This window comes from Lutjanus erythropterus, chromosome 11 (assembly GCF_056507025.1).
Source record: "Lutjanus erythropterus isolate fLutEry1 chromosome 11, fLutEry1.hap2, whole genome shotgun sequence".
Lineage (NCBI taxonomy): Eukaryota > Metazoa > Chordata > Actinopteri > Lutjaniformes > Lutjanidae > Lutjanus > Lutjanus erythropterus.
This window is the reverse complement of record NC_139327.1, coordinates 18,229,663-18,518,020: the sequence shown is the minus strand read 5'-3', so window position 1 is coordinate 18,518,020 and position 288,358 is coordinate 18,229,663. Positions and strand designations below refer to the sequence as shown.

Below are 288,358 nucleotides of genomic sequence, written 5' to 3'. Positions count from 1 at the left end.
AGGGCACATCAAGTGCTGCAGTACAAATGAGCAAATGAAAAATAAAAAACTCTCATAATCACAGAAGTGATAAGTGGGTATACTTAATTATCTGTGACATTTACAGGTGATTTTGTAAACCCATTTCTGCTGGCAAGTAGTCAAGACTGGTGTAGTACAACAAACACAGGAGCTACAGTACACATTAATACCATACTGCTGAGTGAAGCACTGATTACAGTTGAGCTCACTGATGTGAGGTTTCATTAAAGGTCTGAAGCAATTTGTCAGTTGATTGATCGATTGATTAGCTGAGTTTTAAAGGATAGATTCACAAGTTTTTAAATCTGTCTTAAATCAATATTCACATGCTCATTTGAACATTGAAACAGTCTTTCTGTAATCACTCTCCAATTATTCCATACTGGCTATGCAGAGTTCCCGTCCCAATAAGCTTTTAGTGTAACCAGTGGAGGACAAGATAAGTTTATGTGAAGTTATATGAGGATTCAACAGTCTTAGACAAATCAAGTATCTTCCTCTTCTTTTTATTATTTTTGTTCTAAATTCTCTCTGTCACTATCCTTTCACTGCGGCTCAGCAGTCTACGGAAATACAAGGAGGCTTTAAGATTGGAGTCCAATTGATTTGATAAACTCAGATAGCTGGCACCTTGTATTACCCTGTGTTACTCTTTGGAACAAGTATATTTTGTTATACCAGTGACTGTAGATTTTGTCCTCCATCACTTCTGCTGAAAACATGTTAGGAAAGGAAAGGCCATATGAACAGGAAGACAGATTACAACAAGAAAGACCATTTCAATGCATATATGGGCCTGCAAGTTTTGTTATGAGACAGACTTTAAAAAAAATGCAGACCTTTAATAACAGATTAATCATTTTAAGTAACTTCAATAAAATTGGCAAATATTTGTATTTGTATTTTCTTTTTCATATAAAAAGTAAAATGACAAAATAAATAGTTGAAAGACAACAACTTAGACTCAGAACTCTGAGAGTTTAAAATCTCATTGCAATGTATATTATATATATATGCAATATATATATATTTTTTAATACAAACAACGTGATGACACAGATCCTTTAGATGTGTTATGTTAAAGGGAAAAGTTGGCACTTTTTATGGATCTCTGGTCAGTGTTGATGGTAAATGTAATCAACTGAACGCAGTCATGTAGTAAATGTAGTTAGCTGAAGCAATAAATTCCCCAGTGCATGCTATACTGACCAAGAAAGGTGAGCTGTCCTGCTAACCCAAAGCTGTGCCAGCACTGCCTACATGTACCAGGGTGCATTGCACATGAGCTTTTAACCCCTAAGTCCGTGTTGCCGTATATCACTACCCTAGCCAATACCTATTACTTTGTTGGCTAAAACATAGCGTTAGGTGACAAAAATACTCATCTAGCACACTCCCTGGCTACCCAGAGGCAGAGACTAGAAATCTACTTTGACGGCACTGGATGCAGGAGGAACAATAGATTTTGCAGTAGAAGAACTCAACTTTCTCTGTCAGTATAGTACGCACTGAGGAATTTATTTCTTTAATTGACTACATTTACCATCAACAGTCACTGGACATCCACATGAAAACTTATCAGTACTGTCTTCATGGACAAACTATGTCATGGCAACACTTTCTAAACTACCCCGAACCAAATTTGGCACTTGTACTGCCATTTTTTGTTATCTATTATTGGCTGACACACTCACTGACACCAGTGTGTCTGCATTATGCTACAATTTATTGATCTAGCTCTACTTGTGATGTGCATTTATCTTTGGAAGGAAAATAATCATTACTTGGAAATTCCTAGACAAATATTTAAAAGTCCAGGTTGTAAGATTTGCTGAAATGTATTGGTAGAATAAGGCACAAATGGAATATAATACTAATAAGTATGTTTTTATTAGTGTATAATCACCTAAGAATAAGAATTGTTGTGTTTGTGTTACCTCAGAATGGGTTGTTTAAATTTACAGAGGGTGCAGGTCGTTTTTCATGGATGCCACCATGTAGCACTGCCATGTTTGTAGCCCAGAGCAGACAAACCAAACACTGGGTCTAGACACAGCTTTTCATGGTTTGCATGAGTTTTGTGGCCACCTTAGGTTCTCCTACACACTTGGAAGGAGAGAATGAAAGAGGTGTTTGCAATCTGCAACTTCATCGCCAGATGCCACTAAATCCCACACACTGGTCCTTTAACTGCAGATAGTGAACTCTGTGACATTCAACAGTTAAAAAAATCTACTTGACACTGCTCTCTGGTGGACAAACTATTTCATGGTGGGACTGTTTCTATTACCTCAAACCTAGTTTGGCATTTGTGCTGCTATTTCCTGTTCATTATTGGCTGACGTACACACTGACATGATATATAGATGCAATAAGCGGATACTGGCCAATTTATTGGTCTAACTCCACTTGTGATGGGCATTTATCCATATTGAAATAGAAATGATCATTAGCTGCAAATTTGCTAACAAATATTTAAGCAAAAACACACTCAGAAAGACATATTTAGTGTTCCTTTGAGTGGTGCACTGGCAACACCGCCTCTTTAAGGAACATTAAATTACAAGTTCAAGGCTCATGATTGCCACCGTAATAAAATTCATTGTGGTCTCCACTGCACATAAACAAAGCAATAACAATTAAATCTCATTTTATCTTTTTAAAATTGTGTCTTGAGATACTCACAGCACACTGCTCAGACTAAAGTGCAATTTCTGAAACAGTTTGAATAGTTTACAATTGCTTATTATATTGTTTATTTGTTTGAAAATACAAAATTTTTACTTAACCTCCTGACAGATAAAGATCATAATGGATTGCTTGCTATGACCTTAATTTTTTCTCCCTGTATTCATAATTGAAAACAGACAAAGGTACTCCTTTAAAAGATCAATCTTCTTAGAAGGCAAAAAAACCTTAGTGACAGTCCTCAAGTCTTTAAATGTATAATGAATAGAGTTGTCGGAAGGCATCAAGAGCTAGTAGGAGTTATTAAATGTTATATGATGACATTATGATGATGAAATGCTTAAACTACCTCTGCCAGAATCTCTACTGGATATCTCATTTACCTACTGTGACATTAAGCTTCTACTAAGTTAATGTTGTAGTTAACCAGTTCAGTATGAGTCAAAAGATGATGATCGGATGCCAGAAGAAACTTATGTGAGTGTAGATTGACAGGTATGTGTGTAATTGAGTATAAGTGGAGTAATTAAGGTGGCCCATCCTTGCATTTAGTTACAGAGCTCGACATTTGTGAGAGCGTGACTGTGAGTGTATTTATAACAGCCATGGCCATCTGTAGGATGTGGCCATCTGAGGATGTTAAGTGTCTGTGTGTTTTTTATATTTGCACTGTACATTTCGATCAAAGCCTCTACTCTTCACCCCAGGGGATAAATGTGTGTTCATCATTTAGAATTGCTTTATTGCTGCACCATTGCTCCGGCATAGTGGGGATGCTGGAAAGCGGGGTGGGGGTGTGGGGGGTGGATTTGTACAATTATAGAACTGATGATGCAAAGAAGGTGAAGCGCACATTCCCCCTTACACAGTCCTGGAGTGGTACGGTCCACAGTCTTAAAGGCAAAGTGTACAAACTGAGAGGAGTCCATACATTTTTACACTGTTTTAGTTCAGCTAAACAAAATAGTTAAAATGATGAAAACACATAGAAGAAATCACATAATATATTAGTGAAAATTGTTTCTGAAAAAAACAAACAAAACAAATGTGTTGAATCAGTGTATATGTTCTTAATGTTAAACTAACTGAGAGGCAGTGATAAAAGTGATGAGCAGATTATTCTTCCACTTACATGTAACATGTTATAACCATTACATTACATACACAGTAGTACTTAATGAATAAATAAATTAGAGCCCGACCGATATATGGGCCGACTGATATTATTGACCCAATATTGGCCTATCACAGCTACAATGATCTTTATTAGTATCAGCACATATGTTGTCCAATATGCGCCAATATGTAAACTGTTTTTTTATAGAACATAATGCAGACTGCCATTATTTTTTTAGCTTTGTAGGTGTCATGCTTTTTCTTAATTCAAGCTACATTTGTCAAGTTACATTTACATCTATCAATATCAGAATTTTTTTATTTCCTAATATTGGTATTAGCAACGGCTCAAAAAATCCAGTATTGGTCAGGCTCTAAAGTAGATGCAAATTAAAATAGGGGCAGCTAATATTCATATAATCTACAAGATAATTTGTGATGATTACTTATTTGAATATGACTATCCTTCATGGTCCTTTGCTCCATAATACACCACGTAAAATGAATGGACGCACACTTAAACACAAATTCACACACACATACACAGATTTTGATGCACAGGTGTGTAAATCCGATGCAGAGTTCCCCTCACAGTCCTCGGCACTACAAGGGTGACCATATGACAACAACAAGCCCTCCTATTGCCATGGCAACAACTGCACCATTGCTAAGGCAACAGCTGCAGAGAGCTACAACAAGCAGAAAAACCTTCATGCATTTTCAGTCTCATTATTTCATCCGGTTAATGCAAAAACCTCCACGTTCTTTTTCTTTTTTTGTGTGTGTGCATGTGAGATTTCTTTAAGTCGCTCTCGCGGTGCTTCGTGTTTTTCTTTTTCTGTGATGCATATGTAATTCACACTCTCCTCCTCAACACATTTTCTTTCGGTCTAATTCCTTCTGTCTTCACACACACACAGACACACACACACACACGTACACACACGCACTCACCCACTCTCCCTCTCCTTTTCTCTCTCCTTCACTGTCCCCTCCCTCAGTTCTTCCTCTCCATCCTCTGCCGTTTCGCCGTCTTATTCTCTGTTTCTCTTTTTCCCTTTCTTTCCACAGTGTGAACCTCCCTCCCTCCCCCCTTATTTTTTTTTAATCCCCACCACCACCTCTGCTTCCCATCTCCATCCTCTTCCCCTCCTTCCTCCATCTCTTTTCATATTCACCCCATCTCTTTCTCTTTCTTTTACACTGATCCGATATACTCTCACCTTCCGTTTTCTCCGCTCTCTCTCCCTCTCTCATACTAAATTCCGAGACCACCCTCTCTTCTCTCCTCTCCTCTCTCTTTTCTTTGCTCACTCTCTCTATTTCCCTGTGGCCCTCCCCCTCCCTTTTCATGTTTCCCCCTCCCTCCATCCTCTCTTTCCCTCGCTGGTTCAGTTAGTCAAAGAACAGATTCACGGAAGGAGAGGAAAAGGGGGGAAAGGCAGGACGAGAGTGAGAGCGCAGGAGTGGGGCAGGCTGGGGAGAGGGGTGTGGGGTCTCAGCCCTCTGTCGTGGGGGGTTGGGGGGGTTGAGATACACCCCAATATTTTGTTCTAAGTACCATGGACTGCCTCTGCATTGTGACTACAAAGGTAAGCCTATCTGTTGTTCCTTACTTTAGCTGTGTGTGTGTGTGTGAGAGAGAGAGAGAGAAAGAGTGCCACAACTGTATCTGGACAGAGAAGAAGAAGGAAGCTCTCATCTTTCTGTCATGTATGATTATAAACATGATTTTTTTTTTCAAACATATTCCTATCTTTGTGGAGATTTCAGAAAAACCTCAGGTTGAGCTCTGCTACCTGGAATACTCTTTGATATTTCCCTCTCTGGATGACCCTCTCTCCCACTCTCTCTCTCTGCATCTTCTACTCTGTGTCATGCTTTGTGAGCGTACAAACAGGGGGGCCAGCTGACCTGCGTGGATGTAGTAAAAAGCGGGGAGAGAGCCGGTGCTTGTGCGGGTTGCTTGTGCGGGGCTTTGTGTCATGATGCCGGAGAGCTGCGGAAGATGTCAGGGAGAGACCATGGGAGGGCATCCTGCATGCTAATCTCCTCACATTTTCAGCTGCTTTATCTTAACCTCCACCGTCCCTCCGTACAGGAGCTACCCCACCGTGCATCTGCACACATCTGCCTCGCTCTCACACACACAGGATATGAGCGATGTGTTATATCATACACATGTGCTCAGCGTCAGCGCTCCATGGAGGAAGCCCTATAGTCGTGAATGTGGCTGATAAAATGAGAAATGAAAGAGGTTTTAATGTAACTCCAGATGCGCACTGAGGTCAGAGCCTGTTTGTTCAGATGGTGACAATCTGTCCCTCAAAAAATCCTGGTGGACAGACTCACAGGTGAGCAATATGCTGTAGCAGCTGCACCTGAATGCAGTTTCTGACAGGAAGTGATGACAAAAAGTGGGAAACAGATACTCACACACACACACACACAGCAACTCTTACAGCTGTGTGAAGGTGGGGGATCGTTTGAAAATTTGGACTCGATGTGTGTGGAGCACAAGTGAGTGCAGCTGGCCCTTTCAGACGTATTACATAAATTTAACTGTGGCACATTACATTCATTTGCTTATCAACCTCTCAGTTTCCTTGGCAACGGAGATTATTGGTCAGTTAAACATAGATAGGTGGTAGGTGCAGTCAGATGAGCAGTGAGGCAGAATTTTACACTCTGGTGGTTTACATTAAAGAGCATTAAACACATTTTAAGGCGGCAATTAATAGTTATCTTCATCACTGAATAATCTGTCAATTATTTTCTTCATGAAACAATTGGTTATATATACAATGGTGAAAAATGCTTAGAAAGCTCTCCAAAAGCCTGGGATGACGTCCTCAAAAGCCTTGTTTTGTCCACAACCCACTGATATTCAGTTTACTGTCATAGAAACCACCAGAAAATATTCACATTTACAAAGCTGGAATCAGAATATTTTGACTTTTTCTTAGTAAAAAAATGACTCAAAGCAATTAACCAATTATCAAAACAGTTAGAGATTACTGACCAATTATTGGATTAATCATTGCAGCTCTACACATTTTTGATTGTATAATACGGATAAAAAGTGCATAAATTAGGGCTGTACAACATGGTATCAACATGATGTACTGCAATTGAGATACTGTTAATGGGAATTATCTTTTTGCATCAATTTCAGTTTTCATTGAAAACACAACTAAAAGACTATGAAAAAGATTGGTAGGCCAGAGCATCTCTGCAGCACTAAATACTTAAGTATTATGCCTTTACCTTTATCAAAAATGGCAGCTTATGTGATTTGGATATTACTATATCGATAATATCTGAATTGAGCCCTACTTAAAATAAACGTGTGATTTAACATCTTCCTCCAAAGAGCAAACTTCCAAGCTGATAAGTGTTGGTTCTACAAAGCCTATTGTTGATTCCTACCATGATGCAGAGTGACACATTCTCAAAACATGAAAATGCCAATGTATTTTTCTGTTTAAACCTTTAACATCAGTCCCTCATGCATCTTATTTGTCTTGAGTGTGACTCAGAGTTAACTAGGGGAAAAAAAAACACTGAAAGTGAAAGACCACAGTTGGTAACAGTGGATATTTCACCAAACTTGTTCCAGAATCCTGCATCGCTACCAAAGTGAGAAAAGACTTACTGTAAAGCTGGCAAAGAAAACATTAATATTGCCAAGAGATTGTGAGACAGATGGTCAGTTTATAAAAGGGAATGTTAGTGCATAAAGGAATATACTGACTGATTGGCAAAGCAGGTCTTTGATCAACCAGTGAGATGTTTGGTTGCATTTTCATTCCAGTGCCTACATGTAAGTCACCAGATAAAATTAGCTAAACGTTTGGAATCCAACATTATTAGGTTAAAGGGATAGTGAGGTACTTATCAACAGTCAGTGTATTTGCTACAGTAGATGCTAATTGGCACACCTACAAAATGGAGAAGCAATGAACAGTGCCAGCATGGAAGCTAAGCAATGTACTGCTGCAGACAGTGTCAGCAACAAAATGTATTTAGACAGCTTTTTCCTTTTTACAAGCCAAATACTGCTGTCTCCAAACCAACTGGATTCCATAGTAAAATCAGTCAATTTACCTCGCAGAACACAGAAATCTCCCGCTGCTTCGATTTGTTAGCTTGTTTGTGTTACTGTATGACTTCAGTGTTTTAAAAGGATAGTTCAGATTCACAGAAGTCACACAAAGACACAAACTGAAAGAACGTGGCAGCACTAGACCAGAAACTACTGTGTTCTGTGAGGTAAAATGTCTGATTTCGTCTATGGAGTTCAGTTGGTTTGCAGAGAGCAATATTTGGTGTGTATAGTGGTGGTTTGTCATGAGAAAAGCTTGTCTGATGGCAAGGTAAAGCAGTGAAAAAATTCCTGGTGTAGCTTACACTTAACTCCAAACTGGGGGCTTATCAACCACCATCTATTGTAGGTGATACACTTACTATGAATAAGTACCTCATGCAACATTTAGAACTGCTTTATTGCATTAATCTGAACTATCCCTTTAATAAAACCTGGACATTCTTTCCACTGTGCAAATTTTACTAGGCTTTCCAAAAACTTGTTATATTCCTTTAAATGTGTGATTAAACTTTAATGGAGGCTGGCTGCACTGCAGGTGAGGAGTGTGGCTTGCCATCATGTAGCAGATGATGGGTGAGCAGCTCCCTGGGTGAGCTGTTCCCTGACACCCACATACTCCAGAACAGGTTATGTGAACAATGTTGCTTCCTTGTGCAGGTCTGTGCACAAAGTTTCGCTGTGTGGGTGAAGCCACAGTAAGCCAGTGTGAGTGACAAATATCTGATAAAGCTGAGTATACGGCACATGAAGTTTAAACTTAAACACCGCCGTGCTCAATACTGCTTTCCTTTGAGGAATAGCAGCTTGAGCAAAGCTGAAACAATAAAGTACACACTTCTCGCAGCCATCTTTAAAGCTTAAACGGCATCCCCAGTGAGCCACTGTGCTGAGTATTTTGGTGAGAAGTTTGCCGAAATCCTCACTTTCCAGTGAGAAGTAATAAATGGATCTCTTTTGATAGCAATAGAGGCAGCATCAGAGCAATTCTGTGAGGAAAAATAAAGAGCAGCAAGTCCTTTTGTACAAAAGAAGAAGTTGATAATTATTTTAAGTGTTTTTTTGGTCCTTGAAGTAACTACAGTAAAATTAGGCATGTATTCTATTCCCTTTTCTTCAAAATCCCAGCATTATCTTTACACACGTGTCTACCCCTGACAGATTCCAACCTCTGGCTTGGATAATGTTTGAAATCAGGTCTCCAAAAGCCTCAAAAATGCTTTAGCGACACGTCATGTGGAACATAATGTTGCATGTGTGCTGTAAGGGCATCAATCACTTGAAAATAAGCCTTTAGGACAAACTAACTCTCCAAACACACTTCAACACATTATGAGGTGATGCTAAGTCATCAAGGCTGGTACACACAATAGAAGCCGCTCTGATGCTACCTTGAACAGCTTGTAATTTCAACACAGGAACACTCCAACTTTCACTTCCTACCAAGTATTAGGCTCATATTTTTTTCTCTTTTTCTCCTGAGTGTTTCAACAGCTTATGTAATTTTCTGCTCCTTCCTACACAAAAATCTCAGAAATAAATAAATAATAAATTGCAACATATGATAGCAATGCATCACACAGAAGTGTCATTACATAACATTTAGAATATTAGGGCATATCAGCTTGAGGAGACGTCACAAGATTTATATTTGGTTGCGAGCCTGACAATACCTTTGACTCTCCCTCCCTGTATGGCACTGAGTCAGAGAAGGATGGTTTGATGTTTGAGAGGCGAGAACAAAGATGGTGCACACAGTAAAAAAAGGGATTTCAGCTCTAAAAGCAACTTATTGCTATCGTGATGTTTGATAGAAAACGACTGCGAGGAAAAAATCATGTGTGGAAAGGAGGACATAAAGCACACAACTCTCGCCGCCTCCCTCATGCTTTGCTTGTCTTACACTCTTTTGATTATCACTCCTCTCTCCCTGTTGTCACCCTCGTTCCACTTCTCTGCTCTCACATTTCCAATTCCACATTTTTTGTCCTCTCTGCCTCCTTCACCTCTGTAATCCCTCTCTTCCAGCCTCCTCTTCCCGTTATCTCCCTTTACCTCCTTTCCCCCTTCTGCTTACTCTTCCCTTTCCTGCTCTCTGCTTGCTAGCTTTACCTCCTGCCCTCCTCTTCAGCACTTTCGAGGCTTCCCTAGTTAGTGCTCGTTCAAATAAATTATACATTTGACAAGATGTAGTCAAAGTCAGCAGCTCCGTGAGCACATTATTGGCTTCATGTATGGCTTCGTGCTGTAACATGAACAGCTTCTTCCCTGGAATGGGCTTGAGCACTCACATTTGTGATTATTTTGTGCTGCCAGCTGTTCTTATGGTTCAATATATATGAATATTTATGCGTGTGTGCATACAAGGATGAGAAGCTTATGGCTGCTGCATCCTTCTCTCGTCCTAAGAGTCTCCAAAATGGAGTTAAGCTAAACCCTCTCCGCTCACAAATCAAACAGAGCCTCCTCAGTATTCATTCAGCTCGTCCGCAAATTCCACTCGTCTTTTAACAAGTGTCCATTCACCATACCGTGTGATGTGTGTCTGAACGAGTGTGTGACATACAGTACAGTGTGCTGCTGTGGGTTAGGATTAGTGATCCAGTGGAGAGCTAATATGATCTCCGCTCAAGGGCATGAGCCTCCATGAGGCCTTTGTATGCAGCCACAGAGACACTGATCCTGCCAAGTTGCTCCCAGGGCACAGTGAGCGAAGGAGCAGGGCTTGCCCCGGTGCAAGCCTGATGCCACGACTGCACAGCACAGAGGTTCTCTATTGTCCAAGAAAACACACAGCAGAGCTGTAACTCTATACAGATGGATGGTTTTTTTTTCCTCCTTCTTGATCATGCCGTCATCATTTCAGCTAAAATGACGGCTTGCTTTATACGCTCATGAAGAAATATTGTACATTTTGGTGGTCAGCTTTGGTTTTGTTTCGTCTTTAAGCACATATTGCACCATGCACTCACCCACACATTCAACCGCTTTCCCGAAAGAAAGCCACACACACCTACATGATCAGACACACAAACTGCAGAGCTTCCTGCTTCCAGCACAAGTGGCTCCTGCACTGTGAATTGACTGCAGCCTTTGCTCGAGTGCGAGTTTCATGTCTTAGAAAACTTGTCAGGCTTAATTAAACAGCAGGTAGAGGGTTGCTGTATGGTGCTAAATTTTACTGCAGGTGCTAAATTCAAGCAGCTGAAACTGTGAATGGTGTTATACAAATATAAATAAATAAAATAAAGCATCAAATAATTTTGAAGTGGCCATATTATGCTGTGTTTTTTCCCTTGCCTTTAATGGATATATAGCTTTTTGTGCATGTAACAGGTCCATGCCAATGGGAGTTAGTCACTCCCACAGAAAACACTACTGCTGAACTGCCTGAAATGCCTCATTTGTAATTCAGCCTTAGTTTCATTACATGGTGACATCACAATGTAGCACAATTAGGGATGCAACTAATGATTTGTTTTCACTATTGCATTGTCAATCTGTTGATTCGTTTCTCGATTAATTGATTAGTTTTTGGTCTATAAAACACCAATCAATGTTTCCCAAAGCCCAAGATGATGTCCTCAAATGTCTTGTTTTATCCACAACCTAAAGATGTTCAGTTTACTGTCATAGAGGAATAAAGAAAATATTCACATTTGAAAAACAAAAATCAGACAATTTAGACTTTTTTTTCTCAAAAAATTATTGAGACAGATTAAGTGATTATCAAAATAGTTATCAAAATACTGATGAATTATTGAATAACTGATACACTGATTAATAATCTTGCATTGCAAGACTTTTGCATTATGTGCAGCTAGTTTGAAACTAAATTTGGAATGGGCTCGGAGCCTGGAATGACCAGGAGTTGTTTCAGTGTTTCATAAAAAGGGCGAAGAGAAGAGGTGCTGCAGCTATGGCCAGTATGAGACAAGTAATGTGCTTTTTTAAGATAGAAGCATGAAAACCTGTTCCAGCAGAACCCTAAAATAAAAGCATGAGCTTGAAAATGAGCATAATATGATCACTTTAACTTTTATCAGTTGTCTTGACAGAACATTGAATCTCTGCATATATAATAAAACATACAAGCTTTCTTTTCAACATATTATCAGTCACCTTGTTTCATCCAAGCTTATCAGTCCCTGGTTATGATAAAACATCACATCATCAATGCAATACTAACCTCTAGTCTCTCATCTACTTTATAATGCCCACCACCCCCACCAGGAGCCTCAGCCAGCAAGGAGGCTGTTAAGAGCTTCTCTTTGTCAAATGCACACAACACAATCTGTGCTCCACTCTTCTCTCACAGTCTTTTGCTTCCCTCGGCTCTACAGTTTCTTCCATAGAGAGGATGAGCAATGCCTCATCACTTCTTTTGAATCTTACCTTGAATGTTTAGACATTATTGGTGGATATTTCAGTACTCCACAGTGTAAAGAGGCCACAGGCTTAGTCAGTATCTTTATTGCTTTTCTTGTTTTTTGTTTTTTTTTCCTGTATATCATTCTATCTATGAAATGAAAAGGCTATTTTCTTCTTCTTTGAGCCTGATTGCCCCTTTTGGACAAGCAGGCTTTTATTGTGCAGCTTTCATTTAAAACCATTATCTTTGGTGACACTGATTGATCACCATTTTGTTGATTAAGGTAATCAAATCTTTCATTTTGGTCTTTAGGCAGCATTTTGCAAGAACAGACATTTATCACGGCAGCCATATTGATATGAAATAGTAGGGTAAACACAGATGTTACCAAAGATACTAATTAAGGTCCTGTTCCAGCAGCAGCACCCTGACTCTGACCTGGATGGAACAGAACCTTAATTTGCACCATTAGTAACACCTGTGTTTATCCCATTATTTTATGGCAAAATGGCTGCTGTGAAAAAGGTACTTCCTGTGAATTGGCCCCTGCAGTTTCTTAGTGCGATTGACTTACATGCTGCTGTAAATATGGACAGCTGTACATGTGCATAAGTCATATACTGTCAACAATGACTAAAAGCCACTCCAATCTTGTCTCTTGCATCTTGGTTGGTCATTATCTCTTTTTTGTCTACGTAGCTTCCTCCGTTAACGTCCTCTCTGGTCTCTTTACCTCTACCACGATGTCCATAGAGACTGCTAAGCCCAGTTCTGAATCTGTTGCCAGCTCGTCCTGCTCCGGCTCTCATTCGGGCATTGCTCTGCACCAGCATTGCATGCTGGGTCCCCACTGCCCTGGACAAAAACGTTCTACTCTCAGCAGTCAGAAGCTCATTTGCTAACTGTACAAACACCAACATTCCCCTGGTGCTCCAAGGTCCCACTCCGGTCCAGGCAGAGTCAGCTAGCTAAATGGCTAATTGAGCTAATGAGCTTGTTAACAGTTACTTTAGCAACAAGTAAAACCATTTGTCTATGAGGAAATCACAAATCACCACAAGTTGAGGCAGAGCAGCCAGAGTACATCAGATATATATATCGTACATAAATATTATCCTGTTTCACCAAAATCACTGGCATAGTGATGGTGTTTAACAGTGCCATAAAACGTTATACACAGAAGATCACACCTGGGAAGTTACATAGTGCAAGAACAGGCATTCAGGACTAGGGCTGGGTATCGACTGGGATTTTTCCCCAATAGCTATGCTTAAACTTTTAAAATAGTCCTGATGCTTAAATGCTGCCTGAACTTTTTAAGAAGAAGCACAAAATGATGGTTCAACGACAGTAAACGTTTTTCATTGCTAAAGCAAATCTGAACTTGAAGTTGAACAATATATTAACTGTTAACAGTTTAAAGTATACTTAAATACATAACACAAATACAGATCAAATTCTGTACTCAAGTACTCTTAGTATTTTAGAAATATTAGCATCAAACTTTAGTGGTTCTTTTTCAGGAATATTGTCATATTATCTAACCTGATGAAAAGCTGCTGTCATCATCATCATCATCATCATCATCATCATCATCATCATCATCATCAGACACATTACACCATCTCCACGGCCATGGATGCCCACAATGCCTGCTGAGGTGCTAGGCATGGTGTTGCACATGCAGTTGAGAACGGTGCATCTCACTGCTTCCAAGTGCATACTGTGCATCGCCAGATGCTTCCCCCCTTAAATGTAATCGTTTTTAAACATTTATTGGACGTCCCGCCTGCTGTTGGAGTCATTTCGAGTGAAATATAACCACATATCAGACCGTTTAGGGTTGGCATTATAACTGTGTTTACGGTAGCTACTAGTTCAAGGAAAGCTACCTGCTCCCATTCAGAGAGTGCTACCATAATGCTAAGTAATGGTTTGGTAATATGTCTGTAATGTCTGCACCAGAGAGCACCTGTTTCAATCAACAGCTCAGGTATGTGGCATCCAAATGACATACCATAATCTGTGTTGTGATTCAGTCTGGTAGGTACCATCGTATGGAAACCAGTGCTGTACTGGCACCCAGTCCTACAGTACTCAACCCTTTGCAGGGCACAGTGCATGAACGAAAGAAGCACCACTTTCCCTTCCAAGTCATGTAGCATCAAAATGATTTTGATGCTGTTATTTTAAGGTAAAACTGTTACATAATGTTGCTTAAATTGCATTAAAAACAGCCCACTTCCTGTCCACCGGCCTGCTTACAGGCCCTGCTGCTTAATTTCAGTGTTTTGGCTGTCAGCATCGCTGTCCGTCCTGAAATTGTCCATATGACAGGTGACAGATTAGATCCATCATGGGTTGTTTGGGCTGGAGACTTTGTCGTCTCACATTGAGCGAGAAGGCTAATGGCGAAACATGAGCCTGCTACGGTGGACCAGGAGGAGGACAGCTGTGCTACACTGCTCTGACACTGTTAGTATGCACTGAATGGACAAGAAACACAACAAATTGTGATGGCAGTACATAAGACCAGGAAATAACTAAATCAATGGTGATGATGATGATATATATTTAAAGATGTGGGTAGATTCAACAGAAGAATTCCTGTGTGTCTCATTATGTAGGTCAAGGAGGGTCAACTTCTAACCAGGGCCTCTCTAAGAAAACCACACTATAGGCATTTTAGTTAACTAACGAGTGTATGTTATATAATTAGTGTATTTGTGAATGTGTAGTGCTTGTTTATGTGTGGGGTCAGCCTGGGATGTGAGGGATTGCTGAAAAGAGAAAGGTAGAAGAAAAATAACAGAAAGAAGAATGACAAGGACGGTAGTGCTGATATCATCGATATGAATAGAACTTGCATTAGCCTTGCAAATGGGATCAGTTTTTCTTACAGTGCTGTGATCATATTTTTCAATATAGCACACAATGACACCTTGTGGCACTTTGGTAAACTACAGCACAGGAGTCCATGACAACATGGCTCTGGGATATCGTCAAATTTCAGCTGCTCGTGTCCACACGAGCAGAACTGGACGCTCAGAAGTAATGTTGGGCAACCTGAGCCTTTGAGTACATACATGATCTGCGTTCACTGAGGTCGAGGCCTTGTGTTTTTCCCCAGAATTTCTAGGAAACTGTTGGACCCTGTACCAGTTATTCATGAGCAGTCCCTTGTCACAGACCTTTGTAACGCTCTCATCTGAAATTCAGGTCATGGATTCATAGGGTTTTAACCTCCCGTTTGGCAAAGAAGAAGCAGTCACATTTGACTTTCTAACTCTAACGATGCACCTTGCTGCAGACACATGTGTGCCTTTACCGCCAGAAAAAACATGAATGAAAAACATGACATGACCTAATGATGCCATGAGAGTTCAAACACATACACACATGCTCACAATCGTCACAGTCATGTACGAGAAGCGCACATATTTTGTGTGATTTGTTTGTCTCTGGCTCTGTATCTTCATGTTCCTCTTATAGGTGATGTCAGTTGCCTAGCAACCAAGCAATCAGGGCCCGATTGTTGCCATGACAACATGGCAGGGGTATCATCATGGAGAGAATAGAGATGAAAGGAGGAAGGGAGGGAGAGTGAGAGAGGAGAGGAGAAGAGATAGAGAGCCCTGCTGCCATTGAAGGGTGCTGATAATGTGAAGCCCACAGTGTGCAGGTAGGAGGATGACCTCTGTGTAGGCGGAGGCAGAGAATGCTCATGAATGCGGAGAATAGAAAATTAATGTTGGGCCTTATGCGGCTGGATCGGTGGGTTACGCAGCATTTGACACTGTTTCTAACGGCGCAGGCTTCATTCCAGATGGAAATGTCACGACGTGCTCCAGTTGTCTTTAGTCACAGACAGTGAGGCTGATGCAGAAGCCGCAGCTCAGTGTGTCGCCGAGGTCCGGAGGGCTTTGGGCCTAACCTCCGCAGGTGTCATAACCCATCCATCACCCAACAGCAGTCCACTGTAAAACAGCCCAATGGGGTCATGGTGCATTTACTCTGTTTATTCCCGCACTCAACTCTTGCTTCCCTCTTAATACAGCCGTGTAGCAGAAAGGAGCGGGGCCTGAGAAGGCAAGAACAGGGGCAAATACACCCATTATCATGCCAATTAAGCTACTGTATGGTTCAGAGTGGATGTAGAATTATACTTAGTGTCAAAATACTGACAACATTCTTTAAATAAGTGGTGTGATTGAATGTTATTGTTGTAAAGATTAATCAAGTGTCTCTAAGTGAACAGCACGGCCCAAATGTGACAACAAATGTACTTTAAGAAATTCGGATGTCTGGACTAGGGATGTTAATGATCAAATATTATTCACTTAATCACAGTTAAGAATATAACTGGTTAAAAATGTATTCATTGATTATCAATCAGTAGTCCACAAATGCATTAATATGCAATAAATGCATTATTTGACTTTTTTTTTTTGTCTGGCGGAGCCATTTATTGAAGAAGTAAAGTTAAAATGAGAAAACAAGAAGAAACAACAAAAGAAGAAAACAATGAAAATGAGAAAAAATAATGTGCATTTTGTAGCTTATAAATTATTAATGATTACTTGATTTATTGATTGTTAGTACTTTCAAGTTCAGCGGTGAAGGAAAATGCACCAAATTTACAACCCTAATGTGGACTATTATACAAGATTGAGGCTTTACTAAAATTTGGAAAACAAAATGCACAAAACAATGAAATTTAAGAAACTACTGATTACTTTCATTATCTATCAATCTGTCGATCACTTTGTTCAATTAATTGCTCAGTATTTTGGTCCATTAAATATCAGAAAATGGTGAAAAATACTGACAACACTATCCTTAAATACCTTGTTTTGCTCACAACCCAAATATATTCAGCTTAAGAGTCATAAAGGACCAAATAAATATTCTCACTTGAGAAGCTGAAGTCAGAGAATTTGAATATTGTTTCTTTAAAAAATGACTAAAAACAATTAATCAATTATCAGAAAAGTTGGCTGTTAACTTTGATACTTGCCTTTCAGTTCCACTGATGTTTGTGTTTCTTCTAGACTGCTATACAAATTTTAGCATCTTACTTTTGTGAAAACGACATATTCTTGGTTTATGTAGCATGATGTGTTTGACCCAAAAATCCCTATTTGTACATTCCATAAAACACCTGACAACTAAATACTGCTGTCACATTCATTTTATACATTTTTCACTTGACATTAGTTTTTGAAATTTGGCAAACTGACTTTCACGGTCCAGTCAGGAACTACTTTGTTTCACTGCAGGAGCACACGCCACAGAGGAGTGATGCAACTCAGGTCCTTTCGTTGAATTACAGAAGAGTAGATACCTAGTCTCAAATCATTTCTCAAATGGAAGACAGGGACAGGGACTCTGTGTTCTGAGGATATAGAAATACAATTCATTACTATAGGTGTGTAAGAATTATTTAATTCATACAGGATTTTGATCTTATTTAATTTCTGTCTAAAAAAAAAATCATTCTTCTGATTCATAGTTGAATCAATTAAGTTCCTGAACATGTATAAAAAAAATGTAGACAGACTTTTCAAAGTGGTTCCTAATAGATCCTGTGATACATGTACGTACAGCCAGAAAAAATGCATTTCCATGAATAGTGTGTTGGGCATCCTCTTGCAGACGACTGGCATTTTTGCAGAAATAAATATTCTCCATTTCAACACGTGGATACCTTTTGTAACACCTGTTGCTTTAATCTTCTCATTGATATGACTGTGTTAGACTGATGTGAACTGATGAAGTGCAGTAGGCTATATTAAGATACTATTTGCTCCTGAGGCAGCCTAAGATGTCTGAAGATCCATTACAATAGAAAGACACTCAGCTGACAATGCTGGCAACAATCAGTCACATTTTGAAGGTGCATTATATGTTTAAAAAAGGGTAATGGCATGAAATATGAACTTTAAAAAGACAGAGTGCAACATGACTAATTTATGACCTTAGAGAATGTTTGATCGATAAATATACAGAGGTAGCACACTGCTCCAATTCATCACTGCTAATATGAGATCGTTTATGGGGCATAAACAGAGGGTGATGCTGAAACAAATCACTTTTACTTGAAATAAGATCTATGCAATTAGTCTGAGAGCCAGCAGTGATGTCTGACCAAACAATCCACATACAAGTGAACAACTCTGAGCTAAAATCACTCACTAATTTATTCAAATTTTGACGGATAAAGTTTCTGCAGAGGTCACAGTGATGAGTGGCTAACTTCCATTTGAGACATGCTTGGAAGGAGAGAATGAGACAGTGCTTTTGCAATCTGCAATCTGCAATCTGCACTGCTAGATGCCACTGAACTGGTCCTTTAAAAAGACCTTAAAACTCAGTTATGAACTATCAAGGCATAGTGACTCAGGATTTACATGTAAGGCTCAAAATGGGAAAAAGTTAAAACAGCTGAAAATTGGTTGCTCTTTCCCAATGGGGAGGATCTCCGTACATTCTGCATGACAGATTTCATTTCAGTCAATAAACTGTTGGAGCCTTTTCAATTAACAAACACTGACAGTGTGCAAAGTGTTTGTATTTTGTTTCAAGTTTTCCCTTTTCTGTGGCTCGATGACACAATCCTCTGATAGCTGGTGATCTGCAGGGATATATCTGGTAGGAAATCATGGCCAAACTTACTAAAAACATTTGCCTGTCTTATCAAAGTTTAATCAATAGAATGTCACACAATGGTGAAAGAATTGCCTCCACAAATTCCTGTTTTGTTGGACTAAAGTATTTAATTTAGGCTGTAACACTAAGAATAGAAGCAAAACCTCCCATTTTTGAAGCTGTAAACAGCAGATGTTTGGCATTTTTGGCTTAATAGATGACAAGTAGAACTGCATTTGTCGATTAATCCTTTGGTCAATTAATCCATTAGTCAGATGAAAGAAAATTATTTCAGTCAAACATGTCAAACATCTGCTGGTTCCAGCTTTTTCAGTGTGAGAGTTTGCTGTTTTCCTTTGTCATTTATGGTAGTAAATGAAGAGTCTTTGGGGTTGAAGTGTAGGTTGGACAGACGGCAATTTGAAGACATCACTTTGGGCTCTGAGAAACTGTGATGAGCATTTTTCACAATCTTTTGATATTTTATAGACTAAATGATTAATCAATTAATCATTAAAATAATCTGCAGATTAATCGATAATTTAAACAAATCTTAGTTGTAAGGATGAAATGGTAATCATTTTCATGATAAACAGTGATAAAATCCCTGACAAGTAGAATTATTGTTTCAGATTTTAATTATTGTAACAATCATGTTTGATTACAGCTCTTTGAAAACCTCAAGCACCAACCAAAGTTAGCAGCAGTGGCGTAAACCAAAAGTCTCATCACGTTACGATATTTTATCAGTTCTTAGGACAACGATATGATATTTGTCGTATCGCAAAGTCTGCCATGACATGATTTCAATTTAATTCAATTCAGGGGTCTGTAATTAATAACAGACAATATTATATGTCCATTTAACATATTCAATTCTATTTATGTCAACTCACAAAATACAACTAAATTATTATTTGAAATTTCAATGACTCGACTCTTCCAGACATTTGTGATACAGACACGCCATGGTAATTTAAAAGCATAGCGATATTTTCGCTTTGCATCAATCGATAAAATTGGATCCTTGAATATTAAATCAATATATCGATCCAGAATGATGCCTCTCTTGTACTTTAGTTGCAGCCCTAATAACAAGAAATTAATTCATTATCAAAATTGTAAAACTGTCAACTAATAGACTCACTAACGGTTTCAGTTTCCAGAATCTACACATCGACACGTCCATTATGGAGCATCCTTGACAAGATATTCTTCATGTAAGAGGGTACGCAGGCCAGTGTCAAGACAGACGTGGTGTCGATGATGTAAATTTGCACCAAAGAAATTAACATATATGCTACAGTTAAAACACTTGCCAGAAAGGGATAAATATGTACATGTAATTACATAATGGTTGCATAACAGACATATCTGTGTCAAAGTGCTCCTCATTTTGAAATCTTCCTCAAATTATTTACCATTCAGTTGATCTGTGTGTTTCATGACGTGTGTGTGTGTGATGGTGTGTCAAAGATAGAGAGACGGCACAGAGCAGCGTGGACGCAGACATACTTTACCGTTTACTTCATAAAAGAAGAAAAAAAATGAAATAACAGATAAGGTTTACTCTGTGTCTCTACGTCTCCTTCTCTCCCCTCCCTCACTCAGCAGCAGTGACAAACATATTTTATGAGTCACGGCTGGAGCGGGCTGCAAGTCCTCTCTATTCAGACCCTTGCCTTTAACATCAAGATATATCCAACACCAACAACTCTGGCTTCCAGGAAAACTCTCTCTCCTCGTCTGCTCCGACGCCCCCCCTTCCCCTTCCCTCTCTCCCCCTCCCTCTTTTTTTTATTTCCCCTTACCCTTCCCTCTCTCTCTCTGTCTTTCTCCCCATCCCTCTCCTCCTCTACTGCGGGTGTCTGGGAGGCTGTTTTTCCTCTGTCTCTCGCTCATGAAGGGCCGCACTAAGCTCCCTTCTCTCTGCCCGTGTGTGGTAGGTAAATCCACCTCTCGTGTTCGTGTCGTTCTTCTCTTTCTCCATCTCTCTGTTGCTGCCTCTTGTTTTGCATGTTAGCTCAAAGTCTGCTAGTCAGTCGTTCTGGCAGGCTGCATCCACATCTGTGCATATTGCATCGAACATGCTCGCAATCTTCCTCCACTGTCATAGATGAATCAGAAATATGTGTATGGGGAATTTTTTTTGCTCTCCTTGTGCGTACATATGCTCCGGATAGGTTTATTCATGCATTTGGGTATTACGTATGAGCGTGGCCTGGCACATGTGGGTGTGTATGTGCCGGTGAGCATGTTTAGACATGCAGAGGGAGTTAAACTCTAGCAGACTTGTTGATTAAAGCAGTATAGATTCACATATGCAGTGGTTTTAGTCTATGTTTGGATGGGCTTCGTCTGTATATTTGAATATAAATCATATTTTTGTGCCTCTATCCTTGTGAGGACACTAGTCTAGGACACAAGATTAGGAAAATCCTCCAGATCACAGCAAAATGACAGTCGTCACTTTGAAAGAGGTCATTTCATTTTCATTTCATTAAAGGCTCAGGATCAACATCAGGGTTAGAGACGGAGATTAGGGTTAGAGGTGAGAGAATGGGGTTTACGTCACACATCCAGTTCCATTATGTTGAGTACAGTACATATACATATATATCATATATGCAGCAGTGTTTGTGTTTGTGAGAATGAAAACACCGAGCAGGCGAGAGAAGTCCAGAGCTCCTCCAGCCTTAATTAGCTGAGTAGACACGATGAGCTTGTTCTGGGCTGGTTGAGTGTTATGGCACCAAGATGCCACTTAATGCAGTTCCACAGCCAGAAACTACTGTGTGTGTGTGTGTGTGTCTGGTGATGTGTGTGTGTGGTCTTAACAGAGCTATGCACTGGTTATTATTCTTGTTTGAGTTGTCACTGCAAATGTGATTTAAGCTGTCACTATAAGGAGTTAATTGTGCTACAGATTTATAGTGTAAGTGGCTCAGATGGAAGAGAATCTTTTTTTTTTAATTGACTACATGATAGGAATATACAGTGCAGTCAATAATTTATAGGACACTGACACATTTTGTTGTTTTGCCTCTGTGCAACAGCATGTTGGATTTTAAACTGAAACGGCGACAGAAGTTAAAGTCCTGTCTCGTCTTTAATTGAAGATATTTTTTGTCTATTTCAGATGAACCATGTAGCAAACGTCCCTAAATTTAAGATTAAATATAAAAAAAGATCTATGGTTGATACTAGCTGTGATATTTGCATTTAGGATCTGTTGCTGTCTCTCAACAGTTCTTATCACTATTTTGGGGTTACAGTTTTTGGTTTTTGGTTTTTGGTTTGGTACAGTATGGGGCATTGCCAATTTCAACATGTTTTTCATTTACTTGGCAAAAAAGTTAACTATTTGCTCTCACAGAATTTTACGAAAGAATATATAAATTTTTTTTGGGTCTAATCTTAAATAAAAGAATAGGTTTTCTATTTTAAAAATGCAGCATTGTTATTTATATGTAAAAGCGATCATGTTAACCAAACACACTCTGTACACTGTTTCACAGCACACTGCTGAGCAACCTCCGCTTTTAATTAATTTTTTTTTTTTAAAGTTTTTCTTAACAAAACTGTCGCTCGACCACAAACGCATTTTCATTGTCAAATCATAACTAGAAGAACAAACAAAAATGCACCATAGTTATATTTTTGTATAAACGTAGCCACATTAAAGACGTGTCAGTGCCTGTAAAGTAGGCCAACATGAGTCTGAAAAAACAGAATGAATTGACACTGTTACCAAAACATTTCACAAAAGTAATGTTATGTTGAGGTCTAACACACTCATCAAGTGCATTTCTGTCCTCATAAGGATTTTAAATCCTGCACTGTTTACTTCCACGTCTTTTCTTGCACATTACATCATATACTGACGCATTACTGCCACCTGTAGATCGGTGGATAGCATCAGTGTGAAACCACTGGTGACCCACATGGCCATGCATGTGCATGAGATATACAAAACAGAGACACACTCAAAAAAAATAGCTCCATAGCGCTACTAGAGGTCTACAGGGGGATCATTTAAGAAGCAATAACGCACTATTAACTTCAGGCCTTTTTCACAGCAGCCATATTGACATGAAACAGCAGGGTAAACACAGGTGTTACCAATGATACTAATTTAAGTCCTGTTCCATTTAGTGTAGCAGAGCCTTTCCTGTGAGCACAATAGCAGCACCCTGAATCTGCCTGACCTGAATGGAGCGGAACGTTAATTAGTATCATTGGTAACACCTGTGTTTACTCTATTATTTCATGTCAAAATGCATGCTGTGAAAAATGTCTATTGTGAACAACCCGCTGGATAGGAGAAGACAGTGTAGTGGATATAGCAGCTGAAGTTTGAAGAAACCCTTTTCACAGCTGTCCAACAGATCAAGAAGACACTCCAGAATGTAGGTATATATGTGTCAGAGACAACCATGAGGACAAGACTACACCAGCCCAACCTCAACAGGTTTACCACAAGATGCAAACCTCAGACAGGCCAAGTTACAGCTCCTTTAAGTACTCCAGGAAACCTGCAGCTGTGGATCAAAGTGTGATGGACAGATGAGACACACATTGACCTGTGCTACAAGGATGGGAAGATGAAAAAATAGAAACAGCTAATAATCCCAGGCATAGCACCTCATTTGTCAAACATAGCAGGGATGATGTCATGATGGGATGAATGTGGGAGTATGTGAAAACTGCTCAGATCCAAATGGATGCATCACAACTCCTTGAACAAAGCAGGACAATGATCCTTAATATACAGCCACAGAAACAAAGGAGGCCGAACTGCATAATGCTCACAACTGGCAGAACCAGTCACCTGACCTCAGGTTCAACTGAGAATATGTTTAATTTGCCAAGGACCAGACTGAAGGCAAAAAAGTAGAGTACGAGCAAGAACTGAAGATGGCTGCAGTCCAGGAGCGTCAGAGCAGCACCAGGGAAGATAGCAAGAGTCCGTTAGTGTCACAAACTTCAACCAGCCATCGCCTGTAAAGAAAGTTCAACTAAATATGATGAGTTCAGTGAAATTTGTCCAATTACATTTAGTCTTCTAAATTTTCCTACACGGTTGACCTGGGGCCTCATTACAGAAAAATCCCCTAACTGCTTGTCCTATCTTGACTTAATTTCAAAAGAAGGAAAAATTCAAAAGCAATTCTTGAACGCATGGCTGTTTCCTATCCTAGCTCAGAACTTGTATCTAATCTCACTTTAAGAAATCCCAACTAGAACAGTAAACTCAATTCTTCAATCGGAACCTGTCCTGTCATGCCTCTATCTGTCTTTCGAAAGCACACGAAACTGTAACTGGTTAGCTAGCATGCTATAATGGATAAGAAAAGATAAGTGATTTATTTCAACTTAAATTTTAGCAACGAGTCGGAAGCATTAATCATGTCAGTGGAGGAGAGGCAACATTTCTTACCAATTATCAGCCCAGGATGAACATTTAAACATGTGTAGCATGTCAGTGAAATTCAAAATTAGCCTGACTGTAATAACTAATATGTGGTCTGGAAAATTTAAAGTGCCTTTCAATCATGATATTTTGACATTCATCTTCATTATCATTGCCATACAGACCTAACAACAGTTATGCTTTTTGGCAGTTATGTTAAATTTAGGGCAGGGTCTTTGCCATCCGCACTTCCTAACTTAGGCAAACCAGATAACAACCAGACAACAGCTATCCTAACATTTTTTTTTCCTAAATGCATGTCATTCAAACCCTCTGATTTTATAGCTGAGAGTTTAACAAATCTATTGTGCTCACACGCACAAATGCTTCAGTGTTTTATTAATACAGCTACTACAGTTATATGATCCTCCAGTATTCTCACTGGACTGGTCAGAATCAGAAATATCAGCTTCACATCATGAACACTGGCTGCACACAGTAGAAACAAAATGCTTAATCTGTTTGGAGTTTTTTTTGCCAGTCATGTGACACTATCCTATAAAATACATGTAATTTGTGCTGAATTTATGCACCCATTGTCTTCTGTTTGACCTTTCTCTTATCAGGAGCTGACTGTAAGTGGTGTTTCAACACCTTGCTATTTTATTGCCATGAACAGCTGTATAATGAGTTTGATGGGCCATGCGATTGGCCGATTGGTCTCCCCTATCACCAATTAGCTAAAAGGGATGGTGATGGGAGGGCAAACCTTTGTGAAGTCTATTCTCTACTGCTGTACCTGATTAGCCAATAGGATGGATTGTCTGTATTGTCACGAATCAGGCTTCTGCAGAGGTAATTTTGCACTTTTGCAGAGAGCTTGACAAAAGGCTTGAATACAATCATAATAACTCCGACATGACACACAGCATTCATCAGATGTGATGGAGTTCTCATGTAGGCTCATGGACAGTAATGTAGTGTCAAGGTGTGTTAATTTGTTGAAAACACATTTAGAAAGCAGATAATTCTGGTTTGTTTCCAGTTTAAAAAGCGGTAATGCTTTTTATTGTGTGGGTCTCATGCTTTTTCCTGCAACTGAGGTAACAGCCTATATTCAACCAAACACTGTTTATTGGTTGGAACACTGAGTAATTATGGTAAACTGTTAATTAATTACTACTATACTACTATTCTTCTAGCCAGACAGTTTAGTGGTGTCACCTGAAGAACACCGTCAGCCTGATCTAATGGCACTTTCTGTCAATTAAAACTATACTTTACTGTCATTCATATTGTAAGAGAAATGAGTGTTTTCCTGATGAAAGGGCCTGCATGTCCCAGTAAGCTTGTGAAGTTTTCAAAGTCAACAAGCCCAACAATAAATAGACGCGTATCATCTCTGTGTATTGGTTACTGTTAACAGCTTTGCTAGCTATGTTTAGCAGTCACAAAACAGCAAAAGATAATATTTTGCTGGACGTCTAAAAACAGGAGCATTTACTCGGTTGAGTCAACTATGAATGCTGCCAGTCAGCTCTACCTGTTGGCACCTGGTGGCTCTGTTTTTATCATCTTGGCTGGAAGCAGTGCCGTGGCTGACCAAACTGGTAGCCCGCTGTGCTCACTACATGCCGAGCCAAACCCATCAGCGGTGGTCTGAGCCTCTTTGTTGCATTTCATTAGAGGTGGATCCAAAGAAATATACTTTTACCAAGTGTGAGGCAATTTCTAAATTTGAAAAAGCACACGCAGCGAGGCGCGGACCAGTGTGAGCTTCAATGCAAGTCCATCATGATTAAAACACAACTCCTCTCCAGTACACACAGTGCTTTATCCACCAAATGTTTCTGAGCATTTTGCCTTCATCAGTGAAGTAGTTTAATGCAACATTACTGCAGAGAAACAACATGGACAAAAGTCAGTGAAGTCACTTATGTCAAACTGACTTAGATCACTGATCTATAGGGTTGAATGTTGTAAATGGGTGGTAACTCTCACCAGTGCCATGAACTGGTACTTGATCAAACCGGTTCATAAGTATTGCCCCAATACAGTGATTCCCAAACCTCCACTGGCACGCCCCCTTCAAAGCCAAAAAAAAAAGCTGCATCCCGCAACCCCACAATTATTAGCAATCATCAACAATAACAGGGGAAGCAACTGATAAAAAGGATTCAAGTTGAAATAAAGGTCAAACTTTTCTTTTTCCATTACATAAATCATTTTTGTTACATGCTATTCCTCCCCTGGTCATCCACCCCCCACAGTGGCTCTACGTCCCTGCAGGGGGGCCCCAGTTTGAATATACATGTTTGTAAGCCGCTGCCCTGATGGAAGAAACATCATGGTTGCATATTAAAGACTAAAGTTGGGAGGGCCAGCATCCATAGGCAAATGTTATGTAATTATTAGCAATGTAGTGCCCATGAGGTGAACTGAGTCCAGGCTGCGGTCATGCTAAAAAACTTACACAATCCCACAATGCAAATTTCATGTCTAATTATAGACCTGCAGCAAAACTGTAGTCTGACTACTATCTACTGCTATCAGAATATTTCAGTGGATGGTTGAGATGAGCCCCACTGCTACAGATGCATCAGAAAACACGGCAGGGCTTGTCAACAGTACATGGAAACAGTGTTCCTTTAAAAGCAGGGCTGGGAATTATTTAAAAAATTATAGTTGCATTACCATCACCAGTACCCTTAAACTGACACTGATATCAATAGATGCTTAATTTGATACTTTTTATTTTTACATAATGCAGTAACCATCTGTGTGGACTGAAGCATTCCTGAAATAATCCTACTGCTTTCATACATTTATTTTTATCAGACGCCACAGGAAAGCAGTATCACCATACTTTCAAACATTTTGGGGGCATTTTGGCACACTGAACGTGAAAGTTGGAACAGCAAGGGAAGAAACATGTTTGGTTATGATTTATTGCAATTTACAGTGATCCTTGTGAGGGTCTTTGACATGAAAAAAAATTGGGAACCCCTGCCTGCAAACTATCAAGTACAGATACCCAGATCTATTTAAAAAGAAATTTGGCTGGTGCTAGCATCTTAGCTCACAAAAAGGCATCCGTAGTGTTTATCTTAAGTGATTGATAAGGTGCACGGTACTAGTTATTAGATTAGACAAAGTAAAGCAGCACATCATGTCTCACAACTAGACACAACACATCAGACAGGATCCACTAAATACAACAGTAGAGCAGTGAAACACCAACATACTATATTTTAAATTGCACCATCTCTTAAAAAACATAAAGTTTGTTTTAACAGAGGTTTGTTTTATGTTAACATAGCTGTGTTTATGAAATATAGTGGTATTTGGACCTTATAATATTTTTGTTTATTTCATTGTACAGTATATAAGTCTACTATATTTCAACTAGAGGAGCCATTGTTTAGCTGTTAGTCATGAAATAAACCGAACACTTGAGCTGCAGTGTCTATTCGGTTAATCATTTCAGTCATTTTTCGAGCAAAAATGTCAAATATTTGCTGGTTCCAGATTCTTAACTGAGGATTTGCTGATTTTCTTTGTCATTTGTGATAGAAAACGAAGAGTCTTTGGATTCTAGACTGTTGGTTGGACAAAAAAAGCACTTTGAAAGTGTTACTTTTGGGAAATTGTGATGAGCTTTTTCCACAATTTTTTGATAATTTTATGGACAAGACAATGAATCAAATAATCTTGAAAATAATCAGCAGATTAATCGTTAAAATAACAATTACACCCCTATAATTTACAGTATTTCGGATTGCCCCTGTCTATCAAAAATCTGTCCCAGCCTTATCATACTGCCCTATTTTGCTATTTGTTTTATGTTAATGTACTGTAGCTGTGTTTATCAAAGATATTGATATTAAAAGCTATATTTAATTTTGTTTTACAACATTTACTGTCTACTAAATTCCTACCATTCAACTAGAAAACCCATCGAGTATCTGAATTTACAGAACACAATTCAAGTGCTGTTCATTACATTTTGATTTGGTGCTAAGCTAGTTAGACATGAAATGGTAGCATGTTCCCAGGTTGGACGGAGAGGCACATGGTGGCTGCTTTAGACGAGGAAAGCTTTTCAGCTCGTGGGTGGTTCTGGTTTACAATAGACAGATTTTGGCACAGGTTGGATATGGAGTCGACAGTCCGTAGCATCCACATTTTTTTCACATCATAGATGTATAAGATGTCTCAGATGGAGGACAGCTGGCAGAGGACGGTCTCAGTACTGTGGACATCACACTGCTGTTGTCTTTAGTGTGGGAGGAGGCACAGCAGAAGCAGACTGTGACAGAGGAAGTGAGGTGATGGCTGGATAGAATTAGAGCAGTAGTTGCTGTGAGACATTCTTCGCCTGTCACAGGAAGAAGATCATCTGTTCGAGGCTTTCATGATTATGGTGTAGATGTTCTCATCCCATTTGAGGGTGGTGCAGATAATTATCCCCAAGAGCTCAATTTAACCATTTAATAAGTGTCTCTAAGCATGTCTACAGCTACCAAAAGAAGAAAAACAAGTGCATTCCCAGGCTAATCGATTTTTTGGGGGCGGCTTTTGAAGTGTGTTGAAGGTGTAACATGCACACCGTTCTTCATGCATAATGCATCACTCCACTGTCGGTGATGACTTCATTCTGGCATGTTAAACTTACACAGCTGGATGGTTTTGCAAGAGACAGAAGCAGGAATATCAGATGTGAAACATTACAGTTTGCCTGTAGAGCAACGTTTGAGCGCTACTGTCTCACCTGCAGCTGAGGTGAGGCGAGACTCCGCCACGGCATTCAGGGAGGCCAAGTTTTGGGTATAAAATTGTTTTGGAAGATTGAATCCATGAGCAGTTTACAGGGTTCATATGCATTTTCCATTTCAAAAATCAATTTTTCGATTGATATCGTGTTCAATATCACTGCCAATACTACTTTTCCATTTTAGCTTATTTTAGCTTTTTACTTAACATATGTTATACTTGACATTTGAGCACATAGCTAGACATTGATTATGAAAATACATGGTTTCCAGAAGATTAAAGCTAGGTACTGTAGCTCCTATAAATCAACACAAAAGATAGATATCTATCTAGATATCTGTGAAGACAGAGAAGAAGAAGAAGAAAAATTTCTGACAACAACAAACATTGCGACATTGGAAAAGGCTGTAACAATGCACCTCTTTAGAAGGAGGCAAAAGCAGAGGCAGAGTTGTAGACACTGGTGGTGTGTGCGACCATTAAATATATCACCTGATGACACACTTAATTCCAATACTTTAGGCTTTTAAAACTTCTTGTCCTGTTGTTGTGCATTGCTTGGACTTTTGGCTTCACTGCTTCAATGACTACTGGAGGTACTGCTCCAATACAGGCAGAAATATGGATAAAATGAAAGCAGGGCACAGAGAGAAGGCTCTGCTCATACACTTGCATCCAACATTTTGCAGAAATTGAGCCTTTATGCAGAAAACATAAGATATTTTACTAATACTTACTAATACTAATACTGCATAACTCATACAAGTTCAGAGAAGTTTAATATTTGGTTATGTGTGATGCTGATGTCAGGATTTGCACGGGATGTACAGTTATCAGGCACACTGGGCAAAGCTGTTTTGTAGGCTGTGATGTACAGAGGCAGCTCTATATAGAGTGTGCATTCAGTCACATGGCAAACTTCTTACCTTGCTTTTGATGACATCAAGCTCACTCTGACCTGCACTCTCTCATACAGCGGTAAACATTATGGCTGTGGTAGCTGCCTTCTTCAAACACCATGACCAACGCTTGACTCTTACATGTATATTCATATTTAGAAATTCTGAATTTTATATTTTAGAAAACAGAACATGGCCAATCATCTGGAAAAACAAGTAATTTTCCATTCTCTTTTCTTTCTTCCATACCATCCATCCAGACATGGAAATGACTAACATTAAATTCCATATTTTTCCATACAGCGTAGGATCCCAGAAGTTGAAGTGATGGGGAAATGAGGAAGGGATTCAGAGTCAATCATAATGTCAAACTTCTCTTCTCTTTCTCTTTGTTTGTCTGACAGCAGAATAATGTGTAGTACGAACGGGTGAAATCAGATATTCAAGACGAGAGAAATCAGATACTGCAGGGTTCTGTGTAGGTGTGAATACTATAATTCTCACCTAGGGTGTTTTCCTAGTCAGTAGAGCTGAGGCAGTCTCAGAGCCTCAGGAGATTCCCAGTTGTGTTTGCACTTTAGTTGGACTATTTCAGTGTCAGAGCTGCTGAGTGCTGGAGGTTATAGAAGGCTGAAGACTGGAGGCTTGTTGTGTAAGAGCAATCTACAGGTGATCCACACACCGTTTAGATGAATTTAGATATCACGCTCTCTTTATGTGACATTGAATACCATCACTGTAAGATTTCATTCTCTACAGGTTTGCCAACCAAAGCAGTGTAGGCTCACCTGAATGAGACAAAGGACATGAAAGCTAGAAATAAGGAAGGCCATTTTGAGGGAAGCTTGACTGTGCTGTACTCAAAACAGATTATATAGTGGAAACATATAATTTCTAAATGACATATTGTGCATCAATTGTTTAGAGAGTAAGAGTCCAGAAACCAAGTCGTACTGTCCTCAAATGACGTGGTTTAAAACTATTCAGCTTGTTGTCAGGATGGGCATGATTCTCTAGTTCATTCTTAAGCGACAACGATGGCTTCATAATCAAGTTGTAGCAAACCATTAAGGAATAACTGTGTTACATTTGTGTTTTCATTCAAAATTGGTGCCTAATTTTCCTGTCGATTAAACAGAAAATTTAATTTAGACTACCTGACTAGTCTAAAAGTAAGATAACATTCAGAAAACAGCCAAGACTGAGCAGAATTTATTAAATGACAAGGTTAGACATTGTCCAAAAGTATTAAGCTGTTAAACATAAATGCCGCAAAAATGTGCAGCACTTTGCAGCATGCATTATGAGCATTACACATTATCCTACAAAATATGTCAGTTCTACTAAATGCGTTATCTTTTCAGTGTGTGGCTAACATTAGCAGTGCTAGCACCAGCAGCCTGCTCTACTTGCCGGTTAGCATCCACATGTCTGCGCTGAATGTGGTTCTACATTGCTGAGTGGTTATATGCCAGTTTATTCTGGCACAGCCAACATACAATCTTGTTTTCATTTTCTAGATGAAAATACTGATTTTACGAGGTGGCATCTTTTCCCCTTTGTTGCTTACAACATTGCGGCTTTCCTGGCATTAGCACAAGGAAAGGGACTGCCACCTAGTGTAACATCTTAGACACAGCAGTTAACTGCTATTGTACATTAATAAAATATGAATTAATAGTTTAATCGACTAGTATTTCTGGTACTGACTAGTGAGGGCAGCAACATTTAATCATTCAGTCAACTAACTGCATATATCCCCACTTGATACATTATGTCTAATCAGTATTCAAATACTTCAGTGTTTTTGATTTGTTTGTTTTTCTGACAAGACAAAGGAGAGGTTGGGCAAAAGGGGCATAAAACTGATAGAGTGAGAAATGGCGGTTAATTAGTCTCAAAATTAGTCTACAAACCTTCACACAAAACAGACGCATGCATGTGAAATCAGGGGTGGGGAAAATACTCAATTCTTAGATGCATCGCAATGTGAACATGGAAGATTCTGAATTGATTCATAAATGTCAAAAATTGATTTCCTAAATGTTAATTATCATGATGCTGACTAAGTGAAAAGGGCAGAACAGCACCTAGACAGTCTACAGAGCAAATGTGAGAGTCATGAGCAGTTAACAGGGAGATGTACTTCATCTTCTCAAAAGGTAGTGGGTGCAATCATGTTTTAATTTAGTGTCTAAATAATTGCATTTGCAAGATGAATGTGAAAGTTTTTTACCATCATCCAGAGACGTCATGACGTTCACGGAGCGGAGCAGTGATCAGCTGTAACAAACAATATTGTGGCATTTAACAACTTCGACCAACTCTGTGATGAAGAAAATAACTCTCTGTTCAGTCTGTTTCACCTCAAGAACTCTGTACCTGCTCTGCACACTGGACAGCGAGGTCTTTCCTCAGAGCTGACGGTGCAGCAGAGCTGCTCTCCACTGCTGGAGACATGTGAATAATGTGAATAACACCTCACACAGCAAAACACTCCCCCTCAGTTTTTTAATGTCATCAGGTAGGGGACTGTAGGATTCTTTCAAATTGATTCATTCATTAATTAATACAGTTAACTTAAAAAAAATATATATATAGATAACATAAAATAAAAAGGCTGCAGACCATTTAATTGCCATTTATGTGTTATATTGTATTTCAGGGAAAATGGCGACAGAAAATTCTGCCCCCTTCTATATTATTTTAGTCAAAAATAGATTCTGAATCAAATCAGACCCCCCTAAATGTAACATGTGTCTCATGTTTATTTCTAAACTAGGCTACTTCTTGAGTTTCGGTGAGCAGATAAATACAATCCAAGCAACACCCCATCACTTAAAAGTTTAAAATCGAGAATCATTTATGATTAAATCCTAGCCCTCTGAATCATAATTGAATTAAATCATTAGGTATCCAGAGATTTCCACCCCTACATGACAGGAGTGCTTGGACAAACATCATAGTGAGGGAGCATTTCTGCTCCACGTGCACAAATGCACGAGCGCAACTCTCATATGCACTATGGCTGACGTTTCCACTTGTCTCCTCATCTTGCATTAGTCTCAAAATTCCAATAATAGTTAAATATATAAGTAAATAAGTTTGAGGAAAGTATGATAGTTTGATGTTGTCTCCCCCTGTATTGCATTTCCTTTTGATCCATACCAGTCCTGACACTGTTTTGGGGTGATATTGGATCAATATAATGGGAATATTCTGAAAAAAGTTTAAACTATATTGTAATTGTGAAGATTTTAATGTATTTGTAAACACTAGCTAATATGAATTTGTTAACGTTAAACCTGTAATTCACTACTTTTCAGTGGAGCAGCAGCTACTGAACCAATGAATTGAGTTAATCTAAAATCAGTGACATAAAAGGCATCAATGAATTGCTCTAACTGTGAATTGTATACATTCACATTCCAATGTTAGGCCTTTGATCATGTCCTTCTTTTTCTCATATGTAAAAGTAAACCATTAACGAATAATGTGTGTTTTTCCTCAACCGCAAGATGGAAAAATGTTAATTATGGCACATCTGGCTGCAGTGTATCAGGCTTAGCACAATTTCGGGGCACTCACAGGCTCTCTCAGAGAGCTGCTATAATAATACCAGCAGTAGCAGCGTACTCTTCGAGTCACACAGCGCTCTTTATATTCTCTGTGAATTTGAGAAAACACTGGCATGTGTCTCAATGGTGTAGACTGTCGGCACCTGCTTTTATGTACACAATCAGCCGTGACAGAAGCAGTCATCTTACAGATACGGTGACCAGAATGCTGCTGGCAACTGGACTATTTGTTAGGGATCTGCCACCCCCTGCAGATGTTGTCATGGAAACACTCTGGCTCTTTTGGGGCTCTCTCTCTCTCTCTCTCTCTCTCTCTCTCTCTCTCTCTCTCTCTCTCTCTCTCTCTCTCTCTCTCTCTCTCACACACACACACACACACACACACACACAATGCAGCATTAGGATGTTAATGCTATACTCAACACTGGAACACCACAGTTCAGGTTTCCATGTGACTCCCACGCTTACATAACACTGTAGTGGAAGAGGGAAGACACATACAGTATAGGATCACCATAGAAATTATACTGTGATGATTATAGATGGTGTTACTGTCGTATCCATCTTTATGTATGGCTTGCCTGAAAATGCTGCGTGAATCAAAATAAATCTGCTTTAGTGTATAAAGATGTGTACATTGAATCTAGAAAAACATCTCTTGTGCACAATACAATCTATACAGCGTTTACTGGCATGTCTATGAAAGGCAGGTTTTTAACACGGTCATTCCTGGACTAACATGGCTTCCTTCTTGCCATTTTTATACATGTCAGAGCTCAACAGACTGAGAAATGAAAAATGTTTCTGTGCATTTTCTCTGTCAACCGTTACTTTAAGTCAAAGCAGAACCATAGCTTAGAAATCCCTTCCAATAACTACAGCTCATAAATCAGATGCATACAGTAATTACTGTAGCAAAAAAGATGAAAACATTATTACTTTTCATGGAACACCTAATCTCTGACTTTACATAGCAACTGAATATTAACTTACAAAAAAATATTCACAAATCTTTCCTTTCTTTATTCCTTTATTTTATAAAGGGCAGTTGTTTATAAAAGACTTGCAAATAGAGCCAAACCAATATATCTGTCAGCTGAACAGCTATATTATGCTGCTACATGAAAACTTTTTTACACATATATTACAACAAAATGCTGTTTTTTTTAGTTTCACAGCTGGATGCTGTGTTAAACATACATTAAAACAGAATGCAATGATCTGCAAATTCCTTTTCAACTAAATGCAGTACAAGACAGGCTATTTAATGTTCAAAATGACTGTTGTTTTTCATACATACAAACTCATTCTGAATTTGATGCCTGCAACACGTTCAACAACGAGAACACTCTGGAAAACAATGGTAAATACAGTTCATTGCTGTATCTATAAATGCAAGTTAAGACTCTACCATGCAAAGCGAAAGCCCAAGCTCATCTAAGATGGACTGGCAGAAGGTGGAAAAGTCTGCTGTCATCTGACGAGTCCATATTTCAGATTGTTTTTGGAAATCATTCATATCATGTCTTCCAGGCTAAAGAGGAAAAGGACGGTCCAGATTGTTACCAGCTTCAAAAGCCAGCATCTGTGATGGTATGGGGGTGGGTGGGGTATATGGCACAAAAATAATATCACAATATTTCAATGTATTCTGTGATGATATTCTTGCCAATATGACAATATACAGAAAAATATTTTTTGTTTAGAACTCACAGGAGCCGCTGAGCTCTCCTCGCAGGACTTTGGCCTCTTTTTCTAGTCAGCCGGGTGCTTCTGCTTGAGTTGGCGAAATTAGTTTGTTGTATTGCCACCTTTTCCTGTTACAGTCTTCTTTTTTTCCTTACATATTAACATGGTTTATCGTACATCTGATCTTTTGTAACAGAACCACTTCCACACTACTGAGGTCACTTCCCTTTTTGGACCATTAGCAGTATTACTTTGCTTTCAGCCATGCTTGCTGTGTGTAACGGTGTGTGACATTATTCTGTCAACAAGTTTTAATATTGCCATTATCACAATATGAATTTTTCTTATTTTGAAAAAAATATGACGATAAACTGTGAATTATTAATGCTCAAAGTTACATACAGGTTTTGGAGCAACATATTCTGCCATCTGGGCAACATCTTTTTCAGGCACGCCCCTGTTTATTTCAGTATAACAATGCAAAGACACATTCTACAGGCTTTGTAGTAAAAGAGTGTGGGTATTAGACTGTCCTCCCTGCAATCCATTGCGTGGTGCATTATGAAGTGCAAAATACAACAATAGAGGCCCTGGACTGTTGAGCACCTGAACGCTTACTGTGTAACACAGTGATTAACACATTCCAACTTTTTTGGAACATGTTGCAGGCATGCCCTGATGTCATTGTGGACAATAAAGTTTATCGCTACACTTTAAAATATCCTGCCTCCATTATGTGTTTGTCACAAGTGTTTGATGACAACATTTGAGAGCTCATTGTAAAATATACATATAATATGTGTATTATATTCTGTAAACACACACACATAGAAACCCAGCACTGGTTGGGCAGGAGGGGAACAGAGAAAGAAACTGTGGATGTAATTTAGAGAGGAGTAGAGAGAGGGCAATGTGTGTGGAACCACCCTTGTGTGATTTTTGAAGAGGTGGCCTGTTGCAAGTCTGTTACTCATTGTTGCAATCTTTTCCAGTGTACAGTCAATGCCAAAGTCCCTTATTAAAATACACTCACTGCTGCATTCAAGGACATAGTTTTCTTTTTTAGAAAGCAATATCCATGGAAACAGTTGTGGGTTTGAAAGGTCCAGCTCGGTGCTCTTATGTGATCAGAGACAAAAGGGAAAGTGTAAAGTTAGACCGACGGTAGAGAGAAACAACGTCATACATCTGGAGCACTAAAAGAAAATGTGCCCACACACACACACACAATATCTAAAATATTAGATGATCAAGTTTGAGGGCTCTCTAGCTGTATAGATTATCGCACTAGAAATCACATTACTGCACATGGTGCCTTCTTAAACGTTTTTGTATTGATTGTATTGGTCTCTTGATTTATAGACTGCTTTCTCTGGTCTTTGAGGAAACTATAAAGGCTGTTTTTCCTCCGGAAGTGACACAAGTCGACTTCACACTGTGTTGAAATTCATGACCCCCCTCTGTAGGCCTGTGATAATCCTGCCGATGTCTTTAGCACATTGCAGATTTCCCAGGATATCCCCTACTCTATGGGAGGGTGATAAGGTTTTCAAAGAGTGTGTGTGTGGGGGGGGGGGGGGCATCAGCTGCACACTGGCGTATTTGGAACGGTCTGTGTGTTCGATTTAACGCTGACGTCACCCGGGAGCGTTGAGCCCTGCGCCGCAGTCGGTCCTGAGATGAATGCACAATATTTAAATCTAGCCTACCTGGTTCTCTCGCTCCACCCTGTGGGCTCACCATGTCAGCACAATCACACACACACACACAGGAGTGGAGTGGAACTAAATGAGACATTCATCCTGTAAAAGTTACAAAACATAATGATTGCTGGTATGAAAAAAGGAGGAGGTTACCTGTTGTCAATGTTGCTGGTTTTCTTAACTACATTCCTTTCAAACTATTACTATTTTATAACTCTATTTATTTATTTTAAAAATAATATATATATACGAGGTTTTGTATTAACTTCAGTTGTAATTCTATTATATCAATGATTTGTTGTTGTGTTTTTTTTCCTGAGATCAGTAAGACCACACATATTATAGGAAAATCATTAGGTCTAATGTTTATTTATGTTACTTACAACCTCAGTTATCTTGACACTTAATAGTTGTGAACAACAAACCAAGGGCCATATCAGCCCTATGAGTGAAAAAGCAACTTTCCACTCAGTAGTCGTCAGTTCTGAATCACTGTTGCCACTGCTTCAATCAATTAAACAGAATAAAAGAAAAAGCTTAACACCGAAGTTATAACTGTGTATTTTCAGAAAAAAAAACTCAAATTTGGTTCAATTAACTTTTAAATGTTTTGTCTTTATTTAAAATCTTACGCAATACATGATAGGTGGTGCTGCATTTACCTGACTTGCCTGAATAGAGCTGTCAGTGTATGTGGAGATTAGTCAAGAAATTAAAAAGAATGATAAAATCAAGGAAGGCTAAACTTTTCAGTATGATGCTATTTCACTCGGGCTGCAACTAATGATTATTTTCATTTTTGAAAAATCTATAAAATCTAAAAAAAAATCTGTGAAAAATGCAAGTCACATTTTACCAGAGCTCAGTGTGATGTCCTGAAATTGCTTCTTATGTCCAACCAACAGGTCAAAATCCAAAGACTCTTTACTTTCATAAACAATGAAAAGCAGCAAATCCACATATTCAAGAAGTTGGAACCAGCAAGTGTTTGACAATTTTGCTTGCAGTATTAAAATATATTTGACAACTATTTTTTTTTTTTTTTGCAGCTTTGTTTCACTTTACTTCATTCGACTGTTTGTGAATGTGTGTGTGTGTGTGTGTTTGTTTACATGCAGATCAAACATCAGCATGCAAATTTGTTTGTGACAGAGACAAACACTGGCAATAACACTGTGAAGGTGTGCTGATGAATGACATTCAATTTTTCAGCTCAATCAGTAAGCAGATGTGTGAAGACATGATTTTGCAGCCATCAAGTGCTGTCTGCTGATATGAAACATTTCAGCACCTTGGACAGCTCTTCAAGCACTTTTTCTAAATATCCAACAGGGGGTGCAGTAATCACACTGTAACATGTGATGGAGAGCAGCGGGCTGTTTGATGTGAGGCCATTTAATATTTCCCAGCTTCCATTCCATATTTTTATTTAGATAAGAGAGAATGTGTGTGTGTTTTTTTTAAAGATTACTACCAATATTATTTTCATGCTGCTGTTGGACAAAATAGATACACCAGATTTTTCTATTCAGTCTCTTCACTGCTTTCTCCCTCATGATTCCAGTGAGGCCTGAGCAACATATCATTATATCTGTATCATGATATGAGACTAGATATTTTAAATTTTGGATATTGTTATATTGTGATATGACATGAGTGTTGTTTTTTCCTGGTTTTAAAGGCTGCATTACAGTAAATTTGTCAATTTTCTGAACTTACCAGACTGTTCTAACTGTTCTATTATTTACCTTTACTTACTCATTACATCCACATAACTGATAATTATTTATCAAACATCTCATTGTGTTAATATTTCATGAAAGCACCATCTGGGACAAGTAAAATGCCAGGTTAGAAAATCTAGCAACACACATGCCCAACCAGACAAATGGTAGAAAAGAATTAAACTATTTAACTATTTTGTAGTGTAAAAATAAATGCAGAAAATGTTGTTTTCAGCTTCTCAAATATGGAGATTTCCCACTTCTCTGTTCATTATCATACTAAACTGAATATCTTTGGCTTTTAGCCTGACAAAATGAGACATTTAAAGACATCACCTTGGACTTCAAGAAACCGGGATATTGCCGCCCCAGATTAAACATGAATCAATTTAAGAGAATTTGAGATTATTTGAGAGTTGCTAGTAAAATGAATAAAACCATTAGTAGATTTCTGACCCATTGAAAGTGGAAAAAAAAACATTAACACTGAACCCTAACCAATAATCATCCCTACAATATTATTACAATGTTTAATTTTTTACACACACACACACACACACACACACACACACACACACACACACACACACACATATGTATGTATATACAGTATTTGGTCAACATTTGTGATACTGATTTTCTCCATATTGCTTCATCATAATGCCATATTTTATAATGTTAGGGTGGCAACTAACTTTTTATTGTTGATTATAAATTTGATCAATCAATAAGTTGTTTGGTCTTAAAACATCTGAAAACAGTGAAAAATGTTGATCAGTGTTTCCAAAAGATCGTGTCCTCAAATGTCTTGTTCTGCCCTCAACCCAAAGATATTTAGTTTACTGTCATAAAGGAGTAAAGAAACAAAGAAAATCTTCGCATTTAAGAAGCTGTAGTCAGAGATTTATGACCCTTTTCTTTAAAAAAAAAAAAAAAAAAACTCAAACCGATTAATGGATTATCAACATAGATGGCTGATTTATGGCTGATGGATTGATTTAACAACTGATTAAAAATCAATTACTTGTTTAATTGTTGCAGTTCTATATAAGACTGTCATATGTTTGCACAATTGGAGACTTTCTGATATTATTTTAGAGATTTTTTTTTTATTGTGATATACAGCCTCTATCAGAATAACCTAAAAATATCGAGATATTATTTATGAGCCATATCACTAATTCCAGCTGCGCGTTGGGTACAAACTTTACGGTCAATCAGAGAGAAAGAGAGAGAGAGAGAGAGAGAGAGAGAGAGAGAGAGAGAGAGAGAGAGAGACTAGTACAAATCATGAATGATGCTGCCAGTGTTAAACCTTTGGACAACATGGCACTGTACATCGACAGACCGACGCTTTAAACATGATAAACATGCACGATCTGAAGCTGCATAAAAACACGTCTGTTGGACCCGAGTAAGGCAACTACGGTGACATCTGAAGCGGGCATCCCGCCTGTTAACACCGACCATCACCCCCCTTCCCCTCTCAGCTTCAGCGGCTCTCTCCTCCGTGTCCGTATCGAGGTTCTGTGAGTGAGTGGCGGCGGACCGACGAGCTGTGGTCTGTGCTGTCTGTCTGTCTGTCTGGTGTGAGCCAGGCTCTGGACTGATGTCTCTGCCTGTCAGGAATTTAAAGTGTCTCTCGCCGGTCATGTGCCAGTGTAAGGTCATCTGCAGCAACCGGACTCTGTCTCTCATGTTCGGGTGCAAGGTAAGCCTGGGGTGCCAGCAGCAACCGATGGTGACTATTGTTGAAATGCACAATGTGTAAATGTGGACTGTTTAGTTTGTACTCAGAAATAATGAGATGTGTTAAAAATCTCGCGTTTGTTCTTGTACATCTGATTTGAAGCGCGCTTTTCTCCTCACACAGCCACTATAGTAATTAGTCCAGTGATCACACTCACCTACGGCTTCCTCTCTGTACATATGCTTCCAGGTAGCAGCTCATTCACAGCGTATTATCTTTACATCACCGCGGTTTTTCATGCTCGTAGATGGCCGATTTCCATTTACACACGGACCAGGCGACAGCATCCAGCCTTGGCAGGCATGGTTGTGTTTGGTGGTAGCTCTTCTTCTTTACCCTAAAGATGCTGATATTTAATGAATGAAACATCACCATCAGGTGCCTCCTCCTGATCTGTAGGGCAGGTCACCGTTAGGGTTTGCCATATGGTGTTAACCCATGCTGACTGGTTCACATTCAGCAAAGCAAACTGCATGGCATGCTTTTGTTGTGACCTTGGGAAATGTACTTTATTTGCTCAGGGCCACTAAAATATCATTCCTCATCAGAGAAACTGTACACGGCCAGAGAGAAATCAGGTAACATGAACGGTGCCCCTGCTGTTATGACCTGCTGATGGATCATAACCTCACTGCTTATTATCAGCTAGAGAAAACAGGATATAATGTTCAGCTGTGTGTTTGCAGTTTGGTTTTGTGAGTCTTTTTATGTCCATGTTCGTTCATTCATTCACTGATTGTCCATAAGATCTCTGATGCCCCTCCCTCCCTCCTTCCCTCCCTGCTTCAGGTGTTTCCAGTATGGCAGCCAGCAGCTCAGTGTTTCCCTCCACATGGCACTCTGATCTGTTAGCTTTTCCAAGCCAAATCCGACTACACTGGTCCACTCTGGCCAGGTTTTTGTCCCTACACTTGCCAAAGCGATGTGTACATGTGTACACAGCTCCAGATAATTTGTTTGTTGATTCAGCTCTGACATTTTGGTTCATGTTCTGCCTTGCCACTATAATCTGTTTCAGTCCCTGCATTTTGATTAGTTACATATAATCAGAGCCCGCCTGATGTAACGGCTGACCGATATTATTGGCGCGATATTGCCTGTCACAGCTATATCGGTCTATATCAGTATCAGCATTATGGTGTCTGCTGAACAGAGCTTGATGCAGTTTGTTCATACATCAAAATGTTCACGTGCATGATAACCACATTTTGGTTCATGTACATATTCTCGGCCCTGTCTCACAGAATTTATGTTTCTATACAACTATTGTACAATAGCGAATATCTTTTTGACAGAAAAATAGGGCTACATGTTTATATTAACTTAATGATGAAATATTCTTATACACATCAAGATGAAGAATACTGAAAGTATCGGCACAAATGTCACTGACAACGTATTTAATTTATTTTCCGCCAAAATAAGCAATCTTGCAATACACTATCCACTCATTGTGACTATAGCACTGTTAAAAAGACAGCAGTGCAATTTTTTAATTAATATTATTTAACCAAAATTATATTCTCCTAACCCTAACCAAAGTGTTTTTGTTGTAGCTGAGTCTGAATGCAACTGTGGTGTTGAAATCCTGCACTTTTTACACCCACCTTTCATCCTAACCACCTCCTTGTGAATCCAGCACATTACATAAATGTATTGTTTCAGAGAAATGTGGTGTGTGAACATAATCCAGGCAGGAATTAGTTCTGCCACCACAACATGATTATGAAAACAATTTAGTAATATACAAACATAATTTCTAGGAGACATGATTGATATGTAATATACGTAATAATCTGTCTAATAATATTGGCCGATATGTCAGTATCAGATTTTTTCCCTCCCTGATATTCAGTATTGGTTGGGCCCTAATCATTAGAAAAGAAACAGGTGGATATTTCTGTCATGTTTCATTAATTATGATTATTTTTACATTTTGTCTGGCAGAGGAGAACAGTTTCTATGTTTGTAAGACACCGCTGGTGGAATTAATGTGGGTGTTTGCTTTCTGGGTTTCTAGAGGAGAGGTCCTGCTGTGCTCAATGTTGAGTATTACTAGCGCAGATAATCCCGTGTGTCCCCGCGCCACACTCCCTTGTGGCTCCAATCTTCCTCTTTTTCTCCATCTGAAACACCACGCCTTCCTGGTGGAAAACAAATTCTCCTCCGGCATACTCAAGTTTGCATCTTACAATCATGACCATCCAGTGAAATGTAACCCCACAGCAAACATCTATTCTGTAATAAGAGCAGATCTCAAAATGGGATTAACTACTCAATTAAAATGGATTGTGCTTGATTTGGTAATGCTGATTTTAACATATCTGGCTTATAACGAGGGGTTTTAGATCATCTCAAGCATTTATTACAAGCAGATATTTGATTTTTTTTTTAAGGGGATAGTTCAGATCATATGAAGTGGGGTTGTATGAGGTATTTATCCACAGTCAGTGTATCACCTACAGTAGATGGTGGTCAGCATGCAAGTTTGGAGAAGCAGAGCACTATGATGATAGCAAAGCAATGTACTGTTGCAGACAGGGTCAACAACAAAAGGTTTTTTAGCCACTTAAAAAAGGTCTGCTTAAAAAATTATGTTATCATTTTAAGCCTATGTTAAACACAGCCCTTTCCGCCGGGAAACTATCGTTATACAAATCTCGCTCTCTCCAAACCAACCAAACTCCATGGATAAATCAGTATTTTTTTTTTTCCTCACAAAGCACAGGAGTTCTTTACCTACCACTGCCTCGATCTGTCAGTTACTACTGTGTTATTGTGCGACTTTGGTGACTCTAACTATCCTTTTAAAACAAGAGTCATACAATAACACAAACTAACTAACAGATTGAGGCAGAAATAGACCAGCAACTCCTGTTTTCTGCAAAGTAAAATTATAAATATCATTGATGGAGTTGGTTGGCTGGTTTGGAGGGAGCAATATCTGGCTTACGCAACGGCAGTTTCCTGTCAGGCTGTCTGACGGCAAAGTAAAGAATATTCTCAATGTAGTGTACACTGATTGAATCTTTTAGGTAAACCTTTTTTAAGTGGCTAAAATACGTTTTGTTGCTGACCCCTTCTACAGCAGTACATTGCTTAGCTTTGATGCTGGTGCTTCTCTCTGCTTCTCCAAACTGAAGGTGTGTCGACAGCCAGCTATTGTAGTTAAAACACTGACTATTGAGAAATACCTCATACAACCCCACATTAAACAGTCAGAACTATCCCTTTACCAATTGGCATATTTGCATTATTCTATAAAGCCAAAATGGATCATTTTCTTTTGAAAAATGCCAGACATCCCAAAATTGTTCTTTCATTAGCATGTTAATAGTAGGAATTTATCGAGTGTCGTAGTATATCCATTCAACATGCCAAAGTACATATTTCCAGCAGGTTCAGGAGCCCTCAAACAGCTTGTATCCAGTCTGTTGCAGCCTTGTGCTGGGTTGGTATCAGTGGGATTTTATTATGACAGATCTTATGGGATGTGTAGTATATTACAAGAATATGCCTTTACTGTTCCACTGTATAATTTTATATCCCCATTCGTCTATATATTTTCAGCTTTACTTCTTGTGTTTATCCCATACATTCTCCAAGACTGCCATATGGTTGCTAAACATCTATGTATCTGTAGCCACCACATGCCTGGTCATTTCCCAAGGTGATCTTCCAAGGTTATTTGTTTGCATAACCTTTGTTCTTAAACAAAGCCCAGCACAGAGTCTCTCAGTCATCTTTAATTCAGGAACTTAATTAAAAGGGTTTTTATGTGGTTGGAAGCGTTCAGCAGTGCTTTAATGTGCTCTTTTATGCTTAATGCTCATTGATGGCCCCACAACATTTAATCAAGACAGACTGCCTCGCTGAAGTTTGTCTTCAAGCTACGATTGAGGGTGGTGCTTATACTGAAGGCTGTACAATGTAAACCAGCCAAAAGGGTAGAGATTAAATGGAAACGGTGTATTAATGTAATGAATGATTTACGACTCGGGGATCGGTGTGCCTTCATCTCAATATCAAGATCGATGATCACCTCACCCTGAGAATCAATGCTCAGACGTCCTTACTGGAAAATGGACACGAAAACGACCTGCTGTCACTCCTTACCAGCCAACCAATCAAATGATCAAGAAGAGTAATGATGTAGAGAATATCAGCAGGTGAGATCAAAGCAGAGGTGGTTTGCTTTGCTGCAGCCTGTGTCCCTGTGTATGAGGCGCTGGTTTTACATTTCACATCCTGACTGTAACTGTTTTTATAGCCTTGCAAACACACATTTCCTCCTATGGATTTGACCTATTTTATCCTGCTGTTTGTGTCATCTTGTTTTATAAAGAGCGGTGAGCCTCAGCTCTGACAGTAAGCTCGGAGACATGCAGCAACAACAATGTGCAGTAGCAGATATTTACTAATGCTCTGTTCAGGTCGAAAATTGAACCATTCAGGGTCGCCTCTACCTTACTAACTTGTTCTTCCTGGCTTATCTGCTATCAAACGCTGCAGCTGGTGTTGTGTGTGAGCAATGGATGTGCAGCTTGTGGGAGTAGGCAGCACACTAGTGCTATGCAGAAGTGTCCCTCACTGTAGCTATCTATAAAAGCCATGCAACAAATAATAGCAAGTAGCAATCAAATAGATGGTGCTCATAAGAATAAACAGTGTCTTACTACTGGGATGACAGGATTTCTGCAAGAGACCTGATGGCTTATTTGAGAGAAGAACTCAAATATTCAAACTTGCCAACATGATCCTTTACAAATGTCAAAACCAGCGGTATTAAATCTGCATAGTATTGCAAGTTGGGTTGCCTAGTTACGTGGTGTGCCACTAAAAACCTAGAGGTGAGCACATCAGAGCTGCACAAATGGTAGTGGGCTACTTGAGTAACCAACAGAGACCCTTTTTAATGGTAGTTAACATTACAGATATTTTTAATTGATCTTGATCGTCAGACACTGAACAGACAAGAACATTATATATTAACAAACCCACCTCACTAAGCATCTGGCACAGACATGCATCATCAGCATTTGAAATCAAATTTAGCATCAGCGTTTGGTGCGCAGACAGAATCTGTGAGTAATTCACCTTCCATGACATCAACATTCATAGAAAACTAAACACAAATAAACTCTAAAGGTGTCTACAGACTCAGAACTCGAGGCACTTTCAGATGACTGAATGTAAAGTGAGCAGAAAGACACGAGTGGGTGTGATGAATAAATACAAATTTGTGGACGGAGGTGAAATGTTTCCGTTTATTCATTGTATGATTCTGCTTCCTAAATGTCACAAAATCACACAGACACACACAGGGTTGGTATATACATTGCTACTATAGTTAACTAGCTACAGCTAAGGAAAAAGGCATTAAAAAATTGTCTGCTATTTTTCACACCTTAAAGACACAATATGCAACAGTTGCCTTTAAAAACATGTATAAGTAGACTCACATAAATGAAATCCCTTCCCATCACATCATGACCCACTAGAAGTGTGTGGTGGTGGTTGCATCTGCTAAGACCCTGCCCTCTGCCTGGAAATCTTTATTTTTTCACTACTTTGCTGCGCACGGGACAGTTTACCAACCCAAACACACTGGTATTTAACATACTAGATCGTTCACAAACAGCTCGGACAAATCCTACCAAGTCTACCTTTAAAGTCAAGATGAATTTAAAAATACCTTTTTAACATTTTTAGATCACATACACAATCATATTGTGCACCTGTTTAACAATATATGCCAAACAAAAGTACAAAAAATCGAAATCCAATCGTGTTTTCTTCCTGTAGAACAAAATATGATGCATGCTTACATAAGTAAGCTAGAACCAACCGATTTCAACCAATAACAAGTTTCATTTTAGCAGCGCAGAGCTAAGGCTAAGGTTCATTAGTTAGTTCATTAGCAACAGTATGGCATATCTGTGTGTCTTCGGGCATTCACCATCTCAGACCTTGCTCCATTTCCCAAAAATACCATGGTTACTGGCTCAAATTTTCACTTTGGGGAAGGTAGTATCTATGACAGCAGATTACGCTCAAGGTATTTGACAGAGGATTGCTTCAAGAACATTAGCTGGGGGCCGGGCCTCACTGACTACCATTACTGTGCAAAAGCACAACTCTATAACTTGTTCAGAAACAAGTCAGTGACTCTGTTCACTGATTTGGGTGAAAGTAGCACTAATGCAAATAAGCAAATAACACAGTTTTCTGTTTCATGTGGACAAGACAAGACAGAATTTTCCTCCAAAAATCTATAAGAACCACAAAAGCCATGGCCAGTACAAATAATCCATATTTTTTCAATTTTTCATGAGGAGTGGACTATATTATCTGTATTTAGACAAGTGTCTCACTAATGTTTGTGATAAACCTCTAATTCCTCTTTTTATTGCCTGGATAGCCAATAAGAAACAAAAGCATTTTTTCAAGGTGCTGTTTGATAACAGCAGTACAGAGAATATGTAGTGTTCTGCACCAAATAGCTGTTTCAGGTTTGTTCTTACAATGATTGATGATCATCGGACAGGAGAAAATACCCACTGCTGCGATTACTGCATGTTTGTTTCTAGTGAAACCATTAACCAGTCTTACAGTGCTGAGTGTTAACACGGCCTCTACTTTCCGTGTTTGTGTATGTGTGGACAAAACAGAGAAGCTGGGGGAGGGTTAACACAACAATGCCCCACTACAAGTGCAACATACATAAAAATGTATGTACTCAGCATAAAAATGGTGTGTGCATGCTTGTGTGGGCAGAGGGGGAGGGGATGAAATGATCAAGACTACTGAGCTTTATGTGAGCGTGAGACCGGTGAAGAGAGTTGAGGAGAACTGGTTCCACCTGACAAATAAACAGCAAAATAATACAGCATTTAGCTAATTAAGTGTAGCTGCATGTTAGATCAGACAATTTTTCTGCTTTAAATGTTTATGGTAGTGCTGTTACTGTGGACATGAAAAGAAAGAATACATTCTTTCACAACATACAAACAAAATTCTTTTTTGTCATTTGTTGGTTTGGATTGGCTTTACAGGTAAAGTATTTTGCGAGGTTAGGGTAAGGTATTCATTGTTGTTTCATTTAGTTTCATGTAAAAAACAAGCCTGGTTAAAGGACCAGGTTGTATGATTTAGTAGCATCTAGCAATGAGGTTTCAGATTAACCTGCCAATATAGCCTACATGGATGCTGTGCAGGGCAGGTCTATAATACATTATTGAGATCTGACCCAATAAATTTAATCACAACATGGGAGAAAAGGAACAGAAATTAGAAACTATATGGAAACTATAATTAATAACAGGTTATTAGATGTTTCCACTGGGAGTGTGAGTCTGGGAATTCTAGAGAAATGTTTAAATAATGCATTACATTACATTTTAGTCAAGTAAGTCCACTGAATTTAGTCAATTAAAATCTTATGATATTAAAAACTAAACAAATGAGATGACTAAAATATGACTAACACTAAATGGCATTTTAGTCAATAGACTATGACTAAAATGAAATCAAAATTTGTCAAAATGAACGCTGATAACATAAAAAATAGTTGCTTTCTTATGTTGCAAATAAGCACAACGTTCTTATAAAAAGAGGCTCCAGACCAGACGAGATGGAAGCCCCCTCCTCACTACCCTCAGCAGAAGCACTGCAGCCAAGCAGCCACTATGGCACCATTTACTGTATCTATGATCCTAATCTGATTATTAAATTTGAGGATGATACATCTGTGTGGGTCTTATCAATGATGAATCATCCCACAGAAATGAGATTCAGAATCTCATTAATTTGCGTTAGATGAACATAAATTAACAAGTGAATATTTAAGTCCAAAATGTAAGGAGTACTAAATATGTTGAGTAACAGTGCTGAGCACGAATCCAGGGAGTTTATTTATTTTTCATGACTTTTCCTGTTTCACTGTAGTAATATCAGCGTTCTGGTGGTGAAGAAAGCCCAGCAGCACTTTAGGGATTTTATTTTTATTTTTAGAGAATGTCTTAAGCTGGTTGGGACAGTAATGAGCTTCAAAACATGCACCGCTGAAAGTATTTTTACATGTTTGATCAAAGTTTTAGTTGGACAATCTAAATAGTGCTTCCAGGGAGAATGTGCACCTAGATTATGTCCCTGTGGGAGATGCATGTACTGATGCAGTCGAGGTGATGCTCAATATGAAACACCTTCACTCTGCAGCCCAGGAGTCACTCTGCATTCAGTAACCACCTACACAAAGCTATTGTAGACTTATTTAACACAAATGGGCTTGTGCTACTGTTTTGTAGCTTGATTCGTAATAATTAATATAAATCATAAATTAGGAAATACAATTCCACTCTTCTTTCTTAGTCTTAGTATCATGTGGCACAAATTAGACTCAGAAATTCATCTTTCTGTGGTTGATGTGTTGCTCAGGTACAGTAGAAGCTTTGCATTTGATGTTAAATTTCAGCATTACAAAGAGATTACAGTGACAACACCCAACAGCAGACTTAAATTTGGGTGAAGAGGGTGAATCTAGAGCGTCTCCATAGGGGCATAAGAAGCTCCTCTTTGTTGCAGCCCCACTTTTTGATTTAGGCTGCATGAATTCTTACATTGAAATCCATCCTAGTGCAGCTTTAAGCATTCTGCCCCATGGTGTATGTAAAGTCTGTTGTTGTTGCAGCATACGTAGCTACAGGATACTAACACTTGTCAAAGTGTTGTGCTGAAACACCTTGGAGAGTAGTCTGAAGTTAGCATTGGCAGGAGATAAGTGAATTTTCTGTCTTCGGAGGCTTACACGCACATGAGAAAAAAAAAACAGTTGTATTGGTAGGTGTTGGCTGGCAACAGCAGTTGTGATAATGCAAATGAGATGAAAGCTGTGTTTGGGGTTTGGCACTTGAGAAGACACTTGAGAGTGAAAATCAACTGAGAAGGCAACAATGACTGTATTTTGATGGGTTGTAGTGGAAAAGATGAAGTTCAGATGACCATCAGAGACCAACATGTTTCTCTCATCAGTGCTCCATCAAGTTGACAATGAGGGATGATGTGGAGCGAATGAGTCATTTTATTTACCCACCATCAGTCTGATTTTAAATATAATAACAAGTCTATAAGTATTCAACTCAAGAGTGGATGTTTTAAAGCCAGCAGTAGTTGTTTTTAGGGGGGATAAGGGGTGCTGCCGCTCAGAGCGTTTCCAGTTGATCATTTCGAAACTTTTCAGAAAGGTGCTGGTATTGTCACAGGTGCTTTTTCCAGGTATCGACGAAAAATTTGCATTTCCTGCTTTTGCTGCTTCATAAGAAAAGCATTGAGATAACGAAACCTTCACTGTGAAAAACACATAGGAAATGGTATGTGGTTAACCAGAGTTTTACAGCGGCTTCAAGCGAGCAGCCCAGATGCAGTTCCACGCAGCACTTGGCTGATGAGCCGAGTCAAACCGAGGCAGCACATCTTCTGGTTGGTGCTGAAAGTGAAAAAATGTCACACAAATAGATATGAAGAGCTAATAGACCAAAGGGGCGATGCTGGACTGTGCAACAATGGCATGGTCATAGAAATTTCAACATATCATCATAGAAAAAACCCCCACATGCAATGTATTTTTGTTTTTTCAACAACACAGATGCTTTGTCCCAGCGCTCCACAGCATCCTGCCAGCGCTAGGAGGACACTCGCCCTAAATCTACCGTTAGGGGGCAGTCCTTTTGATTCGCATAAGTATACTAATGAAAATATGGAACCAAAAGAGTTGTTTATGAGTTGGTTCAGTTGCTGCGTGTGAACAAAATGAACGAGGTCCATCTCCCTGTTTAAAATGTAATAATCGTCTACTGGATGCCAGTGGTAACATTAAAAATGGTTATTTTTAACGAAAATAGGTCTGAATGAGTCTTCTGTAATTATCTACTGACTGTAGCAAGGTGATGTCTGATGAGCATGTTATTAAGGAGTGAGTATGAAGTGCAAATGGCATGAGGTAAATTTAAAATGTACAGAATTGGCTGCAGACAGAGACAAGAAAGAGCAGAGAGTAAAAATACTAGAGGTACAACACAGGTCAGTCAATGTATCTCTAATAGTATTTGTGAAAACTGTATTTATTTATTTTTAGACAATGAACTACTGAATTAATTTTTGGCCATTCTGGACGATTATTCAAATAAGCTGTTTGGTTACAGACAATGTATCATTATTAGCTTCCTGAACAGGCAAAATGTGGCTGTGATCATTTAAACATCTCTTTATGGTACTGATTTATATTCAGTTTAATTCAAGCACATTTTCCTGTCTAGATTTACCTCACTGAGATGTATTGTACTGCGCACAACTAAATGCCAGCATATAGTTAATTCTGACAGTGCTGTGAAGCGTCACACAGACTTAGCACCAGGCATAAAATCCCTCTGAGTTCATGAGAGCAGCAACTGTTCAAATTAATCCAAAGACAGAAAGAAATGGATTAATCATCATTAAAGAAAATGCAAATAGATGAACTTGCAAAAGCTTAAATTCTGAGAAGATGCAGTGGGGATTTGCAACCTTTAAATTTTACCTGAAGAGCTTCTCGTGGATCCTGTAACACCTTACAAATCAAATGCATTTGCAGAGTACGTTTCTTGGAAATTATATGCCTGAGAGGTGAGGTTAGCTTTCATTCCATTACCTAATGCACAGTAATTTAAAAGCTCGGTCCTTGAATTACAAACTGAGATGATGATGGCAGATAGCATTTGACATTTGCTCTACATTAAGTTAACTCATTTAACCATTAAAGGAACAGCTTATTCAGCCACTCAGTGTGCAGTTCTTATTATAGTACAGGAGGGCAAACAGCTACAGCTGCAAACTGCAGAGATTCTCCTAACATTGACCTTTACAGACTGGGTAATTCCTTAAAGATGTAGTGGATTCCTTCCATGGTGACATATTGATACAATAAAGCCTGACAAACTGAGAGGTATTTTGTTGCAGTAGTATATTAGTGGGTTGTTTGTATGGTTAGAAGCAGGCTGTAATTGTTGAAACCCCCCTTATGCATGAAAAAGGGTCCCTGAAAAGCAATCATGATGTCCAACTATGTTTACTAAAACAGATAATATCATTATGTTTATTTTGCATGTACTAATCCAGCCCAGTGTTGTGCAGACATGGGAGTGTCATGTATTAGCTTACAAGAATAACTAAAGAAAACAGTTATTAAACCTTTATCAAACTATGTTCATTTCAAGCTATAATGTGTAACCTTTCCACATTAACGTGTCTAAAAACGCTAGACTTTTGTTACATATTTTTTGAGCTGTGTGCTTACATTAAGCCAAATGTTTCCAACAATGGTCAAAACCAGAGATCCTGTAATTTATTCGAGGCAATGGTGCCTTTTCTTCTGGCTGCTACACGACAGAGGGAAGGAAGCTGCCGAACATGAAATGAATAAAACTTTAATATTATTTCATGAACATCAGGTAGATTTTCATTAGTTATAGTGGATGTTTAAAAAAAAAGACAACAACTCCCATGATCCCACACTCTGTAATGGTTTTATCAAACCAAGTCTGTTGTTTCTGTTTTAATGTGAGAGATTCCTAGGGAGAAATTACATATTGTGTGTTTAATACCCTTCAAGCGTCTATTTAAACATAGTGCCAGCTTATCTCCATAGACCAACTTGGCACAGATCATTTAATTGTATGTGAGAAATGAATACTTTCACAGCCTTTAATTGCAACATAATATTTCCCAGGTTTCATAGGACCAAACTGAGATTTTGACATATTGCGATTATTTTGACAGATATTGCAACTGCAATATGATCCACAGTTTTCATTTTCACAGAAAAAAAGCTATTAAAATCATGATGAAGTGACATCTGTTCTGGTCTGTACCAAACAAACATGTTTTTTTGTACTACTGAAGAACAAGATTTGCAGGCCAGGACATCTCTGTAGGACTACCATACTTCATTATAAAACTGTTTTGTCACACGTTTTTCATTTATCAAAAAAAAAAGTGCAGCTTCTGCGATTTGGATATTGCACTTTGTCATACTGTGATTTCGATAACATCTCAATTAATTGTGCAGCCCTAGTTCAGACAGTACCACACTAACTGACAACGCAATATCACCACCAAAATCAAGTGCATAGCTCTTACAGAAACAGTGTTAATGACAGATTTCAGACCCTTCTATTGCCAGTCATACAAGATTTTAACATTAGTGTAAGACTAAAAAGTCTGTTTGGTAATCTCCTCACACAGGTAACTCAAATTTATGCACTTTAGGCCTATAGCTATGATTAGACAATATTCATGATGCATGAGTTAGTGTGGAAATTTGTAGTTTATGTGAAATGCTGTAGGTACAGAAAGACCTGTGTAAAAAATGTATGGACTAGAAAAATACTCATCAGAATGAAAAAAGTTGTCATCTCGGGCAGATGTTCACTGTCTCTGCTCTCAGGACTCAGAGCTGCCTGTTTTCATTTTAGCCTTCTAATCAGGGACTGATTGATATCTGGAACACCAGGTGAACACAATGATGAGTAATTAACCAGCTGGAAAACTGTAATGAACTTTGATAATACCCATGAGTTACATTTCCCTTTAGAGACATTTTCACAGCAGCCATTTTGACATGAAATAGTGGCAAAAACACAGGTGTTACCAAAGATACTCATTAAGGTTCTGTTCCATTCAGGTCACACAGAGTCAGGGTGCCACTTATATCACTGGTAACACCGGCTGCAGTGAAAAAGGTCTATTGACTGACCAGAATTACATCTTAACGTGAATCCCTAGTATTTGCATGTCATAACGGAGCTCCTCAAGCCAACTGTGTTCCAAAAGCAGCCCTTTTGTTGCTTTTTAGCACTATTAATTCACCTTCAGCTTGTTGTTTGTATGTTGGGGAGTGTTTTGTGCTATATTGTGCTACACTGCACAACAATCATTCAATTCACTGATCAGAGGAAAGGCACCAGAGCCCCTCTCCAGAAGGACACTTTGTAACATATCTGGAGCATCACATCCCCCACCAGTGGGACAGAAGGCAACATGGCAGCATGGATGTACATGGTGCAGGAAAAGGAGAGGCAGTGAAGTGCTGAAGGCTCTGTTAAATCGGGATTCATATAACTGACAAATTCATCCAAGTTTTGAGTAAATGTTTCCAGTTTTTTTATATAAAGCTTTGTAGAGTTTACTAATATAAGGAGGACTGAGATTAGTTAGTTAACCAGCAGCTGGTCAGTTTTGTACTACCCTGTATATAGGTAGCTGATACAGTTATGTAATGTTTAATCTATGTTTACATTAACACAATGGCTGCCTCCACAGTGCTTAATAAAGAAAAATCAATAGTTTCCTGCTTATCAACCTGTAATTATAGAATGGTGCTATCAACAACTATTCATTTGCTCTCAGGTCCACCCCCATGCAGCTGTTTTCTGCTTCCCTTTATTGACAGCCCCACTTTTTTTCATTTTTACCCATCCCCCTCACTTTCTCCTTTATCTTCATCTCTGTTTCACTCCCTCTCTTTCTTGCTGTCTCAGTGTAATGTGATCCAGGACCGATGCTGGCAGCCCCAACTGTGGCACTGCAATCTCTGCTCTGCTCTGGTTGCTAGGCAGCCTGTCTGAGACAGGGCTCGGTGATGCACCTCCCTCTCCGTCTGCCTCCCCAAACAAAAAAAAAAAGAGAGAGAGAGAGAGAAAGGGGAGAGTGGCAGAGCTGGCCATCAGGCCATCAGCCAAAATTCAGATGATCCTTCCAAAATATCTTCGTTTTCAGAATGAGCTGCTTCACATCTGCAGTGCAGTAGTGCATATTGTGAGCCTTGGGGGCTTCAGGGGAGCAAGGATTTGTAGCAAAAACACGAGCCCTAGCCCACAGAACAGTGTGGCAGATCTCCACCGTGATGCTGCCCACCTTCTGATGTGTTTGTGATGGAAAATGCTGTGTGCAGACTTTGTGTCATCACGCCTAGAATGAAACCTACCATGTGTGGCGAACACAGTGGGCTGCTGGCAGGCTGCCCAGGTGTGGGATATCGGTAGGGGAGTAAGGTTACTAGGAAGAGGCTGCATGATCTGCTACTGTTAGAGCCACTGAGTCATGGCTCTGGTTGCTCCATGTGGTTGTGGAGGACGATCGCTTTGCTCAATGCAATGGAAATCTTTGGAGGCCTCCTATGATGTCTTCACTTTGCAAATGTAGGCGTCACACATGTTAATGTGCTACATGAGATTTGCATATAGATTGTCCGCATTCTGTTATAGATGCCTCTGTGATGGAAATACTGCTCTGTGTCCACCATTATGCTTGAAGAAGATGAGACATCAATGAAAGGTTACAATAATGAGGCCGACAGTGAATTCTCTTTGGGAACATGATCAGCCTTTAAGGGAAAAGTTTGGAATATTTGAAGTGGAGGTGTATGAGGTACTTATTAATAGTCAGTGTATTATCTACACTAGGTGCTGGTTGGCAATGTACTGCTGTGGACAGGGTCAGCCACAAAATGTATTTTCTACCAAAAAATATATATATATTTTCATGGCTTTACTTTACCATCAGATAGCCCTTTTTGACAAGAAACCACCAAAGCCAAATGTCACTCTCTCCAAACCAACCAAACTCCGCAGGCAGTACATCAGTACATCCTTAGTACAGTTAGCTCTAAGAACATGTGAGTTGCTGGTCTACTGCTGCCTTGATTGGTTAGTTTGTTTGTAGTACTGTGTGACTTTAGTGAATCCAAATGATCTTTTTAAGACACCAAATTCCTGCAATAACAAAAACTAACAGGTCAAGACAGTGATAATCCAGCAACTCCTGTGTTCTGTGGTCTTCTGGTAAAATGACTGATTTTGCCTGTGGAGTTTGGTAGGTTGGAGAGAACACTATATGACTTCTGTTTCCTATCAGAAAAGGTTGTCTGACAACAAAGAAAGCAAATAAAATACTCTAAATATTGCATACACCTAAACTAAAATACCTTTTGTTGCTGACCCCATTCACAACACTTCATTGCTTAGCTTCCATGTTGGTGTTCCTGTGTGCTTCTCCAAACAGGGGGTGTGCTGCCTGCCATCTACTGTAGATAATACACTGACTATAGATAAGTTCCTCATACAACACTAAATCAAATAATCCAAAATATCTCTTTAAAATACACTCAGCCAATAGCTGCAACATACACACGAGACCTGGACTAACAACATCTGCTTCTGTGTGTGTGTGTGTGTGTGTGTCTGCAGAAGTACAGGTACCAGGATGAGGAGACGCCCCCCTTGGAGCACAGTCCAGCACATCTGGCTCCAGGGAAAAGTGCTGAGATGCTTCATATGAGTGACAAGAACCTCGCTGCCATGGAGGCCATACATGGCTACACACCACACACACATATCTCTCCTGTCAAGGTAGGACACACACCCAGACACGCTCATTTATGTTATTGGTTGATCAAAACTATTGCAACAGCACACATTCAGCTGTCGGTACTAAAATAAGCCTGTAAAAATAAACACACACTTCCTTCAAATGTGAACATGTTGTCACATATCACCATTCCTTAGCCATGAGGTCACAATTATATCTTTACCACAATAATGTATATTCATATTTTTGACCTCATATATGAATAAATTGTGAGCCGCTCTGCAGCCTAATTAAATTTATCTCATCATTTCACATTTTGCTTAAATTAAATTAAATACAGAAGTGGATAATTGTATTGATTGGATAAGTAAGCCTGATAACTTTTCAAATTAAAGCGAAATGGGACAAAAAAAATTAGATCCCCAATTACTTACAATGCATTACCAGTTTGCCGTTAATACAAATACTGGTCTAAAATCCCAAGCTCAGTCACCAGACAGATATATAGTCATGGTAATGTGGTTTCCCTCATTCTAATTGGCTTCATTCAGAGACATAACCTCCTCTAAGCTTGTTAAAATTATATTAAGAGTTTCATGTAGCTCACACACAAGTGGTTCATTACAACACATTGTATTTTATAACTCTGCACTCAAAATGATGAGTTGTCCGTTTCAAAATTCTAATTCTTCTACATAAATACTTTGATGGGAATATCATGTATTTATGAGGAAATCTGGCCCATGGCAACTTTAAGTGTCAGACTGGCTTAGTACCTGCATGAACATGTATATTGGGTAATTCAATACCAGAGCTTAACAGCATGAAAATCAAAGTGCAAGTGGACACATGATATACTGGGTAATGTGATCACCTGAACCATTTCAGGATGTGGTCACAGATCAGTTTATCCTTACAGATTAGCCTACACGATTCCAAGTTACATACTGAAATAAAATCTCTCTTATTAGTTTTGTAGGGGAAATATTATAGCAACAAACAGCCTGATAGGATTTAGAAAGAATTGCCTATGATTCATCTTGTAATCAAAATTTTGACACTGGAAAGGTATCTTTAAGGTTTTACTTTAAGTGGAAAAAGTCATCCAGACATGTGTGGGCTAGGGATGGGTGTCAAGAACCAACACTAAACCAGCATCAGTTCCTGACTGGTCAGTCAGTACCAAAATATTAGCTCCTATATTATATTAGCCAGAGAAACAATATTGCTATCTTTCTATTTACAATACATAAACAACTGGTTAAAACATTCAAAACGGTGGGCTAACTTTACTAAATTTGATGAAAATGCAGCTAAATGCAATAACTCAGGAAACAATTTAACTTATTTCAGCTAAACAAGCTAAATAAATAAATAAAAGTAACAATAAAATAAATGTTTGTTTTTGTTTACTTTGTGTATTGGGCTTTTCAACAGACCATAGTTAAACATAGGAGCATACTGTAGATATGTACATACGATTCAAATCATTGGTCACAGTTAAAGTTGTTACAAAATGACATGAATTTTTTCAAAAATCAGAAAGAAAAGAAAATCAATAACATAATTGGAAATACGCGTACTCAAGTAGAAATACAGATAACCAACTTCTTTACTCAAGGAAAAGTAAAAAGTAGCCCTTTGAAGGACATTTTTACCAGCCGTTTCTGTACAAAGCTAAAATGTTGTCAGACAAATTGATGTCAGAAAAATAAATACTCAACTTAAGTACAGATACCTGAAAACTCTTCTCTACAGCAATTAAGTATTTGTACTTCACTACTTCCCACCTCTGCACATGTAAGGTACATCACTGCTTAATCTTTCCATATCTTTTTATGGCACACTTTTATTTTTTGCACCAAATAATGGCAAGTATTATCAGTGAGAGTGTCAATTAGTTTTGGTATGATAAGCAGTATCAATACTGATATCAGTATCAATAAAATCCTAATGATACTCTTCCCTAGTGTGGACACTAATGTTAGATGCAATCACAGCGGCTCCCAGCGAAGACACTGAACTGCTTCTTGACAGTATTTAGACACATGTCTTGCGAATGCGAAATCTAATGCAGAGAAACAAATCTCGATGAGCTCCAGGACAAAGACAGAGACACTGACACAGACAACACAGTCAAAAGATACAGCTGACATCAGTGGGAATATGAGCGGAGTCGCGTTGCCTGGAGTGCATTAACGAATACATACTGTAGCTACAAATGCAAGCAGGTGTAAGATATAATGCACACTCGATAACGATCCATCTCATATGCCCACACATGTTATTTAACAGCCTCACTGGCTATTAAGACTTAAGGGTTCCTGTATTTGTTTGCTTTGAGGGGGGAAGTGTTTTTCTATTTCCCACATGGGAGTACAGTGAATTCCCAGAGGAGCAAATATGTCCATTAAAATGCTCTATTTTAATCAGAGAGCAGAGAGGAGAGGCTGAGTTACTGAGCTTTACGGCACTGCTATTTAAAACATACAGAGCCTGTTCAGCATGAGCTGTAGTGGAGATTTGTGTGCTGAGAAGGTGCTCGGTTTAAGAACACTGTCAGTTTGAAAAGTAGTAATGAAATCCATCAGTACAGCAAAGAACGCGAGGAAACACACGGTATACATCAGTCAGCCAAAGTTATTTTATATATTACAATCTGATTCAGTGTCTGTGTCTGTTTGTTCACTTCTCTCTGGTCATTTTGCATCCAAAAAAGGACCTGAACAAACTGCACTTTGAACAGAACAGAATGACCCTAAACAACACAGCATGAATAAGCACTGGTCAATTTGCTTGTGGTAGTTCTGTCTGGCAGTGTCTGCATGTCTTTGACTCTTAAAATGTTCGATTATTGGTCATACAGTGAATGGGTAAAAAGACAACAAACGGCCCAATTTCTACCAGGATACTGTTCGTCATGGAGCACCATCAGGTTCTATTCATTATGGCTGTGTATTGACCAGAGTCTGGTTGTACAATTCGTATCACGATACAGTGTTTGCGATTCAATATACTGTATTACTTTATATTGCAATACTGTAGGCAAGGTGATATATTGTTACTTTTTAAATCCAATTTTAAGAAAACTAATAGCATCGTATGCAAAAAATACTTTTTTATGCAATCAGAACAATGAAGATAGAGAACAACACTGCTATATAGCAGTCATGTTAAATGCAACACAAAACGTACCATGATATCACGATACAGTGGTTTTGAGAATCGATACAGTATCACAAAACATAATATTGTGATATTCAAGTGTATCAATGTTTCCTTAGATTCCTGCTCTTCATGCTGTTGATGAGCTTGAGCATAAATCAGCAGACTTTAGAGGACTGCACATATGAACATCTCGTAACACAGCAGGTCTTAAATAATTTAATAATGGCAGCATTTCTCACTTTGGTGTGAGCCAAGGTTCGTCACCTGTGGTAGCAAACGTGCTACTAGTTCACCAGTCACCAAAACAGAGACAGAGAAAACACTTTTCAGCCACTGAAATGACACATACAATGTGACACTTCTGTGATTGATTCGAATGGTGTTTATACCAGAAATGAACCAGAGTTGACGGGTACTTCAAGGCGGACCAGTGAGTGGGTTCGATTCTGGTGTTCACACCAACCCAAACAAACCGCACTGAGGGATAAATGATCCAGGGTTTGGTTCAACTGGACAAAACAAGACTGGTGTGAACCCGCCCTCAGCTGCTTTGTTAAATCAAAGTGTGAATCCAGCAGCCAGTGTAGGTGGTGGAGGTCAACAACAGAAAGTTGGCAAATATCATTCTCTGTTAAAAACCAATTTGTGGTATTTTAGGGGTGATGAAATTACACAGACATCATGATAAAATACCACTTAAACAGTGCAAAACATGAAATTGTTTGCTTTTACAAAGGGGAGACGTGCTATCCTTTTCTGACCTTTCGTGCTAGTGTGATTAGTTCCCTTTGTGTCAGTGGAGTTTGTCACCCAGCACATGCCAAGGGATCAGTAATTATTCACAGCTGATGGGTGGGTGCACGCTGCACGAAGGGTGATGGGGAAGGAGACACGCACCTTTCCTTTAAAATCCACCATTATGGGGTAATTTAAGTCTATTTAAGAGAAATTCTAAAATGTGATGTGTGCCCTCCAGTGTTTCAGATCCATTACATGAATCATTCAGACATTTCCCAGGAGACTTGTGGTATCAGAAAGTCTAACATACAGGAAATATCATTTTGTGCCAAGTGATAATTACATTTACATAGGAAGGTTAGTATCTTTAATAAGAAAATTTCCAGATTTCCAGAGAAATTATCAAAAAATATATCATGTCACCCTTTTCTCAGGGAAAGTGATCATGTCTCTACAGTTGTCAGTCTTCTGTAGTTTATTTTGACTTACTGTAAATCATACATGCACTGTCCTGCGGCTGTAAATACGTACAGGTGTTGTGTTGTGATTTGTGACGAAGCTATGTATTTGTGGAAGGAATACTGAATATTAACATTGCCAGGTCTGGTCTTTTCATGGAATTTAGCTTTGAGGAAATATCTTAAATTGGTTATTTAATTTAAACAGGATGTGATAGTGACCTGCAGCCTTGCTAATGAAAGTGTGGGCAGTCTGAACTTCTGCATCAAAATTTGTCAGTAGGAGGCAAACACTTGAGTCAAGGATCTTCATTAGGCATCAGAAATAGAAGATTTCTCAGTGTGCACAAGATGGAAGTTCCCCCGCATGTCGTGTTAATGTCAGAGCTAAATAATTTCACTGGCTGTACTGTACTACACATCTGTCCTGAGGAGTCTTGACCATCACTATCTTTTCAAGTGCTTTTCATTGAAATCAGGGGACAAAGCATTAGGGCTGGGCGATATGGACCAAAAGTCATATCCCGATATATTTAGGCTGAATATCGATATACGATATATATCCCGATATTTTTTCTGCAAAGTGAGAGCAAATGTTCAGTCAAGGTCAAAGCTAAATATGACATGTCACAAGTAGTTTTATTGAAACTGGCTATTTCAGTGAACAGTGGCAAAATCAAATGAATAAATAATAAACAGGTTTCTTCACCTGGTTCATGAAAAAAAATGCTCAGTTGTTCAAATAATAAAATTTAAACATAAATACTGTACCTTTTTTGAAATTAAAGCTCCGTGCACATTTAAATAAAAATATATCTTAAATAAAAATAGCCTATAAAATAAAATAGGCCAATCTTTTTCTGAAATAAATCTATTCATGAGAAAAGTACAATAAACATTTTTTTTAGTTTGACAACAATAAATGGCTTATTGAAATTGAATCCGACTTGTTCCACAGTTGCAACAGGGACCATATCTTTTGCAATGTGATAGGACACCGCTTTCGTTATAGTACACCACTTGTCACTTTTCTTTTCATAAGGCACACTGCGGGAAATGAGGCTCGCAGTGGGCTTTGTTTCGGGGCTGGAGCTTTTTCGGGTTGTGGATGGCTTGCAGCTGGGGCTTCTGCAGCGCGCAGCTTCACACACTCTTCGTACTGCAGTTTTGCCACTGTTTTAGGTGGTGAAAAAGATTTGTAGTGCTTCCACCCCTGGCTGTAACTTGTTTAGCGCATTCCCTACATATAACGTGATTTTGTTGCTCATCTGATACTTTAAAACCAAACCATCTCCAAATTACTGAGCCACTGCTTATTCGTGTACTAACCAATTCCTCCGTCGCGCGCTCTGCAGCCGTTGTTGCTTCCTCCGTGCTTGTTGAAGAGTGCCGGAGTGTCTCTCCCTGCCCCTCTCCCCTCTGTGCACGAAAGAGGAGGGGCGCGCGGAGCAGTGCAGAGAGCTCCGGGTTATCAGCGCAGCAGAGCAAGGATCACAGCGCAAATTTGAACTATATCGATATATACGATATAGTCTAATTCCATATCACATTTAAAAATATATCGATATAATTTTTATATCGATATATCGCCCAGCCCTACAAAGCATCCAGCATTTTGATGGATGGTGTTTTTGTTCAAGCAATCTATGATAAAGTAAGGAGCAGAATCATCATTACAAGGCAGCCGTGCTGAAGAGGTCGCAACATGACATTATGACTTCTTATAATCAGTCAGTGGTGTTTTTACAATATATTTTTTTACCCTCAATTGGCTCTGTATTATTCATGTGTTTTTCCAGCATGCTTCTCATGGGCCTAGGATTTTTTTCAAGTCTTGATATTGTTTTACCCACAAATCAGCAACACAGTGATGCACAGATGGGCTCTGAGTTCATCTGAATCCACATGCAAGCATAAATCATCCACCTGCTACCCACCCAGAGGTATTATTTTCTCCAATTTAGAGACCCACACCTGCACCTCTACCTGTCCCTGTAGGCTATATTGCCTTTAAAATTATGTTCAAATGAAACAAAATTAAATATTCAAAGAAATTGTGCTGCTGTGTTGGTGCGCTGCTGTGCCTTGTGTGTAAATGCCCTCACAGTGTCTCTCTTACTGGGGAGACGCAATGTTAATTTAATTTAATGACCCTGCCCACTCAATCCATGGATTAATGACAGTGCCCATATATGTAACTGTGGAAAGACTTTATATAAAAGTATTACACATCATCATACTAACTGAAACCATACAGATGAAGAACTGGTGTGTTTTACATGGTGTGTGAGCTAAGAATGTTTCTCTGCCCTGCACTTGATGTAGGTTTCCTGACATCATACACCTGTAAATAAATCAGCCCTTCGCTTGACTATTTAGCAAATTAATCAAATTAATTACAGAATATGCTCCAATAATATCCACATTATATTTTAGGGGGTATTTCCTGTGTGTACCAACAAAGTGGTATTGGCTATAACACTTTGACAACATAATTTCACACTTTCACAACATATTTCTATATTCATTTCTAATTTCTACATTATTTCATTTCTTTTGCATGTCAAATTATCTGTTTAGCAAGCACATATAACTATGCTGAGTGCTACAATCTAAAGCTACTTTCATTCACAAAATGATGAATGTGACAGAGAAACACCAAATGCAAACTACACTTGAACATCTTTGAAAGTGACAGATCTAAGCTCTGTAAGAATACAGTATGGTCGCTTCTTCGCAACTTTGGTTTCTTTATACCACAAAATCACTTCAAGTTCTGTCTGGAGGAGTGTGTCATTCAAAACTAGGCTGCAAAAACATTTTCCTCATATCGTCCCTCCAGATACAGCCACCCTAGGTAATACATTTGGGTAAAGATACACCATTTTCATAAGACTAAATCATAAAATCCCAAACCTCTTAACAGAGACTTTGGAGATTTTCTCCATTTACAAAAATGAAATTCTGGTGCTCAGTGTGAATGAGATACAAAACTGTCTTATAAACATTTACTGGCAACACGTGAAGTGATGGGACAAGGTAACAGAAATCAAAATTATAGCAACAATAACAATGTTATTAAGACACCTACACAGCAACAAAACTCCATCTTCAGGATATTTTTTTCTATCACATGAAAGGGAGCATGTTGATGCTGTTCACAGTGTTTTGGAAACCAGGATTGGCCCTATTTCTATTTCTGGAATACTGCCATTATTTATGAAGTCTTGTGCTTCTCTTCAGGGAGGATGCACGATGAAGTACAAAGGTCTGGGCTCACTTAGTTCAAAGTGAATTGTTTGCATCATTTTATGGCAGTGGCCTGCATCCTTGAATAGTCATAAAAAATAGATATTTCTATAAAAGTAACTCAATCTCAGGCTGACTTATGACTGTGGACAAACACTGCTGGAGACATTTTGTTTTTTACCCACTCAGCCTCAGTGATCACACTGTGTATTCTGCTGGATGTCAGCAGGGACATGGAAGTATTAACATTTTATGTCTGATGAGTTATAATTACGTAAGCGTATAGTTTATTAAATCTGAGGTAATGATAATCAACATAATGATAATGATGATGAAGATAATGAGGGTTGTTTTTGTTCATTGTTGGAAAGTTGTTGACAATGATGATGATGTTGATGATGATGACGGTGGTGGCTGGTTTATCTGCACTTTGTGTCACCTCTTGCAATAGTACAGCTTCCTCACAGTGTTATGACGACCTCATGGTGACTCAGCTGTGACATTATGTTGGTTTTGTGACCCTGTTCATTACTGTGTGACACGGTGAGTAACCTCAGTGGATACCCTGGCCTGCATCAATTCCATTTTCCCGTTTTACTTTTACATCTCTTAACAGTTGTATGCTTCTACCTTCCCTTTTCCACACTACACTGCCCCCCTCCTGCACCCCTCTTTCCCTGCTTGTGTCTGGTTGCTGGCAGAAGAAAAGTTGCAAAATGCCAATATATAGTGCACCAGCACAGAAGCAAAGCAATGGACAAAGCAAGCTAAGCAAACTGTGGACAGGGTCAGCAACAAAAGGTATTTTAGCCACTTTAGCCACAAAAAAGGTCCACCTAAAAGAAAATCAATATCAGTTAAAGTGTACACCATATTTAGAGGATTTTCACTGCTTTACTTTGCTGTTACAAGCTAAATATCACTCTCTCTTGCTAAGCCAGACTCCTCGTGCAAAAACAATCATTTTACCTCGTAGAACATGGCAGTTGTTGGTCTAGCACTGTCCTGATCTGTTAGTTTGTTTCTGTTATTGTTTGACTTGGGTAAATTCGAATTAACCTTTAAAAACACTTAAGTCATACAACAATACAAACAAACTAACAGATAGAGGCAGCAGTAGACTCCATTTTTTGCAAGGTAAAATTACTGGTTTCGCCTATGGAGTCTGGCTGGTTTGGTGAGAGTGATATTTGGCTCATATAACTGCAGTTTCCTGTCAGAAAAAGGCTTGATAGAAAAGTGAAGCACTGAAAACATCCTGAATAGCAGTTAAGCAGCAATTCATTGCTTAGCTTCCGTGCTGGTGCCCAACTCACCCAGTAGATGTTTACCAACAGGTCTCCAGTTTTGGAGAGGCAATGTATGTCATACATACGCCATTTAAAATAATCTGAACTATCTCTTGAAGGACATGTAAGCACAAGGTTACCTGATTGAACTTATTCACCTGCAAGGAAAGCCTTAATTGGAGTAGTACAGTTGAATAAGCACTAGCAAAATGCTCTACTCTGTGCTGCTATAACAACTAATGCTGATGTGCCAATGAGCAAAAGTCCAAAATGTCTCCAGTGGAACCATTAATAGAGGAGGCCATGTCTATGTAAGGAAAAACAGGTGCACAGATAGTATCCATAAATATCAGGATCAGCATGAATCCACCACTCAGGTAGACCTACTTGGATCAGCAAATACAGCTGTCCCAACATTCATACTTTAATGATGTGCTTTGCTGCAATATAGAACTTTTCCAGCGGGAGGGAAAGTGTCTCCTGATATGTGAAAATGCTGCACTGCTGCTATTTGTAAAATTCATAGGAACAACGTGTTTTGTTTAGAGAAGCTACTTCAGCTGTGGAGGGTACAATCCATTGTGCTATAACAGACATAACGATCCCACTGCTCTTTATTGGTTAACCGATTCAGAATAAGCTGTCAATGAAAGTGAGGGCAAAAGGAGTGCTGCATCATAAAATAATATATGTGTATTTTCTGTTCTATTGTCACCAAGTTTTTAAATTTATGGTTTACTACGTAACAGTCAGTCCATAATAAGATCCAATTAATAAAAATACAGGCAAGTGCCTCATTTTGAGAATTGATCTGGAATCATTTTAGTAGACTGAATATCTGTTTATGTTTTATTTTTTTGTGAGGTAAAATTCCTCCTTAAATATGTAGGATCCCTAATTATTAATCATTTTTCATAATTTTAGCACTGCAGGCAGGCTTTGGTCTACAGTCCCCCATTTAATTTCAGTTTTGGCCCTCAAAGTGGAAAAGTTTGGGCACGACTGATATAGTACAAGCTTATTGTAGATTTTATGAATAATATACTTGAGTATCAATATTCATATTTGACGATGTTGACCCTTGTATCAATTTTGGTAATCTGGTTGTGGCAGACCTCTGCTGTGAACCCAGGTGTAAATGAAAAAAACAAAACAAAACACAAAGCGGTACCCACTGTTCTTCCCCTGTACCCATCCGCATGCCCTGCACAATTACCCTCTCCCTTCTGTTGTTTTGCAGCCTGTGTTGATGTCTACGGGACACACTCCAATGTACACCTCCGCTGTTTCCACACTGGTAAGAGCACCGCGATCCGCGCCGCTCCGTCACCCTGAAAGTTACCAGTGTCATCATCAGTCATCATCATCAGTCTGATTTTGTGTCCTCATCTCCTGCCTTTTTATCTGGATTCAGTGTCATTCAAAGTTTGGCTGTCTGATCGCAAACAGACGGCTGCCTGTTCAACGCCATTTTATCTGTACTGCCAAAGTACGAGGTCATCTGTTTTCTGATGATATCAGTGTGTTCATACTCATTGTCATTCAAATCCTTTGTCTGACAGATTTGTTCTGCTTTGACTATTTTTGGGCCTGGAATCACATGCCTGGAACTGCAACTTTTAAATGTTGTGCTTCAGTCACACTATAATGTTAAATTCTTGTGTCATATTCATATTTTTATTCCTACGTTCCTGAAGCTCTGAGAGAACGTATGAAAAAATATGAACTGTGGATCCTGTGTGTAAATGGTTTTGCCGGAATATTTCTCAAGAATCTATCCACAAAAATCTATCCTGAAATATGTAAATAAGTGGAAAAGTACTCATGATGCTGTGAGACATCTAATCCTAAAGTGTGTCACCATTAAAGCTCAAGTGGTATGTTGATGGTGTCATATAGCATGAGGGGTTGAAGGACAGATAGATGTAATCTTTTTGCAAGACAGTCTGAAACCTGTAGGTGTCAGTGTTTGACTGTGCACAGTGACTTCCATAACCTTGAAAAGATGGCTGTGCAGCTTTCTCAATAAAACACTTTTATGATCAGACAGGTTGCATTAGCCTCATGCGCCATGAACTGCTCAAAAGATTTTGTCAGTCTTGCAAGACAAAAAAAAAATGAGAAAATGGCAAAATCATTCTAAGGTGCCATTAGTTACTCCCTTCTAACTTAAGAAGAACAACAAGCAAATTATCATTTAGAAACTTCTATAAATTGAATGAATAATCTGAATGCAAAAGCTTGTTGGAAGTGTACTTGAATATAAATATTGTTAAAAGGAAAAGACAGGATCATTGGAAAGAGTGGACTATAAAATCTGGCTTCAGTCTCTGTCTCTGTTGAACAAGTAGTTACTCTTGTAACTATACATTATATCTTGTCTTTGTCTGCTTACCCTGACCTTGAACACACCCCGTCTACTAGTGCTGGCTTATAATTAAACTGTTTAACATGTGGGACATTCTGCATCCTTCAGCATAAAGACATCAGTGAGAGAAATGTTTGTGCAATTTCCCTCTCTCACACACACACACACACAAAACTACTTCATTCTGCATATGCATGCATTCAATTTTCTACTGGTTGGGTAAAGTATGCATCATCTCCAAGATGCACTTCAGTAACGCAGATGTGTGTGGATGTCTTTGCAGCCGGTGTAGTGCCTGTGTGGTCGTCATTGATGTGTAGGTGGTGTCGTCAGTCTGTCTCTTTATTGCTTTAATGGTGTGGGGTTTGCCAGTACCACTCCAGGCCTCATTGATTTATGGGTTGTCTCTGGAAGCACTGCAATGGTTTGGCAAAGAAAGGAGGAGGTCTTTGGGTTATGTACATGATTTAGCAAAGAGGTGCTTTAGCTTCGAATGACATCTTTTTTTTTAACTTGCAGCATAATGTGATTAGACATGATTTTTTTTCACACTGTACAGAACTTTTGATATTGATCTGTGATCATAATGAATCTCCCTACTCTATATGAGTCTATAAGTTTTCCCCTTATTATGGGGCTCCATAAATTGCTGTGACATCATGCGCTGGATGCTGTGATTACATTGATAGTTCTTGTTCTAACAGCAAACACAAAATCCAAACAAATGCTTTCATATAACACATTGTACACAATGTATAACCTCAAAATTAACTTTTTTCCTCAGTGTCCTACAATGGTCCCTATTTCTCAACTGTCTCAAAGTTAACACCAATTGTCCAAAATGGAAGTTCTTTTTTTTCATTCTACACAATACATAATCTATACATTGTGTGTGTGTGCGTATAGACACAACATATCTCATAGGAAAGTTCATTTTATTTGAAACACCATGAGTAAGATTGTATGTAAGCAGATGTGTGACATGTGTGCGCCAGGAAGTGCCACCTGACATTTTTCAAATTTGAACACTCAACAATTAAATGATGCATTAATGTAATGATTTTATTTGTAATATTACATTTCTAGAGTCCCAGAATTGTCCCAGATACCCTGTCCTTGTGTCCCAGGTGGTATTTTTTATTCCAGGGATGACAGGACATCCTTAATTTCAAACAATGTATATAGCATATATAAATATATTCATACAAGCACGCAAATCCATCATTTGCTCTCTTATGGTTGTTTTAAAAAAGTAAGCCTAAATTAATAAGCATAAAATCTTAAACCTTCAGTGTTGTAGAAAGGGTATTTCCCTCATTTTGCACTGAATCCCATAGGCATCTAGTTATTAAGTTCAGCTTGGCTGAATTCGACATTGAAGCCTCACATACAGACATAAAAGAAGGTATCCCTGAGTGTGTGTGACTCCGAGGAAAAGGTAAAAATACCACAATTACCCAAAAAACCATCTCCATGTCTTTAAAACTCCATTCATTCTCTGTATTTTGGATGAGGTTCACTCACACGTTAACTACCCAGAGGCAGCACTTTGACTTTATTCACTGACAGAGATCTGTCTCAAAAATATTCTTAAGGAGACTGATTTTTTATAATGCATAAGGTACATTTATCTTAACAGACTGGAGTTCTTGAGCTGAAAACCTTATACAACACATTTGCCATTATCCTTCACCTGATGGGCTGGGAGTGAGAACCAGCAGGCACAAAGTGCCTCCTGAAGACCCCCACCGCCCAGTTTATGTTACACTCTGTCTCTTCTAATGAAAAAGGATGCCTATCACTTTCTCTCCCGCTCTAACCACAGAACTGTTCCTATACATAACACTTTTTACACAAATCCTCCTCACACAAACCCCTCCACGATGTGTTTGACAAAAAAGAATGTTTTTAATGTAAGGATTCAATTACTGTTTTCTGTAGTGTTTCCCCAAGAGCACTCCATTATACCCTCCCCTTTCTGCTCCGCAGTCTTGTCTGGTCGGTATCTGGTTTCTATCTTCATTTTCTCCGTCCTCCTTACTTTTCTTTAATAAATGTTTAAATATGTCCCTGCAGCTTCGGTGTAATTACAGTGCAGCAGCAGCTCAGGTCCTTTGGGAAGGAGAGGCGAGAGAGAGAGAAAGAGGAAGAAAAAAAATGCATGCAAAAAGAGGAGGAGAGAGCTGTTCATGCTGAATGGCAGAGTAAGACAGATAGAGAGGGCCTTGCAACTGGAAGGGTGAGAAAATTAGATAGGTAGAAGACGGAGGAATTTTATTTAACAAAATGAGAACGTCAGCTGACAGCTTGTCCTTCAGCATGCCCTTACATAAGTCTGTTCAGTGTGAATGCCTTTGTGTGCGTGTGTTTGTGTGTGTGTGTGTGTGTGTGTGAATATATATATTACACGCCTGTCGATCCATCTGTCTTTCAGAGAGGGAAGGAGGGAGAGAGAGAGAGAGAGAGAGAGAGAGAGAGAGAGAGAGAAAGAGCTATGAAAAAAGATGTGGATTTAAAAGGGAACAGACTCTTTTTCTGATAAGTAGTTCTGCACTTGCATTAGGCAACATCCACCATTTAATAACTTATTTGAGGACAAAAAATATATGTAAACCCTATTCTTTATTCTCGGCCTTTCAAGTATTTTGCTGTCCATGGTGCTGAATTCATTAGTAGGACAAGAGGTATAGGTTTGAATATGACTGAAATAAGAGCCCTAATGAATAGAGCTGGGCATCAAGAACCAATTCCAAATAAGAATCAATTCCAAAATTACAGTTACAAATGAATCATTAAGAAATTTTACACAAAGTTCACATGCACTAGCTTCAAATTAAAATGTGTACACCTTTAGTCATTGTCTGCAGCTACAGACAATGACTTTAAAGTTTAATGCTGCATGTGTTCCTGTTTCCTAATGCATTTGTCATATTAAATTGTGGGTTTAGAATTATTTTCAGTTAACCTAGGTAGCCATTGCTAAGTTGCTTGACTAACAGATCAATAGCACAAATTGCATCTTGTGACAATCACCTTAATTTAGCAAATGCTATGCTACAAAAGACTTTACAAAGACAGGATACTTTCTATCATTACAGTAAAATAGCCTAAGTAAACCCCAACATATTCAAGAAACCCCCGTTATGGGTATCTAGCTAACATTAGTTTGGCTCAGTGTTTCTGCTGGTAACATTCATCAGCGAAAATTAGCGTTTCATACAACTCTGCTGTGAAGAATACAGAAGGACAATGTCTACCAAACTGGGATATGACAATTCACAATGTCCACAGTGAAACATCACCAATGGACGATGAGATCGTTGTTGTTGGGGAAGGCAGACATTGCCACCTCCCGCTGTTGCTCTGACAGCCACCTCAAACTGCCTGACTCAGACACACACAGACAGAATCACACATTGCAGTGATTAGCATGGGTTGTGCAGCGGTGTGGTGGGTGTGCAGGGGTGATTATTTGTGCTTAGAATATAACTGCTGTGAAACAATTAGGAAATAACGTTTTATTTCTCCGATTACCGGCTCTCTAGCTACCAACGGTCCTTCTGCTCATTCAGTCACTACCTTGCACTGCCACAGCTGCATCATCTCTCTTTGTAAGACAGACAAGAGTTGACCACAGAAGACAAACAGAGCGTTGTCGGTTCACCTAATTGGTCAGTTTTAATAAGAAAATAATAATGGAGACATAACATTAGTGCAATGTCCAACAGCAACAACTTCTTTTTATTTTCTCATCCACTTGTCAGTCAAAAACTTCTCCACAACTCCTGCTTTATGGCAACTCTGAGGGGACACCTCAAATACGTGATTAAATCACAGTATTACGATGGCAGAGGGCTCAGTGATCATTGACTGTCAGTCATTGGCAATGGAACCAAATACTACAGGAAGACAATCAAAGAGTCAGAATCGTATATGTCGTCATATGTTTAAATCAAAGAAAAATGCAGTAATTTGCATTTTTAGTGTGTGTTTAGTGTTTTTTTTTAAGACAAATTACTTTAAAATATTTGGAACAACAACACTGAAAAAACAGAAGAAAAGTAGAATGGGATAAACACAGGTGACAAACAAAGACTGTTGTCAAACCACATTTTCCCAGCCTCAGTGCCACTACTGTGTTGTTTATGTATGACTATTCTGACTGACTGTAGAACTGGGGCTTACAGGCCTCCAGCTCCCCCTCTCAGTTTCAAGTGTTCCCTAGGACAAGTCAGTCCAGTTTGAGCTGCTTGTCCTTCTAAGTTCAGCCAAAGAATAATTCCTCCCCCTCTCACATCACCGGTGTCGACATTATACGGAGAGACAGCTAAGTAATTGCCATCAAACTTTCCTGCTCGCTCCTCTTTCCCTGAGCAGTGGGGATGGGAGGGGTACAGTACAGTAGCAGCAGAAAATATGAACTGCATTCTCACCGAGCACAGACCAGTAGCAGGGAGGCACCGCTTATCGCAGCCCGCTGCCACAGATGACGAAGAGTGGATGGATCTGTTTTGTAAAATGCTCATTTTTACTCTGGATAGGTGATTTCTGAAGACTGGATGACTACATCTCAGATAATAACAAGCCTTATCAGCGATGAGTAATGTTCATAACTCGAGCCTTCGTTTGGAGGATTTTTATTGGGCTTCCTCAAATGAATTCTCCAGCACCGACTCAGCAAGACGAAGACACTAATTGGGCCAAGCGCTTTCTGTGATTTTGGATTTGTGATTATACAAAGGTGTATCCTGCGTCTAAAGCATGCTATCTTTAGTGTTAAGCTTTATTTAGTTTGAGTGGGAGGCAACAATGAAAGGGCATGTCTTCAGTTAAAATAGATCTCTTTTAATTGAGGCAATCCAGACAGCACTCTGTGATTTCTGATCAACTGTTATGGCAGGGCCTAAACCTAATGGCTTGCTTTGCTATAATGCTTCTGTGGTACTGTTGAAAGCAGACACTTCTAACTCCTGTAGAAACGCACTAGGTGAGTGTGTATGTTGTTTTGGGAGGTGAAGAGGGTCTGCTCGCAGTTTCAACCGTGACTTTTATTTCGGAACTGAAGCAGATATGTTCATGTCCGTGTGGTATGCCAAAAAGATGGGCTGCCGGTTCCTCAACAATGTACGGAAAGCCAAGAAACATCGACATCACAAGATGGTAGGCATGTTTTAAACATGTTTATTCTTATTTACTATGAATGTACCTAATATACTTGAGAAATCTTTATGAAAATACCACTGTGCTCAGAGGCTCAGAAGTGGAGTATGTTTGATTGTTGTTACTTGGGCCAAACAACTGTATTCATTATCGATTAATCTGCTGATTATTTTCTAGATTATTTTATTAATCATTTGGGTTATAAAATGTGAGAAAATTGTGAGAAATGTCCATCCCAGTCCTTAAAGTGATGTTTTTGAATGTCTTGTTTGTCAGTCCAAAATACAATGATATTCAGTTAAATATATAAAACAGAGGAAAGCGGGAGAACTCAATATTTTAGAGGCTAAAAACAGCATTCTGCCATTTTTGCATGAAAAATGAGGTTAATGATTAAGACATTATTAAAATAGCTGGAAATTATCTTTCTATCAATCGTATAATCAATTAGATAACTAATTGTTGCAGGTCTAATGCTATTATTGTGGCACCAAGTCTCTGTTTATCTGCACAAGTAGAAAACTCAGCCCAAAGCTGGCTGCACTTGAAGCCCATGATATATATTGTAATCACAGTGAGCCCAGGTAATCAGATCTGGTAATAATAATCAAATCCTCAGGCTGCATGTGTGCGTGTCTGTGCAAGAATAGATGTTTATGAATCCTCCTCTAATGGTGTGAAGGTGCAGTTTCTTTCATTTAATATCCTGCTAACCAGGAGCAGTAGGTGACCACACCCCTAGAACCCACACATTTTGGGTGGGAGGAAAAATATATCATTAGATGCATCTGGATTCTCTGTTGAAAGACTATGAATCAATGGACCATTATGATCACTTGTAAGATTATTTTTAGACCGATCTACAGGTTCCTTACAGCTGAACCAAATGGATGATGAAATGTAATGGATGTAAGCATGTGTATCATGTTTACGTTCTAAATTAGGCTATTTCTTGAGTTTTGGTGGGGATGGCTAAGAGTGAGCAAGGACGGATACAAAGACGGATAAAATCCAACTGGCATCCCCTCTCTTAAAAGCTAGCCTTTGGGACCATTTAGTTGAAGGGAAACCTAAACTAATTCTAGATCATTATAAATACACTATGTCTTAAAAGTAGAAAGTAGTCGCATAGAGAGAAACAAGAAATTATGTATAGGAATCAGCAAATTTGATGCATCAATAATCATTTTATGATTGCATCATCGTAGCTCATCGTAATTGTGTGCTGCCAAGATATAACCACCCATACCACATACTACATATGCTACCACCTTTTCCTGTGCATACAGGGTTTAATAAGAAGCCAATAAGTGAGCAATGTGCAAATTTGTGACAACCAAATTAACCTCTGTCACATCCTTCACTAAAACCCACACACAGGCACAGAGGCAGCTAAATCACCCACCACTGAACCTGACACACAAAAAGCACAGCGACACAATGAAAAAACACTTCACACAAGTCTTATCCTCTCATTTCCATTTCTTCAACAGCCCTGCAGAGCCCTAAGGTAAGGGTCAGTCTGGAGCATATGGTACTGTTATCTGTCTGCACCTCTTTCTCTTAGCAGTTTTAGACACACTAAAACTGTGCATTGCCCACAGACTAATGCTTTCTGGCTTAATTGTGGCCATCAAATAACACTTCTCTTTTCTCAAACACACATATACCGATTCATAGTTTGACATTGCGTATTTCAGTGGAGGTCATTATCTTGCTTATTGACCGGATGGCTTTTACGTGTTAAAGGCTTTATAGCTGCTGCAAGGTGTGCAGGACACGCAGCATTAAAGCTTCTCTAATGCAACCTTTGGTTTGTATCCAGTGCCTGCTCACACATGACAACATCCCCTCTGTGATGATATTGAGGTGTTCTTTACACCCTTAATCTCTACAGGAAAGGCAAAGACAGCAATTGGTGTTTTAAATATTCACAGGCTTAACTAAGCAGGTCAATGTCGTTATTATTGACATTATTTTACCTCCTCCTTCGACTGAAAACGTCCATCAAAATGAAAGTGACAGGCATGCACAGAAAGGGTCATGAGCCTCAGGCAAACGTGCATGTGTGCAGGTACACGTGCAAAAAACGGTAGAGATTGATCAGATTACCTTACAGTCTTGTGATTCACATATTCAGGAGGGAGCATGTACAGCTACAGCCTTAACAGAGGCTGAACTGTTTCTAGTGCTAAATTGCCAATACTAACTGTTTATTTGACTCTTTATGGAGAACAGAAATTGATTTAAACACACTGTTTCACTTGTTTGCTGCTCTGCTTCTTGCACACAGAATAAAATCTGTGAATCAGTTTAAATAGAAAATCAAAATAAATCTGCGCCTGCTGCTTTGAATATGCATATTCTGGCACTTTACTTGCCGCATATAAATCCATCAAGAGGTCCGGGTGTGGATGGATGGTGGTGCTGCTGCCTGTAGAGACATGGCAGAGGACGCCTGAGCTGAATAGGTGGTGCTAAAGCATAGGTGGGCAAGAGCAGCCAAACACTGTAAATCCTAACAGCCCCGACATCCAACGACTTGACAGAGCAGAGAGAGGCAGAGAGGGCTCTGTCAGAATCCCTGCAGGGAAACTGCCTGCGCTGGGCTTAGATTTCTGCCGGCTATACTCATTATTTCTGTCTCCAGATAAGGATGAATTTGACGTAATGTTCAGCAGCACGGCCCGTTGGACACAGCTACATGGTGAAACTCTGCACAGGCAGGCACTGTTATAATCGAACAGTGTGCAGTTAAAGCTGAGCTCTGGCATTCTGTGGGGGGCTTGGGGAGAGTTTCAAAGTCTTCTTTACCTCAGGTGGATGGGTATCTTCTCTTGAAAATGGCAGCTATAATTAGCATCATTCAAGTTTATTAATAATGAGAAAAGGGGGCTTGGAGCTGAGGATGGTAGTGGCGTGTAAAGAACAGGCTTCAGCATGTTACAGACAGGAAATAGAGAAATGTTTATGTTTTTTAGCTTATTACCGTTTTACCGTAAACATCTGTCAATATAATGCAATACAATGTAACAGCACCACTAGCTACAGTCTCCAAAATAATCATACAGTTGAAATAAACATATCTATAAAATATTATAAACTTCATGAAGGGAGAATTTGTTGCAGGATTGTTGTATGAGACTGTATTAGTTTTAACTAGGTGTACCTAATAAACTGACAACAAAGTGTAGAGTAAACATCCCACCAAATTCACTTTTTCTGACATTTTTAGTATGTGTTAACATGTTTGTAATATTTTGTTTCAAAATATGTCAAAAGTATGAATGAATGGGTACCTCATGCCCCCTTAAAGCCCATGGACGTTCCAATATGTTGATGAATATGAATTTATTTTAAAAATCTTAACAATGCAAACTTGTTCTATTCAAATCTACAGTCTCTCAGCTGTCAATAGCTATTTGCATTTTTCCTCTCACCTACGATCTGTAAATGGCATTTGAAATAGGCATGACCAGTGTGTTTGCTGCATTGCCAGTGCAGAAAAAGCTTACAACTTACAACATGTCTTCTGTAAAATGTTGCCAAAAGACAATTCATAACAAAACTAAACTTAATGGATTACTTTTCAGTACTTCAGCTTTCAATATGTGTTGTCATTTTGCCTGTATCTCTATCCTATGGTGTACTGTTGGCATTTGAAATTGGCCATAATTGGTCAAGCCAGCTGGTCGAAAGTGTTATTTGTAAGCCAATCTGACTGGCTTACAATAATAAGTCTCTTTTATTTAACAAGCTACTTCACGGGAAGAAACATCACGCAGCAAAAATGATAATGTAGTTTTTTTTTTGACTGCAAGTGAACATATATGGTACATGGGCATATTAGAGAAATACTAAATACTCTATAGAATCAATGCAAAAACAGTGAGCGTTCCTTCTCTGAGTTCCCATGACAACATAAATCTCTGAGAGGGAGTAACAGACTGTGAGAAAAAATAACTTGTCATTGCATCACTTAAAGATCACTGGGTAAAAAATGTGAAATTGTTCCTCTTAAAGGCTGAGAAAATGTGTGGAGTTTGGTTGTGTGGTTATTTGTGCGTGTCAGAGCTGTCAGGTCCGTGAAGGTCAGCGGGCTGATTTTATGCTGCCGTTTGCTGCTCTGTAAGCACTTTAGACGCACAGAGTCTTTCCCATGCTAATCAGCATGGTACAGAACAATGACAGAAATAAATACAGATGGGGATTTAGACTGTACTCTCCAAAGAGTACTGTACATAAAGTGTATTAACATCTTCCAACATCAGATACCTTGATGATGAGAGGAAATATTGGGAAGGAGCATAAAAGAATACAAATATATTTTAAAGAAATGGTATTAAAAGGAGAGGAATAAGAAGTGTGTAGAGGTTAACTGTAACTCTTCAGATGAGCTGACAGAAAAAAGCAGCAGGTAAATCCAAACCATATCAATGCCAAACATCCTGTCCTCTCATTGACTTGCTGTTTTTTCTAGTCTCCTCTGTATCACTTTGTTCCTGATGAATAATTTCCTGATACATCGTCTTACACTTTGTTCAAACCATAATGGATGCAGTAGGGCTGGGCTATACAGCAGAAACTTTGTCATGATAAAATGTTTCATTTCAGTCAAAATTGATAATTAGAGCTAGGCAATATATCAGAATTATATGGATATCATGATCTGAGCCTAGATATCATCTTAGATTTTGGATATTGTTATATCATAGTATGGTATAAGTGTTGCCTTTTCCTGGGTTTAAAGGATGCATCACAGTAAAGTGATATCATTTTTCTGACCGTCCGGACTGTTCCAGCTGTTCTAACCCAGCACTACTATTGGGTAGTTTAATCTACAGTAAGGCTGAACAACTGATTTGACCAAAATCTACAATTTTCATATCATAGGAGGCAATGTTTTTTAAAGCCAAAACCATTTTACCATTTTAAATGAAATATTTTGTTGCAGAGATGTCCTGCCCTAAACATCATATTATACAAACTCAAAAAAATATCTTTACTTCATACAGATCCCCACAAAAATCACATTTAATTTTAATATGCCTTTTGATGAATATGATAATAATGATGTTTAATATTGCAAAATTATACTGCGATTAAAGTACCAGTCAAAATAATTGCTATCAGATATTTTTTCAGAATCATTCAGCTCTAATCTACAACAATGCATAATAACATCATCCTGCTTGCACAATTTGAAAATATCTGTATGTTATTTCAGAGAAAATGTGCATATTGAGATACAGACCTACATTGTATTGAGCAGCATAGCCTAAAAATAGAGAGAAATTATTTCTCCTGAACATTTTACTCAAGAATTTTCTTATTGCTGATGATGAAGGGTGTATTGCTGATACATATCACTATATGTTTCTTGACAGAATTTTTTCTAAGAATAAATGACCACGGAGCGAGCTGAGAATATACTCCGTGATGATAATTGTACTAACTGTGCTGTCTGTCACTGCCCTGTTACCAAGTTACTGTTTCTTCATCATCCTCCCGAGTGTGCTGGGAGATTGCCACCATGTGCTGTCACAGTGCGGCTGCACATGAATCACTGAGAGGTTTGTTTTGAAATGACTGGTGGGCAGGAGGCAGATGCCCATGTCCACAGGAGTCAGGAGGCAGCCATTCACGGCACCAGTAATACATTGTATTTCAACCAGCAAGATAAACCAAAGACCAAGAGCATGGGGGCTGGCATGAATCTGCGTCCCATCATGGGTGGATGATATCAAATGGCTCTCGAGCAGTGCTCTCTATCCTTTAGCAGAGTGGCAACCATAGCAGAATGAGAACAGTGTTATCACAGCTAAGAGCTAAAATGGCCATCAGTCTTGGCTGTGACTGTAGGTTTCAGGGATATACTGAGAGCTCATCCAGACCAGGAGCTGCCTCATCTTTGCGTTTCTGCCATTATTTCTTAATAATGTTTCTTCTCCCTCTGCCTCCAGGGAAATACTCCTCCAGTGGTGGTGAACACTGACACACTCGATGGCTCCCCATACGTAAGGATTATGTTTAATCTTCCTTTTATTGTATTATTATGTTAGGCTCAGCCACATGACTAACTGCCCTCATATTCAGCCTGTATTATCAGTAAAACCATTCATTTTCCAGGCATCCAGGTAGGCCTTTGCTCATTGTTGTAATCTGAATGATAACAATAATTAATTTGACTCCTTTTTAATTAAAATTAGGTTTTTCTCTTTGATATATATTTGACAGAACAGAAATATTACTTAATTCGATTAAAATTTCTTTAATGATGCAGTTTTTAAAATGAAAGCAGTGAAATACCTTGAACATATCGTCATGAATTGTAAGGGATTAGAGAATGAGGGTTCTCAGAGAAAAGCCTCCCCTCACAGACCAGTATTTTTGCACCACTACAGCACTAAGAAAAGTTGTTTTCTAGGTCAGCACCAAAACAGTGAAGTCTGAAGTTCTTTAAATTCCCTCTTCCTCTGGGACTTGCTTAATTGCAGAGGTAAAGCTGATGTGCTGCTAAGTTGTTCAGCCAGAAGGCGCATTAGACAAAATGATTCAAAAATAGTGTTACTATTATAAACCAGGTATCACATTGGTCTACACACGTACATTATGTTGGAAAGGAGCAAAATTATTTTCATCAAATGTAGTGGACAAAATTCCTGTTTAAGGGATGCGATAATTAGATTTGTGTTCAGGAGCTGATGGGAAATCCCCCATCCAGGACAGTTGAGTCAGGTGATGAATAAAAGCATACAATGATTTGCATTTCGAGCAATATTGTTGCAACATTGTGAAAACAATCAAAATAGAGTCCTTCTCATCTGATTTATTTTTTTCTTAGGCTTGGCAATAATACTAAAAGTTCAACCATATTCTCAATATTTTGACTTTATTCTCAACATTTCAATGGTGTTCTCGAAATTTCAACTTTATTCTCGACATTTTGACTTCATTCTTGACATTTCAATCTTATTCGTGAAATGCAAATTTAAAAAAAAATCAGGGTTTTTTTCCCCTTATGCCTGGCCCTAATCCTCTTCCCTAGACTTCAGGATTTACTCATTTGTGCAAACACTTAATAATTGTTTTAATAACTGAAAAACACAAAACATAAATTAATAAAATCTACTTTTCTCGAAACGATACTCTAACATCTCTTTCTGACAGGTGAATGGGACAGAAGGGGAAATTGAGTATGAGGAGATCACACTGGAGAGAGTAAGTCTGAAAAAATGCTCTTTTGAACTGGACTTTAGACATGTTCATTTCCTCTTCTGCAATTCTACCATATTCATTATTGCTGGTGTGGCTTTCGTCAAAGACAACAGTTACAACTAGTGTCTCCACTCTCTGAGGCTACAGTCAAATGCTCCTGATGCCAATCATAATGCACTTTTGTTTGGATTTGCTACTGCAGGGTAACTCAGGCCTTGGCTTCAGCATAGCAGGAGGAACAGACAACCCGCATGTGGGCGACGACCCCAGCATCTTCATCACCAAAATCATACCCGGAGGAGCCGCGGCTCAGGATGGACGGCTGAGGTGAAACCACACGCTAAGCAATAAACACAAAGCCGGCCTGCAAAGCATGCATTCATTTTCCTACATTCAAGAAATCAAAGCCCACTTGTAGACCAGGTCAGGCAGGATCTGAAATGCTGCTCTACAGTCTCCACTTACCCGGCCTATTCTTGCACTTCGTGAACATTTTCTTTTGGATTCATTAATACAGACAACCAGTCACTTTTCTACCAGCAAACACACTTAAAGAAGAGCAACATCCAAAGAAGAACCTCACCTCTTCATTTTAAGAGTTGTAGCACAGAACTAGAGCCTTTCGACTGTCCAGTCAGTTCAACATCTAAGTTACATCAGAGAGGAACTGAATGTTTAATTCAAGATCTGAATGCCCCTCTCCCCAACATCCTCAACTATGTTTGGTTTCTAAGTCCTTCAACAATTTAATTCCTTTTACTGTTCATATTTGTCTGTCTGTATCTGCCTGTTTTTTGTTAAAACAGTTCCCTATTTTCTATTTACTCCATGATCTCACTCTAAGTATTTAAAAGAGCAAAATCTGTAGAAGTAAACAGCAGCAGCATATTTCAGATGAAAATATTTGCATTCTTCATCAATAAACTGTGGTAAATGGGACTTTAAAGCTCAGTAGGATCTAATTCTAAAGGATCCAACGATATGAATATATAATAATAAGACATTTGTTTTCCCACTTTCATAAGAGGCTGTAGCGCAGAGTTTGCCTTTCTGAATAAAAAAAATGCACTTTATGATCCGTTTTCCTGATTACTTTGCAATAAATAAGCCATGCACAGAGGCTTCCTCCTCATCCTCCTCTTTACAGTTGACCTATAAACGTCCATCTGGAATGACTTCAGAGTTTAAAGCAAGCCTGCAGAGAATGCTTATATTTGCCTGAATGCAGACTTTTTTCTTGGCCTTTACTGTCTGCTATGAGCAAAGTATCTCAGATACCTCGAGGAAAATCCTTGAACCTTACTACTGTAGTATCTAAAAAATGGATTTTCTTGAAAACCTCACAAAACCAGCAATTTGTGGCTGTAAAATCCCCCTTGCTTTCAGGTGGTTTGCAATCTCTATTTGATGATTTGAACACGAAAACATTCTGCACGGGTAATTCTTCCACAATGAATGACTCAACGGTCCTTGTGATTTATTTTGAAGAATCCTTGAAGATCAGAATAAAGAGCTCTTTGAGATTTAGAAAAGTGTAGTTTAACGGTGCTGATTTGGAAAATGTCATACAGTAGGCTTACATGTACATAAATTGTTCTTTATAGCTTAAGGCTCTGAGTAAATGTCTATGCTACAAAGATGATGAAACAGGTTTCAAGTTATATTTAAGACATTTAAGACCATTATGAAGGGAATTTAAGACCCATTTCATCTCTACACTCGACATGACCACACAGAACTGTGTGTATGCACAAATAATAGTGGTAATGGTTCCATGATGGTTTCATTTTGTAGTTGTTATAGCATGATCAATACATTTTTTCTCCCACAAACACATTTAAAAATGAGGTTTAAGTTAACTTTATAACCAATGTTAACTTCATTTAAGACATTATGACATTAGGTACATAAAGGTTAAAATTCAGATTACTGAATTTCAGGCTTTTGTAAGACCAGTGGGAACCCTGATAAAAGGATGCTAGAAAGAGTTGCACTAGAATTGCATTAAAACATGTGTTATGGTATGTTAAAAATGTGCTTTTCTCTACATGCAAAAACTATACAATAATGCCTCACAAACAAATGCAGCTCAGCTCAGACTGTAAAATCCTTTGTATGAAGATGTCAGCAGCCATTGGTTCCCTTTGGAATTGCCTGTAGTGATGAATCTCAGCTCAATCAGGAGAGACTTAATTGAGAGAGGCTTAAGAGTAATTAATATTTTGACATAGCGTGCACAATAGGAAAAGTTAAGATGTGTGAGAAGTTTTTGGCAATTACAGCCCATTGAGATATCATCATTTTACAGGGGTAGCCATGCCATGAGCTGTACAGGGATATCCCACCCCGGGGGAGTCTATTTAAGGGCTGAAGAGCAATGGATGAAAATCTGTATGGATGTGAAGTGGAACAGAACAGGTGGAGGAGGGCTGCATCAATCTGACACTAAAATGACAGCTGACAGCAGCAGAGAAAGGAACGGTTTTGAAGTTTGACAGCAATGAGATGATTGGCTCACAGAGGTCGTAGCAAAATCTGACTGGTTTACCTGAAAGAGTGAACAGCTGATTGAGCTGAAAGCGGGAAAAAGAAGAGAGTGGGAGAGCAAATGCATGTCAACAGAGTAAGCACAAAGATAGTCCTCCTGATTCAACTTTTGCTAAGCTTCATTTGCTAAAGTTCTTGCAGCCCTCAAGAATTATTTCAGTCTTACAAAATTTTACACACTATAATTTTCTTGGCCATAAAAATCAATTTTAAACACATGAACAGAATAGTGATAAGTGGAGGTTTTAGGCCCTTGGAGGAAGAATGTATACAGCTGAAAATAGCTATTTCATCAAAATCTTCTTACTTGAAAATCAGATTCTCTTCTGCACACAGGCTGTCACTTGCACTTTATGTATCAACTACTCATCATTTTCAAGATCAGTAAGACATAATATGTAGATTTCCTCGATACTAAAATGATACTTGAGACTGAAATTATGCTAGTCTTTGCTTAATGACACTTACTCATGTTGTTCACTCCTGACTAGATCCTTGCTTGTGTTGTATCAGCTCTCACCTGGAATAAAAGCATCTGCTAAATGATTGCAGTTCAATACTCAATATCAGATCAGAAAAAGAACGTCCACAAGGGACATTAACTTTCAATATAAAGTATGTTGCAAAACTATAAGACCCACAGAGTGCACAAAATACATTTACAATGAAATTTGAACTATCTGATTTTAATGTCATACACATGAGGGCAAATTGCTAATCAATGGTTATATTGATTGAGCAAATGTTAATATATGATTTATTATAGACCTGTTCTGCACAATACCCATGTATTATTCTATGAATTGTTTCAAAATGTTCACTATGACCACTGTTATGTTTTCTAGATTTACAGTGGGAGTCAGTGTGCCTTTTTTACTGGCCATCCTGTCTGACCTTCCACAGCCACCGTAGTTGAGAAGTGACCTGAAGCTAGTGCTGTTAGCCCTGCAATCTTTAGCTGTTAAACTTTTAAGAAGCACCACGACGAGACACCCAAATAACTGGCACTTAATGCTGTGTCACATGCAACACTGTACGCCAGTAGAAAGCATGAGTCGGACAAATTCAACTTAAATAAAAAGTGTTTGCTGCTTTGCAGAGTGTAGAGCGAGGGGACAGACCCTCTGCTTGCGTACAGACATCAGCTGAGCTCCAGGCAGCTCTGGAGAAGAGAACTAAGGGTAGAGTGGAGCTTCTCTACGGATAAACACAGAAAGTCACATCGGATTCTGTTTTGATCTGATGGACTTTACTTTGTGAACGCACAGACGTACAGAGAGGAGAGAGGGAAAAGACTAGAGGGAATTAAGAGAAACAACCAGTGTCTATTGAGTCCGCTGCTCAGTTAGAGGACTGAACTCAGGCAGACACCATCGGTGCAGCGTGAGACAGAAATTCACTTCACTTTCAGTGCAAGTACATTGACCCATAAAAAGTACAAAACTTTGAGGAATTCTTATACTGGGCCATTTTTAATGAGAAAGTATCGAAAAAATACCGACATCCTAGTATACCGTGCAACACTAGATTACTTTTGAATTTTCTCAGTTACTTAATACAAATTACATGGCTATTTATGTAGTTGTTAACAAAATCTATTGGATTACAAAAAATGTAATCTAATCAGAATATTTGTGGATTATGTTTGGATTGTTTCAAAATCACAAACATTGAAAATGTTGCATCTTATAGTAAACAAAATGGAAGTAGACCAAATTTGAGTTCCACAAATATTCTTTTTCTCTTAAATAAAATTCATTTTTGCAGATGGTTCTTTTTTTCTCCCCTCAAACTAATCGAAAAAAGTTTCATGACAAGAATTGATATTTTAAAGACATAATCAAAATGTAATTGCATGATGCTTGACAATGTAACCATAATCTTGTTAGTGTTGTGACTGAAGGAACCCTAGTGGCAGAAATGACCTGCTGTGTGTTAAACACAAAAAGAGCTATACTGCAGCTAACCTTTGTGCTAGAAGAAGGGTTTCTGTCTTCTTTAATATTGTATATGAGAGTTTGGGATGAAAGGTCAGATTTCCATGGTGAAACTGGATCTCCAATACAGCTATAGTTGAATACCGACTGCTCCTCCTGACCTCCTCTAGTGATTACACCTGTTTTCTTCACCAAAACAAAATGTCATTATGTATATTCTCTCTGTGTCTCTTTGTCTTTGTTTCACAGTGTGAACGACTGCATCTTATTTGTGAATGATGTTGATGTGAGGGAGGTGACACACAGCCAAGCTGTGGAGGCTCTTAAGGAGGCAGGTGCTATCGTCCGCCTCTATGTTCTCCGCAGAAAACCAGCGGCGGAGAAAGTCACTGAAATCAAACTCATCAAAGGGCCTAAAGGTATATGGAAGTGTGGACTGGTGTACAGCATCAACGCTTTTGTGTGGGCTTAAGGATCCTTTATACCAAGCTAAGCTGTGCCCTCTGGATTTAGCAAATCTGCTCTGTGTTAACCCATACCTCCTTTGCTCACTCTCTGCCGCTCTCATCGCTCCCTTTTCTCAGGATTAGGTTTCAGCATTGCCGGAGGGGTGGGAAACCAGCATATACCAGGAGATAACAGCATCTATGTCACCAAGATCATTGAAGGCGGAGCGGCTCATAAAGATGGGAGACTGCAGATTGGGGACAAGATCTTAGCGGTTGGTCACTCATGTGTAATAACTACTAGCATGCAGAGATACATGCCCACACAAATACACATCACTGATAGCCTCAGACTCTCACCTTTTCAGCACAGAGAAACACATTTGTGTATTTAAGCAGCACTGACATATCAAGTGCCAAAATAAATTAAATCTGTAAATTTTAAGGCTGAAATTACTTTCATTAATATGTTAATAGATGTGTAGGATGGGATAAATGTTGTACTGTAGTATTTGCCACAATGTTGTATGTCTCAAGAAGCATTACTGCCATCTGCTGGAGAACAGAGAGACTGTAACAAAGCAGCTGATGTCAAGCTCAACACCAGCAACCTCAAAATGGTGCTTGCTTTCTACTAAATGGTGTCTGAGCAAATGCCTTACCTCTGAATGGGATGTGACAGCATGCTTCTGCTCATTATGAATTTGTTCAAAAATAAATCTACCATTAATGGTTATATTAAGTCACATAAAATGATGTTCTTTTTTGTCACCTTAACACAAAGAGCTATTTAAGGGTGGGGATTCGCATATTACATTTATTAGCTCCCAATCCAGAAGAGACCCTTACTTTTATATTTAATTTAGTTCATCTTTACTGGAAAACACAACCTCATTATTTAGTTTTGCCTGCAAATACTGAATGATGGTTTATATTGTGATACTGCAGTTTAAACATCTAATTCCATTTATAGCACTTACTGTCATCATTTCTAGAGTAAGGTAAGAATTCCTAATGTATTTAGCAGGTCTTTTACCCTGTGTATGATTTAAATTGAGAACATTTTATTATTTGTCTAGGCCTTAAAGTCATCCATTATTTATTGTAGAGCCTAATTGTTACTAGATTCAAATATCAATATATCAGCTGATACTGACTGTATTGACAAACTATAGCTGGCTAGCTACCATGCTAAGATAGCAAACACATGTGATAAGTATGCCTAACGTGACGGGTGTCAGGGACAGGGTTAGATTGGATTAGATATTATTAGATATTACTAGAGTTATATCGAAAAGGGAAAATGATTATGTCCTTGCTTTTTAACTTTTGACCAATTTATTTCACAAACTAGTTTGCGACTTAACGTGAAGACATCACTTGACACTAGAGCTATGTACTGGCAAGAATCTGGCACCCTGATATGTTTCACAATACAGGGGTTATCATTCAACATACTGAAATATATTGGGATACTATAAGCAAGATGATATATTGCTATTTTATTTGTATCTAATTTTAGGAAAATGTCAAAGTATAAAGAACACACCACCACATGCATAAAATCTAAGTTGAAAAACTTTACTTTTACCAATGTAAATGTATATATGCCAGATTTATTGTTCCCAGCAGCTTCCTTTCACACCCAGGCTTGTAGTTTGCAATCGGTGATCCTGATTATGTTTACCTGCTTGTCGTGAACAATCAGGTGAACAACGTGTGTCTGGAGGATGTGATGCATGAGGATGCAGTGGGGGCTCTGAAGAACACAGCCGAGGTGGTGTACCTCAGGGTGGCCAAGCCCAACAACCTGTTCCTGACCAACTCCTACAACCCCCCAGACCTCACCAGCAGTAAGTGATGATGGGTGTATTGGGTTGAACAAAGAGTGGCAAGCTAAAATCTGACCAGAAACACAAAATGTTCTGCCTTAAAATAGATGTATTTTCAGTATTGTACACTCACAAAAGAGATTTCCTTAGACTCGACGAGAAGTCAAAAATAGAGTAGAGTGAATAGCTTTTTTAAATCACTAGAAGTGACTGTGGGGGTGAGGTGTAAAGGTTCAAGGTGTGCTTTTTACCTCCTGGTCTGAATCTGCCTCTTGATGAAAGTCTGGCCTTGTAACCAAAAAAAAAAAAACAGAGCACAGTAAAACTCTTTTTGAAATAGGCTTCTGTGAGACGATGACAAAGAATTTTTCATACTAAACATAAAGAAAATATCATATTTCACAGTGCTGGTAGAAAAACCAACAGTCAGAGTTTTTTTTTTTGTTTTTTTTTGCTGCGTTAAGATATTACATATCTGTGAGTACAATACCTGCCTTCTGGTATATTATACTTCTTTTGGTTTTGTGTGTATTTTCCAGCATATTCCCATATGGACACTGAACTCAGCCACCCCAACTATCTTGGGTCAGATTACCCACAAGCCCTTACTCCCACCTCACCTAGTCGGTTTTCTCCCGTTCTGCATGGCATGATGGGAGATGATGACATACCCAGGTGAGCGATGATCCTTCAGCTAACATTTGTCATGTACTCTATACTGATTAATTATTAGTAGTACTCATATTAGGACTTTTTGAATTATGAGTTTGTGTTGTGAGTACTATTATTGATAAGTTGATTGATACGTCTACTTTCCTCCCTCCTCCATCTCTTTTACAGGGAGCCTCGCAGAGTTTTGATCCATCGAGGCTCCACAGGTCTGGGGTTCAACATTGTTGGAGGAGAGGATGGTGAGGGGATCTTTATCTCTTTCATCCTGGCAGGAGGGCCAGCTGACCTCAGCGGAGAGCTGCACAAGGGCGATCAGATCCTCAGCGTAAAGACACTTTTATCTTCATAACGTTGTGACACACATTAATGCTTTCTACTGTGGCACTAAGCGATTTCTCAGTTGGAGTTGTTAATGGTCATGCTGTGTGTGTGTGTGTGTGCGTGTGTGTATCAGGTGAATGGCGTGGACCTGCGTATGGCCACGCATGAACAGGCAGCTGCAGCACTGAAAAACGCTGGCCAAACGGTGACCATCATCGCTCAGTACAGACCCGATGGTAAAGCCACAACTGTCACACATAACAGACCCTCAAACACCATTTTTCATTTTTGGTATTATACAAATGTTTAAGTAAATTAGTCTAGTAAGACATCTTAATCATATTTTTAACTTAAGATAATCAGGCCTAATAAAAATTTCAATCAGCATTTCAAATCATTTATTTGTTCCAAGATTTTTAATGAAGTGTCATTTGAAGATGAAGAGTGGTTTTACTTTGTTACCACTGCCAAGATAATTCCCATTTGTCTGTGTGTTCATTTGTTATCAGAATATTTCAAAAACAGATTTCAGTAAAACTGGATGGGAATTTGGGCATAGACACACATAATTAGTTAGTCGTTTCTTAATTTCTATTGGGAATTAATTCAACCATCAATTACATTCACTCGTTTACTCAGCCACTGACTTAGTTTTTAGTGCTGCAACAATTCCTGATCTCATGTAACTTTAAACTAACTAACTCAAATTAGTTCAATGCAGTGTATATATTATTTTGCATCTGGGAAATGGAGAACACTGGTATTAGATCAGTACCATAAAACTGAGGTATCCCTGCTGGTTTTGGGAGAGAACAAGTTGGATTGGTGCACTCCTATCACTTAGAAACAAACCTTTGATGCGATTAAGGTTGTCAAGATTCTCCAAAACTACAATTTGACATGACTTTCGTTTTAAAGGTCACAATTAGATTTGATTGTTTTATTTTAAATGTTTATATGCCATTATGCCATTATTAGACTATCAAGTTTTGATTGGTAAAGATAAAGAGATCATGGGTTTCAGGCCCTGACATTATATTACAACGATCAATTTCTGATTTAATATTGAAATTATGACACCCCTAGTTTGAGTGTAGGCCAAACGGTCTTTCTGTGTTTGTATTTCTGGGTTTCAGAGTACAGCCGTTTCGAGGCCAAGATCCATGACTTGAGGGAACAGCTGATGAACAGCAGCATGGGCTCTGGGACCACGACGCTAAGGAGCAACCCAAAAAGAGGCTTCTACATCAGGTCTCACGCATAAAGTAGAAACAGTACCAGTGGTACAGTAGTATTACACAGAAATAATGTGCATCCAAGGGAAGGGTTTTGGGTTAATGCCTCCTTTGATCTCCATATAGGTTTGCAGCTGCTGGTCAACAGTAATCGTGATTACATGTCTGAATTTGCTGTTTGGCTATTTCAAAGAATCTTAAATATGTAAGCTTGGTTTAATTTAATGTGGCTTCTGATCAGTGAATTATGATGTTTTGATTTCGTTGAGAATCAGCTTGTTAGATAATGCTAAAAATCTTATTTGGAAATTCAGCCACAAGAAATGTCATTGTTGTGCTTTGCTAGCCAGCAATCTGACTTTAACTTTGTAACAATCTTAGTCATAATTTGAACAAAGCCAGTCATAGATTTAAGCACTATTTTGGTGCCAACTGTTGTGAAGTTGGTGCAAAGCTTTCATAGAGCTGAAATGTTGAGTTTTGAAAGTGAGACTGTGATTCACTGTCACCAGAGGATATTTTATTATTAGACAAACAGAATAACCTTGCACAACGAGATTGTTAAAGCAATGGTATACACTCCTGTAGAAGCCTCATGGCAAGCTAATATCAACTTTGTTGTTAAGAAATTATGTTTATCCCTGAATTACTGGAGCAGTACTGCACTGCAAACAATACTAAGTTGCACAAGTCACAGGTTGTGTGAATAGAAGCCAGAACAGAGAGATAGAATAACAATACAAGGCATTATGTATCTGGGGATTTTTCTGACATGTTTACAGAGAAAATTAATGGAAGATAACCCACAAGCTAATGAAAAAGTGGGTGGTTACTCTGGAGGTCTGTACAGCTACACGAAGCCTACAGGCAGGTCTTCCTTAATCTCAGGTTAAGGCCAGTACTGCTCAAATCACAATACAGGCCTGGATCAACACAATGTCGCCACTAAATGTATATATTACTGTAAAGGAATATAAATAACATAATTGTGCATAATATACTGCCAAACTGCTAGATTACACAGTCCAACAAAGACCATGTGCCACAGTACTCACTGTGGCTTTACGTGTATCTACAAAATTCAAGACAAGCCCATACACATTCACAGAAAATATTAGTAAAATGCCATTGCATGACCGTCCCCATCAAGGATCAAAATTTACCAGCTACCACAGTCACCACCTCACTCTACAGACTTGCTGTATGTACACAACCCTGTGTTTAACAAACAAGATAAAACATCACCACGTATCAAATTATACATCACTTACACCAAAGGCAAATGTTGATCCAGAGAACATCCTAAATGTGCAACGTTGTGTAAACACAGGGACATGAACTCTCTGACTGACTAAACAAACCAACCAAGCAAGCAGTGACAGAACAGAAGACGATTTTACTGTTAACTAAGTTTATGAAAAGAGTAGTCATACAGATATCATAAGAAATTCAATATCATAAGAAATTATGTTGGTAATAATCATCACAACCGGCGCCACATGTTCAAACCCCCGTCACAGCCAACATCCAATCATTAAACCATATCACACTGCAGAGTGGAAAGAATATGGGTCTTACCTTGAAAGAAACTTCTTACTTGTTGATTTCCTGTTGGTCCAGGTATAATTAGTTCATTAGAAAGCAGTGCCAGGAACATGAATAGAGTATGTTGTATTGTTGTACTGAACAGCAGCAAAAGCTCCCACAGTCACAGCGTTGCCAACAGTTTCCCTCCAAAACTCCCTTCATCTCCATAAGGCTGTGTGCACGTTCGTCAGTCTGTTTTTTGAATTGCTGAAGAAACAGTATGTTTTCGTTTTTAACAGTGTAATATTAGCGGTTGGTTTATTTATTCAAACCGCCCCGTTATTACCGTTACAAGCACCTGTAACTCGAAGATAGCTCGGTATCAGCCGTTACATTAGTGCCAGGTAGCATTTTCGATGACCCGCCCTACTGTGACTCTGATTGGGTGAATCGTTGCCGTCGTTGATTTGGTTAGTGAGGTTATTGGTCAGAGGCAGTGGAGGGCGAGACTGACTTTGTCATCCTGGGAAAAAAATATTGTCTCGGAAAAAGCGTAGCCTACGGTGCTGCTGGCGTTTGGGATCCAGCTCCAGCGTTTTTTCGGACAAAATAGGCCGATATACGTAGGATCTAACGTTACCTATCGTGGTCTTGAATGGAGGAATGATAGAAACACCCATCACAGGTGTCCCCCTCTGAACAAAAAGCTGTTTATCAGTCGAAAATTAGAAATAGTCACAACAAGAGGGCAGGTTAGTGTGTCGGGAACAGTTTAGCAGAATCCACGCCAGTGTCAGGAGTGTGTAAAGTAACAAAAATACTACTTATGCCGTTGGCGAGTAGTGACATTTAATGGCACTTTAAGTGTATCGATCCAAGATGGCGCAGAACGTCTACCTCGCTCAGAAACTGGCGTCCAGCACGGAAGCTCAGTGCTGCCGATGATGGCCGGAAAAAATATTACGATGATACAAATGTAGCAGGATGCGTTGGCTTCTCTCAGTTGATGAAAGAAATACTGATATCTTACTGAAGTAAAATAAGTAATGCTATAGCGTTAAAAAGCTCAATTTCCAGTGTAACCCTGCATTAAAAATGTTACTTAAGTAAAAGTATAAAAAGTATTACCATCAAGATGTACTTAAAGAACCAAAAGTAAAAGCAATCATTATACAGAACAATAATGTATATTACAATATTGGTAATTATTGTTGCATTGATATGTTCATCACTTTAATGTTTCAGCTGTAAATCTTGAGCTTATTTTAATTACTTTATAAAGGTCTACTGCTAGAACACTTTGTATTAATAATATGAATCTGCAAATTAACTAGCAACTAGTGTTGTCAAATAAATGTAGTAGCGTAACAAGTACAATATTTCCTCAGAAATGTAGTGGAGTAGAAGTATAAAGCAGCTTAAAATGCAAAACTCGGGAATAGTACAAGTACCTTAAAACTGCACTTAGGCACAGTACTTGAGCAAATGTACTTTCTGTTACATTTTACCACTGGCTTCTACACTGTAGACTGACTTCTCTCTACATAAGTAACTAACAAATAAAGATGCACTGCAAAAATAGTCAATAAATAGACTACGGTATGTTTTCACACTATGTGAAACATTTTTATAATAATGAAGCCATTTGAGCAAAGTGTAAGAAGACTGTAAGATTAGTTAAATTTCATTCAAAAGAATTTCTTATGAAGTGACTGATTTGATTTCTGTCATCACACAGGGCTCTTTTTGACTATGACAAGACTGCAGACTGTGGCTTCCTCAGTCAGGCATTGGGCTTCAAGTTTGGGGATGTGCTGCATGTGTTGGACTGTGGAGACGAGGAGTGGTGGCAGGCCCGTAAGGTCAGCCCCCAGAATGAGGCTGAGGAGGTTGGCTTCATTCCCAGCAAGCACAGGTCAGACACACTGTGAGTGAGCATGGGAGGCATTATTGTTCTTTCATTGTGTTTCAACAGGTACTAAAAACCTTGATAAAACTTTTCTGCCATGTGAATAAAACTACATACAGAATTTATTAGAGGAGCTTTTTAAACATTTTAGCTTGATTGTTGTGGTTCCAAAATATAATGTTTTTTGTTTTTCCTCCTCATTTTGCAGAGTGGAAAGAAAAGAGTGGTCTCGTGTTAACACCAAAGAGAGGGTATGTCAATTCACCAGAGCTTTTTTAATGAGGCTGCTTCTCTCAAATTGTGTCCCAATGTGTAAATCTCTGCTGTGGTTTCTGTTGCAGGACCATGGTCGGGACAGCCTGAGCACTCAAGGTAATTACAGTGAAGCATAACTGTACTATTGACACTGCACGCCACCGTTTACACATGTTACTAACTTAAGCTGATTACAGTTAACACTGGACAGGACACAGCAACACAGGAACATGATTTGTTGAGCAATATCTAGTGTTTCATTTGAATACACTTAATGTAAATAAATGTCAAATAGACACAGGATTCTGTTTTGTGTGTCCCTGACAAGATTAATACCGCAATTGACGGTGCAACTGTGTTAATCCAAAACACACCTCACCTCCAACTGAGTCACGTATTTACTATTCTTGTCAAAAATGACATCTAATGTATTAGCTGCAACATTTGAAAAGGCATCCCATTCAGATGATGCAAATGCAGACATGCACACATGCGGAACCATAAACCTAAATGTAATTTCTAATTGTTAAAAGAACTTTGGCTAAATGCTTCTATGTTCTGTCACACAGGGAGAGATAAAACCTCACACAGTTATGAGACAGTCACCCAAGTGGAAGGTAAGGTCATAAAGGAAGTACATTATTGAAAGGGATAATTTGTATTATTTGAAATGGGGTTGTATGAGGAACTTATCGATAGTCAGTGTTTTACCTACAGCAGACGGTGGTGGACACACCCCCAGTTTAGGGAAGCAGATAGGAGAAGCTAAGCAATGTTGACAGACAAAAAAGGTCCACCTAAAAAAATCAATATCAGTTTAAGTGTATACTATATTTAGAATATCTTCAGTGCTTTATTGTGTTGTCAGACAACACCGCTGTTAAATAAGTCAAATATCACTGTCTCCAAACCAACCGAACTCCGTAGATGGAATCAGCAATTTTACCTCACGGAACATGGGAGTTGCTGGTCTTCTACCTAGTTAGTTAGTTTGTTTATTTTGTTGTGTGACTTCAGTGAATCAGAACAAACTTTTAAACACTTAAGTCTCACAAAAACACAAGCAAACAGATTGAGGCAGCAGGAAACCAGCAGTTCCCGTGTTCTGTGAGGTAAAATTATTGATTTTCCTCACAGGGTTTGGTTGCTTTGGAGAAAGCGTTATTTGGCTTATATAATGGCTGTTATTCATGGGAAAAGGCTGTTTGATGGCAAGGTAAAGCAGTGAAAATATTTGAAATATAGTGTACACTTAATATAGTGTGCACTTAAACAGCGTCCACAGCAGAACATTGCTTAGCTTCTGTGCTGGTTCTCTTCTTGGCTCCTCCACCTGCTGTAGTTAAAACAGTGATTATCAATTAGTATTTCATAAATCCTAACTTCATATACTCTGAACTATCTTTTTTAAGGCTGTTACAATAAGTGTCTTTTTGTTTTTACTTCCCCATTTCTGAATGTTCTCTCTCTTTTCTTGTTTTTCTTCATGATAAGTTCATTATGCGAGGCCCATCATCATTCTGGGTCCTGTGAAAGACAGGATAAATGATGACCTGCTGTCTGAGTTCCCTGATAAGTTTGGATCTTGTGTCCCACGTAAGTTATTATGCTGTCAGTCACAGAGACTGATCCCTTCTCTGTTCTCTTTTATTTGATGTCACTGCTGCCACCTGCAGTCATTTTAGGGTGATGCCTGCATAATACATCCCTCCCAGAGAAGTCAGTGATTAGAGTGAAAGAGATTAAAGAGATTCAAAGTGTTGTATGTGTCTGCGTTGCTTTTATTGTTTTGTTCTGCACCTGACAGACACCACGCGGCCCAAGAGGGAGTATGAGGTGGATGGGCGGGACTATCACTTTGTGTCGTCACGAGAACAGATGGAGAAGGACATTCAGAGCCATCGGTTCATCGAGGCAGGCCAGTACAACAGTCACCTGTATGGCACCAGTGTCCAGAGTGTCCGCGAGGTGGCTGAGCAGGTGCGTAGCAATGTCATATACCAGGAAATAAGAATTAATAGTAATGATAAAACTCTTTTAGTAATGATAAAACTCTTTTAAATGTGTTAAATGTGCTTTTCAATACAGTGGAAGCCTCTCATAGTGATCACATCTGGTGAACTTGATCACGACAAGCAGATGATTATGATAATCACATTTCTTCCTTTTTCTTTATTTTTACCAGGGCTGAACAATTAATTGCAAAATTATCAAAATTGCAGTGTGGCCAAGTGCAGTATCCAAATCGCAGAACCAGAACCAAATCACAATTTTTTGAAAAAGGAAAAATGTGAGAAAACAGCATTATAATGAAGTACTGTAGTGGTGCAGAGCTGCCTTAGCCTAATTTTGTTCTCCAAATAAAAGAAAACATGTTTGTTTGGTCCAGACCCCCAAAATGTCACGTCATCATGATTTTAATCCTTTTTTCCAGTCAAAATGAAAACAGTAATGCAAAAATTCCCACTAATCATATCACAATTTCAGTCAAATAATTGCAATCTGTCTTTTTTTTTTAACATATTGTGCATCCCTAATTTTTACTCTGTACTGAGTAAGGCACTATATTACAGTATAGTACTGTTAATAAATATTGCTTGCTGTAGTTTCACTGCTGCAACTGCTGCAGTTTTTTTTTTTTTTTTTTATGCAAGATTGTCATCAACTTTGAGGGGTTTTTCATTGAGAAAAAAATACTTTTCCTGTCATAATTTTAGTATTCATGCATCAGCAGCCTCAGGTTGCCACTTGGAATCAGACAGGTTACTATGAGGCAAAGTATCATGGGAGTAAAGTAAAAAAAAACAAACACTAAAATGACCTTGTTTTCCACATGCTGAATGTATGAAAGAACCAAAATTAGCACTGTAAGTGGACTACTTGATTACTAGGCAAATTGTTTAAACAGCATCTGTGTAGGAATGATTTTTCTCAAGCCTTCTGATGCAGAATGGGGCATTAATGGAATATAATATTCCTGAGTATATTTTCATTTGTGTGTAATCACCTGAAAACAATAATAAATTGTTATATTTAATTACCTTAGAGTGAGTTGTTTGTATCTAAAGTGGGCGCAGGTCCTGTATGTGGTACGTCAGTGCCACCGCCATAATGGTTCAGTCAAGACTGGCAAATTCATTTGTATTTAATTGATAGGTCTGCTGAACTTGAGACAGGAAAGGTGGAAAGAGAGTGTGGGGATGACATGCTCTACCACCCCAGCTGATGATTCTCTATATTAAAAGTACTGTGACATTTATATTTCAGTGAGTCATGTTATATTCAAGGGTCTGTCATCTATTTGGAGTAGAAGAAAAGAAATTGGTTGTGAAATGTCGATATGATAGGGCTTTCCAGAAAAAAACACAGATCCATGTGTGTGTTCACAGGCCAGTCTTGACCTGACCAAAGTGACATTGACATACGATCCAAACGCCAGTGTGCTGTCTATTTATATACAGTAGGTCTATGGAGGCCGCCATGTTGTACTGCCATGTTTCTATAGTAACCCTGAATGGACAAACCAAACACTGATTCTAGATTTGGCCTTTGACTTGTTCTGGGGCTTGGAACGGGAGAGTGAGATGAGGTGTTAATCTGGCAATCTGCAAGCTTAGCACTAGATGCCACTAAATCCTTCACACTGGTCCACTTCTCCTTTAATTTACCAAAGGTTGTTACTAAAACAACATGCTGTATTTAGTAATCCTCATCATTTCTTTCCTTGCATGTGTGTACAAGCAGCAGGGGAAACACTGCATCCTGGATGTATCGGCCAACGCTGTGCGCAGACTACAAGCAGCTCAGCTCCATCCCATCGCCATCTTTGTCCGGCCCAAGTCGCTGGAGAATGTCCTGTATGTTCTACCAAAGTTCTTCATACATTTTAAAAATGTTTGGTCAACAGATTGAGTATACTGCACAGCATGAAAGTATGTGTTGTAATGAAGAATTTGTGCACGGTGTTAACAGAGAGATCAACACTCGCCTGACGGAGGAGCAGGCCAGGAAAGGGATGGACCGAGCTCTCAAACTAGAACAAGACTTCCTAGAGTGTTTCTCAGGTATGAGATCATGACATGAGCACACAGAAGTGGTGTGTGCACAAGGTTACACGCAGAGCATGGGATTTCTAATTAGCAAATTGGTACTCTGTACTGTCTACACACCCTGCATACTTACTTTTGGATTTGGGTTTGGATTATTGCAGCAGCAGATGGCAAGCATGAGCTAATACAAATGTGTTTGCACTCCACTGTACGCTTACTCATAATCTGTTTGATGTGGAGTGGCGATCATAAAAATCCTACATTTTATGATTGCAAAGATTTTAGAAACAACAGATTGTCCATATTTTCAGTTCAGTGCTGGTGCTCATGTTCACACTTCACAGTGCATTTAACTTTATTACTTTTTTTCCTCTTTTTTTATTGGTTAATGCCAACAAATGCCAGTGAAAAAAAGAGACCTCCCCCACAAAGACAAAATTCACTTTCTCATATTCCTGGCAGAGTTTAATGAGTTGAATGAGAATTTGAGTGCCTTCTGGGGGGACTTGAGGCATTTTAACATTAGACACATTTGGGGCAAATCACAGCAGTCAACAGAATATGAATGTTTCTTCACAAATCCAACAGCTGTCATATGTGACATTTTACCCACCACTGAAGGAATATGTGTGAGACTGAATAAATATGTGGGAGACTTTGTACACATACACATGCATAATTAAATTAACATTGTGATTTCACACAAAATTGACAATGTAGATCATAAAATTGTTTTCATCATTAATTATTCCTCACATTGGGCCTCATGCAGCAGCATTGTCTTTAATTTCTCTTATATTTCCTCTTTAAAAAAAAATAAGAGAATTCAACTCCAGATACACCAGCCATTCTTAACCACATCTGCTCTGACCCTGGTGTGCTGAATGATGAATTCCACTTCATCATAAATTACTATTAGCGTAGGTTACACCTCCTAAACACTGTGTCAAGGCAGGTGTTGCGCTCTGTGCAAATACTCTCATTCGAGACGTGACACCAAAAAAAGGTTGTAGGAAGAGGAAGAACCTCAGCATAATTTTGTGATTTTTACAGAGTGTCAGTACTGGTGTTATACGAAAATCAAAATACGTGGAAAATGGCAAAACATTTGTGATGATGTAAATGTTCTTCTAGCAGAGAAACATGCTGAAGCGAGTGAATGAAGGAGTTAAAAATACACAATAAATTTAGTTTTAATTTGCTTGATCAAATGGTTGGTGGTAAAGGAAAGGAAATTAAAATCTTTTTCATATTTTTTTACCAACTGAACTTAAAGGAAAATATTTATATTTCTTTTAATACTTTCTTTCAGTGTGGTTATTTTTAAATTATGTTGTAATTACATTTTTAACTTGTCTCATAAACTTTTATCAAATTATTTCAGTGTCAGGGATCCATAGATGTCTTCAAATTACTTGTTTTGTCTGACCAACAGTCTAAAGTAATTGAATTTAAAATTATATAAAATAGATGAAAGCAACAGATTAGTGAAGCAGGAAATAGATGTGGGAAGATTTGTAAAATATGACTCCTTTCAAATTTCCTTTATGTGTTCTGTAATCTCCCCAAGCGTAAACCTAGGCAAAACACTTAATATTCATATACATATATATATATATATATATATATATATGTATATATATATATATATATATATATATATATACATATATATATATATATATATATATATATATATATATATATATAAACAGAAATTCTTTAACTGACCCTTCGCTAAGCACCGCCCTCCTTAGTTACTGTTGCTAAGCCTACCAAGCTTTCTATTCTCAATGTATTCTTGCAGTTTACGGTGACAACAGTGGAAGATGTAACATCGAAATTAGGAGTAATTGTTGAAATACGAGGTCTTTGATTCCTTAGAGAAATAAGTGTGTAGCTGACTAATGTAAGCTGCTGCTAACTTGATTTGAGTCGGCTGAGAAGTCCACATCTGATAGTTTAATGTTTACATCTGACAAGTTTTAAAACAAGAACTCTGAAAATGTTTGTGTAAATTTACCTGACAGCTGCATGCATGATGCAACATTAATGATAAAAGAGCAAGGCTAAAGCTAGCTTATATCTCTTTCTCTATCTCTTTGATTCTGCATCAGCCCACGTCCTCCTCAAACTCTCACAGAACAAATGCAGATGCAGTGGTATCTAACAAGTTTGTCTGGAGGTAAAGTTACTGCAGCTAGTAAGATAGCATTAGTTAGCCAGACATGCTAACATTCGCAGCTTATGTTAGAGCAGATGAAGACTGAGTTAAGTCCATTCCCTATACGACTGCTCATAAATAATATAATATAATCTTAATTAAGTATTCTAAATGTTTAAATGTCTTTTTTATCTTATGTTTCCTTGCATTGGACAAACAGTAATGGACTGTGAAAATAAGTGGGTACTGACAGAATAAGAACACATTTGTCCATGTATCGCTCCCTGCATGAGGCCCATTTTCTGATTGCAAACACATCTAATAAACATCCTCTTCTCCTCTCTCTCTCTCTCTCTCTCTCTCTCTTTTTCTTCCCCCCTAATGATTCCATTTCTTCTGCTTCTCTTTTCTCTTTGCTCGCCACCGTCTGTGCCATTTTTCCCCACCATTCCTCGTTGTTTTCTCTTCATCCCTCACACCCTGTGTCTTGCTGCAGCTGTCGTGGAAGGGGACAGCTTTGAAGAGGTCTATCACAAAGTAAAGACAGTGATCGAGGAGCAATCAGGGCCTTACATCTGGATCCCCACTCGGGAGAGGCTGTGATGCTGCACCCACCCCCGACCACCCCCTTTTCCTCACGACCACCAATACCGACACCGCCCTCCTTCACCCTCACAGCCAAGCCAGCCTCGTCTGCCTGCCTGTCTGTCCTCCAGCAAAGTCAGTGCTTAGGCAATCACTGAGAATGACACAGAGAGACAAATGCATACTAAGACAAACACAGAGACAGAGACAAACACAGGAAGTGACACAGCGAGGCAAAGAACGATACCAAAAAAAGAGACTCTGAGACAGATGTGAACACACTGATGTGTAATTAGGCTGAAAAGAGACTGAGAGAAAAGACTTAATCAGTATTCCACTTTAATGAGGCAGAGTATTGAGGCCCTGTTCACACTTTGCATTAAAATGCATCTTGGCCACACATGGCCAGCTCGAAATACAGCTGTCCCAAAACTTGGGACGCAAATGTCCTCAACACAGTTGATTTAGCCTAATGTGTGTTTTTTCAGTTTCCCAGCACATAAAAGCAAATGGGAATCCAATCATACGTGATTACTTGAGAGATTTCAGATGCATTCTGATGCCCGGTGTGAACTACAGTCATGTCATCTGGATCTCAACACAGTCTGGATATATCTGGAGACATTAGGTCTGAACAGGGCTTGAATGAGAGCAGCAGGGACGGACCCCAAGGTAGTATTAAGGCCACCTCCTCTCAAGTCTCACGCCCCTGTTGACACCTCCACGCGCCTATGTCTGAGATGGAGGTGCCCCAAAAAGACCCTCTTTTTATATCACCTCCTCCCCCCTCCTGTCAGCTCTGCCTTGTTTCAGGAGAGGACAGAAAACGGGGGAAGACTGAGAATGGGGCGCCCACATCCTGCCGAGTCTTTTCTCAGCTAAGAGTCCTTTTTCTTGAGAAGCTCCTCTTGGTTCTGAGCGTGAACTCAGAATTACACCTCAGTGACCAAGACTGACGTTCGCTCACTCACCCCATGTTGAATATCGCGAGGCATTATTTATTAAAGGCAGTTCAAATAATTATAATGATAAAAACTCATATGCTGAATTTGTGCATGCATCCTCAAAGACAATGGAGACAAAAACAAAATGGAAAAATCTGACTAAAAAAAAAGAAAAGAAGAAAGGCGAGTGAGTAGGGTGTGTTCTCCTTCTCCACCTCCTTATTGTGGAGGAGTTTTTTAGCAGCATGTCTCATAGAGGAAGAAGAGAAGACAGATATGGTCATGAGATTCGGTCATACGGAGAGAGAGGCCGGTCCGGAGTGCAGTAGCTGCTCTGACACACACAGTTTAGCCTCTGCTCTCTTATGCACACACTCACACACCCAAACACACACACACACACACACACACACACACACACACACACACACAAACAAACAAACACTCTTAGAAGTAAGGGGTCGAAAAGGGTTCTTCCCGAAGGGCCACAGTTCTACACAGAATCGTTTCTTCTGAAGAGCCCTGTTTTGACGAAAGGGTTTGTAAACAGTTTTTTGTAAGACTCTTCTTGAAAAGAACTCTTTTCATCCAAAGAAACCTTTCAAGGACTGCTGAAATCCTTGAAGATCAAGGGTTCTTTGTACCATAATATAAACAGGTTCTCCGTAGAGCTCCTTGGGTGGGAACTTGTTAGTACCATTAGTAGGTGGAAAGACTCTGGATAGAGCCCTAGAGAGGGTTCTGGGTGGCACCAATGCACTTATAGAGGTGTTCTCCTTCTGAAGGGTTCTTCCTTCAGTTAAGAACCTTTTTCATCCAGAGAACCCCTTTTGAAAGAAAAAGTTCTTCATGGATTGTTGAACTCTTTTGACAAGGGTTCTTTGTTCCATAATAAAGAAGAAGGTTCTTAGTAGAACACCCTAAATGGGTTCTTGTTGAAACCCATGGAACATAAAAGCGTCGTTGGCAGAACCCCCTGGGTCGGTTCTTGTTAGCACCATTAGGATTCTGGATAGAGTCCCCAGAGAGGGTTCTGGGTGGAACCATTGTACTATAGAACGGTTCTGCTTTTGAACCTCTCACAGGGGGTTCTGGGTGAAAACTTTCACAGCTGGTTTTAGGTATAACCCTTCATGTTGGGTTCTAGGTAGAGCGGTCTTAAAGGGTTCATTTATAAAAGGTTCTACTATGAACCAAAAAAGGTTCTCCTATCACTGTAAAAAGAAGCTGAAAAACTTATTTTGCCAACGTAAAACTTTTGTTGAGATAATTTACTTTTCTTCTTTAGATAAACTTGAATCTTTGAGGTTTAGAAACTATGTTTCACAACTTGTTCCCAAAAAGTTGTGAGCCTGAGTTGTCATTATATGGGTGTTTGAAATGTAAATGATTGCAATTGAAAACAAGAAAATATTTAACCATTATTCACTTCACTATTATTTCACCTCAGTGAGTTTACTCAATAATTTTTTTAATTATTTTTTTTGGGCATATCTAAACTTAAAGATTCAAATGTATCTAAAGAAGAAAAGTAAGTTATTTCAACAAGACATTACTAGTTGGTAAAAATGTTTTCAACTTTTAGAGTTGGTGTCAAAACTCAAAATTGTCAGTTACCTTAAAATTTTGAGTTTTCTCAGCTTTATCATTTCTACAGTACATGGGGACAAGTTGAAGAACCCTTTATGGTTGTAGGTAGCACCTGTATTTCTAAGAGTGGCACTCTCACACACACCCTGACACCCACACTCACACTAACGTAGAGTTGTAACCTCAGCTGTAACCTAGCACACTCCTCTTCGGGGGGGGACTGGCTGTTCCGACGTGCTCGTCAGAATCCAGGATGAATGTTATCTCTCTAGGCACAAACAGCAGAGCTGTTAGCTTCATCGCACCACAGCCAACTCACCGACCACTCTTCCAAAAGAACCCCTCAGCCGCAGACGTACACACTGTTTCCAGTGGCCGCAGTAAAAAGCCATGGTGTGTGTGTGTGTGTGTGTGTGTGTGTGTGTGTGTCTGCGTGTGTTTGCGTGTGTGTATGTGCGTGTGGGTCTCCGTGTGTGCGCATACTATATGTGCACATCCATGTGTGGAAACTCCTCTGTGTGGGAGGATTAGGTCTTCTTTTATTCTCTCTTCCACTTTTTCTCTGCTTCTTTCTCCCTCTTGTGTCCACACAAATTTAAAGCTAAGTCATGTTTAACAAATAAATGGCCTATATATATAAATATAAATATGAATATAAATATATATATATATATCTTTTTTATGACAATTTCTAACGGGACTAAGTCTGTAAAAATCAACATCTCCAGACAATATTCCATTGATTTTTCTTTGGGTAATATTGCAGTTTGGTTGTTGAATTTACTCACGCTCCCATTTTATTGTTGCAGCAAAAAGCGGCACAGAAACAAACTGAACCGTTCAAGTTGATGTAAAGCAGCAGACCTCACACTAGAGCTTTGAACTGACATATTTGACGTGTTCTTGTGTACGTTGAAAACTGAATCGAAACACATGTACAATGCAGCCGTGTGTGTCTGCGTGACTGTGTGTGTGCGCGTGCCTACTGTACGTGCGTTTGCTGCTTGTGTGTGCGTGGAAGGAAACGTGTGTTGTGTATGAAATATAAATGATACTATATGAAAATATCTATCCTTTATAACATCCAATGGTGGTTATAATGTATAATACATAAAATGGGTGGTGTGTGTATGTGTGTGAGAGAGAGTGAGACACGCACATGAAGATGTAGTGCAATACTGCTCTGATGTTATGCAATGAAAGATGGTTCTACGTGTGTCTAAAGATTTAAACAGTATTTATAAAGTTTGCACTGACGGCATCATATGCTCCTGGTATCAGCGAGATGAGGATGGCGAGCAAAAACAAAAGGACTCCGAGGTTTTCTGAGCATGTGTTTGTATTTACTTATAATTTGTTTTGAATTATAAGAGTGAAGGTGGAAGTATTGATGGAAGTGACCATTCATATTTATTGTTTGTTTATTTCGGCTCACTCGCTTCTCTTCCGGCTCAAGGTGGAACCACTGAAGCTTGTGAGTGACAAGTATCAATTTTTCGTTTCTGATTTATTATTTATTTATGAACTGTCACCGGTTCCATCTACCAGTCTGTATATTTTTGTATTTTTTTTTTTTTTTTCCACATTTGGAGAGCCCTTGGGTCTCGGCCAGGAATGCTGTAAATATAATAGAGATGTTGGAGTGCTGTGTGGCTTTTAGATTGAGCCGTGCACACACTGCTGAAGTGATGCAAGTAGAGAATCCATCAGAGCCACAGCCCAGTTAAACTGCTCAAAAACACAGAAACAACATCTGCACACTCCGGGTGGGCAACACACACACACACACACACACACACACACATACACACACACAAACACAGATATCAGCACATCCATTTACATTTACACATTGAGAGAATCACAGAAACAACACATCCATGAATGGAATAATATGTTTTCAATTTCTTTATTTGAGGGTTCAATGTATTTCTTAATATCTCTCTCTCAGCCATCCGTATCATAGTGTGATATTCCTTATAAAATATATGAATTTTTACAGAAAAGACTGATTACAAAGTTACAACAAAGTCAACTGATGCAGAAAAATATATTTAACAATGACAATATCAAGCAAAATAAAATGTTCCAGTTCAGTGAAGCGCTTGTTGTAAATTAGCTATAAAATAATAAAATGAATTTAAAAATGCTTTCTGAAAATGGACTCAGCGGCCTTGTTTTTTTTCTTTGTTTGTCTGTGTTGATGACTTGTGACAGTTCCGCAGGTGAAGGCCGCAGGAAAGACAACACCAGCGTGACCAGCGGAGGGCGCTCATGCTTCATTTTCAGCTGCTTATACAAGCTCTGAGCTCAGAGCTGCATTTGCACATACTTGCTGTGGCTCTCATTTCGCTTCCCCGCCTCCCCCTCTCTCATCAGGGGAACCATTTTCTCTTTAGAAAAGCACACAGTGAGGACCCTTTCATTTGATTGCATGTAATGCTATCGTGTGTGTGTGTGTGTGTGTGTGTGTGTGTGTGTGTGTGTGTGTGTAGGCACAGACATTCACATGGTGCATATGGCTGCTATGATCTTATATGCCTGTGGTTGCCCCTGGCTTGTGGCATATTTGTTTCATCTGTTCAGTTTAATGCCCACACACTTCAGTCTGATTTAACCATGCTGTCTGAAGCAGTGTGGTTATGCTTTTCTTATATTAATTTTGTGTGCTAACAAAGCATAGAAAACAGCCCTAAATTATTACAAATGCCAGATTTAATTCTCAACCCAAAGTCTTTTTGTGTCTCAGTTATGCTCTAATTAAGTATAACTAACTAACAAAAAATCTAAGTAACAGAATTACATACTGTTCTTTTAACCATAGAGAAAAATCCAACAAGCTGTTAAAGCAGCATTATGTAAGATTTGGTATTCTTTGCAATTTGGCACCCACAGATTGAAATTCACTATTCACTCTGGCCACACTGGTTGTGTATAACTGTGTGTGATGGCTACCTCACTGGACTCCAGCTCACACACCTGTGGTGGCCACACAGATAGCGTTGCTGCCGTGGTGCTGCTACTGCCAACCCTGTATTTTGCAGAAGAGTGTTGAACAGGAGAAAAGACCTGTAACCAGGAAGTGGTGTGATTTCTACCCTAGTTCAGAGAGAGAGAGAGAAAAGAGGAAAAAAAGCACACTGGAAAAATACTGTCCATCACATGAGTTTTTCATGTCCAATGCATTATACAGATATAGACACTGAAAGATGTTGTGTTGCCGGTATGATCTGGATATGTCAACAAATTATTTTCATTGTCTGTTTTTACTCAGAGCCACGCCCCTCACACAGAAAAAATAGGTGAGGGGTCAGGAACCTTTCTATCAAAGGAGCTATTTTTGGCCATAAAAGAAAATAAAAATCTGTCTTGTGTTGCCCCTACTAAATTCTATATTTTCCTGAGACTTAATTTTTTGGATTTGACATCCATAGCTCCCCTAGGGAGACATACGACTAGAGACCAGCAAAAATTAGAGGAAAAGGTAGCTGTAGACATGACACATTTTAGTTGATGAGATATATAGTTTTTCTAATTTGGTATATAAGCTACACATTTTACAATTTGAGAGTGTAAGAATCATTTTAGGCCTACAATGATAAATGGAAAAATGGCAAAACAAGAAGTCTCATTCATTTCCATATTATATTTACTCCTGAGCCTCAGGTTGCTGACTGCTTCATTAGATGAGGTGTGGCTGCAGCCATGTGTGAGCTGCATTGCTCATACAGGCTGTGTGGCTGCTGTAATCTGTTAATATGAGCATAGAAATGAAAAGCAAGAGATTCTGAAACTCACATCATAGCCTGGGCATCAATACGGACAGTGTAAATATGGATTGCTGTACATGCGCATTTGTTATGATTGCATTACATTTGATCAAAAACCGGTGAGTCGACAGCTTTGCTAACACAGCCAAATATTAAGACAGTGAGCTGACTTATATTACTTACTAGTCCAACTGCAAGATGGCCCGCTTGAAATCTGTCAGCCTTTTATTTCACAAAAGCTCAATCCAACATTAATTTGTGTCAAGTGGCCTTTTGGTTGGTCGCTTTCTTTTTCTCCTAGGTCCTATGCTTCTGTCATGATGTCCGCTGAGGCTGAGCCTGGGTTTGTTGCCCCTTTGTGTTTATGCTGCGAAATAGTCATACCTTTGTTTTGTTTTTGTGTCCATTTCTTCGAGTGAGAGACTCAGAGGAGAGAGAGTGCTGGTAGTGAAAAGAGCTGGTGAATCAGAGAAATATTTTCTGATTGTTTCACATATTCAAAGCTCAAATAAAATCCCACACACAACCCTGCAGTTAATTGCTGATTCAGTCTGAATGCAGCCGTCCTGCCCCAAGTATTAAAATGTCCTCCTCCTGGTGGTCTGAAGCTCCTGTGCCACTGGTGTAAACACCAACACTCTCCCACTCTGAGCTCCAAATCCGGGCAGTACAGCTAACTAGCTAATAGCAGCTACATTTAGCAGCAGATAACTTTACTATCCATCAGGAAGCTCCATAAATCATGGATAGTTGAGGCGGAGCTGCAGGAAAACATCAGGAGGAGAAAAAGAAAACAATTTCTCCATAAAATCTGATCTTTTTCTGCAACATCAGTGACATACTTGGCTGTGTGTTACTTGGTGCCATAAAGCAAGACATGCTTTTCATACCCCAGGCTCCATAGTTACGCAGTGAGAGAACAGGCATGCATAATGCAGAGAGGGAATGACAGAGGCACCATTAACTCTATTACAATCAGTGTAGCATGATTTTTAAACTGTTATTTTAAGGTAGAATAGTTAGATAATGTTGCTTTAAAATCTGTTAAACCTCACCACCCTGCCAGTGGGTCAGTCTTCTTTGCTTTGCAGCCAGAGAACTTTATTTTAAATGTTCGTATAAATCCCAAATGTTCCCGAGATACCAAATATGCCAGGATTAATTCTCTGTGCGTATAAAATGATGCACAAACTATCTGGTGCAGACATAAGAAACATGGAGCCTTGGGTTGGAATTTTTCACTCTGTGTACACATCATGTAGCTTCGATGAAGAGCCCGCACAAGCTCAGACAGTGTGGAATGAGATTATTTTCCCACCCTTAAACCTACTTAAGGCGAAAATGTGTATATTAAAAGGTTTAAAAGATTGAGGTAAAGCATACATCTATGTATTCTTTTTCTCAACCACTTGTTCAGGGTTGAGGGAGGCTGAGCTGAAGCATCAATCACCTGGTTGACCACCACCTGGCCTCTGCTGTGCTAAATCAACTGAAAGTGATAGAACAGATTTGACAGGAAGAGGAGGGAACATCCATCAAAGGTCATAAACAGGATTTAAACCTGCAAACTGGTTTGTATCTAAGGCCTTACAGCCATCCACGTGTGTCTGTTACCCTCCTATCAGTCATTAACAGGTGTCTGCTCCGTACAGGCCGTGCAATGCATCTAACCACAAGCTGGTGGAAGAATGCACAGTTGGATCCTCGAGCAAGACAGATGCCTGACAGATGGATTATTGAGAAATTTGCCAAAGTGATGTGGCTACTTCAAAATTAGAATCTGAAATTTCCCCTTAATGAAGTAACTGGCTCGCTGGATAAACTCTCCCTTTAATCATTAAAGTGATTCATGTTTTGGAAATCTTGAAAATGAATGTCGCAGATGTACCCACAATCCATCGCAAGCACAGGGTTTTACTGCCAGGGCGGACAGTCGTTTTAGACTGAGCAGGAATGAGAAATGAATGCTTCCAAATGGAATAATTAAATCAAGCCGGTGATTAGAATCAAATTTCACTCCAAACACGATGAAACGAGGAAACTGGCGGAGTGAAAATTAGCAGGATAATTGTCAAACTGTTCGATCTCACAACTCTTAGTGGGATCAAGGTGATAATTATTACACATTGCAAGTCACTCCTATTACTGTATTACCAGCAATTAGGCCTATTCTAAGCCTGTTTCACAATAGGCCGATAATGGAGTGGTACCTCTTTATGCCTGCTGCTGGGGTCCGGAGCTGCAGTGACAGGGCTGGACTTGGATGAAAGAGCACCTGACATGTGTGTTGGAAAGAAGACTCAACTGAGAGTTATCTCAAAGCATTCAAAGCAACCTCAAAATAGCTCATAGGCTTTACCTCTGCACTGGAAACCAGTAAAGCATTTCAGTACAACACAAGCCTTCACACAACTCAAAGCCAATATTATCTGCGGACCTGAAGGCGCGCCAGCTGAGGTGTTTCAAGCATCAGTCATCCCTGAACCTTTACTTTCAGTCCTGACTGACTGGCTCAGGAAAACATGCACATATGAGTGGAAGTGCACATGAAAGCTTTCAGATAATAAGGTGTGCATAGGCTTTAATTAATTTAAGGAGAAATGTGTAATATATTTATTGTACTAAATCATAAAATTGCCATGAGTCTTCTCATTAGAGATTAACAAAACATGCAATGTTGACAACAATAATGCTACCATATGTTCTCCTTTGAAATGTCCTGCTTTCTAAACATTGTTTCATGTTTATTCACCTTATATAGAGCTCAAAGGAATACTGAATGTTCACTACATGAGTAAGTGTCTGTTTATGAGAAGTGATAAATTATTAATAATCTTTTAGAAGCAGTAGATGTTTATAATTTTTAAATTGAGCAAAATCTTAACAGAGTCTGCCAGGCAGTCACTGAACTTTGACTCTGTGTAATTTTGAAGCTGCGGGCTTGCTGTTTGGCTTCAGCTTACTGAATGTTGAGATGAAATGAAAAATGTCTTTTTCACTGTTTTAGATATCATCTCTACTTATTACAAAAAATCCATTGATTTGTATTTTTATATCAAAATCCATTGATGTTTTCTTCCTGTAAAACACAATATGACACCCACTTAAGTAGTTTATGCAGTTTCAACCAATAATATCATGAAATCCAGCTGCCAATCAGTCTTCAACAATTAGCAGTGCAAAACTAAGATTCACTGCTTAGCTAGCCAGCAGCAGTATGGTGTGTTGGTGTGTCTTTTCATGTTTGACACATCAAACTTTGTTCTGTTTTCCCTAAATAGTTGTTGTTACGGGACTCTGGCTAGAATTTATTCACTTTGGAGAAAGGGGTATGTGTGACAGCATTTTACAGTGGACTGCTTCAGGAGCTAATGTTAGCTACATGAAGCATACAATTGGCTGGCCCTCACAGAGTAATATTATTAATGTTACAAAAGTTTAACTTAATAACTTGTGTAAAGCGTAACAGCACACCTTAATGACTCTATTCACTGATTTGGGTGAAACTGCTAACTGTTATTAGCTGTGGGAAAGTTAGCCGACTAAGCTCCAGGCCCCTGATTTGGACCTCAGTACCAAATTTTGAATGCATTTACAAAATGTCTCTGTACCTTTCCATTGCATGAGTTATCAGATGGGTGTGTCCATATTCTCCTACACAGATTTAATTATATGGTCAAGGTAATCCTCTCAGATCCAGGATGATTATCCAGGAGACACGTTTCTATCTAGAAATGTAGTCATAGACATTGACATCAGTCTACCAAACACTTTGGCTGCACACAGGAGGCTGTCAGCATCATTTGTTATCTCCATTACAACATGGCAGCTACAGCCTGGAGTAGAGGATCAAACACAGATCCTTTCCATGTTCACATTTTATTATTCATTTCTGCCTGCTGTGTCTTCTACTTACTGATTCTTCGTCCCCTCTTTTTTTTTTTTTTCACTCCTCCACCGATGAGGTCCCAGCTGGCACCCATCAAAACAGCTTGTGTAGGACAACTTGAGTTCGACTCTTTTGTTTACATCTTCTCAGTAAATCCGGATGATGTCACTTTGGCTGCTTCACTGCACTTTATCCGCAAATCAGACTGACTGCTTAAAGATCAGATGATTCATCCTCAGATTTGTGTGAAGCAGGGTGGGGTGCAGGGTTTTGCCATAAAGATGCCGCTTTATTCGGTTTGCAAAGAGCTGACTTCTTTAACTTTAAACACCAAGATAACTGTGACTCCTGTAGTTTTCTGCCAGAGCTCTCAGACTGATGTTAGATTAAACCTAATGGATTCCTCTGCCTTTTTCTGACACTTAAAGACTTATTAAGGTGGCAAAAAACACCTCACTGTAGCCAAACCTGCCACAGAAGATATTTCTTTGCTGAAATTATGTGAGAAGGAAATTAAATGAAAAGGATTGTAAGAAGTGTTTTGGCATATTTACTTCTGTTGAAAAGAGGAAAAAACTCTATGCCCATTCTGCTAATTAAAAGATGGCATGTTGGCTTCAAAGGAATATAACCTTCTGCGGTTAATATCTAACAACCTTGAAATTAATGAAAAATGACAAATGACAAAGATGTTGGTTTGCACAGTGAGGTTTTTCCAACCGAGAGAATGACAGCGATTTTAAAATACAGCCTTCTGGTGTCATTTTATAAGCTGCATCTGCAGTGGCAGAGCTTAACCCATGAGGGCTTATAATGTCACCTGAGCCAAGCGCACATTTTCATTTTGTAGTAGCAATGATGACATTTGATCCCAAAATTAGGATGATGGCGTATAAAAATATGCTTCCTTGGGAATTTTTAAAAAGCTTTGGCTAATACACCCATGTGCCTACTGAAATAAAACACAAAATACCAAACACACAGTTAAAGAAGAGTACACTGTAGTGTACCAGGTGCTGCTGGAAAAGAAGAGATAATGCAAACAAACAGGCTCTAGAGAACATTGCAGGCAGTGTTTCTGTTCTGTCTCTATGTAGAAGTGACAGAAGAGAAACAGAAATGAAAATGCCTATCTAGTGATTCTATAATGAGTCAGGAAGGAGCTGTTGCATTGTTACACAAGAAGCTTGGCAAAGAATACTAACGTGTATTTTTAAACAGTTGTTCTTGGTGTGCAAACCAAGTTGTATACTCTCAAGTTGTATAGCTGTTCAGCTCATTGCATGTTTTGTGCCATTTTGCTCTTATGACGATCCAAAAGCTCTTCACAATATATGCTTGAGGAAACAAGGAGAGCCTACAGCCATGGAAAGTTGAAGGAAGCTCCTCAACCCTGTCCTCAAAATCCAGCACCTCTGTCTTTCATGTCTCATTAAATCAGTTGTGTTGGGTCTTTTTTAAATTCTAATGTGAACATACTAATATGTACAAGATGACAATATGAACATGATGTTTGGCAGGTATAATGTTTATTCATCATCTATTTTAGTCATTAGTGTTAGCATGCTAACATGTGCTAATTAGCTCTGGACACAAAGGACAGTTGATGATGAAAGAAATGTCTTTAGTTTTACAAGAACTTGCTCATAAACCAATGTATTGGACAACTGAAATTTTTACCTGATAAAAGGACTATAGAAAAAAAAGGTAAAAGATCACCAAAGAGATCATGCATCAGTCATCAACAATGCATGGATATCTTTGCCAATGCCGTGGTGATCCATCTAACAGTTGTTGTGGCCTGTCATGTAAGAACACAAACCTCATAGTGGCTGGAGGAAAAGTCAGGGAATCAGGATTAATTATCTGGAAGCCCCAAATATCTGTTTGAGGTAAAGTCACTAGGATTCATCCTCTGGGCATCTTTGTTTTTGTTTTTTTTTTAATTTCATGGCAATTCATTTAACAGCTGTCAAGACATTTCACTAAAAAAACGAATATTTAATCCCATGATGGTGCTAAATAATAAGTCAGAGGACCCAAAAGTCAGACGGGTTCATTCTCAGGTGACCACAAATGTCTGCATAAATTTTCATGGCTATACATTTAAATTTCACTTTGGACCAAAGTGGTGAACTGACCGACACACTAACAGATCAATATTGCCGTTACTATAACAACACAGTCTGATTGGTCTGTGATCAACTATGGTCATATTTGACATTAAAGCAGCTACAGCATTTTGGTTAAGGTAGGCATTGTGGTTACAGTCTTGTGTGATGTTTGGCCAAGTATTTACTCCAAAGCAGGTCCTTATGCTTATTTCCTTCCTTCTACATCTTCTTCCTCTTGCAGGAGAGACCCTCCCAAACCAGCCAAACAAACCTCATGGAGCTGTGCATTCTGACAGGCTTCCAACAATGTGTGACAAACAGTAAAACTGGGATGACATTCAGGTGTCTGATAACACAGCCTCTACAAAAAAATAGAAGCATAGTGTGCACAAACAGCTGACAAATTGCCTTGTTTTCTCCCGTTGGTAGGTCACTCTGAACCCAAAGCTCTTCTGTCTTACACTCAAGGGGTTCTTCAAATTATAGACTTAGAATGAAGAAGAAAAATGGAACCTCCCAAGGACATTTCTCAGTCTCGTTTGTTTCGCGATTGTTTCCTGTTGAAGCTCCCACTGCAGCCTGCCAGTGCTGGAAGTGAAAGCCTGATTAAAGCTTGTGAAGAAGAATTTCATGCACTGCATACAGTAAATGTGACAGCTTTGGTGAGCTGAGTACCCCTAAGCATCGCCCTTATGCATGCTGTTTTGAGTTTCTATCCACTTATATAACACACTAACATATGAACAAAGGAGCAGAGGGGAAAAGAAAAGACGGTCGCTGCAGAAGTAAGCAACAGCCGTTGTTAGAGTCAGGATGAATTGTGGAACTTTCCTACTGACTTCACTTATTCTCTTGTGCCATAGATCTCATCACGGTCTGATGTTTGTGCATTTTCAGATTACTTCTTCAGTAATTTTGGGACATACAGCATTGCACCGCCTGTGGTGATGCCAACAGGATAGATAAATTGAATGTAACTCAGAGTTTCACCCAATTACTCTGCTTTATAGACAGTAGGAAAAAAAAACTTGACACAAGTTGAACCCAGAGAACAAGAAACACTGGCCTCGCCTTGCCAAAATTAAACATTGGTCTGGCCTTGTTAGTGAGCTTGAATTGCTAATGTCTTATTTACATTTTGTCATTTAGTCTTAAAATTAGCATTTTCTCTTATTTATGCCGCTGTCTCTCCCAGATCTTCTTCAAAAAGTGATTCCATTCAGCTCCCCTTGAGGAAAACCCCCATTAATTAAATAAGAAAATAGGCTGTGCTGCAACACTGATGTAATGAATCGGTAATGTTCTGGTTCTCATTAAAATTTGCTGTGTTCAGATGGTTAGTTGCAGAAAAATATGCATGTTTAAGAGAGAGCTGTCATAAAACATATGACTTTAAAAATGGTCGGTGAGGTGGCACAAATGCATGAGAGCTAATTTCTAAGGCTAGCCATGCTAATCATGCAAAAGTAATATTTTCTCATCAGACTGCGAGAAACAGACAGTCTTATCTGGCATAGGCAATATGGCAGCAGGGACGCATCATAGTCAGGTTAAGTATTAAGTTGGTTTATCAGCATTTTGCAGACTTCAGCTTCTTTGACCTCAAGTGGTGACAACATCGCCTAGATGTGTCCCAATCCCCAGTGATAGAAGTTAGCAGCCCTGCTGAGGTGCCCTTGAAGTCAAATACCCTTCAGTGCAGCTTCTCTGTGGCTCTTAATTGGCAAAAATGGGGAGTCATTACATATAATATCAAACATATTTCAGTAAAGATGTGCTTGATTTTGGTCAGCACAAGAAACAGGTACACAATCTGACTGCTTTTTTTTACCAGCTGGGCTTAGGTTGGGCTAAGTTCGGGCCAAGGAAACTAAAAAAGATAGAAGAATCATTACACTAGTAACGAACATTCTGTGCTCTGCTTGGTGCCAGTTCTACTGAACCTTATAGAAGATGCAACACGTCATACTCCCGGGTGAAAAAGATCAGCAACCCAACACCAAGTGATTCAAGGCTACCATAGTGACTGTAGCTCTCTAAGAACATTTGATTTCAGCATGTCAGTGGATTCATTTTAGCACCCTATGTCTGCCAGAGAGGAAAAGTTAAACTGACAAACTCAGTATTTCCAGAAAACCTGTGTTCCTTCTCCTTACTTTGTTTTTCTATGAGTTATGATCTGATTGAATGGCCACAGGTAAAACACTTTAATATGAACAACTATTTGACAGCATCACCAGGTAAGATCATCATCTAACCTAACAAAGATCATAACCATTATAGCCACGTTATCTTAAATTTCTGCTGTTTGTGTGGTCCGATTAGCAACTGTAATCGAGGCATAAGGTAACTGAGTATCAGGATCCCACAGTTTCCCCATTCATCCTGCTGACGTTTCACGTCTGTATTCGCTTTTGTCTTCATAAAGACTCGTTTTTTGGTTTGGCAGCTTATAAAAATTTAGTTCTGGGTTCTTTAACTTAGTCGATGGAAAGACATGAATTGTTTTCCTTTCCGGTGTGGGTGGGCATTAAATGTGCTCTGTCTGTACGATAAATGGTTCAGGAGTTATGAAGAGGGCGTGGCAAAGTATAGAGGACGAGGCAAACTCAACAACGAAAAAGTAATTCTGCTGAGTCTAGTCATGCCTCCTACTAATACTTAAAACAAACAGTCATTAATGGGGTGTGGTATATGAGCAAGGTTTATTTGCAAAATGGAAATTGAACTCTGTTGAGACCAATGTTGCCTCCCATGGGAATTTCGTTATGTTTGGGGGTGGGACTAACAGGTAGGGAGCAGGGGTTGCAACAGCTGATGAAAATGGAAATCTACTGAGTGAAATGTTGCCTCTCACAGGAGTCTATGGCAAACGATTCACAAGTTTGGTCATGGTGCGGTAATCCACTTGGAAATTCTGTTTTTTTTTTTTATATATAGGCCACTCCCATTGCCACGCTCTGTTTTTGCCAGTTGGCATGAACAGTTACTGAGCTGTCTTTTGGCTAATAACCAACCTTTTCACAAAATCATGTGTGAGCCTGTGGTTGCATTTGGAAGTCATGCACCTTTTTGTGGCGGGCCACTCCCTTTGCGACACCCTCTTTTAGGAAACTGGAGTAAACACAGACATTCACCTTCACAATTGACCTCCATGCCAAATTTCAGCCTCCAAGAGTGAAAAGTGTGGTGGGTAGTTTTTTATGGACTGACTCACTGATGGAGTGATCTGTAGAGCTGCTGGTTGCGGTTACAAAATGAAAGAAATAGTCTAACATACTGACTGACTTTCCCAAATGTGCGCCTTTGTTTATTGGCTGTTGGTGTCCAAATAGCAGGGTTGACATTGCATCAGCCATAAGCTTCAATAGAGCTGGAACCAAAAGTCTGGAGGATATAATGTTAATGGTGTAATGACCCTTCCTTCTCTTTCAGCTTCCTCGGCTCGGGCCAACATCGGGACACTGAAGCAGCTCTCAGGGGCAGAGCTGATCGTACCACCTGCAGGTTCCATTTAGAGGACAGTTTACTGAAACAGCATGCCAGTACTTGTAGATAGGACGGACTTAATTGTTGTTTTGGAGTCAAGAAAAAAAACTCTAAATAACACCGGAAGTCGCGCGAATCTGTTGTCACAATAAAAGCATGCATCTTGCCTTTGCTCCGTGTCTACCTGAAACGTCTTTCATGTATAAAACAAATGGGAGCTCCATCTGGATCAGACACCACCTGAATTTGAAACAGGGAGAAGAACAAAGAGGGCTGGTTAAGTAAAGTGGAATAGTGCCAAAGGCTTAGTGCCAATGTGGGAAAGTACCTAGATGTTATTATAAATGTTAATGTAATTAGAAAACAGGTCACAAGATGAGTGACCTTCCCACATTGCTAACATGACTGCATGTATGAAGAATTTCAGATGTGTCCCAGTGGAAAACCCCTTTGAACTTATATGAACAATAGGTTTATCTGGATGACTAGCCTCATCAACATGAACAGGCGCATGTGCTGGAAAAGATATTGTCAAGACTGCACACATTGTTCCAGGCAGTGATGGCATATAGGAAGTGTATGTATGGTGTCTATGCAAGCTGTTCATTTATGATATACAGTATCGATGGCCATTTTGATTTTTTTTGCTGGTCAATTTATATAGTAGATACTCATACCATATAAAATATGTTTTATCAGGTTACTTCCCTTACCTATATTTATCTTTTTTTTTAACTTCTGTTTGGTGCTGTGACACTTTAATCAAATAGTTACAAATGCTACAGGATCACTTTGTGAGAACAAAACACAATAAAACAATTTGTTTAATTCTTAATTGGAATATGTGAATTAGTGGGAGGTCATACACTCACATCCTCTGGGACTGAACAAAAATAATAACGACACTGAAGTGGAGATTAAGTTGACAGTGGATATCAGCCAGAATTCATACACTTTTTTTGTGGCAGAGGGTACAATTCTGAGAATTCTATTATGACCAAATCAGAAATATTTCACAGAAGTGCTACTTCTAATAACAAAAAATGTATTACAACCATGAACATTAAACCAATGGAGAGAGATGGTGAAATGGTTGTATAGCGTGGAATCAATAACTGCTAACCTCAGTTTATAAACAGATATCTAAATCCAAATACGAAATGTATTTTGTAAATCAATCAATAAATAAGCAAATTAGTAAATAAATGAAAATACTATGTTATTTTCCTTTTTATCTATAATTTGTGTGTCGAAATTAGGACTGAAGACTCTAATGCCTTATTTACCAAATTAATTTGACTTTCTTGCTAACAGGTGGAGTCTGGAGTACTTTTTTTCTTTTTTTTTTTTACATATCTTGCTAATTTGGATCATGATTTATTCCTGCTCTCTGTTATGTAGTATTTTTTTTTATTTTATATCTTTTGTCTATTTGCTGTTTTTGATATATTTTATATATATTTTTTTAAATTATTGCCTCTATAACTGCCTGAGTTGTGTATTGATAAAAGTAATACATACAGTATATTGTGCAAAAAAAATAATATTCTCTACTTTCCAAACGTTTGCGGTTGTGGGTTTAATTTTGAAGGCGCTCTCCGGATGCTCGGTGTTTTATTTCCCGCTCTTGACTCTGCTGTTATGGAAACGGGAGTGGGCGGAGCTTGCTGGTGCCATTCGACTCCGGGCTTGATGCGGTGATGAAGACTTCGGTGACCAGCTTACTGTAGTCAGCCCTACGAGATACTTTAGCGCACAACTTTTAATACCCGCTGTGCGACCAGTCCGTCTGCGGACTTGCCCGGAGAACAAACCAGACATTTTCCCGGAGTTTCTGCCAAATTCTGCCTGTTTTAATCCAGGCCAGGCTAGACGTGTCGCGTTAACATCCCCACCACCACCTTTTGTGGATTTTTTTTTTCCCCCCACCTCGCAGCCAAAACAGTCTGGTGGTGCTGAAGGAGAGAAAAGGAACGAAACACACTTGCTGGACTGTTTCTCCCGAACATGACAGGAAAATGTGGAAGCAGGTATGAACCGGCTGATAATGAGGATCATCTCTGCCACTACTAACACACATGCAGCAGTGAGGTGCCCTGGTTGCGGTTTGAGCCTGCTCGGTCATCGAGCTGAGGGGTAGAAGAAATTGGGAGAAGAAGGAGAAGAAGAGGTGTGGAGCACAAAGAGCGTTTTAAAGCCGAGGAGACAACAAGTTTGAAGCATGCAGCTGCTGTGCTGACAGAGGACTGAGGTGGGAGAGAGGAGCTGCAACACTGGTTTGTTTTTCTGCCTGGTCAGACTTTTCACCACTACACAAAGTTGGACAATCGAGAGAAGTTGCAACTCTCCAAATTTAAAGAGCAGCTATAGGTGCTTTACGTCCACACTCACACAGCCAAAGTGTGTCTCTCCTACTGCAGTGTTTTGACCACAGGCTCTCTGAACTGAAGTCCACTTTAAATGCGGACTGGTTTGCGGTCATTGAGTGCACAGCCGAGCCGCCAGTGCCACTTGATTTCTGATTCAAGGCAAAGCAGAAGTCGGTTCGTTTTCTTCCATTTAGCACCAGCACTATGGAGCTGACATACTGGAGCATTGTCCTGCTGGGCTCCATCTTCCTGGACTTGGCTCTACTGGCTTCTGCAGAGGAGGGTGAGTCTGGAGTTTTCCTTCAAAATGCTGCTGAGACTTGCTGTCTGTAGTTGCATGGCTGAGTGAGATGTCCAATTAGTATTGCATGCTGTTCTTTTTAACTAAAAGAAGTGTAGTCAAACCACAAGATGATTTAAAAGCATTTAATGCAAGGATTAGGTAAGAAATAAACCCAAATCTCAGGCGAATAGTCGGAAATATGGCAGGATATAGGGCTGCAACTACTGTATGCTACAGTCATATCATTAATCCCACCATGGAAGTGTTTAGGGCTCTAGAGCTAATCGATTTGTCAACTATTAAATTAAACAGTAACCATTTTGATAATCGATTGTTTTGAGTCGGCTTTCAAGAAAAAAATATTGGCCTACAAATTCTCTGATTCCCCAGCTTCTTAAATATGAATATTTTCTGGTTTCTTTAGTCCTGTATGACAGAAAACTGAACATCTTGTGGACAAAAACAAGACATTTGAGGACATCATCTTTAGTTTGGGAAACCCAAACAAATTTTCACTGTATTCTGACATTGTATGGACTTGACTAATTGATTAATCAAGAAAATAATAAACAAAAAAACAACAAAGCAGTTAGCTGCAGTCCAGGAAGCGTTTATAAATTGTGATCTTCCTCTTCTTTTTCTTCTCACAATGGGCTATTTATATTATTTTAAAAGGGTTTCACCACAGTGTTTACAAAGAAATTACAAAAATATTGTTTTTTATCCCCCTGATATCTTTAGGAAGACCATTTCTATGACCAGCCACTATTAGTTTTCACTTTTTAGAGCTGCAACCATTAGTCAGTTAATCAGTCAAAAGGAGATTAGTTTCCAAGTGTTTTGATAATTGATCAATCATTTGGATTATTTTTCAAACAAAAATATCAAACATTTGTTTTTTCCAGCTCCTTAAATGTAAGAATTTGATGCTTTTCTTTCTAATTTATGAAAGTAAATGAAGACTCTTTGGTTTTGCAACTGTTGGTTGGACAAAAGACGTCTAAGGTGATGTCCTTAAATGTCTTGTTTTGAGCACAGCCCAAATATGCTCAGTTGTTCATTATAGAGGACTAAATAAACCAGAAAATATTTACATTTGAGATGCTAAAATCAGAGAATTTTGACTTTTTTTTTTCAGAAAAAAGAACTCAAAATGATTAATTGATTATGAAAATGGTTAAATAGTTGAACACTAACTGATTTATCAGCTAATCTTTGCAGTTATAGCAGGATGTGACTGCCACATCATTAATTAATAAAACTGTATGTTACAGACATATCATTAATCCTACCATAGAGGTGTTCATGAAATCTTTACATTCTTCTTGCAGTGGCCTATTTAGCTTATTTTGAAAAGGTTTCTTCCACACTGTTGCTAAAGAAATAACAACAATACTGGTTTTGCCCTCCTTATATCTCCAGGAAGGCAATATCTGGGACCTAGTCACTATTACTTTTCACTTTCAAGTCATCAAAAGGTTCCCAGGTGGCACCCTTGGGACCCTTAACGAGTTCACCCTAAAATCAATACAACAGTTGGTACACCGAGGCTAATATTGGGCTGATGTGGCTTCTGTGGGTTGATGTGGAGATCTAAGGGAGGCATTTTAGCTTTTACATTTAGCTTTAAGGGAAAACCTCTAACACCTTGTATCAAAAACATAATCTCGATCATAATTTATATTCCTTTCCAGCAGCAGACTTGACATTAACAGGCAAATTATCTTGGATCGGTTTTGTGAACCCTGGAGGGACAAACAAGACAGCCTTGAAATTAGCTGTCCCAATGTTAAAGGAAATGAGGGTTTCAAATTGTCTGTTTTTCACAGAAGAGTATAGCCTGGCATCATCAGCATAACAACAGGGCTGGTTTCTGGGTAATTTGCTTAATGCAGAGGTGGAACACTGAGCCCCATTGACAGATCAGAATCAACTCCTGCCACGTCTGTTTTTTTGTGACAATAATGGGCAAGTTTCAGTGCTGTGGAGTGAACTAAATACTGATATGAGTTTATTAAGTATGCTACTGAGACACCTTTCTATAAAATCTCTGATAGAAAATGGTCTTTTGAAATAATAGGCCCCTGCTTTACAGAGGATCAAAGGATCACAAGTGGGTTTCTTAAAGAGCTGTTGAATTGCTGGGTTTTTAAAAGTACCTTACTGCAATAAAAAGTACCTTACTACTGTGCATGCTGCATGCTGTTGTGTTCCTGTGAAGGACTACTCTTTATTCTCCATCAGGCTTTTTCTGGTTGATTGTCTGTGTTGCTTTATATGCAGCTGCTTATGGTGGTGTGGTTTCATTGTGCCATGTTTTCTAGATGTCATTTCCCCTCACTAATAGGCAGAGGTGGCAAAAGAACACATTTTTTACCCAAATAGAAATACAGATACTTGTGGAGAAAAGCAGAGTTCAACTTATTCAGTCAAGTAAAATGAAAAGGTAGAGGCTCTAAAATGTACTCAAAGTATAAAAGAAAAAAATAACCCTCTGAAGGACATTTCTACAGACTGTATCTGTGCAAGGCTAACATCACCTTTTCTCAGTGGTCAAGTTTTCCTCTCTGTCTGGTTTTTCTCATTACATCTTTTACTTTGTTTTTGTCTTGTTACGCAATGACACAAAAGAAAAATAATAAATAATGACCCCCAAATTCATTAAAACAAAAGGAACAACTCTGTTTTGAAAATGTAAGGAGTACAAAATTACAAGTACAGATATTGGTGCTGAAATGTAGGGAGTAAAAGTAAATACCTTCCGAAATAGAGATAAGATCCAGTCCAATGTTGATATCAGGGCCGGGCATTAATATACGGTGTATATCAGCACTTTACACAAACGACACAAGCTTTCCAGATGTTGTAAACTGACTGGATGTGCATCATTAACCGACAGGGAACATATTGCCACTAAGTTAAAGTTCAGTATCAGCCTCATGGAAAATTACTACTAGTACTACTACCAACTACTAGTACAACTACTACTACTGCTGCTATTACTACTGCTGCTTGTATTAGTATCCTTATTCAGGTACTGGAATCGAATCAGAACTGAAAAAAGTGGATTGGTACATCTTGAGTCAGAAATATAAATAACTCAAGTTAAGTACACCTGAAAACAGATACCTGAAAACTCTACTACTCTACAGTAACAAAGTATTTGTACTTTGTTACTTTTCACACATGCTTTTTGGCCTCACAAGAATGGACATATATACTATATACGTTGTTAAACAAAACATCGACAAAGTAGTCATTTCTCTGCCTAATTCCCAGTGTTTTGTTACTAAGAAAATAAATCTGCCATGAAAACAATGAGCACTTTAACAATGAAACTTTTTCCCAAGTATGTTCATTCCAATCAGAAGTTGCTGTAAACAGGAACACCATGAACATGCATGACCAAACATATTCTGTGGCAGGAACATGAATCTGTCAACTGGCTCTGGTTTGAGGCTGGGCGCCATATCCGCTGCTGTTAAATGCCCTTTCTTGGAGGGGTGGACTTGCAGTGTGGCTCCCACTGTAGACTGTACAAACACATGGATGTTGTGTACAGCATGTGACACCATCACCCATGGTTTTCTGATGGGTGTTTTGAAGCCTGAGTATACCGCTTGTATGTACACACCCATCAAAAGAAGATGTTAAAATACCGCAGCTACTGAGAGCCTGAATGCTTGCGGGAAAAACCATGTTGACTTTAAGAGAGAAATTTGGGATTTTCCCGGGCACTTAACATTTGGTCAGAGCTCTCTGGCAGCTAGGGTTTAGACCTTTAGAGGAACTGTAGCGTCTTCTCCAGCTGCTGTGGATGCAGGTTCCACAGCTGGGACCAGACCGCTCACTTAACTTTCAGTTCACCAGTCCTTTTCTCTGGAACATAACATAGGCTTAAAGGAATAGTTCGGACCATTTTATTTGGAGTAGTATGAAGTACTTAATCAATAGTTAGTTTATTAGTGACAGTAGGTGCCAGTCAGCATGCCTACAGTTTAGAGAAGTAGAGAAGAGTACCAGCATGGAAGCTAAGCTATGTACTGCTGTGTGCCACTTGTAAAAAGGTCCACATCAAAAAATCAGTATCAGTTTAAGTATACGGTAAATTTAAAATGTTTTCGCTGCTTTACAGTGTAGTCAGACAGACTTTTCAGACAGGAAACTGCTGTAATAATTAGACAAATATTGCTCTCTCCAAACCAGCCAAACACCATAGGGGAAATCATCAACCAAACACGGGAGTTGATGGTCTACCGGTGCTTCAATTGGTTAAAACACTGAAGTTACACAATAACTCAAACTAACAGATCAAGGCAGTGGTAGATCAGCAACTCCTGTGTTCTAAGCAGGAAAATTACTTTTGATTTTATGGAGTTTGGTTGGAGCAATATTTGACTCATACAACCACTGTTTCCAATCAGAAAAGACTATCTGACGTTAAAATGAAGCAGTGAAAATATTCTAAATAAAGCTCACGCTAATATTGATTTTTTTTTTTGGTGGAACTTTTCTAAATGCCTAGAATACCTTTTGTTGTTGACACTGTCCACAAGGGTACATTTCTTCACTTCCATGCTGGTTGATAATACACTAACTATCGATTGAAGTACCTCCTCAAATCCTCCGATCTACCCTTTTTACCTCAGTTCTGTGTATGGGAAGCGATCCCCAGCAGGCTTTTGGTAGCAGAATCATTTTGTCCCTTTAAAGAAAATCCGGAATAGTCTCAGTCGACTTGGCTCTGTTTTTGCCTTGCTGGTGTCCAAACAGGTGCAGTACAGGCTCGATGTGGAGACGGACATGTAGTCGGGAGCTGAGGGGTCGAAGCGCCTTGTCGACCGACCCCCGAACATCTGTGTCTTGCCAAGTGTGAACAAGATGTCTGGTTTGCGTGTCTTGGGTAATGGCCCGCTCCTCTGCCAGCCTCTGCCAGCACACTCTGGATCATCCTCCCCCTTGTTCTCCACCTAGTAGGGAATTCTGTAATGAACTGATGGGAGGGTAGATGAAGCTCACAGCTGCCAAATCTCTCCTCCTTTTCCAACTAAAGGATAAATGACTCACTTACACACACCACTTGCTCGTTCAGCGCATGGATCTCTCTTCCTTCTGTCTCCAGGAAGATTAAAACACGGACCTCTTGATCAGATAATTACTTTGGCTGGAAATTAATAGCGAGCTTTGGGTGGAAATTAGTGGCAAGGATGCACATGACGTTGCTGCATACACACACACAGAGAAAACTCTCTCTTCCTGGCCTTGCATTTAAAAAATGTATCATGTACAGAAAAGTATAACCAAGGCCAAACTGAAAAGGCGTAAGCTTTTTATCCAGTATTAATAATTCTCACTAATATCACCCTACTATGATTTTAAAACATATTTAACTTTATAAATGTAAGCTAAATGTTCCTTATCCTCCCACACACAGGCTCAACCTGTGAAGTACCCATCTTGTTTTTCTCATGCCCCTCTTTATTCCTTGCACATACTGTTTCTCTCTCTTACCAATGGCAAGATGCAGCCTGTGACAAAAGCACTGCAGTCTTTTCCACCTGTTCAGGTCCAGAGCTTAAACTTTTCGGCACCCATCTAGACTTACAGGACGTGTTTTCACCCAGGTGGACGACATATTATGTTGCATCTGATCTCCGTGGCTTGAAGACATTATTTGAGAGCCAGCACTGCTGGATCAGGTGTGTTATCATTTGAGTTCGGATAGTTTTGTAGGCTGTCAAAGTTAATACAACACACTGATTCAATGCTGTCACAATGTCACAGTTCTCAAAAAATGCGATTCAGTATTATGATTTATTGTGGGGTTTGTTCGCTTTTTAACACTAGACCATGGGAAAAAGTTGAATCATGAACTTATAAAGATGGTATAGCAAAAGTCTTATTTCCAAAATTTGTAGTTTTATTTCAGCAGCATAATTTCCATCCCGCATGTAAAAATAGTGAAGAAAATACTTTTTGAAGTAAACTGCTGCATTTAGGTGTTCCTACTCATCAAGCTAGCTATTAGATTAATAAATAAAATAGACAATAATATGTGTGCTGCCCTCTCCTCTCCTCTTGTTTCCATCATGTGATAGTTGTATTTTTTAAACCTATTGGGGAATTATTAGTTTTGACCCTTTGAGGTTGCTGTACAGACAGTGTGAAGTGTTGAGGCCAGAGTAGCAGATTGAGTTTACCTCTGAAGTCAGCAACTATTAGTTTGTTTCCACAGAGCAGGAATTATGTGCCTGAAAGTGTGCGCACACATCTTTTTATGTTAAGCACGTGAAGTAAAATTATCTGTTTGTTCAGATAATATTACCATGTTTGCAATGCTAATTTTTGATAGCGTATTAATGGTAATTCCCATGATGTTTTAGCATCAAGCTAGCATATTGAGCATTAGTGTTTTATAAAAATCGATTCAGGAATTTAAAAAAATGATTCAGGGACCATAAATCAAACTATTATGATACCTAGGAAAACTGATTTTTCTTTCCCAACCTTAATCCAGATGTGGCGCAATTTTCAGTCAAATTTCCAGAAAATGCAGGGGACCTTCAGTGACAAATAATTGACATTCTTCATGTATGTCATGATTAATTCATTAAGTCTTTTTCCATTGCACTTAGTAGCATTTTATTTTTAATAGTATATTGTTTTTTTCCAGTCAAATTTATTAACCTTTTTTGGGGGGATATTTGAATTCCCCCTCCCCCAGATTTCCTGTGTTTCCAGTGGTAAGATATAGCTGAAATTCTGTAGTTGATGTGTGACTGTCTGCTAAGCATTACTTTCAAGTAAAAGCAGTGTCTCTTTATAAAATTATTTATTTTTGGCTAGGAGGCTTGGACCTGGCTCTTATAGCTTTTACAGCATTGTAAATCCTTCTATATACTGGCAATCGGGAGTATATCATCTGCAATATGGTGTGTTACTGCAGCTGCTACCTCCTTGTATTTACAAATCATCTTTTTACATAGCGTGCAACAAGAGAGTGCATCTGCCAGTGTCATTTGTTTAGCAAAAGCCTGTCTGGTTGTTTGGGTGAAAAACACCAATAGCACTTTTCGGCTTCTGCTGATGGAGAGGGGTGAAGTGTCATCCCGTCTTTTGCAAACTTTGCACAAAGCAGCAGTGGTTTGTTGCATATCTCACCCTCCAAAACCAAACCAACTGTATACAAAAGAGTTGACATTAACATCTTTTGTTTGGCACGTGAAATAACATGCATGCAGCCTCCAGTCTGAAAAATGAGTTTGCACAACTACAAGTAGATGTGCCAGGGGCCAAGTGGGAGTGATGAGACAACAGAGTAATAAATTCACATTTCCATTAGAGTTACATGATTTAAAACATATTGTAAATTAAAAAAAATACCACCATACATATTGGGAAAAAAAAGCCTAAAATCTGATATATTGCCCTGCTCTAATATGAGTGGGTTGACACATATGCCCAAATTTTCCCACCAGCACAAGCTCTCTGAAAATCTTTATACAGTACTGTTGATTGGTAAGTGGATGGGTGGAAGCAGCAAGGGAAGCCAATGCACATCTGTATCTTGCCTTAAAGGGATAGTTCAGATTATTTGATATGGGGTTGCATGAGATACTTATCAATAGTAAGGGTCTAACCAACAGTAAATGGCGGTCTGCATGGCACCAGTTTGGAGAAGCAGAACGGAGCACCAGCACGGTGGCTACAATACCTTTTGTTGCTGACCCTGTCCGCAGCAGTTCATTGGTTCTCTTCTGTGCTGGTGCCCCTCTCTGCTTCTCCAAACTGGGGGTGTGCCAGTCAGCATCTGCTGTAGCTAATACACTTATTGATAAGTACTTCATAACCCCCTACTTGAAATAATCTGAACTATCCCTTTAAAAGAAATACTGCGACACTCACCGGTTGCTCATATCAGCTAAAGAACATGTGACGGGCTTCCTCTTCTATATGGAATTAAACAAAACATTCAGGGCTCAGATTTATGTAACCTGCTGATAGATGTTTTTAGGCCAGAGGCAAGATTTACATCAACCCTCTAAAAAGGCTCAAAAATGGTGACATTACCGCTTTTTTTTTCACAATCTGTCTGTCTGTTTATTCTTTCACCTCCTGCCTCCTCCTTGCTAAAACTAGCGCGATGAATAGCATAAATGCCTCTCAATCTAAACTAAAACTCACTAAGTGTCTCAAATGCAGAAAGGATGTTTTTATCTCAGAGGCCTTACTTGAGCCTCAATCCCTTCTTTCACAGACATGTAGCCTTTTCTTTTGCTACTCTTTCCACGTCCTCTGTCTCCTTGATGTTTGACTGGTGCTATGCTGTTTTCTCTTGCTGACTGTCTCCCCTGCCGTGGAAATGTGGATCGTTTCCCAGAAATCCTTTTAAACGGAACCGATTTTTATAAGAAAGGGATTTGCATTTAAAGCAACCTCCCCCCTCTCTGAAAGCCTGTAGCCCATCATCCTCAGTACCTCAATCCGATGATTAGCTTCCTCAAGAGTTAAACAGGCATCCGAGTGCCACAAGTACTCTCAGTCCGTGTCTCTCTCCCTTTTTCCCCTCCTCTCGTGCCGAGAAGGATGCATATGGCAGCGGGGGAATTGCAGGTGGATGATAGTTTAGCTCACTGAGAGGATACACCCCCAGCCCATACATCCATGTCAGGCATTCACTTTGGAGAGCCAGTCTGTCCTCCACCCACACGCTACTCTCTGAGAGTGGGACACAATGGGGACAGGCTGCAGCAGAGAGGGAATGAGGCCACAGCCTATCAGCCATAAGCACCAAGGAGAATGGCACTTTTAGAGGGATGGGGGTTCTCTTTGAAGTGAGTCAAGGAGAGATGGGGAGACCGGCGTGAGTCAACGAAATAGAAAGAGCAAGTACAGCGAGGGCAAGGAGGGTGCAAGCATGTGCACGTCTGCACACTGCATAATGAGCAAAGTAGGTGTATTGCCTATTTGCATTCTGTAATCACATGCACCTGGGGCCAGATGTGTGAGATATATGTGATGGGGATGAATATGCGATTATAACAGAGGGATTAAAAGGCCTTTAATTGGGAGACAACAACTGAGAAGGAGCTATTTATCTCAGGTCCATCTTTCTCATTTATCTTGCATTCTAATCACAGCTGTTATTTGAAGCATACGGAGCTTTGTGTTGGGGAAAAGAATCTTTTGTGAAGCGCTTTCTCCATGCCATTGTTGCCTTGCAATGTTTTTGTCGTTACATTCAAAAATAGACTGAAATCTTGCAGCAAGGGGGGAAAAAAGCAACATGAGGCTGGTGAGATGTCTGAGGCTGGATGTGCAAGAATTGATTAAAAAAAGCAACCTTGATGTAAAAAAAAAAATTCTCAGCTTGAAGCATGCACCATCAGTAGAGTTGATTCGATTTGAGTCTGGGATATTTTCCTCCCTGCGTCACAGGTTGACCTACATCTTCTGTTTGATATGCCCGTTTTAAGTTAAAATGCAATTCACTCTGTTCGACGACAACCTAGAGGACACCACATGTACGTGTTTTTGCTCCCACCTTCATGCTTGCGCACGGCTTCAGCATGTCTCCCAGGGCCTGCTTTCATATACCGCATTGAACCAAGTGGGCTCTCTGCTATGTATGGCATAACAGAGACATTCCTGTGTGCTAGCTGCCCTCCTACAGCTCGCACACAGCTAAGAGCTTTAAGAGGGAGTCATGCTCCAAAAAGGAGTGGGTCAGTTCAGTTAAAGAAGCTTTAAACACCTTTGTTGGCAGCTTGGTATCTTGTTTCTAAGAGGTACTGAAAGCAAAATGTGCCTCCCCTCATATTCTTCCATATCACCATTACCGATTGCTGTCCCCGCTCAACCCTCTGCAATCATGGGAGAAGAGCCATTGTGCTATCGAACACAGGCTATTTTTCTGAGATTGGACAAAAGTGCGGTTTTGAAATTCACAAACAGTTTGTAAACTACTGATTTCACTCCTTGCTGAAAGCATAATACGGCTGGCTGGGGAAGGAAAATGATGCTCTTTGTACTCTAACAAATGGCCTCACATCCAAAAAATGAGTCTATCTTTATACTGGATATATCGGTCACTGCCACACAAACACTCACTCCCAGGCTTGTTGGAGCAATGCATACCCTGATGAAGAGAATCAGCTCTCAGTGTTTCTGTTGTCGCTCGAATATGAAAAGGCGTGATGTGTCAGAATAAAAGAGAAAATTCTCGCAGAGAGTCTGTTTTCTTGTATCTCTACTTAGATGTGTCAATCCTTAGATGGTTTATTTAGCTGGAGTCTGCACTGTTAGCTTCAAGCTGTCCACCTCCCACAGCAGATTAGTCACTGAAAGCTCTGTGTGTGTGTGTGTGTGTGTGTGTGTGTGTTAGTGTGTGTGTGCATTTTTCTTCTTCGGCAAGATTTTTTATTCACCCCCCAAAATGAATTGTAGATTCTGCTTTAGTAAAGGCTTTGATAAAAACTCTGTTTTAAGTACAGCAGTCGACGCTTTTGGGGCTCATTGAGAGTTCGAGTTCGTTAGATGCATCACAGCAGTAGATTCAGCTGTGTGGATTTTTCATCAAGCCAGATTTGAAATAAGATAGGTCACCTGTCATAAAGTACTTCATAAAAGTTCACATTTCTGTGCCTTTTCTACTCTGAGGAATGAAACTTAATGTTACTGCTGCAGCTTTACATTGCTCAATTCTGTAAGAGAATGCACACACTAAAGGGATTGTTTTGATTATTTGATTATATGAAGTACTTACTGATAGTCTATGTATACTCCCAGTTTTGAAAAGCAGGGAGGAGTACACAGAAGGGAAGCTATGAACTCCTGTGGACAGGGTCCAGCTGAAAGTGAAAAAGGTTACACTATATTTAGAATATTTTCACTGCTTCACTTTTTCATTAGACAGTCTTTTCTGACAGAAAACCACCATTCTGTATCGCTCTCTCTTGTCCAACCAAACTTCATAGGTCAGTGATGTTACCTCACAGAACACTTTAGTTACTGGTCTGCCACTCTCTCCATTTGTTAGTTTGTGTTATTGTGTGACATAAGATTTATATAACAGCAGTTTTCCATTGGGAAAGGCTGTCTCATGGCAAAGTAAAGCAGTGAAAATATTCTAGATTAAGTTCACACTTAAACTGACTAAAATACCTTTTGTTGCGTATCTCCACAGCAGTTCATTTCTAAGCTTCTGTGCTGGTGACCCTCTCGTCTACTGTAGATAATACACTGACTATATATTTTGATGTTGTAGCTCTATTAAATATCACTATCTTAAATATCATCCATAGATGAACGTGCACATTCAAATATTTTTAAGTGGATCCCAGTCTTTCTTTTCATGATCAAATGACACGAGACACAAAGATGCTAATAATTGATCTTTAGTTCTCTAGGTGGCAAACTATCAGGTCTAATTACTGGAAGACACAGCAGACACGGGGGTGGCAGAGTCTCCTGCTGGTTAGGAAGATCATCCCAGATTTCTGTGCCCTGCAGGGGTGCCAGGCTATGAGTGACCCTTGACCTCAGGGCTCCTTGTGGACTAGAGAAGACAAGAAGATGAATATCCTCTTGAAGGATTTGAGAAAGTGTTTGAAAACAAGCACATAACCTGTTCTTTTCCGTGGTGCCTCTGCCGTGATGACACACAGCTCAGCTCGGCTTCACAGAAGAGCAGCTGCCTTCAAGCCACCTATAAAGGAGACAGCAGCTTTAGGCTTGTTGGTTTGTAGAGGGCAGTTTGGACCACAGAGGGATGATATGTGATAGCTTGCAGATACAAAGCAGGGAAGTGTCTGTATGAAGTTGTCAGACCTGAATTTGGTTTGTGAGGAAAAAACACAGATGTATTGGCAGCTTTCCATCTCCGTTATGTGTAATTTTCCTTCCAAAGTGATAGATGATCTTTAATTTTTTTTCTGTCGCATAACAAGCTGAAAATGTGTGACATTTGTCTGTTTGCAGTCGAGCATGCAAATGTGGCGCTTTCTTCTTGCCAAGTCTGATCACAGGATCTAGACTGCTTGCTCTGATGTTGACTAGCACATCACCCAGATGATGAATCAATGAGCAGAGGATCATTTCCCAATGTAAACGTCTTTTCTGAGTAGTGTGGCTTTGAGTTTTTGTGTAGCTCATTTTCTCTTCGACGCTGCAGTTGCACAGAATGTAGCCTTTGACAGCAGCTAACAAAGTAAAACCTTTTACCAAAAGCATGTCTGTAAAAAAACGGGATCACAGAAATTGTCTTTTTAAAGACCAAAGTGCTAAAATGTACTGTGCAGCACACATCTGTTTACTGAGGCACTTGCCTTTCAATCTTGTAGAATCAAGGTCTCTGGAAAGAAATAATAAATGTTTTTTTTTGTTGTTGTTGTTTTTTTTTTTTTTTTAACTCAGAGGAGGTTACAGCATGAGTTTTGAAAGTGTGACATGCTCATACAAAAACAAGGAACACCCGTCGTCGTGTGTGCATGTAAGTAATATTGTAGAATTAAAGTCACTTCCCTTAATTCAGGCAGACTCCAGCAGACTCACTATGTACATAAAGATGAATGATAATGATGTGTCTGGCTAGACTAGTCAATACATGTGACCCACATTTCAAGCTACTCTCTTCCTCCTGTCTACAGCTGCAGGTATGATTTAGTGTAGGAAATTAAAGTGGATACAGAAATTTTAGAAAATATTGAATATTGGTGGAGAAACTGTGATGTCTTTGTATTAAGGCTGCACAGATGATGGAAATATTATTTGAAATTGCAGTGCAGCTAAGTGCAATATCCAATTTACAGAGGCTGCATTTTTTTTCCCAAGGATAAATGAAAAAGAGATGTCCAGGTCTACAAATCTTGCTCTCCAGATGTACATAAACATGTTTGTTTAGTAAAGACCCCAACAAATGTCACACCATCATGATTTTTATTTTTTTAAATGTAAATTGTGATGCAAAAATGATTGTTAATCACATTGCAATCACAATATATGTCACAATAATAACAGTCTGATTTTTTTTGCACATCACATAGCCCTACTTTGTATATTGATTTAAGGGTGCATTTTAGACATTTAGTTGATTTAGAAGAAGCATGTGGCCTATCATGTCTTGTCATCTGAGACCAGGACATTGAGATGAAGAAATAGAAAATGATAAGCGAAGAGAGAAAGTTATTATATTAGTAATAATAAATCAAGAATGAAAAATATTTAGAGGGGATAAATGTTGTAGGTAAACCTGCAGTGATCAGCCAGTTAGTTGATTGATAGGAGATTAACCAGAAACTATTTTGAATAAAAAACTTTTGCTAGTGCCAGAAATAAGAGGACTTGATAGGGGTGGGATAAAAAAGTCCATTCGTGATGTAGACAATTGTGTATCAATTCACAATTGTCAAAAATCAAATTTCTAAAGAAAAAATAACTAGCATTTTCACAATTAAATTAGCCTCCAGGTTGCAGTGGAAATGACCCTAAAACTAATAGATCACCCACCAGTGGTTTGTCTTCTTTCTAATTGTGCATAATTTTTAGTGTTACAGTGCCATGTATTGAAGGCAACATGGTTTTTGTAAATGCAGAGGTTTTGAGTAGTGCAGTACACCCCCCCTCCCCACCCCACCCAAAAATATAATGATTTGATCAAGACGAAATGTCTTCTTAAGTTTCCCTATGTAATTCGTTCCTCTTCTTAAAGGATTCTGTATCAGGATGCCACCAGGGACTTGGTGTAGCCTGCAACAATGTTCTCAAGAAGCCTTTCAGTTTTTCACAGAGTCGAGTTATTTTTGAAGAGGGCTCCAGAAAGTGGTGCCCATAATTGGAAGTAGCGGGAGGTGAATTCACTCAGTGGCAGATCAATATTCCAAAGAAGCTGAAATATGCTGTAAAGCAAGGCAATTTAATCAATCATACTGTATGAGAGATAGTGTGGGGAATTATGTGTTTAAAGCCAGACATTCTTAAATGTGTCTACTTAGAGCTGAATTAACAGTATGACCAGAAAAAAGAGGCAAGATTCTGTTCCTCACTTGCTTCCTGTTGGGAATTAAATGTTTAAATCTATTGCTTTCATTTCTGCTTGCCAATATTAGTCAGTTCTTGTTGTGGAACAGCAAACACACCCTATAATAACAGTCTAATCTGTTGTCAAACAGCCATAGGTGGCACCTCTCGGTAGATGATGTTCATTTTTCATCTCTTGGTGTCTCTTCGGGGATATCTTTGGCCTCGCTGCTATCTGAATTTTTGTTTGTCTGAGGGAAAAAGGTTGTTTGAGTCCAAGATGCACAAGTGCTGCTCAGCAGTTAACACCACAGGTCAAAACTCATTACTTGTAGGCGGCGATATAAAAAGGCACAGAATGAAGTCGACGTCTCACATCCTCTTAACCTTAACCTCTCATTTTATGTGAGGCTCCAAACTCTTTATACCACTGCGATTAAGTAAATATTCACTTTGAACTTGTGCGACTTGAATAATGCAACAGTGTTTCCTTCCACTTTACCACGATTAATTAAAAAGGAATGGCAATGAATCATAGATGCACCTTTGGATGCTGCTACCTGTGTTAATCAACATTTGTTTTGTTTCAACACCAGAGAGACACTTTTTGTTAAATCCTCTCTTCTTAGAAAAGATTAAAAAGGTGATTTGCCTGGGGATCTGAGCATATGTTAGGGAGAACAACAACTAGAAATCAGAATTGTTCCAGTGTTGTGGAGAATTTATCATTAGCTAAGGAAGAAAAAGTCCTCTGACCTCTCAAACATGCTCTCCAGTTTGATCTCTTGGACAAAAGACCCATTAACACCCACTAACATTTTCCTTTTGTCTTCAATGGGAAAGGCTACAATCAGCATTTAGTCCCAGGTCAAATGACTCTGCAGTAGAGTTGGGCTGATGGACGATATCATTGTGATGCCTGACAGTCAGACAGACCATTGAGCCCTTTACCATTGTAGCATCATGATGTGTATTTGAAGCTGCCATGAGGCAGGAGTTGTTGGTGAAGTTCGGTTTTTGACATGTGGGAGAGGAAATAAAAGGAAGCTGTTTCTGTTGTTAGTCTCCATTCATTATTTTCTTATTAAACCTTCCCAGTAAGGCAAACCTAAGACGTTTGGTTACATTGGCAGCAGCTGTGTTTCTTTTCTGTGGGCTGCTGAAAAGAAAAAGAAAAAAAAAACAAAATCATCATCTATTGAGATGTTTTAGTGTGGACATTGTCACGGGCCAGTTCTGTAGACATCAGCCAACCTAGTGTACAGTAGTCACAGTTATTTAGCGGCAGTGATGGAAATAGGGATGTAAATGATTAGGCCAATTATTAATCCATTAATCACCAATAAGAATCCAACCCATTAAAACTGTACTAATCAATTAATAATCGATAGTCTAGAAATGGCAGTATCTGTGCGTCACTTGAGATTGTTTTGTCTGGTGGAGCCATTTGTTCAATAAGGAAACTTAAAATTAAACTTAAAATGGTGAAATTAGAAAAAAAGAAAATGAAAATCAGAAAAAAAAACATGAATGTTTTGTATCTTATTAATTATTAGTTGGTTAATCAATTGCAAGCATTTTCTATCACTGGTTGAGGAAGTGCACACAGTTTGTATTCCTAAATGGAAACATGACACCCGAACAAACTCACTCATTTCCACAGCTTTTTGGTGGACACAGGAGAGACACTAAACTTCAGACCACAGAGATTCAGTGAGAAGCTACAAAAGTACTGAGAGCTGAGATGCTGATATTTTTTGAAAATGTCTTTCTTTCTGCTCTCCTGCACAGACATGAGTTGAGCCTTGGCTTTCCAGCAACACATCATTAAAAAAATAATAAAATAACTAAAACTACCATCAGTGGGAAAAGAGTCAGTCCCCTATTTTTAGCAGATTTAGCTGTGTTCAAAAAGCCCCACATATACATGCTAATTTTAGTGTAAAATTGGTAATACAAACTTCAGCTTGAACTATGACACTGATCAGGGGAAAACACAGTGGAAGTGATTGATATAATGATACTGTCCAATGATTCCCTGATGGCCGTTAAACCAAAACATTCAGAGGTCAGGTGTCTCTGCTGCACTGTACTTAATCCTCAGTGCTCTGGGTCAGACAGTTTCACTCACAGCAGCAGTGCATCTTTGGTTTCTGTCCAGTATGAAGCTTCCTCCCTAACTGGGTCACATCCTGTCCTGGGACAACAGCCCAACCACAACAGCACATATTGATATGCGTCCCGACAGGCGAGAAAAAGAAAAGAAAGTGTCAAACATTAACACCTTTTCTTCATCCCACCTTCACTTCTTTCATGTCACTTCTACAATAACAATGCTCTTAAAGTAGCCGAGCTCATCCACATGTGCAGCAAGAGGCTTTTGTTATACAGTAGACGAGGAGTTAAACAGCATCCTGCCTGGCTGCTGAGCACGTGAATCCCACCAAAATCAGGAGACGGGAAGTGGACAGGAACTACAGGAAGCTGAGGTCTAATCTCACTAGACACAACTCCGTCAAAGACACACAAACATGATTCACACATGCACCCACCACTCACAAAAACAATGCTGAAAAGTTGATACATGAAGGATTTTTTATTTTATTTTCATTTTCATTCTTCACCTGCACTATCATAGATAACCTGAGTGCCAAGGATGTCCACAATTAGCATTTTTAAAGATTAACAAACAATATTCCTTGCAACATGTGGTCAATAAGGCCTGGAGGATAATCACTCCTGCCATATAATGAATGTGATCATCTTCTGCAAAGGAATTATTTTAATACTCCCAAAAAACAAAACAAACTTCACTGACTTTTCTAGTAGCAGCTGTAATCCATCAAATTAATGTTAATGCAGACAACCTCATTAATTGCACCTATAGTTAACCATGTATGAATATTGGCCTCGCTTGTAAACAACTGCTGATGTTAATATGGAGAGAAAATTACCAAAATGACGGATTCCTTTAAAAGACAAAGTTCATTATTTTGCAAACCGACCTTATTTGCTTTCTTGTCAAGTGCCTCTCTCATGTCTGTATGATGAATATTAAGGTACTGTCAGTTAGTTTAGCACAAAGACTGGAAACAGTGGGAAAATGCTAGCTGGGAAGTACAGGTTTAAAGTCACAATATGTAAATTTTTAAAACCCTGTGGGTGTTTTGTCCAGTCCTAAAGTCTCTCTAATGAGCTGAAGAGTTGCTGGTAGGTGATTTGGACATACCAAGTCTAGCTCTTTCCCCCTGTTTCCAGTCTTTGTGCTAAGCTAAGCTAATGGTACAGACATGAGAGTGGAAGTATAAATATTTTCATCTAATTCTTGGCAAGAAAGCAAATACATGTGTGTCCCAAAGTGTTGAACTATTTCTATCCTTTAAATGTGAAACACGGAGGTATCAAATTGCCCGAGGCTCCAGAACATCCCATAAGCATGTCTGATTTCAGGGTTTTGGCTTTGTAAAATTTAAAACATGTGCTAGCAGTATCCCCTGAAACACACAAGGTTTTGAGTTATACCTGGAGGACAATAACTCTGCTATCAAGAAATGACTTCAGAACTGCAGGAATCAGGACAAACCTTCATGCACGAAAGCATGAAACGGAGCAGCTTTAAGTCTGAAGATGTGATGTAAATGGAAAGTATTGAGCGTATAGAAATACTATATAATGACATCAAGATGTTATCAGCCTGGCTTCATGTTCTAGCACTTAGAAAGAAAATAGACACAGAGCAAGTAGCTTGATGAACATTTTATACATTTGTCATCTGTAAATCCCAAACCTTATAACATATCTTCTTCTTATGTTCCTCTTTTTCATTATCCCTGTTCTTCCCCTCTGTCTCCATTTCTCTAGGTGTATGAGGGTAATTGGCACTCTGTTTCTTTAATTAAAATGAGGTCTAATTGTAGCCGAAGCAGGGCAAATGTTCTTAGGCCTATAATTTCCCTATCACACTCCAGAGCCACAGAGAGAGCGCAATATATGAAGGGAAAGAAAGAGTATGGAGGAAAGTAATGACCACAAAAGTGAAGAATTGTCAACGCAATCCGGTGCAAATGGGTTCTGCTCTCGAATTTGAGGTCAGTTGTCTAAAGCCTGAAGACAGCTGTATAGAAAATTAGGGTGTAATATATGCCGTATGGCCCCCCCTCTGTGAAAAGTACGGGGTCGAGTTTTACATTTCAAAAGAAAGCCGTGTACAACGCCCTCTATTGTTGTCTGCCTTTCATACAGAAAACTTAATACCTTCCCATCGCCAGTGTTTATCTGACATGGTTTAATGTTTAAAATAAAAACTATACGTCACTACTACTGATATCTGATATCTTCAGACCTGCCTCTCAGTGTCTTTGATTGAGGGAAAATGGCTAATTGTCTAATTATCATATTCACTGTCGTCAGACAACATTTTGTGATGGGAAACCGCTGTTATATAAGCTAAATACCGCTCTCTCCAAAACAACTAAACTCCATAGATGAAATCAGTAATTTTAACTTGCAGAACACGAGTTGCTGGTTGCTACTGTTGCATCGATTAGTTTGTTTGTGTAATTATGTGACTTTGGGGTTCTAAATGGATAGCTCGGATTCACCAAAGTCACACAATGACACAAAAAACCTAACAGACTGAGGCAGTGGTATACCAATAACTCCTGTTGAGTTGAATTACTGATTTCACGTATGGAATTTGGTTGGGCTGGAGAGAGTGATATTTGGCGTATATAACGGTTTCCTGACGATAGGAAAGCCTGTCTGACAGCAAAGTAAAGAGGTGAAAATATTCTAAATATAGCATACTGTTAAACTGATATTGATTTATTTCTTTTAGTTAACCCTTTTTTGTGTTGCTACCTTTCGATTCTGACCGTATCGACAGCAGTTCATTGCTTAGCTGCGGAGCTGGTGTATTATCTGCAGTAGATGCCTGTCATCTACTGTAGGTAATAAACTAACTATTAATAAGTAGCTCATACAACCCTACATCAAATAATCTGAACTATCTGTTAAAGATAGAACATTTTTCCATCATTTAAATTCCAAGGTTCACTCCTGGTCTTCTTGCCAGCGCCAGTATCAGTTTAGACTTCTCTAGTGTCTCCTAATGTGGGCAATTGTACTGTAATTACTGTACAATTGTTTGTTTTGGGTGTTAAATACGGCCAGATGACGAATTTTCATTGTTTCTACATTTTTCTAGCACTGGGGGCAATTTTCCGGCAGTGGGTGGCCTGCCGCTGTTGTAAGAATGAAGGGGAAACGCTGGCTTCCTCTACCAGGGCTTAAGTCTGAGTCTACTTCAGTGAAAGGCAAGGCCGTGCATGCACATAATAGAAACACTCACGCATCCTGTCTCATAAACCTTAATGATAGAGCACGATAAACAGTGATTACCATGCCTGGGGGGTTGGTGTTTCTTTTCCACTCCTCAAAAAAAAAAAAAATCACACCCTGAAAATCTCCATATTAAACAGAGGCAGGTGTGCATATGAGAGGTGGAGATGGGGCAGTCTCCAAACACGAGCCTGAGTATTATGGAGGTGTTTTTTTTTTTTTTTTAAATTACGCTGGAGTGAACTCGAGGTAGACTAAATGCAGGGAAAGCACCTTCCTGAACTTTGTCATCCAATTATCCTCCTCATCCACCTCTCTGCTCCTTTTTTTCCTTTGCTCTCTGCAGACTTCCTTTCTTCCTCTTTATCGCCTCAGATTGTTGTTGTAGAGCTGGTGGGCTTCTGTGGGTTTGAAGTGGAGGAGGGTAAGAAGTGAGCGTGCTTGTGTTTTCTTGCGGGGAGTTTGCATAGAGAGAGTAAAAATGAGTAGATTGTGAAAGAGAAACAGGTAATCTGAGGGAGAAAGTCACATTTACCTTTCAGTGTGGTAGAACGACGAACCCGCTGCATATGCAACCTGGAGAACTGGCGATGTCAAGTTGTTGCTTTTATATGCTGTGACTGAGTGGAGTCACCCAGATGCTGGGAGCAAGAAAATGACACTGAAGTGGAATGCAGTAAGAAAGAAGTCATCTGGCTGTGCAGCATTGAGAAGAGGAGCGTGTGTGTGAGAGAGAGGGTTGTTAACTGAGGAAATCTATTAAATTAGCAGGAGTGTGATTGAGTGATCATTGAAATCATTATGGAAAAGCGAGGAGATTCAGATATTTATAGATGACACCAGCTGTTTTCCACTTAAAATTTCACTGTTCATTATTTTGTATTAAAATGTGTTGCAGTCAAACAAGTTTTTTAATTTAAAGGACGAATCGCAGCGAGGCGAGAGGAGGATATATTTACTTATTTAATACAGTTATCAAAGCAATCTTTGGTAGTACTGTATTATCCTGTTAATTCATCCTGTTTATACTTCCTTGTAGAATTTATGAGTGTTGAGTGTAACTTTGGGTTTCACCGGTACAAGATTTTCACTGAATAGGAACCATCTTAGAAAATATAAGTTTCACGTTATATATACATATATTGTCGTTGTTATTATTATTATTATTAATAGTAGTAGTAGTAGTAGTTATTGTTGTTATCAGTTATCATCATAAATCTTGATATTAACCTTAAATATATATGTTTTAATGACACTAATGCCTTGAGTCCACTGGGTGGGTACAGTTATAGCTCAGCCTCTGTACACGGGCCGCATGCTCTACCAACTGCTCCGTCCTTCACATGGCTTTGTGCCCCGCCATCAGCGTTGTAGAAGCGAAGCTGTTTTGCTTGCCTGATTGTGTTGACTTGCTCAGATTCTCTTAATTTAGTCATTTTTCCTTGATTTGCGGGCTACATGGTTAAATAGGTTAGATTCTTTTTTGTCTGTTTTATGATCCCATATCTGTATGGAGTCTGTGCAGCTTGACACAGCATCCGTGTTCTTTCAGAAGTGGCGGAGAGCCACTTTTGGAATGTCCTGTATCGCCTCTGGTGGAATCACAAGCATTGTCTAGCATGGCCTTGATGAGCTGCGGGGCAGCAGCACAGTCGTAATGTGATGGGCTCGTGACCAGTGGACTCGAGCAGTAATATGGTAGAATTCAGTACTGAAGATAATCACTTACAGCACAGGATAACCATCAGTTTTCATACCATGGTGTATCATGGTGAGACAGTATACCACTGCAACCCACTTGCGGCTATGGAATGACTTAAAACAGTCTTTAGTCCGTGCTGAACAGAGCACACAGTATCGGATCTTTAACCAACACTTAAACATTCATTAGTGTTAAACAATGGCGTTTGTCTGTGGACTGCTACAGCTGTAACTTTTCATCTCAGTGGGGAGCGAGAGTCGGATTCTGCCTCGTATCATCCAGTTTTCTTGTGCCTTCATGTGTATTTCATTGGGATGTGGGTTGGTGAGTGGTAAATGTGATTGCCTCTCACTTTACAGAGGATCACAGAGATTAGTAACTGTAGGCGTTGCAGTTATTTTTGTAAAATACTACAAGTGTTGGTACAAAATATATTCATAGAGCACAAGGAGACCCTGACAGGCTTCATATCTACATAATGTTCTGTGTAAAAGCTTTCCTCCTGTTGCATGGGAAACTGATGATAATCATTAGCTGTTACATCACTGAACAGACCAAGAAGGTAACTTGGATACTGATATTAGGATTACACTGGATGAAGCACTGCTCTAATGATGGGAGATGAAATCTATTAAATGTAGAAGCGTTGCACAATATTGGATTTTTACTGATATCTGACATGCTGATATTTTCCAGCTCATTTTGGCCCGTTGCCAGTGCTGATACCAATGAATGCACATATTTTTTTTTCCACCTAATTACAGAGAACATCAAGTCTCTCTTGTAATGGAATTAACATATTATTATGCCTACTCTTATTATGATGGCCCACTGGCAGAGGCAGACGTTAAATACAATGCTTTTCAAAATGTACACATTCACTGGGCAAAACAAGCAAAATACTGTTGGCAGGTTTTTTTTTCACTGGCTCTGTCTCTCTTTGTTCTTTACAAATTTGTAATAATGATCAAGATGATGCTCTCAAGATGAGCAATTAAATTTGTAGTGCTGAAGGATCATATGACCAGACCAATGCTGAGCAATTATTGCAAACAGCAACGTAACTTTCTGTTTTAGACACTTCAGAAAACCTCCCACTCATTCACACATACACACATACACACACATACACACACACCTTTTTACATGTGCCTAATTGAAGCATCATTTTATCGGCCCGTCATATTAACAGAAATGTTTATTTTCGCCCGATATTGACATTTCATTTAAAGTCCGTTATCAGATGTTACCGATGATATGGTGATATTATCATGCATCCCTAAAATATAGCTATTTTTTTGTTTATGATTTTTTTTTTTTTTATCAATGATTCATCATCATTTTTCTGTTTTTTGTTTTTTTTTTCACAAATTTACATCACTATTTCCCAGTGTCCAATGTGATGTTTTCAAGTTGCTTGTTTTTTTTTTCATCAGCTAACTGTTCAAAACACAAAGATGATGAGTTAACAAAGATATAAAATCAGTAAAGTCTCACATTTGAGAAGCTGGACTCAAGTTACAATTGATTTTTTTTTTTTTTTATTAGCAAAATTGTTGACAGTTCCAGAAGATGGGAAACATACATTTCAATAGAAAATTAACATTTTATCTTTGAAAATCTAAAGCAAAAAGGCTCCCACACACTGTCTTCTGCACGTGCCATCCAAGGCTTTATTAACAATGTTACGGTACTGCAGCCTTCTTTAAGTCTTATACTTAATAACCTGGTGAAGGTCCCTGCATTGAAATGTTGTTAATAAAACCTTGGATGGCACATGCAGAAGACAGTGTGTAATTCAGTTCTTTTCCGTTGTATTGTAGTCGCATGGTCTTCTTCTACGCACCTGTCTGCTTAGAAAAGTTTTGCAAAAGCTTTGGTCTTTGATTTCGGAAAATGTAAACCAGGACTTTCTGATAGTAAATACCATCATTAAACCAATAGAAGAAATATTATTAAAGAGCTACAGGGTCATCTAACCTTCACATTTGTATGAATACAGATGGAATCAATGAATCTGTGAATTAAATTAGTCACTTTAATTGTGACAGGCCTAGGTTCAGAGCAGATGTTTTGGACAAAAAAGCAACATACTGAAGCAAGTAGGAGGTGGAAACGACACATTTGAAACAGTTGAGAAAAAACAACACATTGGCCTCTTCCAGGATTCAGAGAGACACAGTTTCCAGTTTTTTATGAATGTAAGAAAGTAATAAAAAGCATCTTTGAATCTTCACTTTCATTTTAAAATATGATTTCAGTGCATTTCAGGCACTGTTTTTATTTATATGTCTAGTTTTAGCCCAGATGTGATGGAAAAACATGCTAATACTTAGATAAACATGTAGAAACCAACACTGGGGAAAAATAAAACCATACTAGAAAATTAGGAAAAGAAATGGGGCAGATGTAGTTGTTGTATTTGTCTGTGTTTGTGTGTAGAGTGTTTATTAGTCGGGTTACGGGGTGCCAAGCTTTACTGTTGAGTCTTATACTGGGAGCCTAATTCAACAAAACATCTTAATAACCCCAATGATAAACTCACACTGAAACTCCCATTTCCTCCAGCATCCATTTTCATGCAGGTGCTCTCCTTGATCATGGCACTCTGGAGAGCCGCATTAAATCCTGTTTATTGGTAAAACCAAACTGCCTCACCCTTGAGATGAGCTTCTGCGGGGAACATGTAGGGCTCTAAAAGCCGGTCTGTGACAGAAACCTCATCCCATCAGTATAAACACTAGTCACAATTCAGCAGAGACGATCTGCAGAGACAGCGGGGAGGGGGGAAAAGATGTCCTCACATGAATGGTAGTCCCCTCACCCTAACCTAACTCTGCAGCGAGCTACATGCAGTTCAGGTGCCGGGTTTTATTGGGATACTGAATCATAGCAGAGCAGCTCAGATTGTGTGTGTGCCGGGCTGGCAGCCTGCCTCTCAAAAGATTACAAAAAATCAATTCTATTGTAATCACAGATCGTGACTGGGAGGGCTTAAATCTTTATAGACGTGTGTCTGTGTGAGTGTATCTGGTCGATTCTCTTGTTTCCAGCAGCTCGTTCTTACAAAGGCGGACTCTTTTCAGCAGGTTTCGGTGTGACCACAGGCATGAAGTGTCACTGGGAACGCGAGGGACGTAGAGGAAGGGAATTTAAACAAACATGAGACGAAAGACAATTTTAGGCTAGTGGGAATGTTTCTGTAGATGTAATTGAGTGGTGAAACTCTGTCTTCTCCCCTAATCCCAGTATAAGCCACAGCTGATACTTGGCAGAGACTTGAAATAGGTTTACTCTGTGATTTTAATACATTTATGTGTTTGTATGAATGTTGATGAGCTTTAAATGTGTCATTTCTGTGCCGTTCTACCAAATTGGTGCAAACTGCTGTCCAAAAAAACACATTTAAAAAGCATTTAAATGTGCAAATCTTACTTCTATTCATTCTATTATCTATTGAAATCCAAAATAAAAGAATATTTCAGATGTCAGCTTGATACATATAAAATCGGCATTTGTAGGGTACTTTGGGTTTGGAGGTGGTTATCCCAAATCCTAACCCCTAAATTTCAACATAGGAAAATAATACTAAAATTTTGTTAATTTTTGCACTGTTGTTTTTAAAAAGATCTTTTTGCTTTTTTTGAAAGTGAAGTTCAAAAACTACATTTTCATATTTTCTTTGTAAATCATTGATCATGACATGGCTCCTGCATTTTTCATGTCAAAACTGAACCATGATGATGATGTTTATTGTTTTGGTAGTGACAAAGGGAAAACTTAAGTAAACAACATTTTGCCAAGTTATGCAAATTAAAGGTACTTAAGTATAAACTGAGTGCCAGTTAAAATTCTGTATTGTGACATTGGTGAAATATAACACCTCTAAAATTGTCACTACCAAAACATGCAATTTTTTTGTCAGAAGTAAAGTTTTTTTTTTATATATATATATATATATATTTTGATACGTTAGATGTAAACAAAGTCTTGATCAGTCAATATAAGCCTTTTTTATTATGATAGTTATTATTGTGTTTTGGTAGTGACAAATTTTGGGAGAAGAAAACTGTCTGAAAATACCAAATGAGAATTAGCTGTTCAAATGTGAACCTTGGATATTATAAAATTTACATACATACAAACTTTTGGGGAAAAGACACTTTTCTTTTAAGATGTTTACCACTCTGACTTTCAACCAGTTCTGTAGAATGGCCCTTTATTTTTCCTGCTGATGTGTTTTTTTTATATTTTTTCTCGTAGAAGTCCTGATGAACACAAAGCTGGAGACTTCTGATCTCAAATGGACCATCTTCTCAAATGCCAAACCCGAGGTACGTAACCCCAGCTTCAGCGTGTTATCTATCTGTATTACTAACACGGAGCGTGTGGTGACGGGGGATTTTTGGCTTCCAGCTGTTCCTTTGTTACTTCGGCTATAAAAGAGTTCCTTATATGGCAGGTAACTGACAGAAGAAAGGGAACGCCAGAGTGAATGTGGGATTCAAAGTATATTGGAAGCAGATGCTTTGATATATCCCATCAACCTTGGAGTTGAAGTCACTGGCTGCCCACAATTTGGAAAGACTGCAGCCAGAAAAAGACATATTTGTAATTTGATCAACTGAGGGGTGGTTGCGAGGGTATTTTTGCCAACAGCGTCAGTGACCAAAACTGCTCAACTCGCTGGTTGTCTCAGAAGGAAGACGCTTACAGCAACGCTGGCAAGGAGATTTGTGGAACTGGACGGAAATACTCAACAAATGTGTCTGTGCTTTTGATTAAGATGCAAAGCGAAGCAGGCCAGCAGTCTCGAAATAGTTTGCACAGCCCACTATCATCTGAAGCAGTTTATCAAAAGCTGCACATTGTCAAAAACATGGCTGGATTGTGTTTTTTATGACACTAACATAACACTGGAGAGTATAAAACAGTGATTTAGCTAATAATGACAGGCAGCAGTGAGGAGACACCATGAGCTGTCTGCAATTACGGAAATAAAAAGCTTCATGTATGGTTTCTTTATTTTTAGCATTAAAGGATTATAGTAGATATTTCTGTCGACGTTCAACACTGTTAGATATAAATTCTGTCTGTTCAAATTTAAAAATACTCACATCATTACATGTTTGTTGTTTCCTTCCATTTTTATTAGGGCTGCAGCCAAGGATTATTTTCATTCTAAATTTACTAGCTTAGCTCAAGATGATGTCCTCAAATATCTTTTTCTACATTGCAAAGATATTCAGTTTACTGTCATATAGTACTTAGAAAACCAGAAAATATTTTTTTCTTTTTAAGAATGATTAAAAATGATGATTAAAATGTTTAGTTTAATAGTTGTCAACTAATCAAGTAGTCCACTTATCACTGCAGCAACCGTCCATTGCTCTGAAAATACTCACTCTCACTGCAGTAACACACTGACCTTAACCCCTAACCCGAACAACTGCAGGGAGAGTGAGTATTTTGGGAGCGTTTGTTTTCAGTGTAACAGGCCGTTGGACAAATGGGCTTTTCGATCCAATGGGACATTTTTCGGACTGTTGGGGTTTCAGAATAATGGGCCATCAGAACAATAGGCACTCCCCAGTCATTTAATTAAATCTTCAATATCATTTTGTGGTTTAACAGTGATGTGTATTAAACATCGGTTGCACATAAAACAGGATTATCCCTCGTATTAACACATGTTGAATGTGTGTGTCTGCATCAAATACTGTGTGTGTGAGAGAGTAGTGTTATGTACCTTATGAGACCTAGAGTATGCTTTATACAGAAATGAATATGCAACACATCAACCAAACTCAATTCTTTAATGTTAAATTTAAATTAATCTAATTGGCCTTCCATAAATTGGACAGTAAGCATTAGTACAGTACTGTAATGGCTGTTAAGTCCTATATAATATTTTATATATGACATTTTTGAAGTAACACTCTTGGGTATGTTACGTTATATGTAATGACAAATTTGTAGTGCATCTTAAGGCAGTGGATCTCAATGTAGAGTCCAGGGGCTCCCAGTGTTCGTTGAGGAGGTTCCAAGGGGTCACCAGTGAAAAGGGGAATCATTAATTGTCACTGTGTGAACAGCCATACTTCTCAACACAAGTTAATTAATTAGTATCACGATAACGTAGCATATTTTCTCTAGATAAAAAATAAAAATGAACCCAATATCACATGAAAACACAATTTGTTATCTTGATATAAAGGAATGTTTATACCATGTTATCACGTGAAAACAAACTCTAATCTCAAGATACATTCAGTATTTTAACCTGTTATCACAAGAAAACGTGATTTGTTTTCTCAGTAACTAAATAATTAACCTATTACTCTGAGAAAACAAGCAATGTTGACTTGAGATGACAAAAAAATCAAAAGAATCACAAGTACAACGAGTCTTGGCTTCTGTATATAAGTAATACAATGACTGAATGTAGGCCTATGGCTGTTTTGGTCTCGGATTTCATACACTTTCTGTCATGAAACATTTAAAAGTAAAAATCTCATCAGATTGGGGACCTAGAAAAAAATCTTGATGGGGGGACTTTGATCTAATTTGTGTTTTTTTCAGGGTCCTTCATGTGGAATATCTTGAGAGCTGCTGTTTTAAGGTGTATGGCCTGTATGACTGTCTGTCTCAGCATTTATGGTGTGGAAACATACATCTGAATATTTGTAAATCTCTCTCGTTGGCTCAAAATACATCTTAAACAATTGCTTCAAATGATTCTTGTCAAATCCAGATGAGCCCTGTGGGGTATTTAGTGTGTCAGAAAACATTTTGTTCACAGAAATACGCTGCCAAAGTCCATAGTATTTATTTTTTGGGATTAAAAGGGAAATTCTCCCCTGAAGAGATTCAAACCTGGCTCTCAGAGCTTGCTCTCCCTGCTGCACTGTAATTCATTCAGACCAGTATTCTGCCTCACTCAACACATCATCTGCAAATGGATTTTTAAAGATTTACATATTTACATAACTGAATTTCTGAGCCTCAAGTTCAGCAAATCTGCTAAATTCTGCCCCGAGTATGTTAATTTCTTGCTTGTTTCCCGCTCTTGGGAACATAGTGGTGGTGAACATGTTTGCTGTTGACTCAGAAGTCAAACATTAAAGCATTTCTCTGTTGCATTTGGCTCCCCAACAAATGTAGATTTCTGTGGAGGGGGGTTCACTTCATACATATTTGTGATATCCCCCTCTGTATTCTTGTATTTTAGTCTAAAAGCGTGTTTGAAGGGTGAGAGCTGTGTCTGTCTCGGATGCTGTGTGGAGTAGTGTGCTCTGTTTGACAAGTGAGACTTGTATTCCCACTAGCTGGGCTGCAGCTCAGCAGGAGGAATGATTTAACAACCCAGATTCAAATTTGGGCTGGATCAAAAATCCACTGCAGGCCAGAAGTGTCCCACGGGCCTCTGGCAGGTGCACTACAGCGGAGGGCCAACAAAGAACTGCAATATTATTATGATGAATACGACTTTTAATGTGACCAATTATATAAAGACCTGAAAGTCTTAACAGAAGAATTAAATATACTAAAGGCTCACAGAAACGTTCACAAGTTTTCTGGGTCAGATGTCATTTTAACTTGCAACCTGACAGCCCTTTGTTCTCCTCTTTGCTCTCAGTGGGAGGAAGTAAGCGGTTTAGATGACGAGAACAACAGCGTGAGGACCTATCAGATCTGTCAGACCGGCAGCTCATCCAGCCACTGGTTGCGCAGTAACTTCATCCAGCGACGAGGAGCGTCGCAGGTTTACGTGGAGCTGCGGTTCACCATGATGGAGTGTTCATCCAGGAGCACCCACCACCGCAGCTGCAAGGAGACCTTCAACCTCTACTACTACCAGGCAGACTCCAATGAGGCCACGTCCACGTACCCACCCTGGATGGAGAACCCATATATTAAGGTACGTCCTTTTGTCTCTCTGTGGTTGTTTTTAAAATAATGTTTTAACTAACTGTTAACATATTGGGGTACTCTGACTTTTTTTTTTTTTTTTTTTACATATGAAGATCTGCGGAAAGTAAAAGTTTTGAAAGTACAAGTACCATGGAAAGTAAGTTTACTTTCCATGCTTAGAACCACTCAACCTCCTTGAGAGAGCAACTCTTTGATGTCATACATCAAGTCAAGTTTATTTGTATAGCACATTTCAACATCAAGGCACTTTAAAGCGCCTTATATAAAACATAAATGGCATCAAGAAAAAAATAATTGAGGAACATAAAGCTATATAAAAAGGACATCAATGAAGTTAAATGGAAAATTAAAATAAGATAAGACAGGAAGTAAAAGTTAAATTGCAGTTTAAGATATTAATGAAAGGAAGAGGCAAACAGAAAAATCTTCAGGCTTGATTTGAAAGAACTGAGAGTTGCAGCAGACCTGAAGTTGGTCTGTTGCAGGGTATCTGTTTCAGACATTTGGTGCATAAAATCTGAATGCAGCCATATTTTAAAGGCAGTTCTGTAGCAGGCAGGAAGCCGGTGTAAAGACTTCTCTACTTTTTTGGGCTTAGTGAGGTCAGGAGCAGCAGTGTTCTGAATCAGCTGCAGATATCGGATCAATTTTTTTTAGAGAGAGACGTGTAAGACAGTATTGCAGTAGACAAATCGACTGAAGATAACTGCATGGACAAGTATTTCCAAATCCTGCTGAGGCATAAGTCCTTTAATCATTGAGATATTCTTCAGGTCTTAGTAGCTGACTTTGTAATTATCTTAATGTGGCTGTTGGAATTCATGTCTGAGTCCATGACCACACTAGGATTTCTGGCTTGGTTTGTGGTTTTTAACATTACTGACTGAAGCTGAGCTCTAACTTTTATGTTCTTCCTTGGATCCACAAACAGTCACTTCAGGTTTGTCTGTGTTTAATTGAAGAAAATGGATCTAATTGTTGATTTGTTCAATGCACCTACTGAGAGTTTGTATGGGATTATAGTCCTCTGGTGATGTAGATTTGTGTGTCACCTGAATTATTATGTTAACATATTTTGTTGTTTTCCTTAATCTGAGCTAGTGAGAGCATGTAGGTATTGAATGGAAGAGACCCCAGAATAAAGCCTTGGGGAACTCTGCAAGTCATTTCTGTTAATTATCTATAGACACAAATTAGTTCTTGCCCTTTGCAGTGCTGAAATCTAATAATACCAACACTGAAATTCTGCCACTGTCTTTGTTTAATCCCCTTTCAGACATGCATTTAAGTTCTGCACTTGTCCAATCTCATCATTCTTTTAAAAAGAAGTCTGTCTCTTGTGAGTCCCACAACTTTATGTAAGTGCAATATTAAATCATTAAGTACTCTTTTAATCCACTCAGAAAAAAACATGAAGAACGAATGAAGAAAGAAGAACAGCATCATTTCCCCATAATTGAAATGTGTAACTTTATAAAAATTGAATGGCTCCATTAACGTGACAGTTTTTATCTCTTCCTTGAACAACATTAGTGAATCTCTCCAAAACAAGAATTTTCCAAAGCACACCAGGTCTTAAAATGTTTGGATTAACTTCTAGGATACAGATGGCATCAATACAGTAATGAAATCAACTTCATGTATTTATTAGTCAACATGGGATCCATTTTTATTTTATCTGTTTCTGTTTGTTTATTGTTTATCTGCTGGGCTTTTTATTTTCCAAAATACACAGCTCATCAGTGCAGTTCTCATTGTCAAACCTCAGATCTTTGTAGCGTCCTTGAACATACTGCCGAAAAAGAGAGGTTTCACAAACAGAGCCTGCTCCTCGACTTCATTACCACTTAATAATGTAACATTGACAGAAAAATAAAAGTGATGAAATGTTCACTGTGATGAATTACCTTTCTCTCCTGAGCATGTTTCAAGTCCCTGAAAGTTGAGGTTCAAAGCGTACTGTAACAAATGGAAACAATGGCTGCCAGGAAGGTAGTAAATAAATCTACACTCTTACAAATAAAGGTTCCAAAAGGGTTCCTCCTGAAGGGCTGAGGTTCTACCTAGATCCATATGTTTCTGAAGAACATATTTTTGAACAAATAGTTTGCCAAGGGTTCTTTGTAAGACTAAAGGTTCCATTAAGAACCTTTTTTCATCCAAAGAACACTTTTTTTTTAGAAGACAAAGTTCTTCAAGGATTGTTGAAATTGTTGAAGAACTCTTTCATCTAGGGTTCGTCAAGGGTTTTTATGCCATATACAAAAGGGTTCTTGGGAGAATTCAATGGGTAGGTTCTAAATAAAACTCCTTGCCCCGGTAGACCCCCTGACACTGTTCTAGATAAAACCCTTGGAATGTAAAAAAAGGCTCTGGGTAGAGTCCTGGGGTAGTTTTGGGATAAAACTCTTGAAATCTAAAAAGATTCTCAGTAGAGCCTTCCAAGTAGAACCCCCTGTAGAACCCCCTGAGTTTGTTCTAGATAAAAACCTTGCATTATAAAAAACAGTTCTGGTGGAAAGGTTCTGGGTATAACTTCCAGAAAGGGTTCTATGTATAACCATTTATGCTGGGTTCTGGGTAGAACTCTCTGAGAGGGTTCCAAGTGGAACCAAAGAGGGTTCTCCTATGGGAACAAGGTAAGGAACCCTGCACCTTTATTTCTCAGAGTGTAAAATCATACTGGTATGCTGTGTTCAAGTGTTCGATAATGTAAAACATATGTAATGTCGACTTAATGGGCAAAAATGGCTCAAAGATGTAGAACCTCCAGTCTGGTCCTTGTAAGAGTGGATCCTGTGTGTTGGACTCATTACATAAGATCTTTTCTCTTTCTTCCTGTCTTAGGTGGACACAGTGGCTGCGGACTTTCTGCTGAGGAAGGGTGGAGAGCGGAAATTTAATGTGAAGACCTTAAGACTCGGCCCCCTCTCAAAGAGGGGCTTCTACTTGGCGTTCCAGGCTCAGGGCGTCTGCATGGCCTTGCTGTCCGTCAGGGTCTTCTTCAAAAAGTGCCCTCCCCTGGTCAGCTCTCTCTCCTCTTTCCCCGAGACTGTACCCCGCACCCTGGTGCAGGAGGCACAGGGCGTGTGTGTGGAGCACGCCGCCCAGCAGGGGCTCCGACTTCGGCCGCCTAAGCTCTTCTGCGGGGAAGATGGCCAGTGGGTGGGCCAGCCGACAACCTCCTGTGCCTGCCTGCCAGGATTTGAGCCCGCTGAAGGACACACACGATGCACAGGTAAGAAGGAGGTTAGGCCACACATACAAGTATGTATATACAGTCGACTACACCCACATAGGCAGCGGGGCAGGCAGACTAAACAAGAAAACAATGGTAAGACGAGGGCGGGGTTCACTGGAGAGGAAGTGCAAGGCAGAGGAAGTTAATGAGGCAAGGGAACGGCGGTGACACGGAGGGGACAGAGAGAGGTCAGGTGGAGCAGCACTTATCTCGGAGAGGAAGAGCAGGGTCAAAAGCTTACTGCTGCGACAGCTTGTGGTTCAGCTAACATGGAGGGGAGCGCGGGAGGACTGGGAGAGGTGAAGGGAGTGGGAGAGGGGGGAACGCTTGAGGTAAAGATCATATCAGTTTGAGAACATCAAAGCAGAGCAGACACAAAAAAAAGAAGAGGCAAAGAAGCAGGATGATTCTCTCAGGAGCTGTGCAGCAGCTCCGTCTAATGAGTCCAATTAACAAGCCTCGTGCATGAACACCCCCCACGCGCTCACACACACACGCACACACACACACACACACACACACACGTGGCATCACACCAACATGGGTAAATGTTGAGCACTAAAAACAAAGAAACAGAAGAAGAAATGCCACTATTTCTCAGGAAAACGCGTGGTTGCATCTGTCTGTGTTTGGAGGTAGAATTCAGTTTGATCTCTGTGGGAGGTATAATGATTTTTCATAACAAAAAATCATTTCCGACATTTTGCTTCTAGTGAGGTGAGGTTGACATTTCCAGCATTCTGTCACTGAAGAGAGCTCTGAGGGAAAAAACACTCACCAGACCATAAAGGGAAATTGCCTTTATAGCGAAATTGAACTGTTAATTTGCATCGTATAGGCCAGTCATTTCAGAAAATGAAATTGACGTCTGGTTGAATTCATTCAGCTGTATTGCCATTATCTCTCATAGACAATACATATATTTTGTGGGTCAAACACAGTCCCTTTAACGTAAAACTTATGAATCCCGTCAAGTTGATTTAGGGTTATAGATGAGCATGATTAGAATATTTAAACCACGCCTTTGAAGTAAAGCTCTAGCAGACTATAAATACTGCTGTATGGGAGGGGTGTATTTCCCCATGTGCCAGAATAGCTTTACAAATGTTACATAATACAAAGGGTACAAGACGGCACCCTGAGTATTCCCAAATAGATTGTAAGTTATAAGAAAATGTTGAAAATGCAACTGTCAACAAATAAGGCTGAAGTGAAAGTTTGAAGAGTATTTTTATATCTTTATTTATTTCAGGCCCTTGTCAAACTGTTACAGCTGAATTATTTTTAAAAAAAAGCTGTTTAGTGAGCGTCCTGCTGCTGTAAATCTGTAAGTGTCATTTGTGCTATCTTGTGGGAAATAAGAGCTCAAAAAGCACCCCAGTTTGTGTCATAATCCTGTCTCATGACAGTCACTTGCATTTGATTTATTAAGTATATATTTTAACGGCCTTGAAAAGGTGAGATATGCAGCAGCTCTCAGCAGTACATTTTTCACACGCGGGAAAATCCCGCAGGAGAAAAATGTCACTCGGAAAGGATCAGCCAGAGTGTGTTGACCCTGCAGAACAAGTCAGTTTTGACTGTAACAATGCTCCACTTGGTGTGAAAGTTTATTGTTTTATTCCTCTCACTCAGCAGCTGCGTTTCAGCCGCCACACTGAACACATACTGTAAACGCTGCAGGATTTGGTGACTGTGTGTAGCGGTACAAAGCTCATTACACATTCACATGCAGGACAGGCGTCAGTGTGAATCTGGTTGAGAATAGGTTCAGATTAGGGCTACAACTAAAGACTAAGGTTGTTAAAAGTTGTGATACTTGGATTCTTTCTTTTTCAGTACCATGTCTTCAAAATTATTCAACCTATACATTTGATAGTATCAAGAAAAAGAAAAGTTCAGTTCACTCTTTGTTGTCCTGCATGAAATTTGGCTTGCAGCAAAACCAGACAGTTTTCACTGACTTTTTCTGAACCAGCACTGCAGAAGAACTTTTTTCTTTTTGCTGTGGTATCTAAAAATTGAACAAGTATTTTTTCAGGTGTTGTTTTTTTTTTCTTAGTGTTGTTTCAAGGTTAAAAATTCTTGTATTGTGACAACATCGATTATGAATATTAAAGGGCCAAGAATGATGGCTATAGCAATAACTATAAATGTATGGTTTTAAAAATTGTTGTGTCACCAACTATTTTGATAATCGATTAATTGGTTTGTGTAATTTTTAATGGAAAAAATGTCCCCATTTTCTGGTTCCAAATGTGAATATTTTCTGGTTTCTTCACTCCTCTAGGACAGTAAACTAAATATCTTCAGAATTTGGACAAAACAGAACATTTGAAACATCGTCATGGGCTTTTGAAAACACTGTTTGACATTTTTCAACATTTTCTGGCATTTTATAGACCAAACAACTAATTGATTAATTGTGAAAATAACTGACAGAGTAATCGACAATAAAAACAGTCATTAAGTTCAAACTCAAGTGATTGGTGGAGTCTGAAGCCCAACTTTATAGTTGTGGTGTGGACTCCACCATCCACTTGAGTGTTAGGTTTCAGTTTAGTTATCCCTGTCAATTAATATGTGTCTTATTTATTTTATTTTATTTTTTATTAGATATTTATTATATTAAATATCAATGACACATTTACGGTGATATAAAGAACAGAAACCAGTAAAACCTCACATTTGAAATGCTGAAACCAGAGAGTTTGGCATCTTTGCATCAATGGATTGTTGTCAATTGATTTTCTGTCACTCAACTAATCCTTTCAGACTCAATTCACCGTTACTCTATATCTTGAGTGCCATAGTGCTGTTTTTGATTTTGTTGAGGAGACGTGATATTGGGATCAATAATCAGAGGCAGTTCTTTGACTCCCACATATTTGCTCTTGTTATTCAGATAGGGTGAGGTACATTCAATGATAAGCAGCAGCATGTCAATGACAGGCAGGTTTACTCACTAAATTGACTATTACCATCAGATTCATTACTGTGATTGTCTTCAGTTTATAGCCCTCATTACACGGCTCTGTCTGTCAATCTGCAACCATCTGGCACTCAAGTACCCTGACAAAAAAAAAACAGAAATGTATTTGTGAATTCAGTTTGACCCAAGTCTGTCTGGGTGTGAGTATTCTGTGTAATGTTCTTTAGCATTCGCAGGTCATGTCTAGAATTGGAGCTCATGATAATTTGCTTCATTTGTTTTCCCCTCCTGTCCTCCTCAGCCTGTCCTGTAGGTCAGTTCAAGTCGGGCACAGAGGGACAGTGTACAGGCTGTCCAGGATTCAGCCATGCCACCATCAGGGGGGTGTCAGTGTGTGAGTGTCGCTCTGGATACCTACGTGCAGAATCCGACGCTCCCGACGCCCCGTGCACTAGTAAGTATGCAGAAAAGAGCACTTATGCACGAATCCACATGCAAATATGGAGGTGCTAAGCAACACAAGCATCCACTCATTTGTTTTACCTTCCCCTGCACTTCTTCACTTTGTTTCCACCGTCTCTGCTGCTATTTCTCTTTGCCTCTGGTGTCATTTAGCCAAACTCCTCTAATCTGCCTTTGTGTCCTTTGTCCCACTGCTGGGCATTGAGATGCATGCCTTTTGTGACAGGTTGTGGGGGGGTAGGGCGCTCACTCCACAGTGGAGTAGGCATTGATGGTCTCAAGTGACACCTCCAATGCAGATTCAGGAATTTCAATTCAGCCACATGTTGGCTGTGTGAATGGGAGGGACTTTTTAATTAGGTGCACCCTTTGGAGGGCTGTAAAGAGGATGTGAAACAATGTGAAACAGCGTTGGGCTGTTGACAGTTCCTGTCCTCAGCAGGTGTGATATCAGTGCCAACTAGAATTTACATTCCGCAATTTTACTATTACAGATAACTTTAATTACTAAAGCTTTATCTTAATTGTTAATCATATTTAGAATATTTTCACTGCTTTACTTTGCTGTCAGACAGCCTTTTGGGGGTAAACCATGTTATAAATAAGCCAAACCTACCAAACTCCATGGGTGAAATCAGTATTTTTACCTCGAGGATCACAGGAGTTGCTGGTCTACTGCTGCCTTGATCTGTTAGTTTGTTTTACCGTGAGACTTTGGTGAATCTGAACTAATCTCTTCAAACAGAGTCATTCAATAATGCAAACAAAAGAACAGATCGAGGTGTCGATAGACCAGCAACTCCCGTGTTGTGTGAGGTTAAATAGCTGGTTTTGCAAAAGAAGTCTAGCTGAGCAAGAGAGAACAATATTTGGCTTAATATAACGGTGCTTTCTCCTCAATAAAGGCTTTCTGACAGCAAAATAAAGCTGTCTTTTTTTGGGGGGTCTTCTTTAACTGGCTAAAAACATTTTGCTGCTGACCCTGTCCACGGCTGTGCACTTCACTTCAATACTAATACTCCCCTTTGCTTCTCCAAACTGCTGCAGGTATGTTAGGAATGCCAACTAGAATGTGTCCACCAATTCACCAATTTTACTATTGCTGATAACTTTAATTACAAAAGCATTATCTTAATTATTAATCACACAATTAGGCCATTCCTATTATACATTCTGTTATTGTAGTGGATTGCCTGTGCAACTCTGCACATCATTTATATTTTCAATTTGTTTGCGAAATTACAAATCAGCCGTGCCATCTGTAAACGATGCAGATTATTTCCCCTGAAAATAAGTGTTTTTCATTACTGTGACAGCCTCTGTGATTTTAATAAAGTGGATTCTGATTGTTAAGTCATAAAATGTATGGCCTCTAAAAAGTCTCCATTTCCAAAATTCTGAATATATCCTCACCCAGACTGTCTATGATGTTGCCCCACTTGGGTTTCCAACAAGAACACTATTAGCACTTAAGTTAGCTGCAGGCTCAGTGACAAAGCTCCGTCTCCTTGGCAGGAACAGAAACTCATTCACAGTGGCTGAGTGGTATTGCTGTTTAGTTATGCTTGGCTTGAGGCAATAGCTATCTTCTTACAATTTTCAGACGGTGATCATTATCATCCTGTTTTAGACAAATGTAATTGCACCAGTTAAAGTCTGCAACACATATGCTCCTGCTGTGATGCAAAGCTACTGCAGGAGCATTGTTCTGCGTCGTGACTACATGTGCAGACTTAATAAAATGTCTTCCGTGTATATGGAAGAATCTAAACAAATGGTCTGTGTGGGTCATGGAAAGGTAAAGTAGCGGTAAAATAACACTGCAGAGATTATAATTTGAGTTGATAGGTCAATTTTATATGTTATAATAATTGGATCAGGGCTAAATGATACCTATATATTAAAACATGATGGCATTTTTGACCAAATAATGTGACAATATTTTGGGGATGACTACTGGTGCTTTCTAAAGGTATTTAATCACAAAAAAAAAGGAAAAATCATCAAATGTAATGTTGCTGTAATGACACTGCTGAGTCAGTCTAACACATTTAGAAAATCCCAACACCTGGGCCTGACAGTAATGATGCTGTTCAACATTTAAAGGAACAGTGATGAGAAGACCAATACCACTGTCATGTCTGCACAGTAATATGAGGGTACAGTCCAACATAGGCCTGGGCAATAAAACAATAGTGATATGTATTGGCAATAGACAAAAGACACAATAGACAATAGTTTCACTTAAATGTATTAAATGCAAACCACCATAAAAACACATAATGAATACACCCTGGCTTATAAAGAGCCAATCATATCCCTTGATAATGGGGCGGGCTATGGGTGACACAAAAACAGTTCATCATTTAATAGGTGTGTTTTTTCAGTTGCACCATGTGACACAACAACAGAAGCAGTGTGGAGTGAGAGTGCAGACGGCAAGTAAATTGTTAATAAAAAAAAAGGACAGATCTGCTCACCAGTATGGTAGTTTTTTTAAAAAAAAGTTTATTATCCATGCACCATAATAAACAAAGTGCTAAAATTCAACACAAAGTGGTTAAATTGAACCTTTTTTCTCATGGTCTTATTAAAAATAGGGTATTAAAAATTAGTAAATATTATCTATATCAACTGACATGAAACATTTTCATCATGATATATTTTTCAGCTAATTTGTGCAGCCTTAAGCATGCGGTTACTGGAAACAGGTGGAAACATCTAGCCTGGGTCTGTCTAAAGCTAAAACAATGCACCTGCCCAATCAACATGTTATATCTTGTTTGTTTAATCTGTACAAAAATACAAAGTGTAAAATTGTCTACTTGTGTTTTTAAGGAGGGATACTGTGTCAGACTGGCAACTTCAAAGGGACGACAAGACCCTTGAAGGCACTGCACCTAGACAGAGACAGTCTGTTTCTAGTCTTAATGCTAGCTAAGCTAACTGGCTGCTTAATATTTAAGCTGAAATTATACCTTCCACATCTCCGAGTGCGTGTAACAGAAATATCATCATCAGAGGGTGTACATGTAGGTTGTTTGCGGTCATCTGCACAACCCCAGTTTATTGTGACCACACAGACCCATCCGCACACTTGTGTTCTCCAGAAAGTACTATAAACAAAACTAAAAGGTATCCATGGTTTCCGTAGCTGTCTGTGCACGTGTGTCAGTTCTGGACTTTAATAGAGCCCTTGCGTACATGAGAAGGGTATCAAACTGCTCATCTAATGCTTGACATGAAAGCAAATAAGTGTACTTCCGGAAATGTTGAACTATTTATTTAAGCAGGATGATTTGGTCTTACATAAGCTTGAAGGGCAATTCTGCTGATCTCCAGTATTTACAAAATAGGGAATGGCAAATCAATTGAACATTTTTTTCCTCTGTCTCTGAAGGACCTCCCTCGGCCCCACGCAGCATTGCCACCCAGATCAATGACACCACGCTCAGTCTGGAGTGGAACGAGCCTCTGGACAACGGTGGCAGAACAGACCTGAGCTACTCCATCAGGTGCTCTGTGTGCAGGTCACCCAAGGGCCCGTGCCTCTCCTGCGGAGACAGCGTCAGCTACCGGCCTGCACAGTACGGCCTGCTGGGTCGCAGGGTGGAGGTGTGGGGCCTGCTGCCTCACACCACATACGCCTTCACAATCCAGGCACTCAACGGGGTGTCTCAGCTCAGCGGCAAGGACCCCGCCAGTGAAACCGTCAACATCACCACAATCCATGACGGTAAGAAGCAGAGAATAAGAGGCAGAAAGGTATAAACGGTCGGACATTTCTGTGGTATTTATGATTCTTCTGCCATCTGTGCAGTGCCGTCGCTGGTGTCTGTGATTCGGAAGAGTGACTCCACAGAGAGCAGCCTGACACTGCACTGGTCAGTCCCAGCTCAGCTGCACTACACCATCCTGCAGTACCAGCTACGCTACTGTGAGAAGGTGAGAGCTCGCTGACAACATCTCTCAACTGTCTGGCTTAAAGGTCACACACTGTTCAGGGTTTATGATTCTATTTTATGGCTCAGGATTAGAGAACTCACAACAGAAGAAATGTAAACAGTGGTAGCGGCTTAGTGGTTAATGTGGATTTCCTCACACAGTCTAAAAACATGCAGGTCAAGTTAACTGAAACCCAAATTTGTCCTCAGCCTGCAGGCTGTGCAGCCAATCAGTCACGCTTCACTTCTCAACAAAGATATAAATGCACTTCTGTGTTTGCTCTCATTTTTTTCCTTCTATGTACAAAAGGTTTAATTCTCCCAAATTTTGTTCACAGATTTGTTAAAAATATGTTTTAACAAAAACTGCTAATTGCTAAGACAATCCATCCACCTGACAGGTGTGGCATGTACAGATACCGATTAAACAGCAGGATTATTGCACAGATGGAACTGGTAAGTCTGGAAAGCCATTCTAAAATGTGCAGTTTTATCATGAAAAAAAAAAAAAAACGATGGCAAAGTCATGACCTGCCCTATCCTGCCTCTGATTGGCTTGTACTTGGTTAAGTTTAAGCATAAAGAATGATTGGTCAGGGTTATGGCAAGAATATCAGGGGGCAGTCAATCAAAGAGCATAAGTGAGACTTTTTTTCAGGATAAAACTGCTCACTTTAGAGTGTTCTTTTATTGTGACCAGTCCCGAGTCACACCCGTGCAATTATTGACAAAAGATACGTGCTCACTAACACAGATTTTAATATATTTGTGAACAATATTTTAGAGAAATAAACCTTTTGTGTGCGCAGAAGAAGTCTTTTTTACTGGGAGCAAAAACTAAAGTGATGCACTTACATTTTTATATGTATTTCACAGTGTAAATATTGTAACAATGTAAATGCAGTATATCATCTTAAGACATCAGAATTTTCTGCTTTCTTTCAGTGTTGCATGTGACAACTGTTGAGGCAGTATACAGTACACATGGGTGTGTGCTTGACATTTCTATGGCCAAGTTTGTGTTTTTGCCTTGACCAAAACACACAGGAAAAACCTTACCCAGAAGCACTGACATAAAGCTGATGCTTTTGTGTGAACAAAAACTTTTTAAAAGCACGTGTTGCCTCTGAATAACGTTATGTACAGTAATTTAATTTGCAATTCTAAATTAATAATAATAATAATAATAATAATAATAATAATAATAATAATAATAATGATAATAATAACAATAATAATAACAATAATAATAATAATAATAATAATAATAATAATAATAATAATAATAATTATTATTATTATTAGTATTATTATTATTAGTAGTAGTAGTAGTAGTAGTAGTAGTAGTAGTACAAGCTCCCTTTATATCTGTCTGTGTGTTGTTCAGATGTTTAACCAATGAAAAGGATTTTAAGATCCTTGAATAATGCAGTGTTACATCATTTTTAGAAACACAAGTTTTTTTTTAACAGGGTAAAGGTACATACAAGGTTTCTGCCCAAAAGTATAAAATATAAATAACAGAAAATATTTAACAGTTCTAATAAAAAACATAACAAATTATAAAATTATAGGCATAGCATTGGACTTGAATATGATTGGCCTATAAATGATAATGAAATAGTTTATCTAAATAAGTAACAATTGCTAAAAGTCTAATAAATAAAATAAATGCAGGGTATGATACTTATAATAACTATAATCATAATGATAGTAAGAATAATCTTCGATTCAAGTTACAAAGTGCTTCACAAGGGCAGCAAAATAAAACAGAAAAAAAAATCATCAGGTTTAAAAAAAAAATCCAGTGTATTGGACAAGGGAAAATATAAGCATTTTCTGAAAATGAGAACAGTTCAAAACTGTTACAGTGATGCAATTTGTAAATAAATAAACAAGTTTTTAATATAGTCATTTTTGTTTTATTTAAATTAATGAATCTGAAAGAGGAGAAGATCCTTATGTTACACTGTTATAGACGACCCTTTAGTGGCTTTGAGTCTTTCTAGGTTTGACTGTTTTTTCAACAGTGATCTCTGTCGTTTCCTACTTATTCCTGTTTTACGTTCCCTTCCAGTGCAGCTAACACATATTTTCATATGGCAGGAGCGTCGTAGTGAGGACCAGTGCCACTACACGGAGAGCAACAGAAACCAGGCGGTGCTGACGGACCTCCGCAGGGCCACTCAGTACGAAGTGCAGGTCAGGGCGCGCACCATGGTCGGTTACGGCAGCTTCAGTCCTGCAGTCACTTTCCGCACGCTTCCAGATGGTGAGAAAAGGGCCCCGTTTGTTTCAAATGTATTACTATTTTTTTTTCTTTTCCATTTCCGTTGGGAAGCTTTTTCAGATCCTTCCTGCACAATCAGCGGCTGCACAATGTCTTGTTCTGAGTTTTACTGCCTGTGTCCTTGTGTTGAATTAGTGTCCTTGTGTTGAGCCTCTTTGATATTATAAATTCCTGTCATGTTCTTTCTTTCTTTCTCATTTTTCTCTGTACTACCAATGTAAACCTCCAAGTCATGATTTCTGTCGTTACATTACTCGAACTCTCTTTGTCTGTGTCTCCTTTTCTTTCTGCTCCATCTCTTTTGTTTGTCTCCTCTCTCAGGACAAGACTCTGCTTCCCAGTTCTTGGTACCTGGCATCCTTATCGCTGTTGGGATGCTGCTGCTTGTCACTTTTGTCTTTGTGGCCGCCTACTGCATACGGTGAGAATGGGGAAAAGGGAAAAGACGCAAAAAAAAAAAAAAGGAAGGCACCGGGGCTGACAGAATAACAGGAGACTGGGAAGAAAAAGGGGAAATCGAAAACCAATAACAACCGTGACCCCAATTTTACAGTTTTGCACCACTTTGTTCTTCTGTTTATACAAATCATATCTTATCAACAGTGGGTTTGCACTCTGTTACCCACACCAGTTTTTTCTCTGTGCGGCAGTTGAGACACAAAGCAATGCTCATGATGTCTTTTGCTTGCACAGCTAAAAGTTATCCTGCTCATTAGAGCGTTTTCCTTAGGCTTCATTGTTTGAGTAAATAGTGTTGGATGCCATCAGAGGGAGAAAGCTACAGCGTCTGTGTGTTTGTGTGTGTGTGTGTGTGTGTGTGTGTGTGTGTGTGAGAGATTGAGGGAGATGACGATAGAGGTAGAGGCCAGGGAGAGACAGGATGCAGGCGTCCCAACCCTGTTTCCACAGGACAGGAGAACAATAGCAGTGACCTTGTGACACACGCACACACACTTACACACACAAACCAGTGGCTGAGGCCCAGATCTGCCACTAACTGAGGGGTGGTGCATTATTGCTATTTTAGGCTTATGAGGTGGGAGAGGGAGAGAAATGGAGGAAGGCAGGGATCCAGTAGCTACAGGGTTGTTACAGTCTTGCAGGGATGAGTTTGCGCCAGCAGAATTATAATGGAGCCGCTCCGTGTCAAAGAGCACAACCAGAGCGGCTGGCTCAGGTATTCGCCATCACCACAAGCCACCGAGTGTTTGTGTGCATCTGAGAGATCGCTGAGGATTGTTGAAGGAGAACAAAAGCTTTCTTCTCAACACGCCAGAGCCTTTGTGTCAAAAACAATAAAGTGATGGCTGTGTTTTTGGACTGGAGGGTATCCTTCAAGGCACTACGTCTCTATTGGCTGGAGGGTGTTGGTGTGTAGCCGAACCTGACCTCTGACCTCTCTGTGCGTAGGTTCAGCCAAGATACAGAGCACTCCTCAAGGGGATCCATAAATTATCATATTTTTCTATGTTTGCTGCATCCTGGCAGAGATATTATAGTATTTTCCATTAGTGTTTAATGTTTGTTTTCAATTCAGTTTAGTTTCAGTTTGTTTGTTTGATCACTCATTTCAGTTAAATTTTTATTGTTTAAAATGTCTGTAATTGTAAATCAGTGCTTTTACAATGTGACTGTTGAGATGCAGTAACAGTACAATATCACAGATGACTCTCTGACTCAAATACAAATGCTAAAAAGAGCAAAAATCACATACTATGTGACTAGGATGCAAGGTTATAGTTTAAGCTCGTAGAAGGAGTGAGTTTTTAACTCGTTATGAAACCATCTGATGTTTCTATATGACCTACATAAACAAATGAGACCACCCACGAGAAAACTGGCTACTCCTATATAATTATTGTTAATGGCTGCCACCAGGCCAGATTCTCCTTAAAATGAGATAAAAAGAGCCTTTGTTTAGATTTTCCTAGGCAAATTTACAGAAAGCATTATGTTAGCCTTTTAAAAAGGAGCAGGAAGAGATTTTTATTTACAGTTATTTACATTACAGTTTTATTTTTGGCGTTATATTTTGTCGTTATTTAGGTGGAAAAACTACCGCTTTTGTCCACAAGGACCTCTAAAATAATAAGAAACGTCCTTGTTGTGGTTTAAGGTTAGTTTTTATTAGTTTCAATATTAATTTTAGTGTTTTAGTGGCAGGTAATTGTTAGACGCAAGATTTATGAAGTCCTGAATAGGTATTACACAAACACAACACTGTATTAAGGCAGTTAACTCACAGTCATATATCAATATATTAAGGTCATTTAGGAAACAAGAGTTGTAGCTCTTTCATGCTACACACACACATATAACATATATACAGATAATTAAATTCAGAGAGGATAATATATATAATAAAACAATATATACAGTTATTTTCATATATACATATTAGGGATGTTGATGATTAATCATTAATCGATTAATCACCATTAAGAATTTTACCCATTAAAACTGTATTTGATAATTAAGCAGTAGTTGTGTAGCAGACCCATTTGTTGAATAAGGAAACTTAAACTTAAAATGAGGAGGAAAAGGAGGATTTTTTTTTCCCCAAAGTCTAGTTTTTCTTTTTCTTTCAGATAACTAAAATGTTTTAGTTTAGTTTTAGTTAACTATGATAACCTGGCATCCTTGTGCCCATTTTTTTTTAGAGTTTGTATTCAAGTCCTAGAGGCATCTTTCTTATTGTGCTGTTATTGCATCCCAACAGTCACATTGTCAGACCATTGATTTGCATCACATTAGGCTGATAAAGCATTAGGAACTCCTGCCAAAAAATACAGTCCAATATCCATGCTTCAGATAACTGCACTGCTGTCGTAATCGTATTTTATTTATCCCGATCTCTTTCTGCCTGCAGCAGACACAGCCGACTGAAAGACCCAGAACTGAGCGACAAAAACAACCAGTACCTTGTCGGCCAAGGTAACAGATCAAGGGCACGCACACTAAACCTAAAGCTTTGATTTACAACTTATTCACGTCAAGAAAAATCATTTTTAATGTGACCAGGCTCAGTGCTGCTCATAACATTTCTTCTTTTCCTTTCCCACGACTCCGTTTGTCTTTCTCCTCCAAGGGGTCAAGGTTTATATCGACCCCTTCACCTACGAGGACCCTAATGAGGCGGTGCGAGAATTTGCCAAGGAAATTGATGTTTCCTTTGTCAAGATCGAGGAGGTTATCGGAGCTGGTAAGCCCCTGCTTTTCCTATTACTTGCAAAAGTGTAAACTTTTCACTGGCTCTCAGACTGTTAAATTTGTCCCCTTTCAAAGCAGCATTATTAAAAACATATCTAATTTACTGAGTTAAATTGATTCTGTGACATTTAAAACTGCTGTCTGTATTCTTCTTTATCACCGAAATTCAATATTGTCACGTAAATAAAGCAATTAACTGATAAATAAGTTAGCACTATTACCAGCCCTTATTGAAACCAAAGGGCAACAGTAGCTGCAAGCAGTCTTTATGTTTGCCGAAAACGACTGTGATCCTCTCAATGTGGTAAACACCTGTTAAAGAAAACAGCCCTAATGTGTGTTCATGTGTCTGTTTGCCTCTCACAGGAGAGTTTGGAGAGGTGTGTCGAGGACGGCTGAAGATCCCAGGGAAAAAAGAAAACTATGTAGCAATTAAGACACTGAAGGGAGGCTACACAGAGAAACAGAGACGAGACTTCCTGTCTGAAGCATCCATCATGGGCCAGTTCCAGCACCCTAACATCATCCACTTGGAGGGGATCATCACAGCCAGCTGTCCTGTCATGATTCTCACAGAGTTTATGGAGAATGGAGCTCTGGACTCTTTTCTACGGGTGAGTGTGACACAGAGATCACACACAGCGTTGCTTTTCTCTCGCAAGCTGAAACACACAGACGCCACTTCTCTCATTCTCTCATTCTCCAAATGAACTGCTTCTCTGCTCCGTAGCTGAACGACAGCCAGTTCACACCCATCCAGCTGGTGGGTATGCTGCGCGGCATCGCCTCCGGCATGAAATACCTGGCAGAGATGAGCTACGTCCACAGAGACCTGGCTGCCCGCAACATCCTGATCAACAGCAACCTGGTGTGCAAGGTGTCCGACTTCGGCTTGTCACGCTTCCTGCAGGAGAACTCCTCTGACCCGACCTACACTAGCTCTTTGGTGAGATGACAGTCCTCTTCAGATAATGTGTTAGAAACACTTTCATTGAGTTAATCTACATTTTTTATGCATACATGGTATTTCTGTATCAAATCATGCTCTAGAAATTAGTTTGTCCTTCTGCAGGCATCCAAACACGTCCAAAATTGACTTCATTTTCTTTGCCAGAGCTGTGTGTGACTGTGTTTATGTGAAGTTTTGCAGAGCTCATTGTTTTCTCTTCTGTGCAGGGAGGTAAGATCCCAATCCGCTGGACAGCACCAGAGGCGATAGCCTTCAGAAAGTTTACCTCAGCCTCAGATGTGTGGAGCTATGGCATCGTCATGTGGGAGGTCATGTCTTTTGGAGAGAGGCCATATTGGGACATGAGCAACCAGGATGTGAGTTTCAGCAGAGAGCTGTTCCTGACAATGATTTTTAAAGGTTTATTCAGGCACAGCATGAAGCCTTTCCAGCTTTTCCAAAACAATATTTGCATTCCGGAAAAAAGAATAATGTGAACCTCACAGAATCAATGAAGTGTTTGAATAGTAATAATTGCACAGTGGAAATTCAGGTTCAGGATTTTCATTCCTCCTCTGTCTTGATTGTTTATTTTTTTCTTCCTGTTTATACCCCCCAGGCAACTCAAATTGATTTAAATACCAGTAATATAAATAAATAAGCTATTAATTTGCACAGTTTTAGACTTTTTAGTTTTAAATTTATATTTTAGACTTAATTTTACACTATATTGATGCATATTGACTCTGTTCTCACCTCACAATACCTTTTTATTTATTATTCTTTTTTTTCTATCTCTTACATATACTTGGTTAAATAAAAAGCTATCCACCTACCTATTAGGGCTGGGCAATATGGACAAAATCAAATATTTTGACCAAATACCTTGATTTTGATATTACTGTAGGTATGACTATTGGTACTTCAACAAAATATTAACACAATGAAATTTCTGATAAATGATCATCAGTAAAAGGGATATAATGACTGAGTACGTAAAGGCAAATAAAAGAACAGAACGCCTGATGAGTTCAGATAATGATGTCTCTTTACTGTAATAGAACCTTTAAAACCAGAAAAAGACACTTTTGACATGACACACTATAATGATATATAAAGTTACTACTCTCTTATCTACTCTCTTATCATGATATCGATAAAATAGCAATGTATTTTCCATATTACCTATCTAACTATAAATTATTGCATTGGTTTGAATAATATTTTTCTCCCTATCAGGTGATCAATGCCATCGAGCAGGACTACCGGCTGCCCCCGCCCCCTGACTGCCCCACCCACCTGCACCAGCTGATGCTGGACTGCTGGCAGAAGGACCGCTCGGCGCGCCCTCGCTTCGCAGACCTCGTCAGTGCTCTGGACAAACTGATCCGCAACCCCGCGTCGCTGAAAATAGTTGCTCAAGAAGGAGCAGGGTGAGTGTGCAGATGTGTTTGGGTGATTGACAGAAAACGTAACCCACTGAGATCGCAGTGGCAGTGAATCTACAGCTCGAGAATGTTGAGAATGACCAGGAAAAGGGAAGCGTGTCTGTCCTTTCTTTCTCAGTGTCCACGTGGAGTTCTATCACAGGACAGACAGATAGACATTAGCCTCCCACTGCCCAATCCCATGTGCCACCTTAATGTCCTGCTGTGACCTGTCAGCCTCTTGCTGTGCCCATTTCCCTTCCTCCACATTCTGCCTGTCAGCTGGTCACATACAGCAGAGGACGCTCCACCCCTGACAAATCCCATTGTTTGTCCCTGTCAGTCACTCCGCCTCAGATTATACCTCTGTCTGTCGGCTGGAATGTTGCTGCAGGATATATATAAGCGCCTCTCTGTTGTTTTGATGACAGTGTGTGTAAGTTGTTCCTTTGTTTCTCCACTCTGTCCCCTAGGCCGTCCTACCCCCTCCTGGACCAGCGTGCACCTTTAGCCCTCTCGGCGTGTGCTTCAGTGGGGGAATGGCTGAGGGCCATCAAGATGGAGCGCTACGAGGACAGTTTCCTGCAGGCCGGCTTCAACTCGGTGGACCAGCTGGGACAGATCACCACACAGTCAGTTTTCCTGTCTAAACTGATGCTTATCTCATTTTCACTTCTCCATTAACACTTCCTGGATACAAGGTCAAGGAGCTAGACTCATGGCTTTTAGCAGTGACAGTTGCAAACAGGCTAAGTGCAATTTTGGATTGAATTTAAGTATTAAAGACTATGGAAGATCAAAGACCAAGAACTTGATGACTGAAATATTATTTTAATGCAACTCCAAATTAAAAAATGTCGGGATGTTTTGTAAAAGGTAAATAAAAACAATGCAATGATTTGAAAATACTTTTTGACGTATATTCAAATGAATACACTACAAAGATAAGATATTTAATGTTAAAATGACTGTAGAGCACCTAAACCATATTTTAAACCGAATTTCACTTTCAAAACTTTAACGATTAGTGTCCTCCGTTGTCAAACACTCACTGAATGTTGTTAAAAGAAAAGCGTGCATAGAGTGTAGAGTGTATATTTACAAATTACAATTAAGTTAATGTTTGTTTTTATTTACAAGTTACACAATGTCCCAAGTTTGTTGGAATTGGGGTTGTCAATCAAATCCTCATCTTTCATGTTTTTCTGCTCTTCCTATCTAATTACAGATTTTTTTTCTCATCTGCGTTTCAGGGATCTGCTTCATATGGGAGTGACTTTGGCCGGCCATCAGAGGAAAATCCTCTCCAGCATCCAGACAATGACCTTTCGGAACAAGAGCACTGCGACTGTGACCTTCTAGCTCACCTGTCTCCTGACCTGGACATGAACACCAGCACACAGGTGCAGCGCCGTACTGAGAGCACTCTGGATCCTCTCCCGTGAGCCACTTTGAACGCAGACTCCAAGAGAGATTGGCCGAATTGATTGATCAAAAGAAGAAAATCAGAAAAATACAAGTAAAGATGACTTTCCCAACGGGACGAGAGAGTCGTCCAGAGACGAGCAGAGTGACTGTCACCTACAGCGACGAGAGGACAAAGTCGGCGTTGTGTAGACTGGCTCATTTTTACAGTTTGTGGTCAGTGTTTTTATATCCACCCGAGGTTAGGACCCAGTAAATGTGCTAAACCAAGAGGAGAGATGGATCAGAGTTTACAAAGTTTCTTAAGTATCCTGTCATTTTGAAAACTGGCAGTCGACTGGTTTGTTGTCAAAATAAAAAAAAAAAAAAAAAGTCACTTCACCAAAGGAGACAAAAAGAGATGCCAGTGCCAATCCAAGGATTTCACTTTTCATATTGTTGTGTAATTATGAATGAGAACTGCTTTCACTCTGGGTGTCTTTCATCAGATCCAACTGGATTACAACACAGACACCTTTCACATCAAGACTGAACATTTTAGCTGTTTTCTTTTTTTTTTTTTCTATTTGATTTCAACATTACCTCCTCTATACTCAGGTGTGATGTGTAATGCAGACTTTGGAGAGCGCCGTACTCGACCTAATCAGACTTCTCTCATCTTCCCGAGTCTGGCTCTCCCCTCACCGGTTCCACATGTGAGGAGAAGAGAGGCACAGAAACATATCAGCACTTTTTCTTTCATTTTAGAGTGAATTGTAATGTTCAATAACTCCACGTGTTTCCCATGCAGGGTGGTTGGTGATTTCTACTGCCAGTGATTCTGCCGGCAGCTCAGTTTTATTATTGTCAGACTGAACAGGGACCAAGTGGACTGAGAGACCAGAGAACACTGTAGAATTGGTTTTCTTTGTAGAAATTTACCAAGGAAGCTATCTGGCCTCAAACATTGTTTTTCTCGATATAACTGATACATTTTTATTTCTCTTATTCTGTATTCTCCATCTTCCAGTGCCATTCAGTCGTCTTTGTGGACTTCAATGCCAATTTTATAAAGCAGAAAATGCTCATGAGTGAGTCTTGTCTCATTTAAATGTACCATAAAGGGTTACCTTGACATTTTGAAGCTGAGAGCGTTAGCTTCCTTCATCAGGTGCTGGTTCACACATCCAAATTGGGCAAATTGTCTTTGATTTGGCCACCTTTTAGTGCACAAAATCTGTATTGTAATATTGTAACAGCGCTGAAAACAATGTTCAGATACTAGCTAAACTAACAGGGTAGCTGGCAGTTAGCAGTGTTCATTGGTTTCTGGGGGGAGTGCTTACACCTTTGAACTGCTGTTTGATTAACAGAACAAAATGATTTCTGAAAATATAGCATGGAAAACAATACACAGCTACCATCTTGAATTCTAGTTGTATCCACTGGTTTCAGGGTAGAATGTTAATAAATCATTAATGAGTTTGATTAGCAGTGAATCCCTCAGATTTTAAGTTTATTATACTGTTTTCTTTGATCAAATTCTGGTTCTGTAGTAAAATGTTTCTGCTTTTGCCCCAGAGCTACTAAAAAAGTTAAGACATTTAGAATGGGAAACAATGTACAGCTGCCAGCTAACAGGCTAGTCAATTTTATCCACTTAATTCAGGGTGGAAAGCTAACTACTGTTTGATTAATAGAGCAGATCAATCAAATCAATTTAGCATGTTACTTTCATTCGTCAGATGTTGGTTCTTTAGTATTTTTTTTTTATGCTATTGCCCCAAAGCTACACAAATGTAGTTTCTTAGCATTTAGCGTCAAAAACAAGTTACATATGTAACTACAGTTCTATGAATTCCAGATGACCACCAGAGTTCTCTGTCACTTGGCATCTTGGAGAGAAGATTTCTGTATGGATGTCATCCATGGTGACGTTATGTACATCATCTATGTCATCCCAGGTCACATGTGATCTTATTGATATTTAATACTTGAGCTGCGCAACCATGAGACTGATATCATTCAGCGTTGAACACTGTCTCTGGTGGTCAGGAAGAACAATGTACAGCTGCAAGCTGTCACACTAGATCATAGCCAGAGGTATCCACTGGTTTCAGGGTGGAATGTTAACATTACAGCTGCTGTTTGACAGAGCAGACCCCCCCTCACATTTTAATTTATTTTCATCAGATGGTGGTTGTGTAGTTGGCAAAATGTTGTTGCTTCTACCCCATAGCTACAGAAAAATTAAATGGTTTCTTAAAAATCTTGACATTTAGCATGAAGAATAATGCAAAGTTAACAGGCTAGCTTGTAGCCCCTGGTGCCCATTGTTTTCTGGGTAGAATGCTAATAAAGCTGTTGAGCTGCTGTTTAATTAGAAAAGCAGCTCCCCCTTCACATTTCAAGTTAAGTGTATTATTTTCCTTTATCAGATCCTAGTTAGGGAGTCCACAAATTGTTTCTGCTTTTGCCCCAAAGCTACACAACATGTTTCCTTAATATTTTGCATTGAGAGCAAAACACATCAAGAAGCTAACAGGCTAGCTTGATGGCAGTAGTATCCATTGGTTTCAGGTTGGAATGCTAATAATACCGCTGAGCTGCTGTTTGATTAGCGGAGAACCCCCCACACGTTATTACAAGTGCTTGTTGAAGAGGAATAACAGACTGGAGTTCAAAATGTCAAAGTATTGCTCAAAGACTCTGCATCTCTTGAAGGATAATACCAGCCTTTTTGACATTTAGGTCGTGTATAATTTTCCCCGGGTAGCTGACAGACCTGCAGTGCATCAGGAAAATGAAGCTTAAACAGCTATTGAAACACTCAAACAACTATGTTGGATAGAAAATACATAATATCACTTTTCTAAATGGTTTTAGGAAAGAATTTCTTCTTTATTATTTGGTGTTTTTTGGGTTTTTTATTTTTCAGTTGGCATTTTGGGTTTTTCCTATCACGTGATAATTTTCTGGTATTTCAAGAGGTTTAAAGTGGAAGTGTATTCAAGTGTGATAAATATTTAAGTCTGGTTAATGTACACCAAAAATAGAACATATAAAACATCAGTGATACCATAAAAAATTATCTTTTCTAACAAAAATGTATGGTAGGCCTTGATCAAAAACACTGGTATTATCATGTAAGAGCGAGAGATTCCTTTAAGGATTATGATAAATGTGGTCTTCATATTGAAGATCTCAATAACTTTGAAGTAATGATTAGATCAAATATGTTTTTATTACTGTCCTGTGTGTAGGCTAATCTGTATTCAGTATTCATAATAAAGAAACATGCCAGTGTTTACCATCAACAAGTTGTTACATTTTCAAACCATCAGCCCGAAGAGAAAATAAACCAATTTAGAAAAAGAAAAGTAGTAATAATAAAGACGGTATATTAAAAAAAAAAAAAAAAAAAAAAAAGTTATTGGGGACCATTTAGTTAAAAACAAATCTGTTTTTAATTGTAACTTTGCAGTTATGTTTTCCATGTGGTAAACGTCCATAACTCTGTCCCTCCATTGTGCTACTGAGGAGGGCTGTGATCATCTTTTTAGTAATTAAGAGAAGGACTCTCAGTAACATCTGGTTGTCGTTGTCTATATCTTCTGGTAATATTCCCAGTGTAAAGTAAGATGATTTTAACGGCAGAAATATGTTTTTTTAATTTCTTTTTGTATATTCTGCCAATATTGTTGAAGTTTTGGGCAGTTCCAAAAGATGTGTGTGTGGTCTCCTACCAGTCCGCAGCCCTTCCAGCACTGATCGCTGTTACCACCGGATTTTGAGGTGATAAGAGGAGTCCTGAAAAACCTCATCCTGACTTTCCAGTCAGATTCCTTCCAAGTGGGGCACTTGGTTATTTTATGTCCCTCTCTGCAGGACAGTTACCAATTTTTATCTGAAATTATAGTATTCATCTCCAGTTCCCATTTTTCTTTCTTATCTAAGCTGTTTTCTGTTAGTTCTTCTTGTAGTATCTTATATATATGTGATATGATCTTCTTTTTAACAGTGCCTTTAATTGTTAATATAAATATTTGTTCTATGTTAGATGGTGGTGTACATAATTTATCCCATTCTTTATGTGTTTGTAAATAATGCCGCAGCTGTAAATACTTAAAAAAAAAAAAATCATTGGCTGGAAGGTTGTATTTATGCTGAAGCTGAAGCCCAAATAGTATCTTTATCTTGAGTTAGCCATGCAACCAGGGATCTGAGCTGAGCTGCCAAATAATATTTTTCCAAGGTAGGTAAATCTAGGCCCCCCCTTATCTTTTGAACATAGAAGTCTTTTAAATTTAATTCTCGGCTTTGTATTTTGCCAGATGAATTTAGATAACCATTTATTCATTGTTTTGAATGTTGAACCGGGTACCTCTAAAGGTAAGGATTGGAACATAAAGAGTAATCTTGGCAAAATGTTCATTCTTATCGTTTCCAATTAGGGATAAGGAAAGGACTTCCCATCTTATAAGGTCAGTTTCTATTTTGCCCATCAGCCCTCTGTAATTGGCTTTAAATAACTGTGATGTCTCAGGAGTTATGATGACTCCTCGGTATCTAAATCCTTGATTGGACCAGTGGAATTGAAATTCTCCTGCTAGTTCTGAGGCCCAGTGTCCCACTAACATCACTGCCTCAGACCTTGATTGATTAATTTGATAACCTGGATGTTCTCCATATTCTTTAAGGTTTCTCATCAGTGCTGGAACAGAGGAACTTGGGTCACTGATGTATGTTAATGCGCCGTCCGCATAAAGTGAGATCTTGTGTTCTATTTGACCATCATCTTTTATACCCCTGATATTATCATTTTGTCTTATTAATGCTGCTAAAGGTTCAATATTTATAGCAAAAAGCAAGGGACTACGGCAGTCTCCATGACGGACCCCCCTCTCAAGGAAAACAAAAAAATCCGAACAACATCTGTTTACTCTATTTTTCAGGAATCTTGAAATGTATTTTTTAATGTAACTTTTACTTTAACTCCCTACATTGTAACAAAAATATCTGTACTTTCTTCTCCTTACATTTTCAAAACAGGCTCGTGACTTTAGATTTCATGAATTTGAGAGGAGGTATTGATTATTTTTATTTTGCATTATTATGCGCTGCCTTCCCAACATCCAGACTGATTTCAGCCTAAATTGATGGGACAATAAAGTCCTTGGTGTATCAATCAGTGCATATTATGCCCTGCAAACGTAACAAGACAGACAACATAAAAAAATGTAACAAGATCAAAAATGACATAAGAGGGAAAAAAACAAAAATGATCTAACAAGATCAAAAATGACGCAAGATGACATGAAAACACCAAAAATGATATACTTAGATGAAAAATAAGTAACAAAATGTAAAATGACTTAAGGACATGACAAGAAATAAAAAGAGGAAAAAAGATGTGACAAGACGAAAAACAACGTAAAAGATGTTGCAAGACAGAAAAGATTAAAAATGATGTAATGAGACAAACAATTATGTAAAAGACATAAGATGAAAAAGATGAAAAACTTTGTAACATGTTGACACAAACAAGTAGGAGACTCGCCTGCAGAGAAAAGGGGTGTTTCACTTAGCTTTGCACAGAAATGGACAGTAGAAATGTCCAGGGCTACTTTGTACCTTTATACTTTGAGTACATTTTAGAGCCTGTACTTTATAACTATAACTTAAGGAAAGAGGTTGAATCAGTATCTGTGCTTCTCCTTGAGTAAAGAATGAGTGTTTGCCTTTTCTGAATATACATAGGTGTCATTGTATGGACACTGTTTTAAGTTCCTATCTTACCTGAAAGTGAAAATACACATATTTTACCTGTCCAATGACACCCTGTTCTGTTCCAGTGACCCCGGTGACTTCTGCCCCAAATTCAAAGCAAATGAGCACACAACAGCAGCTCGTCCTTTACTAAAACACACTAATGTTTCAGGAGTTTTATTTCAGCGCTCACAGATGTGCAGTAAATAAATTGTTCCTGGTTCTCTTGTTTTCTATCTTTGGTTAGATAATAGGCCTACTCCGCCTGAATTGTCTACGACCACAGCAGAAATGTGCAAGTACAATGTCTAATGGGCTGTGTTTTTCTGTCTTTTTGTGGCTCGTTGCAAACATTCCTCTCATCTATCCCATCGCCCCTCTTTTTAATAATGAGAGAGAAACAGGAGACTGTGAGGGCGAGAATCGAGCCTCACTCCCCCTCGCATTTCCCGGCTTTTCTTTTCTCGCAGCCTTTCCTCTCTTCGCCTTCTGTTTCTCCAGAGAGCCTTTACCCTTGAGGGCTGGAGGCTTGTCCTCTCCTATGTTTCCCTTCCTGGTCCTCAGCCCTTTTAATCATGAAGAGATGTTCTTTTCTTCTCCTGCGCCTCAGGCTGAGAGCAGCTTATAGCGCAGCATAAGCTTAAACTCTCACACTCCGTTTCTTTTTCTTCCTCTCTCCTCCTATCTCCAAAGCTACCATAACCAGGCGAAGCTGCCAGAGCTTCAAGAAGTGTTTAGGTTCATTGATTAATGGACTTTGATTATCTCTGTGTTACTGACTCATTCCTCTTGTTTTACTGCTCTCGTGTGGCCCACAAAGCACAGACCTGCGCAAGTGGAGCTTCCATGTAGCAGAGATAAATAATGATGAGTAACTGCATGTTTTTTCTAACCACACACTGTGTTTTAGCGTATGAAACTGCATCTGAGTGATTCAGTGTTTGAAAGAGAGACTCGGGCATTCATCTCTGGTTTCTACTTCTGTCAGTGCTTTGCGTGACCCCTGACCCCGTTGTATAGTACACATCCAGCCTCAGTTTTGTCTGTGTGTCTGAATGGCCATTCATTAGGACCAGGCCGACCAGGTTTTAGCGTTTGGTGGATTGTGTCATTCCCCTCGCATTCCTGTGTGCATTCAAGTGTGGAGTGTATGTGTGTGTGTGTGGGTTGGCGGGTGGGGGTTAACCAGTGGGACAGGTACATGTGTGTTTGCAAGCAAAGGGGGGCAGGGAGGCAGAGACGGGATAAGAGACAATCTGAAATGGTTTCACCCCGTCTACAGCGGTAAACAGCACAGAAAATCAAAGTGTGATCCTGCATCAAATGTGCAGCGTTAAAGGTGTACTGAAGTGTTGTACTGTGGCACTCGCACAAAGTTGAGGGCCTCACAGGAGACAAATTGGAAAAGAGGAACGGTCAATTCAAAACAGCTGAAGCCGAAATATCCTGAAGTTTAGCTTCTAGTGCGGGTCAAGCTCCAAAAACATGGTATCCTACAATTCCCATGATGCAACTCGATCACAGACTCTCCCTGTGTCCTAAATTCCCACTTCTTTCAAACCTTACACCTCGTAATGTAGACTTTCTGTTCAAGGCTTTAAGTCTCAAGTCTAATCTAAGATAACAGGTTGATAAATAACTTTGGAAAAGAAGATTCATGATGTATTTTTGTAAGCCAACCCAGAGTATCACTCTGGTTCCTTCCATAAAAAGCTGATTGCATTTCTGGATTAGTGTAGAAAACAACCTCTGTGGCAAATAAAAGTTTATGATCTTAAGACTTTTGTTTAGCAAGATAATCTTCACAAATGAACACCATTTTTATGATTTTTGTGCAATTGTGCAATCAAGAAGGAAAAAACAGCTAATCACACCACACAACGGCTGCATGACTTCAACGTCAGCCCCACTAAGTGACTAGCAGCACAATGACATTTAATATCCACAACAACCGTAGTTTCCTTTAGCTACGTATTAGCAACTGCCTTTTTTAAGACACATAAAAAATTCAAAATTGACAAGTCTGGTATTACCTGGCACATTTTATGTCATAGAATAAATCATGAAAATCTCTTAAGCTTGTGTTAACCACAGACTTTATTTCAGGTATCTAACCAAAAAAACTTTCAAAACACACACCGACTTTGAAATGAGGCTCAGAAGCTCATTTATGCCGCTGTTACGTGTGAAAATAGATTAGTCTGTTTCAAACAATAAAACTGTCACTGCCCACATACTTCCATGCATGCTTCACGGTGGCATGAATGTTAAACAATACACCCACTAGAGGGCGCTGCTCAGAATCAAAAATTACCTCAAAGAAGAATAAATTGAGCCTTAAAGGTGTCAGTATGCTCCAATAGAAGTGCTGGTCAGATGGACCTGAAACCCCCTCCCCAACTCTTTTCTGATACCACAGTTTCAGGGGGCAGCATCTCACAGTTTTTGTCAAATGTTATTGGCAGGTGTGCAGAAGTGAGAAAGTGAGCAGTGCTTCTGTCTCTTTCTTCCATTATACACCATTTTTGTGTGTGTGTGTGTGTGTGTGTGTGTGTGTGTGTGTGTGTGTGTGGAAATGAGTGCAACATGGTGAAAGACTGTCAGAAACTGAGCGCCATTATTCCTATATTTGAATAATTATCTTAAAGATTCAGTTAGTAATCTCTAGAAGGACAACTTTTTGTCATATTTGCTGAAACTGTTACTAAATCTTCTGGGCCTGCAAGAATCTACCGTGCCTGAATTAAAACTACCAATCAGAGCCCGGTGGAGTCTCTAACAAAGGCGGCTCTGACTGAGCTTCCAACCCGAAACATCTGTGTTTAGTGACCTGGGAATGAAACTCCAGGTTGAGTCTTGTAAAGGCCATTAAGAGCACTGGGAGGATTTTTCACATACTAACTGTCTCATGCACTACTGTCAGTTTCAGAAAATATGACATAAAGTTGTCTTCATAGAAGTTACCTACTGAACCTTTAATGGCAGGTGGCATTTTTTAAAACCCTGCATTCAAGTGTGATCATGTGGAAACAGCTACCAACTTTTCTGCTTGTGAAAACTAGTTGTTTGCGAGCATATGCCTGCCTTGATTTGTATTCTTTGTGAAAAGTCAACTGAACTTAATCTGTGAAATTGGTGGAATGCCCCTTTAACATGCCAAACTAGATCAATTGACTGCTTTCATTTTCCGTCAGTTTTCTTTTTCGATCTGCAGAATTGCTTTGATTCTCCTCAACAGTGCAGAAGCTCAAAGATGAAAAAGTTAGATTTGAGATTATCATTCCTGAGCTGCTCTCCCTCCGCTTCAGGTGCCAGATTTCCTCCCTGAGATGACTTGCAGACAATTTGATCGAAATGGCCCAATATTTCGCAGCAAATCCACCGAGCAGCCAGCTAAGATTATTTTTCACCTGTGTACGCAGCGTGATTGTGGTGAAAGATGGGAGGCACATTGCTCGCCAGAGCGCCTCCACTCTGTTTTGTATTAGATCTGATCGCTGGGAAAGTTGTCGCTCCCCGCTGTTCTACAGCAGATCTGTTGACTTTGCAGGAGTTTGTGCCAGGCCATCGCTGTAAATAAGAGTTTGTTCTTAGCTGACCCACCTGGTCAAATAAAGGTTGTAAGAACTTAATTATACGTTCATGCTGCAGTGCAGTTTGACGTGGAATTAGCTTTGTTCTTTTCATCATGCACTTAATCTAGTTAATCAATGTAAACCTTTAGATTACAGGCCCCTGCTGTCTCCTCACTGTTATTATTGTTATTATTTGTTGTACTGAGGATTCAAATATTGTTTTATTATCTACTTCCAGCCTGTCATCTTCAGAACTCATTTATTTTGGTGTATTCTCAATTTATTTGACTTTTCTGTATTTGGCATTAGCTACAGTTGTATAAATCCATGTCCAGCCTGCTCCTTTGTGCATCTGTTTGCTCATAAAAATTGATTATTCATAAAGCCAAATAGGTTTCCAATACATATTATGACTCCATAATAGCTGGTATCCTATTCAAACCACTGATCATGTGTACGCTGGAGGTGTTAGTGGGAAGAGGAATGTGAATGTGAACGTTAACACCTTCAGAAGGAGCGACTGGCCCCTCCAAAGGTGTCTGCAGGTCCCTGCTCTGTCTCAGCTTTCAGTACACACACAGCAGCCATCCGTCTCCCCTGTGGCGCCCTTTTGTTTTCCGCTCCGCTAAGATGTGCTCGTTGCCTTCTGTGAGGAAATGAAAGGAGTGTGACCTTCCCTGCTTCTTATCCTCTCTGTGTGAATCACCCCATATTCTGAAACTCAATCCACATGCGTCAAGGACCACGATGCTGGGGGGGCGGATTAAAATGTAGGGGAAAACGATCAAATTGCTCCGAAAGTCAAAAGAAGTGGTGGGGTTTTAAATGACATAAAGGAGCGTGAGTGAGAGTGTCTGAAGTTGATTAAGAAGACCGCGATCAGGAATGGCAGACATGTCATGTTAAAGATGTTTCTGATCAGTGTGATTGATTTCCGTTTTGAACTTGTCTTATTGAACTCAGATTGATGAGTTTACTCTTCTGTGTTGTGCTTAACCTCTCGTACAGGCCTCACCTTCATGTCCTAACTCACCCTAACTGCCCCATACCTCTGAACCCCACAAGTATAAATCTTTACCCTCAACTGAAAAATGTGCATCCTTCCACCAAAAGTTGTCTCGTCTGTAAGACAAACAGCCTTTTCTCACCACCAGACATTTTTGAGGTTCTAGTCTGCACACTGTTCAGGAGAAACCACCAAATAACATCAGCACTGTAAAAAAAAATCATGCGGGAATTTCATGAAATTAACTCAGCTTTTCTCATAAAGAGTCAATAGGATTTGTTCAAGCTGTTCCTAAACACACCAGGATGTCAAATATCAGCATTTTGGGTTGAATGAGAGTAAAATAAGAAAATACAAGCATACAAGGGCAGAGTCTCTGCAGATACAGACATCACCACACACATCTAGTGAGTCATATGTGATATAAATAAAATAAGGATTATGTTCATATGAATCTATACATGGCTTTCTTTCAGAAAATGTTGCAGATTATACCTTTCATGTAAATACTCACATTTTTATTTCTAGTATTTATTTTCAAAACACTTCAGAACTTATAAGTTAGTTTTTCTAACTTTGACTTGATAAGTTGAATGAATGTGAATGAACGTCTCCAATACACTTTAAGATAAATCATAGTTTATTTTTAATAAAAACATTACAAACCATGATAAAGGTTAGTGTTGAATTCAGACCCACTACACTTAAAATTTAATAAATTCACTGGGAGAAGTTTCACACATTGTCTTTGTGCTGATGTTTGAACAAAGCAGCTCCAACAGGAGCAGCTGCAGCTGTAAGTTTTAAAGTGAGAAAATGTAGGAAGAAAATCAGATTTGTGGCTGAAGATTTGTTGGTTCAACTTAATGTCTTATGCTTACTGAACATGTTTTCTCACCTGAGTTCAGATTCAAGTTTATTTGACTGGAAAACTTTATTTGGTATGAATCATTAACTTCTCTATGCTCAACTTGTCTTTTCATGTTCATTCAAGTTGAAACTCTTTAGTTTTTAAAGATAAAACATATATATGTATGTATATATATGTGTGTGTGTGTGTGTGTGTGTGTGTGTGTGTGTGTGTGTGTGTGTGTGTGTGTGTGTGTGTGTGCGTGGTTTTTTTACAGTGAGTTTAAAATATCTGAGAGTTGCTTTTCATGCTGCAGTAAAACCCTCAGCTTTGTCTGTTTGCTCTGTTTTTCATGATTACAGTGAAGTCTAGTCCTTCTATTTGTATTGTGGTCAGAGCTGTTTACCTTAACTCTATGTCCCACCTTCTTTTTCTACATTGTAAATTAGCTGTTTTCATAGATGTTTACCAAGTAAATGAGCAGTAAACACTGAATATTCATATAAACAGTCATGGACACGTGAGTTACTGCACTGAGAGCTGATTTAGCTCATAAATGTAAAGTCTGAACCAGATTCAGTCACTTTTTTGGGGTGCATGAATGAAGCTTCTTACACAGCAGGCCTGCAGATTAAAACACCCCCCAAACCTACACCCATTGTTCCAGCCTGGTTTGGATAAATGACATCCATCACATCTGCTGATTATACTGTAAAAACATGACCACTCACGTTTATGACTGACCCTGTGAACAAACCGTGTTTTCTGGCTCACGTTGTGACAATCTGCAGGGTAGTCAGGACCGTGTGTGTGTGTGTGTGTGTGTGTGTGTGTGTGTGTGTGTGTGTGTGTGTGTTTCTGAGTCCTTGCACCTTTGTTCACTGTGCAGAACCCACTTAGAAATCTGAGGAAGCAGCATATGGTTATGATTTCGCCAGCATCTGGATGCAATACAACTAGGTTTACAAAAAGTGTGTATGTGTGCAGTATTGAATGTAATCAGATTACAGAAAATAAAAGGGGAGACTGGGGACGGTTGGAACACTTCTTGCATTTCTTTTAGTTACTCACAGTTGCACAGAGACTATTTGGACCAGACCAACCTAATATTTATAATTATAATCTAACAAATATAATTCACAATCTTTATTTGAATGGAATAAGTGAGATATTGCAACTGACTTTAACTCTGGTGACAGCTGCAACACAATCAGGGGACAGTTGCAACATGCATTGTTTTACAATAATATTATAGTGTTATTTATTTAGTAATATTTATTAAATAAGTTATTGAGTTTTAGTTGTTTTTGTTAGGGCAGATCTTACAGATGCTCTTCAATCTCTATATTTCAGTGTTAGACAGAAACAGAAACTTTTATTTATTCTACAAACTGCAACAAGGAGTCATTTATGTTGAAAAATACTGTTGTATGGTCTGTTTGGATATGACTGCTTAGCCTGTTGACAGTTACAACAACTTGTTTCAACCTGCCCCACCCTGTAGACCATAACAGGACATCCAGCTAACACACTAACCTTGACACATGCTAAACATTCACTACAAAGTCAACAAAACAAGGTTGAGACAGTTACTTATTATTATTAATAATTACCTGTTATAAATGTAGTCAGTAACCAAAGTGTCACAATATTAAAATAGTGTAACTTGATTACTTTCTATTATTTTGAATTATTTTAATAGCAAACGTAGTTACATTGTTTAGCCTAATATAATGTTTTATGTCCATTATTAGGTTGATTAATTGTCCAGCTATTCCTTGTTTTGTTATATGTGAATGCTCCTTTAGATTAATTGAGGTCATTATAAACATTTAAATTTATTTGGTTAAGTACATTATTTGCATTTCATACTTACACTTTAAGTATAATAAAAGACACTTATCCAGTTGTAGCATTAGGAGACATGTTAGTTAGCTAACTGTATTTATGTGTAGCTAGTGTTGCAGATGGTCTACGTAGCTAATGTTAGCAGTTGGTGTGGTTAGCTAAGGTCTGCAGTTTGTTTGTGTAGCTGATGTTAGCTGTTGGTTTGTGTAGCTAACATCAATTCGTGGATGATGACAGCAGTTTCACAGCTGAAGGCAGAAATGTCACTGTCACTTTTCAGATTTAAAGACCAAATAATGCTGAAAGTGTTGCAATATGTGCACACTGCGCGTGGTAGTGTACATGACTTTGTTTTTCCTGTAACTGTAATGGAATACATTTTTTTTAATATATATCCTAATTACATAATCCTATTATGTGTAATCTGTTACTCCCCAATCCTGTTTGCAATCATCCTGTGTTGTAACTGTCCCCAGTCTACCCTAAGTGTAATCAACCCTGGGCAGTGACCACCACGCCTCATCAAATACACATTCCCAGAATAGAAGAATTTACCCCCCAAAAAAAGCTTTGGCATTATTCACTGTGTTATGAGCGCGCGCCCTCTAGTGTACAGAAAGTATAGTTTTTTTTCTACAGTAATAATGAGAGAAAATAAGATTTGCTTTTTCTTCATGTTTATCTTGATTCATGCAGAAAAAAAATAAGTTATCGTAATGTTGAAATATGGAAAACCTCTAGACCCTCTGTATGCCGGACATGCATGGAGACAGCTGTCTGTCTGTGCATGCAGTGTCTCTCAGCACATCCGGGAGTTGTCCATCAGAGAACCTGCTGCCTGAATCGATCCGCCCGTGTCACTCATACAACAGAGCCTTTTAATGCCCGAATATTTTTGCGTCTGCAGCAGCGTGTTCACAGTGAGCTCCTCACAACCAGCAGCACGGTGTGCAGCCTGCGCCATCGCCTCCTCATGTCTGGATCGACTAAAGCAGAGGATGGAGCAGAGAAGGAGCAGCGTGTGTGAAATGACCAGGAGTTCAGGGACTTCTCCTCCGCAGCTTCGACAAGTCATGTCTGATCCATATTCGCTCTGCGTGCTCCTCCGCTGTTTATAAAGATGTTTTATTGTTGAGTTTTAGGTGTGGGGCGTTCAACAGCATCTTAAACTGCTGGTGTCTGTGTCTGTCTCTTTGACACATCACACAGAGGACTTGTCCTCTGTCTCAGACTGAGCTGAAATATAGCTTTTCATTGATCCCCCACACGGTAACTTTGAATCCGGCGTTGCAGAGCCGCTCAGCTGCGCTGCTCTGTCGCCTCCTGGCGGTGAACAGAGGACGTCGCAGCCTGAAGGAAAAGCAGAGTCACGTTTCGCTTGACCGACCACAGGTGGAGGTGTGGCAGGAGTCAGAGGGGGAATTCATATTCATACACACATGCTGTTAAACACATCAGCTGTATTTTTTTTTACATGATCTGCATTTTTAAAGCATGTTGAGCCAACTGGTAGGCAAGACCCCCCCAGTGTTTGCATTAATGTATTATATACAGTATTGCTCAGTGCGCAGTTAAAGGGATACTGGTGGCGAGGCTCAGGTCATTAAAATGAGTTTAGTTAAAAAAATAAAATAAAATTAACAAAAATAAAACGTTAGAAAGCTGAAAAGTACAGTATGAGGGTGTGGAAATACATTTCATAATGAATTATATGTCAGTATTAAATCAACTTTGAAAGCACAACAAATGCGTTGCCAGTGAGTATTAGGTAAGAAAATAAAACATTTATTTTATATTATATTTAATTTATATATATGTAATTTATATATGCTCAGTATAGATAGATATATGTTAGAGAAAATATTGTTGGTTTGAAGAGATACTGATATGGATTTGTCTGTGCACTTCTACTGTCCAGTTCTTATCTCCAACCCCCAAAACAATTAGCAAATCACATGCACCAAATGTCAAACAGCACTTTACAGTATTCACTATTATACACAAACTAAATAAATAAATAACATGCATGAAATAGAGTCTTCAGATTATTAAAGTATTGTATGATCAGACCCCAAGTAGATTTGAATTTCTCATGATGTTCCTGCAGCGAAAAGCTGATTTTCTACAACTTTAGAAAGAGCACCACGTCCCTCAGCCACGAGGACGAGTTTGGAGGGATATTCTGTGTCTTTTTACGTATAAATATTATTTTAAACATGTTGAAGAGGTTGTATGAATAAACATTTTCCTCTGACCAGTCATTCATTATTGTGACATTAATGACATTATGTAAAATGATTCATTATGCATATTGTCATTATTCAATTATAGAAGCAATAAATACACAATACAATAACAACGATAATATTTGAAAAAGGGGAGGTGAAGACCTACACCATCATAAAAACTCAATAACGACTTGTGTAAAATTTCATATTTTGTCTTTTGTCTGTGACAAGACAGAAAGGGTTGCATTTGAGGACTGTATGAAAATAATTAGAGGGAAGTAGGGTTCAGAGAAGGGGGAGGGTTAGATATTGTCTTCCTGTTTGCTGAAAGGAAATGAGTTTGTGGGAATGTGGGGGAGGATCTTTACTGATTGGTTTATTGAATTTTGTGCTTCCAGAGAGCATGTTGTTTGTCAGCAGCCCCCGACCTTCACTTCATTCAGCATCTCAACAGAAAGCAGAACTACAGTTAAAAGTCCAGTGTGTAAGATTGGGTGGAGGTCCTCTTCCACAGAGCCACGTTGCACTGCCATGTTCCTACAGTAGCCAAGAGCAGACAAACCAAACACTGGCTCTAAATATGGACTTTTGCGTTTTGCATGACTTTCACAGCCATAGGTTAGTGCTAGATGCCACTAAATCCTACACACTGGTCCTTTAAGTAAATGCAATCTGTGAACCCAGTGGCGCATATCCAGATATCTGATCATACAGCTCAAATAAAACCTGTCAATCTGTTGGTTATGTGAAGGTTTTTATTTCATGAATTCAGTGAATTATACCAATTCCACATTGTTGTAATAATTTAAGGTATCATGTTGAGGGAATTTCAGTTGTTCTCTGACTCAAAGAGGTGCCAAATAAAACATTTATAAGACTGGGAATGACAGCCAGACAAATCTGTGAGCTCATGTTTCATTTGCTTTGATAGGGAGATCTGACCACCGTCCAATAGATGATTCAGGATTTCCACCTGTCCCTGACTGGTTGTTGGTCTCTCCAGTTGAGTCCAGCTGCATTTTGGTCTACTGGAAATCAAAAATGAACAAGAGGTTGATGAATGAGAGTTATAATTCACAGACTAATTTATATTCATGACCAATCCACCAATGTGATGTCAGGCTAAAGCATCCGTCGTTCCAGCAAGTTCCACAAAACGACAAACAGGATGTTTACATTCAAGTGCTGAAGTTCTTTTGCAGCTGTAGGAAGTCAGATGGTATTATTATAAGTCCATGTAGGGAGGAGGTCAACAAAACATCATCAAAGCTGACCTCGGGATTTTCTACCGACTGTCATGTTTTTTTTCAACCCCAAATCAAAACTACATAATTTTCCTCTGGCCTGTGGTGCTGTTTATGCGTCTAGATTTTTTGGATGTGAGTTGCAGAATTTTTGAAAATATCAGCTGTAGAGATGTCTGCCTCCTCTCCAATATAATGGGACTAAATGACACTCAATTCGTGTTGCACAACACACTAATGCATTTGGAAAAACTCAAGATAATCCACAGACCTTGATGTGAGCAGTTTCATGTAAAACCTTCTTTCTAGTCGAAAAAAAAAGTTCTAGTTCAAGCAGATTCTTCTGCAGAAAGAAAGTTCCTACATGAAACTGCTCATAACAAGGTCTGTGGGTTATCTTGTGTAACTGGGTCATGATTTCTGGAAAGAGACACTGGTTTTGAATTTTTTCTAACTGTATTTTTTTTTTTCTTTGGTGCTTTAAGCACCACAAGCCGAGTGCCATTTAGTCCCACTACAGTGGAGAGAAGGCAGACATCTCTACAGTTGACTCCAAAGCTTTGCAACACACACCAGAATAATCTAGATGTATAAACAGCGCTACAGGCCGGAGGAAAATATATACTTTTAATTTGGGGTGAACTGTCTCCTTAACCATGACCACAGTTGTCAGGTATTTTATGAAAGAAGTTATTTCTGTGTAATCAAAGTGTTTTGTAAGGTGCAGACAAATCATGTTGTCCTGCTGATAGTGGCACCAAATGCTTCATTCAAGGGGTCATGGACAAAAGGATTCCTTTAGTATGGTTTTGCGATTTGACTTCTGCAGACCGTCTCTGCCCCACAGCTCTCGTAGTTACAATAAAATGAATCTGACACCCTTCGGTGCAGCAGTGTTCAAAGGTACAAGTGGATGACTAAGCTGGGTAGGAATCCGGAACAGGGGTAGCATGATATCTGATTAAAAGTCATGTTTTTTCTGCCACACATGGGGAAAAACGCCTCCATCTGCAGTAAATCTACCTCTCTGACAAACATTTGAACTGGCTCCCCTCTCATCACTGTACAGTATGTACACGGTGGCAGAAAATAGTCCGACTCCATCACAGTTTTGTGCTTTATATCTCTGAGTTACTATATTGTCAGACACACTAAATCTATCTTTGCACAGTTACGCAACCGATTACTAAAAACAAACTCCGCTGTTCTAACCCAGATATCTGACAGTTATACAATGTGGAGACCGCTCACACAAATGCAAACATATATTTTTCCATCTAGCTCTTCTCCTACCGCACATCATAATAATCCCAGCACTTAGCGCTGGTGGAGGCCATCAGTCAGTCTCTGTGGCCTGGAATCACTCAGCGTTGTAATTTACACTGAAGATCAAGACGGAGCTCCTCCAGCTGCCTGTGTTGACTGTGGTCAATCGAAAGAGCGATTATAGAAGCTTAATCCCAGATGATCTCTGCTTCTAAAAGCCACTGCAGCAGGAAGTCAGGAAGGACCACAGCTTAGAGATAGTGCGATGGTCACCATGACAGCTGGAAGACGGAGGAGCAGAGAGAGACAGACAGATGTATGAATGGATCCTCAGACAGTCAATGAGCTTGACTTTTGTGCACCGAAGCACTTTCATTCATTGATTAAGTCACTGAGCGGTCATTATGTACACAACCTTTCACCTACTGTAGAGGATGTCATGCAAACATTTTCACCCACTTCACCCGCCCGTGTTCTGAGCGATTCTGAGATATTGAGCTTCAACGTTTTTGCGCTCCAGACAGCAAAAATGATATGTGGAACAAGTTCACGCATGAAAATGAAAGACATGCTTAATGTCTTCTAAATGCACAGCATCAAAATCATATCAAATTTGTAAATGTTTTATTTTTGGAACAGGTAAAATACAAATAGAACCTTCTAATCCAAAGAACTAATTTCCTGTTGAGAATTATAAGGGTCTATCTCACAAAACATGCAAAAAGAAGCAATTCACCATTTTCACGTGGCGGCCATTTTCTTATGTCACACTTATGGTGGGAAGCTCAAATGTCATACTGCTGTGTTCCAGGTTGTAAGTCCTATAACGAGAGGGAATTTGACCAAATGTCATAATTTCATTGCTTCCTGATTCATCAGCAACTGAAAAGAAAACAGATAGAGAAAATCCAGAGGGATAACAGGCCATATTTAATAACCCAGAAGCTACCGTGAGACAACAGTTAACGTTTGCATTCAAACACTTCCTAGCTAGCCTTACCATTTTTACTAGCTTCCTATGTTATTCTGGCAGGCAGTTAAGGCTATAATCAAGAGGTCAGGTCTTTTGAAGTTTAAACTCTATTCCAGCCACAGGGAAAAAAAAAAGAATTTGTCCTCTAACTTAGTGTTTGCCAACTGTTTGTAAACTAACATTGCGGCTGCATCTGAAATTCCATCCAAATGCATGAATTAGTATGCTAGAACAGCATGTGAGATTTTTTAGTATGTCCAAAACCTTAGTGTGAAACCAACAGTACACGAGGTGTATACTATGGCAGGGGAAATATTACAGTATGCAAACACTGGACACTACACCAGCATAAATGTACGTAAGGTTTCACTTTGCTGAGCAAAATATACTTTTTAAATTAGATTGTCGTTGGCGCAGGTTACCATGGTTACATATCACCAACTGGCAAGGAGGTTCTCAGGAAGTGACGTGATACGTGCTGAGCAGTACATCAAAAAAGATACCCACACAAAAGTATATTGAATGATAGTACACATAGCGCGTAGTATGTGATTGTGGATACAGTGAAAGACGCTAACATGGTAGCTAGCTAACAATGAAGATAACATGATCTAAAACAATTTTAAAAAATACATTTATACTGCTGTCTTTGATGAGACATCAATAAAATCCTTGATCTTGAGTTTTCTTTTACACATTTTTTCATATCCACCAAGATCTTTGGGTTACTGGTCGCTTCAAACAAAATAACAGTCTGATCTTACATTTTTCCTCACCTAATTATGAACACTACACACACATATACTGTATGTGTTCCAGTGAACATAACATCTCATAATGTTACTGACTTACCCAGAACTTTCTGAGGTTGGATGAAGAGACAGCAAGACAGTTAATGTTGTTAACCTACATTGGAAGCTTAATTACATGTAGTGTATTTTATTTCCAAGCTTCTCGTTCAATAAATGTGTTCAAGATGTGTGATGATATTTCATAATTAATTTATGCTTATTGTATTGTGTGACAGTTCAAAAATGCATACACCTAAAATATGTGAATAACTCAACTTTGACAAAAACATCAGACAGAATCTTATAATTCCAAGGTGATGATATGAATCATGACAAATCTGATTGTTTGCTTTTCTTCTTCTTTTTAAATATCTTCTTAATATCACCTTGCAGTTGTTTTATGGAGGGTTAGAGTAAAATAAGCAATTTCATGTAAGATTAATTTTTGCTCCCAGTATTGTTTTTTTAAACAGGGAGTTCACAGTTATGCACATAAGAGATTAGAAGATGGATTTCTTTACATAACACTGTTGAGAAGATAAGTAATCCTCTCTATCAGCATCACCACTTTCCAACCTCCCGTGTTTCCGTAGTGTTTTCCGTTTGATTTAATTTCTCTTTGCAGACAATGTCCTTTCCTTTTTTAATGAACTGGACATTAGTGGTAAGAGAGTCTACTTTCCCCTCCAGTTGAAAGAAGTTCACACGTTCTGGGCTCCTTTATTGTTTGTGTGAAAATCAGTCACAGGGGCTTTAGCTTGCACATTAACCCGGACCCCGACAATAACACTCAGCTCGAGCCTGAAGCTGGCGCCAGGCTTTGGGAGGAAGCCACTCTCTTTGTTTCCGAGCCAACGGGAGCTGGAAGGCAGCAAGGCTGTGAGTTATGATGACACTGCCCCTGCAGATCAACTAATAATTGTCCATGTAGGTGAAAAAAAATATTACTACTCAATATCTGAAGAAAAGGTCAGAGAGGTAACCTCTCACAGCCTTCATTGAGTCAGATTATATGAGAGCCGCAGAAGTACAGATACTTCATCCGGGAGCTCTCTTAATCTGAACAAATGTAAGCTGGTGGGGCTTCAACACAAATCCCTCTTTTAAGAGATAAAGACAGAAAGATGCTGATTGCTTTTCCTATCCACTTTTACTCAAGAAGCACCTCACATCAGCAGGAGTCATTGTTTGTGACTGGGTGTTGCTGCTGACATGTTGGGACTGGCTTTGTTTTATTTTGGATTTCGACTCCACAAAGGAGCAATCAAGACTTTTTGATATTTTACAGGTGCTTTAAGTTCTTGTTTCCAGCTGTTTGATGTCTGACATCCTCGGAGCAGCCGGATGTTTCAAATCTTCATGAATCTCTATCAAAATAGCACTGCCTTGTTGTTTGGTTTCGAACTCAGAAGCAGAAAGTAGATGTAGCAGGCAAAAACTGAGCGAAAGAGAGAGGTGATTTTCATCAGTTTTGCAGCACCTTGATTGCAGATAACAATGTTTGCCAGCCGTGGAGGAACTGGAGGAGGTAAAGGAGGGAAGTACTCAGTGGAAGACCTCTATGGCATCAGTAAGAAACCCAAGGCGTCCTCCTCCTCAGGGAGCATTGTGGCCAAATCTGGAGCCCGGAGCAGCAAGAGCTCAGACCAGAGGACCGAGTCAGAGGCCTTGGCTTCTCAGATCTTGGAGGCGGCACACAGGCTGGTGGAGCGACGCCGCCTGGAGCTCTACCTGAGGGAATGTGGCCTCTCCCTGGCCGAGTGTGAGGCTGAGCGCTCTGCGATGACATACAGGTGAGAGGGAGGGAGACAGAAAGGGGAATATTTAGGGGCAAAGGAGAATTATGACAAATGTATATAAAACACTTTAAAATGTGATTTGATTTATTTGATCACATTTATACAAATTGCAGCTGTGATGGAGACGTGCATTAAACCCTCAGAGAGGCTTGATCAGTGCGCTCTCCAGTGCATAAATACAATTAGCAAGAAACAACAATCAGAAAGAAAAACAAATATTAATGAATGGAAAAGAAAGACAAAAGGGAAAAATACGAAAAAATTAAAAAGATAAAGGATAAAAAAAACACACTAGCAGATATTATATTATATACAGGCAGATAAACTAATTAAATAGAAAATTAAGCCATCTTTTCTCTACATTCGTTGTTCAAACTGATTTTAACCTGCACATTAAAGTGGTAAAAACATACCTGTGTAACAAATTCTGGCAAATAACAACTGAATATACACATAAATCTGTCATACCTGCAGATTTAATAAGGCGTTTGATCCTGAGAGTCAGAGCGGGAGAATGTCACACCATCCTGAGCACTCAGCCATCTCTGGTTGATCCATTTAAATAAGATGATTCATATTTTTCTAATATATTACTAATGCATGGATGTGGTTGTGTGTTTGAAGAGGGCTGCAATTGAAGGCAGTGAGTGGAGACATCATTCATGGGTGGAAAAAAAAGGAAATATATTTGCAGTTTTTTTCCCCCACCAGTGACCTAGAAAGAAAAATCACACGTTTGATGAGATTTCAAAGCACAGCAGCAGTGCTGAATAAATGTGGCTGGACTGCAGAAACATCTGGTTAGTGTGCAGGATCACTGATGTTAACGCAGCATACAGTAACTTATGTGGGACCTGTACATGAACCACTGTCTAATTTCTATTGAAAAAGACAGCTTGACAAGGTCAACATCAGAGGGGCATAAGTTCAGGGTTAATGATGCATGATTTGACAGCAGGGGACGGGCGGTTGGTTGTTACAGTGCTTTCTCAGTTGAAAGTGCTCAATGTTGCTATTTTGGGATGAAAAGGTTGTCATAGAATCTATTTTCACTAAAATGTGACACAAGACAAGAGGACGTACATTACAGCATAAACATAGGAGATATTCAGTGTTGTTGCATATTTCATCATCCTACACTCAGCAAAAATATAAATGCATCACTTTTGTCTTTGCTTCTGTTTTCATTATGTTGAAGTAGAAGATTGAAGACTTCTTCTGTGCACACCAAAGGTTTATTTCCCCAAAATCTTTTCCCCAAAAGTCTGAGATACTGAGCATTTCTTTTTTGCCAAGATAATCCATCCACCTGACAGATGTGGCATATAGAGATGCTGATCAAACAGCATGATTACTGCGCAGGTGTGTCTTTGAATGGTCACACTAAAAGCAAAAAAGTGCAGTTTGATCTTGAAAAACGACTTTTATTAGGCATTGAACTGTGGATATTTAAAAAAAAAAACTTCAGACACTCGAGTCACATGACTTGACTCAGATTTAAGTCAGAAATTTGAGGACTTTAGACTTGCTTGACTAACACTGATAAAGGACTTGACTTGACTTTGGCTTGGTATTCATGACTTGAGACCTGACTGAGACTTGAGACAAACAACTTAAAAGGACTTGACTTTTTTTTTTTAAATTAAACATTTACATTTTTCGAGGTAGACCAGCAGAGACTAACGCACAAGGTGTCTATCATGTGGAACAGCATCATGCATCATAGACAGATGTGTTAATAGGCCAAGGAGAAATGGTGTGATTCTCCTGAAGGCAGCCAGTGAAGGAGTCACTGTGATGTAATGTGTTTAGGTGCACGTCTGCGTTCTCTTTAGTTTCTCTTTAATTTCAGAGCCGTTGTTATTCATTGAGGAGGTTTGTTTTTGATTGCCACATAACATCAAATATAAGATTTCTAAGGTATAAGCAGGCTGCAATAGTTTTTGCTTTGTTGAAAGCAACTTTTCATGACTGCTGTCCTTTAACTGAATGTGGAAACTCATCAGAATTTTGTATGACTTGGCTTGTGACTTGCTTGACCTGAGCAATTTCTTGACTTGTCTTGCTCGACTTGTAGTAGGGCCTGACTTGCTTGATTCTTCCCTCAGTAACGATTGTGACTTACACATGTGTGAATTTTCTCACCCGATATTCTTAACTTAACCCTAACCCTTACCAACCCGAACCAACAAAGGCAATGATTACTAGCCAATCAGAGGTAGAGCAGGGCAGGTCATGATTTTGCCCTCTGGAGAAATAATGCAGTCTATTTGTAGCCTGATGTGAAATAGCCATAGTTTAATGCCTAATATTTTTTTTTTCAAAATCAAACAGCATATTTTAGAGTGACCGTTTATTGTGATCAATCCAAGACACACCTGTACATGTGTCATTTACATGAGTTTCTAAAAACAGTTTTTTTTTTTTCAAAAAAAATATTTTGCACCAAGAAATGTTAACTAACAAACAAACAAACAAACAAACAAACAAGAGAAGGCTTTGAGAATTCTTTATTTGAACAATTACAAATCATACAATGAGTCACGACTGGTTGGACTTGACCTGTGAACTTGTGAACTGATAAGATGTGCAGCATCAAAACAACAAAGCAATTTGAGAGAAATAAAGCTTTCGTGTGCATAGAAGTCAACTCATGAAAAATCAGATCAAAAACAAAAGTTTATATCTGTGTGTAGAATATCACAGACTGACTTATTGACTGTTGAAAATACTCATATATAAACCTAATTTTGAGGAACTAGGCTTGTCATTACTCAACATGGCATTTTATTTGATGCACTACATCCCAAACAGGCTCACACAGCCATGAAGACTCCAGTGAAGTTTCCTCTAGGTGGCAGTGTCACTCTGGTGTGAAGACAAGTCAGCATCACGACTCAAAACCAGAAAAAGGATCAAAATCTGCAGAGAAAGAGTATCATTCGTACGAACAAGTGACAGGAAACATGCCTCATTTACTCTCAAATCTACTGGTGCCATTTCCCAGTGGCATACATTTTAATAACTGACATAAACGAATGACACATCAGAGTATGATGCAGCTGAAATGATTCCTCCATCTTTGACAGTGCTGCTTCCATCACTGGAGCTGGTGTTTGTGAATGTCCTCTTTCACCTCATGTCTGTGATGGCACCAGTCTCCGTGCAGCCTGTGTGTGTGGTATGTTAGCCTCGGTTCATTTGTGTAATGATTGTTCATTTGTGTGATGATTCGAACTCCCTTGTGGCTGAATGTGATTATATGTAATCAACACCACAGCTAACAAGCTACCTTTGCGTTCTCTCTAATTTGCTGGTTTTGCTGGAAACAACAATTTTCCACATCCGCTGGTCTCCTAAGTGCAGAGAAAATTTGTCTGAGACTGAGACAAACAGTTGAATTTTGACAAACAGATTATGAGGGCTGAGTGCCTAATCTTGTCTTTGAATAAAATAACAGGATAGACATATTAAAACATACTGTAATTTGTGGCTTCTGATTTTTTTTTGACAGGTTGAAGTAAAAGCAGTTCTGCTAAAAGCATTTAATAACTCTGTCCTCAGACTGTCTTAGTGTAGACAAACTTAATGCGAAGCGAAACCTTTCATCCAAACCCACCAAACCCACAGGAAAAACAACATGTCTGAGGGAATACCTCAAAGTTACAGCCTCAATGAGGATAAATGCCTTCAGCCTGGCTAAACTACATGCACATTTCATGTAGAGGCTCACCACAAATGATCCTCTGCATTCTTTATGTCTGCTTCGGTCTGAGGAAGTCAAAAACAGCTGTTAGCATCTCTGCAGCTATCAGAGCAACGACAATGTGTCACTGCGTGAGATGTCTAGACTTCATACTGGACAATATTTATCTATTTAAAAACTAAATATATTTCACATGTGATGCAATATTAAACAGCAGGGACCAGGGTCTAAATTACGTTTCTGGGACACTTTTTTAACCTCCAAAAAGTCCCTGCTGGGCAGAGCTGGAGGGGGATTCATTTCAGCCTGGGAATGTTATACCTCTGACCAGCCCACTTTAATTCACAACCCATTATACCAGCATATATGTGGTTTGTAGGCATCCATGTTGTATATTTTTGCACGCTAGACATCTTGGCACTATAGCCTAAACAAACATACCTGTCTCATTGTCACCATCAACTTCTGGCGCTTGTTCTGTTCCGTCTCTCTCAAGCTGTGAGCTTGAGTTTCTGAGTTTGGCACATTTGCTGCATCAGCTTGTGAAGCTTTTTTTTATTTTTTTATTTTTTTATTTCTTTTCTGTTCATCCTTTTCTCTTTCTATTCTCCATCTTGTCTTTTTTATGTCTTACTCACACTTAAAGGTCAAACACAATTACGTCATCAATCAGGTGACCAATCGTAACCTCCTGAGCTTTTCATAAAATTATTGTGTTTACCGACCCTGTCACTGGTCCTCACAGCCCAACAACCAGCTCAGTCCAACAGGAATCTTCCTCTTTCTCCAGATTGGCCACCCCGAGCCTGGCTTGGGGGGTGGGGCCTGCATCACTGAATTCGTTGATTTGTGTATTCGTTCTGATTCGTTGAGTACTTGCAGTATTTTATTTCAGCCACCAATTATTGAGCATTTATGTCGAGGACGAAATCCAGCTGGAATTGGCAAAGGTGACAATTCCACAGTGCTAGGAGAAGCTTAAAAAAAGTAAATATAAAAAATGTGTGTATTAAATATCGAATTCATACTGTACACATTTGTTGTATAGTTGTGCACAAAAATTAAAATGTAAATGAATGAAAAAAAGCTATCCCTTTTTCATACACAAGCTAACTCAGTGGTTCCCAAACATTTTCTGACATGCCCTCCTTTCAGAAGCTGACAAAAGTTTTCTGATTTTCATGGGTCTTAGTGGAAATGCACTCAACAACAGGCTGAAACTTTAATTTCCTTGAAAAGTAGTAGAATTTTAGATGGAAAGTGTTTGTTTCTACAAACTGCACTCAGATGAACATGATGAACATTAAGTCACAGTGATGAGCCCCACAAATGAAGAACACAATTAACTAACTAATTAACTTACTAACTTAAGTAAAACAGTGAACAAACTGAGCCCCTTCACATGATACTATAGGGGAAGCATGGTGACAAAAATGTTTCACTCTGTGGCCTCACAGCAAGAAAGCCTTGGGTTTGAGTCCTGGATGTATGTTGCTTTTCTCCAAATGTCTGTGTGGGTTTCCCCCGGGTGCTTTGGTTTCCTCTGCCATCATGTATGTTAAGGTTAATTCTCCTGTCAGTGCCCTTGATCAAGGCACTGACCTTAGAGATGGAGCTGGTCTCTGGATGCCACGCAACACTTAGATGGGTTAAATGAAGAGAAAACCCTACAGGGATTAATATAGGGTAACTTGACTTAGTTATTCAACATGAATGGACGTGTTTATTTGCAGAAAACTCCACTTACATAAGAGATTTATTGAACTTTGGTAGTAAGTTTTGCAGGAAACATTTTGTCAAGGAGAAACATCATTATGTAAATAAGCTGGAGCATTTTATCTTGGATGGTGACGCTGCAGTTTAGAGAGGATCAGAGTTAGAAGAAACAGGCTTTGCGCTGAGCTTCTGAGTGATAGACGTGTTATATAAAATTTCTGCCCTTTCAAGGACATTTTCATTATGCAATCTGTTGTATAATATGTCATCATAAACATGGTCATCTATCTCATCATTTCCTGAGACCACAAAGTCACTCAGCCTTCTGATTTGCGGAGAAGTGAACAGATGTATCTAAAGACATTTATTTTTGTTGATACAGAAGTGCAAGATGGAGCAGCTGGTGCTCTATGGATGTGAATTGAAGCTCCAAAGTCATTGATTTTAGTGTAATATAGCTTTCTGATGAGTGTGTCACTGGTGTTTAAAGCGATGATGATGATGATGATGGACACTGTGTAGAGTGAAGGAGAAGGCCAAGCCTGTGTGTGGATGAAGATTTAGTCAGAGTGATTATGTGGATTTATCTCCACTCACTTAAAGTTGGAATTTGTTAGAAGTCTGGAAAACAGAATAAAGTGAAAAGTTGTGGCTGCAGCAGCATCCACATATCTGTGTAGGCGGCGGCGCTCACTGAGCTTTAACAGGACAGGAGATCATTAAACCCTCTTCTCTTCTCAAACGTCACAGCGGGTGGCATTCACATTTTCTTTCTGCCTATACAGCTGGAAACTTCCCCATCCCAACTTGTACTGAATAGCTCTTTAAAAAAGAGCTGATTGCCAACTCCGAGTTACATTCTGCTGGCAGCTGACTGCCATGCAATCTGCTCAGGGATCATCCTGGGACTGCAGACTGCTCTAAAGAAAGATTTCATTAGACACGACTACTGGGAGCAAATTGACAGAAATGATGAATGTTTGTGTGTCTGCAGTTTTTATTTGCACCAGACCAGTGTTTTTGCAGATTGTCCTGCTGTGCAGTGTGAAACTTCTTGGATTGACAGCCTTCTCTAAGGTTATGGCAGCCTGCTTCAGATTGTAAACACAGCCTTGAAGGAACTATTATCATTGCCTGGCCACCAAATGACACATCGGTTTTATTTTAATATGATGTGATCTGATGCAATGCGATATGATATGCCATGCAATGCTACATTATGATGAGATGTGATGTGACTTTAGAAGTCGTGTATCTGCTCTTTGTTGTGAGAGGATGATGATACAGTGTTGCTCTGCAATTTGGGTGATTGGCCATGTCCTGTAGATACTATAGAAACCCAATTCCACCAGTAAAAAGAAAAATATCCCCAAGTGCAGTCATAATTATGACATAAAAAGTCATAATTAGGAGATTAAAATCATGACTTTTATCTCATCATTTACACACTGTAAACATGCAGGAATTTAGTGGAATCAACTAATGTTTTCTCACTGACTAAACATAAATATACAAGTTTTACTAATTCAAGTTAATTAAACTTTGATTTTCTAGCATTTCTTTTCAGAACACCCAAAAACTTATAAACATGAGTTCCCCTGAGTTCAATCAACTCATTAAATTAGGTTTCTAAAGAAACATGAACATGATCATGACTTCCCAGCATGCATTTTTTGACAGTTAAAACTCCTCTGAGAGCCTTCTTTTGTATAGTTTGAAGAACACATGTATGATGAAAACTTGCTGTGTTTCTCCAATACATTTTAATACAAGTCATTATTTTAACAATAATGGAACCACTGTGAACCATAATGAAGGATATTTAATTTTTAAAGCTGAATAAATTCACTGGGAGCAGTTTTACATATTGTCTTTGTGCCAAAGTTAAAACGAAGTAGCTTCAGCAGGAGCAGCTGCAGCTGTAAGTTCTTGAAATGAAGAACTGAGTTTTCAAACTGAGAAAATATAAAAGAAAATCCAATAACTTGTTTTTATCGCATCAGTGCTGGGCAAGTTATTGAGGAAGTGTAATAAATTACTTTTTTACCTGTTACTCCTTCAAAAAGTAATAATTTTACTTTCCTTATCACTTGGTACCAAAAGTAGTTATGTTACTTTTGTATCTTGTTGGTGACTTTGTTGTGCTCCATGTTGAGCTGCTGTGAAGCGTCAGAAAGCTTTCGTTGTTCTGTCTAGATGTCAGCTGTGGTGGAAACTCCTTCTCTGAGTGTGGCCTTCATATTAAACTCGATTAATACAGATTCTCTCTGGAGGAGTGGAAAGTATGCCTCTCTCTGGCTCACTCATCCTCCATCCTTCATTTAGCTTTGTGGCTAACAGCTGACATGACCTTAACCTGCTGAACATACGTCATCATAAAATAGCTTATAGGTCAGAAAGTGAAACTGCAATATCATTATTTTAAGGCAGCCTGGTCACTAACTTTTTAGTAACTTTAGTTGTGGAAATACTAATAATACTTTACACTGGATTAAAAAAAAAAAAAATATTACAGTGATATATTCCCAGCACTGCCCATAAGATACACAGTGAGAAAACCACTGGTTTTGAAATATGGGTGTGGCAGAAAGACAAGACAAATTCCTGCATAAATGAAATGTGAAAAAACGAGAAGCTGTGGTGATTGACCGTCGACTGTAATTGGAAATTAACGTCATATATTATATTGGCTGTAACTTATTGTACATCATATTTAAAACTCTGGCGCATTAAGATTTTTTTTTTAAATTACAAAACCTTGTGTGTGTATAAGCTGCTTCACTAACACAATGTGGCGATGTGATGAGATGTGTGTGTATGTACACTAGTGTGATGAAAAATGTAGAGATCACACCCCAGAGAGAGAGAGAGAGAGAGAGAGAGAGAGAGAGAGAGAGAGAGAGAGAGAGAGAGAGAGAGAGAGAGAGAGAGAGCATCTTGCAACCCCCCCACACACTGCTGCTGCTTGTGTGTCGTGAACATTTTTGGAGCCTCTGAAAAAAACAAGGAGAGAATACAATGAAAGAAAAGTCTGACATGACAGAAACGGTGCGATGAGGGAGAGCCGATCAGCGGCATCGATCGTTTTGAAATGTCTGCTGCTGCAGCTGATTTTAGGGCCAGGATGCCGGCATTTTTTTCAAACCCGTGCACCGTGAGATCTGGTCGAATAACGGGAGACCTGCACAGTTACTGCTGCTGCTGCCGGTATGTGAACGACTTCTGAAGGTAATAAAAAAAAAAACCGGCTCGGTGTTATTAGCTCTTGTATTTCTTTTTTTTTTTTTCACCTCTCCCTCTCTGTGTTTTTCTCTTGCATCAATTTGATGCTGCGTGAGTCTGCTGGGCGATGATGCATCGGTGGGGTTTGACTGTGTGAATTCGCATCCTATCAAGTCTTATTTACACTGCTCGGACTGTGGCCGCCTCGGCAATGTAAATTAGAGCAATTAAGGCAGTTTTTGCGACAGTGAAGAAAAAGGAAAAACAGGCAAAAATGCCTTATTATTTCGACGCGAGGTGCGAGGATGCCTGTAGCTGTGATTGTGTCATTGCTGCGGCACACTCCGGAGCTCCTCGGCTCAAGGCAGACACAACTACCCTCAGCTGAAGAGAAGACAGCTTCACCACCACCCAACATAAGCCATACGAGCCCGTACATGTATGTATGTATGTATATGGGGGGAGAGAAAAAAAAAAGGCCTGATACTCTCCTGGGAGGGAGGCATCTATTGCACTGAGGTTTTCCCCAAATCCGTCTGAGGACTGCTGTGAGCTTACAAGCTTCCTGATGGTTTCTGGAGGGCAGCCCTGATGCATCTTGTGAGTGTGAAAACTCTGAGAGCCCATTGCCAGGTTTGCATCACCAGACAGGAGACGGAGCAGACGGTGACTCTGTGTGTGTCATGTTAGAGGCTGGACTCTTGCCTGCTCCCTCCAAATCCCAGCCAAAATCTCTCTGACCTGCCCCGTCTGAGCCCTTTTTGTATGAGCAACACTGCTTTGCCACAACAGCACACAACAGCGGGGGAGACCGTGTAAAGCAGCACCAAAACAGTTTACAGACATTATTGCTTGTGTGACTTCCTAAAAAAAAAAAGTCCCCTCACACCCTTTATCTTTCAAAGTAAGAGACACCGGAAACCAGGGTCAGGATGCAGGTGTCTTTCGCCTGCACTGAGCACAACCTCAAGAGTCGCAGTGAGGACCGACTTTGTGGCCTTCGCACCGCTCCACCTCCTGGAGGAAGCAGTGGAGGAGTAGGGGGAGGTGGTGGAGGAGGAGGAGGAGGAGGAGGCGGTGGTGGTAGTGGAGGAGGAGGTGGTGGAGGAGGAGGCAGTGGACAAGGGAGTAATGGCAACTACATCTCCCAAGGCTCGGTCAAGACCAGGGAGGGGTCCGGGTCCCGTCAGGCCCCACAAGGCCATGCCCACATGAAGGAGGCCATTGGGCGCCACACCAGTATGAAGTACAGGTGAGTATATATGGAGACCAGGAGCTGGAGCTTCACAGGGTGGAGGGTTAAAGGACCAGTGTGTAGGATTTAGTGGCTTCTAGCACCTCCGCCTCCCCTTCCAGACATGTAGGACGAGGCAAAAGTCCCAACCCAGAGCCGATGTTGGGTTTGTTTGTTTGCTCTGGGCTACTGTAGAAACATGGTGGTGCAACATGGCAGCCTCCATGAAAGAAGTCCCACCCATTTTTACAGTTGATCAAGCTTTCTACCCAGCTGAACAATCTGGATTGTGATTGGCTACTACTGCTGTGCTGTGATGGGCTAGTACTTATTGCCACGACAGCACGTCCATGTGAGTGGTAGAAAAGCCTTTCTAACATTGTGAAAGGGTCGATTTTAACCCAAACCATGGCCTTGTCCTAAACCTACAAGTAATTTTTGTGCCTAATCCTACCTGGGTACTTTGTGTGTCCAAATCTACCTTTTGTTTCTAAACCTAACCAAACTGCGACGGAAAATTGATTTTTTAAAAAATGAAAATATGTCAGCTAAGTCTAAAATAACTTGATAGTGATATTTAGCTTCACACAGGACACAGATCGGGTGTCTTTGATCCATTCATCCTGCACAACTTTCTTTCTAAACTTATTCCAATTTCTAATATCTACACCTGCCCTTGCAGGCAATTACAGTAGTACAAGCCAATCACAGCACAGTAGTAGTAGCCAATCAATTGTTAGCTAGCAAAATATTAGCTAACAAGCTAACTAATCTACATCAATGGTTAGCTAGCTAATTAGCTCAGGCTTTGCTAACTTTAGATGTGAATATATGTCTTTTACATGTCCCTCAGCAACAACTTTTAGTCATCACCATTCAATATTTTTTAACATAGACAAGCCTAGCACATAACATATCCAAGTACAGGAAAAGGAGAAAGATGACCGAGGGTTTGCTGGGTATTAAGGTTGCTCAACTGTTATTGGAGCACATAACAACAAAAAGGGGCAGGACTTAGAAAGGGTCAATAATATACTAATGAAAATATATTAATATTATTTTCAATTTCTGCGATTACCAGTAGGTCCCCATATATCGTATACACTGGACCTTTAATTCACACTAGAGGGATTGTTTTATTTTTGCTTTGATTATCTCGGCATTTTGACCTCCAGATTATCTCACAGGTACTAGATTATCATAATGAGCATCAGTGGCAAATCCTCAGAGGCAGGTGTTGTGATCGGCCCTCCTCTCATCATGAAGCTTCACCATCCGGGCTTTCTTTTATTTCTGTTTCTGTCAATCTGTTTGGATTTGAAGTGAATTTAAGGTTACCTTGAATTGTCACCAACATGCATTCTGTAACATAGTGTACAGGCTGCCTACATATCCATTAGCAAAACTGAAAAGCACCTCGGTGACATTATAAAAATATGACATTTACTCTTTAAAAAAGGCTTATGCTAGTGGATGTGAAAATGCTTATATAATCCATACTAAACAGCAATAATGTTATCACAGTATAACAGACAGTATGCATATAGGAGCATCTGCCATAGGTTTATGTGTTTTATGCAGATTTCACTCTGTCCTCTTGCTCGTCTTCACCTGCTTACCTGAAACCACCCCACGACCCCCTGGCTTTTCTTGGAGTTTTTTAAAGCATTTAATTTTCATAATGTAGTGGTGCAGCGGAGTGTCTTGTGCACAGAAAAGCATTGTTGCACACGCCAGGTCTGAGTCATAATGTAGGGGAAAAAACAGACCAGATAAACAAGAAAGGAATGTGTTTTCTCTTCTATCAGTCAGTTCACCTTGATGGATTAGAGCTTCAGCTTGACAAGGACGGCTGCTCATGCAGCCCTCCCTCACAGACAGGTCCTCAGAGCAGTGGAAAATAGTGCACATTTAAATAAATATGTATGTAGAGCTGCAAGGATTAGTCAATTAATCGATTCCTTCCTTCCTCAAATATTAATATTTTTCTGGTGTCTTTACGCCTCTCTGACAATAAACTGAATATCTTTGGGTTGTGGACAAAACAAGACATTTGAGAATGTCATCTTGGGCTTTGGGAAACAGTGACAAACATTCTTCCCCATTCCCTTACATTTTATAGACCAAACAAGTAATTGATTAATCAAGAAAATGATTGACAGATTGATCAATAATGACAACAATCATTGGTTGGAGCCCTATATTCCTATAAAAACACACACGTCCATATAATCTAAAAGTGTATAGCCTCATACTGCCTGTTTCCTTTATTTAGACTGTAAAATACAATGACTGGGAGGAGAGTTTTAATGACCTGTTTTCTTGTAATCAGGTTGATTGAATCTCTGCCATTCTCTTCAGTCAATTTAGTTTTCATTTAATGGGATGTTTAAAAAGGGAATGAGGTACAAGATGAAACCTGGATACCTCCACTACTCTTTTTTTTTTCTTGCATACTTCTGATTGGTTGGGATTATTCTGGTTGCTCTGCTGCCTCAGGAAAAGTGTCACTAATAGGGAGTGCAGCAGCACAATAAGTCTATACAGCATATGGCCAGCTCCAGTTGCCAGGGGCAACACCCCAGGCATTGCCTTTAGTTTTTGTCTGTCTTATTTCCCAATCAGCCAGCACTGCTGTCGCTTATCAGCCCCTTCAGTAACCGAGTCTGCGCTCAAAGCCCCTCCGCCACCCGGCCGCAGAGAGGGTGTTTGTGGCAGCACAGTGGTCGCACATTCTCCATTTTACACTGCTGTCACAATCAGACTGTCAGGAGGAGACAGGAATGTACATAAAACATGTCCGCATGCTGTATGAATGAGGCTGTGTATCTGTGCTGAAAGTAAATGTCAGAGATTTCTTGACATGAGACCATATGAATGCCACAGTAGAGCAGAAGTTGCAAACGATTTGAATCTCATCCATGTTCTCATTTTCCAGATGGCACCTATCATTACCACTATTTTCCCTGTCTGACTGCATGTTTTCTAATCCCCTCCTGCTACCTCATTAACCTGAGTATTCATCAGTCATTGACAGGCCGCAGATGATGGCACCTGCTGCCAGTTATCACTCCCATGAGCCCCTGCTGTCACCCCCTGCCCAAACGCTCTCTCTGTTTGACTTCATCTCCTTTGTTTTAGAGATGGGACCAATCCGATTCAATAACAGTATTGCGGCACAATATCAACATAAGGCAATCATTGGGTATTGGACTTGCGACACCATATGGCATTCCAACCTAAATTACACAACACCACACTACCCTAAGCAGTGTAATTTCAGACCTGAATACGCCTTTATATTTCTTTTCTGCATTTGCATGTGGTTTAAGGGAATAACGTTACAACTTATTATGGTACATTACAGCTGGGGTGAAGAAATGTGCTAACCTTTTCACTCATGTTGTAACAAAAAATAAGCACAAAATGACAATTACCCACAGAACCTACTGTAAACCATCAAGTTCTGAACAAACACATTACAAATGCATGACAAACAGTACACAGCTGTACATGCGAAAGTCACAGGCAAGAATCCTGCAGTTCCCCACACTGGAGACCGTTATACAAGTTACATTACATAGCCCACACAAGCTTTCCAGACAGAAGTTCAGTTTCAGTCTCATGTAATTATATTACTACTACGACTAATAATAATAATAATTATAATAATGATGATAAAAATAATCATAGATATTCAAAAACATCAAGAAAAAAGTGTGCTGGTATTGGCATAGGATAGATATCTGCAGATATTCAAACTCAAATAACAGAATCACATCGTAACTAAAAAAGTGCATTGATACATCTTTACTCCCTTTGATCGAAATGTCTCCATTTTGGACTTAAAAACACTACGGTGAACATGTTGCAGTGGACTGCAGCATTAAAAATGTGTGTGCATGCATGTGTGTGTTTGTGTGTGGTCTGCAAGATAAGGAAAAAGGTGATGAAATGGTGACCAATGTGTAAACTATGTAAACAACGGAGAAATGGCTAGTCAGTTATAGTCACTAGTATTTATGTCTCTAGAGTAATCATTATTTTTCAGTCTTTAACATGTAATATCAAAGAATTTAATTCATTATTGTGTGATTACAACGGCTGTGAAACTTTTGGACCAACTTGTCCAAGAAAACTAGAAAGTTCCACTAATTAATCACATATTTTCACCCAAATGAACACTTCTTGTTCTTATAACCATGTTTGATATCTTAGAATCTGTTGAAATCCTCAGAAAACGGCAGTGATAAAGTCTTTTTTTGGGACCTGTGCAGGGGTGAGTCTACAAGTCATGCAGGCAAAGTTCTGTCACTCAGCAAATTGGCCGTTTCTATAGCAACCAACCCTTCTCTTTTTACCAACAGCAACCTGGTAAGCAGGTCAGGTGCATTTGCAGCTAGAATTTATCTGCCACAGTTGGACATTTCACATGTATTTTTGTAATCTAATGGCCAGGGGGCACATTGTGTCAGTTGCAGGCAGCTGGATTCAACTGCCTTAATGTGTGAGTGAGAGGAGGGGTGAGTAGGCTAAGTCGGGAAGCCATAACATTCGACACTGTGGGATACAGGAAACAGAAACAAACATTGTTAGGAGAAGAAATTTTTGGTCATAGCTTTTTGAAGCACCACAGAGCTCAGGACTGACAACACATGAATGCCATTCTGCTGTTTCTAAATCCAACAGTTTGGTCCTGTGCAGTGGATTTTAGTCCATAATTTGACAAAAAAATAACAACGAGACACTCAGATGTCTGTGCACTAAATATGAAGCTATAGCCAGCAGCCTGTTTATAGTTTAGTTTATGTGACAAAGGATAAAATACAATAGTAAAAGCTGTATCAAGGTGTATGATATTGTCAGGGATAACACAATAAAGTCCAAGGCGTATTTCCATCGTGGTCCCTCATGTTCCATCCAACTGAACTTGCCACAACACGATAGAGCCAGCCATTCAGTGTCCATGACGGAAGACACGTTAACACATCATCACAGCCTGTTAGGTTACTTAGCTTAGTGCAAAGACTAGAAACAGGGCGTGGTTGCCAGGCCACCGGTTGGTCACCTGGCAAAACCAGGAAAGTTTTCTTTCCATTTTCCCGCTGCCACTTTAGTTTCTGGCACCTTTTGAAGGAGAGGGTGAGGAGAACAGAACTCAGCTGCTCACTAATTCCTACACACTGGACTTTTAACTCAAGGTATGCTTACCAGCTTTTTCTAAAACTTTTGACCACATCTTGTGGTCTTCACCAGCAACTGGAGTGTCCTTAGATGCTGTGATAGGGTAAAAGGCTCTGGAAAAAATCTGGTTATTGGACCCTGAGTTAAGAAACTACAATTTCCAAGGTAATTTATCTGTGTCACTAAACATTTAGTAACAACCAGCCACCAGCCAAATGCTTGTAAAATATGCAAGTGGCTTCACTTACCAGCCAAAAAACAGTAGTAGTCTACTGAGTGGCTGGTATTGGTGACTAGCCATTTGGATGGTGGACAAAGAAGTTAAATTTGGACCCAGCCATTTATGCAACTACAAGTAAAGTAGAAAATGAAATGAATAATTGAAGCATTGAAACTAGATAACAAACAGAAATATACAGTGAAAGGTGATATACCTCAAAGAAAATGCTAGTAATACTCTAATATTCAGTTGCATGTTTAGCTGGAGAACAAGGCTCATATGTGTGTATTTGTGTCAGGGTTTGAAGTGTCCTGACATTCAGAGAGGTGCTGTTCTCTAACAGAGTACTCTTGAACAGTGGGTTTTAAAAGCCTGACCTCTCAGCAGCTGATGAAGTGATGATCGAGTCGTTGGGACTGATGAACAACGCTGTCAAGTTTTACAGATGTATTGTGGTCATTTATTGCTCTGAGACAGTGATCCAGCCCCAGTCTTATTACTCTCACAGTACGCCTGTTGTTACAGTCGCTTTTTTATACACGCTGAGGGCACAATGACTTCACAGCCTCAGTTTGTTAATTTCTACACTATTTACTGCAGATAATGTGGTTTTAGAGTCGCCTCATACATAAAACTGAAAGGCTGCAGCAAGCAGACTATTCCCACTTTGATAAAACCCTATGGACACCACATGTATTTAACTTGTAATGAATCCCAAACAGTGATAAAATATGGACTTCACGGAGTGGAGTCCCCATGAATAATAATTAGGTGATAATTAAGTGATTTGGCCTCATAGTGCTATCATGATTAATAATCACTGGAAACAAACAGTTTGTGTAGCAGGGAGGAGAACAAAGCTGCATCCTGCAACAACCTTGACCTTCAACTCTCCACTCTCTCTGGATTTTTGTGTTTCCACTTGACTGGAAACGTCACTTTGAAATCCTGCAACAACTTTTAAGCCAAGTCACGTTGCATCTTCACCTGCTTGATTTTAATCTGTCCCCTAACCAAAATATATCTAAACTTTGACCTGTTTTTGGCTGCTAAACAAAATGTAATTTCATCTGCCACCCACTATGAACAGGTAGCTGAATATAAATCATACAACAGTACTTTTAATAGCAATTATTTGTGCAGCTGCATGTTGGAGACCTTTACTATATTTTAAACCCTGTACATAAAGCAGCAAACTTCATCTTTTCCTTTTTTGTGAAGTGACTGCTGGGTCAGTGTTGTTTAATGAGGCTTACATTTGTCAATATTTGTCTGGGGATGGATGCGATGGCACGAAGGCTTGCTCTGAACAGCGAGCATCATAATCAGAGCCTGAAAATCCACGTCACGTCCTCTGAATAGGCCGGCATCTAGTCAAAGTCAAAGTTATGATACTGTCGCCCCTTTGGCACAGACAAAGTCATCATTGCATGTCATTATGTAAGAACAGAAACACAGTCTAATGAAAAAGAGTCCCCACAGGTCCTGGAAGAGTATTAAATATATGACCTAAATTTAAGCTCTTTACACTTTTTTTTAATATGACAGACTGGGTGACACCAACAAACATGAATTTAATATGAGATTAGTTCTAATCAGAGTTTAGCAGAACTAGGTTTAAAATGAGTAAATTTAGATTTTAAATTAAGCAGAGCTCTGTTGCACAAGTAAAAACTGATCTCTGTGTAGAACATCCGAGTTAATTGGTGTAAACCAAAATGAAATAAAGTTTAGCAATATAGAGATCCAAATTAAAATAAAATAGAAAATAAATAAATCCACATAGTGGACCTAAGGAGGGAGGAAAACCGTTAACATTCAGCTGCTCTGTAGGCCGATTCCTTAATTAAATGTTACGTTATTTACTTGCTAAAAAGTTAACAGGCATTACATTGTTTGTTAGCTAGCTGAAATGTTTGTTAGCTAGTAATTTGTCCTCTGTTGAGAAGAACTTGATGGCGAATTAACTTAGCAGTATGGTCAAATAATAGAAGATTGAAAAACAGACAACAGCACGGGGAAAAAAGAGACTGTTGGTAACTGGCAGACTGTTTAAATGGATCCACTGAAGTGAAAGAAAAAAGAGAGAGACGCATCAAAACTCAATTAGGTTGAGTCTTCAAGAAATTTGATTATTTTGTGAAATCCATTAAAAAAAAAGCAGCCATTTTAAAAGTTAAACCTCCTCAAGTGTAAGTTTAAAGTTAATACTGGATCACATTTTAAATTGGAGTTAAAAGTTTTGGTGCAACAGAAATAAATTGGTTTAAAGAGAGGTTTAAAGTAACATAGGTGCAACATAATTTTAAGTTAAACTATGATTTAATTGGGTTTAAATAAATAAATAGCTTTATTTTATTTTGGCTGTTAGAATACCATTTTAACCCCACAGGTCGCTTTAAAAATGTTTAATTTTAGCCAATAATCAGCTGTCTGGAATAAACAATTGTTTTTAGTATTTCCACAAAATTTACTACTTAAATAAATAACAGGAAAACTAGAGAACCTGGGCAAACTGATACTCAAAAACACCCTAGAGACTGAATTTAGTCATTTTAAATTCAGCTTGAGGCGTGAAAGTCTATATTCATGAGGCAGCAGACCGGGAAACTGACAATTCGGCTTCATCCCTCTCTCAGCAGACATAAAACGAGTCAGCAGGTAGCAGCACAGAGCAATGACCTTTTCAAACACTGAATTTCATTAATGAACTTCTTTTGAACACGCTGAGACGATTCAAAGTTCCACCTATATTGGTGATTTTGTATTGTTTCACTTTGAAATCACATCTTAGACCCAGGACAGACAGAAACAGACAATTCACACAAATATAAGGTTTTAATATCAGCTGTTGTGATCTCTCAGCTGTGGCACTTCATTACATGCAATTCCAGTTAATAGAAGAGTCATGACCACTAATAAAGTGTTGATAGCAGTTGATGTGTGACACTGAAGGAGAGCAGCCCAGTTTGTGCGTGTGTGTGTGTGTGTGTGTGTGAGAGAGAGAGAGACAGTCAGTCTTCATGCTTTTTTCCCCATTTTCTCCGCTCACAGCATGTGTATTTTATAATTAGGACAGACCTACTTTACTAACTGTTTTAATATAACTGAATTAAAAACATCACACTACATGAGAAGTCTGTTGTTTAGCCTAATTTATTAATAATAGCTGAAGCAAGAATTAGAGTGCTGTCAGAGTCATACTGGGCTCTTGCCGTCTGAGTTAAAGAGTGGCTTCACACATCACATTTTCACACTTATGTTGGTGTCAGGCAGTGCTGGATAGTTCTTGTTTTATTTGTCCAGGTTGTAAAATATCTTTCTCTGAAATAGTCTGCCTTTATTTCAGTACAATCCCGTATATAGAAAAGATATAGACATGTTTTTACTAAATATATCTGAAACTTTATTTAATATTACAAAACAAAGAAAAATTATGTCTTGAAAATATCCTTTATTAAATAATGTGTTCTCATAAAATTTATTAAGCAAAATAAAATAAAACAAAACAAAAAAAGGAATTAAATTAGTCCATTTCATGATGGCTTATTCAATGTAACAAGGGGACTGATCATAGAGAAGAGATGTTGGACGTGATTTTCATTTTAAAATGTATTTTGTCAATGCTGTGAGTACCACAAATAAAAATGTGAGAAAATACAGTATGTTCTTTGTAATTTGGATGAGCTGACCCTTTAAAACCCTGAAACGGTGCATGCAGCATTATTAAAAGAGAACAGACAGTCCACCATCTTCCCACAGTCTGTGCTCAGAAAATGCGTGTATAAGCATACACACCCACACACACACACACACACACGCACACACACATATGCCCTGACGTGAGTGTTATTAATATCTAGGTGTGCTTCCCTCTGGAGAAAAGCCTGCTCAGCATGTGTGTGGCATTTTATGACAACTGCAGGAAAAAAAACTCCATCATTTGCACCTAACCATCTGTATATAGTGTCTTCCTCCTGTCTCAGGTGGAAACTAACTGTAAATGTCAGCACGGGTTAAAATGCTGACTCCACCATGACGGAGCACCTGTGTGCCTCCTCTCTCTCCTCCATTAATAATGTTTGGAACAGCCAGGCCGAGTATAATCACCTTGTTTGGGGTTCATGATTTATGGCGGGAGGAGAAAAAAAAATAGGCAAGAAAACAGTAAACAGCCCTACTTATGAAGGCTTACAGAGAAGCATCTGTGTTTCTGCGAGCTTGCGAGTGCATTCATGCGTGAACATATGTAGATCTGTGCCTGTGTCGGAGTGTAATTCCCCATCAAGCGTGAATATGCACGTGAATGCATCGACCGGCCCCACTGACACTTCTTGCACAATATAGATCTTGTCACTTTTCACATAGCATATCCTGCAAATCCATGTCAGATGAAATATAGGCCGAGCGTCTGTGTACATGCATGTGTGAGAGAAAGAGAGAGTGGGAGAGAGACTGTCACGAAGGAGATAGTGAGAGGAAGGAGAGAGCATGTGTCTCTCCAGACTCACTGATAGTAATTTAGCAGACTGCAGCACTGCAGAGAGCAGTGGAGTTGAGAGCAGGGAGGGGGCGGCCAGTTGTCACACACACAGAAACAATGACATCCTCCATCGCCCAGAGACAAAAAAAAAAACATTGTATTTTACTGTAAGTGGCGAAGCAATCATGAAATTCATCCTCTAAAGCAGGCTGGTGTCCCATTGCTCCTGTTATGACGTGTTCATACAACATGAACATGTTGGCCTGTCATCTTCATGGACTTATTTTCCATCTTTTAAAAGCCTTTTAAATGTGAGCACACTGAACCCGAGAAAGAGTGCATTTGTGTTACAACTGCAGATGTTACTGGAGGCTTGACATCCTCCTAATGCTGACTCATGTTTAGTTTTTGCATTTTTTTTTATTTGTCACACATAAACCCTCTGCTATTCATCATGGTATGACATTGGATTATTTGATGAGTGGTTGTCTAAGGTTCTTATCAGTTGACAGATTAGATGGCAGCGGGCGTACCCTCAGTCAGGAGAAGCAGAGAGGAGGACCAGCACTGAAGCTGAGCAATGTTATGCGGTGGACAGGATCAGCTGCAAAATGTATTTTAACCACTTAAAAAAGGTTGATTAAAGAAACCCTATATGTACGCTATGTTTGAATATTTTTAATGTTTTACTTTGCTGCCAGACAGGTTTTTCTGATGGGATATCTGTTTCCCCAAAGCTACCAAAGTCCGCTGGAAAAAACAGTAACTTTACGTTAGTAATTATTAAAATAATCTCTGGTCTCAATATCGTGTTTGTTTGTGTTTTTGTGTGACATCTGTATTTTAAAAGGATAGTTTGTATTTGCTGAAGTCACACAATTACACAACCAATCAGATCAAGGCAGTTACAGTCCAATAGCTCCTGTGTTCTGTGAAGTAAAATAGCTGATTTCACCTATGGTGAAATAAAGGCGGTTCCCTGTCTGAAAAGGCTTGTCTAACAGCAGAGTAAAGCAGTGAAAATATTCTAAATATTAGCATACACTTAAACTGATATTGATTGTTTTAGGTGGACATTTTTTTAAAGTGGCTAAAATACCTTTTGTTGCTGACCCTGTCCTCAGCACTACATTGCTTAGCTTCCATGCCGGTGCTCCTTTCTGCTCCTCCAAACTGGGGGTGTGCCGTCTGGCATCTACGGAATAAAATGCAGTAGCTGATACGCAGACTACCTCATAAAATCCTGCTTCAAATAATCCAAAGGTGGTAAATACAGCTGGATTTAGGCTTCATTAATGCAATGAATTCACATTTTATTACCACTACTAGATAGTCCATGGCTAAATAATGGGCTTTTCATACATAATCTTAAAGACACAAAACTGGAAATTAAAATGTAGGCATGTTATATATGAATGAAAAAAAAATGTTGCTGTACCACCAGACCTCAGAACAGCTTCTCTCCTCTGGCTGACTCTTAAATTCATCCTCACTCCACTGTGAAAAAAGTTGAATTTTTATGACTTATTTCTTATTCACCCATTTACTGTATATAAATGTTGTATATAATTCTGTTCTTGTAAGTAGCATAAAGGGACAACAGCCAACATCTGACTGTACAACCCTGTGTTTTAAACATAGATGAACCTTGTAACCTTGTTTTAACCTTGTAAAAATGGCCAGTTTGGGGAATATAATATGATATAGGTTGTTGTTTTAGGCATGGCTCAATAGTGCACACGTCTGATACCAATACCAATACCGCGACCTTGAGTATCTGCCAATACCAATACCAATCCAATACCTTTTACCCTATCATAAACACCTACACTGTCAATAATACATTTGTATGGATGCACTTGGCTTAAACCCGTCGTCTAAAAAACATCATCCTTAAAACTAAGGAAGAAATACATTATCACATATCACATAACATGACTCAGTTATGTAATACTGCAGCTCCTTTTTAGTTCAACTTTTTTTACACACAGAATTTTTAGCAGCATTTTGATTAGGCGACACCATTCAAACATTCAAAATTAAATGTAAATAAATTCCATAAATTGCGCTCAGCTGTTTTCCCCTTTTTTTCTTTTCTTTTTTTTTTTTTTTAATATAATAGTTTTTTTTAGAATAAGGTTCCAATTTGGGACTGCACTTTAAGACACAAAAATATAATCTGTGTCATGATGTAGTATAGTCTCTCAGCATGCAGATACAGTATTTGTCTCGCAGGTGATGCAGAGACCTAATTGCTGCCAGAATTTCAGGCCTTTCTTTTTTGCTGTGAAGCTGAGTAAATCTGTTTTAACTAGCAGGGAATATTTCTGGGATGCTGTTATTGGTCCAACCTCGTCAAAAGTTGTTAGACAAAAAAGTTCCTTTAACTTTCCCTGACTGAAGTTGAGGCAAAAAGGTATAATGCGATGGATGTCACACACACACACACACACACACACACACACACACACACACACACACACACACACACAGAAAACTGGTAAAGGAGAACAAAACAAATGAATAAAAAAGTCATTTGGAAAAAAGCTTTAGAAAAAGTCTCTGAAGTGTGTTTTCTCCCATGTGCCTCATTTATATTTACTCCCAGTGTTCAAAGTGCCTGTCAGTGTGTGTGTGAGAACAGGCAGAGCTGTCATTGGTTGACAAATGATGAACCGGAGCCAGATTACCATACAAGGAATCATCAGCATCAAGGCCGACTAACGGTTTTTCCCTCTGTATAGCATCCCTGACCTTCCACCTGTGTGTTATTTTGACAAGACTTTAAAGAAATGACACAAACAATATGCGTTTCACGCCCACACGCAGTGCACACACGAACACTGACACCCCCACACACGGCAAACGCTCACACAGTGGCACAGACACAAATGCTTACATATGCAGGAATCTAAAAATAGCTTAAGGTCAGGCATTAAAAATAGAGCGGGGAAAATAAAAGCAGGACTCGTTCGACTGAGTCTAAATGCTCTGACAGTCTGTCTTTCTGCATTTGGCTATTTGTGGCGGACGCAGGCAGGCAGACAGGCAGAGAGGGGAGAGGCGCTGGAGATGAAAAGACGGTGAGCAGCGAGTTGCACTGCAGTTCTGCTGCCTCTCCAGCTGGCTCCCCGGCTAATTAGAATGGGGGAGAGCGTGCGAGGAAGAAGAGGAGGAGGAGGAGGAGAGCAAGCATGAAGCCCACACCATTTTCAGCTGTACATGCTCCTGTGGTCAGAAATGCAGCTCTCTGCTTCTCCCCGCTCGCCCTTCAAAATTCAGCTGTCTGGATAATCAGATGTGGCGTGTTGGGTAATGGACCCCTCTTTAGCTTATGGAACATTTTGGGCCATTTACCGGGCAGAGCGGAGGAGCTTTCGCCTGGATTCTGTATCCGAGCTGAGCTCTGTTCCCTCCGGCTGCTTCACTGACCCAGTGTAATACACTGAACTGTGAACATACGAAGGATAAAAGGTCAATTGTTCAGAAATAATTAGACACAGGCAGTAATTTAAACACAGGGGGCGAGAAAGACTCACTCAGCAGCAGGAGTGGAGGAACTGTTCACATCTAGGAAAACTGTGGAAAGAAGTTATGTTAACATTTAGTGTTTTTATCTTGTGTTTAGTTTAATGCACAACACCTGGCGTGTGTTACATCATATTTACTTTATTATAATTAATTTTCATTGTTGTCTTTGTGTGTTCATGATCCATGCAAGATTTAAAAGTCCAGTATGTACAATTTAGGGGTTCTATTGGCCAAATATCAAGGAATGAAGGTATTTTTTTAATCACTATAAAACACAAGGTTGCACATTGAAAAGAAAGCTGCATGGTCTGAATAAAATATAGTATTCATAACTATATTTCCATTACTGTATAATCACCTGAAAATAAGAACTGTTGTGTTTTTATTACCTTTGAATGAGAAGTTGTTTCTACAGTAGCCCAGTAAGGACAAATCAAACACTGGCTCTAGATTGGGCCTTTCATGAGTTTCGTGCTCACTGGGTGAAGTAAGCGGTATTCAGGTGGCTGCAGCCTACAACCTCACCGCTAGATGCCAATAAATTCGATACTCAGGTTCATTAATTTTAATAACTTCACAAGCTCCTGGATAGTTTAATCTACAATGATGCATCATTATATGATAATTATTTATCAAAAATATCATTGTCTTAATATTTTGTGAAAGCACCAAGACCTTTTTCATAGTGGACAAACTGACATCTCACTCACACACACACACACACACACACACACACACACACACACACACACACAACAACCAATACACCACCAGATGACGAAAGAGGTTTTGCTTGCTTGCTTCATGGCCAGCTGTCCTGTCCTGCATTTACTGTTTGTTTTGTCTGTACTGTCCTGTCAGTGTTCTGTCTTTTGTCTTGCAATTAATATTTTTTAAAAAAGATGATCATGTTTGTGTCTATAAAAATCTTAATTTGCATCTGCCCATATGCATTATTGTAAGTTATATGTTATATATACCGTATCTTAATGGGACCTTCCCAGTTAAATAAAGGATAAATAACATATCATAAAAACAACAATAATATTAAAAGTAACAACTAGAGAAGAAAGAACAATATTTGCCTCTGAAATGTATAAAATAGCCTAAAAATAACAAAGTTAAAGCAAGTCATGTCAGCATTCAGGATTTTTCTGCTCTTTGCTTGTCACTCACACACATCACTGTACTGTAAGAAGGAATCTCAGCTATGATTGTGTGTGCAAATGTCTTCTAAATACCCACACATCATGCCGCCTTTTTCCCAGTGCTTACCTCTGATCTTCACACACTGTTTTTTTCTGTCTCTTTTCCACAGGAACCTTGGGAAGTCAGGCCTACGTGTTTCCTGCCTCGGGTTAGGTGAGTTGGTTTGAAGGCTGGAAAATATTCATCTCTGTTTCAAACCCTTCAAACAAAAACAAACGTCTCTGTCTCTGCTCTCATTCAGGCACCTGGGTGACATTTGGATCACAGATCTCTGATGAGGTGAGAGTTCTGTTGTCTCTCTCGCTGTTTGTGTGAGAAGTTGATTCCTGAGCACGTTCACTCGTATTGCTTTTGTGGAAAACGCTCACTGCGCTGTGAGAGCAAATCTCGCAGTGTTTTCAATTATAGACATGTTTCAAAATCCCACCGACCTGATACCTGGAAACTATAGTAGCATGGTGAGATATTAGATATTACAGCTGCTGTGTTATCCTCCCTGCATAGTGCCCTTCACGGACGACCTCTGGGTAATTGGAATTTATCCACCGTCTCCCTCTCTCAGTCTCAATTTTTGTGTTCCCGCAGATGGCTGAGAACCTGATGGCCATAGCTTATGAGAACGGAGTGAACCTGTTTGACACGGCGGAGGTGTACGCCTCTGGAAGGTCAGACTTCACTTTACCTCCAAGCATAGATTAAAACTTTAGCTGCTGTTTTCCTTTGTTCAGAATGGTTCTTCATCAGTAACTTCTTTCTATATCATCAGTGAAGAATTACAGTACAGGCTGGGTCGCACTAACAATTAACTAACTAACTAACTAACTAACTAACTAACTAGTTTAAAATAAGAAAGATTCTCTCTTTAAATCTGAGTTCTTATTCTAAACTTACATTAAATCTATTTTTGTTGCACCATCCATCCAGTATTACTTGCATTTGAGGAGGTCTAACTTTTAAAGCTGCCTTTATTTGATTGATCTGGTATTTTTGAAGGAACAGGCTCAACCTAATTGAGTTTATGATGCGCCTCTTCTTTCTTTCACTCCAGTTGATTCGTTAAAACAGTCTGCTAGTTGCAGCCAGGTGTTTTCTTTTGTTCTTTACTGCGCTGTTGTCTGTTTTCTACTCTTCTATTATTTGGCCAACAGGTTTTTCTTAGAAATTAGAGCTTCTCTTCCAAGTCATCATGGGTAGGCTAGCCAGGCTAACTAACTTTCTAGCTAGCTAGCAAACAATGTTAGCTTGGTAGCAAATAATATAACTTTTTGTTAACTTCTTTGCTAGCAAGCAGACATGGGTAACCTGTGTGTTTCCCCTCATTGATTGATACAGTTCATCTGAAAGTAGATGAATCAACTTCTCAGCCTCATTTCAATGCCATGGATGAACTGAGTTTACTTGGATTTACACCCCACTCGGCCCCTGAATTAGAGTTGGGCGATATGTTAAAATTTTTCCAAACGATCATCGCCAGCCCATCCATTGGCGATTGGCGATATCATCATCGTCCCCCCTCCCACCTTGTCCCGTCCTCTTTTAAACAGAGAAATACAACCATACACCTTCTGAATTCAAGTTTCTCTCTTTTACCAAACTAAGACGACCTTAATTGGCTCATTTACTCCTCAGAAAACACACTTAATTCAAATTCCAGAGAAAAACATGTAAAACTCACCAAACGTGTCTTTGTTAATCTGTCCACTCTTCCAACAATCACCAGCTGTAGTTTGGTCAAAATAAATCCCTAATTCACTGCCTGAAAACAGTGTAAAGAGTCTGACTCTGCAGGCTGCTTTCCTCTCACTCGTCACCCAGCTCAGTGCACTCATGGTCGGCTGAGTGGGTGTGAACTGCGCCGCTGGATGAGAGCGTGGTGCAGAGCAGAGTCTGTCGCTCTGCAGACTGTTACATTAACAAAATAAAATGACAAATATCACCCTAAAAATTGGCCAAAAAAAGCAATTGGCGATGGATTCAGCCCATCGTCGATAGACAATACAGTCATCCAATCGCCCAACCCTACCCTGAATGTAATGTTTTGTTAAAGATATGACCTGCAACAGTATCCTAAAGGAAACAGTATATAGACTCATATACCATAATACCTTTTAATTATCACTCATGACAGACCTGCTGTATCTGCGGAGAGCCTGTCCTCTGCCTGTATTTCCATATTTTTTTCTGATTGTTTTGCTGTGTTCGGGACGTTTCATCAACATAAAACATTGTATTTTATGTCCTGATGATGAAATACAGAGCAGCCAAAAGTTAACAACGCCCCCAAGTCATGACAGCACTGAATTTCTTTCTTTCTTTCTTTCTTTCTTTCTTTCTTTCTTTCTTTCTTTCTTTCTTTCTTTCTTTCTTTCTTTCTTTCTTTCTTTCTTTCTTTATCTATCTTAATTTGGGTGAACAAGCATCTCCATATTGATTAAACTGTTTAATTTCGATTTACATCAATGAACTCTCATTTGAACTAATCAAAAATGAATCTTTGTTTGTGCAACCCAGTCTATGTACTCATGTTTCTTTAACATATGATATGTGTGTGCACATTTTCTGTATGATTTAATGTTGTTGTGCAGTGATCTGAAGTTAGCTTCAACCCATCACAATAAATGATGTGTTTCTCCACAGAGCGGAAATCACTCTAGGAAATATTATCAAGAAGAAAGGATGGAGGTGATCTTACTCATTTTTCCAAACTGACTCACATGCACGTGAAATGCTTTCTAAGTCTATAAAGTCATGAATTTATTTTCGAAATCATAATAATCCCTAATAATCCCTTGCTGTTCTGAAATGCCCTGTGTTTCTTCATGCTCTTATTACTGTTGGAACAGGCACACCAGTAAATTATCTCAAGGGAATGACATGCTTTTGAGACCAATCAGGAGCTTTAGCTTCAGTAGGACTATAAAAGGATAAAAATGTGAAAATAAACTCCAAGATCACAAAACATGTGGGGAATCCTTGAGATACTTTTAATGTGGAGGAAAATATTTGTATAAATAAAAGTCAACAGACGAAAGAAAGAAATACAATATTGGTCCAAATATATTTATAATATATGTAAGACTGCAGGCAAAGAGAAAGAAAACTTTGAATGTTATGTTATGTTCTGCTTACATACTGCACAGAGTATTTCCGGCTGATTCTCTTGTGTCTTTGCCAGGCGTTCAAGTTTTGTCATAACAACAAAGATCTACTGGGGAGGCCAGTAAGTACAACACTAAAAGACTATATGCTTTATTTTAATCAAAGCCCTTGTTTTCATTTATCAATTCAACAGGACATCATTAATATGTATTTTTATCACTTCACAGAGCAGAGACAGAGAGAGGACTCTCCAGAAAGCACATTATTGAAGGTAGAGTATAGCCCATTGTTTTTTTTCAGTCAAGTACCTGCAATTATTTGATAAAGAATCATAAGAAAACACATGAAGGTGCAGTACATATAATCCTACAGCTCAAATACAATAAAAAAACTGTCAAAAATCAGGAAAGCGGTCAGTTAGAGTTGTGTATTATTACTAAGTTTCTATTGATACATTTAAAGATTAATGTAGGTTCAAATTAGGGCTGGGTGATATGAACAAAGTTTTCATTTTTTTTTAACTTTTGACCAAATACCTCAATAATAACGTTTATTGATAATGCGGCAATATTGGAGGGACGATTAGTGATGCTTTCACAAATATGAACATGTTTATGACAATAAGATTTTTGATAAATAATCATCAGTAATGTGGATATGAAGACTAAATGGAATAAGGCAAATAATAAAACAGCCAGAAGAGTTCAGAAAATTACATGACTTTAGAGTAATGCAGCCTTTAAAATGAGGGAAAGACAACACTTTTACCATACCACCATATATCGATATGCAAAATCTAGACATCTAGTCTCATCACAATGTCAATATAATATCACAATATTGCACAGCCCTGTCTGGAGTATATGGTATTTTCATTGCATAAAATGTTTCCCAGAGTGCATTGGTTCAACCCCAGAAGAGACACTCAGCTGCAGTGATTCATTTGATGACCCTTAAATCTTTGAGCAATGTTTGTCTCGCTCAGTTAAAGCCGGTCCACGTTACACGTGACAGTAAATACATCAACATGCCTTAAAATCAAATGAATTACCGTTTCATAACTGCTAAAGAAAAAAAAAAAAACAAGTATGCTCCTTTGCATTAGTTCATGGTTGAGAAGATTCGTTAGTAGGAGATGAGGTGGAGACATGATTCGATTGAAGGTGAGAATGATGGAGGAAATGCAGATGACGTTGCGTGTTTCGGTGGATCAACATCAGCTAACTGAAGTCTGTCTCGTGTCCGGAACAAAAGGAAGACAAAAGTGAAGGGGTCAGATGAGTCAATGTAGAGATGAATCTTAATCAGTTCCCCCTCCCAAAAATAATCCTACAGAAAGCTCAGAGGCTATTTGCCTCGTATAGGGTCATTGTCTTTGTTTGTAAGTAGTCTGGCCTGGAGGAGACCATTGAGGAGTTGAATGGGCTGTTTGTCATGTGACTTTTGATTTGAGGACATTACATAATGGGTGAGCTACATGCTGGGACAGTGCTCATATTTGGACTTCATATTTCACATTTAACCTCATAGAAAAGCGATGAGTAGACTAGAAAAACAGGAGACTCTAGTAACCCTCTAATAACACACTTAGTTGGCAAAGTTAGCCTTCAGGGCTTTTTCTTGCTATTTAAACCCAATCCACGATCCCCCTCAAACCTACCCAAAGGGGGATTTCTGACAGAAGGCCTTGAAGCCTAACTTCTCCCAACAGCACTGTGTTGAGCAGAATCAGGAATCAAGTATTTCTTGGGAAAAATTTGACATGACTTGACTAGATCCCTACTGCACTGACTTGTTTTAGCCACGTGGCTCTATGCACAGCAGTGTTGTTCTGTTGGTTGGTCAGTCCACCACTTTGGTTAAAACTGAAATATCTTATCAACTATTAGATGGAGTTTTGTACAGACATTCATGGTTTGTAGATGATGTGTCCTAATAACTTTAAATTTTAATTTGTTAAAATTTAATAAGTAATTGAATTATTTGAATTACTTCATCAAAGTAATGTAACTTATTAAATTTGATTACTTTTTGATTACTCTTCAAACATATGTTTGTTTGGGCAATTATTGAATAGTCCCAAAAACAGAAATGTAACCCAAGCAGTGTAAACCTCACAAAATGATTTTATGTGACTAATTGCAGTTATATTAACTTACCTGTACATGTTTCCTCAGTGTCAACACCAAACAGAAAGAAACAAATGACCTCTACACTGTACAGACATGTTAGAGCCCTTTTATGAATTTGTAAGGAAGATATTGTTCAATTTCCATCACTGAAAGGTGTCCAACAACATGACCACCAGCCTTGATGTGGTCAGCTGGTTGCAGGCATGGCTAGAAACAATGTGCATTGATTTGATTGGCAAACGAAAGGCAGACGAAAGGTGGTGCAGATTCAAACAAGAGAAACAATGAAAATCAAAATTTGAGTGCATGCTGTCCAATGAATGCCTTCTGTCTAGACACAGAGATGGTATCCAGTGTTGTACAGAAACATACCACAGCAAAAAAAAAAAAAAAAAAATGCAAAGCAACATATGAATATTATATTCTACATAAGCTTTTTACTGAAAATAGTATATTCAGATGTAACCCCTTTGTAATCACCAACATTTTCATTACTAACTGCACTTTAATTGCATTTTTTTCTCAGTAATTGTAACAGATTACAACTACATTTATTTTGTAACTTAATTACATGTAACTAGTTTCTATCCAACACTGGTTACAAGACATGAGACTGAACAAACTGATGCTGATTAATCACTGACCACTGTTTATGACAGGTTTAAGAGGATCCTTATCAAGACTGCAGTTAGATTATGTGGACATCGTCTTTGCCAACAGAAATGATGTCAACAGTCCGATGGAAGGTCAGTTTGTTTGTGCAGATATCACAAAGATGGTGTGAATACTGTGTGTGCTTATATAAGAAAGCTGCAAACAACTACTTTAGTGCAATAAAATAAATGTAATTTAAATATGCTGTTCTTTACTGTGACTTGCAGAGATAGTACGGGCGATGACGTTCGTAATAAACCAGGGCATGGCCATGTACTGGGGAACCTCACGCTGGAGTGCCATGGAAATCATGGTGAATGTTGATCTCCCCTTCAGACATCCTCACTCTTTACACATTTAATGCTGTCGGCTTATGGTGTAAATATTGATCAGTAACCATGGCATTTCCTTTCTGTCTGTCTGGCACCAGGAGGCGTACTCAGTGGCACGCCAGTTCAACCTGATCCCACCTGTGTGTGAGCAGGCAGAGTATCACTATTTCCAGAGGGATAAAGTGGAGGTGCAGCTTCCTGAGCTCTACCACAAGATCGGTCAGACATCCTCAGTCTCAAAGCTCTATTTATCTTCATTTTACAGTTTAATGTTCATTTTGTTTTATTACAATGCCTATTCTTATTCTTCTCAGGTGTTGGAGCGATGACCTGGTCTCCACTTGCGTGTGGATTAATCACAGGGAAGTACAGCGATGGTGTACCAGAGTGCTCCAGAGCAGCAATGAAGGTCAGTTTGATTTGGCCAGCCTCCTCTGGGATTTCTCTCTGTGAAAATCAGCCTCAGTGTAATTCTCTGACTGATCAGTGAGGCATTGCTGTGTGAAATCAGTACTGTATCAATGCTTTTCTCCATGTTGCTCCTGCTGAAGGGGTACCAGTGGCTGAAGGAGCGGGTGAACAGCGAGGAGGGCCGCAGGCAGCTCGCTAAAATCAAGGAGCTCCATCTACTGGCAGACAGACTGGGCTGCACCGCTGCACAGTTAGCCATAGGTACGAGCCTGGCAGGAGACAGGACTGTACAGTGCAGACACACAGAGACTTTTTCTTTGTTTATTTTATTATTGTGTGGATGTAATTAAGATTGACCTGTTTAAATTTGCATTTTTGTAAAAATGCTTGTTTTGTGCTCATAAAACCATTGATTCAAAATGCTTTTTTCACACATAAGAGCGTGTGATTGATCATGAAAAGACAAAGTCAGAAAACTGATCTGAGCATGATTTAGTGCATGGTGCTCCTCTGACTGTGTGCAACCACTTTACTCCTGATCAATGAACTTATTGCTTGACTTTTTTCATCTTTGTGTTGAATCAATAGTTTTATAGTTTAGGAAGCATTATCTGTCCACCAAATCAACTCACTGCCACAACAGATGCAGACTTAATGTGCTTCAAAATAAAAATCAAAAATACATCATACATGGCAAAAACTTAAAAAAAAAAAACACGTAGGATCATAAGAAAGTGTTAAAAAACACAAGATAGGATAAAAAAAACATAAGAAGGTATTAGATTTATAAAAAATGAGATAACAAGAAAATTCTGGTTATCATTAAGAGACCTTTATGTGATGATCTGAGGGATCATCAAGATTTACTAATCAGATGTTTAATATGGATACATGTTTAATTAATTAAAACAGCGGCATGTGATCTGATTCCTGCAAATAATTAAAAAGTCAAATTTATCCACTTTCCTTGGTTATCACTGAGATGACTCAGTCTCACTGGTTTTCTCTCTGTTTTTTTTTACAGCCTGGTGTCTGCGCAGCGAGGGAGTCAGCTCAGTACTTCTGGGTGTTTCTACTACAGACCAGCTGCTTGAGAACCTGGGTGCCCTACGGGTAGATTTTTTTTTTTTTTTTTTTTTCTCTCCCACATCAATACATCAATAATAGACCTTTTTCGTGGTATTTCATGATATGAAATAGTAAAGGAACTAATTAAGGTCTCATTCCATTTAGTGTAGCAGAGCCTTTCTGCTGAGTCAACATGCACAATGGCAGCACTGTTTATCCTGAATGGAACAGAGCCTGAAAACTTTGTGTTTATCCTACTATTTCCTGTCAAAATGGCCATTGTCAAAGATGTCTATTTTGCCTGACATACTGAGCCACAGTTGTTTGAACCAATAGATATGCGTGCAATACAAAGTGTCAAAAGTGACAGATCACAATTTTAACTGATCGCTGTCCTTCATTCTTGCAGATTTTATCCCAAATGACCCCTCAAACCATTACTGAGATTGATGCCCTGCTGGGAAATAAGCCACACTCGAAGAAAGAGTTGCGCGCTTGAAGATGCAAATCTGAGTGACAGATGATGTTTCAAGAAGACAAGGAAGACAATGACATTGGGAAACATTGCTTTTTGCTCTGCTGTATACTCAACAACTTGCATGTCCTCAGCAACATTATGCTTCCAGTATGTGCGCATATCCATTTTGCGCAGTACATTGTATCATGTATGAAAAAAAAAAACAGAAGATCTCTCAATTGTGAAAAAAACAAGTCATATATTGCTCACTGCCGATTGTTCACAGACTAATTATTTCTACAGAGGGGGAAGCTGAAGAGATAGAAACCCAGAGAGGTTGAAAGATATTCAGCTGCTGTCGAAGCAGATTAGACTCTTGTTAATCAAATGTTCTAAAGTGGAGAAAAAAAAAAACAACCCACCTCTGTGCTTAAATGCAACTTAATTGCGTGAACGGTGCTTTCATTGGACATCTGAGTCTCCTCCCCTCGCAGCTGCCTGTTATTCTGTATGATGTTTAGTACCCAGCAGCCAGAGAGCCAAAGGTTAGTACTCATGTGTCTAGCCTAACATTTCCCATAGTGTGCATGTGACTGGTCTGCCACGCTCACTGCTTTACAGGGTTGGGAACAATGGCTTTCTTGTAGAGTTGTCACAGTGTCTGACTGTAAAAAGAAAAATCTAATCCAGTCTGGTATACCTTTAGAAAAAAAGAGGTCACATGCTTGTGAAAAACAGGCGAATTGATTTGCTAACACATTTTTACACACGCTGAAATAGCTATGGAATTTAAGCACACACTACTTGATCTAAATTAAAATGAAGGGATTATTGGCTTTTACATTAAAAGGACAGTTTGGATTATTTGAAGTGGGGCTGTATAAGATGCTTAACAATAGTCAGTCTGTTACCTCACTCCCCCACAGTTTGGAGAAGTAGAGAGGAGCACCAGCACAGAGGCTAAGCAATGATCTTAATTTAAAAAGGTCCAGCTAAAAATCAATATTATTTTAAGTGTTCACTATATTTAGAATATTTTCACTGCTTTAATCCGCTGTCAGACAGCCTGTCTGATGGGAAAATGTCGCTATACAAGCCAAATATCTCTCACTAAACCAACCAAACCGCAGAGGCGGAATCAGTCATTTTACCTCACAGAACAAGTGAGTTGCCGGTCGACCACTGCCTCAATCTGTGCATTTGTTTGTGTTAATGTGTGTTCAGTGTTTTAAAAAGATAGTTTGGATTCACTGAAGTGACGCAATAACACAAGCAAACTAATACATCAATGCAGCAATAGACCAGTAACTCACGTGTTCTGTGGGGTAAACCTGCTGATTTTGCAAGTGGAGTTTAGTTGCTTAGGAGAGAGGAGATATTTGGCTGATATAATGGCGGTTTCCTGACAGAAAAGGCTGTCTGATGGCATGGGTACACTTAAACTGATAGTGATATTTTCAGTGGGATATTTTTTAAGTGACTGAATGTGTTTTGTTCTGCAAACTGGGGGCATGTCAACCACAATCTACTGTCAATAATACACCGACTATCATCAAGTACCTCATACCGCCCCATATCAAATAATCCAAACTTTCCCTTTAAAGTGCATTATGTGAGTTATTGCATTTTATAATCAACCAATCAGGAATCAGTAGTGGGTGAAGATTTTGAAAGTAACTTTCCCAACCCTGCTGCTTTCTCAGCAGTCTTTTTGCCTCCTCTGTTTGTAAACTGTGCGCATGTCCCTTTAAGAGAGAATAGCCCAAACAGGGTGTAAATGTGGCATGGCTTTTATGGCTTATGTAGATTTGCAGTGCCCTTGTAAGCCATTTTTTTTACTCTGGCAGTTTGATCCAGGACCCGTGCTGGTGGGCACTCTTTGCTTTAAAGACTCTCTGCGGTCTGAAGACACGGCTGTGTGTGTCCATCTGACGTATAATCTTTGTATCGTCCTAAACTGTATCAATCAAAAGATGTTGGCGTCACCTTCAACGATGCCGTCCTTGCGAAGAGCATCATTGTTCCTAAATCTGAGGTTTTGAGGCAGTTGGACTATATGGAAAGGTCACTGAGCATCTGACACAAAGATTTGGACACACTGTGGTGAACTAGTAGTTTTCAAATGATAGGACATAAATGATAAGTCTGAGTTTATCAAATGTGATATTACTCTTGCCACAGGTCACTTGGGGTAAGATTTAGCAAATGTAACTCTTTTTTTGTGGAAGCCTAAAAATATAGCTTCTCTGCTCATTTCTCTGGGAGTTATTTCTCTCTCTGTATCATTTGTTCCCATGATTCTTGCACACATGCACACATTTTATATACCGTGCATTTCATGTCTGTTCCCTTTAGTTTTTTATTGATTTCAGTACTTTGTTATGTGACCGGGGGGATTTGTTCCTTGTGTGATTTCCCACGAAAACAGCAGTCATCTCCAGAGTGGGGCATGTTTTGATACATGAAGTTGTTTAGTTGGTACAAGGATACATTGTACTGTAAATAGGCACAGCTGTTTGACAGTGAGATAATGAGATAAAAAAGTTAAATATATGAATCATGAAGGAAATTCCTGAAGGAGCAGCTGGAACGTTGCTCCCCTCTGTGACTCTGTGATGATGTACAGTTCGACTGAGTGTAGCTTCCAGTGTACATAAGATACTTCAATCAAACCTTGAAAATGTAACTTTGCCTGCATAACTTATATTTTATTGTCTTGCAACAAAGAGAAACCAAAAGAGAGAAGAGACTACTCATGCTGAATGTATCATGTCTGTTGCTCAAACGTATCTAACGTAAAGCAGCCGAGCACGTAACGTGGTTTAAAGGCAGTTTCATTTTGTATTTTAACCTGTTACATAAAAACCCATAGGGCTTTTATGCAAACTTTCACACTTGTTTGGACAAAAAGTTTGTTTTTTTTAATATTGCTCTCTTCAACCCAACCAAACTCCACAAGCGAAATCTGTAAATTTGCCTCAGGGAACACAGGAGTTGCTGCTTTACATTGCCTTAATCTGTTAATTTGTTTGTGTTATTCTGTGACTTCGGTGAATCCGAACTAATCTTTTAAAACACCAAAGTCACACAATAACAAACTAACAGATCGAGGCTGCAGTAGTCCAGTAACATCTGTTACCTGTGTGGTAAAATTACTGATTTTGCTTGAGCGACAGAGAGCGATATTTGGCTTATTCAACAGTGGTGCTCATCGGAAAAAACTGTCTGATGGCAAGCTAAAGCACTGAAAACATTTGAAATATATTGTACTCTTAACTGATTTTTTTTAGGTGGTGAATATATGCAGTATATTTCTGTTACGTCTACATGTTCCCAGTACTACTGCTTCCCCAAACTGGGACTGCAATCTACCGTAGGCAAACACTGACTATTTATAAGTAACTCATTCAACAGCACTTCAAACAATCAGAATCATCCCTTATATATGAGCCGCACATAAATAACCAATCCCAATAAAAGACTAACTGGTTTATGAGCTATTACCCACAATCCAGTGAGTTGAGTCCCAGGATTATAATCTCGGCCTCCGTTCTAAAAAACCATGAGCTCCCATGATGGTTTTCAGCTTCGTTGTGTTCACTTCACTGAACAACATCCTGTTGATGGTCAAAACTGTAATAACACAACTAAGACCTTTTAATTCAACATTTTTATGCAGATAGAAAGTAAAACAAGCAGCGGCAGATTCTTAAGCTACAGCTTTTTTCCCACTGTGGGTTAACAGTCCCTGCAAAACAAACATAATGCATACTCCCAAACGTTATCATATATATATATATATATGTATGTATATTAATTATATTTGAGGTTTGGTAAGCAATGACTTGATTTACTAAATCAGATGTTGATCATTTATATGTAATGAAAAAATGTCTGCATTACAAGGAATACATAACAACCAAGACAGATGAAAACAACTTTAACATGCAAATAACTCTACCCTTCCAAGAGCCACCAGCCCATTCAGTATTTCCACTGCTTTAAAAAAAAATCAAGACAAGAACTCAGAGCAGAAACTAAGTGAACTCTCTCCTGTCATCCCCCCGCCAAACGTCTGGCAGTTCCTCACCTGTGGGCCCCAGGGTCATTCAAATGGATGGTACAACAGCAGTGTGACAGCCGCTTGTCCAGCACAGTCTGTGCTGCTAAAAGAGCAGAGCCCTGCTGGGACGAGACACACATGCTTACCACAAACAGAAAAACATCTGTGACGCCAACACGGCTGCCCTGTCTGTTGCTGCTGGACTGCCATCATGTCATCGGAGTGATAGATGAAACATATGTGTGTGAATTACAGCAAGCCACCCTCTGATGAAGAATATCATATGCGCTGGAGAACGTTGGATGTGTCACCGCCAACGCTGTCAGAGAAAAACAGGTTTCTCCACATGATTCATCCTTCCTGTGAAGAAGCTGGTTGAATAAGGTGATGAAAAACAGAAACTGAGGAAGGAGCCGGTCAGCAGATGATCACATTAGAGATTTACGAGCCCCCTCATCTAATAAAGTACACTTAATACCTTGTCTAGCTGTTGCTTTTCAGCGATTATATTAATGACCAGGCACAGCACCGAAGTCCCAAGAAGCCAGTAGCTGCTGTTGTTTACCCAAGGGCACAGATGTCAACTGAAATCCCCTTACAATCGCTGTCAGCAGAGCGTGAGTGCTTGTGCCATTTACTATATTTGAGTCTAAAGAATTCAATTCAATTTTCTCAATCAACATTAAAGCACTCTGAAAAACATGATTCATGTAGGGGAGAATGGGCACAATTGTAACATTTTTATATTGTCCTTAAGAACTCAGTCTGCTTGAAATACATGAGTCATATTTTGATGTAAGATGCATATATTGATTATACAACTGATATATTTTCACTAATAAAGACATGGTGCGGTGGCACAATGGTTAGCACTGCTGCCTAACAGCAAGAAAGTCCTGAGTTCAAATCCCCCAGCCGGCTGGGGGACCTTTCTGTATGGGGTTTTTCCTGGTACTCCAGCTTCCTCACAGTCCAAAAACATGCATTAAAATAGGTTAAGTGGTGCCTCTAAATTGTCAGTGAGTGTGAGTGGTTGTCTGTATCCATGTGTCAGCCCTGCGATGAACTGGTGACTTGTCCAGGGTGAACCCCACCTCTCACCCAATGTCAGCTGGGATAGGCTCCAGCTTCCCACAACCCTCGAGGATAAGCGGTTATGGACAATGAATGAATGAAAGACAAGACTATAATATTAAATTTAAAGCAAGAGTCAGGCAATTATATAACAGTGGTTGCTGGCAACTGTAACACTGAAAGAAATATGTCAAAGTAACCTACTGTGTCTCAAATAAAGGCAGACCTCAACGTAATCACATAACTGCTGTAGTATCTAATGTTTCTAAAGTTTTTTGAATATGGTTCAAATTCTTTGAGATGTCAGGCATCTTATGAATTAAAAAAAAGCTTCTATTTTTGCAGAAGACTAAGCAACTATTCACATGTTAACTGGCTTTAAATGTCCAGAGTAAGGGATCAATAGAGGACTTATCCAGCTGTAAATTACAAATATGAAAAAATGGGATTGTTTCATTTTCCACATTAAAAGATTTTTGTTTTACATGAATGATTGCGTAGATGAAACACCACATTATGTTGAAAGTGAGAACTTTCCAAGGAGAATATTCAAGTTCAAGCATATTCTTAACCTTGAAAACATAATACTTAAAGCTAAGCATTTTCCAAACTTTCAAAACTGTAAAAAATAAGGCTGGTGATGTTCTAACGAGGGTTGCCTCTGCAAGCCAACTCCATTGCACTGGGAGATGTGTTCCTTCATTTCCATGAACACGGGCACTGTGGTTAGCCCCACAAACACTGTCCTGCTGCTGTAAATATTCACTAGACGTGATATTAATCCACAGCTGAAAATAGTCCCCATTACAATTCAGCACCACTAACTTCTGATCCCCTTTAACAAAACCGCAACTGTGTTTCTGACCTGTTTTTTAAGATTTATGACGCCAGGAGATGCATGGAAATAAGGAACGTGTCCTTATTATTGTCAGTTTTGGTCTTTTCGTGGGATTTATTGGCAGCACAACAAAATTTCAATAATATTACCCTTGTCCTTTGAGCTTTTACTGAGGATGCAGCATTATTGTAGTGGCCTTGCTGAATGTATTGTTCCCAGAAACAGCCGTAAAGTTGCATTTGTGACATTTTTTTTATATTGCTACATTTTAATTTTTCCAGATATTCAAATGACATGTAAATCATGTCATGACACAGCTTAATTGCAGTTTATCAAAACTAACACTCCTGTAACAGTAGAAATATTATATATCATACCATTTGAAAAATACTCAATATCTACATCCCATCCTCAACTAAAATGCTCTTCCCTGTCCTTAATTCATCCCTGCTGTCTGCACATCTGCTGAATCACACTCAACTCCCCATAGATCGCTTAACAACAACAGCCTTTCACAACATTTCAGCATGCCCTAAGCCCCCTTTAGCTGCTGAGGGGATAAAATACTCCCCACAGTCGATAAAAGTGTTTTTTATAGCTGCTTTTAAAACCACACCCATACCCTATCTATTCTTTTAGCTCATACCCCTCTTTGATAGCTGATTATTGTTTAACTTGTTTTTTTAATTAGTTAGCCCAACAGTCAGTAATTAACAGCAATAATTACCATAATTACACTATAATCAGAAACAATTGTGGGCAAAATTGAACAAAAGATGAGTCGGGTGATCACAGGTTACTTTTATTTTCTACTAAAATACATGTTTCATGCAGGTTTTGTCACTTTCCACAACAGTCAACAAAAACACAATGAAACTAGTGTAGAACCACCTGAAGGCATTTTGCCTCACAACATTAGGCAAAGAAGGATGTTTAAATCCTTCAGTACAAGGTTTTTGTATGTGCAAATTTCTAGTGGTTTTATAAATAATTCATCTGCTCTTACATGCTGTTACATGCTTTCATTTAATAACCAACAACCAGCCAATCATATCTGGTCATAACGCTGCACTTAGGCCTAATTAATAATGCCAGGGAATAAAAAGGCTGTTAAGAAAATCATGCGGTAACACTTTATGGTATTTGTGCATGAATTATCATGAATTCATACATGACGTCGTGCATGAAAAAGCATGAACTCATTCATGTTGTACGTCATGAACTGTACTGTACAAGAATTAACAGTATCTCATGTATGGCTTTCTGCAAGAACTATACGATAATTAATGCAACAACTAAGGTATTTCAGTCATCGTGATTTATAAGTTTTTATTGATGTTCATATCTTCTTCACAGGTAAGTCTGCAGTTAATGTGACAGGGAAAAAAACTGACCAATCACAGCAGTGTTCATGTATTCTGTTGCATTACTAGTGTTGTAATCATGATTAACAAAACATTACTTTATGACTTCACTGTGTTTGTGCCCTTCAAATAAAATCAGCCCTTCTATATAATTAGACATCGTGGGTTTAGAATAAACACATACAAATACAAATAAGATCATCATTTTGGACTGCATTTCCATTATCAACAAGTAAGTTAAGAACAGAAATATGTAATAAATTTACTGCACTAAATCAAAAAATGATGATGATATGTCATCAGAGATTAAGGAAACATGTTAAGTTGAAATACTAACTTCTCCAACAACAACGTTCATCAAATGAGTTAGTGCCTGTTTATAAGTTGTAAGAAATCATGAATAATCTTTTAGAGGGAGAAGATGTTTAAAATGGTTGAACTGAGAAATATCTGAATGGAGTCTGGCAGGCAGTCGCTGAACTCCATCTCCAGTGTGTATTTTCAGAGCAGCAGGCTTTCATTTTCAGGATAACAGGCTTACCTTTACACTGATAGATAATTGATTGAGTTATAAACAGCTGAGCAATTTACAGTGAAGAACTCATCATCGCTTTTCATTGTCAAGATATAATGTTGCGCTGGTCTTGTGCTCCTGTTCAGTGTCTCTGCAGCCTGCATGCAGCTTCAAGTCTAGGAGGAAGAGGCGGAGGGAAGCAACTCACTTCAACTACACACTGCATATTAAATATATAAACCATCTGTGGCTTCAACATGTTATTTGACTGCAGTACTCGATTTTGAATGCTAGGGTGTTACATATTGCTGCTTTAATACATGTGATTTCATAATTACGCCACTATAACATATATTAAGGGTTAAAGATGGACAGGTCATTGCTTTAAAGGGCCACAAACATGATGAATTTATGAAGAAGTAATGCTTTGTTATTTATGATTACAGCACTGCTTATTACGGCTGAATTTTTACCTATGAAGAAGACATAAACAGAATTAATAACTGAGAAATCATGATGACTGAAATACCTTAGTTACTGCATTAATTAATTTATTCTTCTTGTATTTAAGTCATCCAAGAGATACTGTTAATTCTTGTACATTCCTGATAGTTCATGAAATGAATGAACTGATTCTTTCTCGTGTGTGAAGTCATGCATGATAATTCATGTACCATTCCATGCCAAGTGCACTGGAAAGTGGAAAATAAATAATGTAACCAGTGAAATATTGCTTTTGAAATGTAAAAATTAGTGTACAGTACAAAGTAGCCAAAATGCTCTTGATAGAAGTTTATCTCTATGAATCCATCAGCTTCTTTTAAAAATGTTGTACAGTTTGGATGGTCTCTTCATTGATTAGCTGGGTGTGGCATGTAGAAAGTTAACGTTTATCTCTGCTGTCCAGTGTTGTGACCTACAGAAAAGGTTGTGCACTGACAGGCTGTGGCACAGCTTAAGTTCAAACAGTGGAGTTGAAGGCATATGTGAACCAGAGTATCATAATAAATGTAAAGGAGAGACTTGAGCATGGAGGACACTCTACGCTCTACTTTACAAGGCCTGCTATGATCTTCATATGAAAATAAAAAGAGGTAGGCAAATTCTCTCCACTGCTCAGAAAACACGTAATAAGATGCAGAAATGAGTATGAAGTACTTGTCAAACATGCTACACACAAAGCCTGTTTTAAAGATGACAGTCCAGCACAGCATGCTTTAAAATCAGCCACCCAACCTTTTAAAAATAGTCTCCGTCCTTATACAGCTGCTTGCATATTGATACTATTAAGACATGAATTACTTCTTCATGTAAACAAGGAGACAACAAAACACACGACTCATGCATGCATTATCATCTCCAGAATGTAGAACAACAGTAAACACAGACAGATGTCACTGCACAGCATATTTAGTGGCTTCTGCTCGGACTTATAGGGCTGCGGGAGAATGTTAGAGAGCTTTGTTAATACACAAATAAAGCAACCACAATTCAGCGTGTCTTCTTATCTTTCTTACTGCCCGTCTGCATGACATCATTGAGGGTAAATGACATGAATGCAATCTGCTCAAGTTCACTTTCCTTCCCGCACTCCAACAGGCACGAAAACTGATCCTTGTCTCCGTTATAAGCCAGGTCTGAGTAGCCGCTGGGCCCCCTGTGGATGATCCAGGGCCTGTCCCATCCTGATGAGTGCAGCGGGGATCGGTTCAAATACACGCCCATGTCCCTTCTGCTAGACTTGTTGGTTGGGTGGATGAAGAGGAGCCAGGTTTGCGTGTCTGGAGACAAGAGTGACGTGCCACAGGCTTTGCTTTCAGCATCATCGTTTGGGACAAATTCAGGAGCGGGGAAGCCAATGACGCTGCCCTGACAGCCTGAAGGCGGTTCAGTGAGCTCTGGGGCGACGTGGGGTTTGTCAAAATACAGGCCACTGTTTTCACTCAGGGCCTCGCACCTGTGGCCTCCGGAGTTACGAGCATTGCAGTAAAGATGACTCCTGCCCTCATGATCTATGATCTCTGCCATTTCACATTCACATGACTTTTTTCGAAGCATCTTACCAAGATGCCATGTCTGGCCAAAATCCTCGCTGTATACTGACAGTGCTCGAGGGTAGACCGTACAGGGAATGGGGAAGGAACAGCATCTGTATGGGATGTAATAAGCGTATGCTGGGATGATCAATCTGCCGTTCTCCAGCTGAACACCATGGCCTGGACCCACGCCGAATGTGGCCCATTTATGGATAGTCTCACCGATCACGCTTTCTGTTAAGTCTCTCGCTGGACTCCATGTTTGCCCATCATCAGTGCTGCTGATGCAGCAAAGACGGGCCTTGTTCTTACCTGTGGTGATCTGCCTCATCTCTGTGGTGTTTCTCCAGATACAGATGAAAAACAAAAACAGCGTTTTGGTGTTTTTTTCATATACAGGGCAAGGGTTCATAGTGCGATGGTCTAGTAGACTTGCTGTCGACAGCTCCTGACTGGACGACCACTGGAGAAACATGACAAAAGACAGCAGTTAAAAAGATGACCAAAGCTGCAATGATTAGTTGGTTAATCAACTGACTATTTTGATAATCAATTAATCCTTTCATTTTTCTCATTCCAGCTTCTGAACTGTAAGGATTTTCTACTTTTCTTGTCATTTATGATAGTGAACGGGTGTGGTGGGGGGTAGGGGGGGGATTACAATTAGGCAAAGGTCATCTATTGACTTTGGCCCCAAGCTACCAAGGGCCCCATAAAACGCCTCATAAACTTATGGTTAGGAACTTTTAACTTATCCTAAATTAATCATGTTTTTTTAAAAAATCCATGTGATAAAGTGGCATCAGAATGCTTGATTCATGAGTGTCTCAGGGCCGCCCCACTTACTTGTGCTATTTAATGATCTTACTACCCGTGTGTGACAAGACAGAAAGCCAACTTGTGTAAACAAACAGCTCAGCCTGGTGCAGGTTAAAAAATGAAGTCAAGCTACCCAAGCAGTGCTGAACAAAAAAGAGGAAGTATATTGAAAAACAATATCCATCCCAGCCACAGCTTGTTTACCGTGCTGCCATCTGGCAAAAGATACAGAAGTATCCACTGCCATACCACCAGACTTCAAAACAGCTTCTTTAATGATGATGATGATGAATGATCCCCAATTCATCCTCCACACTCCACCAAAAAAATAAAAGTTTATTTTTATGACTTTATAAGCTATATAAAGATTTTACTTTGATGAGCATTTTTAATTTTTTTTTCTTACATTTTATAGACAAAACAATTAATCAATTATTCATGAAAATAATCCACAGATTAATGGATGATGAAAATAACTGTTAGTTGCAGCCCTAGTCGACAGATATCAGTACAGAAGCAAAGGTTGATCTGCTGGTTATTATGTGTGAATAATAACCTGAACAGATCCATCTTCTTTCAACGTTCCTCTTCTCATAACAAGAATTTTGGCATCGTGATCATAGGACGAGGATCTTTTCTCTGCGAAGGCGAGGAAGGTGTGACTGTGCCTCAGGTAAATCAGAGCTGGAATTCTGTATGTTATCCCACTTGGCTCCTTTTGGAACAAAGTTGTTTTGACGGGCTCTTCTTCGCTGCCACTCTTTGATGGTGTGTTCCCCATGGTGGATTGGAGTTCCTGTGAATAGAGAATATTACAGATATATGACATGTCTTAGTTTGTTTTGTTGTAACAATCTTTAAAGCACAGACTCACAGGTAGAGTTCACACTCCAGCAGCTCCTCATAGACAAACATGATTGCATTGCTACAAATGGCAGCTAACGTATACTGTGCATGCATAGCAAAACCCTCACCTTCACTGGTCACTCTTCACATTTGTCACCCTTGATCTTTGCACGAACGACATTATACCGTCTAATTTCACGCCACAGCAGGATCCTCTAATGTTCACGACACTGAAGCTGTGGGTTCATCAGAAAAGAAGACGGTACGGAAGCGAGAGAGGCACTCACACTCACTTCCGCGTTCGCGTTAGACGCATCCTGACAAAACTAGACGTCGAGTTTAAAACAGTTTGGTCAAGCATTTCTCATTGAGTGTGCCAGCACTATATCTAAACGACGGACAAGCTAGTTACTAAATTCTGGGGACATGAGTAATCTGAAACACGAAATGACTTTCAGTATATAGCGTCACACATGCGCATTGTTGTCGATTCAATTAGAAGCTAGCTAGCTAAATGGTGTAAACAGACACAAGTTAAGCGTTAATTCTTTTTGATTAGTAATTTGATACCTTGGGCTTTATTCAGAAATCGGGGGCACCTTCCACACGATATATGTTTACTATCTTAAAGCACTGTGGGCTGTTAAGCGGATTAACATTTTGTCATGGAATGTAATCTTTGACTAGCTAATTCACTAGCTCTTTCCGGTCGTGTCTAGAAGGGAACCCTTGATTTGCAAAACTCTCGCGAGACTTGTAAACCGTTGTTTGTTCATTGTGTATCTTAAATGAACTTGTTATGTTTTACAGTGTGAGAGTTCAATGGATACGATCTGGATAAGTTTAGGGACAGAAAAACGCTTGGTTATGGTCAGGAGGAGAGCATAGTTTGGTTTAAAATTATCACTCTCGCGAGCACTTTCACGGGTCTGGGATTCCCTCCCTTCTGGACACAACCAGTTCGTCCTGTAAGGAAAACATGTTTACCTGTTAGCGCCCTCTGCCGGACGGGGGGAGCAACTCTCACCTTACATGCTGTTGCTAGGTTACAGAACACTACAGTGTGGCTCCAGATCAAATATACTGTAGCTTGTAGTTGTGTTACTTCAGTTGGCGAAAAGCCTATCGACACTTGCAGAAACAGTTGTTTTGAGATGAATGGATCACAGAAACAGACAAGAATGACTGCAGCCTTCTGTAAATCTGACGATGGACCGAGCTATCCTACCAAATGTTTCCCAGCCCGGACGTTACTCCATCGAAGAAAAGAAGGTGGGTTAAGTATAACTAGACCGTTAAAATAATTAGCAAGCATGTTAAGTCACTTATACTAAATTGTTACTGATTGTAGAAAAGAGCTGCACAACAGCCATATTCATATGTCATATTCATATGATATAACAGGGTAAAAACCAGGGGTTACTAATGATACCAATTAAGGTCGCGTTCCATTTAGTGTAGCAGTCCCTTTTCTGGCAATGAGGCAATGAGCACACCTGAGTGTCACTGATATCACCTGTGTTTACACTACTATTTCATATCAAAACGTTCGCTGTGAAAAAGGTCTAACAAATTATGTTTTTAACAAGTAGCCTGTTGCTTGTTTGATCAGTCAATTTGTCTATTTGACTATGTTCTATGATAATAATAACAAGAATTGCAATTCAAGATATCAGGCCACAAGTGGTCTGACAAGTTCACGCTAATGCTAATTATTACTTTTATAATGGTATGTGTGCCTATAGTGGCATGATAGTAGTAGAAGTAGAATGAGAAGTCGTCTTTTTGCTTGTATGTTTTAATGTTACTGAGTGAGTATATATCATACTGTATGCATGCACTGAATCAGGGAGAAATAAACTATGACATTAATAAACTATGAAACTACACAAACAGTCAGCTTGGGTGTTTTAACATTAAGTAACATGGGTGGAAGGACTAGAAATTCAAACACAGTTTCCATGACAGACGACCTTGACTCACAGTCAGTCCCACTGAATGACTTTTGTTTGTATTTAGAGCAGTACAAGAACACACTATTTACACACTATTTACACACACGCACTATTTATCTCATGCACTCTTAGATAAATGGAGGGATCTCAGCAGAGTTGAAACATTGAATAGTTGATTGACAGAAAATTATTCTCCAACAGTTTTGATTATTAGTTAAGACATCAGTTAGACATCAATCAAGCAAAATGATTTTCAGATATGATGATTTGTAACTTTTCTCTATTTTATGTCACTCTGAATTAAATATCTTTCAGTTTGTGGCTGTTGGTCAGACAAAACATGTAATTTTAATGCCAGCTTTAGCTACTGAAAATTATTATATATGTAATAAAAATAACTGTCAGATGCACCCCTAATAGATGGTCTACTTTTGTTAATTTAATATAATATAATAATATATTATATACTATTATATACTGCCATTATTTTATTCACTTTGACTTTCCCTGTAGGTGCTGGTCATTGGCTTGTGGCTTACAGAATGGCAGAGAAGCAGAAATACAGGAATTTGCATCGAAGAATAAAAGAGACTTACAGAAAATCTGAGAATGACAGTGGGTCTGATGCTCCTCAAGGTAACACATTAGATGGATCTCTGCTGGTAAGCCCCTGAAATCTACTTACTGTATGAAAGAAGTGCTTATTTAGCAAAAGAGATGCCAAACGATTTCAACTTTCAGTTTTCTTTTGTAGCTGCGATTACACTGTGTTGATAAGCCATCTGAGCTCTGCTCTGTGGACATCAGTGAGCAGAAACTGAACTCTGTAAGACTCACTTGTCACATTTCTGTCAAAAATATTTGGCAGTTTGTGGTTTAAAATGATTAAAGACTTTTCCTTCATTGTGTTCAGGTCAAGTCAGAAGACCTGAAGGCGTTTGGCAATGTAGCCTACATCGATGCATCTATTAACTCCCTCTCTTTAGGTGACTATTCTTATGTGTAATGCAGATTCATCTTCAGTAACATTTTGTACCTCTTGTCGTGACTTTCAGAAACACTGCTGTTTTTCTGCAGAATCTTTCAGCAGTTTTGTGTCTTTAAGAGAACTGAATCTGTCGTTAAATGGGCTTCGCAACATTATGTTTAATCCTGCTGACTTCCCTCATCTTGAGGTAAGATGTGAATTTATTGTTTATGTAAGGAAGGGGAGGCAACATAACAGGCACTTAAGTGACAAAAAGCAAAACAAGGCAAAGCATAAAACAACAGTTTCTTTGCCCCACATTTCCTTTGTTTTTTTCCTTCCAACCCCATCATGTAACCTTTACATGATCAACCAAGGCAGTAGAGTTGCAATGATTAGTTGATTAATCATTCACTTGATTGAAAGAAGGCATTAGCTGGTTCCAGATTTTTAAATGTGAGGAATTGGTGCCTTTCTTTGTTAACCGTGACAGTAAATGAAGGGTTTTGGACCATTTGTAAAAAAGCAATTTGTCTAGGCAGTTAAGGCACTGGGATATTGTGATAAACATTTTTCACAGTTTTTAACATTTTATAGAGGAAATGGTTAATTGATCAGTCATGAAAATAATTGTCAGTACAATTGGAAATGAAAATAATTGTTAGTTCTAGCCCTACATGGCAGTGTACATAGATGAGAACACAAAAACACCAAAATAACACAAAATACAAGCTATTCATTCAACTCAGCCTCATCAACCTGCTACTCAGGAATCCCATGACGATTATGAACATAAACCAACAACATTCAGATACAGTGTTTTGGTAAGATGACTGACTTTGACATACTTATTAGATATTGTAGTGTTATTTCTGTTTTTATATTTGGATTATTAACACATCGCAGGAGTAATATACAACTTGACATGACTTTTTTACTCCTAACAGGAACTTAAAAGCCTTTTATCTCCATCCTCTTGGTTCATTTTTCTGCTTCTTTCACATCTGCAATTCTTTCATAATGGAAGAGCTTTGATATTGACTGGTGACAAATAAAGAAACCAATTTAAGTCATTTATCTCTACTGACACCTACATCATGCCTTTTGAGAAATATTACATTTGTACCCGGTTGATGTTTGAGCAGCAGCTAATCAAGTGAATTTGTAGGTGTGTAATTTTGGTAATATTTAAAATTGCGCTATGTCATTCTTGTCGTCTGTTTATGGCTGCTTGTAGGAATAACTCTTCATCTGTTTCTATTTTGTCTCCTTGATGTGATCACATTTTTCTGAATTTAAATCCTCACAGGTTTTGGATTTGTCCTACAACAGTTTGTCAGCAGATGAAATTGTCTCCATCGGCCGACTTCCACGTCTAAAAGTCCTCCATCTGACAGGAAATCATCTTCGTCATCTTCATCCTAATCTGGGTTCTTCCAGCCATGATGCCACTCAACTGTAAGTACCTTATTTTCCATGACGCAGCAATGTAAGAGTGACTAGATATTTTATGTTATTTATAGCACACTTAGTATTAATTTACAGAAGGCTTCACCTGTGATTAGACAACTTGCTGTGTCAACTGAGAAGATTAATGTCAAGGCACATACATTTAAATAAATTGTTATAGCATAGTTTTATGTCAGTTTACTTGGATATAAATTCAGGAAAAAAAAATCCACTTCTCCTCTAACAGTATTTCTTCATTTGTTCTGGGAAAAATGACAAAAACACAAGTGGATAATTGAATTAAATTATTATTGTTATTATTATAAATGAATTAAATTATCAAGTGTGGTTTTGCTTTTCTATCTCAACTTCACACACAGGTCAGCTCAGTCAAGCGCTGCTTTATGTAACGGCTGTTCTGCCAGTGAGACGGTGGCAGAAAGCCTGTTTTCCATATGAAAGTTATTACAAAAAACTTTGATGTGAGTCATGGAGAAGCTGGCAGAATGAAAGACAACTGATCTGTTTTATCATGCGTTTTCCACGGTAAAATGCAAATTCGGTCTCTAACTACAGTCTGACGCTGCTTCCAGTCTGCTTCGTACAGTTATTCCTCCACAAAATGTCTTTGATTGATGCTTAAACAGGCAGCGCAAATAATATATATATCTTTCTTGCAAAGTATTAACATGCCTTTATTGTTAAAGCTCTTGAATAACAACAAATTCTAATTTATTGAAAGTTCTTTAGGTGAAGAAGTGTTTAGATCCTTAAGTAAAAATATTAATACTGAAAATACTCCACTATAAGTACTTAAGTAAAAGTATGTAAGTATTTTCAACAATATGTACTTAAAGTATCACAAGTAAAAGTGCTCATTCTGCAGTTAACATCCTTGCCAGTCTTTTAATGTTATATTTTATGTTTTTAGATTAATATTACAGTTGCATTAATGTTAATGTTGCATTTTACTGCTGTAGATGTTCATTTTAACTACTTAATACAGTATGCTGTTGGGTAGTTTAATCTACTGCAATGCGCCATTTACTGTAAGTTCATCATAGTGTCACTGTACTCAGAGAATCATGTATCTATAAAAACAGTAAAAAACAAAATGTGATGCATCTTCCAACTAATACAAGAGAGTTTTTAAATAGTTTATTTAGCTTAAGAAGTAGGATAATTGTAATCTAAAAAGTAAGTAGTAAGTAAAGCTGTTGGGCAAATGAAGTGTAGTGAAGAGTACAATATTTGCCTCTGAGATGAATTTGTACTTCAGTACAGTACTTGTGTAAAGGTACTTGGTTACATTCCACCACTGAACATAACAATTTGTACAAACATTTAACATTTAATCACAGAGAAGGGCCACATAATCAAGATGGATTTGAAACAATTTATAAACTGACCAAAAGGGGGCGCACAAATGTTCCAAATTCACACTCCTGCTTCTGGTGAAGCAACTGTAGAGACACTGAGGACACCTGCTCTACAGTCAGGTAGAAACAGTCCAGCAGAAAATGGTGTATGTTACTGTAACTTTATGGATGTAACTGCATTCTGAAATACATTCAGTATTTACTGGATTTTATGATGCTGTGCTGTTGTTCTCTTTTCTTTTCTATTTTTGTCCAGGCCAGTTAAAGAAGAGGACACACAGTTTAAAGCTCTTGAAGTTTTGATGCTTGACGATAATAAACTGTCCTCTGGAGTCTTCAACTGTCTCACAAACCTCAAGAGGTCATGTAGTTTGAAGTTTGCTCTATAAAAAAGTATTTCTTAAGGCAGACTTGCATAACAAAATTTGTGGAAACGTTCAGAATTTTTCATTTGTCGATTACAGGCTAAAGTATTTGAACCTACAGGGGAATCGCATTTCTGAAATACCATATTTGCACCTGACGGGTTCACAACCTTTGCAGACTTCTCTTGAAGAGGAAGCTAAAGGAGAGGAATTGGGTAAAAGCTCAGGAAATAACTTAACAATGAATCTGTCTGTCGGTTTGTCAACATGCTCAGCAAGATATTGATTTAGTCATTCTTATCCCAACAATCCAGCCTCCCCTAAGCCAAATCCTGGCACTTATGAACACGTCAAGAGAATCTCACAGGTAATTCATTTGTTGTTGTGTGAGATGTTTCATTACTGTTTCTGTTGCTCATATTTTAAAGAGACGGTTTGGATTGTTTGAAGTGGGGTTGTATGAGGTAATAATCAATGGTCAGTGTATTAACTACAGGTTGGAGGAGCAGTGAGGAACACCTGCACGCCAGCTAAGCAATATACTGTTGTGAACAGCAGTATATTGCTTAGCAGCAAAATGTATTTTAGCCACGTATAAAAGGTACACCCAAAAAACACAATATGAGTTTGGGTGTACACGTCACAAGTATTTTCAGCCTTTTCTGAAAGGAAACTGCTGTTACATAAGCCAGGTATTGCTCTCTACAAACCAACCAAACTCCATAGGTGAAATTAGTGATTTTACCTCATAAAACATGAGAGTTGCTGGACTACCACTCCCTCTATCTGTTAGTTTGTTTGTGTTATTGTGTGAGTTAAGTGTAACAGAAAAACTTTCTACCTTTTGTCAACTGGTATCTACTATAGGTAATACACTGACTATCGATAAGAACATCATACAACCCCACTTCAAATAATCTAAACTATCCCTTTAAGTATGCATTAAGGGGATAATTCACCCAAAAATGAAAATTCAGTCTTTATCTACTCACTCTCATGTCAATTGAAGGTCAGGTTTAGATTTTTTTTTTTAGAGTTTTGTGGACTGAAAAACTAAACCCGACCTTCAGCTGGAATGAGGCTGAGTAGATACTGACTGGATTTTCATTTTTGGGTGAATTATCCCTTTAAACTTACATTGGTCACCCAAGATCTTTCACATGGAAAGCTGGGAGGAGTTCTGCAAAGGATCCAGTGTGCCACTTCCAGAGCTTCAGTTCCTCAATTTAGCCAACAACAAGGTGTGGTGAATAATTTGGATAAATAAATCAATCAATCACGCCCCCTTTTGAAAAACAAGCTAACATATCTCATCGCTGTTTTCTCTTCAGATTGTAGAAGAAGAAGCTCTGATGGCTGTCGCTCTTTTTCCAATGCTCAGAGAAATTGATATCCACTCCAACCCGCTGACCACACAGAGAAGTGGTAACCCTTCCTCTCTTTTCTCCTGTTTTTAATAGCTGTCTCCAAATTTTTAATGCTGAAATCACCTTCACATCTTTGTTTGTACACAGGAGATCCTCCCTTACTGACCTATTACCTCCAAGAGGGACTGGGGATCACAATAAAGCGGAAGAAAACACAGGAACCTGTGAAGCTCCCGCTGAAGATGTCCACTGATCCAAAATGGAAGGTTGGATGTGTTCTTTGCCCCTTCAGATTTCGCTATATGAAAGTTAAACAGTTACATCAACGATTCATCTTTGGTTTTTTTGACATTTTGGTGTTGCAGGTGGACGAAAGAATCCCAAAGGTGTCAAAGAAGTCACAGCTGATGGATGCACCTTGTCCTGCTCAGGCTGAGAGAAGTGAGCCGACTGTCAAGAGAATACAAGAATCTGACACCCTTCAAGAAAATACACAGCACTTCTTTGTTACTCAGGTATGAACATGTCCAGTTTGAGTGTATTTTTTATTCCTGGGTTTTTAAATTTTTTTCCAAAAAATCAAGATGGATAATTGCCTACAAGTGTTGGAGGAAGTATTCAGATCTTTTACTGAAGTACTGACATCATACTGTGAAACTGTGTTTGTTACAATTAAAAATCCTGCATTTAAAATATTACTTATGTAGAAGTAAGTAAGTATTAGGATCAAAATATCTTTAAAGTACTATAAGTAAAAGTATGCATTATGCAGAAATGTCTGACTTTAGAACAATATATGCTGTATCGGCCTAATGTCACTAGATTATAGTGATGCATTCACATGTAAACAAAGTTTAATGTTGCAGCTGGTACAGGTGAGGCTAATTTGAACTATTTTATGAAGTAGCCAATGTAGCGTAAGCTATAATTAAAAACAAGATCCTCTATTTTTGTAGAAAAATATTGGAAAAAGTACTTCAAGTTTTTAAAATAAAAGTACTGAAGACAGAAAAAGGTCCCTGTGACAGGTATACTACTCAGAATACATATCGGAGTTTGTTGCCAACACATACAATAAATTTGCACACATTAATGTATAACATTTAACATAGTATGAGAAAAATATAAATAAAGTACTGCAAGTCAAGAAACATAAATAGTAAACAGAAAATTGTCAATAATGTATGGAAAAAATTATATAAACAAAAGACAGTATGACGTTCTGAACTATTTTGTATAGGACTGCAACTAATGATTATTTTTCATTATAGATTAACCTGCTGATTATATTCACTATTAATTGATTGATTGTTTGGTTTATAAAAACTGCAAAAAAAGAAAAACAGTGAGAAATGCTGTTACAGTTGCCCAGAGCCAAAGTGACACCATCATGATGCTCGCTTTGCATCAATATTGATATTAATATTAATAATTATTTGAATTAATATGATTACAAAGAAGCGCAGTAAGTCCTCACATTTGAGAAGTTTTACCCAACTTTACCCATAAAATGTTTAGTGTCTTTGCATAGTTGTGCTCAACACCTGGATGTCTGTGGGATATTGCTGTTTGACATAACTGCAGACTACACCAGATATAAAAAGGTCTGTCCAAAGGCACTTATTAGTTTCTGTCTCTAGAAAAGTAGGGAAAACTGTAAAAACCCCCAATATTGTATATTTGAATCATCTCTTTAACCAAACCACACACACGTTGGCTCTTCTATATGATCTCCTATTGATAAGTAATGTAATGTTTGTGGAGGAATGTATGTGGAGGCCCCAGGGGAGGCCCACCCCCCACTTTGAAAACCTCTGGCTTAAGCATTTGTCAGAATTGTTGCCAATTAATTTCCTGTCAGTGAGTGATTAATCAACGAGGCGTTTCAGCTGTACTTGTACATAAAGCATACTTTATTAGCATCATGTGTTTTCTGCAAAAATCATCATTTGTAACTGGTAACTACAGCTGTCAAATAATTACAATGGAGTGAAAAAGTGCAAGATTTCCCTCTGAATTTTGAAAAGTGGCATGAAAATGAAAGTACTACTACCTCAAATTTGTGTTTAGGTACAGTACTTGAGTAAATGTACTTAGTTACATTACACCACTGGTGCCTATGCAGTTTCTTTGTCTCAACATTTCAAATACTTTTCTTTGTTTTGCTAAATGTTTTTTTCATGTTCAGGTAACAGATGTTCCTGAATATGAGTTTGATCTTCAAGCTGAAGAGAAAGAAACTGCAGAGAACAAAGAAGACAGTATTGTTCCAGTAAAGTTCACAGGCTATGAAATGTTGATGGATACTAAACCAAACCCTGATATGGCGCCTGTTGGTGAGGACTCTGGTTTCACCTGCTGCTTTGGACATTTTGCTCATGCCTTTAAAAAACTTTGGCTATATACTCACCCCATATTGAAGAGGAGGATAATGTTAATGTGTTTTTTGCTTTCAACAGGAATTCAGACAGCTGTTCGGATGCTGGAACACACACTGAAGAATCTTAAAGTTTACAGAGACTCAAAACCAAAACTTGATTGTATCCAGACACCATACAAAGAAAGAGAGAAAAAGGTTGCACAAAATTTATGTGCATTCACACTTAATACGACAGTTAAATCCTAATAAATCTAGCAAATGAAATGGTAAGAACAAGGAAAATATTATCACCTTCAAAAAAAGTCTTTTCTGTCCACAGAATAAAGAACTCCCACTGTTGAAACCCATAAAGCAGCCAGCTGAGAGGGTTGATGAAATGATCAAAGAAATCAAAGAGAGTACATCGATAAGAAAAGTCTCGTTCGGTATGCACATTTCTGATCCAGTAAAGCTAATTTGACCTCTCATGACCTGAACTCTCTTTATATAACACTTTGTTTTCTGCACAGGCAGCGCCATACACAGCACAGGTGTTAACAAACAAGAAGCTCTGTCACTGCTGAAGGACATGAAGACAAAGTACAAGATGGTCTATAAAAAAACAATGGAACAGCCTGCCAGCATTGAGTCTGATAGAAACACCAACTGAAATGTAGCTGAAACTAAATCTGTGCAGATTCTCTCATTCATTTTAAGGTGTGTAGCTTTCCTCTAGCATTAAATAAGACCTTATTGATGTTGATGCACAGTTGGCGTGAGTGGAACCGATGACAAAACCAACATACGTCAAAAATAAAAGTAGTGGTGAGTGAATCTTACATCGCAAACTTGCAGCCATGATCCAAAAAAAATGCTTTAATGATTTACGAATGTTTCAACATGAGAGTCTTCTTCAGGGTATTGTGTTTTGTTTTGTTTTTGCATGTGTCTACAAGTGTGTGACTTTCTTCCTCCACAGGTGAACTTTTTCTTCGTCAGCCCCTCTCCAACACTCGTGTGTATTTTCTCTTATACGCTTCCTGATTTATTCCTCGTAGCCAAAATTGTATTGTCTGTAAAAACAAACTTTATTTTGAAGTTTACCAACAGGAAATCTATAGCTCAGCCCAAGGGATGAAATAAGTGGAGATAACAGGGTGCCCTATGTTTGTAGACATATGGTTTTTATATATATCATATCTGTGTGAGTTTTTTTTGTTTGTTTTTTTGCTTTTAATGTGCATGCCCACAATCCACCAGTGTGTGTCTCATACACGTGACATCTTACATATGTCTTGTAACATATTTATACAATACTGGCAAGATTTTGTTTTCACTCTTGGTTGTCCGACTCATAAGTTTGATGTTACACATATCTGCTAAGGACCTTGTGTCCAGCTTGACTGTCATATATATTACGTACAAGTTTCAGACAAGAGATATAAGCATTTAGTAAAATGTACCTATCTTATCATTCTTATATGTCTTTCTCGTGTGAGCTAGTAGCGTCTGGAGCTTCAGCCCCTGTAATATCATCTTTGTGAGGTTTAGGCAGCTGTTCCCCTGCATGTGGAGAGCTACAGAGTTCATCAGGATGACTGTCTGTCACTGTGACTGGGTGTCATCTGCTAAAATGACAGTGTTTCCGTCTGTTCCTGTGAGTCTGTCTGATTAATACTATGTGACAAGGATGGAGTGATGGATTTGAGCAGCTGCAGCAGTGGCCAGAATTCATCCAGCATACATGCATACTGTAATATGCATCAACTGTCTGACAACAGACAGTAAATAACAAGCTGCCTGCATCTTCTTTGGGGAGAGTCACTTTCAATTGTTAGTGCACATTCGTATCCTTCCAGTCCTAAAACAGCTTCAGTGTTTTGTCTGGCCCAACCTGTTTCCATAAGCATGTCCTTGAACATCCCCGCCTGTAGTCACTGGTGATATGTTTAATTCTGATATTAGGCAACAGGCTGTGATCATTAATGAGGCCTCCATCCTGTGGAAGCGTCCAGAGGCAACACAACAACACCGCTTTATACGTGAATGCTCAGACTTGATTCATTCATTTCACTTCATACCTTCTGACCACATGTGTAAATTAATAAAATATCACAATAAAATCCACACTGAACCCTGTGGTAATTGAAAAGAGAAGGATTGCTCGTTCATATTCTGGGATATTAGCAAAGTTGTCAACATTGGAATAAATGTTACCTTTAAAAACAAGCAGAATAAGCTTCAGTATCATCCTTCAGTAAAGCTACAGTAGCTATGATCTTTTGTGTTGGGCAGGAAGGAGAGTATTTGGCAGAACAGCAGTAGATCTCAGCAGTTCAATATGATTAACAGGCCACATTCTGACACACATTTATGTTTTATTACACCACGGGTTGATATGAATATGTGACATTCCTACGAGCTTACAGTGGATGCTTTTTCATTTCTAGTTTTGTTTTGTTTTTGTTGTTCATTCCCCTTTCGATTTCATGGTCTTTGTCCGTCATATGAGTTCAATTATTTTTTCCTCAGAGCAGCTTGCAGATGTGGAATGCACTTTCAGCCCAGGTGGAATAAATCAATAGGTACTCTGGAGATATTTCATGGGATTTAACATTATTACAGTCATGTGGATGTTTTCTGGCTTCTGTATGTATTAAATGGTAATTAATGTATGTAATGCATACAGTAAGCAAAGTGCTCTCTATATATAACTAGTAGATACTTTATGGTTACTATATCTACAATGAGTTTATATTTTCATCTTATTTTAATTTAAAATATTATTGACTACATTCATTTATTATCCAAATATTTTGATATATGACATTCCTTTCTTTATAAATTGCTCCAAAGTCGTCTTAATTTATAATCTAGATTATTGGATCTCTGTATGAAATTCCTTCCATTGTCATTCAAAACTGATCATCACATGATTTGTTTAGATTTGTTTTTTTTTGTTTGTTTTTTTTTTACAATAACCAACGAAGATCAGACAACTGGTTCTGCTTTTACTGGCACAAACACAACAGTATGGAAGCCATTTATCACCAACGTGATTTTAAAAACAAAGATCCTGTAAATCATTAAAATGAGAAACTTTCCCAAAATAATTACTTACTTATGTCAAAATAATGACTTTATATTAGAGCTGCAATGATTAATCAGATAATTGATCATTAATTAATTAGTAAATTAATTGACAACCATTTTATGAGCTAGTATCTCAAAAATTTTATTTCTATTTCAAAGTGAGAAACATAAAAATACTTAAATATCTCAGAATAATTAGAAACTTAGTAAGAAATAAGTACATATCTGATCTTGTGGTTTGATTTAACAGTGAAAAGTGTAAAGAGTGTGTTTGTTCTGGTAAATAATTTCAAACAATCAGTAGTTTCCTGATCTATGTGACCAGGCGAACACCTGGCCTTCAGTCTGAGGGTCTCGTTGGGCTCTTTTCATCTTTAGCGGTATACAGTATTTGATGGTAATGAGGAGACTGTGCCAAATGGCAGAGATCTGACACGCTGCAGAAATACTATTTTCCAGTCCACTGGAGCAGAGCTCGTCTGTGTTGCAAAGATATCTCACAGTATCGAACACCACAGCTGCTAAAAATCTCTTTTGCTCAATGTGACTGAACTATATAAAACTTGTGATAAATCTTTGTTGTTCCACAATAGTTTTACTGCTCTATTGCTCTATCAAGACTCGAGTGCAGCTCAAGTAAAAAGGCCGTATGAGGTTGTTGCTTTTAGCGACATGATGGAGTTTGTTCTTCAGCCAGTGAGTCCTGGCATGAATTTATTTTTGCCTGACCAGAATGTTGTTACAAAGTGATTTTGAAGTGATAATGATTCAAGCATCTATTGTTGCCTAAGTGCTGTGTTTCCATGCTGGAATTCTTTGAAAAAGAATGGTTACTGTTACTGTTGTGCAAGAAGTCGTTACACGCGTTAGTTTTCAACAGTTTTGGGCAACGATCAGTCACAGTAAAGGCTCTTATATTTCAGCCAGAGAGTAGGTGTTCACTGATCTCATCACAGACAGAACTGTTAAGTAATTTATCAGAAGCTATTCCTCACATGTGCATGTTCACAGGATGGTGAAGAATAGTACGAAAACATGCAGATGACTTTCAGCTTTTGTCACCAGTTGTTCTGTGATAAATACACCTTCCTTTGACTGCTTGTGTTCATGGCAGCTATGATAAACCTACTTAAATCTGCTTCTTTTCTCTCCTTGGTGGATTTACGCTTTTTTGAATGCACTGATAAGTAATCATTGGATAGAAGTTTTGGTTAAATAAAAAATTAATCAAATAAATTGCATTACCTTTTAATGGAGGAATCAAAATAGTCCTGGCTACAAGCCCTCATCCCTACCTTTCTAAAACAATTTGGCATCAGGAGCAAAGTCAGAACGTCCATTCAGGCAATCAGTACAAAATCAAAGTGAGTCATGCTTGAATCTGCCGGCACAGTTTACTCTTTACACTGTGAGAAGAACTTATGTTGCTTTTTATGGATACAAATATAAGGTTAGGCTCAGAGGATGGCCAAAAATACTGCAACTTCTTCAAGGCATTTTTATCAAAGCAAATCAATTCTAATTTATTTTGAATGCAGCACATTAACACTGTTCAAGGGGAAATATTGTATTGCACTTCCAAGACGACAGCGAGAAGCATCCATGGAAGCGACTCCTCTCGAACAAATAATGCCGGCTCCTGAAGAGGTTAGCATAGATACTGCGAAAGCCTCAGTTATGTCAGAACTGAATAGCGTTTTATCATTGGTAGAAGAGCAAAGAACGGCACTGACTTTCCACAATGGAAAAGATGTTTTCGCACAACCAGCTTCGGCAAGAGTTTGATCTGATTGGTTGAAGTTAGCCCCTGTTAGACGTGATAGACCGATTGTTCATCCAATCACATGCCATGTGTTTTTTTTAATTCAAAGTGCCTGCCCTTTTCTGAACAGTTTCTAAGAACGACTTCCCAGACTGTGAAACAAACCATACGGCGTGTCGGATTAAGAATCACAGGTCAGATACACAAACTGTTTTTCCCATTTGTTAACATGATGAGAGGTCATTTGGCCCAGATAAGTTCAATAATAACAAAACAAAGCCAACTGCAGCAATATGATGACTCCACATCACAATCCACATTCAGTGCCAGTAATCCTCTGGGGTTGCCTTAACACATAATCGTTCAAAGTTCATACAGAAAACAGTTGTTATGGAGCATTCTGGGACAGCGACAATGCTTTTTTCACAAACTAAGGCAACTTATTACACTCTTACTTGCATCTAAATGTTAACTGTCTGTAATAAACTCCACCAGATACATTTAAGTGTTCAGATTTTATGCTTCAGGAGAACAAGCAACAATATGGAGGTCTGTGTTATTTTGATTTCCATCCAAGTTAATTCCCATTTCTAATTGTAGATCCATTGTTTTTAATGTAACAGTGTGACATTTTGACTTTTCAAATAGCTCTACAAACACTTTGCCTCATAGCATTGCTGATTTACACTTGCTGACCTCATGCAGGCATGTATGCTGAAGATGTGAAAATGATCTACTAATGCGACAAATCACTTCAAGACTGAAGATAATTACACCATCCACACATGTCTCTAATCTATCTCCTGCAAATATGTAAAGTTTTCCCATATGCTTCATTCTAATATGCATAAAATTAGTTTAACTAGACATTGCAGACTGAAGCTGATGGAAATTCATGCCTCTCTTTATTTTTATTGGACTCTTCTTCACATTACCATCAACACAGAATAAACAAACAGACAAAAAGGAGCTCAGCGAAGCTTTTCCTCCGTAACCCCTTTTGTTCTTACCATGAAAAACTGATGAGGTGGGTTATTAACTGAAAACACATTTTCATCCATGCTCTCTCTTGGTGATATAACAGAATCTGGCAGCGGAGCAAGATACTCTGTCCAAATGCAAAAATAACAAAAGACATGGTGGAGAAAGGCACGATGTTGTGTGTCTTAGGCAAGACAGCTCTTTGTTTATATATCTATACATGTTTTTTTTTCTTTTAGTCTGTATATTTCAACACAGTGCATTTTCACATCTGGAGCAGTCATCGCTGCAATCAAGCCTGAGAGATGTTTGGGTAAGGTTTGTTTGACTCTCAAAATGAGGGCCAACAGTTAAGCTTTGAGAATAACCCTGTGGAGACTCAGACACCAGATTTGGCTCAGGAAGAATAGGCCTGAATACCTCATCAACACTCCTCATTACTCGAGTGCCAAATGAGTTCACTGCAGACTGGACCTATTCATTATTTCTTTTGATGGACAATTGAACTGTAACACACTTATCATGTAACCCTGGAAAGGCTGTGGATCCTCTGGCTGACATCTGAAAAGAGGCCATTATTAATTACAGATCATCACCGTAAAGTTGTTGTTGCTCTTCTTTATTCTGCGAAACAAAAGACCTCGCTGTGGTCTGTCTTTAATAGTTTACAAGCACGTGTTTAAAATTTTGACCTTTAAACCGAGCTGCTCAGGATGAGGGGATGAAGACCAAAGTGTTCATGACATGCATCCTGGTATTGTCCATGTTGGCCTTGGCCGCGCTCCAAACATCAGCTAAAATGATCAGGGCCAACTTAATTAACGAGAGGGTAAGGGTGTAAAAAACAGAGCCCTTGATAGATTTCGGAAGTATTTTGATGAAGTATAAACTCAGGGGTTCTGCCGAGCACCTTAATCAGCTATGAAAGCAAACACATCTATCAGACTTAATTAACTTAACACAATTTGGCTCCCTTTGAATCCAAAGACTGCCTGATTGATTTGCAATGCTTCAGTTCCTCACAAACACTGTATGCATCAGCGAGGAACCACTTGCTCACAGCACATGAGGAAAAGTTTGATTTAATCTTTTGAAATTAGTTCAACTCAGCTGCTTTCCTCTGCAAGACAGCGCGATTATTGCAGAGCTACAAAAAGTAAATCCTGTATGAACTTTAAAGGAACAGTTTGGATTATCTGATGTGGGGTTCGTGTGAGGTTCTTATTAATAGTCAGTGTACTGTGGCAACAGTGGACGCCGGTCAGCACACCCCAACTTTAGAGAAGCAGGGAGGAGCACCAGCACCAGTTTAATTGAACGCTATATTTAGAATATTTTCATAATTTTACTTTGCCTTTTCCAATTTCTCTCAAAACCAACCAAGGCAAAATCTGTAATTTTATCTTGCAGAACATGGGAGTAGCTGATCTACCACTGCCTCAATCTGTTGCTGGTTTGGTTAGTTAGTTTGTGTTATTGTGTGACTTAAGTGAATCTCAACAATCCTTTTAAAACACCAGAGTCACACGAAAGCACATCTGTGCTGGTGTTAATGTGAAGAGGAGTCCAAAAAAACAAAACAAAACAAAACAAAAAACATGAATTTCATCAGCTGCAGCATAAAGTAGAACTAACTTTGTGCTCATTAAAATGAAACTTTTGGAATAACTTTATTTATTTGTTTGAAATAAATTACAGACATGTGTGGGTGGTGTAATTCTCTTCAGTCTTGAAGTGATTTGTTGCATTAGTAGATCATTTTCACTTCTAGTGTGCATGCCTGCATGAGGTCAGTCAGCATAAATCACCAATATTAGCAGGGAAAATAAAATGTCATAATGACACACTGTTGCATAAAAGAAGACACACTATTAGAAATGGGAATTAACTTGGATGCAGCTCAAAATAACATTAAGGGGATAGTCTGGATTTTTAAAAGTGGGTTGACAGGACTTTTTCAGTGGAAACTGCTATTTTATAAGACACATATCTCTATCTCCATGGTCACAAGCCTCCATTTGCAAAAACAGCAATTTTACCTTGCAGAACACAGGCGTTGCTGGTTTAGTTTATTGGTGTTATTGTGTGACATCTGTGATTCCAGAGTAACCCTTTAAAACACCAATGTCACACAATAACTCAAGCAGACAAACATATCAAGGCAGTGATAGTCCAGCATCTGTGAGGTAAAATGACTGATTTTGCCTGTGGAGACTGGTCGGTTAGGAGAGAGTGATATTTCGCTCATATAACAGCAGTTTCCCATCAGAAAAGACTGTCGTACATCAAGGTAAAACAGTGAAAATATTCTAAATACAGCATACACTTAAAATTATATTGATATTTTTTAGGTGGACCTTTTTTTTATGTGTCTATCAGGTAATACACTGATTACTGACATATATATGTTATCCTTCATATAACACCTATGTCAAATAATCAGAACTATCCTTTTAAAGATTTCAAAGTCTTTTCTGTTACATAGCCTACATGAATTGATGCTCTCTGACTGTCTCGCCAAAGGAAGTGACATATGAAGCAACAGCGAATGAAATTTGTTAATAATCACAGTGGCGGCTCAGAAGTGCCTCCCATCAAGGGCCAAGTCGTGACCCCAAGCCTCACATTTTCTTCACTTCTCACTGAAACTGGGTTACATGGGCAGCATGGTGGAGTAGCTACACATTTACAGGGAGCTGACCGACTGCATGATTTATACCTACTGACTGCCCCCAGCTGTTACAATTGCCAGAGCCAAGACTGAGCATGCATAGCTGAACCGGCCCGTGAGACGAATCCACAAACATCCACAAAATGAGGACCGATAGAATTTACATCAAAAATGACAAAGATCTAAACATGCTGTTCCAGATAAAGCATGTTTGTTGTGAATCTTAAACCTGCACAATTCATCAGTTAATGACCTGCATGGGAAAACGGCGACGTGAAAATGTTAATCATTAATTTAAGTTGGCAGCAATAAAGTAGAACACCCCTTTCTCACCCTTTTGACTGGAACAGCCTCTCTGGACAACTAAAGGGAGAGGCTGTTGTAAAGTGCCAGGTCCGACAGTTTACACAAAAATATGACGGCCTTTTTGAGAGAGTAATGAAGGCAAGGGAAGTGCGTCTGTTTCAAAATATTGTTTCATGCCTCCAGTGAGAGACAGACAGAGCTGTCTGGCGTGAAAAAGTGTGAAAGAAACACAATGAGTCATTGTGGAAGGGGAGGGGACAGAGGGAGAGCACGTCGGGAGTTCACAGAGAAGGGAAGCAATATTATTCTGAAGCGCCCACTCAGTCTACCCAATCTGCAGTTGCACACTGACTGAGTCATGGGAACCACAGTGATAATTTGACACCTGTTGATCAAACAGGCTTGCGGACAGACTGCACACAGTGCTGTGGAGCTTTCACAGATCATGCTTACATGGTTCTAGGGAGCTTGTTATTTACATGATATTGTCTGCAGCAGTGTTATTCCAAAGTTTGGATTCATTTTTCATGACACTTATCTAATTATTAAGTATGGTCTACTTCCTTTACTCCTTTGGCCTAATTCAATCTAATAGCACAGTGCCACCCATTGGAATCCTCTCAACAGAAATCTGAATTTGCTTTATAAGGTTTAAATTCACAATAAGAGGGCCCAGTGCAGCAATAACCAGGTAAACCTGAAGATACATACAGTACATGCAGACATGTCAGACTGTTTGTTTTCAGTAATTCAAAATTGCACTTGTCACATCTTAAGTTAGCTAATATTAGCAAAATGCTTGCTAACGACTGCTGTAAATTAATGCGATAGTTAGTTAACTGCCACTAACTGTCACTAACTAGTCACAAACTTTGTCGCTGCTATTTCCTACTGCTCTGGCCAAAAAAGCGACGGGAGTGAATCAAAACAGTTGTGGCTAAAATAATAATAAGGTAACTGCAGCGTCAGGGGATAATTCTCTGTGGCTTCATCACTCCAAACAACACCGTTTACACACTGCGATCCTTTGAATATAAAAATCTAATCAACTCTTTTAACATTCACTAAAAAGTACTTTTCAATTATTTTCTTGAAGGGTAATTAAAAAAATATAACTATGTGTTAATCATATATCTATATACAGTAGTTTCAAACAGATATTAATAATTCATGTAAAGTAACATGTTGTGAGCTATGGTGTGCTCTTTAAGTGGATTTTGTGTGTTGTTACTTTTTTGCCGTGTTAGACATTGGATCATTCTATGTTGAATTGTCTCTTTGTGTCTGAATTTTGTGTTTATCTTTTATATAAATCAAGGCATTCTCTTAGTAAACTGATACAGAAAAAAAACATATATTTATGCATTATATGTGGCCCTAAAAAAACAAAATCAAACCTACATGTCTGGGTCAAAGGTTTTGACTCCTACTGTTCATCCTGAATAATCATAACTATTAAGAGGGCATATTTAATATAAAAGTGTGAGAAGGAGGCGTTTTGCATTTTCAGTAAACAGTCCAATAATGACCAGGTACGATAAAAAAAACATGAGGTTATTTTATGAGCATGCTGGTGTTGGGGAAATAGTGTGTCTGTATGAGTTTGGCAGGGTGAAGGGAGTTTGAACTTCTGCTTTTGATTTTCATGCCTCTGATAACATTTCATCTCCAGCGGGACAACAGTTTATCCGGCCTTCCGGAGTTCTATTTAATGGAAGCCTTCAGGCGGAGCTGGTGTTGGGATCGCTCTGCTGTGGTCAGCATGCAGACCAGAGTCGTAAGAATGGAGAGATCATAAACTAATCAGCAAAACATTTTCAAACAACGCCTTCAAAAACAACTGTGAGCTCCGAGCCACATCTTGAGCCTGTCTCAGATACACTGTCCCACTGTCTTATGATGTTTGACTGATCCCATTACATGTGGGCTGTGTACCATTCAAACATGAATGTTACAGTCGAAAACAAATTAGACAAAAACGTTTACTGGTGTAAAACACTGAAAAATTTTATGTGTTAAACTGTGAACAGCGGTACAGAGTGCATTCAGCTACATCAACTACGACCACTTTAAAATACAAATACTTCTGGTATGTCATTAGGCAACGATAACAAACCAAATCCTGTGGCTGCATAAAAATAGCTACAGTAGTAGGTCTATATTTTGACATGAGGAGGAATTGGGAAAGGCTGTTTTCACACTTACAAATACACAGTTCTGACACAGCTGTGTGTTCACTGGCAGATCAGTTCCTAATGCAATTCCTCTCACTACCACGTGCAAAAAACATTCAGACAGTCACATGTATATACACAGAAATCATACAAGAACCAATACGGTTTAAATAAGGTGCCAAAACCTCTATCTGTATTTACAATAAATATGTTGATGATCATATAATATCCTTAAAAAGCCCTTCACATTCTGAACAGAATGTGGCCCTTTGCCAAACACAGATTCTTTTCATACGGTTAAAGCAAAGGGTTTGTTTGAGAAATACTGATCCCAAAATGCCTTTAATTATTCAACAGATGCACATATTAGCATTATAGATACTGAGCTCTGATCTATACACTCGACATTCACATTTATCTTTTGTTGCAGTTCGTTTAGAGCTTGCGCCTAAATGCACTTAAAAGGGATGGGTTTAATTTATTGAAGTGGGGTTATATGAGGTACTTATCCATAATAAGTGTATTACCTACAGCAGGTGCCAGTCAGCACGCCCCCAGTTTGGAAACGCAGCAGAAGTACCAGTGTAAGAAGCTACCACTCTCTCCAAAACCACCAAACTTCATAGGCAAAAAAACATTCATTTTAAAAACAGTCATTTTACCTGCAGAACATGGTAGTTTGTTTGTGTTATTGTGAGACTTTGATGAATCAGAACTATTCTTTTAAAACACCAATGTCATGCAGTAACACAAATAAACCCATGAGCGGCTCCTGTGTTCTGTGAGATAACATTGCTGTCTGGCTGGTTTTACAGCGGTTTTCCATCAAAAAAGGTCTGACGGCATCGTAAAGAGTAAAAAAATTCTAAATATTGTGTACACTTAAACTGATTTGGTTTTTTTTCAGGAGGATCTTTTTTAGGTGTCCAAAATATGTTTTAATGCAGGCCCAGTCAACAGAAGTATATTGCTTAGCTTCCTACACTGGTACTCCTGCTGTTTCGCCAAACTGTGGGTGTGTCGACCACCATCTATTGTAGTTAATACACTGACTATAAACTATCCCTTTAAATGTTTGAACATGACAGGAGGTAGACCTCTCTGCCAGTCTATGACCATGACAGTCATTAAAACACTGCTGTAGCCTGTGTTTTGTATCCTAATAATTTACAAGTAAAAATATGTAATGATTAAGACATGATGGACAACAATATAGCAATAAACAATATTGTAAATAAGAAATTCCACTTGTATTACAGGAAAGACGCAGGACATCCAAGTGCAGTATGTATGAATAAAGTATGTATGTATCATATTTTAAACATGAAGTAATTGGAGATATAAAAAAGTGTCAAGAGAGGAAAAACTACTAGGGTGAGCACAGGTCTTCTGTCTGCTTGGGATTTAGGAAAGCCACCATCTCCCGAATGCCATCTTCACAGACTGTGGTCTGAGAAGCTTTGCCCAGGTTTTCTCCCTCGTCTTTAAATTTTCTCCACGTGTCTGAAAAATGAACGTGTATTAATAAAAACTCTCACCAAAACCAAAACGGTCATCATAAAATATGTCAGGAGGATTTCATGAAGGCATCATGAAACGAACCTTCATCAAGTGTTGTGAGTAATGTGTAATTCTCTGGATGGTCCACAATATCTTTTCTTTGAAGATCACCGATTTCCATTAGTTGTAAAACACCTGTATAATCGATAAAGAACTTGGGTGAGAGTCACACATTGGTGCAGCAATACTGTTGTTATATATGTCTTAAAAGAATAGTTCAATATGTTTGGAAAATACTGTCATTCCCTTTTTTGTAAACGCATACAGGTGTCGTTCAGACACATCCTCGTATTTCTTTTAAGCTGGAGACTGGAGCCGGTGGGCTGGCAACAAGAGTGTTGTGGTTTTTGGCTAATGGAGCCAATAAAGCATGCAGCTACGTAGCTAATAACTAATGGAGCTAAACACAGAGCAAGACTGACAGCTTCATGTGCCATGTTCAGAGGAACATGGTGTGTTAAAAAGTGTAGTTTAATGTGATAACGGTGATACATTTGAAGAAGCTTCAGCTGTGTACAGTTTGGAGGTAAAAGTAATGTTATTATCTCTGTCAAAACTAAAAAAAAATGTTCAAACAGCACCTTTAAAGTCCAAAAATGAAGTGTGGGAGTTCTGCTTTTCTGTGATTTTATGTACTAGACTGGCTAGCCATTTCCTGTTTCAAGCCTTTATGCTTAAGCTAAGCTAACTGCATGCTGGCTGTAGCTTCATATCTAACATACAGATATGAGAGTGGTATGAATCTTTTCATCTATCTCTATGCAAGAAAGCAATTAAGTGTATTTCCCAAATGTCAAATCACTTCTTTAACACAGTTCCCAGCAGTAGTTACTTTCTACAATACCTTCTCCAGCCTTCCATACTTGCACTTCAACCTCAGCAGTGCTTTGTCTTTCAACAGCGATGATCCTCACTGTGTTGGGTGGGTCCACTTTCAAGGATGAGTCTACTTTGTACACCAAGAGGTTGTTTTTATATCCCAGATAACACTGAGTCTGATTACTTTCAGCTTTACTTTCTAGAGAGAAAAAACAGAAGTTATGTGGATGATGTTCACAGCCAATCAACATCATGTCAGTATAAACAGTTCATTATGTTATGAGCCGTGTTTCACTACCTGGACACGTCTTGCAGCACTTCCCCACTGGTTTCAGAGGATGCTGGCACGGGTACTGGCTGGGGCATGTGATGCGTTTGCAGTCCTGGAGGCCGTCAGTACAAGTGCACAGGATGCATTCCAGGACCTTCCCCAAAACTGGGTGCCACATGTCTCCATGAGAGTATGTCTTGCCATTGTATAAACACGCTGAGAGAAATGGAAAACATCTGAGAGAGAGTTCTGCTACACATGGAAACGATCGTAAAGTACTGAGGAACATGTCCATAAAATCAAATACCTATACGGGATCTTTTTGTTTTGACAGAGTCTCACCTCGTTGGTGTTTCCTCTGCAACAAAATCTTCACGGTGGTCTCTGAAGCCCCTTTGAGGTTCAGTTTGCTGAGGCTCAGGCCTCTGGGAGAAGTCCTGACCCTGGGTGGAGTGGCACGGTCGGGCCGCGCCCTGCTCTGCTCTCCAGAACACTGGTCCACTGAATGCCTCTTTTGTAGATGCAGACATAATAAGACACAGTTATCTTTCATCTGTTGGCTTTACTTTCTTTTCCCCTGAGTGACAGCTGAAGGAGAATCATCATGAATCACTGCCCACATCTCAGAGTTTTTCAGTCTCGTTCTCAGCACAATTGGTCAATGGATCTTCAGAGAAAATTTTAAGCCTTTGTCTTTAATATTCACAGCAAAATGGATGTTTAAAAAAAAAATAATCTGCATGTGTTGTCTGTGATGTCCTGTTATTAAAGTGCAGCTCTCGACTTTGCTGTCTTCCACTACATTAAAAATACATTTTCAAAGACAGGCAAGTTTCATATGAGTTTCACTGTCAAAGACATGTTAATATAATGATAAATCAGGGAGAACATACGACGCCTCTGTTCAGCTGCTGGTTTCCATCCTCAATTGACGAGGACCCACTGGTACCCTGATCTAAAGACCAAAGAGAAAAAGACCAAAACCAAGAGTGAAGACAATGTAATTACAGTAAGGCTGGGCTGTAATTGAAAAAAAAAAAGGACTTTTAATGGAATTGTATTATTATGATATGGTCATTGTAATGATTTTTGTGTTTTGTCTGATGTAGTAGAACAAAATAAATTTCATTGAGCATAATTTTGATTAGTATTAAGTTTAATTTCACATCTATTTGCCTTTTGTGATGTACATCAGTATTAGAAAAATGGTTTTATTAATCAGCCATATGCTCAGGCCTAATCTATTACAAGTGAAAGGGATAGTTTGGATTATTTGAAGTGGTGCTGGATGAAGTACTTACCAATAGTCAGTGTATCACCTACAGTAGATGCTGGTCAATTGGAGAAGCAGAGGGGAGTACCAGCACAGAAGTTAAGCAATGACCTGCTACTGACAGAGTCCAAAGCACAACATATTGCAGCACCTTAAAAATGCCCATCTAAAAGAATCAATATCAGTTAAGTGTACACCATATTTTCGGCTTTAACTTGCAGTAAGAACGCCTTTTCTGACTGGAAACTGCTGTTACAACTGCTGTCATTTTACCTCACATGAGAGTTCCTGGTCTTCCTGTGTCTCAGTCTGTTAGTTTGTGTTACTGTGTGACTTCTGTGTTTTAAAATGTTAGTCCAGATTCACAGGGGTCACTTGATGACACAAACAAACTAACTACTTGAGGCAGCAGTAGACCAGCACCTTTTTCTGTAGCTAAAATACCTTCTGTTGCTGACCTTGTCCACAGCAGTACATTGTTTAGCTTCTGTGCTGATACTCCTCTTTGCTTCTCCAAACTGGGGGCTTGTCAAATGGCATCTACTATAGGTAATACAGTGACTATCAATAAGTACCTCATAAAACCCAGCATCAAAACTAACCCTTGTAAATTCCTAAAATAAAAAATATTTAAAAAAATATATATTAATGCAGGTTGGAAACAGATCAAAGTCATTTTCTCAGTTTGGAGGAGTTTGTCTACCTTTACACACCAAACAGCAGGTATCTGGAACTGAGACTGGTGAAGAACAGGTGATTGGTTGGCATGTTTTCAGAGCACAGAAGATGTTGCCATTCTGAGAAAAGAAAAGGAGGAAAAAGAAGTCTTACTTTTTATATTTCCAAGTATAAACTCCAGAGGGCAAGGCTTAAGTACTCCAAGGTTTCTTCAGACCTCTCTGGACCTGTTTACATATTTATTATTACTCAAGAAGTCCAAACAACATAATCGCTGAGTCTCCTGAGGTCTAATGTTTTGAAAAATAACAGCAAAAAATAGAGAGACATTTAATTTGTTTGGCGACATTTTATTTTGCCACACATAAACACACCGCTCGTTGGAAGCAATTAAGGGTTCGGCGTCTTGCTCACAGACAAATAAACCAGCAAACGTACCAAACCAGAGCAACCTGCTCTGGTACGTGAGCAACCTTGGGACGAGGCATCTCAAGGCATTTCTTCAAAACCTCAAGATGTAATCCATTTTAAAAACCGCAATAAATTATAATCACAGTCCCTCAGTCTTCTGCAATATATAGGAAACTTATGCCACAGTAATAAACAAAGCTGTGAGCATTTTACATTGAAATAAAGACCTGGACAGACCTGCAGTGAATCAGTACTGACTTACATACAGAAATGGTTTGGGATAACCATGAGATTTTTTTCTGTCCTGTATACTAGGAATCATCCCAACAATCAGTTTATTGTTATGTGTTGTCTCCGTGGAAACTTAGAAACATCTGTTGACGAACACCACTTAACAACTCATAAAATTAACTTCTCACCTCATGTGGCCTTTTTAAGGACAACTCCAGGGTGACTTCAATTTTGGCTTCACTTTGGCTCTCATCTCCAATATCTGCCCGTTGTTTTGTGTTTAAATTAAAACTCTGATCAATTCTCTCTCTCTCTCTCTCTCTCTCTCTCTCTCTCTCTCTCTCGTGCCAATCACGACCGAGCTGAGCCAACATGCAAACCAAAGCAAGATGCTTTCACTGGCTACAGGAATGAACAGTATCATCAGAATTAGCATTAGCAGCTATAATTTAGTGGGCAGAGATACGCAACAACATTACATCTACAACAAAAAGCACACACATGCATACACATAATGAATTTTTGCTATATTAAATATTAGACATTTTAACATATGAGTCACTGTGGCCTTTAGGTGGTACTATTTTTTTAATATTAATTTTCTATTTCTATTTTATTTTTCATGTACAATATTACCTTCATTATCAGGTGCAATATTACTACGTGTTAGTTCAATATCATTTCCAGTACTTTTACTTTATCAACTTAATTTATCTTACTTCTGTTGTTAGGCATTAGGCACTAGTTTTTGCATTTACTCCTTATACACTATATTTTATATTTTACTTTATTGTTTTCATTCTTATGTTAGTGTAATTATGGAGAACTCTCTGGGTCAAGAATTTCCTTTGGGATTAATAAAGTTCAGTCTAATCTTATTTTATCCTAGAGGCTCCAGCAATATTATAAAACAGTTTTGGTGAGCAAACACATTTTATGATAGTTAAAAAGACACTATGGTGAGTATGTTTCATGTTGTATCTGTAGTAATTAAACTCTGATCCTTTTATAGATTTTACACACCTTTAAACCTGTGGCAGTAGTGCTTACATATGTTGTTTAAGAGGAACAGAACAATTACAGAATAATTTTTGACTATAGAGTGGGCAAAATATTGCAAACGCAGACCCCACTGACAAGGACTGAGGTTTTATCAGATATTTTTTTATAAAATTAAGAGCTGCGACACTTAGTCAGTCAATCAATTAGTCAATCAAAAGAACATTAAGCACTATTTTGATAATCACCTAATTGTTTCAGACATTTTTCAAGTACAAATGTCAAACACTTACTGGTTCCAGCTTCTTAAATGTGAGGATTTGCTACTTTTCTGTGTCATTTATGAGAGTAAATGAAGAGTCTTTGGGTTTTGGACTGTTGGTTGGATAGAAGAAGGAATTTTAAGACACTTTAGCCTCTGGGAAATTCTCATGAGCATTTTTCACATTTTTTTGACATTTTATAGATTAAATAAATGATTGATTAATCATGACAATAATCTGAAGATTAATTGATAATGACAATAATCATTACTTGTGGCCCTAAAGATACGTCAAAATGTGTTGATTTTATTCTGACATTTCTTTGTATTTTATTACATTTTTACAGCCAAGCTCATGGTAACTCCCAAAATTATAGACCCCAGATGTAGAGTCAGACAGATATGTTGGTTTGCCGATATTATCAGTCTGGTATTGGTCTAGCACAGCTATATTGGTCTATATTAGTTTAATAGGCAGAATTTTATGCATATTTGATCCTTTTTCTTAATTCAAGTTGTTCTATATGTGTTTCTTTTTAGTTACTTATTATTACTAATTATTAAAATACCAGTGAAATTTATTGTTTCAGTACTGTAATGTCAATTTAGATTTTATATATAATAATAATAAGAATATTGGCCAATATATTGATATAGTGTTTTTTTTTAACTCGATCAGTCAGAATCCATCCCAAACAATCCAGTATCTGTCAGGCTCAATTTAGATATCTTACATACTGTCTGGATTTAGGATCTGATATTCGCACCAGATCAATAAAAACACAGTCACAGTCAAAAACACAGAGACGTGACTTACAGAACATGTGCACATCACACACTGGTTGCTTTGCTTGGAGGGGAAGAGGTCGTGCTTATTGAAGGTCTCTCCTGGCTGATAAATAGTTCCATTATACCTGCAGGATTTCACTGAAGCTCTCAGGCCTGCAGGGATCCTGGGCTCATCTGAGGAGGACACATCACACAGGACACAGGACACACGTCACAGTGAGAATAAAGCCTCAGAGTTAATAAAGTGTTTCGGGCAGATCAGTCTACCTGTGCATCTTGGACAACACTGATGTGGCTCAGCGACTGGGTTTTCACACGGCAGAGCAGGACACTTGATTGTGTTACATTTCACATGGCCTGTCTAAGAGAAAGCAACACAGTACAGTTTACAAGCATGGGTTGCCTTTAAACAGCTCTGGCTGGGTTGAACCAACAAGGATGAATATTTAAACCAGACGAAATCATGTTTTAACCTTTAACTATGTTGCACCAAACTTTCAAACAGTGTAAAATTACGAAAGATTAAATTTCAACCTCTCTTTAAGCCTTATTTTAGTTTTTACTCTTAAGCTAAATTAAATTTAACTCAATTTTAAACTGTGATGCAGCATCTCCTTTAAACTTACACTTGAGGAGGTTTAACTTTTAAAATTTTTGAGATGGACTGAGCAAAATAATCAAGTTCCTCGAAGAAAGTTAAGGGACAGACCAACTGAGTTTGATATGTGTCTCTTCTTTCTCTGTTGTTGTTTTTGGGCAGTCTGTTTTTTCTTAGCTTTGTTGCTAAGCCATCATGAGTAGGCTAACTAAGTTTTTAGCAAGCTAGTAACCAATATAACATTTAGCAAGCCTTTTAGCTAGCTAGCATACAATGTAATGTTTTGAGAAGACTTTAGCTAGCTATCAAACAATGTAGCATTTTGTTAAATTATAACTAGCTATCAATAAATTTAACATGTTATATTTTTAACTAGCTGGAAACAATGTAATATTTTGTTACATTTTTTAACTTGCTATCAAAATATGTAAGGTACAAAGCAGCCAAAGGTTTCCCCTCCTCTTTTATAGGCCTACTTACTTGTTCCTGACAGCACCCAACCATTTAACAGGGTTTACATCAATAAAGTTGGATCTATTAAATAGAAACTAGTTTTTGATTGTGCGACAAAGCTCTGCTTAATTTTTTAAATGTGGTCTTACTCATTTTAAATCTGCTAAACTCTAATGAGAAATAATCTTAAGATTAAATTAACATTTGTTGGTGCAACCTAGTCTGTCCGTCCCTCAGTGGTTTATAGACAGTTTGTGAAATTGTCCTTTAGATGTTTGTTGTGAAGTGATAAAGTCTGTGAATGTTAAAGGGCACCTCTGTGCAGACACAGCGCATACAGAACATGAGTCCGAAGGGCTCCAGATAGGGATGCCAGCTGTCTCCCGGGTTGTAAGTCTTGTCTTTGAAAGTACACACCACCCCGGAGCCTGCTGTCAGAAACGAGGAGGATGAGCTTCACTACTGACGATCGCATATGGCGCAAACAGCAAAAAAAACAAAAGGGAATTTCCATGTGAACTAATACAGAAAACATTTTTGTCAAAGCGACATCAGCTCAAAGTAATGCAAGCTAGAGGAAAACATGGGAAACTGCACTCATCCCAGTACAGCCCATAATAAGCATCAAGACAAACAGAAGTCATGATTTAACTTTTGGTGGCTTCTGTGGCAGAATGAGGTGAATAAGATTTACCACCAGACACCAAACTTATGTTTACAGCAACGGATGTTGTCAGTCTTAAACTATCAGCTCAATTTTGGCAAAGTCCGACAACGCTTTCATTATTTGAATCACATTTTCATGCTTTTCCTTATTTTAAGCCCCAGACGTTTGATCAGGACAGAAGAAGCATCAGCAGGGTCCGCTCTTACCTTTCCGGGGTTTTAGCTCCGCATCTGCAAGCCAAATGATGAAACAGAGTAAAAACGTGGACTTCATTTTTTACATGTGCGTGACTGAGCCTTCACAGCGCAATAAATACTGTATGTGTTTCTGCGAGGCACAAACTGTAGGACAGTGTGAAACAGGCATAAAAAAAAAAAAAAAATCCAACATTTCTCTTGGTTGATCTTTGGCGCCTCCCTCAGGAGACACGAGGCAGCGCCAGTCTGAGAAGAGGGATGACAGCAGAGTGAAGGCATGACCCTAAAATAGATTAGATATGGAGCAAATAACAGATACTCAAATACAACTACTGATACCACAGAGTAAAAATACTCTGTCAGTTTAGGAAAAGTATGAGTAAAAGTAAAAGAATGTAAGTATTAGCATCAAAATACACTTAAATACAACCCCAATGTGCAAAACATAAAAACAGAATGCAATGATTTGCAAATTATTTTCAACCTATATTCAATTGAATACAGTACAAAGAGAAGATACTGAACACTCAAACTGATTAAGTTGGTTATTTTTTGCAAGTATGCGCTCATTCTGAATTTGATGCCCGCAACATGTTCCAAAAAAGTTGCGACAGTAGCGACAAAAGACGAGGAAACTTGTGGAATGCTCAAAAAACACACGTCTGGAACATTTTACAGGTAAAGAGGTTAATTTATAACAGGTGACAGTGTCATAATTGAGTATTAAAACAAGGATGCGGCAAGGGTCGCCACTTTCTGAGACTGCAACAGCCAACAGTTTAAGAGTTTAATCATTTTCTCAACATACCATTTCAAGAAATTTACGGATTTCACCATCTACAATCATTAAAAAAAAAAAATCTGAGAATCTGGAGAAATCTTTGCACAGAAGGGGCAAGGCCGAAAACTAACACTGAATGTCTGTGACCTTTGACCCCTCAGGCGACACTGCATTAAAACCACAAAAGACTGTATAAAGGTTATTACACGGGCTTTGAAACAAAGTTTGTCGCTGCTTCTACAAATGCAAATTAAGGCTCTACCATGCAAAGTGAGAACCGTGTATCAACGACATCCAGAAATGCTGCCAACTTCTCAGGGCCTGAGCTCATCAGAGATGGACTGACACAAAGTTGACAAGTGTGCCGTGGTCTGACAGGGCCACACTTCAAACTGTTTTGGAAAAACATGGATGCTGTGTCCTCCTTTGGACTGAAGTGGAAAGGGACCATTGAGATTATTACCAACACTAACTTCAAAAACCAGTATCAACATATATCCAGCTGGCAGATTTTTCAGAGACGTCCCTGTTTATTCCAACAAGACAATGCCAAGACACATTCTGCATGTGTTACAACAACGTGACCTCATAATAAAAGAGTTCAGGTACCAGACCGACCTGCCTGAAGTCCAGGCACGTTTCCCAGTGAAAATGTGTGGTGTATTACGAGGATAAAAATACCAACAGAGTGTCCGGACTGTTATACGGCTTAAGTTGCATTTAAAGCAAGAATGGGAAAGAATTTCACTTTCAATACTTCAACAATTAGTTTCCTCAGATCCCAAACACTTTCTGAGTGTTGTTTAAAGAAATATGACTAAATACAGTGGTAAACGTGTCTGCATCCGATTTGCAAATCATTAAATTCTGTTTCTATTTACATTTTACACAGAGACCTGACTTTCGTGGAATTGGGGTTGTAAATAGATATTCAGTTAGTGCACTTATGGTCTAGTCACAATGTTAAATTGTATTACATTCAGTCATGCATTACTTGTATTACAGGCTGAGAAATTATCACTGGATGAAGCTGATTTGAGCTGACACTCTGTGTTGTTGTATTAGATTGAATTATACTGCAAGGTTTTCTTGTTATATCAAGTTTCTTGTCTAAAATCAGCTAAAATGCAAACTTTGGGCTTTGCAAAAATAAGGGCAACATACAGGCAGTTCTGCATTTATTAACACATACGGGGAATAAAACAGTGCAACCATGTTAAAACAGACATCAAGATGTCAAGAAACATACTTGAAGATATGACAAACAAAAGAGATGTAACCAATATCTCTACAAGGAGTCGGGTACATCTGCTCCCTCCTATGATGCCTACTGAAAGCCATCACATGGCTCAGAAATAAAACATTTACTTTGTAGTAACAGATTGATTCACAGTCAGTGCAGATGTACAGAAACAAAGATGAAACTTGATCACAGATTCCTAAAAACAGCATTTTTCTAAAATGTGATTCCTCTTGAAATGGAGGAAATGGCATGCTTCCAACTTTACAGAGTCCTGAAACAGGTTGAGAGTTAAAAAAAAAAAAAATCAACAAACCAATAGTTGGTCAATAGACGGCATTCCTGTTTCCCTTTTAAAAACTGCACTGGAGATTTGGAAACACTATCAGCGGGACTTTTCTGCACATGCTTTACCTAAAACCTTGCTTTCAAAACACGATTCAACCTGGCTAAAGCTCTAAATCTTCAATACTTTGATGATAAATATGTCTATTAGAACTGTAAATGCACATCTGCATCAAAAAATGTCAATCACTGACAAAGAATGTACTTTAAAAATTATGTAAGAGGATATCAGTGTTTCTTAGCTGAACACCACCTGGACACTTCTTTTTTTTCTTTAATCAAAACATGTTTATCATACTGTTTGAATGTCACAGGAATATGTACAGTGATCCACTTCCTGGATCGGACACACCTGAGTACCTCCACCAAACCCAGATTTCATGATTTCAGCGCAGTCAAAGTCAGAGAGTGGCAAACATACTGGATTCAACGCCTGTCATATAAGTTATACTTTAAAATGTCTGAAATACAGAATATTGCATTATAGGATGAATTAGACTGTTCAGACACACACACACGCGCACACACACACACACACACACACACACACACACACACACACACACACACACACACACACACACACACACACACACACACAAGACAGAAAACAAAACTCATGGAGACTCAAGAACTGCTGCTGTGTGCTCCTGTGTCGTCCTCTAGCTTCTGCCGCTTCTTCGCTCTGATTTCATTCATGGCTTCTTCTATAGAGCGAGTATCCCTCTTGTTGGCCACCGGCACTAGAAAAAGAAAAATACCAACATAATGAGTAAATAAAGAGGAGAAGTTATGTGGAGGAGAAGCAATACAGTATTTCCACAGTGCTGTTCAGACCTGGTTAACAGGACACATTTGAGATCCAGTTGCTCAGACCATAATCTTTCAGCAGTGTGTACACAGTGTGTCCTGGGCCACGCTGAAGGACCGCCGACTCTACTAATGTCCTGTAAGTGCATCATTTGCCTAACTGTAATTCAAATTACATGTTTGAACTTTTTTTTTAGCTTCAGCAGATGTTTGTGAGCACACTAGTAACCACAATATCCCTAGACTCCCTTAAAAATGCACCATTTCAGAGTTACTGAGTGAGGAGAAACTTTATAAACTTTATGAAATGCTCTGTCAAAACATTGTGTCGGCATGTTAATGGATAATTTTGTTGAGCTGCTAGTTAAAAACATCAATGCACACCATGGAGCATCTCTCTTGCTGGCTGCTGACAGCGCAGGTAACATATAAGGCTCATGTAGGCTGATACGCCAGTTTAGTGTGGCGTTGCATTAAAAAAACATAAGGAACTTTCTTATCAAGTGGCCAAATAGTCCTAGTGTTCATTTGCATACAGAGTGGGGAAGTGAGATAAGATGACAACTGGTTACTCAAGATGCGTCTGGAGACATACTGTAATGCCACGCATGAACTCATGGACGCAGAACTGTCCGCTTAGGATTGGATCACCCAGGACGCATGTTAATCCTGGGTGTGAACAGGATTTATGGGAAAGATCAGTGTGACAACATTTACTCACCACAGCCATAAGCCCTGTTGGCCTCTAGTGTGTGTGCTGCATCTTTAGCAGCTGAGGTGCCAATCAGGTGACTGTACTTGTCTCTGTAGTTGGAGTTGGGACATGTCTCCGACTTCTTTGTCTGACTGGATTCTGTTTCTTCCAGTGCAGCTTGCTCCTGTAGTAAAGAGGAAAGAAAAGCCAAGAGACTATGATGGAAATTCAAGTAATTATTCATAGTTCAACATCACCAAGCCGCAATGTGAACTGCATTATAGGAGTTAGCTGGTAATGAAAATGTTTAAAATTAAATTAAAATATCGGTGCTTCCCCTCAGCCTGCCTCACCAGCTTCTACTGTAGGAGACAAATTAACATTTTGACGTCCCTCCAGAGGAGCTACTGAGACTTATAGCAGTCAGCTGTAGATTATGCATATGGAAAAGAGCACAATAATGATATCCATATGTCATTTGATTGCATTTTTTTTAAACTTTACAATGAAGTGACAGCGGTGTTTGGTGTTTCTTTCATGATCTCTTATAAGTGCTGAGTGTGTCTTGTTTTTATCGTAACTCTGGGACAAAATTTAGTTATAAATAAATGATGACCACTTATTGATAGTAATGACATAAATACAAAACAACAAAACAAACATAGAAATGTAAGTTACTCCCTGTTCCTTCTTAAATGTATTGTTGTTTTTAAATGTAGCACTTGAAACAGTTCAGTATATTTCATGAAGTTGATCTACATGCATGATTCTTACAGTTTTTGGGTTGCACCCACATGGTCGAATGCACTTAATGTACAAAGTCGCTTTGGATAAAAGCTTCAGCAAAATAAGAAAAATTATTGTGCCAGTGATTGCTCACAAATTACAGAAACACAATATTTGAATCAATAGTCAAATAACTAAAATACACTAAAATAGAAAAGTAGTATTGGCAATCATATTGAAAAGTAATCAAGACTAATATTGCAAATTATTATTGTTTATAAGGTTATGCAATATGGTCACCAAGGGACACCTATATATATATATATACACATTAGAACTTTAAGTACAGCAAATCTATTAACTTAGGCCTCTTTCAGACATGGAATATGTAACATTGCTGGTTTCTATCTGTTAAAGTGATGCCTTTATTCAGACCCTGAAGGAGGATGGAGTGTTTTCTGCTCTCTCATTGGCTGCCTCACTGTTGAATGTGATATGGAAATGTTAGTCGGTCAAACCTACTGAGGTTTTATGTAAAAAGGACCAGGGTGCTTATTCAGTTGAGACCAACATGTAAGCTTGCCATTAGATTAATATAAACGGGTGCATGTCAGAAAGGGGCTTCAGTGGCGTAAATAAGAGCATCCAGTCTTACTTTAAGTCTGCGCCGCTGCTCTGCCAGCTGGGGATCCCACTCCTCTCCTTTGCGATAGGCTTCCAGCTCCTCATCTGATGGAGCAAACTCCTGCCACAGCATAAGGTTTATATGAGTCACATTTCCCTACATTGTTTTATCTAAAACTGGATTGTAAACAAAGCAACCAGACCTTCTTGAAAAGCATGACGTAGCGGCTCTCCTCGTCCTCCCCGAAAGAAAAAGAAGTCAGACCAGCCACCTCTGCCACATCATGTCTGACACAGGAGCAAATAAAATATTGTGAGCATGTGACAAAATCTGTTATGTTTCTTGCCTAAAGGGCCTTATTGTAATTAAATAAAGACAGGACTACTTACAATATACTCCTTTCTATCTTCCCCATGGGATTGTATTTTCGTTTCTGTTGTGAACTGTCTTGAATGAAATCCGACACTTCTTTCTCCATCTAAACAAGATATAGGAAGACATGGACGGTAAAAAGACACGGACGGGCTAAATCCATAATAGAATTCTTCACTGAGGTTAATACAGTTAGTGGTGGTGTTGTCATTGTACTGGATTGCATAAGACTACAGTCTTAAGCAATGTGTACCTAATAAAGTTGCCACTGAGTGTATATTCACTATGAATACTCACCTTTTTTCTGAAGGCTGCTTTCTTTCTTTTCTCATCTTCCTCCATCTTCTTGAGTCTAGCTGCTTGCTCTGAAAAGGACAGAAGTTAGACAGAAGTTTTCATGGAGTTTGTTTATTTCCCATAGTATTTAAAGTTTCCGTTGTAAACACAGATCATTCAGTCTTACATCTACAGCCGGTTTACTTGTACTTTTAAAGACTAAAGTCACAAAAACACTAATCAAGAGACATACTTCCTGTAATCCCAAAACCACATTTCTAGATCATTCCGAGTGACTCAAATCCTCATTATTTGTTACATGTGTCTACACACAAAAAACCTCTGAAGTTTTATTAGCAGGGCATACTCATAACAGTTAATGAAACGGATTTGGCCACTTTTTATTGCACCGTCTCGTGGCTATGTCTTCACAACAACTTTAAAGTGGATGGTGAAGTTGTTGTGAGGACATAGCCACATGATAGTGTAATAAAAAGTTGCCACAGTGTTACAGTTTTAAGTTTGGCTCTGGAGAAGTATAGTTTACACGTTTGATCTACAAACAGGAAATATTATAATGCATCCCAAATTACATTATGTTTTATAAGAGCCACGTGGTTGTTATGGGTTACGACAGTTTTTGGTAGATATAATTAGGGCCTGACCAATACTAGCGTTTTGGGACCGGTGCTAAAACTATATTAGGAAGTAAAAAAGTTCTGATATCAATAGTCTTTGTACAGAATATAGCCTCAACACACACATACTTCTGAAAGTGAAGACTTGTGGCAAAGATATATAATGGAGGCAGGTTATTTTACAGTTAAACTATGAACGTTATTGTCTAAAATATATCAGGGCACTGAAACAATGAATTTTCACTTATATTTTTAATAATTACAAATAACTATAAGTTAAAAAAAACACAAATAGAGCAAAATGTATGTATGTATTACTCGTGCATTAAGAAAAAAGCCTATTATAGACAGAAGGCTGTCTAAAAAATAAAACTATATGCATTTTGTTTTGTTAAAATAGTACTGTGACAACAAATGAACAAAGCTAGGAATACTGCACATTGTGTATTCACTTTTACCACCTGTACCTTACTGAAGTGCCCATAGCATAGCTCATATAACAAAGACAATAGTTTCATTGGCAGGGAGAAATGGTGGCTATAACTGATCAGGAGCTTATAAGAAATTGTTCTCTCTAGACAGAGCACTAAGAAAGCACATTAACTTGTAATAGAAGTTAAAATCCAGGCGGTTGCAGCAGATCAAACATCGCTGTTTGTTTCGTTTAGCAGGTTTGCTTTACAGTACCTACTAAACCGTTAATATACCAAAGATTTGGCCAGTATATATCGCCATTTTGACTGCATCAAGTGCTTCGAAACAATGAATCATATCAAATACAATTGTTTCAGAGATCACTCGCACGGACTCTGACCTCCGGGCAAGTCTGCGGCTGTTTGCGGGACATGCGGAGCTGCGTGTTCCGTTGAGGCGGTGCTAAACCCGGCGGCCCCACGGCGCTTAACTTGCTTGAAAGATCAGCTGGCCAATGGGCGCACCAGAAAAGCTCTCTTAGCCTGTCCATTTAATTTTTTACCTACATTTAGGTCCCTCATCACATCCATTTCAGCGGGTTCGAAATAACGCATAGTGAGTTATTATTTAGATAATACATCGTGTACCTCGAGCCTTTCGTCGGCTTTCCTGGTCGCCGACTGTTGGAGGCTTCTCCATCGAGTTTAAGATTGAACCTAGGAGGTCCGCCATCTTGGAATGAAAGGGTAGACGGTCCAGTCTGTTGTTGTTGACTGCAGCTGTGCGGTCTGCGCATGCGCATATCGCCAGCGTTTTTCTTCGCTGTGTCAAAAACCGGCGTGTAAAATATCTGTCGCCGTCTTCTGGACCGAGTTGTATTACCATGCTGTAATATAGAAACTTTAGGTGAAGTATGGAAAGCCATTTTAGTTTATATTAAACAAATAATAACAACAACCAGCAACAGCAACCAGAACGTCTAGATCATCCTATCTTTCCTCAAAGTAAAAGATGAACCCTACTGCACCTAATCAGTGGACCATATAACCAGGAAGTAAACCCAGGAGCTAGAAACTTTATCGGCTGTTGTGTCAGGCGAGCAAGTCTCACTGGACTGAATGGGTGACTGGAGAAAGAGAAAGGAGTTTTTTAAATCAAGAGTGTTTTTAACATCGTCTGAAACCAACTAACCAACATTTTTATTCTAAAAATTCTCTGGGATACAAGCTAATGCTAACATTAGCTGTTGTAAAGAATCCTTGCTGAGTCTCACTGTTCGGTAAGTTGACTGTTGCTGTTATATGCAACTTTACAACTTGCTCTAAAGGTAACAAAATAGCAGCATGATTCAGACTCAGTGTTACTGTTACTGCATTCCTGATGCTATTAGTGCTGTTCCAGTGAAATATCTCTTGCTCATATACTATAGTCTCTTGGTATGATATATCAAAACAACAGTCTCACATGGAAAATGTCACTTTTTGCACCTGGGCTTTGTACTATATTTACGGATCACCTGATAGGACTAGATGTTAAAACCCCTTAAATTTCAGCCTATCAAGCAGCAAGTTGGAGAAGTCTTCTTGTGTGGTGTTGGAGGATTCTTGAATGGAGAAGCCTTTTTGAGTGGTGATTGAGGATTCCTGTTGCAAAGGGCTGAATTTAGTGCTGACCACTTAATGTTTCCAACCAAAACGCCACATCTTCAGTTGTGTACCCCGGCTTCAGTGGACGTTTCGATCTTTTACCGCAAGACACAGGCTGATCAGACCTGGGAGTGTGTTGCATGGTCACTATGTGGTCATTTGGCAGCCCACACTGTCTCCTTTCGTTTCAAACACAGCAAGTGGCTGCTCCTTTCAGTGACAGTGGCAAGTTGTTTAATTGTCCTTGGTTGAGCCTGCCCTCTGATGCCTACCTCCTTTTGGAGCCTTACAGTGGACCTGGCCATGAAGCCCCTGCGGCCGACCTCCACAGGATGTACCTTCACTTTCCAGCCCCGCTCCCTAAACATAGGATGCACTGCAACAATGTAGGAAATAACTGCAAACATAACATTCCTGTTTTCCTTTTTTCTTTACACCTTTTTTTTCTCTTTTGCATTCTTCTAATCTCTCCTTTCTTCCACATTCAATTTTCTCTCTCTTGTTTTTTCACAGTCTTCTCTCTTTCTCTCTCTCTTGCTTGAGATCATGGGATAGACTACCTAGTCACCTCCATAGCTACTGAAGTTTATTCTGCTCCAGTATGGCGAGCTATGTATTAACTACAAAATCTTTCTCTGTCTAACCCAGTTGTTGAGTGGGAAGGAAGGTTGGGTGCAGGTGGTGTTTGTTACTCCGCAGGGTTCCACAGTCTGTCTGGATCAGGTAGGACCTCGGAGCTGGGTGTAGCTGTTGAACTGTCCCAGCTGTTGTCCAGCCCATCTCTCCATCTAGTTTCACTGCCACACTCTCTCCTGGACTGAGAGGGGGGAGAGGCCTGGTGCTGTGGTGCCTGTTTTAGGCACACTGAAGAAGGCTTTTGCCTTGGCATCATCTTTGCACACCTTTGTGAAGTCCGGCTTTTTTGGAGACAGGACTTTGTTGAATGTTGGCACTGTTGTTTTAACCTGTCAGCCCAACATCAGCTGCGCAAAACTGGTACCTGTGGCTAATGCAGGAAGTTTTTCACCAATAAAGAGTTTTTTTTTACCATATTTAAGACCTTTCCTGATTCCTGATGTTAGTATTGTATTAACATTATATTAAGAATAGGTTCTCTTGTCTTTATATGTTGTCTGGTTCAGGAGGTATGAAAATATTTATTCTTCACCATTTGTGTGGACATCAGTTGAAGATGGCCGCCATTTGAACCCCATGGGACATTAGTTGACTTTGGCAACATCAAAATTCTCAACTAGACACCATAAGGATCCTAAAATCCAGACGCATTATCCACATACACAATCTATCACTGAGTCTGAGCTATATATCACATCACTTCATACATCATGGTAACTGCTTAGTATTATTGGCAGGATGTACTTTATATCTGTCTTGTTCTGTCTTTTTTGGTTAAATTTTTTCACAAATAAAGGATTTAAAAAAAAAGCCATGTGTCATTGTCTCGATAATGAGAAATCAGGTAAGTCAGGTAATAGTGCATTCATGTACTCCTTGGATGGTCCTCGATTCTGAAATGTGAAGTTGTTATTCCGACTGCCTGTTCATGTCCTTTTAAGTTCTAAGGTGGAAACAACCAGGATGTTGCTAAGAGTAGAGGGTACTAGGTTTAGAGTAGAGGACTTGTTATAAGGGTTAATAGTAATAAATACAATTTTTAATTAATCTAGGTCATTCTCTGTGGACAGCAACTAACAGTTACAAACAATGTGCATGTGTTTGTTGCCATGTGTAAGTAAGTAAGTAAGCAGGCAGGCAAAAAGTGCCTTCTGAGGCAGCTGCCAACATGTGGGCGCCCTCCTTGCTGCACTGCAGCTCAAAGATGAAAGGTCAAAGGTCAACTTCGTAAGGTTCAGCTCTATTTGTCTCTAGTCAGTGGGGGTAGTTTTTTTTTTGTTGACATCGGTGGAAATACCTCCTCCGGTTGGGGTCTGCTGACCTCAGTGAGGGCGCATCCTGAGGTGGCTGCCAGCGGGCGGCCGCTCTCCTCGCTGCGCTGTATCTTGAAGGCAAAAGGTCAAAGGTCAAAGGACTGTGACATCATAGTGTTCAGCTCTATTTCATCTCTAGTCAGTGGAGCTACAATTTTGTTATAGGGACATATCTCTCTCTATATATATATATGTATTTAAAATATATTTATATATTTAATTACTATAAAGGTGTTTTAAATATAAATTTCCTTTATATAAGTTGAGTACAGATTTGTATCTTGTGCATCAGAAATAATGTAAAAGCTATAAGTGATTTCTCAGAAAAAGCACTTTTAAATATGTCACATCTACGTGCAACCCTTTACTCACTTTGCTGACTTCCCTGTGCTTTATTCTGATTCTGAACACTGTCATGCTGTAAGGCCACTTGTGCCAAGTGGTTTTCTGATTTTCCCAGACCAAAAAAAAATAGATTGGTTTGAAAAACTTTGTATCATGTTTGGTTCCTTTAAACTGCTTTATGCAGTATGTACCTGTGTGTGTGAGCAAACCAAAATCTTTACATAAACACTAGGGGGCATGCTACACAAGTACATGTCTGTGTGCTCATACCCTGTGTTGTTATTGTTTTGTTAACAATCCTCCCCTGTGTCACTGGAGCAGCGTGTTTTGTGCACTTTGATTGTAGTTCCACAGCATCAGCAATAACACATGAACTACTGCCATATTCAGATGTGGGCAGAGCAGTGGTCGAACAGAGGGCAGCCCATTAAAAACACAGCAGGACAGGCAGAATTGAACTGCTCACTGTGTCTAAAGCAAACAGATTAGTTAGAACTTCACTCGCAGTTATTATAACTTTTGAAGGGCTTGTTGTTTTGAAGGAGTCTTTTGTGGTCTGTGTTTACTCCTCTGTCCAGACATAGGGCTGTATGTAAGTACAACATCAAAGATCTGTCCCTCTTTGATTTAGATGTTTGTGTTGGTTAACAGTTGAGATCATTTACTGCATTTCTCAATCACAGAGCAGGCTGAACAAAAGAATATTGTTTAGCACAGGAAATTACAACATAATTCTCTGTAAAAATGCCTAAAAGCAATCTCGAATTCTCAAGAAGCTGTTAGCTTAAACTGAGTAAGCTGATAGTCCTGCCCTTCAGCCCTCAGACAGCCATCATTCAGTGATACTTTGTTATTGTGATTTGGACAGAGCAGGACGGACTCCTCCCCCGTGGTGGAAATGCTGTATAAATGCAGCATCAGCCTGTCCACAACAGTGTCTGAAAGCTTATTGGTACACAAACATGAAGGGACTGAGCTTGGTTCTCCTTGTGCTTCTCCTAATGCTCGCTGTCGGGGAGGGTAAGCAATGGATACACACACGCGCACATACACACTCACTGTTTTCTTACTGCTTATGATCAAATCAAGCAAATCACGACATGGCAAATGCTCAAAATGCACTGTACTCATTCTGGGGCTGTTTGTGTGGCACTGAGGAGACTTGACAGGTTTCTTAACCATTAAGTAATTTAAATTTGAACTTCTTTTAAAGTTTAAAGGCTTTATTGTGACTGCAGTTCATGAACAAGTCAGGAACATTTGAACATATGCGATTCTTTCATAATGATCTACAGGCAATGACCCAGAAATGCAGTATTGGACATGTGGGTATAGAGGACTCTGCAGACGGTTCTGCTATGCTCAGGAGTACATTGTTGGTCATCACGGGTGTCCTCGCAGATACAGGTAGGCCTGCAGAGATCTTTGAGTAGAACTGTGCATAACTTTGTACTTTTATTAGAAAGATCGTATGAGCTATTTTTAAACTGTAAAATTAATTTCAGTTGTGCTGTTTTCATTTTCAGGTGTTGTGCTACGCGTTCTTAGCACCTGCTATCAAATGATGCCTTGAAGGTGTTACATCATGAAGGCTGACATCTTCAGGGATTCTGGGAACTGATGCAGACTTTGCCTGGATAAATTATTTTGACTGATCAACCCCTCTTGGATTTCTAACACGCTGTGGGATCTGACAATCAGCGCTTTTGAAGTGGACTTTATATGAGTGGCCATTAGCTGCTGCTACGATGTGTGACTGATCCTGTAGCTTACATTTAATAATGTTTCACTCTAAATCCTGTGTGAACACTTAGTTCTCTCTGAATTGCTGTGTGGCCAATAAACACATTAACATAAATTCACTCATGTTTGGTTGTTGCTTTTTCTTTACAATCATCATCACCATCAGCTTGAGTGGCCAGACTACTGCCTGCAGGCCAGCTGCAGCCCCCTGCCTGTTTTTAAATGTCCCACAGTTCATTTTTAAAATGAAACTAGAATATGGCTTTCTAATAAATTGCACTGTATGTATATATATTACATTCTTAGATTTTTAAGTGCGCACCTGAGCCATGCACTGTATTAAATGCATTGAATTAATTCAAATTAAAATAAATTTAAGGCTTTAATATGTTGTTTTATATTATATTATATATTAAGATGAGTTGTGTAGTTACATTATCCTAAATGTTTCGAACAATCTTTAAACGCAGAGAAAACTGTAATTTATTTAAGGTAACAGGGTGCCTCCTGCTAGATGTTGCTAGTTAATGTAACTTCCAGGAAAACACAGGATATTTCAGAAATGTCAGAGAGTGAGGAAGGAAGTCGGAAAATGTAACTAAACATAATGTTAATGAAACTTTAATACACTGTTTCATCCTTGAACATGATTTCTGCCTGCGTCATGTCAAATAGATTTTAATTAGCCATGGCGCTTGTCTGAAGATAACAACTCCCATGATGCCACATTACTTCACACCATCAGCAAAGTATGTCTTTTGTTATTGTTTTAATGTGAGAGCAAACCCTAGTGGCAAAACCTACATATTGCGTGTTTAAGAGCAGTAGATACAGAAATATTTTTTTGTAATATGTGGGCACACTAATGAACTACTGTAATGTCAAACAGACTGTTTAGTGGTGGTGTGTACTTAGTTTGATAGAAAATACATTTTCTATAGCATATGGGGCTTTCTGGTCTGTAATGACTGATTTATTTGCACAGTAACTGGTTAAAAACTACACATTTACTATTGTAAAACACACATCTGGGCACCCTGTGTCCCAAATATAATGCAAAGTAGTTCTTTCACTTTACATTTGAAAACACGGTGTGAAAACTTCTGTGTGCAGCCCATTACCCACTTGGCTTGACCTTAGGGAAATAACAGCATGGAAAGCAGTCTGAGTTGAGTCTGGCATGCTTTCACTCAGCGCTGTACTGACAGGAGACAATGATGGTCAAATGACTGACCCAAATAGCTGTGATGGAATAGAGCTTTTGTGAATGAAGTGTTATGCCTCTTGTCTGTGTTTATGTTATTTCAACGTTCTGTCTGTCTGGACAACATTGTCTGGAACAGACGGACAACGTCACAATCCACCAGGCACGATTGCAAAGCAAATTCATTGTGATAATGACAGCCCATCTCCGATTGTGACAAATGTCGATGTCGGTGAACTTTGGCTTTGTTTGTTTGTTTTGACTGTCAGCCAAAAAGCAAATATACTCACCTCGGTTTAGGGTGTAAATCCTAAACACTGACATCTGGTAGCCAGATAACCGTCTGACTCAGACATTTTACCATCGATCTGGTTACTGACTGTTGTATCCAGGATCTGAAGATGGTTGATGATTGGCCCGGGCTGGTAGGTGTTAAAGGCATGGATGCTATTTGTAAACAGGAGCCACTGTATTGTGCCCTGTATTGTCATCTGGGTTGAATCTTTGTGCTATTCAGACAGAGCAGCGTGACCAAACTACAAAGGGGTAAACCCCCACGAACCTGTTTACATGAGGCTGTCTGTCTTCACAAAGCTGACAGTAACAGCTTAAAGCACAAAGTTATTATTGGATGGATGCATTTCTGAACTGTAACAGTGCAGACATAGTGTATATCACTGTAGAGAAACTATAACTTTTAAAAGTGCAGTCCAAGAGACCAAGTGCTGGTTTGGAGTGCTCATGCACTTCCAAGTCTGAGTGATGAATAAAAATAAAAATTGTAACTTTAATGAGAAACTTCTGTTGTAAAGCAAATGCTAGGTGTCAGTAGCCAGCAATGCCATTTGCATTCAAATTAGCATAGCTAATGTGGTTATTTACACCAGTATGATGGAGACAAACAATGATCTTTTCTGAACCTGTACCTAGTGGTTATGTTGCCTAAACCTAACCAAACTGTGACTGAAAACTTTCCCAAAACAAAACAAAACAAAAACAAAAACAAACCAGTCTAAAAAACTTCTGACTTCTGGTGTCACACAGGACTGACACCCGTCTCCCAGATTGCAACTCAAAAACGTGTTATGTCCCATGTTTAACCAATCCATCATTCACAACCTCCTCTATATATATTGACTTTGTTGTTTTTATCTTATAGCTAAATTAGGGGGCTGGGTTTGACTATTCTCATTTGAGAGCAATTTTGACGTTCAGGTACTGCAAAAAGCACAATATTTCTGAAAGTTTTATTTTATTTCCATTACTAGCGTATTTACTTAACAAAAATGCAAACAGCAATTTCTATACATTTTGTATACATTAGTTGTTGGACACAAAATTAGCAGTTCTTTCTCTCAGTTGGTCTTTAATACCCCTGATTAAAATGGCTGGCTGAGTATTGTCCATTTTGTCTGTGCTTTAGTCAAACGCCACATAGAATGTCGTTAAAAACTCTAGCTTTGACACGTAACTGATCAGAAATGTCACTTGATAACTTTCTAATCCACTCAGCCATTGTGTTTGCCCCTACAGAAATATTTGAATAAGCTATTTTGTTCTTTGGACATAGAATATCAGCCAGTTGCAGAAGTGGCTCCCAGGCCGGCGGTTTGAAACCCTTAATCTAGATGGATGAATAGCACTACAGGTAACATTTTGACTTGAACTGCCCCATTAAGTCATTAAAGTGTATTAGAGACACACAGCAAGTTTTCATAATAAATGTTTTGCTGATAACTCTGCAACCCTCACCAAAAAATCTAGATCGATAAATAGCACGACAGACCAGGGAAAAATATGTATTTTGTATTTCAGAGTGAACTGTCCCTTTGACGTCAAATTACATATAAGTGGTAATTGTTTATTTATTATTTTCAGTCGCAGTTTGGCTTGATTTAGGCAGCAAATAGTAAATAGCCAAACTGACTGTTTCCAACCTTGGTTTAAATAGCATCTGTTTTACTTAACCATTCCTAATCTTTTCTTCCAGGCAGTGGATTTTGATGAAGACACAAACCATTCACTGTTAGACATGTATTCTAAGATAATACACACACTCATCGTCTTGATCTTGGGTGCTGCGGCACCTCAGGTTCAAGACAGGTTGGGTTACCTGTCTCTGCAGGGCTCTGGAAACACTTCTAAAACACAGTAAATCAAAAATGCAGCAACCAAACAGTCTTTTATTCACGCACACCTTCTGAGGGCTCTATTACAGTCACAAATGGATGGACACATATAGCTAGTTCTGATTGTACTACTTTCCAGAGTCCAGTTGGGGAATGCACTTCACACATGCGTAGTAAATTTCTGCCACACAGACCACAGCAGATCTTCACCAGACCTCTATATTGTATGTAGCATTCAGTAGCCTTGGGATTGTTAGAGTCAAAAAAGAAGTTATTGATCTCCTTCTTAAAGCACTTTTCATCAGATTCGGGTATAAATCATCAGCTCCCAGGGCTGATTGATGTGATTTGTTTAAATAAAGAGCTGTTAAAAATAGGTGACACGGGGGGAAATGTTTTAATTCAACTGCCCAGAGCAGATTAATTGACTAATGTGTTACTGTTTCTCTTTTTCTAGGAAAAGGATTGAAAGGCCACTGGAGGAGTGTAATTATCACAGTGTGACAGAAGAAGACATCAAAGTCAGCCTTGGGAATTCATTTCACACCTGTTTTAGTGAAGTAATGGGACTCAAACAGGATAGGTGCTACAGTTCTGAATATCTACTGGAGCTGTTTGCCACAGTAGTGACAAACAGCGTGAGTCCCTCACTGACTTCAGTCAGACTGTCGACCAGAGAGTCTTCTGAGCCTGAACCTTTCAGTACATCTGACACTACAGATATGGTTTACTGTGCCAGGAATATATTGTGGCGCTTGATAAGAAAACACATGGGCAGCGCAGAGGATACTGAAAACGTCTGCTCTGTATCATAGAAGCAAAGATTAGTCCTCTCAGGTCGGCAGAGTAACTATAGAGGCGTTGTTACGGCGAGAAAAGGCCTTGGACAGAAATCTAAATTCATCCAAGCCCACACATACACATAAATCATTTACCTGCCATCTACCTAAATGTATCGTTTTTGCCGAACATAGAGACCAAACTCTACCAGTACCTGGAGGGTATATTACCGTTTAAATTATATCTAGCAGCACAGGCTTTCCAGGTGATTTCTTTCAGAGGTTGCTTCAAAGGTACAGGTCACCACCACACTTATCTGTACTGACATTTATTCATCTAGATTGTTTTGGTGGGAGTTCATGATTTTTTGATCAGTGGTAGAGATGTCTGTCTTCTCTACAATATAATGGGTCTAAATGGCAGTCAGTTTGTGGTGTTATAATAATATATTTAAATACAAAATTAAACACCAGTGTCTCTTTCCAAAAATCATGACCCAGTTTCATGAAGGAACTACTTTCTCTCCAGTAGAAAGAAAGTAGTACCAGTAGATTCCACTGCAGAAATAAAATAGGTCTGTGGATTAATTTCAGTAAGTAAGTTGGGTCATGATTTCTGGATATACATACAGATATAGTTAAATTTTTCAAATATATATATTTTTTGGCACTTTGAGCTCCACAAACTGAGTGCAATTTAGTCCCATTATATTTGAGAGAAGGCAGACATTTTAATGGCTGATATCTCCAAAACTCAGCAACTCACTAAAGCTGTCTAGATGGATAAATAGCTCTACAGGTAAGGGGAAAATAGGTATTTTTGATTTTGGGATGAACTGTCCTTTTTTATGACTGAAAAGGCTGCTTTCAATTTTGGTTCCATCCATGCAGTAATGGCACTACAGCAAATATAATTAATATGTAAGCACGACAAAATAAAAATTGTAGTCATAAACTTGACAGGACCGAGGAAACTGTCCAGAGGAAATCAAATAATCAGTGCACCTATAATTTTGTGCCTTGTGCGCAAATGCGTCTCTCTTACAGGAGAGATGCTTCACAGGTTCTTTGAAATGTCATGGGAATTACATTCTGTCATTTATATTTGTGCTGTTAGCTATAGGTAGCGATTTTGTTTTCAGGAAAAATGGATCAAGTCTTATGCTGTAAGAAGTAAGCCAACCTCATTGGACAAATAATGTGATCTGCCTTGTCTACAAACTGGTGGATTTGTGTCCAAGGAATTTTATATTAAACACTACTCTGAGACCAATCACAAATCCTACCCCCTGCACTAGGCCTTTCTTTATTGTTTTGTATTCACTTTAAAAAAAAAATCATTCTTTAAGAGTGAAGGCAGCATGGTGAGTCAGTGTGGCTTCATAGGATGAAGGTTGAAGGTTCACTTTGCAGCCTTGGCCCCGTTCTTTCAGGTTGCATGGGCGTGGGTTTACCCTGGGTGCTCCAGTTTCCTTCCACAGTCCAAAGCAGGGGTTCTCAGAATTTTGATGAATGACAGCTATTTTAGGGAGACCTCATTTTCTTCTCAACCATGGAGAGTTTTTTCCCATGGTGGGTGTCCATCTCACTTCCACATTAAACTGCCAAGTTGTCCACCAAAATCGCAAGGTGCCACTAGTTGCAGTGCAACCAATAGCTTTCTACAAGTTGTCATTCCTAACCTAACAGATGCTTGTTGGGGGGGGGGGGGGTCGTCCAAGTACTTGCTGCTCAATTGACCTTTCCTAAGTCCTGCCCCCTTTTTCTCTGTGCTCCAATAACAGTTCTAAATAAGTAGCTTATCTACATCAATCATTAGCTAGCTAGTTAGCTTGCATTTGCTAACATTAGCTAATTCAAGATGTGACTCTATATATCAACTTCATTTGTCAGAGATTACACTGGGTACCAAGCTTGTTCAACTGTTATTGGAGCACAGAGCCAAAAAAAAGGGGGCTGGACCTTATTAAGTCATCATCTTTATTTGATTCATGATATTTACTTCAGTAAAACTCCTTAAATATTAAAATTCTTGTTGTCATGTGTTATACTTACTACTTTGACTGGAACCTTTGTCAAGTTGAAGGTGAAGGAGTCGGCCTGTCTGCAGTAAATCTTATCAACCGCTAGATGGCGACAAATAAACATCACTGTAAATCACTGCAAAACACACAAGCCAAACCAACAGCTTCACACACTCACAGGCAGGACACAGACCAGGTATTGTGGGTTGTCTATTAAATAAAGCATTCAACACAAATTGGATATTTTGACAGGAGGGAACAAAGCACCCTATAGGTGGAGCAATTTTGACTCAATGTACAAATCTCCTGGTGCAGCAATTCAGTGTTTTTAGAGGATGAAGATCATGTATATATAAATTACAAAATAAAAATGTCAAATGAGATATCATATATCACATACCTCCAAGCATTCAAATTGTTTCAGGCTCAGAATCCAGACAAATGAAAATTTCCTTGGCGCATCCAACAGTCAAATCAAATCAAAGAAGAGGTCACTGAGCACAGTGCAGATCTCCCCCAGGCAACCTGAGAGGGGAAACTCAGCTGTAACGCCTTTGCAATCACCAGCATTCTGAGTAGTAACTGTAATTTAATTGTATATTTTTTTCTCAGTAACTGTAACAGATTACCATTACTTTTATTTGGACATTTGATGACATATAACTAGTTACATGTAAGTGGCTAATCTCCAAACACAGCTAGTAGGTAAGCCTTGTTTCAGCCTAGGAGCTGTTGATGACTAGCTGGTTAAGAGTGGGGGTTAGCACTCACTATAGGTTATTTACAGGTTTTAGGTCTTTCAAGGTTTAAAAATCATTAAGAAACATTGCAACCATGAACATCATGAGGTCCATGAGCATACAGTTACAGTATAAATGTGGATCTAGAGACTTCTTTTTAAAACAGAGGAGTAAAGAGAACTTCAGTTTTTGCAGACATTATGATCTCACATGTGACCTTTGACCTTTTGCAGTTAAAACTAAAACATCATCAACTCATCATTTTATCTAGGTAGATATTTGTGTGAAAATTTGTCATAATTAAGCTGTGGAATCTTGAGTTATGGCCAGAAATGTCACAATGACCTTTGACTACCAAGATCTAATCTGTTTGAGATCAAGTGGACATCTGTGCCAAGTAAGAAATCCTCTCAAGATATCGTGTTCACAAGAATGGGATGGATGGACAGATGACCTGAAAACATAACGCCTCCAGCTCTAAAGGTTTCTCAGAAAATGTTAATCACAAAGGTCCTTCTTCATACAGTAATGAAAGTGCACAAACAATATTCTCCGATGGGTCCAGTAGTATTTTAGATTAGCTACAGACAAGCTTCAGCCACACACACACACACACACACACACACACACACACACACACACACACACACACACACACACTACCTGATGGAAATAATTAACAGGTAAACAGTGCTCTGTGTATGCAGCAGCAGGGGCTGGGAGTCATAGATGTAATCAATGTAATCAGTTATAACACAGGTGAGTCGCAAAGGTGGCTGTGCCCAGTCATAACAGGACTCCTCCAAAGAACACGCTGCAGGTAAAAAGTGCGGGAGCTGCTCTGTGAGCTCTGCCAACAGGACATGTATTATTGTACAACTGCTGTCCACAGACGCTTGAAGTGAAAGCATCGGAGCAGCTTGTCAAGACAGTAGCAGCAGTGAGATCTCGATTGATCTGTGGATAAAACTTCACTCCAACTTGATCCTCAAAACTATACAGATCATTTTACTCTCTACTATTATTCCTCTGTGAGTCAGATTTTAACATGTTTTGATGTTTTGGTTTGACGAGGTTTTCAGCAGCAATGTAAATGTGACCTTTGGACCATAAAATACAAAGGTAAATGTAGATGATGTGGATATGAATGGGGGTAGAACACCTTGTTTTTTTTTTTGTTTTTTTTCTAGTTTTTTTGTGGTGAATGACAAATTTGACCCAAAAACACAAAAGGTACCCCTTTCTAGCACAATACGAGGGCTAAAGGACCTTTCTATTTGGCTCCATTCATCATTCCCTCTGTCTTAACCAGTCTCACAGACACATCTGCTACCACTATAATCCACTCAAGTTATGGTTTTATCCAGGTGATGAGCATACCTGGGCTTCATTTGTATAAGGCTTTCATTTGAAGTGGTGCCTGACCTTCAGGCCAGAATTGAACTTGTGTGTAATCAAACCAGAGAATCATTTCCCTCAAGCTCTCGGGGTCCATTAAGTGCCATTATACAGGCTCTAGGTAGAATGGTGTAAGCCTTTTACTTTTACAACCTCAGTGATGGAGAGCTGCAAAGACAATTGTCCTTCTGTCAAAATCACCTGCCAAGGATATCTGAAGCTCTGTCAGTCGTGGACCCTTCTGCCTCCAGTCTCCTTGAGTCTGTTTCTTACTACAATTGTCTGAGCTTTTCTATGGTTTGGTCTTTTGTGCCTGATCATGTCCACTGAAATGAATTTGCTGAAGGATAGTCAATTGACCTCTCTGGGGGACCATCACCTTATTGCGTTGGAGAGGTTTGTGCGTCCCTATGAACCTGGGAGCTGTATTGTCTGGGGCCTAGTGCTCCTGGTAGGTCATCTCATGGCAAATTGGTCTCAAGCAAGGGTTCAGACTGAGAAATCTCCAAAGATCCCATGAAAAAGCGAGGAAGGAATGCAGTGACCCTGCTATGGTAGAGGCAGAGGTGGAGGATGATGGGGGATACTGTCCGTTTCCCTGGAGGAAGTCACTGAGGTAGTCAAACAACTCCAAAGTGGCAAAGCCCCAGGGATTGATGAGATCCGCCTGGAAATGTTGAAGGCTTTGGGTGTTGAGGGGCTGTCGAGGATGACATGTCTCTTCAACATTGCATGGAAGTCTGGGACAGTGCCTAAGGAGTGGCAGACTGGGGTGGTGGTTCTCCTTTTCAAAAAGGGGACATGGTATTATGACAGTATTTGTGTAAAGCTTGTGATGCTATTCCAGAACCCAGGAGCTCTGAAACCTAAATGCACATTTACTGCCAGACCAAAAACTTCTTTACTCACCTTTTCTTCCACTCTGCATGCATTCCCTGTCTCGCATTTGTTAAACTGTTAAACGCTCCCTAAGCTATGCTACTCTGACCAGCTGGTGGTCTGCAGTGTTTGTTGGCTCACATTTATCACTGAGAGACGTGACTGCAGATATTTTTGTCAATATGATGCTGCACAATACACAAACAGGTTTACAGTGTGGAGATTTTCTGAAGTGTCTGAAATTAATAGCAAAGTTGCTTTTGCAATGACTGCTCAGCGTCATTCATCTGATGAGGAGTCAAATCACATTCCTTCAACACTAAAAATTTGATTGTCCATCTTGAGAACCATCACCCTGATCATAATGACAAATTTGTGAAGAAGAAAGAGAAGTAAACCTGCAACGATCGGGCCCTTGTACACCCATGTGTTTGGGTGTGTTGTGGCCGCGGCCTTGTAGCCGGATGTTAACTGGTCGACAAGGCTCTGAATTTTCACAGCTCCCTGAGAGTGGAGGATGGATGCTGCGCCAGCCAGTGCTTGGGCCCTAAAAATGCATGTCAGCAGTAGTTTTCTTATTTTGCTCAGTGAACGTGTGCATTTTGAAAGGCACTGTTTTTTTTATATCTGCATCTGCCAGTGTCCCTTCATGATAAGAGGAGGCACAATGATTTGTTCCACTACAAGAGAGACTTTTTGTTCTCTGTAATCAGGTGTGAAAAAATGAGCATGTATTGCTACTGACAGCCAATTGGCTAAAATTAGATGGAAAATATTGGCATATTGGACAACAGCAAAAATCAAATATCCTGCATCCCTACCTCACAGTAATGCTTCTTTCCAAAAATTTTGACGTGGTTACGAAAACAATCCAAAGACCTTGTTGTGAGCAGTTCGATGTAGGAACTCAACAACTACACCCATTAACCATGTCAACACAGAGAAGGAAATGAGCATCTACACAACGATGAGACGCCTGTGTGCCCAACAGTGCAGGACATATTCTAGAGCACACAGACATCTCTACAGCTGTTATCTCCAAAACTCGGTAACTCACACCAACATTATGTAGATGGATAAATAGCACTAGGAGGATTATGAAATAAAGGTATTTTTGATTTTGGGGTGAACTGTCTCTTTAACTCCCCACTTCCTGCAAAGTAGGTTACTAGCCTCTTTATAGACACTGCGATGATCACCTCAATAAGATCACCTACAGGCAGACCACAACTACTACTCATGTTTGTTGCTTATCGGAGCAGCTTGTGAAAGGCAGCAAAATGTGAAAAAGCTGGAATGACTACTATGAGGGCAACTTACTAAAAATCCCATAACAGATCTGTACAAGTTCATACCTTAATGTCTGTACCCACTTCCACCCAAAATTACATTTCAGTTTAATAATCGTATAAGGTGCTGTATAAGTAAATACTGGACCACGAGATCTGGAACCACTTTTAATCAATTAAAATGTTAAACACAGAAACATTCAGATATAGTATCTTGTTGTTCAGAGGCATGAAAATTAAAAGCTTCCCTGACAGAGGGGGTATTTTATTCCAACAGTTTTGCCAGAAAACTGATTCTAGGAAAGTTAAGGTACATGTAAAACATCAACTTTAACTGCAAAAAAATGTACTAAACTAGCTTAAGTCCCTCGAGTCATATCAGTGCAAATTCAACATGAAGAAGTGAATTTTAGTGCCATTAAAAATCATACACCCCTTGAGTTTATGCATTTGTTGTGCTACAAAGAGATTTTGCTATTTTACTACAGTTGTAAAACACTTTGTTAGAAAACTTCTAAAAATGTATAAGCTGGTATGCAATGGTGAGTACGACCGTTGTTTTGTCAGGGCTTTATAGTGTTTCTGAAATATTTTTTCAACATTTCAATGCTAATGTTGCTCAAATCTTGTAATTGGATTGTAGCTACGGGTTTTAAACATTAGTCAGCACTAAATATTGCTCTGCTGTTAAAAGATTTTCTTGGATTTTTTTTAAAGTTAAAAGGTAGAAAATGTGAGAATAGTGTTGAATATGAAATTTACTCACTGTGGCATCCACAGATACGTTGCACAAGGCAGGTTTGCTAACTTATCTGTATAATATTGGAATAACAAAACAGCTCTTTCTCTCAGCAAAAAGACAACCAAATGCTGTAATTAATTAATGGGTCCCCAGTCTTCAAGTTGCAAATACAAAACATGTAAATACATAACAATAAATAATTAAAAAAAAGGGAAAACAAACAAGCAAAATAAATTGGAAAAATAATATGGTGTGCTTTCAGTCTAATTTATCTTGAAATATTTATTTTAGTGTTCTTCGCAACATGAAAACCTGGACCCCGATGCTTTCAAATTCAAAGCTCCACTCAGGATTTTGTAAATTCAATCTGTCCTACATTTTAAAATGAGATGGTATTACTTTTGCTAGCTGAATGGCTACTTTACAGAGAAAATATTGCACAAAACTGTCTTATACACTTCTATATCTTGAATATGAGATGTGAGCATCATACATTTGAAATGGTAAGATTCCTCACTGGCATTAAACCCTGTTAAAACAAGGGGTGTTATATCTCTTACACCCTACTTTTCCATGTAATTATTTTCATAAAAATTAACATCACATTGACTTTGCACGACTTTGTGCAAAACCCCAAGGGGAGTAGAAAAGAGTTTATACAGCACTGTATATGACAACATGCAGTTTCACATCTCCAGCAAAGACATGCTTTAGCTTGGATGCCTGGACTCACAAGTCAGGCCTGTTGGGTTAAAATCTGTAAGATGCCGCTGCTGAGACAGTAAGGTGCAATCGTTAACATTGGTGGCAGAGCACAAATTAGCATTTAACAATTTCTCAAATAAAATGCTCATATTGTGACCTGCAAGAAGAAAAAAACCTTTGTCAATAATGCAAAAAAAGCAAAATGCCCATGAAATTACAGCAGTGGGCTGAACTAAGCCTGAGAATCCGATTGTCGTAGCTTAGGAGAGAGATGTGATTTGGTGCCCTGCATCTGACGGGCCAACTGCCAATTCACTTTCAATTCAAAATGTAACCTGAAGCTTCATTTTGTAGGTTAATCAGTGTTCCACAACTTGTTAGAAAAAGTTTTGATGGAAAACGTATTCAAATCATTTCTACTTTAAGAATTTTAAAATGCCAACAACATATCAAATGAAGTGAAATGAGAGTGCATCAACAACAACACTCCTTTCAAATGGTTTATAAAAAAATAAAGAGCCAATCTAACAATCCATGTGCCTGCCAGGACAGAATAAAGCAAACACATCCGAACTTTGCAATGTACATATTCATTTTGTTGTTACAGAGCTGGATTAGCGATCTGTTTTAGGACAAAAAAAAAAAAAACAACTCTGACCCGTGACTCACTCACAACTTGGCAGCAAACATTTGAAAACATGACAAAAGAAAATCCACTGGAAAATGACAAAAGCAGTTATGAACTTAATATTGACAACCGTAAAACAAAAAAAAATTTGCAAACTTATTTACATTGATCACTTACTAAAATAGAAACATATCATCCATCTTCTCCATCATCTCCTACTCTAGTATGCCAAATGCTGTAATTGAACCAGTCACAAAAAAAGGAGGATTTTCTGTCCCAGCCACTTAGAATGAAACGTTGTGATAAGTGGCGCTCAGTGCACACCAATAAAGATACAATCACAAAGACTGACTACCTGTAACTCATAACTGTCCTCATTAGGTCAAAGACTAAGATGATGATGGCATATTCTGTCAAATTCAAGAGCAAAAGACCCATGAAATATTTTGGCAGCGCTTCAATACGAACAGCTTATTAATATTTCAATTTGGTGAAAAGTCACATAGATATTCAGTGCTTTTAGAAACAATCAATTTTCTACAAATGTGAATTTTCGTTCAGCCTTAGAGAAGTTGCTGTTTGAATGAATGCCTGTCCAGTAGTGATTATCAGAGCACACAAAGCATGGTGTGTGAGACTTGTATGCTGTAATAACTGTCCTCTGCCTTAAATTTTGAACTAAGTTATCCTCTCAGTCAGCACCTCATGACGGACATTGTAAACAACACATAAGGTAGGGCTATGGCTTAACTGTCATTAGAAAAAATAAAATACATCACTGCATGCTACAGATCTACCTTGCAAAATAGTCCTTGTGGTTTGTGTGCCGAATTATTCTGAGCAGAGGGGACACCTGCGTGTAATCACAGCTCAAATGTGCCCCCTACCATTGGGAGGGAGCATCAAAAAAGGCTCAAAGAACCCGTGTAGTGATTTGTTGCTTTCTAATCTTTCAAGTCAATAACACAGACCTGAAGGTTTGTAAAAAGTTTACATACAAAACAGCCAAAACTCTTTTTTTCAATCTTTTTTTTTAACATTTAAGCTAATGTCAGGTTGAAGATATCATACAAAAGCTGCATTTCCACTGATATGTACTATGTTGCATTGGTTCTTTAATGGCATGTTTGTCTTGGCAAGAACTGTTGAAAATACATACCATTAAGACAGAGAACACTGTTTCAAACATAAGATGTTTCTGTCATGGAAATTGAATGTTTTGAAATCTCTGCTTTTTTTAATTTGTGAAATTGTATATTATGATTTGTCATGTGGCTGCTGTTGATGGTTAGTGTCCTTTACGCCCATGCGGGATGGGCACCACATGATAGGACA

General features: G+C 38.9%; 8 protein-coding genes across 11 annotated transcripts; 5 read left to right on the top strand and 3 right to left on the bottom strand.

The window, feature by feature from the left end:
- Positions 1-40,051: 40,051 nt before the first annotated feature.
- dlg4a (discs, large homolog 4a (Drosophila)) lies at positions 40,052-100,817 on the top strand. Of its 3 annotated transcripts, none has more exons than XM_084731116.1 (22): positions 40,052-40,440; positions 55,758-55,919; positions 66,021-66,077; positions 78,272-78,325; positions 79,479-79,529; positions 79,729-79,853; positions 84,260-84,429; positions 84,595-84,731; positions 86,165-86,309; positions 86,828-86,963; positions 87,129-87,285; positions 87,415-87,517; positions 88,418-88,532; positions 91,782-91,958; positions 92,161-92,203; positions 92,294-92,324; positions 92,777-92,824; positions 93,702-93,803; positions 94,015-94,187; positions 95,952-96,064; positions 96,180-96,271; positions 98,917-100,817. In XM_084731116.1, the coding sequence occupies exons 1-22, from the start codon at positions 40,339-40,341 to the stop codon at positions 99,021-99,023; spliced, it is 2,400 nt and encodes a 799-aa protein (XP_084587242.1). In that variant the 5' UTR covers positions 40,052-40,338; the 3' UTR covers positions 99,024-100,817. The 3 variants fall into 3 exon arrangements, with proteins under 3 accessions (XP_084587242.1, XP_084587241.1, XP_084587243.1); XM_084731115.1 differs by having other exon boundaries at positions 91,782-91,970; XM_084731117.1 differs by lacking the exon at positions 66,021-66,077.
- A 15,662-nt stretch (positions 100,818-116,479) lies between these two features.
- On the top strand, positions 116,480-167,396 carry LOC146318903 (ephrin type-B receptor 4a-like). Its single transcript, XM_084731114.1, has 17 exons — positions 116,480-117,453; positions 142,775-142,845; positions 146,151-146,432; positions 149,294-149,684; positions 152,921-153,073; positions 156,482-156,817; positions 156,902-157,026; positions 159,132-159,297; positions 159,637-159,736; positions 162,185-162,249; positions 162,404-162,517; positions 162,892-163,139; positions 163,256-163,471; positions 163,702-163,851; positions 164,714-164,907; positions 165,375-165,533; positions 166,155-167,396. Exons 1-17 carry the CDS (start codon positions 117,375-117,377, stop codon positions 166,261-166,263), a joined length of 2,958 nt encoding a protein of 985 aa, XP_084587240.1. The 5' UTR covers positions 116,480-117,374; the 3' UTR covers positions 166,264-167,396.
- A 19,578-nt stretch (positions 167,397-186,974) lies between these two features.
- Positions 186,975-221,219, top strand: LOC146318902 (voltage-gated potassium channel subunit beta-2). 2 transcript variants are annotated; one of them, XM_084731113.1, is made up of 14 exons: positions 186,975-187,648; positions 212,269-212,312; positions 212,401-212,438; positions 212,745-212,824; positions 214,797-214,841; positions 215,335-215,379; positions 215,486-215,529; positions 218,050-218,136; positions 218,272-218,357; positions 218,475-218,595; positions 218,691-218,785; positions 218,928-219,048; positions 219,812-219,900; positions 220,265-221,219. In XM_084731113.1, the coding sequence occupies exons 1-14, from the start codon at positions 187,353-187,355 to the stop codon at positions 220,352-220,354; spliced, it is 1,281 nt and encodes a 426-aa protein (XP_084587239.1). In that variant the 5' UTR covers positions 186,975-187,352; the 3' UTR covers positions 220,355-221,219. The 2 variants fall into 2 exon arrangements, with proteins under 2 accessions (XP_084587239.1, XP_084587238.1); XM_084731112.1 differs by lacking the exon at positions 186,975-187,648 and adding an exon at positions 196,785-197,550.
- A 7,692-nt stretch (positions 221,220-228,911) lies between these two features.
- On the bottom strand, positions 228,912-232,347 carry LOC146318901 (sialidase-3-like). The gene is made up of 3 exons (XM_084731109.1): positions 231,995-232,347; positions 231,577-231,816; positions 228,912-230,664 (listed from the first exon to the last, which is right to left on the bottom strand). Exons 2-3 carry the CDS (start codon positions 231,799-231,801, stop codon positions 229,657-229,659), a joined length of 1,233 nt encoding a protein of 410 aa, XP_084587235.1. The 5' UTR covers positions 231,802-231,816; positions 231,995-232,347; the 3' UTR covers positions 228,912-229,656.
- A 402-nt stretch (positions 232,348-232,749) lies between these two features.
- Positions 232,750-243,869, top strand: xrra1 (X-ray radiation resistance associated 1). The gene is given in 17 exon segments (XM_084731111.1): positions 232,750-233,138; positions 234,335-234,483; positions 234,576-234,647; positions 234,735-234,807; positions 234,899-234,996; positions 236,098-236,246; positions 237,873-237,977; positions 238,081-238,196; positions 238,296-238,348; positions 239,133-239,222; positions 239,313-239,406; positions 239,496-239,614; positions 239,714-239,863; positions 241,537-241,684; positions 241,808-241,923; positions 242,048-242,153; positions 242,238-243,869. Coding segments are annotated over 17 exon segments (1,962 nt in total). The 5' UTR covers positions 232,750-233,020; the 3' UTR covers positions 242,444-243,869.
- Positions 243,870-253,293: 9,424 nt separating this feature from the next.
- chrdl2 (chordin-like 2) lies at positions 253,294-262,191 on the bottom strand. The gene is made up of 11 exons (XM_084731108.1): positions 261,912-262,191; positions 261,354-261,466; positions 260,255-260,348; positions 260,016-260,161; positions 257,321-257,414; positions 256,238-256,299; positions 255,687-255,855; positions 255,372-255,560; positions 255,099-255,272; positions 254,297-254,389; positions 253,294-254,197 (listed from the first exon to the last, which is right to left on the bottom strand). Exons 1-11 carry the CDS (start codon positions 261,976-261,978, stop codon positions 254,064-254,066), a joined length of 1,335 nt encoding a protein of 444 aa, XP_084587234.1. The 5' UTR covers positions 261,979-262,191; the 3' UTR covers positions 253,294-254,063.
- A 2,036-nt stretch (positions 262,192-264,227) lies between these two features.
- Positions 264,228-269,626, bottom strand: spag7 (sperm associated antigen 7). Its single transcript, XM_084731107.1, has 7 exons — positions 269,471-269,626; positions 267,793-267,860; positions 267,513-267,601; positions 267,326-267,410; positions 267,154-267,243; positions 265,800-265,956; positions 264,228-265,011 (listed from the first exon to the last, which is right to left on the bottom strand). Exons 1-7 carry the CDS (start codon positions 269,553-269,555, stop codon positions 264,896-264,898), a joined length of 690 nt encoding a protein of 229 aa, XP_084587233.1. The 5' UTR covers positions 269,556-269,626; the 3' UTR covers positions 264,228-264,895.
- A 3,571-nt stretch (positions 269,627-273,197) lies between these two features.
- Positions 273,198-274,625, top strand: defbl2 (defensin, beta-like 2). The gene is made up of 4 exons (XM_084730280.1): positions 273,198-273,355; positions 273,632-273,783; positions 274,059-274,170; positions 274,290-274,625. Exons 2-4 carry the CDS (start codon positions 273,726-273,728, stop codon positions 274,309-274,311), a joined length of 192 nt encoding a protein of 63 aa, XP_084586406.1. The 5' UTR covers positions 273,198-273,355; positions 273,632-273,725; the 3' UTR covers positions 274,312-274,625.
- The last annotated feature ends 13,733 nt before the right edge of the window (positions 274,626-288,358 follow it).

Excerpts from the sequence above, each read along its gene's own strand:
- defbl2 (XM_084730280.1), top strand. The coding sequence starts at position 273,726 with ATGAAGGGACTGAGCTTGGTTCTCCTTGTGCTTCTCCTAATGCTCGCT. Across the intron at positions 273,784-274,058 it reads AATGCTCGCTGTCGGGGAGG|GCAATGACCCAGAAATGCAG; the intron begins GTAAGCAATGGA and ends AATGATCTACAG. Across the intron at positions 274,171-274,289 it reads GGGTGTCCTCGCAGATACAG|GTGTTGTGCTACGCGTTCTT; the intron begins GTAGGCCTGCAG and ends TTTCATTTTCAG.
- LOC146318903 (XM_084731114.1), top strand. The coding sequence starts at position 117,375 with ATGGAGCTGACATACTGGAGCATTGTCCTGCTGGGCTCCATCTTCCTG. Across the intron at positions 146,433-149,293 it reads TGGAGAACCCATATATTAAG|GTGGACACAGTGGCTGCGGA; the intron begins GTACGTCCTTTT and ends TTCCTGTCTTAG. Across the intron at positions 159,298-159,636 it reads TTTCCGCACGCTTCCAGATG|GACAAGACTCTGCTTCCCAG; the intron begins GTGAGAAAAGGG and ends CTCCTCTCTCAG.
- dlg4a (XM_084731115.1), top strand. The coding sequence starts at position 40,339 with ATGTCTCTGCCTGTCAGGAATTTAAAGTGTCTCTCGCCGGTCATGTGC. Across the intron at positions 88,533-91,781 it reads AAAAGAGGCTTCTACATCAG|GGCTCTTTTTGACTATGACA; the intron begins GTCTCACGCATA and ends GTCATCACACAG. Across the intron at positions 96,065-96,179 it reads AAGTCGCTGGAGAATGTCCT|AGAGATCAACACTCGCCTGA; the intron begins GTATGTTCTACC and ends CGGTGTTAACAG.
- chrdl2 (XM_084731108.1), bottom strand. The coding sequence starts at position 261,978 with ATGAAGTCCACGTTTTTACTCTGTTTCATCATTTGGCTTGCAGATGCG. Across the intron at positions 261,467-261,911 it reads GGAGCTAAAACCCCGGAAAG|GCTCCGGGGTGGTGTGTACT; the intron begins GTAAGAGCGGAC and ends TTCTGACAGCAG. Across the intron at positions 260,349-261,353 it reads TGCGCTGTGTCTGCACAGAG|ACAGGCCATGTGAAATGTAA; the intron begins GTGCCCTTTAAC and ends GCTTTCTCTTAG.
- LOC146318901 (XM_084731109.1), bottom strand. The coding sequence starts at position 231,801 with ATGGGGAACACACCATCAAAGAGTGGCAGCGAAGAAGAGCCCGTCAAA. Across the intron at positions 230,665-231,576 it reads AAGAAGATGGATCTGTTCAG|TGGTCGTCCAGTCAGGAGCT; the intron begins GTTATTATTCAC and ends ATGTTTCTCCAG.
- spag7 (XM_084731107.1), bottom strand. The coding sequence starts at position 269,555 with ATGGCGGACCTCCTAGGTTCAATCTTAAACTCGATGGAGAAGCCTCCA. Across the intron at positions 267,861-269,470 it reads AAGCCGACGAAAGGCTCGAG|AGCAAGCAGCTAGACTCAAG; the intron begins GTACACGATGTA and ends TGTCCTTTTCAG. Across the intron at positions 267,411-267,512 it reads AAGATAGAAAGGAGTATATT|ACATGATGTGGCAGAGGTGG; the intron begins GTAAGTAGTCCT and ends CTCCTGTGTCAG.
- LOC146318902 (XM_084731112.1), top strand. The coding sequence starts at position 197,231 with ATGCAGGTGTCTTTCGCCTGCACTGAGCACAACCTCAAGAGTCGCAGT. Across the intron at positions 218,596-218,690 it reads TGAGCTCTACCACAAGATCG|GTGTTGGAGCGATGACCTGG; the intron begins GTCAGACATCCT and ends TATTCTTCTCAG. Across the intron at positions 219,901-220,264 it reads AGAACCTGGGTGCCCTACGG|ATTTTATCCCAAATGACCCC; the intron begins GTAGATTTTTTT and ends TCATTCTTGCAG.